Source organism: Pygocentrus nattereri, chromosome 11 (assembly GCF_015220715.1).
Source record: "Pygocentrus nattereri isolate fPygNat1 chromosome 11, fPygNat1.pri, whole genome shotgun sequence".
Lineage (NCBI taxonomy): Eukaryota > Metazoa > Chordata > Actinopteri > Characiformes > Serrasalmidae > Pygocentrus > Pygocentrus nattereri.
The window spans coordinates 29,101,725-29,308,865 of NC_051221.1; the positions used below are offsets into that span (position 1 = coordinate 29,101,725).

General features: G+C 40.3%; 13 protein-coding genes and 2 non-coding genes across 35 annotated transcripts; 4 read left to right on the plus strand and 11 right to left on the minus strand.

Annotated features, from left to right (window-relative positions):
• Nucleotides 1-9,806: 9,806 nt before the first annotated feature.
• On the minus strand, nucleotides 9,807-13,465 carry LOC108428358 (melanocortin receptor 4-like). Its single transcript, XM_017699287.2, has 4 exons — nucleotides 13,460-13,465; nucleotides 12,263-12,279; nucleotides 10,943-11,983; nucleotides 9,807-9,879 (listed from the first exon to the last, which is right to left on the minus strand). The coding sequence occupies exons 1-4, from the start codon at nucleotides 13,463-13,465 to the stop codon at nucleotides 9,807-9,809; spliced, it is 1,137 nt and encodes a 378-aa protein (XP_017554776.2).
• A 3,179-nt stretch (nucleotides 13,466-16,644) lies between these two features.
• On the plus strand, nucleotides 16,645-19,881 carry LOC108428357 (glucose-dependent insulinotropic receptor-like). The gene has a single exon (XM_037542748.1). It carries the CDS (start codon nucleotides 17,037-17,039, stop codon nucleotides 17,967-17,969), a length of 933 nt encoding a protein of 310 aa, XP_037398645.1. The 5' UTR covers nucleotides 16,645-17,036; the 3' UTR covers nucleotides 17,970-19,881.
• Nucleotides 19,882-21,533: 1,652 nt separating this feature from the next.
• morc2 (MORC family CW-type zinc finger 2) lies at nucleotides 21,534-36,450 on the minus strand. The gene is made up of 27 exons (XM_017699409.2): nucleotides 36,304-36,450; nucleotides 35,111-35,286; nucleotides 32,759-32,812; nucleotides 32,611-32,645; nucleotides 32,401-32,469; nucleotides 32,192-32,282; nucleotides 31,453-31,561; nucleotides 31,142-31,301; nucleotides 30,946-31,057; nucleotides 30,713-30,838; nucleotides 28,843-28,922; nucleotides 27,530-27,612; nucleotides 26,610-26,695; nucleotides 26,245-26,385; nucleotides 25,932-26,086; nucleotides 25,681-25,809; nucleotides 25,439-25,544; nucleotides 25,210-25,342; nucleotides 25,040-25,126; nucleotides 24,635-24,922; nucleotides 24,033-24,290; nucleotides 23,849-23,909; nucleotides 23,599-23,737; nucleotides 23,284-23,460; nucleotides 22,984-23,077; nucleotides 22,463-22,651; nucleotides 21,534-22,338 (listed from the first exon to the last, which is right to left on the minus strand). The coding sequence occupies exons 2-27, from the start codon at nucleotides 35,176-35,178 to the stop codon at nucleotides 22,270-22,272; spliced, it is 3,099 nt and encodes a 1,032-aa protein (XP_017554898.1). The 5' UTR covers nucleotides 35,179-35,286; nucleotides 36,304-36,450; the 3' UTR covers nucleotides 21,534-22,269.
• Nucleotides 36,451-37,531: 1,081 nt separating this feature from the next.
• Nucleotides 37,532-40,787, minus strand: zgc:158398 (uncharacterized protein LOC568894 homolog). Of its 3 annotated transcripts, none has more exons than XM_017699407.2 (7): nucleotides 40,563-40,787; nucleotides 40,206-40,395; nucleotides 39,384-39,642; nucleotides 39,117-39,297; nucleotides 38,875-39,025; nucleotides 37,830-37,967; nucleotides 37,532-37,650 (listed from the first exon to the last, which is right to left on the minus strand). In XM_017699407.2, exons 2-7 carry the CDS (start codon nucleotides 40,362-40,364, stop codon nucleotides 37,633-37,635), a joined length of 906 nt encoding a protein of 301 aa, XP_017554896.1. In that variant the 5' UTR covers nucleotides 40,365-40,395; nucleotides 40,563-40,787; the 3' UTR covers nucleotides 37,532-37,632. The 3 variants fall into 3 exon arrangements, with proteins under 3 accessions (XP_017554896.1, XP_017554895.1, XP_017554893.1); XM_017699406.2 differs by having other exon boundaries at nucleotides 37,532-37,653; nucleotides 40,206-40,392; nucleotides 40,563-40,784; XM_017699404.2 differs by having other exon boundaries at nucleotides 37,532-37,653; nucleotides 40,563-40,784.
• A 496-nt stretch (nucleotides 40,788-41,283) lies between these two features.
• On the plus strand, nucleotides 41,284-56,353 carry thoc5 (THO complex 5). Of its 5 annotated transcripts, none has more exons than XM_017699398.2 (21): nucleotides 41,284-41,415; nucleotides 42,635-42,732; nucleotides 42,966-43,028; nucleotides 43,276-43,419; nucleotides 43,521-43,634; nucleotides 44,088-44,185; nucleotides 44,395-44,541; nucleotides 45,651-45,765; nucleotides 50,213-50,345; nucleotides 50,455-50,532; nucleotides 50,641-50,684; nucleotides 50,806-50,905; nucleotides 51,034-51,142; nucleotides 51,294-51,395; nucleotides 51,505-51,601; nucleotides 52,976-53,087; nucleotides 53,203-53,306; nucleotides 55,275-55,362; nucleotides 55,535-55,650; nucleotides 55,830-56,023; nucleotides 56,147-56,353. In XM_017699398.2, the coding sequence occupies exons 2-21, from the start codon at nucleotides 42,637-42,639 to the stop codon at nucleotides 56,208-56,210; spliced, it is 2,118 nt and encodes a 705-aa protein (XP_017554887.1). In that variant the 5' UTR covers nucleotides 41,284-41,415; nucleotides 42,635-42,636; the 3' UTR covers nucleotides 56,211-56,353. The 5 variants fall into 5 exon arrangements, with proteins under 5 accessions (XP_017554887.1, XP_017554889.1, XP_017554890.1 ...); XM_017699400.2 differs by having other exon boundaries at nucleotides 42,966-43,016; XM_017699399.2 differs by having other exon boundaries at nucleotides 41,288-41,402.
• A 3,774-nt stretch (nucleotides 56,354-60,127) lies between these two features.
• On the plus strand, nucleotides 60,128-67,757 carry chid1 (chitinase domain containing 1). 2 transcript variants are annotated; one of them, XM_017682103.2, is made up of 13 exons: nucleotides 60,128-60,304; nucleotides 61,043-61,166; nucleotides 61,334-61,483; nucleotides 62,675-62,807; nucleotides 63,782-63,826; nucleotides 63,963-64,069; nucleotides 64,761-64,822; nucleotides 64,994-65,086; nucleotides 65,292-65,393; nucleotides 66,210-66,362; nucleotides 67,116-67,196; nucleotides 67,383-67,425; nucleotides 67,520-67,757. In XM_017682103.2, the coding sequence occupies exons 2-13, from the start codon at nucleotides 61,059-61,061 to the stop codon at nucleotides 67,616-67,618; spliced, it is 1,176 nt and encodes a 391-aa protein (XP_017537592.1). In that variant the 5' UTR covers nucleotides 60,128-60,304; nucleotides 61,043-61,058; the 3' UTR covers nucleotides 67,619-67,757. The 2 variants fall into 2 exon arrangements, with proteins under 2 accessions (XP_017537592.1, XP_017537591.1); XM_017682102.2 differs by having other exon boundaries at nucleotides 60,129-60,304; nucleotides 61,040-61,166.
• A 135-nt stretch (nucleotides 67,758-67,892) lies between these two features.
• Nucleotides 67,893-74,255, minus strand: gatd1 (glutamine amidotransferase like class 1 domain containing 1). The gene is made up of 7 exons (XM_017682119.2): nucleotides 73,806-74,255; nucleotides 73,585-73,661; nucleotides 70,394-70,499; nucleotides 70,096-70,203; nucleotides 69,886-69,977; nucleotides 69,709-69,802; nucleotides 67,893-69,586 (listed from the first exon to the last, which is right to left on the minus strand). The coding sequence occupies exons 1-7, from the start codon at nucleotides 73,852-73,854 to the stop codon at nucleotides 69,468-69,470; spliced, it is 645 nt and encodes a 214-aa protein (XP_017537608.1). The 5' UTR covers nucleotides 73,855-74,255; the 3' UTR covers nucleotides 67,893-69,467.
• Nucleotides 74,256-74,906: 651 nt separating this feature from the next.
• On the minus strand, nucleotides 74,907-85,737 carry cd151 (CD151 molecule). Of its 2 annotated transcripts, XM_017682121.2 has the most exons (9): nucleotides 85,612-85,737; nucleotides 82,522-82,606; nucleotides 81,917-82,108; nucleotides 80,678-80,752; nucleotides 78,616-78,636; nucleotides 78,353-78,457; nucleotides 76,534-76,689; nucleotides 75,630-75,716; nucleotides 74,907-75,526 (listed from the first exon to the last, which is right to left on the minus strand). In XM_017682121.2, the coding sequence occupies exons 2-9, from the start codon at nucleotides 82,603-82,605 to the stop codon at nucleotides 75,467-75,469; spliced, it is 780 nt and encodes a 259-aa protein (XP_017537610.1). In that variant the 5' UTR covers nucleotide 82,606; nucleotides 85,612-85,737; the 3' UTR covers nucleotides 74,907-75,466. The 2 variants fall into 2 exon arrangements, with proteins under 2 accessions (XP_017537610.1, XP_017537611.1); XM_017682122.2 differs by lacking the exon at nucleotides 78,616-78,636.
• Nucleotides 85,738-89,012: 3,275 nt separating this feature from the next.
• pus7 (pseudouridine synthase 7) lies at nucleotides 89,013-104,285 on the minus strand. 5 transcript variants are annotated; one of them, XM_037543034.1, is made up of 18 exons: nucleotides 104,179-104,285; nucleotides 103,448-103,570; nucleotides 103,006-103,323; nucleotides 102,718-102,802; nucleotides 102,420-102,533; nucleotides 101,618-101,762; nucleotides 99,502-99,519; nucleotides 98,858-98,969; nucleotides 98,157-98,234; nucleotides 97,718-97,846; nucleotides 96,890-97,015; nucleotides 94,234-94,295; nucleotides 93,859-94,019; nucleotides 90,529-90,655; nucleotides 90,188-90,289; nucleotides 89,842-89,971; nucleotides 89,644-89,735; nucleotides 89,013-89,437 (listed from the first exon to the last, which is right to left on the minus strand). In XM_037543034.1, the coding sequence occupies exons 1-18, from the start codon at nucleotides 104,220-104,222 to the stop codon at nucleotides 89,301-89,303; spliced, it is 2,103 nt and encodes a 700-aa protein (XP_037398931.1). In that variant the 5' UTR covers nucleotides 104,223-104,285; the 3' UTR covers nucleotides 89,013-89,300. The 5 variants fall into 5 exon arrangements, with proteins under 5 accessions (XP_037398931.1, XP_037398930.1, XP_037398929.1 ...); XM_037543033.1 differs by having other exon boundaries at nucleotides 99,502-99,516; nucleotides 103,006-103,326; XM_037543032.1 differs by having other exon boundaries at nucleotides 103,006-103,326.
• Nucleotides 104,055-167,974, plus strand: srpk2 (SRSF protein kinase 2). Of its 3 annotated transcripts, none has more exons than XM_037543028.1 (17): nucleotides 104,055-104,082; nucleotides 105,408-105,569; nucleotides 105,825-105,891; nucleotides 145,727-145,875; nucleotides 147,846-147,954; nucleotides 149,689-149,776; nucleotides 150,870-150,957; nucleotides 151,043-151,149; nucleotides 152,823-152,988; nucleotides 155,246-155,271; nucleotides 155,436-155,703; nucleotides 157,199-158,047; nucleotides 159,423-159,523; nucleotides 159,858-159,965; nucleotides 161,582-161,651; nucleotides 162,569-162,661; nucleotides 165,548-166,676. In XM_037543028.1, the coding sequence occupies exons 1-17, from the start codon at nucleotides 104,070-104,072 to the stop codon at nucleotides 165,730-165,732; spliced, it is 2,649 nt and encodes an 882-aa protein (XP_037398925.1). In that variant the 5' UTR covers nucleotides 104,055-104,069; the 3' UTR covers nucleotides 165,733-166,676. The 3 variants fall into 3 exon arrangements, with proteins under 3 accessions (XP_037398925.1, XP_037398926.1, XP_037398927.1); XM_037543029.1 differs by lacking the exon at nucleotides 162,569-162,661 and adding an exon at nucleotides 163,059-163,151; XM_037543030.1 differs by lacking the exons at nucleotides 104,055-104,082; nucleotides 105,408-105,569; nucleotides 105,825-105,891; nucleotides 162,569-162,661 and adding exons at nucleotides 126,866-127,520; nucleotides 163,059-163,151 and having other exon boundaries at nucleotides 166,536-167,974.
• Nucleotides 167,975-170,109: 2,135 nt separating this feature from the next.
• On the minus strand, nucleotides 170,110-174,475 carry zgc:114188 (uncharacterized protein LOC541327 homolog). Its single transcript, XM_017699397.2, has 5 exons — nucleotides 174,373-174,475; nucleotides 173,097-173,248; nucleotides 172,417-172,522; nucleotides 170,531-170,596; nucleotides 170,110-170,229 (listed from the first exon to the last, which is right to left on the minus strand). The coding sequence occupies exons 1-5, from the start codon at nucleotides 174,373-174,375 to the stop codon at nucleotides 170,152-170,154; spliced, it is 405 nt and encodes a 134-aa protein (XP_017554886.1). The 5' UTR covers nucleotides 174,376-174,475; the 3' UTR covers nucleotides 170,110-170,151.
• LOC119264502 lies at nucleotides 170,370-170,492 on the minus strand. Its single transcript, XR_005131074.1, has one exon. It is a non-coding gene; the product is annotated as a small nucleolar RNA SNORA71 (small nucleolar RNA).
• LOC119264501 lies at nucleotides 170,925-171,048 on the minus strand. The gene has a single exon (XR_005131073.1). It is a non-coding gene; the product is annotated as a small nucleolar RNA SNORA71 (small nucleolar RNA).
• A 1,417-nt stretch (nucleotides 174,476-175,892) lies between the features above and the next one.
• LOC108415052 (casein kinase I-like) lies at nucleotides 175,893-204,787 on the minus strand. 7 transcript variants are annotated; one of them, XM_037542788.1, is made up of 14 exons: nucleotides 204,418-204,787; nucleotides 197,767-198,085; nucleotides 196,232-196,272; nucleotides 193,647-193,716; nucleotides 186,681-186,832; nucleotides 185,719-185,953; nucleotides 185,512-185,597; nucleotides 185,286-185,370; nucleotides 184,203-184,351; nucleotides 183,968-184,075; nucleotides 182,342-182,452; nucleotides 181,267-181,373; nucleotides 180,960-180,983; nucleotides 175,893-180,263 (listed from the first exon to the last, which is right to left on the minus strand). In XM_037542788.1, exons 2-14 carry the CDS (start codon nucleotides 197,936-197,938, stop codon nucleotides 180,209-180,211), a joined length of 1,395 nt encoding a protein of 464 aa, XP_037398685.1. In that variant the 5' UTR covers nucleotides 197,939-198,085; nucleotides 204,418-204,787; the 3' UTR covers nucleotides 175,893-180,208. The 7 variants fall into 7 exon arrangements, with proteins under 7 accessions (XP_037398685.1, XP_037398687.1, XP_037398688.1 ...); XM_037542790.1 differs by lacking the exon at nucleotides 204,418-204,787 and adding an exon at nucleotides 204,329-204,369; XM_037542791.1 differs by lacking the exon at nucleotides 204,418-204,787 and adding an exon at nucleotides 204,168-204,252.
• Nucleotides 204,788-205,319: 532 nt separating this feature from the next.
• On the minus strand, nucleotides 205,320-206,888 carry pclaf (PCNA clamp associated factor). The gene is made up of 4 exons (XM_017699296.2): nucleotides 206,766-206,888; nucleotides 205,886-205,972; nucleotides 205,582-205,756; nucleotides 205,320-205,496 (listed from the first exon to the last, which is right to left on the minus strand). Exons 1-4 carry the CDS (start codon nucleotides 206,809-206,811, stop codon nucleotides 205,454-205,456), a joined length of 351 nt encoding a protein of 116 aa, XP_017554785.1. The 5' UTR covers nucleotides 206,812-206,888; the 3' UTR covers nucleotides 205,320-205,453.
• Nucleotides 206,889-207,141: the final 253 nt, after the last annotated feature.

Genomic DNA, 207,141 nt, shown 5'->3' on the forward strand with positions numbered 1-207,141 from the left:
GTGTCTCATCACTGTGTCATAAAGTGAGTGGGAGCCACTGTCCATAATGGCCTGCAGCTTAGACAGCATCCTCCTCTCTGACACTGCTGTCAGCAAGTCCTGCTCCACACCCACAACATCACCGGCCTTGCGGATCAGTTTGTTGAGTCTGTTGGCGTCTGCCACCCTCAGCCTGCTTCCCTAGCATGATCCTAGAATGTCTTACTGTATTACCCACAGTAACCTTGGAAACAGTGGTGCCAGCTCTCTTCAGGTCATTGACCAGCACCTCCCGTGTAGTTCTGGGCTGATTCCTCACCTTTCTTAGGATCATTGATACGCCACGAGGTGAGATCTTGCATGGAGCCACAGTCCGAGGGAGATTGAAAGTCATGTTTAGCTTCTTCCATTTTCTAATAATTGCTCCAACAGTTGATCTTTTTTCACCAAGCTGCTAGGCAATTGCCCCGTAGCCCTTTTCAGCCTTGTGGAGGTCTACAATTTTGTTTCTTGTGTCTTTGGACAGCTATTTGGTCTTAGCCATCTTAGTAGTTGGAGTCTTACTGATTGTGTGATGTGGACAGGTGTCTTTATGCAGCTAACGACCTCAAACAGGTGCTTATAATTTAGAATAATAAGTGGAGTGGAGGTGGACTTTTTAGAGGCGGACTAACAGGTCTTTGAGGGCCAGAATTTTTGCTGATTGACAGGTGTTCAAATACTTATTTGCAGCAGTAACACACAAATAAATTATTAAAAAATCATACATTGTGATTTCCGGATTTTTTGTTTTTAGATTATGTCTCTCACAGTGGACATGCACCTAAGATGAAAATTTCAGACCCCTCCATGATTTCTAAGTGCGAGAACTTGCAAAGTCGCAGGGTGTTCAAATACTTATTTTCCTCACTGTATGTGTTTGGGGCTGAATCCTGCATTAACTAAAGTAGCTAGCTGACAGACATCTGCGGTAACACTTTAGATAGGATTACAGGGTTTACGATTGCTTACATGCGACAGTTAGCAATAACACACAGTTAATGAAACCTGACCCTGAAGGAGCAAAACCTCAAATCTGCACCACTATAAGCACTTTCTCAGCCTCACACTTTAGCAAAACACTACTCACAGTGTTTTGCACACCACTAAACACACTCCTCCACATTAGGCATAATCTGACATGATGTCACTTCTTCTCCATTTCAAAGTATCACATTTCAAAATAACACACCTGTAAACTGACTGATCAAATATGGCTGTCAGGTGTTCAGACACTGAGGTGCTTAATCATAAACTCACCAATCAAGCACCAATCAAGGTAATAGGCAAGTTTATTTTTTGTCTCCGCAAATACTTTCGGTGTGTTTATGTAATATAGTCTATTTAGAACATATTCTGTTCTGAAATTTTACCTTTAGCATTAGATGAACTCTTAAGAGGACCTAAATTAATAGCTTCTTTACCAAAAGTTATTTTGGCTAAAGCCTGAGTAGACTGATAAATCAATTGGATGATCAGTTATTAATCTTAGTGTTACTGAGCTCTGCTAAAGCCCAAGTACATTGATAAATAAATGAGATCAGTTATTAATCTCAGTTTTACTGAGCTCTACTAAAGCCTGAGTAGACTGATAAATCAATGTGATCAGTTATTAATCTCAGTGTTACCGAGCTCTGCTAAACCCTGAGCAGACTGATAAATCAATGTGATGATTAGTTATTAATCTCAGTGTTACTGAGCTCTGCTAAAGCCTGAGCAGACTGATAAATCAATTTGATGGTCAGTTATTAATCTCAGCATTACTGAGCTCTGCTAAAGCCTGAGTAGACTGATACATCAATGTGATCAGTTATTAATCTCAGTGTTACTGAGCTCTGCTAAAGCCTGGGTAGACTGATACATCAATGTGATCAGTTATTAATCTCAGTGTTACTGAGCTCTGCTAAAGCACAAGTACATTGATAAATAAATGAGATCAGTTATTAATCTCAGTTTTACTGAGCTCTGCTAAAGCCTGAGTAGACTGATAAATCAATGTGATGAGTCAGTTATTAATCTCAGTGTTACTAAGCTCTGTTAAAGCCTGAGTAGACTGATACATCAATGAGATCAGTTATTAATCTCAGTTTTACTGAGCTCTACTAAAGCCTGAGTAGACTGATAAATCAATGTGATGATTAGTTATTAATCTCAGTGTTACTGAGCTCTGCTAAAGCCTGAGCAGACTGAAAGATCAAAGGGATGATCAGTTATTCATCTCTGTGTTACAGAGCTCTGCTAAAGCCTTAGCAGACTGATAAATCAATTTGATGGTCAGTTATTAATCTCAGCATTACTGAGCTCTGCTAAAGCCTGAGTAGACTGATAAATCAATGTGATCAGTTATTAAACTCAGTGTTACTGAGCTCTGCTAAAGCCTGGGTAGACTGATAAATCAATGTGATCAGTTATTAATCTCAGTGTTACTGAGCTCTGCTAAAGCCTGGGTAGACTAATAAATCAACATGATCAGTTATTAATCTCAGTGTTACTGACCTCTGCTAAAGCCTGAGTAGACTGATAAATCAATGTCATGATTAGTTATTCATCTCAGTGTTACTGAGCTCTTTGAGGCATGATGAAACAATTATTCTCTTCAGTGGTGAACGTGTTTGCATGTGATAAGCTTAGCCTCGGTGCTGTACAGCTCTCTTCCTCAGTAGACTGTGGGAGCAACAGTTGACTGAAGTAGGCAGTGAGAAATAAAAAAATTAAAGAATTTTTAAATCTTCATTTAAATGATAAGTGAATTTTCCACAAAGATTACGAGAAGAAAACTGACAGTAAAGAGCAATGTGCATTTTTTCTCTATCTGATCTATGAGTGTGCATTCTAAATGTATTCTGAAAGTATTATGTATTAATGTTTTTTGTACAAAGTATTTTGCCAAACACCATCAGTGCTGCTCTTTTGTGTGATGTTTGGTTATTCATATATTTTAGTATTTTAGATTAAAATCAAAGCCAGACTATATGATTGGAAAAGCAAAACTATTATACTATAAAACTATTATGTTAGGTCAGGGCTGTAACAATTATAGAGTTAGATACATCTGTAACAATTTTGGATACAATGAGTTTTTGAAAAGAGTAACAACTGATATATAGTGGAAAACATATTTTATCCCGGATGGGTTAAATGCAGAGGTGAAATTTCCCCATTATGGGACTAATAAGGGTCATGTAATCTTAATGAGAGTGAGGAACTGCAGACCCACAAGCAGACCCTTAGTCGAAGGCTGAAGACCATCAATAATTAATTTGTTCATGATCTGGTAATATTGCATTAATATTTTTATTTTGTATGGTAATTATAGATTAACTACCTTAGAACTTTAAACATGACATTGTTAATTTACAACAGAACAAAAATAAAACAGCATCAGTAAGGATGAGCCAATAATACTAAGCTTTATTCTGTATACTTTTGCTGCATTTGCCCTTTCCTTTGAACTGTAACATGACAACCACCATGTGAATGGCTTACAATGACATAAACAAGTAAGTGCTCCAAAATTTCCCTCAGAGCCTAAGACTCACATCCACCACATGCATCTCTAAGGTGATTTACTCAATTGTTCCATAAAACACACTATGTTGAAACAAACAAGAGCATCATCTTTTCTTGTCTCAAAACACTGACACTGGGAGGCATTTGTTTGCATAGAAACGGTTCGTCCTGAGCCTCATTATCTGCTTTGTCATTTGTTTTGTTGTTACCGCTGATTCACTCTTGTTGACACAAGCAGACATACATCAGCATACAAACACAGCGCTGGCCATTTAACCTTAATGGTCTCGGATCAGCTTACCTAATTGTTCCCTGAGTATAGACTTAAATGCCCTATGGGGGCCTTTGTTGCAAGACACACTGCACCCACACAAGGTAATTTACTAGTCAAAATATACACAAAGGCATGAAGACTGTCACGACCACTCTTCTTCATTCGACTGTTGTGGAAAACACCAGCACCTGGGAGAGAGATGTCCTTCATGCAGAGCATCCAGGGGGGAGAACATCACTTGGATGATGATCATTAAGGTGCTTAAGGAAGCGGAGCTAAAATAAAGTGATTTTAGTGCTCCCCACAGGCACACAACTCGGCCCTGTCCTCATTTCACCAACATCAGGATGAGATAATTAGTTTACTGACCAGATCATTTAAGGTGTAAACAAACATGATACAATAATCTGTGTAGTTTATCCATTTTGCTTGATTTTTTAAATATAACACAGCAAAATAAACCCTAAAATGAATTGAACATTGTTTAATTCACCTAATGAGTTAGCTGATGTTGTTTGGCAGCTACCAAGTGCTAAATGACAAAAGTTACAAAAGAAGGTCTGGCTGAATTTAGTAGGTTTAGATGTGTATTAGTTTAGCCTCCAAATAACAGCATGATGTGTTTGGCTTTACAGTTTCCTTTAAAAATGAAACAAGTAGCACACTCTGTTTGATATTTGTGACAAAATTAGTTCGTCATTTGCTTCCTCATGGATACTATTAGCAGCTGCAACTGCAAAAGCAGTTGTATCTGACAGACCTCATGAAGTCCCAGCTCCTGAATGAGGTGCTGAAACTCTCTGAGCAATTTTTACCTTTCCAGAATGGAAAGAAGCCCACCCAATGTCTTTGTTAGCTTTGTTTTGTGAGGAGTCAAGATCTTCAGCTGAAGACATTTTGCCCATTTCTTTGTTTTAGTCAGTGATAAGTGGTAAGTGAGGTTAACCAATTATCCATGATGGATTCTAGAACATTTTACTTTCACTTGCAATGAAAATGTAAATATTTTGCCAGACTAATAAATGAGGTCAACCTAAATATGATGTTCTGTTGTTGTAAATAATTAGTCATATTTAAAAGAACATAAATATCTACACATTGTAAAAAAATTGCATTTAAAAAATCAGCCAGTGTGCCCTAGCAACACCTCTGAGGCCCACAAGTTAACAACCACTGATATAGAGCTTAAACAGGGAGCTAGATGAAGTGACAGAGATAGGGAATGCTGGTGGACTGTAACAGATTACATATACTGTACCTCATTATCTTGCTTGAGTACTATTGAAATATAAATGAAGTATTTTCATTTTTTGAGCCTTTTATTTTCACTCCACTCAATACTTCATAGAAAGATACCCTGCCTTTTAGTCCACTGCTTCCTGCAAACTACTGTGTAGTTAAAACTAGATTGATATACCATGAAATACAAAAGAATGATGCATTTTCTCAAGCAACTTAAACAAATTATATTCCACCTTTTACTAAAACACTCTCCTTAATACTGAATATCAGGCCTGTGCACAGACATTATGGGGGCAGCGTGAACTTAACGTAGGTTACTTCCATTGTCTTATCAACAGAGTCAGTTTGATCATGTCTGAAATAAAACCAAAATGTATGGTAGTGGTTATGTGCTCCACAAAGTCTAATATCTCTCTCTGTTTTTTAAAGTGATGAACATTTGCTGTAATTATTAACACCCCTTGTTGCTGACATTATGTTTGGATGTTCAAAATACCCACATTATGGAATTAGATGCTTTCAAAAAGAGATTATTAGTGTTTTCTTGGGATGTCTTTCGCTGTGGAGATGCATTAGAGGTCTGAGACACTGAGGAGACCTGTAACTAGGCCCAGGCAACTCTGACAAGATTTCAGAAGGAAAAAGAATGCTGTAATGTTGTGCAGAGTATTTTTAAGTCAGGTCCACGACATGGATGGTGTGAACGTTCTCTATTTTCCTCAAATGAAGAAACAAGAGGAGAAATGCTGGGTTGTTAAAATGTCTCAATGCTTTTACTCTTGATAATTGAGCACATTTGAAAGTAAGTACTTTTGTGTAAGTAACATAATGTGTAGGTAAAAATATATAAGGAGGTGTTGTAGTACTTCAGCCTTAAGAGCATAAAGCTGCAGTCTTGGTCTTGTCTTGGTCTCATCATCACTTGGACTTGGAAATTGTTTTTCGAGACCAGCTGAGTGTGATGTCTCTATCTGAGGTAACTCGAATCTGAACATTTTTCTATCATTATTGAGTATAAATAGAACCTTCAAACAGAATAGAACTGTCCATTTTCTGCATGTTTAAATAAAACCTGCTCACCGCCGGTTAAGAATGGAATTGATACTTTCCATATGATCAGAAATGATCAGTTATTATTACCATGTTTCAGTTGAAGAATTAAAATAGTTGTGTATTGTTTGGTTTATGTATAGTCGAGTTTAGGTGGGGATGCTGAATTTTGAAGTTTTAAAGAAGACGGACAGAGAATAACCTCAATGTCATTTATTCCTAAAAGTTATAATTCAAAGTTGGACTAATTTGCCCAAGTATAAATACAGGTAGATGTGGGTGCCCAATCCATGTATGATGTCATTCTATATACATATCACATGTTTTCAGTGAAGCCCAACTTTATATAATGTTAATTGCCTGTTAATATGTGTTAATGGCAATCAAGTTTTTAAAAAGTTGGACTGAGACTACTATAATAATAATCATCATCATCATTGCTATGTATTATTTAATTTTACGTTTTTATAAAATATATTATAAAATATAATGCTATTTATTAAGATATATCATATGTAAAAAATGATAATGAATGTAAAGCGAAATAAAAATTCATTCGATTTTTCCCTCTTCTTTTTACTTTTATGTTCTGAAAAAGTCTGATTCTGGTCTTCTTCTTGTCTCTGTCTCTCTACTCCTGCTCTTGGACTTGGTTCAGACTTGATGTGTCCAGTTCTTGGTCTTGACTCTGACTCGCCTTATTAATGGGTGTGGATGTAATATACAAAGATTTATCATCCTGTAGAAGTGTACTGCTCTGTGATGTGTTTAGTGTTGCATTATATGTCATTATATTCAGTACAGTGTGTGCCTGTACTGTGACTGTATTTAGAACGTTCTTCTGTCTATTTTTGTTTATCCCTACATGGTCATGTCTTTCTCACCTGCCACTTGTCATGTATAGGCTGAGTCTAATCTTGGCATCAGTCCAGCTATAAAGCTGCATCAGTCCAGGGTCTTACGGGCTGGCTCATCGATGTGTTTATTAATGTCTTGTAAGCACAAACATGTTCCAAAGCCTGTGCTCTCAAAACATTTTCCAATATATCTGCTAATACGTTTTATATAGTGTATATATCATATATCATATATCATATATCAGCAGACCAGATGTTGTAACTGTTGTTGTGAGCATAATTAATAGAAGTGGTTTGTTCTTTTGATTTCTTGATGGAGAAAGTGCACTGTACTAAGATTGTGAAACTTGTACTGTCAGTCAGTGATCTGGGCTGCATATGTATTCTCCATGGTTTTACATTTGGAAGACTAGGTCTCCTAGCATCGCTAGCCATAGTGTTGTCAACAGGTGGTGAAAACTCCTAACTCAACTAGCCTGTTAAAAACTTTATTTCTAATTTATTTTTTAAGCAAGCTCTCAGAGACCTCCACACCATAGTGAGCCATTCTCTCTAGCAGAGCATCCTTTCAACACTTCACAAAAACCTCAAGATAAAACAAAAACTGACAGGATACACTGATCCTGTATGTGTCCCCAATTGTAAGAAGCCTTGTACATTGATTGCTCATTAGTTTCTCCAGATCCTTCACTTTTACAAAGATGAAACCAAACTGTCTGCAAAATACTGTTTCATATCTTCAGTAATTGGAAGCCGACACATTTGGAGGAAACAATATTTTATTCATCCATAAAATCACTGCATTGTATCTTATTATATTGTTGTGTAATCACTGTTGACATAGTCACTTATGTATGCATGACTGGACAGCTAATGCACCTGATAAGATGTGGAGTTTAAGACTGTTTTATACTAATAAGCTCCAGTTAAAAGCTTAAAGCTTGGGCATGGGTTTCCTCCCACAGTCCAAAGACATGCAGTAAGGCCAATTGGACATGCTAAATTGCCCCTGGGTGTGAGTGTGTGAGTGACTGTCTGTGTCTGTCTGTCTGCCCTGCGATGGACTGGCGACCTATCCAGGGTGTATCCTGCCTTCCGTCTGATGACCGCTGGGATAGGCTCCAGCACCCCCCCGCGACCCTGAGGGAGAAGCAGCTTAGAAAATGGATGGACAGATGGATAAAAGCTTAAAGCTGAAGTGCCTGTATTATTTTGAAGAAGTGGGCAGATGTATTAGTTAGAGTATAAGTTAAAGGAAGAGTTTAGGATGCTAAAGAACATTCATTTTTCACCTCAAAGATACCAGCACATATCTATAGCTTTTTAAGATTTTTTATACTGTTATAAAATATATACTATTGTCTTTTGTTTATTTCTCAGAACAGATTTGAATGCTACTAAAAAAGTGCTGAAATAACTGAGTGCATTTTGGGCAGAGATACATGCAGTATAAAAGGTGATTAAGAGGAATTTGACTGTTCTGGATGAGACTGAGTCACTGAGGTATAATCTAAACTCTGTTTAGTTCTGAATTACATTCATTTTAAGGCCGCTGCTCCTGATTTCTGCCTGTAACTATTAGTAATGCAGAGTCACACTCCGTCTCAATACATTAATGTTTTTCTTTACTGTAATGGGACACTTGCAATTTGGGCATCCATATGTAGTCATATGCATTTAAGTTTCGGCACCCCTGGATAAATTCTGTGTTCCATTGATTTTGAAGTGAAAATAAGTGAACACATCTTGTACAGAGAACATACTTCTGCACACTGTAATGCAAAATGTTTATTTGCTGAATTCCAAAATGCAAACTATGGCCTGTGCAAAAATGACAGTCATTTAGCGTTTACTTTTTTCCATCATGACAAATTCAGCAAACAGAAATGGAAACTAACATTTACAGAAAAAATATTATAAATGATAAAACAATGTTATTTTTAAATATGCTCTGTACAGAGGATGTATAACTTATTTTCACTTAGACACTTGTCCAGGGGTCTTTTGCATATGACTGTATGTACTCTTTTTCTCAATGTGTTAGATGTCTCAGATTACAGAAATTATGACTTTTATAGCAGAAGCCCATTTTTTGCCTTACATTTTAGCCTATTGCTTTACTGTAATTTACAAATGTATCTCATTTTCATGTTTGTGTGTGTGGTTTGGAAGAAGCTGGGTGTCTGTAGGGGATTCTTGATATGGCTTTCAAAAAAGATTCTGGTATTTTTGTAGCCTGTGAAAGTGTTTTAGTACATTTTATTTACTTGAGAAAGTGAGAGTCGTTCTCTCTTTTAAGAAAATCTGACATTCTTCTTGTTTACTTACATTTAATTCCCAGATATTTTACATTACAAGTTTACAAACAGAATAAAACAAACCATGAAGCAACATGAGGAATGACTCTCATTGTGTCTGCTCAGATGCTCTGTTTTTACAGGGTGGTCCAGTGTGAAATGACTGAGATGGTCTTGTTCATAGTGCTGATTTTCAGTTTAAAGCAGTCCTCTCAACATCAAAACACATAAACAGTAGACTGTAAGAAGTAGTAGACAACAATGTGGTCAAACATATAATGTATTTGGATACATGTGCAAGTTGATGCTTATTTTTATATATCATCATTTCAGTAAAGAAAACTGCTATAATCATGTTTGCTGTCTACTACTTCTTACTGCATGATAGATAAGGTCTTTCAGTCAATGCACAGAGATGCTTTCTTATATAAACATGCCTGGAAGGTTATTATTAAACATGCTGGTTGGGACAACTAAATTACACATAAATTAAACATTTGTATTCACTCTGCTTGGCATGGTTCATTTTAAGGTATCTGTCTCATCGACTGAAGCAGGTCAGGTCTTGGACACCATGAACACAGCCTGACCGCTGGGTACGATGGATTTCTGCCCACCCACAGGATTAACCCTACAGAGAATAGAAAACAGTACAGTGGATTAAACTGATGCACATCTACGTTGATTTTCCAGATGTGCATATGACGGGCCATAAAGAAGCACACAGCTCCACTCTGGCATATTAAACTAGAAGCTGTTTACCAGTGCATCCACTGGACACATTCGATTCATCACTCTTTTTTTTTAATTTTAGCACAAAATTAGGTTACATTATCTAAATCTAACACCTCTAACATATGCATGCAGTATGAGTTAGTTTCTGTCTTAAGGCAGAATAAGGGTTCTCTGAAGCATCACTGAATGTAGCTAAACATCAACACAAAATATCCTTGATTAAACTAAACATGGAGCTTGTATGACATGCTATGGATTATCTCTGGTTTACTTAAACTTAGATATGGCATTGTTATGACAATTTTACTGCACGATTTCTATTCATGTCCTGAGTTTAACAATTTGGAAAAAATAAAACACAAAATAAAATAAAATGTGCTGTAACTTTGCACAGTCTGCACTTATGTTTTATTTTTGCCTAATATGCCAACTTCAGCAAACAAACAGCAGCTGTGCATTAAAATGTGCAGACTTTTTCACCTAGAAATTCAACAGAACTGTAATTCAAAATGTAATTCAACCAGAGACAAAAAAACCTTTGCATACAACTGCGCTTCAGACTTCTCAAACTCAAGATAAAGATACTAAAAGGGCTCTTTGGAGTGATCCCATAGCAGGGCCACTTTTAGTTCCTTAAATAATGTTTTAATATATGGTTCTTTGTTAAAGGTTAAAAGAACCTCCACATAATTTAAGGGTTCTAAAGGCAATTTATTTTTCTAGAACCATACACTAATGACAAGGGCCAAGTTGGAGCTTTTATTAGTGTAGTGTGTCGTGCTTTTTGTTATAACTTTGCATTTTTTACTGTTTGTATATTTGTATATATGTGTACACACAGAGAGAGAGAGAGAGAGAGAGAGAGAGAGAGAGAGAGAGAGAGGCAGACAAAGAGAGAGAGAGAGAGAGAGAGGCAGACAAAGTGTGTGAGAGAGAGAGAGGCCCTGACTGAGAGTTACCCTCTGGCCCTGCAGCTCGCTCTCCACACTCTGGTCAGCAGAGTGTGTCTGAGTGCCGCGCAGCCCCGGATGTACAGGAACGGAGTGAGAACCGCGTTGAGGCGCGGCAGCACGCGCAGCGGGTCAGTGCCCTCGTTGCGGAAAGTGTAGCACGTGGCGCCCGTGAAGTTGCACACGATGACGTGAAGGAAGATGGGCAGCCACGCGATGAGGAAGCACACGGCCACTACCACGATCAGGTAGATGGAGGCGCGCTTGGTCTCGCGCTCGGCGCTGGGGGGCTCGCGCTCCAGCTGGTACTTGGCGATAAAGAAGAGCCTGACGTTGAGGCCGATCATAATGACCACTGTGAAGATGTTGCTGACGAACGTACCGATGCTCGTGACTGACTTGGCGACGCCCACCGTCACCAGGTTGTTGACGGCCACGATGACGAAGGCGTAAAACCAGTACGCGGAGACGACGGCCAACGTGCGCCCGCGGGTCATGCGCTGCGCGTAGGTGAAGGGTGCGGCCACCGCGTGGTAGCGGTCAGCCTGCGCGGCCAGGATGGCCATGTAGGACAGGCCCAGGAAGGTGGGCGCGATGTAGAATGTGCGCGTGGGCGAGTCGTAGCTGTCGCGCACGTCCAGCACGCCGCAGTAGTAGTAGGACACCCCGGAGCACACGTCGCTCAGGCACGTGCTCAGCATGTACATGCAGCGGTTCTCCTCGCGCAGCGAGCGGTTCAGCAGGATGGAGGCGAACACGGACGCGTTGAGGAAGACGATGGCCGTGGCCAGCAGGACGCTGAAGAGGAGGAAAAGCACGTTCTCGAGGCTCGTGAGGGGCAGCACGGGCCCGAGGCCCATGCTCCTGAAGGGGGTTGAGTTAGTCAGTTTGGCGGGAACAGGAGAGAAGCCATGAGGCAGGATGGGCCGTACAGTCAGGAGTGGCAGTGCAGTGAGGCGATGGCTGGGTGGTACTTTTAAAAAGGCAGTATGGTCTCTCCAGACTGTCCGGGACCCTCGTGTCTGACTGTCAAAACATCTTTGTGGCCCACTGGGGACACACAGCCCTCGTGTTTTTGTGGCATAGGCCTGGCTGTGTATTTTTAGCCAAGCACCTCATGAACCTCACTTCTCATTCCCTATCACGCTCATGTCTGTACTCATATCTGCTCCAAAATGTTAGTTGAAGAAGCTGTCGAAGGACTGAGATCTTAGTGTCACTGATGAGGAAACTGGCTAAATGCAACCCACACTACTCTATCTCATTCAATCGAGGTTCAAGAGGCTTGATTGTCATTTCATCAGCATACAAGTACACAGTGAAACAAACCTATATTCCTCCAGGACCTGCAACACAGGAACACAAGTGCAAAACAATACAATATACACAGTGGAGACAGTACAGAGCAATAATTGCGAAAAAAAAAAAAAAAACAATCTTACAATAAAAATACAGAAACAGAAAACAGGCAGTCCATGGTACTGAGAATATGTGGAGTTGTGCAAAGGAGAATGCAACATAAAAATATTGAAATATTAGCAGATAGCCCAGCACATATGAACATAGCAGTTACTGAGGTAGAAGCCAGAACAGCAAAGGCATACAGTATTTGATTGTTAAATAAGTAAAATGTGCAAAAAATGCATAAAGTCAGATCTACATTTATATCAGTGATGTGTTTCAGATGTGTTGCAATAATTAGATTTAAATAAAGTGTCACAGACATAATCTTAGTCTACAGCGTTACAGACATAATCTTAGTCTATAGTGTCACAGACATTACCTTAGTTTATAGTGTCACAGACATAATCTTAGTCTACAGCGTTACAGACATAATCTTAGTCTATAGTGTCACAGACATTACCTTAGTTTATAGTGTCACAGACATAATCTTAGTCTATAGTGTTACAGACATAATCTTAGTCTACAGTGTCACAGACATTACCTTAGTCTATAGTGTTACAGAAATAATCTTAGTCTATAGTGTTACAGACATAATCTTAGTCTACAGTGTCACAGACATTACCTTAGTCTATAGTGTCATCGGACATAATCTTAGTCTATAGTGTCATGGGACATAATCTTAGTCTATAGTGTTACAGACATAATCTTAGTCTATAGTGTCACAGACATAATCTTAGTCTATTGTGCAACAGACATAATCTTAGTATAGTGTTACAGACATAATCTTAGTCTATAGTGTCACAGACATTACCTTAGTCTATAGTGTCACAGACATAATCTTAGTCTATAGTGTTACAGACATAATCTTAGTCTATAGTGCCACAATCAATCTTAGTCTATAGTGTCACAGACATAATCTTAGTCTATAGTGTCATGGGACATAATCTTAGTCTATAGTGTTACAGAGATAATCTTAGTCTATAGTGCCACAGACATAAACTTCGTCTATAGTGTTACAGACATAATCTTAGTCTATTGTGCCACAAACATAATCTTAGTAGTGTTACAGACATAATTTTAAGTCTATAGTATCACAGACATAATCATAGTCTATAGTGTTACCGACATAATCTTAGTCTATAGTGTTACAGACATAATCTTAGCCTATAGTGTTACACATTCATTATACGTTAAATAACATTTATGTTTCTATATAGAGTCCTTTTTGGAAAGCCTGGTGTACACACATTTTTGGTGTGAAAGTAGAGGAGGCAATGGATAGGGCAAGATGGAGGCAGATGATCCGCTGTGGCGACCTCTAAAGGGAGCAGCCGAAAGAAGAAGAAGGTGTACACACCCTTAAAAAGACAGTTCTTTTGTAAATGGAATGGCTCTATTTAGAAACCTGAGTTCTATGCAGAACCATTTAGATGCCTAAATGGTTCTTTGCAGGGTGACACGGTTCATCAGATTGATGGAAAATTGTTGTATATGGTTCTATGTAGTTTTTCTGTTACAAGATTGACATTGTTACATTGGCAGAACCCCTTTTGTTGGTACTTAGAACCATATACAATACATTCTCCATCAATATGAAGAACAATGTCACCATGCAAAGAACCATTTAAGATTCTATTGTCATTCTCCAGACTATGTTAATGCTTGGAGGTGGCTTTAGCACCAGTTCACTACAAACAGTGCTTTGGGTCTGCAGGCCTAAATCCTTTGTATGCTGCATAGAGCCACTGTAGCTATTTTATTTCACAAAGCCAATTAATTTAAAGCCGAATTTACTACACTCTTTGACATGCTCTTCAAGGGTTCTTTAGTAAAGAAAATGGGATCTTTGCATCATGAAATACAACCCCAATTCCAATGAAGTTGGGATGTTGTGTAAAACATAAATAAAAACAGAATACGATGATTTGCAAATCCTTTTCAACCCATATTCAATTAAATAAACTACAAAGACAAGATATTTAATGTTCAAATGGATAAACTTTATTGTTTTTTGCAAATATTCACTCATTTTGAATTTGATGCCTGCAACATGTTCCAAAGAAGTTGGGACAGGGGCATGTTTACCACTGTGTTACATCACTTTTCCTTTTAACAACACTCAGTAAGCGTTTGGGAACTGAGGGCACTAATTGTTGAAACTTTCTAGGTGGAATTCTTTCCCATTCTTACTTGATGTACAACTTCAGTTGCTCAACAGTCCGGGGTCTCCGTTGTCGTATTTTGTGCTTCTTAATGGGCCAAACATTTTCAATGGGAGACAGGTCTGGACTGCAGGAAGGCCAGTCTAGTACCCGCACTCTTTTACAATGAAGCCACGCTGTTGTAACGTGCAGAATGTGGCTTGGCATTGTCTTGCTGAAATAAGCAGCACGTCCCTGAAAAAGACATTGCTATTTGGAGTTCAACAGTTTAGTGTTGGCCTGGAATACCAACAGAGATCCAGACACATGAGGAAATACAGATTCAGAATGAGAATCAAATCACACATTCAAGGTGATATGACATGGTTAACTGCGTCGCTCTTGGGGATACTCCAAAAACTATGTTGGCATAATGAAACCGCAGAGGCAAAGCAAAGACAGTGAGGCAGGAGGGCCCATCATAGAGCCCCTCATAGATACTGTATTTGTACACCCATGACACACAGAAAGATCCAGGTTCTTAAAGGGGAATTCCACCAGGTTTTCAAACCTCCATAATTCTGTGGTTAATTTGTAAACAGTCAGTCAGAGGGGTTTTGTGTGAAATGCTCTGTTTTACAGAAATTTACAGAGTCGGAACTGTTCACAATGGTGATGATAGGAACCAGACGTCTGAAGAGTTAGATGCCTCTACAATCAGGTACCGCCTGATGCCTGACGCATTGTTTTACAATAGTTTTGAGATGTGATGTATTTTTTTTTTCAGATTTAGCACTAATTATCAACATTACATAAATATCTCAGAAAACGTGTATAATCACTGGAAGATTTGTACAGTAAATAAAATGGCAATATTGGTGTTCGCAAGGCCTAGTTCCTGTCACCACCACGGTAAAGTAAGTTTCTCTACAATTCAGCATGGTTATTGCTTTCAGCTGGATCCTTCACAGCCTGCTCTGTTCATTATTTATACTTTTTAAATGTTTAATGGGTTAAGTGATACTTTTTTGATCCCACAACCGGGGAAATTCCACCTAAGCATTTAACCCATCCGTGAAGTGAAACACCACATACACACTAGTGAAAACACACTAGGGGGCAGTGAGCACACTTGCCCGAAGCGGTGGGCAGCCCTATCCACAGTGCCCAGGGAGCAGTTGGGGGTTAGATGTCTTGCTCAAGGACACCTCAGTCATGGATTGTCAGCCCTGGGGATCGAACCGGCAACCTTCCGGTCACAGGGCCAGATCCCTAACCTCCAGCCCACGACTTCTCCACTATTATTATATATATGCCATATCGCTATATAAAACCATAGAACTACTTCATGCTTAAATATAGAATGTGTTTTTGTTCTATGTAATATAGAACTATATAATAAGTTCTATATAGCACCTGCTACTTTTACAAGCTTGACATTGTAGCAGTAGCAGAACCCTTATTGTTGCTCTACCTTGTACAACACGTCCTCCATCAGTTAACCTCATCATGCAAAGAGCCCTTTAAGCAAGCAAGCAAGCAAGCAAAATTTATTTATATAGCGCTTTTTACAACAGGTGTTGTCACAAAGCAGCTTTACAGAACAATCAGTATTACAGAGAGAAGAGAAAAGAAGAAAGAAAATCTGGATCCGAGCCCCCATGAGCAAGCCAGCGGCGACGGTGGCAAGGAAAAACTCCCTAAAAGAGGAAGAAACCTTGAGAGGAACCAAGACTCAGAAGGGGAACCCATCCTCCTATGGCCGACACCGGATAGCAAACATTATTAGTATGAAGTATTATAGTAAAGTGGGAAAAGAAAGATCTGAGGGTGAGGACTGCACAGCGCTGTACAGCAAGAAGCTCAGTGGTGGTCAAACCGGTCCAGAAGGCTGGTGAGCAGCGGCACCAATCAAGGCAGTAGAGGCAACAGCATCAGATGCACAGGATGGGCAGCTGATCAGCTCGGCAGAGAAAGGAAAGAAAAAAACAGAGTTAGTACTGTAAAGAGTGGCTGACCACAGATTACAGTAAAACAGAGCAGTGTAGACTCCAGCAGGTCTGGACCTGACAGGGAAGACTAGTCACCAAATGCTTGACTGTACAAATACGTTTTTAGCCTAGACTTAAAGATTGAGGCTGTGTCTGATTCCCGAACATTAGCAGGAAGATTATTCCAGAGCTGGGGGGCTTTGTATGAGAAAGCTCTCCCCCCTGATGTAACTTTATTAATTCTAGGTACCAGTAGTAAGCCAGCACCTTGTGATCTAAGTAGGCGTATTTCTGTAAGGGGGCATTCTGGTTTTGCACTGGGGCCCTGCCGACCCTAGTGACGTCACTGGCGCTTGGAGTGTGAAAACAGAGGCAGCAGCTTTAATTAAGTACCTGAGTTACTGAAGACTAATCGGTCTACTGTGGGTGAACTAACAGGGCGCTCATCGCGCTCTCCTGAGGCTCTCTCTCGGGCTGACCTATCGACCTATCGTGCGTGCCCACAGCATATATAAGCAGGGACCCCCGGATCCTCCTGCACGCGCAGCCGAGAGCCCTGATCACGTCATGTCTCTCAACTCCAGCACCGTCCCGCTGTCGGTCGACTTCTCGAGCCCGGGCGACTACTTCATCTTCCTCTACCACATCGTGTTCGCCACGTGCTCGACGCTGCTCGCGGGCTCCGTGGTTCTCGGCATTCTGAGCACGAGGTCGCTGCGCGCGCAGAACCGCTTCATCTTCATGCTGAACACAAGCGCGAGTGACACGCTGACGGGCCTGTCCGTCTACTACCTGGGCCTGTTCGACGTGCAGGAGGGCTACCCGTCGCGCAACGGCACCTACTACATCCTGCCCTCCTTCATGGGCGTCAACGTCATGACGTTCCTCTTCGCGCAGTTCGACCGTTACCTGGCCGTGTGCCACCCGTTCTTCTACACGCGCTTCATCACGCGCGGCTTCGTCATCGCGTGCTGCGCCTTCAGCTGGTTCTACACCTACCTGATCCTCGCCGTCCAGAACCTGCTGCCCGTCGCGCAGGCCGTCAAGATGAGCGCCTTCGGCATCATGACGCTGCAGGTCATCGTGGTCTTCAAGGTGCTCATGACCATCAAGTTGTACTTCATAGCCAAACACCAGCTGGCGCGCGAGCTGCCCAGCCCCGAGCGGGACAGCAAGAAGGAGTCGCTGCGCATCATCGTCTTCGTGGTCATCTGCTTCCTCCTGCTGTGGGGGCCCTCCTTCGTCAACATCATGGTCAGGTACCTGAGCAGCGGCGGCCTGCGCTTCAGGAACGAGGCCACCAACGCCTTCGCCATCATGGCGCGCTTCAACGCGCTCAGCACGCCCGCGCTCTACATCTGGGGCAGCCCGGCCCTGCGCAGCGCCGTGTGGGCCAGAGTGTGGAGGAGCGGCTGCCGGACAAGGACGACAGACAGGTCCGAGCACCGGACACAGCGCTTTCCCTGCACTCACGTTTCAGCTCATGGAGAGCTGAGCTGATTTAGATGGGCACGGTTAAAAGGGCAATTCCACCGATTTAGAAAACTACAGAATTCAGGGTTTGAGATGTAAACAAAGTCAGAGTGGTTTGGTGTGAAATGGTTAATTTGTAGAGAAACTGACTCTGATTTCTTTTCAGTGGTGGTGATGGGAACCATTGGTCACGATGTCTATGACACAAATAGCCAAAACGGCCAGTGAACATACAAGGGTCACCCGAGTTTATGTTGATGATGGTAAAATCGTGGTAAATACAAGTTTGCTATGTGGCCTATTTGGCCTTACAACACATGCACCTCTCCACCATGAAACACTTCTTTACAGTGTGTTTTGGGCAAAAACCTTGTCTCAAAACTATTTTGTAAATCAGTATTTCAGGCAACAGCCAGCGCATTCGTGATCTCTTCAGCTTACAGCTTTCTGTAAGGTAGTTTTTATAGAGGCATTAAACTCTTCAGATGTCTGGATCTTATTAATGTCATTATGAAGAGTTCTAACTCTGTACGTTTTCTCTGGAATGGAGGATTCCCAACTGCTCTGAATGTCTGCATCTTAATGATTGAATTATACATGATTTTTAAAAAGTTAATGGATTTTCCGTTTAAATAGGGAGGAAAACTTCAAAACAGTGTTTCTCAGCTCCGATCCCATGAAACCTCTAGTTTTCAGCACTGAAAAAAGTGCTTTTGATATGCTTGTATACTTTTAATGTAGTGAACCCACCTTGTACAGAGAAAAAAACACAACTGTCACTTGTGAGTCTTCATGGTTTTCAGATGCTTCACACATTACTTTTTCCACATGTGGATTTTTCATGTTATTTTTATTTATAATTTTCTAATTTGTTTACATTTTCCAGTGTAATTTCATAAAGTTGTTTGATCACATTATTCACATTGTTATATATGATCACAATCACATTATGCCACATTCTTCCAGGTAAATGTGTTTTTCAGACACATGTGTAATGCATGTGATGCTTTTGTAAGGTTAGTGTATGATGAAACTGAAAAAGTCATACTCAAGTCAAATAGTATTTGAAGATTAGCATTTGAAAATATATGAAAATATAAGTTTTCTGTGGGGAGTGTTTAGCCCAACACTCTGTATGTACCTGTCTGCCAGTGATAGCTTAAAAAGATATTAAGTGTAAATTAAGTGAAAGACAGAACTGTGTTGATGTAATAGATTTTTTTTTCATATGGAAATGAAGTGCATATTATTAGTAAGGGTCATTTTTCAGGGCTCTAACACACCTGACTGAGCTGAAAGAAAGGAGTACTAAATAACTAGAGAGATGATTCATTTGTGTTTGAGCATGAAAACCATTAAATGATGCTAATGCAGAGTGGGCTCACTGTGCTAAAGTATACCCCAACTGAAGATGTCGCTGCATTAAAACACTTACTGTAGCCTCATGAAATGCTGGATATAAGCTGTTGAGTTTAGTGAGATGTATTAAAGCAGGAAAAACACTGAACTGTGCATTGCAGAGGGACTCCAGGACCAGGCTGGGAAAACGCTGCACTGGATTGTTCATATACTGCAGGGATGCACAACTTCAGTCCTATAAATCAGGGGTCCGGCGTAGTCGGGTGATTTACCTACTTAAAAACACAAATCCGCACTTCTGTTAATTCCCAGGTTTAGTGTATTTGAGTAGGGAAACCTCCAAACTGTGCTGGACTCCTCCTGCCCTTCAGGTCCAGAGTTGTGCATCCCTGCTATACTGTGTTGGTTGCTCACACTTGCATGCATGCGGCTGCTGCTCAGTGTTTCCAAACTGAAATCATGGAGCATTTGTTTATAGCTGATAATCAAGTTCTTCATCAGCCAAAACTCTGCAGTGTTGCCTAGTCAGATTTCCGTGTTGTGGTAAAGCTGCTGTTTGAGTAGTATTATATTGTGTGCTTTCAGTAATGGCTTTTTCTCTTTTGTCTCAGAATGTTCTCCAGCCATGTGAAACCGATGAAGGAAGCAGTTTTAAGCGTCTCTCAGAGCTCAAAGGATGCATGAGGCTTCTGAAGTGGGCTCAGAGCTCTACTGTTTTGCCTTAAAGATGGTTAAACTGTCAAGTTCATAAACATTTTAGTCTGTAACAAATGAAATTCTCTATGAGAATCACACAAAACACACAAAACACATAAATGTCACAGTGTCAGTGTGCCGATGGAATGAGGTTTTATACATTTGCTAAATGCATCCACTACTGAGTGGATTGTAATTTACACTGATGTTTACAGATTTGAAAAAGGCTATGAACAAGGATGTAAGCCCTTAGGAGTGCTGAAGCAGCAGCTGTGAGTATTTCTTTAATAGCAAGTGAATCCTATGGAAAAGAGGCTGGTGATAAATTATGAGACCTTGGTTTTAAATATAATATTAGCACTTGTTTTGTTCACTTGTTTAACATGATAGATATTTTTCACAGTAAGTTTTTTTTATGAGCTGCAAAGTTAAAAGTCATTAGTGCCTGTCCCTTTTGGGCACCATTTTATTTTAAATTATCTGATTAACCAAGAAATCCGGTTTTCTAACCCCTCCTTACGTTTATTTTACGAAAGCACATGTTCATTTACACCTGACGCTGGTTAAACACAGTTATTGAGCAACACAACATTCATGTGTTTATTCCAACATGTAGTACCTGTGATAATGACAGGTTAAAGGGCCCATATAATGGAAAATGGATGTATGTAAACATTGTAAAATGTCTATCAAACACTGTTAAAATTGCTTTGAAACGTATTGTTAGCGGGCCCAGTTCATACAGACCATTTGTAGAAACAAAGTTAAAAAACAGCCAGTTTTTATTACACCTATTCAGCCCATAGAAGCTTAGTCCCACCCATTCATGTTAAAGTTATGAGTGTTTTAGCTCAGACTGCTTCTTGAACAAAACACCATATGGGACAGCCAATCACAACAGAGCTCATATACATATATCACTCCTAAAGGCACAGAAACAAAAACAGCCAGTTTAAATCTAAGGGATGAAGAGAGGTTGAAAAATGGTTGTGAAAAAATAAATTATGACTGGTTTTGGTGCACAAATGTAATAAGCAGGCCTCAAAATACAAGAAAATTGTAGCCTATGGGCCCTTTAATGTATAACCTGGAATTACCTGAATGTTTATTAATTCACAAACAATCATTTATGAATAATGCAATTATAAATATCATTTTTTCAAATGATGTTTGGATTATAAAATGTGTACATATTTATATACACAGACAATATATAAAATGATCAAGTGTAATGTATAAAATTACACTGGATTAGAAATTGTTAGTTTTGATAATCAGTACTTGGAGCATATTTGTTTAATTGCCAATCAGTTAACATGACATAACATGTATTTATTCCAACATAAAATGTGTGACAGTGATTTCATCCTTGCTACTGATATGTAGTCAAGGGACGTTTAGATACTAAGGTCATTTTATAGAGCCGTGAACCATGACTAAAGATTTAATATACAAGAGTTTGGGCCTGTTGGCTATGCTTCCAATATCAGGTTAAACAGAGATCATAGATGGTGTATAGCAATGAAGGACACAAAATTCCCATATACATCCTGAATTTTTATTGGAACATTTTCTTAAAACTGCTTAAAAATATACTTAGATATAAAGATGGTAACTAAATGTTGTGAACAAGGGGGTAAACAGCTCTAGATTTATTCAAAAAGAAGAAAAACTGTTGTACTGGACCCCACACTCATGTATGAAAGACACAGGCAACAGAAAGTCACTGAAATTGTAGAGACAAAATTTTTTTTAGCAGCGACCAGGAATCAGAGAAGACATTCTCTGAAGCCACTTACCGTTATACTGATTTGCAAAGGGCCTTCTTTGTGGAGGCCCATACTGATAAACTGAGGAGCTATTCAGAACCGAGTACAAGGCTTTAAACCGCCAAGCCCACAAGCACCTCTCAAAACAAATATGCAGTAATATAAATCCAAATGAGGAGAAACAGAGACGCTACTTTCTGTGAAACTTGTAAAATACAAGGCTTTTCAGCTCCTTTGGTCCATAAAATCAAAGTGTACATGTTGCAAGTTAATCAGCCAGGGGAAAGAGCCTTGTTTTAAAAAATGATCTATCGTTCAGTGGTGAAAATACTGCCTGCGTCTTTAACCTCAGGTCAATAGCGGAGGAAAAAAGGAAATGAAGTGGCATCCAACATGAGAGAATTAAATGAATGGAGGATATGGATAAACAAGGAGGGAAACTGTGACCACGATCAAACCAGAACATCGCAGGACGGGTAAGATGGAGTAATAGCTGCAGTGTTTCACTCGCCCTTGGTGACCAGATCCTCAATATAGGCATCCAGTTCATCATCGCTGCTGATTTCAATATCCTACAGGAAAACAATAAGAAATCATCACTAAATCTAGATCATTCTACCATGACAGCATGTCTTCAGTGTGAGTATCTGAGGGTGTTAATGCATGATGTGTTTGAGTGAATGCAGTAGTTCAGACCTCCTGGACTTTCTGCAGCAGTGCGACAATGTTAGTTCGAAGCTTGCGGAGCTTCTCTTCAGATTCTCTGAGCCTGGCCTCTGCTCCGCTGCTCTTCTCTTCTACAGCCCGAGCTCGAGACTCGGCACGGCTCTGGTATGAGTTACATAGACTCTGCAGCCCTGCCTCATATTGCTGGAAATACTCTTTCTGCAACAAACACGACCACACAACATAGTCAATGCTGAACTGGCATAAAAATGCACAATAAATGTTATACACCAAGTGAGGAAGTGTGAAAATGTACAGATAACCATAGCTCACAGTTCACTTCAGGCATTTTCACACCAATAAATAAAAATGATGATAAAATGTGTGCTTACAGATTTGCAACTGTACTGCACTGCTTGGTGTGAGCAAGTTTTCCCAAACATATTAGAAAATTGTAAAGTGATCATAGAAAACTCAACAGTGTTCAACACACTGTTTCAATCAATGCAACAGAATGGGGAAACATAACTTTAAGAATGTTTTATACTCACAATGGGGAAAGCCACAAGGTCCTCAGCACTCATTGTATTTAGAGAGTCTTTTGGGATTCGAAAATCAGGTGGGAAAAAGTACCGCAGCAATGTCCTAAAATGAACGCACACAGCGTAACGTGGTTAAGTCGGTGCAAATACAGAAAACCTCATACCACAATTTACTCAAGCCACACTGTCATTGTTTCAAAACAGAACTGAAACCAGTGAAACTAAAGCAGACATACAAAAAAAGGACATACTCATGCATGTCCACCTTCTACATACTACCACAAAGATTCACAAACATCTATTACCTACCTCATCATGGTAACAAGGCCCTCTGTAGTTTCCCTGCTTGGCCCGCTCTGGGTCGTATCAGGTTCAGCTGCCGTGGGCGGTGTCACAGACCGTGCTGGAACCTGATTAGTGTCTGGACTCCGTGATTCTGGTGAAGCAGGGCGCATGAGGCGGACATCATCACTGCCTTTAAACACCCTAAAAAAGTAAACAAACATAATAATAGTAAAACATATAGAATGCATGCAAGTTTTTAGTTTAGTTTATCCATAAAATATGACAAACAATAGATAAACATTATAAATTACTTTAATCTCTATGTATGTAATTTCATACCAGCGGTCTCTTGGAGTGTTCATGGGGACATAATCAAACTTCACTTTCCAGCGCACACTCTCTTTCCCCGTCTCTACTGCAGTCACTCGGCCAGTGAACCACTCTCCGTTCACCTTCGCCTCCACCTGTATGCCTTTATCTGAGAAACACACAGACACACATAGTACATAGTTACTACAAATCAAAAAAATGTTTGAACATTTTTAAAATTAGTATTGAAGCACACATATACTGTATTAAATGTTGCTACCTTTATGGGCATTTTTCACAGCGTCTTGTTTCAAATCTTCTTCAGTACTATTGCTGACTTTCTGCGGAAGAAAACTCGATTGGTTTAAAAAATGCACTGAATTAGATTTCATTTTGTTTCTAAGCTTGTAACCTATATTACACACAAAGAGGTCTGAAAATTTAAGGCAGTTAAATTAATGTACCTCTGTGTTGTTTGCTTGTTTGACTGGAGGGACCTTCTTTTCTACTGCTCCTTTTCCACGACTCTGAACAGGTGCTGTCAGTTTGGACTTTTTAGGTTGCGGCTCCTCCTCTTCTTCGCTCTCTTCCTCTTCTTCTTCCTCCTCTTCTTCTTCATCTTCTTCACTTTCTTCATCATCTTCTTCTTGAGCTTTACCCTTCTTGGCACTTCCTCTCTTGCTAGCTGAAGTTTGTCTGCTGGTCGTCTTTGTGGAGGATGGCTGTAACCAATCACAGACATACAATTTCTCATTTAACTCCAAAAGCTCTATACTGAATTTCTACTGCTCATCCCAACATACACAGAAAAGGGCTAGAGTTCAGCTCAGTTTGGTGATTTTCCTCCTCTAATATGCTTACTAAACCTGGTAATTAGCTGCTGAATTGAATCAAGCGTATCTGTGCATGAAAATCACCAAACCTGGCTGGAATAATGCCCTCCAGGACTTTATCTGGACACCTCTAAAAATACAGAGTCAAATGACAGAAATTGTGCTTGTTCCACAATTCAACATGCAATCTAATGAAACTCTACTACTCTCTGCCTTGGTTGTTTCATACTCACTGTAGTGCGAGTCTGGATTGCGCTCCTGCGAGTTGGTGGCTTTGAAAGTGGAGGTGTTGTCACAGCTCTAGAAGTGGGTTTTACTGGTTTGGGAGATGAGGTGGGTGTCAGTTTGGCTTTGGCTGGAGGTGGGGGAGCAGGAGGAGTTCTCGTTGGACGTGAAGGAGGTGTAGGTTTAGGGGGTGGAGTTTTAGCTGCAGGAGACTGACTGACTGCTCTTTTGACCACAGCAGGAAGCGGAGGTGAGCGTGGTCGAGCTAGTGTGCGTTGGGATGACCGAGTAGCAGTCTAGAACAAAGACCGGTTGCATCAGTTCCAATCTCCACAATCCAGTTAAACAATTGTCCTCTCTTTCTCACACATGCACACAGCAGTTAAGAACCTGCAAAACATAAAAAGCAGTACCTGTGCTGTACGCTCCTCTGCAAGCTTTCCACTGACCTCTAGAGGGAGCCGCTTCACATCTGCTGCTGACTTTACCGTCGAGGTTTTCTGTAATGGATGCAGTAGATTGAACTGACTGATACAACAATTCACAGTGTAAAACTGTATTAGATAAAGAATTTGATGAGTACCTGTAGGGCTTCTAATTTCTCCTGCTGCTGACGGATTTTATCAGAGAGCTCTTTCTGTTTGTCTTCTGAGGTTTTGGTGTCTTTCTTCAAGATACCGACAGGTATATTCTGCTTCTGCTCAGGTGCATCACACCTGAGTGAAGAAGGATCAGTGTTGCAAATGAAGAAAGTCAAGGAGAAAAAAAGACTTCTAACAATATGTATTGAGTATACGTTCTCTTTTCTGTACCTGTCCTGTGCTCCGTCAGGGTTCATGAGACAGACCCAGCTGTCTGGGTAACGCTTATCCACAGCGTCCATTTGAAACGGCAATGTACGCCACTTCAAACATTTATCTGAGAGAGAGGAATTGTGGTAGAGAGTGAAAGAAATCATTATATGTAAAGAACTGTAAATGTGTTCAAAACATGCATAAAAAACTGTGAGAGTATATACATATGCACTTTACTGTAAGTAGGTATGTAATCTTACCACACTGTATTGTGACAGGAATCTCCATGGCCCTGCGTCGACGGAACCTGACATCATTTGAAGGTGTAGCATTCCAGTTGGCTGACAGATACCCAAACTCATCCCAGAACTTCACAATGCCTTTCTGGGCTGTTTGGTGAATGAAAACGGATCAGTTAATTGCTCTGGGACAAATTCATGACATCTAGACTAGAAAAAAACTGACAGGTTGACAAGCTGGAAAAAGTGAACACACACTCACACTCACTTACCTATACCAATATCCTTCCAGTACTGAGCTAGGTAGTCTCCCATTGCTCTGAGTAAATGTCTGTACTCTTTAGCATCTGCAAAGTCTTGCTTGTTGTGTGTTGGCTCCAACACAAGATACGGAACATCTACCACCCCTACCACTCCACCACATGCCCTAAAAGATATAGAAACACAACAGTCAACCAGTACCTGATAACCAATATGCTAGATGACTCTTCTAGTTTCATGTTTCTAGTCCAAATTAAATGAACTCAGCATGACTCAATCAGACATTAGCCTAAACAGCCACAGAAGGCTTTCTGGGAGACTCACATTCCTCCCTCCAGCTGCGGCCCAGTCTTCTCATACATCTTAATGAGCCGACTGCAGTTATAGATGAACATGCCGTCCTGGTCTCGCCTTTCAATATTCACCCCGAAGATGAAGTTCAGCTCTTTGGGCTCCTTGAGTGCTCTGACACAACAGTGAAAGTGAAATTCAACGCTTTTTAGTGTTATTCAATTACATAAAGACACTACATCAGGTAGCGTTAATGTAGATGATAATGATGGGGCAAAAAAGCTTATTGGAATGTTTAATTAAAAGGCACAGTCTGAATATGCACATGTCTTAATATGTCTATTTCTTTGGCTTTTAGGAAAAGGTGGATTTTGAATCTGTGTTTGTGTGTGCATTACTTCTGTTTAGATGCGTATATGGCTTGTTTTCTGTTAGCTTCTGCACGTAATGCTGAAGCTGAATCTTGGGCCTTCCTCAATGCAGCCTGAAAACAAATATGAAAGACAGCAAGATTTTACTATCTAAATAAACTGAATCTGTCTGCATAATATACCTTAATACATCTGCATAATACACTATACTTTCACGTAATCTTTCAAACCTCATGTGGCTACATACACTCGTCGGCCACTTTAGAAGTACCTGTACACACGCAGGTACAAGTCATGCACTTATCCAATCACTCAATCACATGGAAGCAATGCAATGCATAGAGTCATGAAGCGACAGGTCAAGAGCTTCAGTTAAATCAAACATCCAAACCAGGAAAAAAAAAACAAACAAAAAATCTCAGTGACTTTGGCATTGCTGTTGGTGCCAAATGGGGTGGTCAGAAGAGAATGGCTATACTTGATTAAGGTGTCAGGTGCCACTTTTGGCTCTACTTATGAAAACTTATTTCTACTGCAACAAACTAGTATACTCCAAGTTTGGCATAAACAGCATGATTTAACTGACCCAGTCTGCCTTATATAAGCAGTTCAAGCTGGTGGTGACAGTGGTGTAATGGAGTAGGAAATTCTTTCTTGACTTATACTGGGCTTCTTAACACCAAACAGACAATGATAGGGAGACACCCAAGATGTTTTTTTCCTGTTAAGGAGCCTGATCTTGCTTAAACAATGTAAGAGCACAACACAAGCTAAACTTGTAATGACTTATCAGTCTCCTTAGCAAAAACAAACAAACAAACAAACAAAAAACAAAAACCTCTTGGGTCTCTTTCTCTCATTCAGTGAATTTCTTACTGCTAAGTACATGTCTGTGTATGACTGGCCAACGTATGACTAATATGCAGCAGGTGGTTGTGGGTTCTCACCCTGGCCTCTTTGGATAAATCATCACCCAACTTCAACTCCAGAGCGCGAGCTTTACTCTCTGCTTCTCTGGCCTTCTCTTCCGCTGCAGAAAAAAAAAGTGATAACTTTGTAAGTGGGTATAATTATTAAAGTTGTAGTTACTACATCAGCATTACAACACTATGTACACTATACAACTAAAATATGTGAACAACCCTCCTAATTATCGAGTTCAGCAAGTTCAAGGGTTGCAGCCACACATCTAGCCATGCAATTTCCATAAACAAACACTGGCAGTAGAATAGGTCAAAATGAAGAGCTATATATTTCATTATAATGCAACCTCAGAGCAGTATCTTGTCGATGGTTTATGGCTGGCTTTGGACTTTGGTTGCCCTTCATTATTGTTCAGTTTTGGTGGTCCTGGCCTGAAACATCAGTCACCATCCTAACATCTTCTAGATCTGCCCTGAACTGAATCGCGAATTGCTAGTCAGTGCTTATTTTGCAAAATGGACGTGTCTATGAGCAACAACAGCTGTGCCACGAGGTGTTAGACCACGCAAACTCAGAGCCGGGCTGCAGAATGTTAAAGTGCATGGTGTCTGTACTCTGTAGCATCGCTCTGAAAGTAACATTAGCACAAGAACTGTGCATTAGAAGCACCACGAAATGGGTTTTCATGGCTAAATAGCTGAGGTCTAAGATCACTATACACAGTGTCAAGCGTCGGCTACAGCAGTGTAAAGCATTTCACCACTGGATTAGTGTTCTCTGGAGTAATGAAACATGCTATTTAGCAGTTAGATGGACGCTAGGAGAACGCTACCTACCAAAATGCATAGTGCCAACAGTAGTTTGGTGGAGAAGGGATAATAGTCTGGAGCTGTATTTCAGGATTTGGGCTAGGTCTCTTAGTTCAAGTGAAGGGTAATGTTAATGCTACAGCTTACAAAATCATTTTAAACAACTTTGACAGCTTCCAACTTTGTGGCAGCAGGTTTTGGAAGACCCTTTCCTGTTCCAGCACAACTGTGTCCCTGCGCACATAGCAAGCTACATAAAGACGTAGTTTGATGGGTTTGGAGGCGCTCCAATGGCCTGCATAAAGCCCTGACCTCTACCCCAATATACACAGTTGGGATGACATGGAACATTGACTGCAAGCCAAGCTCATCCAACATCAATGCTTGACCTCACAAATGCTCACACAAGTGTGATGACCAGGTGTTTACATATTTTTGACCATATATTGTATCAACTAGTATTTCTTTCCCATTTTTGGCTTGGGATTGGACAGCTGCTCCAGAGACGCATCTCTCAGTGTACTCACCAAGTTTCGCAAGGTGGTCAGCTTTCTTCACTTCTTGTTCTGCACGTGTTTTAAAGCGTGTTGATGTGTATTTATACATCCTGCAAGACAGCAAACATTGTCTTTGTATATATGTATATAAAGTATCTCACAAAAGTGAGTACACCTTTCACATTTATGCAATTATTTTATTATATCTTTACATGGGATAACACTATAGAAATAAATCTTGGATGTAACAAAGTAGTCAGCGTACAGCTTGTAAAGCAGTATAGATTTACTGTCCTCTGAAAATAACTTGACACACAGCCATTAATGTCTAAATAGCTGGCAACACAAGTAAGTACATCTCACAGTGAACATGTCCAAATTGTGCCCAATTATGTCGTTGTCCCTCCCTGGCGTCATGTGACCCGTAAAGAGTTACAAGGTTCCAGGTGTGAATGGGGAGCAGGGCTGTTAAATTTGGTGTTCTGGGTATAATTCGCTCATACTGGCCACTGGATATTCAACATGGCACCCCATGGCAAAGAAAAGTGTTGCTCTCTACAAAGATGGCCTAGGCTATAAGAAGATTTCCCACAGCCTAAAACTGAGCTATAGCACGGTGGCCAAGGTCATACAGTGGCTTTCCAGGACGGGTTCTACTCCGAACAGGCCTCGCCAGGGTCGACCAAAGAAGTTGAGTCCATGTGTTCAGCGTCATATCCAGAGGTTGGCTTCAAAAAACAGACATGAATGCTGCCAGCATTGCTGCAGAGGTTAAAGAAGTGCGAGGTCAGCCTGTCAGTGCTCAGACCATACACCGCACAATGCATCAACTCAGTCTGCGTGGCCATCGTCCCAGAAGGAAGCCTCTTCTGAAACTGATGCACAAGAAAGCCTGAACACAGTTTGCTGAAGACAAGCAGTCCAAGAATATGGATTACTGGAACCATGTCCTGTGGTCTGACGAGACCAATATAAATCTGTTTGGCTCAGATGGTGTCCAGCATGTGTGGTGGCCCCTGGTGAGGAGTACCAAGACAACTGTCTCTTGCCTACAGTCAAGCATGGTGGTGGTAGCATCATGGTATGGAGCTGCATGAGTGCTGCTGGCACTGGGGAGCTGCAGTTCACCAAGGGAAACATGAATTCCAACATGTACTGTGACATTCTGAAGCAGAGCATGATCCCCTCCCTTCGGAAACTGCGCCACATGGCAGTTTTCCACCTTGATAACGACCTTAAACACACCTCCAAGATGACAACTGCCTAGCTGAAGATAAAGGTGATGGACTGGCCAAGTATGTCTCCAGACCTAAACCCAATTGAGCCCCTGTGGGGCTTCCTCAAGCAGAAGGTGGAGGAGTGTAAGGTGTCTTAAACGACCAGCTCTGTGATGTCATCATGGAGGAGTGGAAGAGGATTCCAATAGCAACCTGTGCAGCTCTGGTGAATTCCATGCCCAAGAGGGTTAAGGCAGTGCTTGATAATAAGTGGTCACACAAAATACTGAAACTTTGAGCACAATTTGGACATGTTCACTGTGAAGTGTACTCACTTGTGTTGACAGCCATTTAGACATTAATGTTGTGTTGAGGACAGTAAATCTGTACTGCTTTACAAGCTGTACACCGGCTACTTTAAGTTATATCCAAGTTTCATTTCTATAGTGTTGTCCTATGAAAAGGTATAATAAAATATTTGCAGAAATGTGAGGGGTGTACTCAGTTTTGTGAGATACTGTATATGTTTTTTTTGTAGTTTCTCTACTATAAAACACATGAGTGAAGTGTGTGCGTGTGTGTGTGTGAGTGTGAGTGAGAGTGAGAGTGAGAGTGAGAGTGTGAGAGAGAGAGAGAGAGAGAGAGAGAGAGAGAGAGAGAGAGAGAGAGAAATCTATGTGTACCTAGGGTTATACAAACAGCAAGATAGCCTCTTGGTCCTGACTTTGTGTCCCTGAATGAATATTCTCATCCTGGGATCAATGTAGAGAACAGCAGCATAGGCACGGAACGACCGCCTCTCAGGCTTTCTGTTTCAAAAACACAGCACAAGCTTTACAACTCAAGCAAGACAATTATAAAGAAAGAGAAAGAACAAATAAAAGAACAAAGAGATCACGGTATTGGAGTTACTCACACTCCCTCTACAGGTGTCCCTGCCATGAGTATGTCTTGGTGATCAGTCTGCACATCCAACTCAGGCTCTCTGTTGTCCATTAGTTTCAGATTATAAACTATAACCAGAGTACCTAAAAATGCATACATAAAGTTTAATAGACCAGATTATGCTCAGCGCATGGGAGCACTGTAAACTGAATATGTAGAAGTCATACCACTGGTTCCCTCAATTTTCTTGAACTGCTGGAAGAGCTGCTCCTCACTCTTGAAAGGAGAGTATTTGAAGATAAGCTCTGTCTCGATTGCATACTTCTCTGGGTCTTGAGTAAGAGGCTGCTGGGTTTTCAGATCCCAACTGGGCAAAGGAACAATTACCTACATGCACATTAGAATAAGAAGACAGAAAGGTTTTCATAATCTGTCTGTTGGTTATTGTCTTTTAGTTACCCCGTCCATATATATAGGTTTAGCACACTGTGAGACCAAGTGAGATGTTTCTTGGCTGTTGCTTCATGCACATGCATACCTCATCCAGCCCCTCCTCTTCGTGAAAAGTCCGGGACAAAAATAAACATGTTAATTTGTCATCTTTCTTTGTGAAGAGGATGAAGTCTTTGCCAATTCGCATTGAGCCACTGAAAGAGATAACATTTTGTTAAGTATTTCTAAAAATATACTCGTGTGTATATATACTTGTAATGTGGCATGTACAATATTTGGATATCACTCCAGCTCTCTCAGAACTTAATTTGTTGGGCTTTAATTGACTCATTAGGATTGGTTAGGCAGGTCAAAAATTTTCAATAGGAATCTTCAGCTTATTACAATTTTAGAGCATGATAAATTCTCTGACTCTTCAAATCTCGTGCTAATACTCAATAATATTGAGCTCTTATAAGCAGCTGGTTAAGGATCTGAAAACGAAGTAAAGTGGTGCCTAAAATGCTAAAAAATAAATACATTTTTTTTTCCTCAAAGAATTTCCTAAAAAAGTTCACACTTTCAGAAATTAAAGCTAAGATCTCAACCATTTTGGAAGACAGACACTGATATAGAATTGTGTTTGCTGGCCAGAAGAGCAAAGCAAAATGTAAAAGATTCTTTTTCATTTCAAAACTCCACAAAACATGTAAATTGGCCAGGGGTGCCCAAACCTTTGCATGCAGCTGTATAAATAAAAATATATAATGGTAAATTCCACATTGCCTTTCCTTTCATGATGTCCATACATTTCAATGACTGGAGTATGTATAACAGGCACTTACGACTTCAAACCGTTTCCATACTGGCCGATGTGAGTGGACTCAGGGAACCTCTTGCTGGACTTGCCAAACTGAATGACGTGTGTTGCTTCACCTATGCAAAGGCAATTACTTTAATTCACTAGAATTTATTTCTGATGTGTGAGCTGAGGTGTTGTAATGTTGGGATTTGAGGTTTGATGGATTTATTAGACAGATTTTACTATACTTACTGGGGTCCATGCCAGTCCCATCATCCAAGAAGCAAAGCATAAAGCCTCCACGAAGGTCAGGTCTTTTCTCTGAATTTCCAAAGGAGATACAAGTGATTGCCATTTTTTTAAATTTAGATTCCAGTCCTTCAGAAAGTTCTTCACTTGTTCTTTTGAACATATTCCTGCATGTTTGTACAGGAATTCATGTGTGACAACTTTATACTGTACCTGTATATATGTCAATCCTTGTTGCATTTGCATCTCTGTAGATGAGGAAAAACAATGTTCAATTCCTGCAGTTCCAAAACGTCAAGCATTTCCAGTATTTTTTCATAACTATATCAATAAAATAACCAAAGGAAGCAAAGGCTGATACCTTGAGTTGTCCACAAGCTCAGCCAAAGCGCCAAATAGAAACTCATGTGTTGTCCTGTTGGCATCAGTCACACAAGACATTGTTTAGTGAGTGAGTCATTTACTCACTTCACCAGACAATCATATTGACAATGCACACAATCTCTAACAAATATGATGAGAAAAAGGTAGGTTGTTGCTGTCTGTAAGGTAAAATACTGATGGGCAATCTGTATATGCTGTTTTCTAAAATGCTAATTCATTCTTGGACCCACTAGAACATTCCATCTGACGGAGCAGTATCACCATTACATACCATGGTATGTGTGATAAAACACATGCTTTGCTGTGGAGTTTGCTCATGCCAATTTTTCAAGCTTCTGCATCAATTTATGTGTTATAGTGGTAAATAACAGGGAGAAAAACAGGCTTCGTCTTTCCGTCTTTGTAAATGATTAGACATGCAATCATTAGGTGTGAAACATTAATTGTCTCACAAGACAATTAAACCAATTACGGTATAAGCAGAGCCAGCTACTAAAACAAATTCTAAATAATCATGCCTAGTCTGGCTACCCTGCCTTACCATGTCAAGACTCAAGGCAAAAATGGAATTCACAGCATTAAAGTAAGGCAGAAACCACTGGTGATCTCCATAGGCATGGACGATCCTCAGCTTTTGTAGATGGTTGAACAGAATACGAGTCTTTTTGGGTGAATGAACATCTTTTCATTTACGGGAACAATCAACATTGCCAGAACACTGCTGTAATATCTCAGTATAGCACTGAAAGTCTCATCGTTGGGGCTGTATCAAAGAATGAAAAATTAAATATGAAGTTTTACAACAGCCCTGGCATGCTGTTCATGCCTTAGACCTTCTAGAAGAATTGGACAGAACTTTGACTACTACGTGAGATACCAAAGTCTAACCAGTTCTTACTGCATAAAGATGTCTGTAACCAGCAAGAAACTGGAGAAATACTTTTTTTAGATGGGGTACTGGGTGTTTACATGAGGCTTTGTTATAAAACTGATAAAACAATCATTTGCTTTTTTAGATGGGAAAGTACATTTCAGTTTAAACCAAACAAACACATGCAAAGAATCAATTCAAAACACAGGCATGATGAGACTGTCTCATTGTCATTCATGTCTTTTCTGGCACTTATGGAGAAGGTTCTTATTTACTAGTGACACCAGGAATCGAAACTAGGTGTTAAAAAACATTTTCAACTGAAGAACTACCTGTTATTACATCTAACTATTTGATAATAATGACAAAATGTGAAAAACAAATAGGCAAAGCTCTTTTCATGACACTATTTACTCATTACTAAACTATTTTAGTGCTATTCAACACTAAACAGTATGTGTGACTAATGAAAATGTTATACATGGCTTATAAATGTTCACTGATTTTATAAAAGCTACTTAAGTGATGTTTTCACAGTTGTATTTGAATATAATTTTAAAACAATTTAAGTAGCTCACTGAAATATGCCAGTTGCTGAGTGGAATATTCTTTATCATTTGAAAACTGCGCATGGGCTTCAATTGTTTTAAACATTCAGAATAACTCAAAAGAACAGCTTAATCCAGCTAAGAAAAAGTACGGGAATGACAGAAGTGGAAAGATTAACATATCCAAATCATTAATCCACTCTTTGCTTGAGAGTTTGTATGGATCCACATGAATAATAAGGATAACTGTATCCATATATCGTTGTTTAGCATGTGAACAGAGAAACAACCCTGCCAATATGGTGGAACAATCCCATAATGTAGCGTGACATGATGTTGATTCCCAAGCCCTTCATGTGTCTTCAGTTAAAGCAGACAGCCTATATTAAAGCTTATACATATACATACATATACATATAAAGACATATATATATATATACACACATATACACACACACACACATTTTTTTTTATTATGACTACATATGATGCACAATCATGCACATTCACCAAGAGCACCTTGATGACTCTCCTGAACATATAATCTCTACAATTAAAACCAAATAATCAAGACATCTCTCTCTACACATGTATACATGCACAAGTGGAGTTCCCCAGCGTTCAGTTCATGGTCCCATGTAATTGTGTAATTGAAACGGTCAGTAAAATCAGTATGGGTTTAAAACACGCTGTTCAGACTAGCTTATCTTCTCTGAACTTCAGCATCATTTAACTCCTGATACATATGTATAAAATAAATTATGTTTACTTTTAAGAAATTTGATTAAATAATCAAAGTACACCCTTAAAAAACACAATTTCTCAATAACCTTTAGATCACGTAAGAGAATTTAATCTAGCAAACATTCACTCTTTCTCTCTCTCACTCATAAAACACAATAATACTTACGAGTTTGTGTGCAGGTACTCAAAGGTGAGCTGAGCACGGTTTAGGGCGCTATAATTTGAGTAGGCCATTGTCAAGCGATAAATAAAGAAAACAACTCCTGGCAAACTGTGGACACCTCTCTCCTTTACATATTTTCCAAGTGATGCACCTTATTTGGGACTGTAGTTCTCCAGCACCTTCAACAGGACAACAGGGAAAAATGTGGTACCGTGTGGTCAAATACGACACCTTTACAAATGCTGATGGCTATATTCGTTTTATACCTTTCTACACTCTCCTCCCTCCTTATGTGTGCATAGCCAAGAACACAAAATCTTTCATTTAATAGCTATACTGTCAACATCTTTCCAGAAAACTACAGTACTGCACATAAAACGTAGGACTACCATCTCAAAGTTAATAAATCTCAGTGAATGTTGGTCAACTTGACAGCTTTTGTCAAGCTATAGCCTACCATCCTTCAAAAGGCCACTGTTCAACTAACTAGAGTACCTGTTTTGTAAATGCAAATTACTGTTTATTTATTTTGGTACACTATCTTAATTGTTCCTTGTATTGTTGCTACAATGCCAACACATTTCCATCTGACAGAATAGCTACTTCTGCATACCTGAAACGGTCCAGAAATTAAATACTTCAGTACATGATCACAGTTTATTATATCTATACGTTGTGTGCCAGAGGTGGGCATCAGCACAGCTGGCTTCTACATTGTCAACATGTGTTCAAAGACATCTTGAGCATGCTGCTTCCTCCCAATGCTACAAGATCAATTCAAACATTAATGAAGAGCCTCTACAGAGCACGTTAAGCTGCATCATGGCCATTTTTAGGCGGGGTTTGTGCTGCACGGCATTTCAGTACACCCCTTCTGGCCGAAATACAGGCCATGCAGCAGGGCCCACTCAATGCAGTTTAAGTGACTACCTAAAAAATTCTAACGTTGGTCTAAAGACTCACACGTTTACACCCATAGCTCTGGAAGAACTATGCTCATAGTCAGCATTGAGTCCCTCACACTATCTGTCTGCTCACATGGCGTTGGTCACCTCTAATGGTCTACCATTTCTACACTTGGTAATGGCTTATCCTCACTTTCAAGTAGCTAACGAGCTAGCTAACATTAGCTGACTAGAGTACTAGAATTCCTGTGTGCAGCGAGAAAACATAAACGTTATTTCAACGTTGCAAACCATTTAATCACCGAGGGCTTTCCGTGTGTTTCTATCCAGTGTTTTTTTCTGCTGTGGGAAGTAAATCTTGTGTATTCCTGGTCCGAGAACATAAAAAAACACTCCGAAGGCCGCGGATATTCACCACACCAGCCTCTCCTCCGTTGTCCTGCGCAAAAACGCGTGAGAACGAAAACTGAAGGCCCGCCCTCCGAACGCCTCTCGACCAATGAGCGCTTACTTCCGCGGATTCCATTGGCCCATGTGACTGTCACTCAAGACGAGCACTACGTAAGCGGATCGTTGTGATGGTGGAAGCGAGCAGTGTGTAGAGAAGGTTGCTGCCGGAGACGCGGTACGGAGGAGGACAGCGAGAATTTGATCTCTTTCGGCAAAAAAAAAAAAAAAAAAAAAAAATACCGAGCCCTGTGTTCTAAATTATGTACGTTTGGGTTCGGTAAAATGTTTATTCTGCACATTTGTTGTATAGATCGGGAGAACGCGGCGTGGTCGGCGACTGTAGGAGGTAACAGGCCTGCAGTTCAGCGGTGTGGTCAGCAGTAACGATACGGTAACACTGTGTTTGAGTGCGCGCGCAGAATAACGGTGATCTGTTGCCTTGAGTCTGTACATTTCGTGACGCTGGGCCAAGTTTGTGTGTGTGTGTCGTTCCTGCGTTATTAACAAGGATGTGGACTGTGGTGGAAACGTCGAGTCGGCTTGGTCCGGCCGATTGACATGAATAGGTTTCTTCTGCTTGGTGAGCTGTAAGGTCGCTAAACTCACACTGACCAAGTTGCTAAAAAGGCTGCGCTGCAGGACGAGACCGGAGAAAAATGCTGGAAAACATGCAGGACCCTGCCGTTAACCGTACATTAGGTGTGTCCCTACGTGGCGATGCACAGGTTTGGACCGAAAGCTTTTTACAAACAAGCGGTGTGCAGAGTGGAGAGATTTGCATGATAATCACGTTTTTGTGAAGCGCCCTAGCACAAACGGTGTGTTGGTATAATTGTAGCCTTTCAATAACTTTATTCATGCTAACGTGTGTTTTTACATTGTCTTAACAAAAGTTTTAATTTTTGCTGTACACATTTCAACAGGAAAGACCAGGTAAGCAGCTCACAAACAGAAGCCAGTGCAACTTTTTAATGAACTGACTTATTGTACAGTAAGTTACTCAGAGTAAATTAACATTTAATTGCAACAATATCTAACTCCTAAAAAAGAAAAACAGAGTGCGCATATAATTCTTTAATCAAAGGCAGATGCTATTTTATTCACACGTTTTACATGAATTGACAGTGTTGTTCCCTGTGATTAACTTGAAGTAAATCTCTCATGTGCTGCTCAGGCCCCCAACAGAGTCTTCTGTAATGTAAAATTGTTTTAGTGAAGGATATGCACATATGTCTTAATGTACACATAATACAAGATACAAAACTAATATTACAAAAAGATGCAGTTAACACAGTGAAAGGAAGCAAATGAAGTTCAATCATATACATACAACTACTTGCATGAAACGACCAGACTAAATACATCACCTTTTTGAAATGATCGTTTGCCCGGTGCCACTGTGATCTGGAGCAGACAAGGGTTCCAGTAAGGCACATGATGATGCAGATGGCCAGCAGCACCATGCTGACTAACATCAGATGATATCTTGCTAGCACTTTCTCTTCCTAGGAGAGTGGGAAACAGTTCTTGAGCAAGAGAACACACCTTGCCCACCCTTTTCCAGGCTAAAGCATGAGCATGGCACTGCAGCTGCTGGAAACATAGCCTTGCTGGTGGTTTCCTGAAAATAAGCTCAACCCAGCAGCAACTGGTGGGACAATTCTACAGAGATAAAAGCTAGAGAAGAGCAGTTTCATCCGATATGATAACTAACTACTGCAGTTACTGAAACGTGGTCATTGCCAGGATGGTGAGTTATGGAAAAAAAGAAACTTGTCATTTCATGTGGTAACAGAAGAAATGTCATGTGTATTGCACTTTGAGCCAGTGAGGTGAATAGGGCTGATGCGTCTGACAGCGAAGCTGATTATCTCCTGTTTTTCCAGTAATACCACTTCATTACCACCTATAGCCAGTGAACTTTGCCTATAGCCTAAACTGGAAGTTACAAGTTACGAAGTATACATAAGCGTGCTCCAATGATTATTCAAACAAGGTCTGGTACAACCCTGGTAAGCATTTATGACGCTTGACATTTGCATAGATGGATGTCGCTTCAGAACCACAGCAGCTAGAGCAGCCACTGTGGCAAGATCTCTGCACAGCAGTGAGCAAATTCACCACAAATAAGATGCACTTCACCACAACCAAGACCAATAAAGTAGAGCTACATCTCACATTATTGGACATAAAACATGTTTAAGGGAGTGGCTCGGCAATCATGTGTCAAAAGATGTACAAAACGCTGCACAAAACACCCTACAGATGCATGTGTGAGAATAAACTCTGCACCACAATAGCTCCAAGGACTAAACCTTAAAAAAAACAAAAAAAAAAAAAAAAACTAACTATGCCATAAGTATTTTCTAGTCTTATAAATATTAAATGGTGTCTATTGCTGATGTGTTTTACCTGAGTGAGTAGAACAGTCAGTTTGGGGTCAGGTGTGTACTCCAAGCTGAGGCACGGTGCATCATGGGAGCTCTGCTTGTACGATTCTCTAGCAAGAGCCCTCACAGTAGACATCTCCAGGTTGTCATTTGCAGGACAAACTGGTGGTTTTCTGAAAACAAACTCAACTCAGCGTACAAGTATATAATAAAAAAAACCTAACGATTATATATTACATTTGGTTTGGAGGAGTTCTCTCTTACGGAGTCTGTGGGAGAAGGTGAGCTGGAGCAGTAATCCTCACACAGAATAAAGAAGACCTGGGCTGTGTTTCAGCATTGGTGGGCAGTTTCAGGTCAGGGGCAGTGTTTGATTCAGTTTTTGAAAACGGGGTTTGCTGATGCAAAACCAGTGATACGTTTAACAACTCTTTTCCAGCAGCACCTATGGAAAGAGAGTTAGTTCCACAAGTTAAAATAATACTCCGTTGGTTGGCATTCTGTTTCTAAAGCCAGTTTACACATACACACCTTTTAACCCCAACTGGCTCCCCAGTAATGTGGCACTAATGCTGTTGGGATTTGGTTCATCTCCAATAAGCACCAGAGGCACTAGCAAAGAAACATGAACAACTCCTTTAGTTTTTTGGGATGTGTTTGTAATGGATCCATCTCCATGGTCTAATAGCCGAGGTGAGTCTTCATCCTGTTCTCCACTCAAAATCTCTGTACTGTTTAAATGTGTGCAGAACTTAAGACTCGCAAGTGATCCCAGCATTTGGTTCCAGTCCTGAAACATGCACATGTACAATTGACAAAATGTTGATGCCAATACAAACATAAAACAGGAAAGGATGTCTGGCAGAAACTGTCTGAAACTGAAGGTCTCATTTTCTAACTAAACTTGACAGTGAAATACATCTTCCCCCATAAGTATTTGGACATTCAAACCTGGAGACGAATTACAACCAGACTGCACTGAGGGTACCGCAAAACACAAAGGTGGAAACAATAAAGCCTGGGGGTGTTTTACTCACAGTGATTCTGGCGAGCTTGAGTTCACTGATGGGAGTCATGAACTCAGAAAAGTACAAAGGGATTTTGGATGCAAACCTGCAGACGTCTGTAGAAAAAACCTGCTCCAGCAATAATGATCTGGAACACCCCAGACCAGACGCCTTTTCAAAGAATACTTTGCCAAAAAGAAAAATACAGTCTTGGAGTGGTATGTTTAAAATAAATGCCACTTAGTTTGATGTTTTGTTTCCTAATACAATGAACTTCGTCTGCATTTAAGTATGGCACAAATGTCCAAATACTTTCCTGGACCACTGCATATAACTGTATAGTTACCATGCTGATGTCAGGGTTCTTGATGTCATGGTTTTTAGAATATATCCCAATACTAATGAAAGCTCCAGCAAGGGCCAGCAGGCAGAGGAAAAAAACAACCACAGGCGGGTGATGTAGAAGTTTTGCCTTCAGATTTCTGACAGGCTTCCAATGAGCCATAGTGTTTTAGTAGCACCCTCAACACCACCTGCTGAAACATGCACAACGTAAATTAATCCACACAAGAACAGCAAGTAATGTTACATTATTAATCTGTATGCGTACAAAAAACGAACAAAAGCATATATTAGTTAGTACTAATGTTATTCATCAGTCTTCAGCAGGGCTGTCTGCACAGAGTAATCCAAGTGATCTTACACGACGTTCAGTCCAGCAGCGAACCTCTCAGTGGCTTTATTCATCCCATACAAAGAGCGGGCAGTGAGACCGAACACGGTCCACCATGAACATAGATATTTCCTAAAATCAGCGCTGCGACAAATGTCGATTCAGCATTAAACTGAAAAGACAACTCTTGAAGAGTTAGAAGTAGCCACTTTACTTCCTCAGGTGGGAGTGAAGGAGGCTTTAGTTTACATTTCAAAATAAAGGTCCTTCTTCGAGCCGAGATACGGACACAGTGGATACAGAACTGTCTTTAATTATCTGCAGCGTTACATACTACACCTGACTTAATTATCTGAAACCTGGAGGGTGTCCTGCAACATGACGACGGTCCAATTTTTTAAAATGTAATACAACATGTACAAGTAGCAAAATGGAGCACCCAAACCAACCCCCATCAATTTCACATCGATCAACCAAAGCAGAAAAACAACCTTATCAGCTCGAGCCAAGTCTTCCATTCTCTCAGCGCAAATAACTGGAATATCAACTGTCACATCTTCCTGATTAAAAACAGCAGCTAATCGTTACCATTTTCAGTGTTTCCAAAAATAATGGATTTCCGATGAAATTGCATGTGATATGCCTGTTCTGTTAAGAGATTTTAAAATGCTGAATAAGTGCTAACTTGTATAGCTGTTTTAGCCTCATGTGAGTAAATTTTTCCGTAAATTCTGACTTGACTTGCAGAGGACTTTTATTTTAAAGAGAGTCCCGGTCCTGACTGCAGTGTCTGAGTTCGCTAGTCGTTCCTGGGTCCTCGCTGTTGAAATAGTAAACTGAAAAGGAGTCTGAATATCATATCTGGCTCAGGTGTGTGTGTAAGGTGAGGTTTGATGTGTTTCTTTAGTTTTATCCACCCAGGTTGACCAAATGGCCGCTTCTGCAGAGTGTGGTTAAGAGGGCGGTGTGTTTGCAGTGTGTTAGCATTAGCCGGCTCTGATAGAGTCCGACCTAACGACACAGACCTCACACTAACAGCTGGCTTATAGCTCATAATGCTTTTAGAGAATATACCCACAAACCCGACTAAACACCACGGGACAGGCAGCGAAACCGGCAGAGACGCTCGGCTTTTAGTATTAAATAAATAGCTTAACGTTGTCTTTATACAGCCAAAACCAGACCTAGCTAACGTTAGCCAAGTTAGCCTAACGTCTTCTCCTTACTAGGGGTGCAAGGGCTTACATGATAGGGTTTGAAACGATTATCGGTTTTGAGATCAGTGTTTTATGCGTTATGCTTGATATTGCGGAGATTTTGCCCCAGCTCAACACTAACGTTCATTGACCTTTCAGCTAATGATTGAAGTGAAGTCAACAAATTAAGTTTCCTTGTGTAAAACCAGGATCTTATGAATCAGTGCTGCTAAGCTGTAAGTAGTACGATGAGACTATTTATACAACTGTAAATAGTCTCTTTCCTCCAACCCACCAAACTAAAATGTCAACATGTCACAAAGACACAAATATAACCTATGTGTAGGTTCAGTTTTTAGAAAATGTGCATGGATTGAGCAATGAACTGAGTGGCTTCCACAAAAGAGAACAAATGAGAGTGAGGGGCTGATCATCCACAGTGATATTTTGATATACTGTTTTGAATGGGGATACACAATTATAAATTAACTGTTTTGGAATCAGGAGAGGATTTATTTCAAAAAGTGATCAGCATTAGAAAGAGGTTAAACTGATATTTATGTTTTTTTTTTGTGTTTTATTAATTCTACTGCACCTGTAGCCCATAAATATAGTTCTGATGCCTGTCTGTAATGCTGATCCAGGTTGATTTATTCCCAATTTCTACGTTTTCTGAATGTTTATGTATTAACATTGGTAGATATGCAGTTGAAAATATCAGATATCTTTAGCTCATATCAGTGCAGTTATAGATTGTTGATTCTTTGATGCTCTATTGAAACTGTTATAGATTTAGTAACAGTCCAATAAATGTGCAGATGAAACCACTAATAATGTATTTTGAATGTATTACTCGCCCATTGTTGCAGCTGCTCATAATCTGTCCGTTTGTGTTTTGGCTTCCAGCCATGTCCTCTGACACTCTCAAAAAGCGCAAGGCAAAAGTGATCCGGAGTGATGGTGGGACCCCTGAAAATAAACGTGGTCGTGCAGAAGGGGAACAGGTCAGTGCTCACAGTTTAGGAGAGACTAGCCACTCAAAGTCTTAAAGCCCAATACTGAAAAAGTCTTTACATGACCATCAGGGTCAAATGATCTTAGCAGGAGTGAATGTATGTGCTCTTTGAACACTTACTGTATCCCACAGAAGCTAGTTTTAAGGAATCAGGAATCAATGAGTATGAATAGTAAGTGGTTACGATGCTGTGATGCGGACTCATGTGAAATGTATTGGTAGGCAAGATTTCCAGCTGGGCTCCCCCTTGTCGGCCAGAGGAAGCTGTTGTCAGTAAGGAATAAGGTTCAGCAAAAGTCTCTCTGCTTTTATCTCTAATTTTTATCAATCTCACATACATCTGTATGCACATCTCACTTTCTGTGTACACTTGGGTGAGGGCAGGGATTATTATGCTAGGTTTCTTACCTGCATCATAATGGAGTCAATCTGAGGAATATTTTAGTTCAGAGTTGTTTTTCACCAGGTTGTACAGTGGGTGTGAGTGAATGCATGCTACTCCTATGTATTTCTGAGCATATGTCTTCACTAGGATGTGCGCGTGTATAATGAGGAGGTGGAATTGGAGGGCAGAGACCCTGAACAGGATTACGTCCTCTATAAAAGCACCTGTGAAGCTCTGGCTAAACTAATGGCTGAAATCCAAGAACTTAAAGCCAATGGCGCTAAAGAAGGGGTGAGATTTTTTTCCTTTAATCAAGTCCAACTCATGTGAATTAAAGAAGAAAATGTTGATGCTAAAAGTTTGAATTTGGATGTCTGTGTTTTTGCATTTAGAGTGAGGAAGTCGAGGAGAGACGCAGGCAAGGCTGTGTTCATTTCGTTACCCTAAAGAAGCTGAATCGCCTGGCGCACATGAGACTGAAGAAAGGGCGGGATCAGACACATGAGGTACACATAATACACACCGCACTCTCCTTTTCTTCTCTTGTTTATGGCCATTGAGCAGGCTTATGCAAAAGTTTGAATGCCCCAGCCAACTGTCATGTTCTGTTGATATTTTAAGTGAAAATAAGTTAACACAACTGCTTCAAAGAACACATTTTAAAATGTATTTTTTTATATATATTGGAATGAAATAAAACAATACAAAATGTGTCATACCTTTTGCACAGGCCACATTTTATTATTGTTTTTTTTTTAACCAATGTGTTAAACTGAGCAAATAAACAGTGATTGTGTATTAAAGATAGTGTATTAAACATTAAAATGACAGAAGCTTGTTCTCTGTGGGGAATGTGTGAACTTATTTCCACGTAGCTAATCAGCAAAACATGTAATTTGACCAGCTTTTTCATACGATGGTATTCACATGCGGTTCTCCCTACCACTCTGATTCTGCAGGCGAAGCAGAGAGTGGATGTGTTGCACCTACAACTTCAGAATCTTCTCTATGAAGTCATGCACCTTCAGAAAGAAATTGGCAAATGCCTTGAGTTCAAGTAAGTGAAGAGGTCCACTGTACAAGCATGTTGAAGTATGATTTTAAATCACTTCCTTGTGTAAAATGAGTGATGAGGTTTTTTTCCAAGACTTCACAGACGGCGCTAAATGCACATTAACATGCTGACAAGTGCTTTCTGTAAATAAAATAATATTTCAAGCTGTTAATTTTGTGCATGTTGTAAACTATATCTTTGTATGTTTCCAGGTCCCAGCATGAGGAGATTGAGTTGGTCAGTGTGGATGAGTTTCTTAAGGAGGCTCCAGCTGAAATCTCTCGCCCTCATCTCACCAAAGAAGATCCCCACCAACTCACACTGGCCCGCCTTGACTGGGAACTGGAGCAGAGAAAAAGGTGAGACACAAACGTAGAAAAAACACTGTTTTGTGAACCCCCAGTACTGACAGTATCCACTGTGTGCTTGGAAAAGTATTTTTTTGATGTTATCACATTGGCCACCCCAATTGTATAGATACACTCATACATTATATTGCCAAAAGTATTCACTCACTCATCCAAATCATTGAATTTAGTTCCAATCACTTCCATGGCCATAGGTGTATAAAACCAAGCACCTAGGCATGCTGACTGCCTCCACAAACATTTGTGAAAGAATGGGTCGCTCTCAGGACCCATCCAAGCCTTACATCACCAAGCGCACTGCAAAGCGGTGCAGTGGTGTAAAGTGCTGCCACTGGACTCTAGAGCAATGGAGACTGGAATGATGAATCACGCTTCTCTGTCTGGCAATCTGATGGACGACTCTGGGTTTTGCAGTTGCCAGGAGAATGGTACTTTTCTGACAGCATTGTGCCAAATGTAAAGTTTGTTGGAGGGTGGATTATGGTGTGAGGTTGTTTTCCAGGAGTTGGGCTCGGCCCCTTAGTTCCATTGAAAGAAACTCTTAATGCTTTAGCAGACCAAGAGATTTGGACATTTTCTCCCAACTTTGTGAGAGGCCCCTTCCCCTTCCAACATCACTGCACACTAGTGCACAAAGCAAGGTCCATAAAGACATGGATGAGCGAGTTTGGTGTGGAAGAACTTGACTGGCCTGCACAGAGTCCTAACCTCAATCCGATAGAACATCTTTGGGATGTATTAGAGCGGAGACTGCAAGCCAAGCCTTCTTGTCCAATATCAGCGTCTGACCTCACAAATGCGCTTCTGGAAGAATGGTCAAAAATTTCCATAAACACACTCCTGAACCTTGTGGAATGCCTTCCCAGAAGAGTAGAAGCTGTTAAAGCTGCAAAGGGTGGGCCAACATCATATTAAACCCTATGGATTAAGAATGGGATCTCACTCAATTTCATATGCCTGTGAAGCCAGGTGAGCGAATACGTGTGGAAATATAGTATAGGTACAGATGCACACAATTCTATGTATACACATTTCTGCCCTTTGTCATGAAAAAGACTTCATATTAAAAATGTAGCTGCTGACTCTGCTTTGAAATATAGGTTGGCCGAGCAGTACAAGAGCTCACTGTGCAGTAAGGAGAAAATTCTGAAAGGAATTGAGCTGAAGAAAGAGTATCTCGGCAGCCTGCAGCCAGGCCTTCAGGCCATCATGCAGGTAATGCACAGACACATGATACATTGTGCTACACAGTCAGTTTGTTTTGATGTGACTGTACTATGCTGTTGGAGTAGCCATGTCATGAAATTAATGGTGAATTGTATTGTGAGTAAAATTTTTGTCTTGCATGTTAACCCCTTAAAATCTTAGGCTGTTTACATAATCCATCCATCATCATCATCTTCCGCTTCTCCGGGATTCGGGTCGCGGGGGCAGCATCCTGAGCAATGAAGCCCAGACCTCCCTTTCCCCAGCCACTTCCACTAGCTCCCTGGGAGGGATTCCGAGGCGCTCCCAGGCCAGCTGGGCGATATAGTCACGCCAGCGTGTCCTGGGTCTTCCCCGGGGTCTCCTCCCCGGTGGACTTGCCTGTGACACCTCCCAAGGGAGGCGTCCAGGAGGCATCCTAACAAGATGCCCGAACCACCTCAACTGGCTCCTCTCGACGTGAAGAAGCAGCGGCTCTACTCCGAGTCCCTCCCGGATGACCGAACTTCTCACCCTATCTCTAAGGGAGAGTCCAGCCACCCTGCGGAGGAAACTCATTTCAGCCGCTTGTATTCGCAATCTCGTTCTTTCGGTCATTACCCAAAGCTCATGACTATAGGTGAGGGTGGGAACATAGATCGACCAGTAAATCGAGAGCCTTGCCTTATGGCTCAGCTCTTTCTTTACCACAACAGACCGGTAAAGAGCCCGCATCACTGCTGACCCAGCACCAATCCGCCTGTCAAACTCCCGCTCCCTTGTACCATCACTCGTGAACAAGACCCCGAGATACTTAAACTCCTCCACTTGAGGCAAGAGCTCATCCCCGACCCAGAGAGGGCTCTCCACCCTTTCCCGCGTGAGAACCATGGCCTCGGATTTAGAGGTACTGATCCTCATCCCGGCCGCTTCACACTCGGCTGCAAACCGATCCAGTGAAAGCTGAAGTTCATGGCCTGATGTCCCCAATAGGACCACATCATCTGCAAACAGCAGCGATGTGACCCTGAGGTCACCAAACCGGACACCCTCCATCCCCTGACTGCGCCTAGAAATTCTATCCATAAAAATTATGAATAGAATCGGTGACAAAGGGCAGCCCTGACGGAGTCCAACTCTCACTGGGAAAAAGTCTGACTTACTGCCGGCCATGCGAACCAAGCTCCTGCTTTGTTTGTACAGGGCCTGAATGGCTCGTAGCAAAGAGCCATGTACCCCGTACTCCCGAAGCACCTCCCACAGAATACCCCGGGTAACACAATCGAATGCCTTCTCCAAATCCACAAAGCACATGTGGACTGGTTGGGCAAACTCCCATGAACCCTCGAGAATCCTGGAGAGGGAAAAGAGTTGGTCCAGTGTTCCACGACCAGGGCGGAACCCGCACTGCTCCTCCTGAATCCGAGGTTCGACTATAAGCCGGACTCTCTTCTCCAGTACCCTTGCATAGACCTTACCAGGGAGGCTGAGGAGTGTGATTCCCCTGTAGTTGGAACACACCCTCCGGTCCCCCTTTTTAAAAAGAGGCACCACCACCCCAGTCTGCCAATCAAGTGGCACCACCCCCGATGTCCACGCAATGTTGAAAAGGCGTGTCAGCCAAGACAGCCCCACAACATCCAGAGCCTTGAGGAACTCGGGACGGATCTCATCCACCCCTGCAGCCCTGCCGCCAAGGAGCTTTTTAACTACCTTAGCGACTTCAGCCTCAGTAATGGACAAGCCTATTCCCGTGTCCCCAGACTCTGCCTCCTCACTGGAGAACGTGTTGGTGGGATTGAGAAGGTCCTCAAAGTATTCCTTCCACCGCCCAATGACGTCTTCAGTCGAAGTCAGCAGCACACCATCTCCACTATATACAGTGCTAGTGGCACACTGCTTTCCCCTTCTGAGTCGCCTGACGGTTTGCCAGAATCTTTTCGGAGCCGACTTAGTCACTTTCCAAGGCCTCACCGAACTCTTCCCACACCCGGGTTTTTGCCTTGGCAACGACTGAAGCCGCAGATCGCTTGGCCTGTCGATACCTGCCAGCTGCCTCTGGTGTCCTACAGGCCAACCATGTCCGGTAGGACTCCTTCTTCAGCTTGACGGCATCTCTCACCTGGGGTGTCCACCACCGGGTTCGAGGATTACCGCCCCGACAGGCACCAACTACCTTGCGACCACAGCTACAGTCAGCCGCTTCAACAATGGAGGAGCGGAACATGGCCCATTCTGAGTCAATGTCCCCCACCTCCCCCGATATCTGGTCAAAGTTCTGACGGAGGTGTGAGTTGAAGATCAATCTGACAGGTTCTTCTGCCAGACGTTCCCAGCAAACCCTCACTATACGTTTGGGTTTGCCTGGTCTGACTGGCATCTTCCCCCACCACCTGATCCAACTCACCACCAGGTGGTGATCAGTTGACAGCTCAGCTCCTCTCTTTACCCGAGTGTCCAGTACACATGGCCGCAAGTCCGCTGACACGACTACAAAGTCAATCATTGAACTGCGGCCTAGGGTGTCCTGGTGCCATGTGCACTTATGGACATCCTTGTGTTCAAACATGGTGTTCGTTATGGACAAACTGTTTGCACAGAAGTCCAAAAACTGAACACCACTCGGGTTCAGATCAGAGAGGCCATTCCTCCCAATCACACCCCTCCAGGTCTTACTGTCGTTGCCCACGTGAGCGTTGAAGTCCCCCAGTAGGACAATCGAGTCTCCAGGAGGAGCACTTTCAAGCACCCCTTCCAAGGACTCTATGAAGGCTGGGTATTCTGAACTGCTGTTCGGTGCATAAGCACAGACAACAGTCAGGACCCGTTCCCCAACCCGAAGGCGTAGGGAAGCTACCCTCTCGTCCACCGGGGAAAACCCCAACATACAGGCGCCGAGTCGAGGGGCTATGAGAAAGCCCACACCTGCCCGCCGCCTCTCACCATGGGCAACTCCAGAAAAGAAAAAAGTCCAGCCCCTCTCAAGGAGATTGGACCCAGAGCCCAAGCTGTGTGTTGAGGTGAGCCCGACTATATCTAGCCGGTATCTCTCGACCTCGATCTCTCGACAAACTGTGGTTTGCACAGAAGTCCAAAAACTGAACACCACTCGGGTTCAGATCAGAGAGGCCATTCCTCCCAATCACACCCCTCCAGGTCTTACTGTCGTTGCCCACGTGAGCGTTGAAGTCCCCCAGTAGGATAATCGAGTCTCCAGGAGGAGCACTTTCAAGCACCCCTTCCAAGGACTCTATGAAGGCTGGGTATTCTGAACTGCTGTTCGGTGCATAAGCACAGACAACAGTCAGGACCCGTTCCCCAACCCGAAGGCGTAGGGAAGCTACCCTCTCGTCCACCGGGGAAAACCCCAACATACAGGCGCCGAGTCGAGGGGCTATGAGAAAGCCCACACCTGCCCGCCGCCTCTCACCATGGGCAACTCCAGAAAAGAAAAAAGTCCAGCCCCTCTCAAGGAGATTGGACCCAGAGCCCAAGCTGTGTGTTGAGGTGAGCCCGACTATATCTAGCCGGTATCTCTCGACCTCGCGCACCAACTCGGGCTCCTTCCCCGCCAGTGAGGTAACGTTCCAAGTTCCAAAAGCCAGTTTCAGCAACCGAGGATCAGAACTCCAAGGCCCACGCCTTCGGACACTGCCCGATCCACAATGCACCGCACCCTACTACTGCCCCTCCCATCGGTGGTGGGTCGATGGGAGGGGGGACTCATGTAGCTCCTTCGGGCTGGGCCCGGCCGGGCACCATGAGTGAATGCCCGGCCACCAGACGCTCGCTGGCGAGCCCCTCCCCCAGGCCTGGCTCCAGGGTGGGGCCCCGGTAACCCTGATCCTGCTTTGTTGTCCTCATAGGGGTGGTTATGGATCACACTTTGTCTGGCCTGTCACCTAGGACCAGTTTGCCATGGGAGACCCTACCAGGAGCTTTTGCTCCAGACAACATAGCTCCTAGGGTCCTTCAAGCACACAAACCTCTCCACCACGATAAGGTGGTGATCCATGGAGAGGATAACATTACATAATAAAGTGTATTATTCAGTAACTACAGGGACTTCTGTGCAAATGGTTGAGCTGTTCTTAAGTTCTAGAAGTGTGTGGCAAAGCTTTGGGTCGACCACTGGCCCCAGGCCTTTTCATGGGTTAAAGTCAGGCCTGTCTGACTGTGTAGCTCCTTAACTATGGATACTTAGAAAGCTAACAACTGTGGGGAAAATAGTAAGCTACCTAAATAATTGTGGTTGGGCAATTGTGTAATAATTGTGACAGGCATATTTTAGAGATACTGGCAGTAAACTCGCCAATTTCTATTTTTGTTCCAATAGGAAAGGACTTCTTTTATCACAAAATGTGATAAGTGAATAGTATGAAATTTTGATTAATGCTGTCTGTTTTTAAACTTCTGAGTAGTTATGATGTTTGATGAGATCTCTCTCTCGCTCTCTCTCGCTCTCTCTCGCTCACAGGCCTCTCTGCCCGTGCAGGAGTATTTGTCCATGCCGTTTGAGCATGTCCAGAAACAGGCTGAAGTTGCACGTCACCTTCCTCCTCCTCTCTATGTGCTATTTGTGCAGGCCAATGCTTATGGACAGGCTTTTGGTAATATACAACAAGAGTGGTGTGAAAACAGCAACTTGTATATTTTAATTCACTAGCATAGCTTGATTGTAATACATGATGATGTTTGAAATGTGTATTTGTATTACAGACAAGAATCTGACTGTGTCTATCAGTGGAGATGTGGATGAAGCTAAGGCATTGTCAAGACCACCTGAAGATTCACAAGGTAATGTGTGTGTGTGTGTGTGTGTGTGTGTGTGTGTGTGTGTGTGTGTGTGTATGTTAGTTTCTAATTAAATAATTTTTATTTTGCTTGTGTGTGTCTGTCACTCAGATGATGAGAGTGATTCAGATGCAGAGGAGGAACAACAAAACACTGTAAGTTGCTTTCATTTTTCCTCCTTTCTGTGCTGTATCCAAACTGTTTTGTGCCTATCTCACAATACTGAAGTTGTGAATATAGTAGAAATGTTCAGACCTGTCTCTGGTTTTGGTTTAGAAACGACGACGAGCTACAGTTGGTGTTCAGCTAGATGATAAGCGCAAAGAGATGCTGAAACGACATCCTCTCTCTCTGTGCATCGACCTCAAGTGCAAAGGTGTGCAAATTTTGTGTGTAAAGGACAGATTTTAAGAATAAAAGGAGTTCAGTTTTATTTATTTTGCGTCATGCATGTAAATCTTAATGGGCTTGACCGTGATCTTTCTCCCCCTCTGTCTGCTGTAGATGGTAGTGTGTTGCATTTGTTCTTTTATTACTTGATGAACCTCAACATCCTGACTGTGAAAGCTAAAGTGTCTACCTCTGCTGACCTCTCGGGGGCTATCAGCGCTGGGTGAGTTACAGAATCATACCATGTTCTCTTGACTATAAAATAAATTCCGACTAAAACTAGAAATACCTCTGCCAAATACAAGAAATCAACTTTTCTCCAGTTATTGCCTGGGTATATTTAAACTTTGTTCGACTCTGGTCCTACTCTACAGGGAGCTGCTGAACTCAGAGTCACTGTTGAACTGCTTGTATGCCTCTGATCATGGTCAGGAAACCCCCAACCCTGGAAACCGCTACCAGTTTGACAAAGTGGGGTAAGTTAACACACTACAGCTGCGGACATTGGTAAATAGAATTATGCTAATAAAGCCTTTAGTAGGCAGGATATGTAGCTAACGATTGTCTGACTTGTTTGTTTTGTAGCATTACAACTTTTGCAGATTATGTGTCTGAACTTGGACATCCATACAATTGGGTGCAGAGTCTCGGAGGGCTACAGTTTTTCGGTGACGCCCCACAGGTATGAGTGTGTTGTCATGCAGTTATTTCAGCATGACTTTTTTTTTATATATTAAAGCTAAATTATGTAAGACTTTTTGTTAAAATTGAAAGTAGCATTGAGCCAGGAGGTAAAAAAAACACTTTTAAATTTCGGTGGGCATGTTTTGCTGCAAGTTGCCTTGTAAATCCTAAAAAAAAAAATTCGGAGGCGCTGAGTTGGATTTTGCAGGAGTTCTTGGAACCATGTCCTACATTTTGCTCACAAAGAAGATACTGCCTGATGTTTTGGTCTCAAATACAAAATCAGCATTATACTGATGAAGATATGATGACAGTAGTAGATACTTCGCTTATGTCCTCAGAAGACACATCCACACCAAGTTTTGACTTTTTGAAGACTCTTTTAACCTGCTCTCAATTATCAGATTCATCTGCTTGGATGGATCAGCAGTATGTGTTCTTCTGTACTTTGCATGCAGACACAGTTCCACCAGATATAAAACCCCCAAATCTTACATAATGTGGCTTTAAAATAATGTAATAAGTGTTTTAACCTTCTGTTTTCAAGACAAGTTGTATTGTTGTAGTCCTTTGCTTCTGAAAATCAGTTGAGTTTCCCAGTGAGATGCTGTCTGGCATTTGGTTTTAATTAGGGTCTGATTAAAAACACTGGTGATACAGATATTGTTTTTAATTGGCTTGAATGACAACTGATAACATTGGCAAATATAATCAGATATTGTTTTGAATTCTTAAATGTTGATAAATTATAATATTGGCCAATATAGTTGTAAACGTACAATTTATACTCCAGTAGTTTTGGTTAAACGGTATTTTACTGACCGAGAAATTAGCCAGTTCTAAATTATCACACTTCTCAATTGTAAACACACAGTCTTAAAACTCAGTCTTGAATAATAAAGTATTGTGGCATTTTAGATAATTCTAGATAGTTGAGAGAGTTTTGATTTCTCTTAATTACAGGTTAACAAATACTTATTTTATCTTCTATTTTAAAAGGTACTTTGTGTTCTAACATGTTTTCCCATGCTAAAGATTAGGTTTGGATACATTTCTACATTTTTGTTCATGTTTTTGTTATTCTAACTTTGATGCTATTTTGTGTTTGAATTCACCAGTTCTTACTATATTGCTGTCATATGTTTATATGGTAACTAATTTTGGGTTCCAAAGTGGCACAACCACCTAATGTTATACCATATTATCAGAACATTTTAAAAATTGTAGACATTTTGTCTATAAAATATTCACAAATGCTGATAAAAGTTTTACCACCTGATATTATCATCTTTATATCTCTTGTGCTGCAGTTGTAATTATTAACGTGAAGTGCTAAATGTTGTAATTAATTTATTCTGAAACTGTGGTGCAGACTGAAGGGGCACAGAGCTCTCTCAGTGCCAGTCATATGGAAGCCACCATGAAGTTGCTGAGGGGACGTCTACAGTCTCGCTTAGCCTTACATAAACAGTTCAGCTCACTAGGTATGTACAAATACACACTCCTTAATACCTTCCACATGCTTAGGATGGGAGTCACATTCAGTAATGCTTTTAACACAGAACATGTTTTATTCATGGTTGTGTTCTTTGGTTGTAGAGCACAGCATAGTTCCAGTGTCCAGTGAGTGCCAGCATCTCTTCCCTGCTAAAGTGGTGTCTCGCCTGGCCCGCTGGACCATGATGAGCTATCAGGAGTTCATGGTACATATTTGTTTAATGCAGCTTTTTAGGTTTGTGAGGTTAGGTATTGTCTTACAGAATGAAAACAGATTAAGGGGTTGAATATTATTCACCTCATCATATTGAGTGTGATCTTGCACATGGTCTGGCCTCTGTGGTGCAGAAATTGTGTTTAGACAGCAGTGTTAAGCTACTGAGGAACATATGTGTCAGCGAAATAGAAGGAATTGCTTAAAATGTGTTAAATTTGAGAATGAAGCTACCAAATAAACTTATCTCAAATCTAAAACATGGTGAAGTGATGCTTAGACTTTGTAAATGGGGCTTTTGCCAAAATCTGTAATCAGACATGTAACAATGTGTCTGAGAGGTAGGTGTATATATACACTGCTCAAAAAAATAAAGGGAACACTCAAATAACACATCCTAGATCTGAATGAATGAAATATTCTCATTGAATACTTTGTTCTGTACAAAGTTGAATGTGCTGACAACAAAATCACACAAAAATCATCAATGGAAATCAAATTTATTAACTCAATGGAGGCCTGGATTTGGAGTCACACACACAAAATTAAAGTGGAAAAACACACTACAGGCTGATCCAACTTTGATGTAATGTCCTTAAAACAAGTCAAAATGAGGCTCAGTATTGTGTGTGGCCTCCACGTGCCTGTATGACCTCCCTACAACGCCTGGGCATGCTCCTGATGAGGTGGCGGATGGTCTCCTGAGGGATCTCCTTCCAGACCTGGACTAAAGCATCCGCCAACTCCTGGACAGTCTGTGGTGCAACGTGCCGTTGGTGGATGGAGCGAAACATGATGTCCCAGATGTGCTCAATCGGATTCAGGTCTGGGGAACGGGCGGGCCAGTCCATAGCTTCAATGCCTTCATCTTGCAGGAACTGCTGACACACTCCAGCCACATGAGGTCTAGCATTGTCCTGCATTAGGAGGAACCCAGGGCCAACAGCACCAGCATATGGTCTCACAAGGGGTCTGAGGCTCTCATCTCGGTACCTAATGGCAGTCAGGCTACCTCTGGCGAGCACATGGAGGGCTGTGCGGCCCTCCAAAGAAATTCCACCCCACACCATTACTGACCCACTGCCAAACCGGTCATGCTGAAGGATGTTGCCTGTCTGGCCTGTCTCCGGGTAGCACCTCCAGGCTCTACATTACTCTACAACAGCTCGCATTGATGTGCCATCCTGGATGAGCTGCACTACCTGAGCCACTTGTGTGGGTTGTAGTCTGTCTCCGAGTTACCACGAGTGTAAAAGCACCACCAACATTCAAAAGTGACAAACATCAGCCAGAAAGCAGAAAGGTACTGAGAAGTGGTCTGTGGTCCCCACCTGCAGAACCACTCCTTTATTGCGACTCCTAATCGCCAATGATTTCCACCTGTTGTCTATTCCATTTGCACAACAGCATGTGAAATTGATTGTCAATCAGTGTTGCTTCCTAAGTGGAAAGTTTGATTTCACAGAAGTTTGATTTACTTGGAGTTATATTGTGTTGTTTAAGTGTTCCCTTTATTTTTTTGAGCTGTGTGTGTGTGTGTGTGTGTGTGTATGTATGTATGTATGTATGTATGTGTATATATATATATATATATATATATATATATATATATATATATATATATATATATATATATATATATATATATATATATATATATATATATATATATAAAAAACTAATATGACTGTTTGACTGTGGAAATAACTGGTGGCCATCAGGAAATGTCAAACTTTTATGAGATGGTTGCTTTAACTACAAGATTCACAGGTTCGTTTACTCATTTTAATGTCGATGGTTCTTCTGTGAAGTACTGAGTCAGTTTAATTCCATTTTTAATTAATTTAATGATGTGTGGAAGTACAATGTGAGGAATAGGTTAAAGATTTGTAAAGATATTTTAAAATGTATAGAATAATTAGTCTGACTATGAAATGCCAAATGCTGTGTTTGTGTTTAGGAGCTCAGCTTTGTGCAACATGTGGTAAAGGCAGGCCTGATGAAGGAGACTGACCTGTTCTTCATGGCAACTGTGGAGAGAGGAACAGGTGAGTAGTTGAGACTTTACACTGGGCTGCAGAATGAAAAGTTAATGGACCAAATTAAACTGAACAGAACATGATTTACATGGTATACAGTTGTTGTTTTACTGATATACAACTAGTGTTTTACTGATGCACAAAAGCACATTGGTGATTTTTGTCTCTCTGTGACTCTCAGCTCGTCTGCAGGCTGCAGTGGTGTTAAACCCTCGATATCCTGAAATCACCCCCCTCTTCTCTCTGTCACTGCTTTGGAAAGGCGAGCGCAGTGGTCGTACGGATGATAACCTGCGGGTAAATACAGTATTAACCCACACATCATGCAGTTTTTCCTGTTACAGTCTTACAGATATCATATCTTCCCCTGGTTCCTCAGTGTTTATAGTAATAAGTCCTTGTGACCCAGTGTGAATTCCTTTTTCTTTAACAAAAATAGCACGTGCAGTCTTTCTGACTGGTTGTTGTTCACACAGGCGATGGAAAGTGAGGTGAATGTGTTTAAGTCTGAGCTCCAGGGGCCTCGTCCCGGCCTGCAGCTCCTGACCAATCAAATCCAGCGTCTGTGCATGTGTCTGGATGTGTATCTGGAGACTGAAAGCCAAGTGTCTGATGGCTCTGAAGGTCCAAGAGAATTCCCAAGGGAGAAGATGTGCTTACGCACTGCAAGGTAGACACACATAAGTTGAAATTCAGAGTTGACACTGAATCTCTGTTGTACAAATGCTTATATTTTTGTTTAATATGCACACCTGCAAGATACAAACTGACACCTGTCTTTCTTGACTTTCAGGGGCCCAAATCGTCTAAAGCCTTTTAAATACAATCACCCCCAGGGCTTTTTCAGTCATCGTTGAACATGCACAGCTCCTCTTACAACCCCTGCTCTTCCTGCTTTCTTTTTCCCTTCCCTCTTTTTAAAGATTTTTTGAAGTGTTAGATTACACATAAGTGTTATTGTATAGAATAGGAAATAAAACACTTGGTTTTTGATGAACAATGTGTCTGTGATCTGAATTGCTATTTCAGTTCATGTTTTGTTCTGCCAAGTCCAGCAAGTTTCTCTTTCACAATCCTGATTAATCAACTCTCAATAGACCAATAAGTTGATCTTTCATTACACTATATAACCTATTGTGCTTTTGAAAGACATCTTCAACTCCAAGTTGACAGCAGTCTTCAACATGCCATCCCTCCTTTTTTGTCTGCTTATACAACAGCTATAGAAAAGAGTATAGAATGCTCATTTTGTGCATTAATAACCAGTTTGTTATTGTTTGTTAAAATTGTTTATAAGTGTTTGTCACACATCAGAGTATTTGACTAACAAGAACAAATGCTTGAAGTTTTGTTATTACTTTCTATATGCATTTTTTATAAGCAAGGCACCGGTGTCTGCAAAATGATAATGGAAAATAAAAAATCAATAACTGGACTGACTGCATTGTTGTTTAGACAGAAATAATTATTTAATAAATGGTTGACAAAGCATGGTAGACATTGGGAATGGATCAAAAGGGAAAGTAGGATTTTCAGTGGCTGGTCAAAAAATGGAAACGAACCATGAAGGTTAAATTTGAGATGGTTATTGTGCTGCTGATAGACAAAAAAAAACAAAACAAAAGGAGCTTGAATTTGATGTCTGGTGGTCATCCCTGGAATTATGTACTGTCAGGTCTATCACAGCAAAGCATGCTGGAGTGTCTGCAAAGCTACTCTGCTCTGAGAGTTCAGCCTTTTGTCATGCTAAAAGTGATCAATCATGTTGTATGTGAATGGACATCCTTTCACCTCAATAATACTCATGGTAAACAGGTGAGTGTCCAGCTGGGATTTTCAAACAGCCTAAAATAAGGACAGCCTTATAGAGTATAGAAATGCTCTCACTGAAGCTCGCTCAGCATATCTGGCCTTGCTGATCGAGAATAATAAGTATAATCCTAGAGTTCTGTTTAATGTGATTTCCCAAATCACACAAAATCAGGCAGGTAATGAACCAGAAATCCCAGCAACTCTCACCAGTGAAGTTTTTATGGACTTCTTTAATAATAAAATTGATAATATTAGACAACAAATTCAACCCACAGTATCAAATTCAAATCCAGCTTTGCTGCCATCTGACTTGGCTGATATAGAACAAAACACAGCTGTAGAAAAGAGTCTGGAAACCTTTCACCCCCTCCCACAGCTAGAGCTAGAGAAGATTATCTCTTCTGCAAATTGCACAACCTGCACACTCGATGCAATTCCATCAAAATTACTCAAAGAAGTACTGCCAGTTATTATAAACCCTATCTCAACTATTGTAAACTCATCCCTTAGTCTGGGCCATGTACCCAAAGCTTTTAAACTAGCAGTTATCAAACCCCTGATCAAGAAACCAAATCTTGATGTCGCCGTTTTGTCCAATTACAGGCCTGTTTCTAACTTACCGTTTATATCTAAGATCTTAGAAAAAGCTGTGGCCCAACAACTTAGTTCATATCTACACAAGAACCATATATATGAAAAATTCCAGTCTGGATTCAGGCCACACCATAGCACTGAGACGGCTCTAGTTAAGATAACTAATGATCTTCTTCTTGCCTCTGATCAAGGTTACATATCTCTCTTAGTGCTACTTGACCTCAGCGCGGCTTTCGATACAATAGACCACAATATTCTCCTAGAAAGGTTAGAAAACATGGTTGGAGTCACAGGGACGGCCCTATCATGGTTCAGATCTTACCTATCAGAACGTTATCAGTTTGTTAGGGTAAACAATTTATCTTCCAATTATTCAAAAGTGAGATTTGGAATTCCGCAGGGGTCTATATTAGGACCATTACTATTTACACTATACATGTTACCGTTAGGCACAGTTATAAGTAACCATGGCGTAAACTTTCATTGTTATGCAGACGATACTCAACTGTACATATCAGCCAAGCCTGATGACCAACACAGGTTAAAGAAAATGGAGGACTGTGTAAAAGACGTGAAAGGCTGGATGTCACGCAACTTCCTCCTATTAAACAGTAACAAAACGGAGGTTCTCCTTCTGGGTCCAAAATTAGCAAGAAGTAAATCACCAGATTTAATCTTAAATCTCGCCGACTTTCCAGCCACACCTGGCTCAGCAGCAAAAAATCTCGGCGTTATAATAGATTCAGATTTATCATTCGATCAACACATAGGCAGCATCACTAGGACAGCTTTTCTACATCTTCGCAACATCGCCAAGATCAGAAATGCCCTGTCCCTGCGTGATGCAGAAACACTAGTACACGCCTTTATTACTTCTAGGCTAGACTATTGTAATGCGCTACTGTCAGGATGTACGAGCAGGAATTTAAACAAACTCCAACTAGTCCAAAACGCCGCAGCCAGGGTCCTCACTAAAACTAGAAAATTTGAGCATATTAGTCCAGCGCTATCATCACTTCATTGGCTACCTATTAAATTCCGTATTGATTATAAAATCCTTTTACTGACTTATAAAGCCCTACATGGTCTCGCTCCTGAATACCTGCAAGACCTTATTTCTCATTATGAGCCATCACGACCACTCAGATCCCAGAGCGCTGGCTTATTAATAGTTCCTAGAATTCAGAAGGTTTCAGCTGGGGGAAGAGCTTTTTCTTATAAAGCCCCCAAACTCTGGAATGATCTTCCAGAAACTGTTCGGGACTCAGACACAGTCTCAATCTTTAAGACTAGGCTGAAAACACACTTGTTCAGTTTAGCTTTTGGTAGGTAATGTTCCCCCCTAGATAGGGAAGATCCAGGGGTCCATGGACACAGGGAATTATAGTAAACTGAGACGCTGGTGCTGTCGTCCCGCTGCTCGCACGCGGTCACTCAGGTTTGTGGATGGTGGAGTGGAGGGATGCCGAACTGTTTCAGAGTGCTGCCGTGTCTGTGTGTCCTTCCGGTTCTCTCCTTTTAGTTAAGCTGTCATAGTCAGATCTGCCGGAGTCATTAGCCACACTCTGTAAATGTTTACATTCCCTGTTTATATACAAACGGATAGAACAAAACTAATCCCATTTACCTGCTTTTTTTTCCGAGTATACAACTGCCCACATGTCCGGCTGGACACCGAAGGACGACTGACTGCCGAGCCCCCCTGCTACCCACTTCAGACCAGCTGCCCACGCCTACCACCATCCACCTTGGATGAGCTGCCCACCCTACCCTGATGTTCTCATAGATTCCTAGATATTCCTAATATCAATATTACTGTTGTTAATATTAGTAGTATAATCACTTGTAGGTAGTTTGACCAGAGGAGGATGGGTCCCCCCTGGTGAGCCTGGTTCCTCCCAAGGTTTCTTCCTCAGTTCTGAGGGAGTTTTTCCTTGCCACTGTTGCCCCTGGCTTGCCCACTGGGGGGTTTCTGAACATTCTGTACATTCTTTCAGTCCTGTGGAAACTTTGTCTTTTCTGAAATCCTGTAAAGCTGCTTTGTGACAACATCCGTTGTAAAAAGCGCTATACAAATAAATTTGATTTGATGATTTGATAAAATGCCCAGGGTTAGGCCATGTTTATGTTTTGATATTTGCTTTCTACAGCCTGCCCTGTGCTGCCTTCCCTGCAAAATAAAATAGAATAGTTACATGCAGGTCTGGTTCTGGTTTAGCTGCTCACTCAGCATGGTCATGCCGGTTGGCCAGCATACCAGCATACATGCTTTTTCCTGCCGTGTGTGTGTGTGTATAGTGTGTGTATATACATACACATACATACACACATTCAACGCCTTTCCATTTCAAATACAGGAAACACAGTAGCCGGCCGCCGGTCACGTGACTGCTGTGTGCGAGTCTCCCCACTGACAGCAGCACTGTGGCGGCTAAGCTAAGCTAATCCAGGTACCTGATCACAGGAATGCAGCACTGTTTTCTGCACGTCCGCGTTATTTAACAGCCCAACAACTGAAGATTTAACACCAGAGAGAAGCTTTTGAGTAAGCACGACTCTTTTATTTCATAGTACACTCCAGCAGTGGGCGATAGCAGAGCTGAGCTGTCGTTAACTGTCAGTCTGATAGGTGTTTGTGTCGCGAGTTAAGTTGTAGCTGGACAGCAAGAGCGGACACAAACCAGCAGGTCTGCCTCAGGTTTAGGACAAGAAGGAAACTGCTCACAGTTATCTGTAGTTTGCTTCCTCTCGCCGTAGAAGACCGAGTATGTTGCTCGGCGTAAAGTCGACTGATGAAATCCTCACAGGGTTTGTACCTGATACTGGCAGAAGGTTTCTAGAGATGGGTTAGTCTGAAAGACAACAGCAGTGAATGAAAGCTCACACGAGTCTCGGAGGTTTTGAATCAGACAGCGAGATCATCAGCTGTGCACGTAAAAAATGGACTTGTTAAATGATGACAAAGGTTCTTTAATTAAAACTTCCTGTGGTCTCAGGAAGTTTCTATGATGTGTCGAAAATAGTATCAGAAACTATGAATGCAGTTACTCATTTCATACACAGTGTTGCACTAAATTTAATGTAACTGATCTAAGCTCTCTTTTTAATCAAACATTATGAAAAGAAAGTGTTTTAAGTACTGATGATATATATGATGTATTCAGAAAGGCATATTCTATTGTACTTTTTCATGATGATCATAAATATTGTCATATTGACCAGCACTAGCACATAGTATTTCACCAGAGGCTGCACTAACTGCAAGATCTTTTTTCTCCAGAAGAGGAGAAGAGACTGAGATGAGAGCTGTTCTGACATTTCTATACATCTGTATGTCGGCCCCTGTGATCAGAGGCACCCTCTCAAAAACAGATGCCAAAAAGTCCAGTAAAGTGCAGGACACTGAGGTAAAATATATAATTAATTTATTTTTGCATTCAGTTTTGGGTACCTTTAGGTGTACAATTAATAAAAACTGATTTAAATGAAACTTCTAGCTGGAGATCATAATAAAGAGGAGAGGCAATGAGACATCACTGTTGCTTTTACTTTTAAAGCCATGTGTGTGTCTTAGGCAGCGGTAGCAGAGCGGCCAGTGCAGGAGAGGGGCCTGGTAGTGAAAGACCCGCAGTGGAGGGATGTAGTCAGAGAAGAAAAGAGATATTGCCCTCATGCCCTACCAACACGCCACTTCCAGGGAGCAGTGTTGGGCTACATTACACCGGTAATTTTTCTCTCCATGCTTCTTCACACCAGCCATTCTGTATATCGGTAAACTTACAGTATTGATATGCTAATGTGATATATATATATATATATATATATATATATATATATACTATATTGCCAAAAGTATTCACTCACCCATCCAAATCATTGAATTCAGGTGTTCCAATAACTTCCATGGCCACAGGTGTATAAAACCAAGCACCTAGGCATGCAGACTGCTTCTACAGACATTAGTGAAAGAATGGGTCGCTCTCAAGAGCTCAGTGAGTTCCAGCATGGTACCGTGATGGGATGCCACCTCTGCAACAAGTCCAGTCGTGACATTTCATAACTACTAAATATTCCACAGACAGCTGTCAGTGATATTATAACAGTGTAAGCGATTGGGAATGACAGTAACTCAGGCACAAAGTGGTCGGTCACATAAAATGACAGACGGGGTCAGCGGATGCTGAGGTGCATAGTGTGCAAAGGTCACCAACTTTCTGCAGAGTCAATCACTACAGACCTCCAAACTTCATGTGGCCTTCAGATTAGTTCAAGAAAAGTGCAGAGAGCTTCATGGAATGAGTTTCCATGGCCGAGCAGCTGCATCCAAGCCTTACATTACCAAGTGCACTGCAAAGTGTCGAATGCAGTGGTGTAAAGTGCCGCCACTGGACTCTACAGCAGTGGAGACGTGTTCTCTGGAGTGACGAATTATGCTTCTCCATCTGGTAATCTGATGGATGAGTCTGGGTTTGGTGGTTGCCAGGAGAACGGTACTTGTCTGACCTTTGGATGAATTAGAGCGGAGACTGCGAGCCAGGCCTTCTAGTCTAACATCAGTGTCTGACCTCACAAATGCACTTCTTGGAAGAATGGTCAAAATTCCCATAAACACACTCCTAACCCTTGTGGAAAGCCTTTCCAGAAGAGTTGAAGTTGTTATAGCTGCAAAGGGTGGGCTGACATCATATTAAACCCTATGGATTAAGAATGGGATGTCACTCAAGTTCATATGCGTGTGAAGGCAGATGAGCAAATACTTTTGCCAATATAGTGTATATATAAATATTGGAGTGCATGTTAAACATCTACCAAAAATAAACATTTCTAACAGGTAAAAATGTCAAAATTCATGCTATACTAGCAGAAAAAGGCACAGGAACGATTGCTTACTGTCTGTTTTGTTTCCTTACTTCAGTGGAACTCCCATGGCTATGACATTGCTAAGTTGTTTGGGCCTAAGCTGACCTCAGTATCCCCAGTGTGGCTGCAGCTCAGACGTAGGGGGCCAGAGAGCTTCCATATCACTGGCCTGCATGACCACGACCCTGGTGGGTGCATCACCTACATTTTTTATCATACAGTCGTGGGCTGGAGGTTAGGCAACTGGCCTTGTGACCGGAAGGTTGTTGGTTTAATCCCCAGTGCCGATAGTCCATGACTGAGAAACACCTAACTTCCAATTGCTCCCCGGGCGCCGTGGATAGGGCTGCCCTCCACTCCGGGCAAGTGTGCTCACTACCCCCTAGTGTGTGTGTGTGTATGTGGTGTTTCACTTCACGGATGGGTTAAATGTGGAGGTGAAATTCCCCCATTTGTGGGATTAAAAAGTGTCACTTAAAATACTCCGTTAGGCCAGCCAGTCATGAAGTTTTAGATGATGAGTTACTGCCATAAAAGTAATTGTGATTAACAGTTGTCTTATTTGTTCATTGTATGCAGTTGATGATAGATACATGCCCAAACAAACATTACTCACCACTGCCAGTCAGAACTTTGATACTTATAATGTTAAACTTTGAGTATCAGCTGATACCAATATTTTGTTTCAGCTTTATAATGAGCTATTTTTAATTTAATCACATCACTTAAGATGGCCATGTAAATTTAGATTATCTTACTGAAGCATCACCAACAGTCTGAGTGGTATTTCAGAACAGATTTGTTACAGGACCATATCAGATTCTTTCTTTTTTTCACTTTGTTATCAGATACTGGCCTGATACTGATACTTGTTTTTTGTTAAGACTCATGAAATCTCAAATAATGCATTTTCTACTTTCTCTTATTGCATTTGCAGCAAATGAAAGCACACCTAGTGGATATTCTGTTGACATAACCATATCTTTAAGAAATCTAAGAGTGGAAAATCAGCTCAAATAACCATAATAAAGGAATAATGTCATTATTGTTAGAGGCCTAAACCCCATACTAATATTCCATCAGTTTAAATATTTAAAATACATTAAGCTCAGTCATATCTTTTTAACACAAATGTTAAATGCATTTTTATTGATTTTAACAGGTTGGGTCAAAGCTGTGAGGAAAGCAAACAAAAAAAATAAAATATGTGAGTATTTTCTCCCTATAGATTTTTTCTGGATTGTACACAACACAGTTAAATTCTAGGACATCTGGTGAACAAAAGTCATGATCAGTAATATTAATTTATGTCCACCCTGTTCCACCCTCACTGTTTTCTGTAGTACCTCGATTGTTATTTGATGGCTGGTCTTATCAGGACTACATGAGTGTGCTGGATAGTGAGGATGAGATTGAGGAGATTGGAAGAGAGGTTGTTGAGGTGGCGAAGGTACGGTGGAGCATCAAAATGTTGCACTGCTTTTGTGATGTAAACAATTAAATGTAAAATGTGTCTGTGTAGAGTACTGCAAAGTACCTCATGCTATATATATACACACACACACACACACACACAATACTGTGTGAAGGTTTTAGGCATCTAAGCAAATTTTTTAACAATTTACCTCAGCAGTGAGTTTATCACAATATACATTAGAATAAAGTCATATTCATAATTCAAATAAACATAAAAACAATAAAAAGTAACAAGAATTTCTTGGGTCCATATTTTTCCTTGACACCTTCACAGCCACCACAGAGACTTGTTAATATCATCAATTACATCATGAGCACAATTTAATGAAGCACTGATTGGTCAAACCAGGAGTTGCTTTTTAACTACGTATAATACTGGGCTTCCTTGAGGAGAGGTTTGACAATGGTTAAACACACTAACATCCATAAAATCACTATTTATTTACACACACACATAATGAAGATGACATGTATAATGCTGCCAGATGGAGAAGACAACATAAGATCAGTATCCAGCAAGATCTGATGTTTAACAGTGTAGATGAATGTGGGCTCTCTAAGTGGCAAGCAACAGATCACTATTGGCCTTTTTATTAATGTTATAACTGCTTATTAATGAGTTTTAAAGTATGACCTTATCAATAACCACGTTTTTTTCACTTTAGGCAGAGGGATTTGATGGCTACACTCTGGAACTGTGGAGTCAGCTGGGAGGCAACAAGAGAAAGTCAGTGTGTGTGTGTTTGTGTGTGTGTTAGCACGTGAACAGTGAATATTTGAGTCAATAAGAGACTGAATTCATATTTTCAGCATTCTGTTAAAGCCATGAGTATTTTAGCTGAGCTTCCCTGCTCTGAGCTCATTGCTGAGTATGTATTGTGTCACCTTTGTGATGCAGAGAGTTGGTTCACCTGGTCGCACACCTGTGCAAGTTCCTGAAGGCTGGGAAACTTACCTGCATTCTGGTCATTCCTCCAGCTGTCAGCCCTGGGTAAAAACACCTCATGCATTGATTTTGTTACTGTGCAAAACCAAATAATTCCATACCACCAAATAGTATGGCAAGTGCATTAATTAGTGTAGCGTATGTAATACAACAGTAATCAGTTTTGGACACAGTCAAAGTCTTTGCTGTCGCAAACTGATGTCGGTATGTGAGCCAGATCACAAACGTTTCTTACCTGTTTTATGTTTAGGACACACCAACCAGGCATGTTTGGGAAGGAAGACTTTGAGAAGCTGGCCCCCCATGTGGATGCGTTTAGTTTGATGACTTACGATTATTCCAGCCCTGGCAGGTTAGACTCCCACTGGAAAGATCTTATCTTGTTAACCAATGTGTACAAAATCCTAACTTCTTTTCTGAGTAGTACTTTGAATTTAGTTTCATTTGAAATTCCATCAGCTTGCTAAAAGACAAATGGTGAAGTTGTGCTGTGCCCCTGCAAGGAAACAGGAAGTGAGCATTTATAGATGTTCACCTGCTCTCACAAACCAATGTTTACACTAACTTGTATAACCAGAGTGCTGCTCTGTTCTACAACATATTTACTGACTTGAGGTGTTTGGAAAATATCTTCATTTGAAATCTTATTTGTGGGTGTACAGTCATGTGCGAATGTTTGATTGCCTCTTGTCAAATTACGTTTTTGTTGACTTCTTTTTTGTTGTTGTTGAAGTGAATTACACATCCCCTACAGAGAACACACTTAAATAGGACACTTTTCTGCACATTTTAGTGTTCGCATTTATTTGTGGAATTTAACATATTTGAGGAAAAATTAAGTCATAACTTTTGCACTGGCCATATTTCACTTTTAATTTTTCCCAATACGTTAAAATCCAGCAAATAAGCAATTATAATTAATCATGTATTAAATGGTGTAGAATCATGTTCTCTGTAGAGGGTGTGGTAACTTATTTTCATTTGGAAAATCAACAAAACATGTAATGACTGGGGTGCCAAACTTTGCATACGACTGTACTATATACCTATTAGACAGCAAGCTGCTCATGTGAAACTGGTTACTTGGATGGTGATTACATTAGTCTGTGGTGATGTTGGTTTTACATGTTAAGCAAAGTCAAAGCTAATATTTAGATTTGCACTGTAGGCCCGGCCCCAGCGCCCCCCTGCCTTGGATGCGTGACTGTGTGTTGAAGCTTGCCCCACAGACCCAGTTGAGGCACAAGATCCTCCTGGGTCTTAACCTGTATGGCCTTGACTTCTCCAGCCACGGAGGAGCAGAGCCCCTGTTGGGGGGCAGGTATGAGTGCTGCAGAGTTACTGTAACAGTAGAGTTTATTATCAAAATATAGCAAGTTAAATATTGAATTTTTATTTTCAGGTCTATGGCACTGTCCAGAAGAAACATATTCTCTGTATAATTTGTTCTGCTATAACATTCAGGGGACACATTCAGCAGACATACTTAAAACATACTTAAAAAATACTTTAAAACAACAGTGTAATGTATTCAAATGTGTAGTTTAGTATTTGTTGTATGCAAAAATTTGGGGACCCCAGTCAAATGACATGTTTTGTTGATTTAAATATAAGTCAAATAAGTTACACATTCTTTACAGAGAACACACTTCTACACACTTTACACAGTACACATTTACTGGTTATTTGCTGAATTTAACATTGAGGTAAAAATAAAACATAAAATGCCTGTGCAAAAGTTATGGTACAGTCGTTATTTTTTCCGATATGTTAAATTCAGTAAATAAATAGAAATGGTGTACAAATTTTTTGAAAAGAAAAAAAATATGCCGTATTTAATTTTGTTCCCTGCAGAGGCTGTGTTAACATATTTTCAAGGAAAAAAATCAGAAGATCATTTTTTTTGGGGGGGGTTTAAAATTTTGCATATGACTGTTTCTTAAGTAGAACTTAAGATAAAGGGAGGGGAAACATGCTAAGAATTGAAATATAACCAGGTTAGGATATTTTTTATTTATTTTATTATTATTTTTTAAACCTCAGCTACCCTTTTTCCTCTCTTGGTATTTTGTAGGTACACTGAGCTACTGAAGGAAGTCAAGCCTAAGCTACTTTGGGATGACTACTCAGGAGAGCACTATTTCAATTACAGAAGGTTTCACTCACACACACACACACACACACACACACGTCTTGTCTAGATGTAGTTTCTGTAGAAGACATTCAGTATCTTGATCATGTGGTAGTAATGTCTCTTTCCTACCTCTTACTCACATTTGCCAAACATCTTAACTACTGGAATTTAACTGTGAATTATAACATTGCTTATGTATATTTTTAGGAGTAATGCGGTGAAACATGTAGTCTATTACCCAACTCTGAAGGTAAGACAGACTGCACTTTTGTAATAGTAAATATTTGTGACTCATATAATTACAATGAAATTCAATTCCAAGGATGCTTTTCCACTGTTTTTAGTCTCTCCAGCTACGAATTGCCCTGGCAGCTGAACTGGGCACAGGGATTTCAATGTGGGAACTCGGACAGGGCTTGGACTATTTCTACGACCTTTTCTAAATTGGACTGGGACCACTAATGCACACATGCCCACACATATACAAATGTGTTTCATCTTCACAAATACTGACGTGTCATGGTACATTGTTATTTATGACGATGCCAGTGCTGAGCATGCCAATAAAATTATTTTTTACTATTTCTTGTTTATCTGTAATGCACTGAACTAAATGCTGGAATTTCAGGTCAATTTAAGTACATAATCATATTCATAAGTATATATTCAAACAAATATATTATTATTTTTACTTAATATAGTTAAACAACAAGACAGTTTATATGAAGAAGATTTATCTGAATTTTTAATAATGGTGTTTTATACGTACTGCACTGCAAATGGAGTAATGAATGACATGTTTTTTTGTCAAATCAAATACAGAACATCAAACACTTTATCATATGAACAAAAGGTTTGTTCGAAAAATGACAGTTAACAGAGAAATAATCAGTTTTGGTCCCATTACCTGCATTCTATTCTCTCATCCCACACATAGGCCATACTTCGATAGCCCCTCCCCAACTGTACTGATAGCCACCCAAGTTTGTTTTTGCATTGTATTTTATATTGTACATGTTTACATGCTTTTTTTCACATTTTTATTCCATACTGTATGTGACTTTTATGAAAACCTAATTAAGTAAAAAATCCTCAAATGAGTTTGGATATCCATATACGGATCATTTTAGTAATCTGATTCAAAGTCAAGGTGGTAAACAAATTAGACTTTGAAATTACTTGGACTTTAGACTCAATCTTTTGCTTTGAGTGAGTCTGTATCTTCATTGTGTTTATTTTATTAAAACAAAAGACTGAACATTCCATTTAGTCACTAACAAAACACTCATAGCATTACCAAGTGGTTCACTGCTGACTGTTCTGGTAGTGACAATTTTAGCTATTATTGAGCAGAACAGTACATGACTAGCAAACACAGCTTTAAGCAGTTATACACACATAAAATCATATTATTATTATTAAAACACAAATGAGTTTACTTAATTTTTAATAAGTATGTGTTTCAGTAGTGACCAATCTTAATGTTACACACCACTTTACGGATTTTGGGACACTTTAACACTAAACCAAAGGGATCAAACTGCTCACAGTATTATTTGAGTATAATTTAGGGTTTGGGACAGCCACTGGGGTTTGAATAGATCATAACATAAAGCTTGTAAATATCTCAGGTCTGTATGTGTTTTTTTTTCCCTCCAACCATCGGTTGACAGAATGGTCCATATATTCAACTACCACAACTCCCCAAACACATACCCCCATTCTCCAATCCTAGTGCTCCCCTCAGGTTTATTTCATAACTGTGGGAAACGCAGCCCCAGCAGCCTTTATCTCATTACATCAGCACTACATAAATAGAGCTGAGAGAAAACTAACAATGTTCTCAGAAATTCAAGAGATTTGACGGTAGCTTTTATACAACAGCCAGTCGGTTTCGCTGTTTGCATCAACATAGAAAAACAAAAAGAAATATGCTTACTTTCTTTACAATGGTTCACAGGAATATCACACAACTTCCTGTGAGAAGCGAACAGGAAGTGCTCTCTTTGCACTCATGTTGCTTGAATAAGACAAATGCTTTCACTGCCTCTTAAACTTATTCAGTGCTTTGACTCGATTCATTTCATTCATTTTAAGGCAACAGAACTGGCCATTCACTGGAATCATACTTTTATACATTAATTCATATTTTCTGTAGTTATGGCCTAATAAATGGAGTAAAATACTTGGTCCACACTTTTTCCAACAAGTAACATTGTCTTTTCTTAGTCTGACCCCAATTATCATGGTGTCAGAGAATCAGACTGCTATGCACCTCCACGGACAAGGCTTTTACCTGCTGCCGTTGCACAGCAGGATCAGGTTGTTAACTGCAGCTGTAGTGGACTGTACATTCTGACCCGTCACTAGGTGGCGATCCAAGACCACGTGTACTGCATCTTCTTGGCTGGCTGCAAAAGATTTTGAAACATTACCCTTTCTGTAATACATTATAGCTGGACATCCTATAAACCCAAGCACAGCTTGTAACATGTGTAGCCCTACTTAGCTAGAGAGCATCCTATGTATTCACCTGTGTAGGAGCCTCCATTATCTTTCACAAAGTCTTCCACAATTAGAGGGAGGTTGGCAAAATCTGGAGAGCGCACCAGCTCAAACACAGATGGCTTTGAGAGAGAGAGATGAAGCACAGTCATGACACATGAAAAACATATAAGCCTTTGCCAACTGGTTACTTAATAATACATACTCCAGTCAGGCTGTATCCACTAAATATCCATTTCTGTCCTTCTGTGGCACAACAGAGTGCAGAAACACCCTGTCCCACAGCACACACGGGCTCTGAAACAACCAAACAACAAGCATGACGTTCTTCACTCATGAAGAAATGAAACTGAATTAAGAATTGTAGGGAACCATTAAAGCCTATCATTGCTCAGAGGGTACAGCAATCCCTTACTCTTCTGAGAGATGAAGTGTGTGAGGATTCGCGCCAGTGAGCCGCTGTGGGCGAGGTCATTCAAAGCTCCTGGACAGTCTGGAATCAGCAGAGCCTGGTAACGAGCACCTGCAACACCACAAACACTAATCATTGCTTGTGGAATTCAGCACCACCCTGATAGATACAGCCTCTAATACACTGAACACCTTACACTACATAGTAATCTGTAAAATGATAAAGGGAGAAGGAACATGGCCACTATGGCTAAAACAGCTTTAAAAAGAAAATGAATATCAGTTGCAACAGTGACGCTAACCATCAATGGACTCCAGTTTGGCAGGACTGGCGTAGGGCTTTATGCTGAAGTCCTGAACCCATCGAGCAGAACTTTCGTCAACCCCAGTGAAGTCAATAGGTTTCCCCTGTCAAATTTAAATACAACATGAACGCTATCTTGTACTGACATTTGAATTAACTGAATGAAATGATGTTACAATTCGTAAACAAGTGCAGTAAGGGTGAACGATAAGAGTGGGCAATATGACAATGTTTTACAGCGTTAAATTATGTGATAAATTATGTCACAATACACTTTTCTGAGCATGTTGTGGATATTGTTAATACTTGACAGTACTGACAAACTGCATATTTCATTACAAAGAGAGCATGATCAATGGGATTTACTGTAGCACTCTGAGCAAAACTTTTTAATGAAAATCACTGCACTCATATTTAACAGTATTTTTAAATGTGCCACTGTTGGGACTTTTTTCAGTTGATCAAATCACAGAAATAGAAATATTTAGATATGATCAGATATCATGAATATGTCTTTAGGTATTGTGACATACAGTGAGGAAAATAAGCATTTTAACACCCTGCGACTTTGCAAGTTCTCCCACTTAGAAATCATGGAGGGGTCTGAAATTTTCATCTTAGGTGCATGTCCACTGTGAGAGACATAATCTAAAAAAGAAAATCCGGAAATCACAATGTATGATTTTTAATAATTTATTTGTGTGCTACTGCTGCAAATAAGTATTTGAACACCTGTGAAAATCAATGTTAATATTTGGTACAGTAGCCTTTGTTTGCAATTACAGAGGTCAAACGTTTCCTGTAGTTTTTCACCAGGTTTGCACACACTGCAGCAGGGATTTTGGCCCATTCCTCCACACAGATCTTCTCCAGATCAGCAAGGTTTCTGGGCTGTTGCTGAGAAACACAGAGTTTGAGCTCCCTTCAAAGATTTTCTATAGGGTTTAGGTCTGGAGACTGGCTAGGCCACTCCAGAACCTTGATATGCTTCTTATGGAGCCACTCCTTGGTTATCCTGGCTGTGTGCTTTGGGTCATTGTCATGTTGGAAGACCCAGCCACGTCTCATCTTCAATACTCTAACTGAGGGAAGGAGGTTGTACCCCAAAATCTCATAATGCATGGCCCCGATCATCCTCTCCTTAATACAGTGCAGTCGTCCTGTCCCATGTGCAGAAAAACACCCCCAAAGCATGATGCTCCCACCCCCATGCTTCACAGTAGGGATGGTGTTTTTGGGATGGTACTAATCATTCTTCGTCCTCCAAACACGGCGAGTGGAATTAAGACCAAAAAGTTCTATTTTGGTCTCATCTGACCACAGAACTTTCTCTAATGACTCCTCTGGATCATCTAAATGGTCAAGGGCAAACTTAAGACAGGCCTGGACGTGTGCTGATTTAAGCAGGGGAACCTTCCATACCATGCATGACTTAAAACGATGACGTCTTAGTGTATTACCCACAGTAACCTTGGAAACAGTGGTGCCAGCTCTCTTCAGGTCATTGACCAGCTCCTCCCATGTAGTTCTGGGCTGATTCCTCACCTTTCTTAGGATCATTGAAACGCCTCGAGGTGAGATCTTGCATGGAGCCCCAGTCCGAGGGAGATTGACAGTCATGTTTAGCTTCTTCCATTTTCTAATAATTGCTCCAACAGTTGATCTTTTTTCACCAAGCTGCTTGGCAATTGCCCCGTAGCCCTTTCCAGCCTTGTGGAGGTCTACAATTTTGTCTCTGGTGTCTTTGGACAGCTCTTTGGTCTTAGCCATGTTAGTAGTTGGAGTCTTACTGATTGTGTGAGGTGGACAGGTGTCTTTATGCAGCTAACGACCTCAAACAGGTGCTTCTAATTTAGAATAATAAGTGGAGTGGAGGTGGACTTTTTAGAGGCGGACTAACAGGTCTTTGAGGGCCAGAATTTTTGCTGATTGACAGGTTCAAATACTTATTTGCAGCAGTAACACACAAATAAATTATTTCAAAATCATACATTGTGATTACCGGATTTTTTTTTAGATTATGTCTCTCACAGTGGACATGCACCTAAGATGAAAATTTCAGACCCCTCCATGATTTCTAAGTGGGAGAACTTGCAAAGTCGCAGGGTGTTCAAATACTTATTTTCCTACTGTATTACCCACCTTTAGTGTAAGGATTTCAAAAAGCACAGAAGAATTGGAAACGATGTACAGAGACACGCCCCTCAGCCTCTTCTGATGGGCTCTCATTTGCCATCTTTTGAGGAAAGCACTGTTGATGATCAAAACTACGCATCTGAGTGCAGCTTATCAGAGCAACATGAGCGAGGAGGAGGGAGGGTTTAGACTATGGACAAACCCTCAATCGAAGGACTAGGCTGTTTTTTCTGAAGTCGCTAATAAATTCTCAGGTAGGGGTGGCCAATCTTAGTCCTGGAGATCTTACAGCCCAGAGTGTTCCGATCCAACACACCTGGCCCTAATAATCAGGCACCCTTAAAAGTTTTACCTAGATCTTATGTGTTTAGGCTTGGAACTAAACTGTGCAGGGTTATAGATTTCCAGGATCAAGTTTAACCATAGCAGAAATCATCTGGGGTTTAGGTGCTGATTTTGTTATAAAGTTAACATGCAAGGCATTTATTTATTTATTTTAATATTAGCCAAAACTAATTTTATACAATAGTTGAAGCTCTACAAAATCCTGAAAACGGTATCTTCTCCAAATCTTAAACAATAACTGAAGCCCAGCTGATAACATACTAGTAAAACTAATGCATGGCCACAATTTACTATAATGCTTGGGAAAGGGATCCTAATGCACAGGCATGACTTAGGAGGTGGTTGAATAATAAGGCGTGGGAACGACTTAATTATCTCCCTGCTAGAAAAAACTGAATGGACCAGCATAGCTGTTCACCAGCAAAACCAGCATTTGTAGTGTTCTGGATGCTGGTATTTTGGTCAACTAGTGCGTCTATGTTGGGTGGCCAGGTAACCGACACTCACAAACTAAAGCATAAAGCTTTTTTCAGCAGCTCTGTTCCCACGATTAAATCGTGACCACGACTTAACATTAGGATCCTGTGCCTAGATTTTATTACGATGGGGTGTCACTGGCGGGGCTCCCTAACACACGTGAGTGTCATTACGCCCCGAAAAACTGCCTCTGACGCTCAGCCCAACAGTGAGCAGTCACTCCTCACTCACCGCAGGCGTGGCTGTCTGGAGGTTGAAGGCTGCACTGCAGAGAGAGAAGCACTGCTGGAAGGAGCGAGCACACACTCCTAGCAGGAGGGAGAGAGAGAGAGAATGTTATGGAGGCGCAGTCCGCGCTCAGCCTGATAAATCCCACTCCGAGGTGATGTCATGTGCTGATCTCTGGTGTGATGTGCGCCAGCTCGGGGTCGCTCTGTGGGCAGCTCTCGTACCTTGGGGCGCTGCGCTGGCCACAATCAGGCAGGTGGCTTTAGAGCTCATTCTGCTGCTCGGACTCCTGTAAGACCCTTACTGAGTTTCCCGGACCTGAAAGAGGGCGGGTGGCACTAAAGCCACAGAATTCCCAGAGCCAGTAAAACACACACCGTCAGTAAAAGACAAGCAGCTTCTCTTTATTTTCATAGTTCCGTCAACGAAAAGGTTCCTCCTGAAACTGTCCTTGTACATTCAGTTCCGCAAATCCAAGCAGAGAATCGTGATGTCCTACACTCTTCAAAACAGATGGTTCTTCAAGGGTTATTAAGTAAATGCAATGATTCTATTACGAATCATGAGTTCTGTGTAGAACCATTTCATGCTTAAATGCTTTTTTTTGTATTGTGAAAGTTCAGATCAATGGAGAACGTGTTGTGTATATGGTTCTATAAAGAACATTCTCCATCAATCTGAAGAACCACTTTACAATGCAAAGAACCATTTAAGCATGAAATGATTCTATAGAGAACTATATGAAGAACCATCGTTTTTGAGTGTGCACACGAGTGTTTGTTTTTCTTTCCTTTTCCCCCAAAATGGTACAAAAGATCAGCTAAACACAAAGCTATATAGCAGTACTGTATTGGCACTTCCCAGTATTATACATGCAGCTCACATGAATGTTATTATATATGTAAATATATATATATATATATATATATATATATATATATAATTGCATGAGAAAATATATGATCCTTTATTTTAAAACAATCTTATTTTAAAAAATAATGAAGGAAAAAAAATCTAAGTGTCCACATTGTAAAATGCAGTTACCAAGTTTAGTCATAAAGAGTTAATAACACATAGGACATGTTCATTAAAGCATGAAGAGTACAGTATATCTAAGCAAAGCTAAATTTAACATTTTACAGTGCAGACAGATATGCAGTAAGCATTATTATATTGTTACTGTCGGAAGAAAACCTTGTATCTCCATTTTTTATGTTTTTCAGTTTTTAATATCATTTAAAAAAGTGCCTGTTGGTCTTTACATTGTGTAAATTTCATGATGAATGGACCAAAAGAAATGTCCACAATTGTGTGGAAAGATGTCTGGTTCCATTGACTTCCATTAAAAGTAAAGTAGGTTTTTTCCTTCTCCTGTAAAGTTACTATTTTGGAGATACGAGGTTTTCTTCCGACAACAGTGATATATAGTCCTCCAGTGAATGGTAAAACATTTAATCCTGTATTTTCTTGAATTTAGGTGTCCTTGGAGAGAAAGAAGGTGTTTAAACAGAAAGCAGGGATTGATTATGTCCAGAACTGCATAATCCTATATTTAGGATATTTAGTTATTTTAACAGGGACGTCAACAGCTGCAATATGTCTCCAATATTTAAAACAAATCCTCTAACAGTTCGGTACAGATTCTGAACTCTACCATACACAGGTCTAGGCTCGGAGATTTCTAACTACACACCCTCTCTTCTTGTACTTTTCCTTTTGAAATGGACTGCCCTGCAGCCACAATCGCTGCTACAGACTGCTGTACTTCATCACTTTATACTTCACAAATTATTTACATTGCATAGCAGCACAAAACAACAGAAAGTAGGCAAAAGGATGAGAAGTGTGGGTGCATTTTTGGTGTGTGAGTGCTGGATGTAGGGTCTCAGTAAGGTTCCTCCTTTAAACTTCGATACAAACAGCAGGTGAAGATCATTCCAAAAATCTTGAAAAGAAGTAACAAAAACAGAACATAGAAAAAAAGAATATGAATATTTTACATGTGGGCAGCAAAAGGCCACATTCATTATAAAAATGTTATGATTTACCTGAAGGAATGCAATTCCAATGCCCACTGCGCCTAATATCTGCAAGTGCTGAAGGATAAACTCCTCTAATTTAGAGATGCAGCCTCCCTGAGAAAGAAGAAAATGTTCTCAGAGATGCTCCTGAAGAGTGACCCAAAGCAAAATGGTTTTAATTATTGTTTGGTTTGTACTGCAAAGGTTAAAAGCAGTTGAGCTGACGCAACACTGGTGTCCCACACCGTTGCGCAGAAGGTTGTGAGTACGTGCCATGAAACAACCACAGAGCTTTGCTAACTCCTGTGGTCTTTCACACAGGTCAGGATAATGCTGATGCTTCTAAAAAACTGATGTAGTATATGGGCTACATGTAGACCAAAACAAACTGAGAGAAGGGCATATTTACATTCTCATTAACATAGTAACACAAGTTGGGCTTGTATATAAATTATTTGCAGATTGTTGAAGATTACTTTCTCAAGTATTAAAAAATATTAAGCACTTTTAAAGGAACAGTTTGACAAAAAATCCAATTAACACAAGTTTCTCTTTACACTAAACGTAGTCGGTCACCTGAGACCTGTATGCATCTTTAGTTTTGCACTGGAGCTATGAAGCTAATGTAGCTAACAAGTAATGGAAAGTGATGTCACCCAAAATCTTGTGTTAGGCTACACAGAGTTCTATTACATTAGCCTTGTAGCTCCACTTAAAATTGGCTTTTTTTGGTATGATTGGTTATGTTTTGGTATGAGTTACTTGGAAACATATTTCATATTTTCATATTTTCACAGAAGTCATTTTAATAACTTGAATGTGTGGTAGTACATTATGCAGTGCATGTGAATGGTTGACATTACACCTAGAATGTCTGTAAACAACTGATTTGTTATTGAGAAAGAGGTGTATATTAGTGTGTAGGGCAGACCTCTACTTTGTAGATGTTGGATGGGTGGTCTCTCACTCCACAGTGATCAGTGGGGGTCTTACAGCAGCTGTCAGGCACCAGACGCTTGTCAGCATAAGTGTGTGTCCAGTCTCCCTGCTGCCAGTCCGCTGAGCTGTTACTCCCACAGCACTTCAGCTGTGCCGTAGAGTGGAGGGGAGGGGGGTGGTAGGAGAGATTCAGAGCGTGACGTTGACATCATTCAGAGAACAGTATAAGATAAGAATCAGCAGCACAGCCTCTTTCAGGTCTATTCCTACATCCTCACTTGAACGGCTATTTATCTCATAAAACAGTACAAGAGGCCACATGCAGGCTTTTCCTTTCTCATCAGCTAATGAGCACATCAAAACTTAAATTGTATCCGTTGTACGTGGCCCCACACTTCAGCTCCCTACTGTCATAACTACACATGCAACTATGTAACTAATATATTAATTTCACTGTAATCACTGAATAATAAGTCTTAAAGGGCTCACACTATGGAAAACTGAGTTGATGTAGTATTTAAACATTGTTAAAGTTTCGAAACATGCCGTCCACTCTCTATGAATTCACTGGATTTGTGATGTCACAAAAACCGGCATATTTACATATATGCACCTATTCAGAGCAAAGCCCTGGCCATTCATGCTGAAGTTATAATGAGTGTTTCAGCCTAGCTTTTTAGATAAGGCACAATTCAGTGCATCCAATTAGAACAGAGATCATTTACATATATAAATCACAGTAACAAAAACAGCTTGTTTCATTCTAAGTGATTAGAACATGAGAGGTTGTGTAAACGGCTGTGTAAAAATTAATTATGACTATTTTTCAGTACATAAAACCTCAATAATGTTGTAAATGGACCTTAGAAAAAATAAGTGAAAACTGTAGCATATGAACCATTTAATAATAATAACTGATTGCTTAGCTGAACCCTTTAAACCCTAAAGTGTGGGGCCACACTTTAGTTCCTCACTTTCAAAACTACATAACTGAATAGTTTAATGGCAATCACTGAATAAAACATCTTAAGATTAATAATTGAGTAATAAGTTTAACCCTTTAAACCCTAAAGACCTGTATGCAGGCCTGCACTTCAGTTCTTTACTCTCAGAATTAGATAACTAAAAAAAACTGTTTCATAGTAGTTACCAAATAATTAATAGTAGTTAAACAAAAATGAGTTATGAGAGTAATAAATGAATAATAAGCCCAGGGTTCATGAAGTTAAGGTGTTAAAAAATAGAAAAGGATGTCCAAGAAAATCTCTTACTATACATTCTTATTATATGTTGTTATATCTGATACCAGCACAGCTTTACTGGTATCTTTCCACTAACCACCAGTAGCTAAGTAACAACAATGGATGCTGTACTCTAAACTGCTAGAACATTTTTGGCTGAAAAAATACAGCAAGCATTAAAAAACACATATGAGAAGCAATGTCTGGGGCAGGGGAAACTGCAGGTTTTCATTCCAAACAAGCAGGAGCACACCTGCTTGCACTTGTTTAATCAGGTGGTTCCAGTCTTCAAAAAAGCGGCTATGTGAGCTCCTGTTCTGTTGGAATGATGAAACTGTAACCACACTGGTGCTTTGTAGATGAGACTAAATGCTCCTGGTTTGGGCTTTTCATTTTCTTTTCTTTGCAAACCTCTTGTACAAAAAACAAGAGAACACTACAGGGCATGCATTATTGCAAATAAGATGGCTTCCCCTCATGTTCTATAGCTTAAATACCAGCAGAACCTCACTATATATGTCAGTGTGAACGTTTGACATCCTCATACTCCCTTTATTACATAACTCTTACATCCTGCTGGAGTTTATCCACAGCTCTGGTGATGTGCTCTTCTCCGGGCTTCTGGTACTTCTGCACCATGGTTTTTTTCAGGTCGGCTCTCAGCTCCTCATTCAGCTGTACAGAGTTAGGCAATGAAGTTAGACAACAGAAAACAGAAAAACGGTATGAACTATAAATATATAAGAAAACTACAGCGTCATTGGAGGGTGGATGAGTATGGTTTAACAAAGAGGGAGACAGAATGGAATCTGACAGTGTGGTAGCTGGTTTACCTCATAGCAGAAAGGGAAACACTGGAGCAAGAAGAAGTGGTGGAGGAAGAGAGATAAGGTTTATGACAACAGAAGAAGTCAACAGAAGGCATGCAGACACTGTCACACACTCCACAGAATATGGTTTGAATATGACCTTGAACTAGATAGCATGAATCTCATGATGTTTTCTATAATGATCAATTACAACATATATTACCACTGGCAAACAATTCGTGTTTTCATTACTATTCTGCAATGTTACTAGACATTGTAGCTAAATCTTAAATGTTTTAGCACGGCATTAAATGATATGATCTTATCAAAAGCAGAGAAGTGTTTTGCTTGTTTTTCAATTCTTGCATAATTAAACGTTTATGATGTTAACACAGTCATTCCGAGTGGTTTGGTATGAAAGATACCTCTCACAGAAAGTAATTGCATATCAAGGTTATGAAGACAGTGGCCAATGCTGACTATTTTCTCAACAGTGAACACTTTCACATCAAACCACAGAGTAGTTCTGTTAACATTTTGGAGACTGAATAATGGAGAAATTTTGAATTTTCTTTTTAAGCCTTAGTAGTCTTAACTACTCAAAAAAGAGTGTTCTATAAGTGGCAGCTTCTTATTACTCTGTTTGAGAAACTCACACTACATAAGTTAAGGATTTAAGACATTCACCAGGAAAACAGCAGTGGGCTGAAGTGTGCATTCTGCTTATCTACTTTGGCTGAGTAATATTATGAATAATTATTATTATAACTATAATAAAGCAATTCCAGGTCATGCATTACTGCAATTTTATCACAGGGAAAGGTGACAAAACTCCCTTCCCCATGATAAACAGCAGCAAACATATATTAATTTGAATTTTAATATGGAATACATACACATTTTTAAATGATTTATGTTAGTATAACTAGAATTGACATAAACAAGTATTCTGCCAAGACATTTAGTTCCTTTAGAGTGAGGTATCGTTGCCAAGTAGAATGTTCAGTCGGCCACCGTTGTGTACTGTGGTTATTTCATGAATTTTGTAACTTTTTGTCATATAGCAATGAGCATATGATAACGTAACAATGTTTCATGCAAAAACCTTTGCTTTATAAGTACTTTTAGTCACCAAATTATTAGTATGAGTCTTGTTTAGCGCCAATCCAATGGCCCTTCTACTCACACTGGAGCTGAATCATAAATGTGCATAATATAGCTAAAAAGTCATTAATAATAGTCATCTGGAATTCAGCCACATCCACGCTCGACAAACAGTGCGCTATGTACACTATTTATTCCAGAATTCCAAAACTTCCACATCTAGCACATTATTTGGGGAGTAACTTTATGTAAAGTGATTACGATTCATGAGTTTGATGCTGCTTCTGACTGAAACATGGACATTTGAGCATGTAAGCCATTCAAGTGACATCCTTTAGACTTTTATATTGCAGTTTTACAGTAAATCATAGAGTAAGTACTTTAATTCAAGCCTAGGATATCAATGATGGATTTGTTTAGCATGTTGGCTGTCTTTTAACCTGTTAGCTAGCTGACCAGCCTAGTTCTAGACAAGTATGTTGGCAGCTGTTTAAACAAAAAACAGGTTGTTAGTTTGTCAGTGCACTCAGTGGTCCATGCGAGCAGCATTTAAGTCAAAACATATTCCATTAACAGGACAAGGCTGCTCCGTACTGAGGTGCAGTGGTGCAGTCATACAGAGTTCAGTTGCTCTGAGGCAGTCACAGGTGTGTGTGTACTATGGGTTTTACAACAGCTTAGAATGCAGCTCTGCCAAACAGATTTTAAGACCCAAACTATATAGTTTTATAACTATTATTAAACGTGTAGTAGCATATTAGAAAATCCTAAATTGATCTACAAAGTGAGGTGTTATTTTCATGCATATAGAAGTTATTTTAGATGTTCAGAGGAAAGATAAAGGAAGAAGTTTAAAAACATCAAAAAAATATCAGAATAGCAGAAACAAAGTACAAACAAAAGGAGAGAACTGATAGAGAATGTTTCACAATTGGCCATCTCACTGAATCAGGCTGTAACAAAGCACAAGGACACTCTTTACCTCTTGATAATATACATAAGCCAAAACGCCAGCAGTAATCTCCAGCAGGAATATTAACAGCAGCAGAACAAAGAACTGCAAAAGAAATTTCAGAAAAAAAACAGCTAAAAAAAACAGACACATGACACAATGTAATGTGTGATACTATGTTTATGTTACGATATAAGACTTCATGAAGTGAAAAGTACAGTAAGTATGAAATTCAGCTCCAAATAGAGGTGGGCATATGTTTGTAATTCTGAGTTAGAGAACAGTTATAGTGTGCTGTCCGTTTACAAGAATGACCTCACCTTCAACATTCAAAAGAGAGACGGGCAGATGTTGAAAAGTGAAACATTAACATTGACTAAGCTTGGACACAACAGTGCAATTCACTTAGCACTCTCTCTCTCTCTCTCTCTCCCACACCTTCATACAACTCCCTTACTGTATGGAGACTTTTGCTCACTCAGTCATCTCCCCTTCATTCCTCTACCCAAGCCCCCCCACCATGCCCATCATTCCTCAGCTGTGACTCAGTTGCCCACTCGGTGCTCTTAAAGATACACACCAGTTTATTTAAATCACATATGTTGTCATGACAAGACACCCACACACATGCACATGATCTAATTTAGGGAGCAATAACGGTGACGTCAATATTAAAACACATCCAGTAGCCTTGACAGCACATCTAATCATAATGTTTGCAGTTCTTCTAAACAACAGCTCCATGCTTTACACCAACACATTAATCTGAAATGAAAAGGGCATTTCATAGACATTCCTCCCAATAGTCTCTCCGGACATTACAGTATAAGGCAGTGTTGAGCCAAGCCATCTAAAAATTTTCCACAACTATATTTGGAATGAAGTCTAGGACAGTTTTTTGGCAGTGGCCCTTTACTATTCTGAAAAAGCTTTTGTTTTTGCCTTCCTACAGAGCTTAAAACATTCATGATGTTTAAATGAACATGTGCAATCTGAACTTAAGTACATGTGCAGGTTAATATGATATTTGAGCCCATTAGTTTTAATGTTGCTTGATTTTATTGATAATGCTGTATGTACATAAGTGTCTATTAGGGGTGTCTACACACATTTTTGCCTAGTTCTTTACATTTTTGATTCTGATTCTGAAGGAGATGCCTGAAAATGCAATAAATAAGAGACTTAGGGGTGTCATTTTAATACACTCCTTGGATCATTCATATTTCCAAAAGTGTATTGAAATAAGTGAACCCTTAGTTCCTCACTCACCGCTATCAGAAGTCCTCTGCTCTCTTTAATGGTGGCGCAGCAGCCCAGGATTCCAGTGAGCACCACGATGGCTCCCGCTGCGATGAGGATGTAGGCAGCCAAAGCATACGTGCTGGAGGAGAGCAGACTGATGTAGTCGCTCTTATCCACCAAAGTCCACAGTCCCACTGCCATCACAGCACCTCCAGACAACTGAGAGAGACAGAGCACAAGATCTTCAAAACACTTAACAGTGTATTCCTTTATTATATTTGTAATATAGTAACAAAGTTCTACATTCCCAATACAGTTCCAAGCAGCTGTTTCCACAGGTCAGTAGTGAATTGATAGAATCTAAGGTATGTTGTTTGTACAATAAATATGTGATTTCAGCTTAAAACAACCTCAAAGAGATGTTTTGCCAAACACGGCTTAAGCCTAAACCCTGGCTTAAAACACATTTTCAGTGTTGTTCCATCCTTGGCACTGTGCTTCAACCATGACTGGAACCTGGCTCTGTTTGTGCTCTAATAACAGGCCCAGATTTGCGGACAAGTGAGCTATAATTTGAAATGAGTCAATATTCAACACAAACGTGTTATTTTTGCCAACACACAAAGACTGACCCATAAGAGGAGGTTAAAGGTGAAGAGCAGGTACTTGAGACAGATCGTCCCACAGGTGTTTGTCTTTTCCTCGTCTGCCACCATCCTGGAAGGAGACAATCATATGAAACCATAATGAACATTCACCTGAAAAAATTTAACCAGTGCCAGAGCACAACACCCACATTGTTTCATACACTTTACCTTTAGCTGCTACTCGACTGCAGTTAGGAAATAAAATTATTTTAACTCGATTCAATAATATTCATGAACCATGGAGTAAAATGGAAAAAAGTTTTGCCTAAATCTATTTAGAAATGTAAACACTCCGATGTTAATGTATAGGCACCCCCGGTCAAACTACATGTTTTGCTGATTTTCTATCTGAAAAAAGTCAACATGTCCTCTACAAAGAACACACTTCACAATTTAATGCACAATTATTGCTTATTTACTTAATTTAACATACTGGAAAAAACGTAAAATGTGCCATGGACAAAAGTTAAATATGTTAAATACAACAAATATACATAAACGTGCACTACAATTTGCAGAAAAATGCTTGTTGTCTCTAGAGGTGGTGTTGACTCATTTTCAGTTAGAAAGTCAACAAAATATGTTTTGAGCAGGGATGGTCAAACAAGAGTGCATATGACTGTAGATTCATATTAGTGCCTAAAAATTCTCAGTAACTCGAGTACTTTGAGTGTATACAGTCAGTGGGAGTCATGAACAATATATACACTGGTACATTTATGGACAAGTAAAACCAGCATATATGGTATGTAACTCAGCTTTGCAGCTCTATGGCTACTTTGTCTTATCCATTCAAAGCTCAGTCTTTATGAAAGCTGTTTAGTCTGAAACTGTGATTCGTCTTGGCCCTCCCACAATGCTGTGTGTGTGTGTGTGTGTGTGTGTGTGTGTGTGTGTGTGTGTGTGTGTGTGTGTGTGTGTGTGTGTGTGTGTGTGTGTGAAGCAGAGACTTTTACTACTGTGTGACCCCAACCAGGCAGTGAGCCGGCAGTGGGCAGATATATCTGTCACTGTCTGAGTAACACTACCCTGCTGTCTCCTGTGCAGTGAGGAAATGAAGGGGAGTCCCACAACTGTCCACACAGAGACTAGATCAGAGTGACTCACTCGCGGTTTTACACCTTTCTGTTTACTGGTAGACGTGTTGGTGGTTATTTCACTATTAAGACTGGCTCTCACTGAAAAGACCTGAAAGAAATCATTGCAGGATAAGGAATCTGTTAAAGATGAATGAGTATAAAATTTGCAGTTACTTAAAATAATAATGGTAAGTAGACATGTAGCCAGGGGTTAAACTGGGCTGGAGCACAGCATAGTGGAGCTCTGGCACCTTTGGTTCATGTAAACGGCAAATGGCAAACGGCCTCCACTACTATAATTTTAAGGAAATTGTTAAAGACCACTGCTGTCGGAACAAAACCTTGTATCTCCATTTTTCATTTTTCTGACATAATTTGAAAATGCTTGTTGTCCTTTATATTGTATATACATTTCATGATGAATGGACCAAAAGAAGTGGCCCACAATGGCTTGGAAAAGCATCTGGTTCCACTGACTCACATTAAAAGTGTAGTGTGTTTTTTTTTCCTTCCTTTTTCTGTAAATGTATTATTTTGGAAATATGAGGTTTTGTCCCAACATCAGCGATATATTTGTTTAATATGCCTCAAAATTTATGTGGCCTAGATTGTTTGCTTATTTGTTATTTATCCTGTTCTTCTTCTGTTATATAATAAGTAAATCCAAAGCATTCTGCCACACAGGTACAGACACCTAATCACCCAACACTCTCCTCAAATTAAGGGTATTAATAGCGTTCCCCTATTTTGTCCCCTCTTTGCTGCCTCTTCTCTTACGAAAAGTGTTTAAACTAAATGTTGGAACATTACTGTGAGGATTTGATTGCATTCAAATGTTGGATGATTAGCTCTGGATCATAAACTCCACTGCAACTCATACCAACGTTATCTGATCCAGAGAACACAGGTCCACTACTCCACAGCCCAGGGGCTTAATACCCCACTAGCTCATGCTTGGCACTGGTCAAGGCTCATGTGTGGCTGCTCCAGAGTGTTCCATTCTCTTGGTAATACTTTTCTATAGACAAGCTGGATGTGCGCAACTTCATTCGCGTCAGCAATGGCAGCACATTAAAATAGCTGAATTGACTGACAGAAGAGACGTCTACAAACTTCTGGACATGTAGAGTCTCTAGTATCTATCGATAAACCTGATAACCCTGTATAATAGTGCTTTGATTAATATACTCAGTACCACTGTCCTTAGTTCTCCTGTAGGCCTAAAGTGCTGATATTCTGGAACAAAGCATTTGCTATATGAGGAGAAATCACTCGACTCTAAACAGACCACCATTAGAAAAAAAAAATCATGGGTTTGAAAAGGCTGAAAATATCCATGTTAACTACGCGGGCCCACTGGTGACATACTCTTAATAAAAATAACCCGTGCCCACAACTTATTAAGTGGTCGGATCGAGGTGTTTATGATAGTGAAGTCATGGACAAGACTTAGTAAGACATGGGAACGACTTAATTATCCGGTTCCCACGCCTCAGTAACTGGTGGCCACGCATTATTGTTATTAAGGGCAGGGGCGTAGCCAGCAGCGCTCCGTTCTGAACCACATGCCATCATCTGGTAAACACGGGAATGGATCCCACTCTGTAACCAAAGACAGGGTAAGATTTCTTTCTGCCAAGCCCTGATCTGATATGCAGTTACGCCTCTCGGGGCTCGTGATGGGCTCGAGCTGCACCACACCATGTGTGGAATGTCTGTTATCTCTCCTCTATCGTAATTCAGCGCAGATCCACCAGAGCCAGAAAGACTCCCACCAGCCACGAACAGTGGACTACACTGAATTAGACGCGGGAAAAGTCCCCCTCTGCACACACGGCGTGAAAACATTACACACACACGCAATCGAAGTTATTACTAATAACACGCGCATACTTTGTCCACTTGACTTCTACCTCCACACAGAAGGTCAGCAGGTCTCAAACTAAAGCAAAGTTCTTAAACTCAACTCATTCTCAAGAAACAGAAGTTCACATACCTGCTGCTGCTGGACACACAATCCCGGTGAACCTCAGAGCGCGGATGAACCGCTTGTTTCTTCCTCAGAAACTATTTTTACCGCAACTAGCGGTGCTGAGTGACTGCGCCGCGACTGAGCTTACTGCGCTTGCGCACTGCGAGTGTTCAGGGAGAGAGAGAGAGAGAGAGAGAGAGAGAGAGAGAGAGAGAGAGAGAGAAAGCTAGAACGTTTAAAATGGGGTGACCAGACCAGGTGAGACCCAGATTTTTTTGAGGTGACACACTGTTGAGAAAAAAATGTAGATGATATGGTAAGGAGAATGCAGCCAGCTCCAGAGGCAATTCAGAGGTAATATCAACATAACTTAATGGGTAAGATGTAAACAAAGTCAGTTCAGAGAGGTTTGATGTGAAAAGATTCGTTCTTTAAACTCTCCAAGAGTCAGAACTGTTCACAGTGGTGGTGATAGGAACCCGACGTCTGAACAGTTTGATGCTTCCAAAAGCTCCTTCACAGACAGTTATCACCAGGGCTCTCAAGTTTTTAAGTTTGGTGGGAGTGAGAATTTTTTTGGGGGGGGGGGTCACCCATCGACCCAACGGCTCATTGACCCTCCAAGTGTGTTCAACTTAAAAGAGAACAAGTTTGATTTGATCAAATTTCACGGTTTATTCTATGACATATAATTAAAAGTACAAACAGGTACAAGTACAAGCAAGAAGAAAAACAAACAAAATAAAAACACAAATTTGCTTTTGGTTTCTGAGCCTTTTCCCAGAAGGAAATAAGGCTCTTCTGTTTCTTCCCTGACATTCTAAATAAACAACAAACGGTTAAAAACGTATCCATGTTCATGACAGCTCTAAGGTGACTAAACCAAAGTTATTCTACCCTATAATACCCAGAAAGACCCTATAAATACCCCAAAAAGTCTCTGACTAAACGAACATTTAAAACATCGTCAGGCTCCAGTGGTGCCGTTCTCTTCAGTTGTTCACCGACGTGTGTTAGTCAGAATCGAATCGGACAGTTCTTCGCGCCTGACGCTCTGGCTGAAACTAGACTTTGACTAGATCTGCCAAACAACAGAGCGTTATATTCTGATTGGCTCAACCAGAGTTCTTTATAATATGCAACCGATGGATTGGCTGAATAGGGTGTGGTAACTGGGTAACTTCTCTGAGCACAGAAGCGCTGTGACCAGTGGCTGTGACTCGTTTGTAGACAGGGCGAATTAATTTTTAATTGGATAAAAAAAAAATCAAGAGTGAGAAATAGCATGTGTGGCGTGTGAGCGTGTGAGACTTGAGCGTGAGACTTGAGAACAATGGTTATCACATTAAACGGTTATAAAGACACTGCCTGAAGCCTGAAACCCTCTTTCACGGTAGTTGTGAGACAAGATTTTGATCTAAATGTTTTAAATACAATTAGCAGAAGTGCATGCAGGGAGTTCTAAGGCAAAATAGTCCAAAAAACGACTTGTTCAAATTTACAACTCCTTTAACTTTAACAGCAGTGCATATAAAATCTCAGAAGACATGTGTAGTAGCTCTGATCTTTATAGATAGTACATAAATTGGCTATGTTTGCTGTAAAGGAATCTGAATAGGTGTGTTTCTCTACAATTGACCATTTCACATCAAAACACTCTGAATGACCTTGTTTTATGTCTCAACTTAATCTCAATTTAATTATGCAGAGATTTTGATTTTAAAAAACCTGAAGACCGTGTGATTTCAGTCAGGGTTCAGATTAATTTCATACAAGCTCCCAAACTGATTAAGGCTCATCTGGGCCTCAGGTTCATCAAAGTTGCAGTGCATTCATTACACACAGTTGAAAAAGTCTAATGGAGCACCCTTCAGGAGAATTGGCATCTGTATAAAGGGACATAATTTTGGTAGGTTTGCTGGTAGGTTTGCTTTGTATTATGATCCCGCTGGAGGATATAACAATGACTCTCTCCTGGCATGGGCATATTTTATTGTCTTAGTATTTCCTGGAGATTAGTATGTTGTGCATCCTAACAAGAGTCCCTGAGCCTTTGGAAAAAACAACCACACTACTACATCATGGATCCACCATCATATTGCATACTGGGGGTAAAGTCCTTTTATGCATGTCATTGTTCTTTTTTTTGCCAAGAACCTCTAATTTTACCTCATCTGACCATAGAACCCAGTTCCAGGTAAAGGTCCAATGACATTTTGTGAACTCTATGCACTTGCATTTGACTATTTGGTGTCTAATTGTTGTTTGGAGACTTTGGAGACTCTAAACTCATAACAAAGAGGTTCTTCAGTGGTTCTATAGGAAGGTAATGGTTTTGTCTAGAACTATGAACACAAAGAGCTCTTTGCATGATTAAACAGTTCTTTGCATCATGGAAGTGTTTTTCAGATTGATGGAGAATATGTTGTAGATGGTTCTATATAGAACCTCTTTCAAAAGGGTTCTGCTACTGTTGCAATGTTAAGCTTGTAACAATAGAACCATTTTTGATGCTACATAGAACCATCCACAGCACATTCTCCATCAATCTGAAGTACACTTTCATGATGCAAAGAACTGTTTAATCATGGTGGTTCTTCTGAGTGTTCATGGTTTCTACAGAACCATTTTCTTTACTAAAGAACCCTTGAAAAACAAGTGTGTAGAATGCAATCTGTTGTTTTGGAGGTGTAGTGACTCCAGGATACAACCAGCTCCTGCAGTTGTCCCGCTGGGTGTTTTGACCTGTAAAGATGTTTCAAAATTATTGCCCTAATATTTATGGATATTTAGATTTTCAGCATTGAAAATATGTTAGTGATATGAAATTATTGAGAGGAAATTTACAAAAATGACTCAAAAGTGCTAAAACTGTCATGGTAAGAAAGGGCCTCCGAGTCATCTAAACGCTATCACTATAATTCCTTGCAAAAAAAATAAGTGACAGAAGGGGGCAGTGCACACACATTTTCTCCTGTAATAAAGACCAAATACAAACAGATTAGTTATAGATCATAGCGTGCCTAAAGCCAGCTGGCAGAGCATGTGGTCCAGATGGTCAGCACTGCAGCACCTGTGATCTTGGGACGTGACCTGTCAGCCTCAGTTACAGACTATATATAGATAAAGTCTTGTGCTTCAGCCTGAACTATGACCCCTTCTTTTATTTTGGATTGGTTAGTTTACTTAGGAAGCACAAATAGCCCAGTCCAACCAAAAGAAACTGACAAGTGGAGACAATTATGTTTCAGTTCCAAATACATAAGCAAGAAATGATTCTTATTATTTTTATTGTTACTGTCTAGGCATTAGATTTTTTTTTTTTTTTTTACAAATGTTATTCAGTAAATATACAAAAATGTATTTAAAAAAGTATTTGTCCCATCTGTACACCTGGAGTCTTAAGATATTACGTACACAATGAATGTTGTATGATCTCCATTTATTTCATCAAGGGACAGGGTGCTTCACTTTGTATGCCCAGCATCCATCCTGCTAAGTGCAGGGTATTAAATGGCAATTAAGCTTAACATTTATCACTACTGCCTTTCTAGGCCAAATGGCCGAGAAGTTTCTAAAAAAAAAACAAAATAAGAAAAAAGCAATTACTGAACAGCAAAGCTGTAACTCTGCTGCTGTGCTTATTTTCTGTTGGAGTTTTTAAACAGTTACTCCAAACAAAAGCCTGGGGGAACCCAAAACACAAATGGTCCTCAGTTCAGCCATACAGTGTTAAGCTGCGTCTGGTTCTTGATGCTGGTGTCCATTTTGAGAACCTCTCTGATTGCCATGGTAGCATAGGTAGAGGGTGGCAGTGAAAATTCCATCTTCAGTGCTCTGTATTTGCCCTCTATAAGACAGCGTAGGGAGAGAGTGGCAAAAAAAGAGGAAAAGAAAAAACAAATACACTGAGTGATGTCAGGAGGAGTGAACCGACCACTGGTACCTGCTTTCATAATGTATTTAAAGGAAGGCAGGTATTTTCTGTGTCAAAAAGGTTTTGTATACTATTTTAATGATACAACTTTAGCTGTGGGATAAGGCAGAATTGCTCACCTTTAAGATAAACCGGTAATGATTTGTTTTCCAGCTTTTCTACATCCGTGTAAATCAGGGGCACTTTAGGGTCATCATATTGGATCACTTCCCTTTGAAAAATATGAGAAATGCATTTAAGAGCATGATTAAAACAAAGAAACAAATTTGTGAACAAAGAGCATTTGCTAAAGCTAAAATAAAAGACACTAGGTTTACCAGCTGACGTCGCTGGGCCTTATGAGGATGCGGCGGTAGGCTCCAGCCAGAGAGTAATCACGCACTTTATGCCTCAGGTTATCAATGTCCAGATTATCGACTGTCAGCAAGTCTCTGTAACCCTTCCCCACTGCCACACAGACAGAAAGCATGGAACAGATGTGTCAAATTATGCCACAAACACTGCCATTTAAGGCTTTCCAAAACAGGAATCTGAACACGACACAAAATTACAGACAACTCTAAGCAGAGACCAGAAAATTGCCAGCCAGAAAAAAAAAGTTTACAATAAACATATGCAGAGGTGGGAAATGAACGATGTGAAGATGTAGGTATTACAACCTACCTTCGTGTGTGGGGTAGATAACATCAAATCCAGGCAATGGCATTACAACATCATGAATGGACTGCTTTTCAGCTTCCTCAGCAGTCAGTACATGGGCAGTGCCTGCGGGACACACACAATCTAAAATTACATATGCTATCAAACAGCAATCTGCACAGCAGCAATCAGCATAAGTGATTCTTTTTTGGGCTGCGAAAGTCTGCTATACAGACAGCATGCTCTCAATAGGCTTAAAATAACTACTACTGTGTTTTTTTGTGCTCCAGCATAAGAACCACTGGCCTACACCTTGAGCAGCACTCTTCCGAACCTCATATGCATCCCCTCAGTTAGAATCATACCTCCTCTGAGAACCAAGTCTCCTTCCACAGCTTTAAGGCCATAAGCCTCCACTCTCCTGCTGACCATGGTGTTCCACACAAAGCTCTGGTAGCTATGGATGTACATGAGTCTGTTGTTGCGGGGGATCTGAGAGAAAGAACAACAGAACAAACCGTTAGTGGTCTGAGGAGGGACAAACCATGAACCAGCAACAGGGTGTATGAGTGCTCAAGGTTAATGGATGCACAGGGCAACCGTGGCTATCCTGTCTCATCCAAAGGACTACTGTGGCACAAGTCATAGAAATTTTTAATGATGGTTACAGGAAGAATGTGTCACAATATAGCCACAGACCGGTCAGAGTTCCCATGTTAACCCTTGTCCCCGTTAAAGCACCTTCAGCGGGTATGCGAGGGTCAGAACTATGGACCTTGGAGCAACGGAAGAAGGGCACCTGGTTCAAGGAGTCCTTTTCTTTTACATTACATAGACAGCCAGACAGACGTACGCAATTTACCTGGGGAAGTGATGGTACCAGGATGCACTGTGGAAAGAAGACAAGCCAGTGGAGGGAGTGTGATGCTCTGGGCAATGTTCTGCTGGGAACCTTTGGGTCCAGGCATTAATGTGGATGTTAATTTGGCACCTATACTATATTTCCTAAAGTACTCACTCACCCATTGAAATCATTGAATTCAGGGGTTTTAATCACTTCCATGGCCACAGGTGTATAAAACCAAGCATGCAGACTGCTTCTACAAACATTTACGAAAGAATGGGTGAATTCCAGCATGGTACCGACATGGTTCCAGCATGGACCTGGGCAACAAAAATACAGTCATGAAATGTCCCCACTACTAAATATTCCACAGTCAACTGTCAGTGATATTATAACAAAGTGGAAGCAAGCCTTACATCACGAAGCGCAATGCAAAGCGTTGAATGCAGTGCTGTAAAGTGCTGCCACTGGACTCTAGAGCAGTGGAGATGTGTTCTCTGGAGTGGCGAATCATGCTTTTCCATCTGGCAATCTGATGGATGACTCTGGGTTTTGCGGTTGCTAGAAGAACGGTACTTGTCTGACTGCATTGTGCCAAGTGTAAAGTTTGATGGAAGGGGGGATTATGGTGTGGAGGTGTTTTTCAGGAGTTGAGCTCAGCCCCTTAGTTCCAGTGAAAGAAACTGTTGATGCTTCAGCAGACCAAGAGATTTTAGACAATTTCATTCTCCTAACTTTGTGGGAACAGTTTGTCCTGACCGCAACCCGATAGAACACCTTTGGGATGAATTAGAGCGGAGACTGCGAGCCAGGCCTTCTCGTCCAACATCAGTGTCTGACCTCACAAATGCGCTTCTGGAAAAATGGTCAAAAATTACCATAAACACACTCCTAAACCTTGTTTAAAGCCTTCCCAGAAGAGTTGAAGCTGTTAAAGGGTGGGCCGACATCATATTAAACCCTATGGATTAAGAATGCCATTTCACTCAATTTCATATGCATGTGAAGGCAGACAAGCGAATACTTTTGGCAGTACAGTGTATCTAAACATTGTTGTGGACCAGGTACACATCTTCAAGGTATTCACCAATGGCAGTGCCTCTTTTGGCAGGATAATGCAATGTCAATGCCACAGCAGGTCAGAGCTATTTTGGGGCGCACAGAGGAACAACAGCATGTTAGGCAGTGGGCGTACATATACCTATATACAGGCTGAAGTTATTAAAAGTAATATTTATTCCCTACACAGATTCCATGTCAACAAACTACAGTTTTAGTAAGTCGTTTAGTACTTTGTACATGACACAAGCAATGACATTTTCAGTGGGTCAGAAGTTAACATACAAGTTGACTGTACCTTTTATTAGCTTGGAAAAAAAAAATATCATGGCTTCAGAACCTTCTGACAGACTAAGTGACATCATTTCAGTTAATTGGAGATTGGAGGGAAAAGGGGGAGGCTTGCAAGCCCCAAAAACACCATCCTAAATATGAAGCATGAGGGTGGCAGCATCACGGTGTGAGGGTGCTTTGCTGCAGGAGGGAATGGTGCACTTCATAAAACAGGTGGTTTATGAGGAAGGAAAATTATGAGGAGAAGCAACATCTCAGAACTTCAGCCAGGAAGTTAAAGCTTAGGCACTAAGGGGTCTTCCAAATGAAAATTGTGGCAAAATTGCTTAAGGACAACAAAGTGAAGGTAATGGAGTGGCCATCACAAAGCTTTGACCTCAATCCCATAGAAAATTTATGTGCAGAACTGAAAAAGCATCTGCGAGCAAGGAGGCCTACAAACCTGACTCAGGTACACCAGTTTTGTCAGGAGAAATGGGCCAAAATTCCAGCAGCTTATGAGAAGCTTGTGGAAGGCTACCTGAAATGTTTAACCCAAGTTTATCAACTTAAAGGCAATGCTACCATATACTAACCATGTGAATGTGATTAAATAAATTATTGCCTCTAGCAATATTCAGACTTTTCACCTTCTTAAAATATAGCAGTGATCCAAACTGACCTAACAGTAAATGTGTACTACGATAAAATGTCAGCAATTGTGAATGTTTAAATGAACGTGGATAAGGTGTATGTAAACTTATGTAGACTTCAACTGTATGTAGAGAAAGAGAGAGATTTTCTTCCCCATTTAAAACCAGTTTCATCAGTATATATTTATTATTTTCAACACCTCAATAACATTATCATCTAGCAAGAACAACAGTGGCTGCATGTTCCAAATCACACTACTACACTACTTCTCCAATCCTTTTTTCAACTGTTCCGCTAATTTATTGATGAGGTTCCTTTTTTAGTGAGAAGCTTAAATAAAGAGATTACACAATACAAAAAAAAAAAAAAACTTTTAAATACTTCCTAAAGTCTCCAAAAGTACATGACAAATTTAAATATTTCATGTAACTTTATCTACTGATTTTTCTATTTTCAACGTATTGCCTTTCCTGTTTTCTGGACTCTAGCACACATTTAATCATTCATATGCTTCCCATTTTTGTCATTTACAGATTTCCAGTACAGCATGTCTTAAATGCTGGGGCGAAATCTGATACAACACTGACTAAAGGTCTCTGCATTAAACATTATTATGTTAATGGCTGGCATGAACGACTAGCACACTTTATCCCAAAGCTTCCAAAACACTGTCCTACTTTATATACACAGATACATCCTAGTGTCAGGCTTTGGCTCTACTGTCCATCTGATGACATTATACTATTGTTTATTTTACACGAACCAGCAAGAGTTCTTGGAAGAATCTACATAACCGGCTTTTATGCATTTCTGTACATGTGTACACACTCTACATTTTAGCAAATATGTGACTGTGTATACTCACCAGTCCAAAGGCAGTTATGATGTTCTTTTTGCCGTACATTGACAGTCCTCTCAGTAGCTGGCCCTCTACACAGCGCTTGACTGGCAGTTTCTTCAGCGCTGCCTCAGGATCCTGAGTCTGGGCCCATTCCTCTCTACACTTCACCAGATAGCCCTTCTCCGCTAGCAGTGGTCAGTAGGAGATTGTGCATGTGCATGTGTGTGTGCGTGTGCGTGTGCGTGTGTGTGTGTGTGTTGGAGACAGGAAATAGAGAGAAAAATATTAAATCTAGCACTGCATTCCTGAGGAAATACAGACCCTATCTACAAACCCTATTTCGTTTCCACATTAAATGATAAAATGGAAAAAGATTAGATGATAAGCACAGTGGCTAACCCCCAGGACGTGGCTTTAAGATGAGGTCCATCACCTCAGTCCAGTTATTCTGCAGGATGGCCCTGGAAATAAAGAAAGGTGTTTGCAGCAATCAATTTATAACTCACGCTGAAAACACTTACATTGTACTAGATTAATAAATTAATCTAACAGGTCCAGTGTAATTTAGGGATGCATCGATACCAACAGTTGTATCAGGTATTGGGCTTATAGTGCTCATTTATTTGTTCTCATAAAAAGTGACCGATACCAACACTGATATTTGCATAAGCAGCGTGTACACTGCTGCACTAATGAACAAAGTTTACATAGTGTGAACCAACCGTTTTCATTCAGTGCGAGTATAAATCATAGGCTTTGTCCACTTAAACGTACAGTGTACGTCATAGATGTGTAACAAAATATTGATTCACTTGAGCATCATGATGTGTTGTGATACTCAAGTTGTGTATCAATTTTGAATTAATAGTTCACAATAAGATTCATTGCAGACGGTACTTTTTGTCGTGTTTAAACCCCTGACCACAAGATGGCAGTGCTGTAATCTATCTTCTGCCATAAGGCTCTTCCACTCCAATGTAAACAAGTAGCATAGGGGTGCTACTTTACCGTTAGCCAGCCTAGCTGACCAGCAATACTGCCACTGATTGCTGAGTCAAAAATACTTAGAGCGATGTTCTAAGAATTTGTCCTACCCATTGAGTGAGCATGCCTGTATTATTACTATATCGTAGTAAATTGTGTTTTTAACCTTAATTCAGCCTTACTTCAAAGGCCGAAGTTGGCATTCTATTTGCCAGCTTCTCATTTGCATTTTCCCATTCCACCTTAAATGGTACTGTGGTTAGAATAGAACATAGCTAGCTAATGCTTGTCATTTAAAATCAACTAGATTTTAAATGATTTACAGTGGGTTGCAAAAGTATTCAGCCCCCTTGAACTTTTCAACCTTTTGCCACATTTCAGGCTTCAAACATAAAGATATGAAATTGACATTTTTTGTGAAGAGTCAACAACAAGTGGGACACAATCGTGAAGTGGAATGAAATTTGTTGGATATTTTAAACTTTTTTTAGAAATAAAAAACTGAAAAGTGGGGCGTGCAATATTATTCAGCCCCCTTGCTTTAATACTTTGTAGCGCCACCTTTTGCTGTGATTACAGCTGCAAGTGGCTTGGGGTACGTCTCTGTCAGTCTTGCACATCGAGAGTGAAGTGAAGTTGGATGGAGAGCGTTTGTGAACAGCAGTTTTCAGCTCTTTCCACAGATTCTCGATTGGATTCAGGTCTGGACTTTGACTTGGCCATTCTAACACCTGGATACGTTTATTTGTGAACCATTCCATTGTAGATGTTGCTTTATGTTTTGGATCATTGTCTTGTTGGAAGATAAATCTCCGTCCCAGTCTCAGGTCTTTTGCAGACTCCAACAGGTTTTCTTCCAGAATGGTCCTGTATTTGGCTCCATCCATCTTCCCATCAATATTAACCATCTTCCCTGTCCCTGCTGAAGAAAAGCAGGCCCAAACCATGATGCTGCCACCACCATGTTTGACAGTGGGGATGGTGTGTTCAGGGTGATGAGCTGTATTGCTTTTATGCCAAACATAAGTTCGATTTTGGTTTCATCTGACCAGAGCACCTTCTTCCACATGTTTGGTGTGTCTCCCAGGTGGCTTGTGGCAAACATTAAATGAGACTTTTTATGGATATCTTTGAGAAATGGCTTTTTCTTGCCACTCTTCCATAAAGCCCAGATTTGTGCAGTGTACCACTGATCGTTATCCTATGGACAAAGTCTCCCACCTCAGCTGTAGATCTCTGCAGTTCATCCAGAGTGATCATGGGCCTCTTGGCTGCATCTATGATCAGTCTTCTCCTTGTTTGAGCTGAAAGTTTAGAGGGACGGCCGGGTCTTGGTAGATTTGCAGTGGTCTGATGCTCCTTCCATTTCAATATGATCGCTTGCACAGCGCTCCTTGAGATGTTTAAAGCTTGGGAAATCTTTTTCTATCCAAATCCGGCTTTAAACCTCTCCACAACAGTATCTCGGACCTGCCTGGTGTGTTCCTTGGTCTTCATGATGCTCTCTGCGCTTTAAACAGAACTCTGAGACTATCACAGAGCAGGTGCATTTATACGGAGACTTGATTACACACAGGTGGATTCTATTTATCATCATCAGTCATTTAGGTCAACATTGGATCATTCAGAGATCCTCACTGAACTTCTGGAGTGAGTTTGCTGCACTGAAAGTAAAGGGGCCGAATAATATTGCACGCCCCACTTTTCAGTTTTTTATTTCTAAAAAAAGTTTAAAATATCCAATAAATTTCGTTCCACTTCACAATTGTGTCCCACTTGTTGTTGATTCTTCACAAAAAATTACAATTTCATATCTTTATGTTTGAAGCCTGAAATGTGGCAAAAGGTTGAAAAGTTCAAGGGGGCTGAATACTTTTGCAACCCACTGTAACTGTTAAGGAACACTGCACTCACTGACACAATTACTTAATTCCAAGTAGGTTAGTCAGTATGGTATCGGACTCAGAAAAATGGTATTATGCATGTCTAGTGTATTTGATCTAATAGGTTTTTAGTAGCATGTGTAAGCGTTGCACGATGTATGCTGCTAGCCATCCAGGTGCGCGTTTACCTGCCGACCTGGTGTGTGGGTACAGCTGTGGTGCCAAAGCGCTGCATGCCATAGTAGTTAATGAAGCCTGTATCCCTGAGTGACATCATGGCCTGCTCCACCTGCTCATCAGAGCATGAGACGTTCCTGGAGAAAATTACCTGAGTATTACATATGAGTTGTCTAAAGAAAACAAAAAAGAGCTATATTTCTCAAGACCTGGGCTGTATATAAACTCTGAGCATGTGAAAGTATACAGTATTTAGTCACATGCACAGACAACTATTTTTCCACAATAATTCAAATTCTTCATAAGGATACGCTATTAGTGCTTTTGTATGTATCAGTGACAGAGAGGAAATAGAGAAGATGTTATTCAAAATCTCATGAATCATTAGTTTAATTAGTTATAAATAAGGATGTGGGCTAAATATAGCAAAATAAAAAAGATGTTGCAAATGGTAAACTATAGTGTTCAAACTATCTGACTACAACTGTCATGAACATTAGATCTTAATCTGAGATGGCTTGTGAAGTTGGGAAATGTTTGATACTGCACAGACAAAGTGAGAATAGTTCATGAATTATATAATTGACTACAATTCCATAAGCAGTATGATTTGACAAAATATTTGGATTGAGATATTTCATATACTGCCACAGCCTTGTACAAAACAGTGCAAAACAACATTTAATACACTAAATAAGAAGGTGCAAACCTGAGGAATAAGTATGTACTGGTTGTGTTTAGGAAACAGAGCATAGTACTGCCTAAAATAAGCTGCCCTAACTAATGTATGCACCAAGCTGTACACTACAGTGAAGTATGCCCTTGAAGTGCGCACCAACCTCAGTACCACAGTGAAATGGTTCCCCTGCAGCTCCCCCAGCTTCAGAGGGTGCTTTTTATAGCTGAAATTTCCCAGTTTGAAGTTCATCAGGCACTTATTGAGGTGAGATAATCTCTCTGCACTGATTCTGAGGGCATATAAGTAGAGACTTTCTGAAAAGGCCATTCATACAAACATATTTAGTACAATCAAATACCCACAGTTATGAGGGTCATGCTTAAAGAAGAAAAAAAATTGTCATAACTCATCAGTTCTGAATCAGAACCAGTGTCAACAAAATCCACACATTGAATACATCAAATCACAGTAACAAAGCACAGGAACAATCACATATAAAGCAGTTGTCAAAAACAAAACAGACATGCTTCATTAATTAAGATTCTTTTTAATATATGCAATTTAAATCAATGTAATTGAAATATTTCAGCTGTACTCACTTCAGCACAGCAATCTCCTGCACTGTGATGGCTCTCTTGTCTTTAGTGCCCATGTAGGAGAAGACATTGGGTCGAACTCTGAGAACACATATGGAAAACCAAGTGAGAAAAAGGCAGGATATCAAAGGTCTGGTCAGAAAAGGAACATTGTGCTAAGAGTGAACAGGGAAAATGTATTACTTGAGGTGGGCGATATGGCAAATATATAAAATCTTCGAGAACTTTTTGTTGGTCAGTGTTCATTAAGACCTGATGATATCCAATTCTGCTTATATATACACAGAATTACAGCAAACCTGCTTTCAAGCAAATGTACTCAAACTTTTACAAGTACTGTCTGCAATCAGTCAGTACCTAAAGTCAAGTCTTTAAACTGCATCAGTTGATACAATCGTATGCACCACAATGCCATACAGAGGTTTGTTCTCCATACAGAATGTGTTACTTTCACATAGAAAAATCTACAAAACCTGCTATTTGACCAGGGATGTTCAAATTTGCATACAACTGTACATAAAAGATGAGTCAGACTGGTTCATGATCAGCCCCTGAAGTAATCCTCTAAATGTGCTAATTAACACATTAAATATTACACATAATAACACATAAAACAAAAAAAAAAAATTTTCTTATGAAGAAGGCATCAGACTTTCAAATTTTAAAAGCAGACACTGTTGCTTCATTCAGGAGCCAGAACATACCTGAGAAACCTGGAGAGAACATTGATGGCATCCATAGTATCTTTATTCTCCTTGTAGAGCACAAAATGGCAGAAGCTGCCACGGTTCTTTGGCCACGAGTGTTTTCTAGGGGCTTCGATGAATAGAGACAGACAAAAAAATAGAATGAATAACAAAAGTACAATTTAAAATTTTTTAAAGTCTGCAATTTGCTTGCAAATAATTGTGACCCAGTCCTTCACAACAGGCCTATTCAAAATTATGCGTATCTGTGCATGAGTGGCAGCGGAGTCCTTGACGAGCAAGAGTACTTAATTGGAATCTAGAGTAGTCAATACACGGTATTAGATGTATGCACTTCATAAGAAGAGCTCTGTCCTGTTAGATTGAAGTGAGCATCAATTTGCCAGCCTGTCAGAAAAGAGCTACAGGTGACAGAAAAGCCTTTTTCAAACGAACAAAAATCCCCTTAGTTTACTTAAAAGAAAAATACACACTGACTGCAACTAACCAAAGGCATCAGTTATTCATATTTAATAGCACAAACTCTGAAAACAACAGTAGATGTACTATTATTCCTCAAGCAAGTCTCCTGAATCCAACAAATCAAGCCTTTCGATTCCCCCAACCCCTCTCGTGGAGCTGAGTGGAGGAAAAGTTCTTACCTGCAGCTGTTCGAACTTCTGTCCCAAGAAAGAGGAGCATTAGAAGGACAAAAGAGTGTTACTGAGAGTGGCCATTGACCAGTGAGGGAACCCAGTGATGGGGCATGAGTCACATGCAGGAAGAGGATGTGCTCAAACACTTCTGTATGGCAGGAGCCAGAGACCTGGGACCAACTAGCCTATACATCCTTTCAACGTACTTTACCATGTCAAACTTATGAAGCACAGTCTACTGTATATCCACAGGTGCTTAATGCTAACAAATCAAAGAGAATACCACCAAACCAGGAATTGGCTTGAAAAACAACTCCGTCTACTTGCTTATTACAAATGCCCGACAATCCAAATCATTAGTGACACCAGCAAACACAAAAAGGTTGAAAAACACCATCATATCAATACATGAATAATGTCCAAAATATCACTCCCTGCATAGAGATTACATCAAATATTTTTCAAGACAACCTCAAGTCTTTTATTATCAATGATTATGCAAACAGCTTCCCACCCAAAAAAAATGTATAACACATGCAGAAACACATATGTATTATTTTTTGGCTTTTTGTAGGGCTGAAAGATGAATCATTTTATATCAAAACTGAAATCTAAGCGAGTGCAATTTTCAAAACACAAGACCTACATTTTTTAATTATAACCTTCATTATCAAACATGTTATCTTAAGTTTTAAATGGGGAAATTTAACCTAATAACACAAAGCTGTCTGTGGGCAACAAAACCTCAAGGTGTTGTGACTTCACAAACTTATTTACTGGCAGTCTGGCACACTACACTGAAGGGTCCAGACTCAAGCTAGAAAAAGTGGATCTTCATTAATAGAAAATAATTGCAACTTAAATCACAGTTGTAATATTAATCAGAAAAATCTGATTTTCAATATTTTCCCCAAATTGTTGACCCCTAGTTTTGTGGAGGGCTTACTAAGCTGGTCTAGTCTTGAAGTAACAATGCTATGTTAGTGACCTTCTGACTGACTAATAAGGGGAAAAGGTTACCCAGTCATAATACCCCCAACTAGTCCTTGCTCAGTATCTCTTCAGTGAGATCAGGACCAGAAAATGGGTTGATGTACTGTGGTGAAACAGTAAAGAACTAGAATATCAGCATATGCAAAATTATATGTATCTAAATCTTTACTTATACTTTGTTTAAGTGTTAAACTTTAATTTAATGCTAAAATAGTACAAAGTTACATTTTAAAAAATAAATTTAGTAAAGCATGACATGAACAAGGTATGTATTATGCATTTTACAAGACATACTTCACATAACCAACCTGTTTGTAAAAAGCAAGTAAAAGTTCTGTTTGTGCTTTATGGTAAAGGCCATTCACATGTTAAGAACCATACACAATAACTGCATAGACAGCTGGGGTGGTTAAATAGACAAAGGCAGGTTTTGTTTGTATTATTCAGCAAGTTCAAATGATGCTGGGGGACACTTCTTAAAGCTCCTGTTTTTCAAGAGATTACTGGCTGCTGAACCACAGAACAAACTGTGGACATTATTGCCTGATTTCACTGAAAGATCTTTCTGAACATGACCCCCTTTAGGGGAAAAGAAAAAAAAAAAAAAAAAAAAAAAAAAAACAGCATCCTGGTCTCAGGTCAGTAACTAGGCTCATCTTCTATTACCATGGTAACCATGTGATTGGGCATATCACCAAACCCCCTTAGAAACATGCACAGATGTCTCATCTGTGTGTGTTCATGCACCTCTACATGCCAACTGTTAATTTAAATGCAGTCAATGAAACATGCAACTTTAAGGATGGAGAGACACTGAGGGATGACCAGAAGAATAAAACGTGCAAAAACGTTAAAATAACAAATAGTCTAATAACATCTAGTCACACAGCCTCTTTTGAGAAAGGGAGAGAAAAAAAAGAGAGAGAGAGATGATCAAGAGGGAGAGAGACATAAAAATAACCAAAGAGTGGGAGAGAGAGAGAGAGAGAGAGAGAGAGAGAGAGAGAGAGAGAGAGAGAGAGAGAGAGAGAGAGAGAGAGAGAGAAGGAAAAAGAAAGAGAAAACGAGAGAATGCGAGACAGAGAGATGGGTGAATGTAGATGAATCCCCTGGACTGTATGGTCAGTACCTGCCAGTGCTTTCTTCCCAGCTGCATGGTAGGCCACTATGAACTTCTTGCCTTCCCTTTCCTCAGTCTTAGTCTCCAGTCCTGGGTATAACGTCTTCACTGCTTTATGAAGCAGAGTACGTTTCTCTTTGGAGTCGTTTTCCACCTATGTAGAAGGAAATATAGGAAATATAGGAATACGATAAAGAAAACATAGCCTACAGCAGACTGAAATGTCTGCCCCATAAATTTCAAATCTTTAGAGTAATTCTTTTAATGCTCAGTGAGCAAATATTGGTTCAGGGATATGGTTAGAAACGTTTCTGCTGTTTTTATCTGTTATTTTCATCTTCCCTACTCATTTAGTACTATTTTGCTGCTTTAATATACTCTCCTTTTTTTGTTACATGCATTTAGACATTTCTGCCATTTCCCTCTGGGATCAATGAAGTATTCTGATTCTGATTAGACAGCCCACAGCTGATCACAGCTGTTCCTCTGGTGACTGGCACAAGATGGGCAGATCCCTTTAGTAACTTCTGACACTCTACTACAAAAAAAATCAATGTTTCAATCTTGCAGAGGCTTCTGAGATTACACAGTCTGATATTTGTGTGACATGCTAACTGGGCCATTTCTGTCTCCAAGACTACAGAGTTAATTGAGATTTTTTAAAGACATATTAATTAAACTACTGCTGAAGTCAACTATGCTACATTTTAAAATGTGTCAATACAAATAAAGTAATTTAAGCTGTGTACACAATCCTATTTGAGACACGCAATAATGATGTTAATAAATTGAGAAGTGAGAACCATCTCACCTCAATAGCTACATTTCCCTCTTTGTTTTTGAAGAGCTGCAGATCAGCAAGCTGTTGTTTCTGCTCTTCTGTCAGAGCCTGACAATCTGTTGGCTCAACCTCTACAGAGGCTTCCTGAGGGGAGCAGAGGAGAAAAACACAAAAATATAAGAGCTTCAAATACCATAGGCAGAGGAGTTCAGGATTTATAAAGTCTAACTTGTCTACAAAGAAATATCACATAATCAACGGCAAATTTTTCAAATTTTTCTGAGCAAGATCTGGGAAATGTTGTATCCTAACCAGCAGTACGTCTTACCTCAGTTTCCACAGGGACTGAGAGGTCATCTAGCCGCACAATCTTTCCCTCTTTGCTAATCTCGTGAACCACAAAGTCAGAATATCTGATCAGACAAAAAAAAAAAAGAAAGAGACTCAAACATTGCTCACTAATCCATGGTATCATGCTTATCTGCAAGATACTGTTAACAGCCATCTCAGTTCCAAAATATGAGCAGACATTGACAGTATATTGCAGAAAACAGTTCAGTTGTTTTAGAAAGGTTTATAAAAACATCTGGAGGAGGACGCACACAAACACACTAACCTCTCTTTCAAAATTCCTGAGAATCCTTTATGGTCACTGACAAATTTATGAATGCCCACATCCACTTCGCTAAGGCCATGCTTCATCATATCAGCAAAGCTTTCTCCTTCTCCATCTTCACCCACAAGAGGCTCCTCTTCCTCATCCGCCTCCAGCTCTTCATCTTCCTCTTTTGTTTTAGTGACATGGCTGCCGTTAGCTTCATCCTGAACTCTGGCTCTCTTGGCACTGGGCTCTGAATCCTCTTCTGGGCATGTTCGCTTTTCTCCGATATGAATGGGCTCTGTCAAAGGCTCCTTGTCCTCCATTGGTGCAAAGCTGCTGTTAGTAATAAAAGAGAGGCAAATAAAGAAGAAAGATAAGGTTACATGGCAGAATGCTGATATACTGTAGTTCTCACTTCTCACTGTAATTTACCATAGAGCTACTTTGAGGAACTTACTCTCTGGAGGAAAACTGCTGGAAAGCTGGAGAAGTCTTTTGGTTGCTGTAGAATCCTGTGATGTTCGTTGACTGATTATGGCTATGCCAACTTCCAGCAGGATGAAGACAGTGAGTAACAGTTCTATGGAATAGAACATAATTAATATACTTTTAATACAGCTGTGCTGCTAAACAGGTGGCCCAAGCAGAACCAACCTGGTTAGATTCTTCCCACCAGAACCTAAGTCTCAGGTTTAACCAGAAGATTTGAAGGCTTGCCAACATCCTTTCAATCTGTAAAGGCATAGCATTCCCAGATCCATCGGGAAGATGACATTCTCGGAGGCGGGATTAAGTGCTGTCAATCATGCATGTGGGCTGCTGAGTTAAGGTGGCTGGGATGTGAAGGTGGTGGCAGAGACCAATCACAACTCTCCGTTGCCTTACACTAGATTCCACCAGTGAAAATGCAACAGATGCACACACCTGTGATGGACTCAACAGTGCAACAACCGACACCGGCCGATCTGCGATTAGCGTTGGACAGCACTCTGATTGTTACATGTAGCTGTTAGCCTCGGTAAAACTAGCCGAGCGATTTCACCGTCTCTGGTTCCTGGCGTTATCTAGCTACTCGGCTCATGCAGCGCGCAAGTAAGCGCATCTCTGTGTTTGTACGTTTGCCAGACAAATATCTACCGTAACTCATGCAGTGTCGAGGAGGTGTTAGGGTTGTAGTGGTGTGCTCACCGTGTCCAGCCCGGTCCTGTGAACCGCAGCGCTGCTCTAAACATCAGACAGGCTCCATTACAAACCACGTGTCTGCGAGTCCGCTCTCCACCGGAAGTGTTTACTCCGTACAGCCCCGCCTGCGTGCTTGCTCATTGGCTCACCGTGAAATCTGGGTTTATCAGATCTTTATGAAAGAAAAGGCAAATCTAAACGTTTTTAAGGTCCAGCTTCAGTTAACAGTCTTAATATTATAAATCCATTCATTAATGCTAGTATGATGAGAAAAAATAGCACAGAACTTGTGACTGATCTGGAAGTGATTACTTTTTTGTAATTATACATTGGATAAGCATCTAATAACACAAGCTTGAGTTCTAGCATGTAGTTTTCATACTTTTATTCGCAATTGAATTTGCTTGTTTGGCTTGCAAATTTGGCTAAAAACCAGTAGTTCAGTGCTACTAACACTTATATTTTAATATAATAATTTTAATATTCTAATAAGCTTTTTAGATCATACGATTTGAATGATTTGACAAATTTCTTCAGATGTGGACGTTTTAAAATGTGAGATGTGGGCGATAATGGGTTAAAACTCTAAACGCTCTCAGCTGTTCTCACATAAGGGATTCAAATTAAGGCCTCCAAGTCCAGCAGTTTGTGAATATGTATTAATGTAATGTTGCTGTCAGGCAGAGTGTAGTGGGGGGCTTGTCCAGCTGAGGGCAGGCCTATGTGGACATTAAATGAGCGAGCGGCCCACACACGCCTGTAAATGAAAACACCACGGTCACGAGTTTTTGTCCAGCAGATGGTGCTGTGGCTCTGAGCCAATGCGTGTTGTTCATTACTCAAATCCCTTTTCTAAAGCAGGACGAGGGACACGGGCCTGTGTTGTGACCGGAGAATGTCAGGAATAAGGGTTTTTTACACAAGTACATGATTTTAAAGAAGCATTTCGTTTTCTTCCCTGATGAGCAAAGCCTTACTTAAGCAGACTTAATTGGATGAAACCTGGCCCATCAGTTCACCGTGGTGGATTTATAGCCCCGACCACCGTTGACTGAATTCTGTGGGCGGATTAAGCAGATGTACGGGCTGGGGGGTGGCGAGGTGGACAGATGGGTTGATAAATGGGAGAGTGTGTAAATGTACAGTGTGATTCTTCATCTTTCTGCAGCCTATAGCCCCATTCTGACCTTTCTGGTGTTTCGTATACGTGTATGTACGAACTCATCCCCATGAAGCTCCAGTGAAGGATGAAGATGCGCGTACGCGCGCGACTCCTCCCACTCCTCTAGACAGCGGGAGCGCGCCTCCGTCCTCCGGCCGAGCTGCTGGAGAGAGAACCGGGCTGCCGCTGGCTGGCGCTGAGGCGAGGAGGATAAACACCATGAGCTCCAGAAAGGGTACACAAAACGCTCTTCCTCTTTGAATTCAAGCAGCCTTTCTGTTGGTTTCGGCGGGGATTCTTAAAACCCCTTGTTCAACAAGGCTGTCGTGTTGCGTGACCTTTTTTTCCTGTGCGTTGATGAACGATGCTTTTCCCGGTCGGTCAGTCAGTCAGTCAGCTAGCTCATCGAGCTCTTCCCTCTGTTTTCCCTCTTTTCACTGTCCTGCCTCTCCCCGGGTCCTGCCGTTACTGCTGATGCTGCTTTCTCCAGTGATGGCTATCCAGGCTCGGAAGAGGAGGCCGAAGGGGAAGAAAGATAAGACGGCTCACCACCGAAGGTAGGCAGGGGCGTGGGTCGGGTCGGGTCGGGGCAGGTCGGGGCAGTCCGCCTCAGAGTACTCTGTCCCTGTGAGTGGGTTTGTGCCCGTGTGGCTAGCGTAACGTTAGCCGCTCTCAAAACAAACAAACAAGCCACACACGACCGTTACTGTCGTTACTGTTGACAGCCCGGCGGCGAGTGGACGGAAAGGAGGTCGCTGTGTGTCCATAGTCGCCTAAAATACATATACAGCCACACATACGCTACACGCATGCAAACAGTGAGCTTTTTGTGGCCAGTTAAGCGAAATGAGGCTCAAACGGAAACGATATTGTAGTTAGTTAACAGCTAGCCGTTAAACGGTGCTGTTTCACAGTTCAAGCTGGCGAGCGAGTCGCGAGTTGCTAATGGCAACGGCTCGAGTGGAAGCGTCGCTCCGTTTTTACCTCGCCGTGCTCGAGTTTACATGGACCACATTCATGGCAGTGGCGTTATGTAAGTGCACAAAGAGAGTTAAATATAAGAACCAAGCGTGTGGGGGGCGATTGTGTTGTACGAAAGGGTGGGGGTGACAGATGTGGAGCAGATACGTGGGCGCGAATCTAGCGTATGGTTTCTGGTATGATGCTGTTGGGCTTTTGGTTGTGTGGATCGTAACCAGAGCCGGTGTTTGGGCAGTAATGTGGAGTGAAGTGCAGCGGCGGGATCGTAAGCGGTTTGCCGTGATATGAGTGACTGCGGCGACTTCATGGCGTGATGCGATTGGAGCGACGTCAGCGGCAACAGTTTGGTGATTCCCGGGATGTAGCCACGATCAGGCTGAGGAATGTGCTGGAAAAAACAGCCGCTCTATAAGCCAGTTTAGTGCTTCCCTGCACATATCACTCTGTTAGCCTGTCAGGATGGGACACTATATACAGTATACAGTGCATTGCATGGGCACTCTTAAACACAGGTCACAGTGATGGGCGATGTGGCAGAAATATTGCATCACAATACTTGTGTTTTGATTCTGCACAGCTGTAATCATATACTAGGCAGGACCCAGTTTCCCTAAAGCATCTTAGTGTTAAGATCTTCTTATCTGGTAGAGGGGGTGTTCAAGTGTTGTTCGCTCTGCCCGTTAAGAATAATCTTTGTCCTAAGATGCTTCTGGCAAACCCCGTCCAGATTGATTTGGCTTTTTGAACAAAAGTGGTCCAAAGTGGCATGTCCCTGTGCAAAGTAGTGATATTATAAAGCCATGCAGCTGAGCTCTGAACAATATAAAAATAGGTAGGATGCAGTCAGATGCCTAGTTTTTATCGCATAAGAGAAAAGGCAGGAAAACATGCTGCACTAAATCTAATTGAACAGCACTAACTGTACTCTTGTTTTAATAAAACATGCACTTAGTCATGCAGCTGGCCCACCCCTTTGTCATGTGCATATGAATCTCTGTACATTATGGATTCACCTGTTATGCAAGTAATGAAAATGAATGATCTGTTAATGCACGTAGGACATTTTGCTCTAGATTTTTAACCCATCGTGATTTCTAAGTAGTAGGCTTGCGAGGTCAGGATGTATTGCAGCACTCACTTTTGTGATGTTCAGAGCCCCATCCAGATACACTACACTTCCAGACAGCGGGTCTAATGGATTACAGTGTTTTCTCAGAACCAAAGGCAACTGGAAAGTTAAGTGATACTTTTTTAATCCCACAAACAGAGAAATTCCACCTCCACATTTAACCCATTCGTGAAGTGAAACACCACATATTCACACTAGTGAATACACACACACTAGGGGGCAGTGGGCACACTTGCCCGGAGCGGTGGGCAGCCCTATCCACGGCGCCTGGGGAGCAATTGGGGGGTTAGGTGTCTTGCTCAAGGACACCTGAGTCATGGACTGTTGGCACTGGGGATCAAACCGGCATCCTTCTGGTCACAGGGCCAGTTCCCTAACCTCCAGCCCACGACTGCCCCACAAATGAAATCACCTCCTTATATACCAAGAACATGAGTTCCACATCCTATACGATCACACTGTTGCTTGTAATTTTTGCTCCTTTGTCCTGAAACCGGACAGAGGATCCATCTATATCCAGCTACCACATACCATATAGCTTGGTAGGTCCATCTGTAGCATCACTTCTCTCAACACACAAAATGGTGGGGGCAGAGGAAAGATGTTCCTCCTGACTCTTTGCTATTATGCAAGATAAATCTGTGGCTGTGGGATCATTTGCACAAAAGGTGTACGACCTTTATTTCTGACAACAATTTTTGAGAGTGATTTCTCTGTAAAATGTCCAGGGTTATAACACTGTCACTAAGCCAAAACAGAGTGGCTGTGTGAGTGAAGGTGCATCACATGCACACAGAGAAACAGTCTCTGTCACTGTGCAGCAAAGCTCAGCTAGCCTAACAGCTATCTAATATTTTTATCAGTATTACGCAAATAGTATTTATGCTACAAAATGTGTACATTTAAAGCCCTGGTAGTCATTGTTTTGTTTAATTATAGTCAGCAATGTCATGTTCTCATTGATTGTTGTGTGATTTTTTTTTTTGAGAATTAAAAAAAGGTTACGAACCTGTAACTACATTTTGGGGGGTTTACTCTGGGGAGTTTGAGCGAATCAAGGAGTTTAGTCTTTTTCGTGTTATGAACATCATGATTGTGATTGGCTGCTGATAGTCCTGTCTTGCGAACTACAGTTTTGAAGTTCATAAAATTTGCATGAAATATTTATTTGTGCATTAATGGGCCCATATCCTATATTTTTCTTGTATTTTATTTTTTCCCTTGATGTCTACTTAGAAAAAGTATGTGTCATTTTTGGGACACTTTTTCAGCCTCTCTATATCCTTAAGAAATAAACAGAATTATATAAATTATCTCAGTTCTGATTGGCCACCCTGTATTGCGCCTCATTCAGAAAGCAGCCTGTGCTGAAACGCTTCTTGTAGTTTTTAACTTTGGTGTGAATGGGGCAGTGTTAAAGTGGTTTAGTCTGAATAGGTGTACACATATTAATGCATGTATGTATATATAAACAGGGAATTCTGTTTTTGTAGCTTAGTTTCTGTATGTGGACTGTATGGACTATGAAGTAAACAGTACGTTTAGAAACTTTAACAGTGTTTAAACAGTACTTGAAAAAGGAGGGAAAAGTCAACGTTGCATCATAGGGGACCTTTAAACGCCTCAGCATTCATATATTAATCACAGATTTATCCGACCCTTAATTTATGATTTGAGTTTGAAATATTTAGGTACTGTACCTGTGACTGACTTGTCTCATTGTTTTCATTTATAGTCTTTTCCTCTTGTCGCATTTATTATTATGAAAGTATTTGTTCTAAAATATTTATCTGAACATTCAGATCTGACAAATAATTAATTGTATTTCAGTCTATTTCAGTGACTAACAATGAAACAAACCAGTCACTGTACAGGACGAGAAATGTGTATCAGAAAAGGATTTTACATGATTCTTGTTAATAATGTTGCTTAGTGTTTGTTTAATAATATTGAATTACAAGACATTAGATGTCACCTTTTCACTTTTACCTTTAAAATGGCTGTATTTAAAGTTTTAGCCTTCCATCATTGGTCACCCCTGATTTGTTAGGCAAAAATATACACCTCTGTTTGATATCTAAATTAGATTTTAAAGTGTATATGGTCTCTGCTCTGCAGTCCATCTAAAATGGCTGATTTTCAGAATAAGAGAAGCCCAATGTGGACTTCCAGTAAATTCTGCACAGGCTGAAGACTTGTTTCCTCTGGTGGGAAGCCAGTGCTTTGGGAAACAGGATTTTCTAACATGTCTCTTATCCAAAGCAAGCTCTCGGATGCTGAAATAAAATTTTGATGGAATGTCACACACGACCGGTGCTGTAAAGTAACTTCAGAGCACCTTTCAGAAGAGTGTTGGGCTTATGAGATCCTGTGAATGCAAAGTTCAGACACCTTCAACATGTGAATGTGCCTTTGAGAAATCTGTTAGCTTTGTAAAAAGGGCAGTAACATATGAACTGAGCTTCTCAGGTAAATTGGGATTAATGTTCTGTATGTCCTTGATTTTATAAGGACCTTTCTCCTGTGTTTGCCTAACATGCAGTGATCATTTGATCTGAATCTCCTTTTCTGCCTCTCATGGACTGCATGCATGCCTCTGTCCCTTATGGCCTCTTACACTCTTTAAATGACACATGAATTGACCACTCCCTACTTGACAACATGGTTCCTCTAAGCTTACAGCCACAACAAAGTGTGAATGAGAAGAATAGAGAAATGTTTCTGTTCCCTGCAACATCACAACACACACACAGCTGTAGTGGGTGTGGTGCAGTTATGTGGAGAGAGAGAGAGAGAGAGAAAGAGAGAGAGAGATCTTGTGTTTTTTTTTTTGATTGTGAGAGATACCAATGATGACACTTATGTCTAATTTGGTCTTTTACTCAAATACAGTACTGAGCAGAATTCACCAGAATTCACCCTTTATTCATTTAATTTTCAGTCAAAACAGCCATAAAGTCAAAGTTTTTCAGTGGATATTTCTGAGATTTGATGTAAGAAAAATCCACTTGCATAAGTAAGCAGAAGGTCAAAATGCAACAAGATTTCCAAAAAGTTCAAAAAATGATTGATACATAAATTGGGACTTCTTTGGTGGCCGGGAGACCACCAAAACTTACAATCAAATAAACAGTACTGAAAGCTTTCATCTTTGAGAGAGAGGAGAAAATCAAGCTCCCCTCTTACTTCAGATCTGAAAACATTCACAGGTGTTTCTGTCCATCCTTCCACTGTGAGAAGACAACAAAACACTCTGAGTCTGAAAAGTGTCTAGCTGTCAAGACGGCCTTAAGTAAGTAAAGAAAATAGGCAAAAAAGAAGAAAACCAGCACTTGAACACTGAAACCGAACATCTGGAGATTTTATGGACTGATGAGTCCATATTTGGATCATTTGGATTTTGAGAAACAGGAAACAACCAACTTCTAAGACTGAACTTTCAGATGTGGAAGATACTTTTCCAGATTTCTGTGCAAAGCTGAAAGTCTTGATGTAAATTAAAGATTCTCAAAATTAAAATGCCATGTATTATGCAGGTTAAACCATAAATAAAGGCCTAGCACATTGGAGTAAGTGCCCTAAAACAGGCTTCCTCAGTAGGGCGTAAGAGAGAAGACAAACACTTTATAGGGAGTGAGTGAACTTGTGAACCTTTCAAGGTCAAAAGCCGAGATGGAAAAGTACCAGCATGCGCTTGGCACAATGTTTTTTTTTTTAAAAAAAGGATTCAGACTAGACTTGGAGATAATGGTTCACACAAGACCCTATTTGATAGACATATGAAGGTCAATTTGGATATAATGGTGGTTTTGTGAAACCAGGAGATGACAAAAAGAGGTGGGGCGATGTCACCCCACCTTCACCGAGGGTATAAAACATGTGTACAAACTCTGTATATTTGGGAGTGTCATCCAATGGCCTTTGTAATACATTCTCCATGCTCAAAAGGAATAAAGAACCCGCACTTCTGAATTCTGAAGAGTCTTCTCGTATTTCTTAGTTCGTTCGATTCTTTTTATTTTCTTTCAGCAAACAAATTGAATTCGTTTTATTTTACAAACCATAGATAGAACTTAGGCTTGGTGGTCAAACAAGTGTCGAGGGACGACAGTCTCCAAAAAGAATGGAAGTTGTGAAGAAAGAAAGGCAAAACTTTTACGTATTGAGTAGTATAATTAAAATAAAGAATAAATAAAGTATAAATAATTGTCATAAATTTTTATTATTATTATAAATTATAGTTCAGTATTGGGGCTTCTGTGTAATTTTTCCTTTGAATATCTTGTATTCAAATGGGAACTTTACTGTATTAAAAAAAAATTCTGCATATTTAAATCATTAACATGAAGACAAAGTCATTCAGTGTGGTTTGATGAGAAATCCGCAATCAGAGTTGTTCACCGTGGCAGTGACAGGAACCAGAAGTCTGAAGATTTTAATGCTTCTAAAAGTTCTCTCAATGAAAATTCTTATAGGAAATGCTTATGAAGATACTGCCTGATACAAGAGACATTGTTTTACATTAGTTTTGAGAGAAGCTTTTGGCCTAAAACAGCAAACAAAGACAAACAATGTTTTCCTGACTTACCACTGTTATCCACATTACATACAGAAACTCAGATGTGTAGATTCACTGGTGGTTTTGGATTGTAAATAGAATGGCTGTATTTATGTTGTCATTGTTGTGACTCCTTGTTCCTATCTCCACTGTAAAAGAAGCCAGTCAGTTTCTCTACAACAAACTATTTCTCCCCAAAACCATTTTGAATGACTTTGTTTGAGTCTCAAGCTTTGAATTAGACACCTTGAAAAATCTGAAATTATCCTTTAATGGCTGCTTTGACAGAAAATGAAATAAAAGAACTGCTCAGTACTGTATAATAATGATGGCCGGAAGACGGTTTGGTCGATACAGTGAACAGATACGCTTTATTAATAGTTCTCTGTTAATAGCTCTTTCACACACATGTGTTAAGAGAAGTGCTTTGTGTAGAGCAGCATGTGACAGATCCGAATGTGTATCTGATTCTGTGCTATTTGCTTCATGCCATCAGATTTCCTGCCTCGACTGTATTGACTGTGTGAGTGCTGCTGTGAAACTCTGCCCTGGCTGGAGGGAGTGTTCTTGATGTTCATTTTACTTTTATGTTGCGTCTGTTTGTGTGTGCATGCTCTCTTTCTCTCTCACTCTCTCTCTTTCTTTCTCTCTCTCTCTCTCTCTCTCTCTCTCTCTCTCTCTCTCTCTCTCTCTCTCTCTCTCTCTCTCTCTCTCTCACAAACACACACACACACACACGTACAGCTGGATGACTGATAAGATGGGACTAAAGGCAGTAGCTTCTCCGCAGGCCTGCCTGCATTCTAATCTCTTTTTTCTAGATTTCTGTTGTCGTTTAAATCTCGACTTGCATTGTTAAGCTGGTTTGCTGCAGGTCTGGGGAATGTGTGTCTGTGTGTAGCCCGCGTACACATAGAGCTGTGATTATCCCCTGTGTGATATCTGTCTATTTGGATGATAGGCACGCATCAGAGTGTAAACTGTATTGATTTTTGTCTTGCATTTCTGTAGCTGGGAGTTATAGATAGTGACACAGCACATAGGGGAGAGGAAATGTGTTTAACAGACCCATTGAACAGAACTGGGATGGATGATATGGCCTAAAGCTTGTATTAATAATGTGCTGAGTTTTTGATGATAATAATCGAGCTACACAACGCAGTGAAGACTATCTGAGAACATTAGATCTCCACCAACAGATTCGTTGACTCTATATAATTGTGGTCTGATCTGTTTGAGATTAATTGTGTTCATCTCTCACATACTAATAACTGACAAAGCGTGGACTTGGCTGATACGGTTATAGAATTTAGGTCAATATGAGGCAATGCAGCGTAAAAGGCAGAGAATAGAGATTATATAGACTACGTCAGTGTGTTATGATTTATGACAAACCAATAGATTGCAAAAAAAGGATATAAAGGAATAGGATATTTTGAAAATAGGACGATTCTCTGGTGCTTAGCACAGGACTGCTAGATTCTTCCAACTTTTAGGTGTTTCTGGAATTCAAGAGGAAAAATGCTGATATGTCTCAAGGAGTCTAAAGAATTTAAAAAGTAGTGAGGTCATTTTTCAAGCCTTGTTATTTTCATCATAATGAGAGTCTTTTACTACTGATTTACTACATTAATTATAGGGTGGCACGATGATCTGTATCGGCAGATTTTTGCTGAAAAAATATCGGCGTCAGACAGATATGTAGACCCGACTAATATTTCACACCGATGTATTTATGATGTATTTATTGTACTCTGCAAAATGTTTAGTTGATGCTAGGCTGCTGTTCCTCTACAAATAAATATTATATTTCTCTGCAATGATAATACAGCTGGACCTGGTCCCAGTTTCTACGTTTATATTACATTAGATCTGGTTGGATGCCTAAGTGGATACAATAAAAGAAACATAAACCAGGAAACACATAAAACCAAATTTCTCAAGAGCTTTCCATTTTAAGGGAAGATGTGCTGAGAAACAACAGTATATTCATTGCTAAAGATGTTTTTTTTTTAACGTTTCACTAATAAATATAAAATTTTGACTAGTACAAATTCAGTTATTACTTGTTGGCAATGAATTCTAACCAGTAAAATGTAATTTTCACATGTTAGAATCTAAACATGTCATATTACTCTTATTTCGATTACAAGCTAGCTTGATGAATTAGCTATATTTCTTGACCGCCCTCAAGATTAAAGACCTTTTTATATAGTCGCCTGTGCACTGCAACAAAACTTCATCAAGTGACCATTGTAAACCATGTACCATTAACCAAACTAGGGCATTTAGGTCATTGTGTGTGGCATTGGATTGATTGCAGCTGTTTGTGGAGATAAATAACAATGTCCAAAACTGATGTACAAGCATAACTGTTTCCTTATTTCTTGTTTGAATTAAATGACAACCCAGGTGGCTATTCAGTTAAAAACTGAACTCTTGATGCATCTGTAGCTTCATCACAGAAAATTTCCTGTCTCTGTTGATGGGATTGCACTAAGCACAATGGGTAATGGAGATCAGTGTCATAAGAGCTAGAAGTGGGAGGGGATGGAGATGTGCAGATATCAGAGAGATGAGGGAAAAAGAAAATGAAAAGAACAACACTTCGAGAGTAAGGGCAACGGAAGTCTATGAGAGGAAAGACAAAAGGGTAAGAGAGTGTGTAGCATTAGCTTCTTTGTCTTGATCATTCACTGAGTGATATCACGTACTTGTCTTCTCCTCAAAGCATGTCGATTTACCTAAATTTTGCTTTCCGTTAATTATTGTCTGTGTGTAACTGTAAGCTCGTAGCCTGGCTTTCCCACCCACTCTCTTTAGGCATTTTACTAAGATTAGAAACAACAGTTGGGTGGCACCCATGCCAGTCAGGGTGCCAGGGGAAACAGCAGCAGAAGGTAAACCCACTGTGTCCTCATATGAATGCCCAACAGTATAGTTCCTTGGGGAAGTGAAGTGCTAATGAACCTGAACAACTAACCACAGACTGCACACGAGGGATCCACCAAATGATTAATTTAGTAAATGACTAATCTGTTTTTATGCCTTTTTATTTTTTTGTGTTAATGATTTGTTGTAATTTAGATGTGTTGATTCCATTTAATTAAGTATTAATAATTCATGTACAATACCTCTCTAAAGCTTTACCACTGTATTCACAAAATAGTGCACTGACACAGTTTTTTGTGGTGGGTTTTTGGGGCTCTTTACAAAGAAGCTGGGGTTCAGTCACTCTAAACTCTAAAGTATATTAAGTTATTTATTTATTCTAGTATTCTGTTTATTCAGTACATTTCATTTTTTATCATTAGAATGAAGTTCATAATATTGGCAGGACATCTGCAGTATTTCAACAGTGTTGACATAGAAGCAAAAATACAGTTTATATCCAGTGTTCATAGGCCTAATGTCAATACAATTTACATCCAAGGCTCATAGACCTAGTTCTGACAAGTTCACAGTTGCAACTCATTTTGTAAAATCTTTTTTTTTTTTCAAAATTTTATACACAAATCTAAAATGTCTAACTAAATTTATTTTCTAAGTCCATAGACACTACTGATGTCAACTAGGCACTAGTGGAATCAGTTGAAAACACATCTAAAATGTTAATGAATGGGTACTTAACAAACAATTGTGCATATAAAACAGCATGTAAATAAAGTCCTTGCAAAACTGATTATTAAAGGAAGAAGTGCACTATGTCTTCTTTGATCAGACAGTGTGAGACAGACCATGTCTATCATTCTCCGAATCTTGTGAAAAAAATGGTGTGTCTCTATCAGCCGGCTACAATTCTGCAAAAACAGAGAATATGTTTTGATTTTAATGCGTTGAGATATTTTCATTCTTCTTGGTTATCAAAGTGCCTCAGATGTGGCTGTACCATTTGTCTGGCTTGTCCTATTGTCATGACTCATCTTTTTCTTATTCTTTCTTTGCTTGAACACTTACTCTCCACCTGCACTCGTCCTCTGGTCCCAGACAGATTTTTTTTCACCAGAGAAACTAAAGAGTCTCTTTTATACTAAAACTGCTTTACAGTTTTACAGTTGTTTGATTGCACCATTAGAACTATGTAGAAATTATGTTTTAGTATTTAAACCATGGCGGCATTTGTTATTTGTGTTTCTTCACATCGTAGTCTATTAAATGGCAGTGTTGTTTTTAATGAAATCTGTGCTTAAAGCAATGCAAAAAGACTTTACGGCAACACTTTCTATGAATGTCACGTTTGTAAGCATCTATAAACACATTCATAACGTGTTATAATGCATTCATAAGGCATCATAACCATGACTATAAATATTTTAAAAAATGTATTACATGTTATAGCTATGCTTATTATGCATTATAAATTGCTAGCATAATGCATTATAAGTACTGTTCATAACAAATCATAAGAGCTCATAAGTTGTATTTGTCCGCTCTAAGTAAAGTGAAGTGTAGTGTACTAAAGTATTACCAGGGAGGCTTTAAATTGAAGTATTTACTGATAAATTTACTGAAACACTAAAACATACACAATGAAGCACATTATATGCTTCATATTTCAGATTTTAAACTATTGATGCCCTCAGTGTTTTACCCAATGTCGGAAAGGTAGTGTACACCACCGTTAGCTTGACACTAACACTGCAGCCTTAACAGCACCAATGGCGAGAAATCTAATATTAAATAATAATATTTAATAAACTTTGTATTTGTATTTTGTATATTTGTATATATGTTATATGTATATAACATGTTAAAAATGTGTTTATATGCAGCTCTTAGTGGAGAAGCCTTGTTTGAGTCTGATTTGCACCCTCTGAACAAACAGTCATAACTCAGGAAATGTTTACTCTATCGCTTAACCGGATAGATGGTGTGAGAAAAGACCCTGTGAGGATTATTTTGGTGTAATGTTGTGTGTATTGAGGAGAAAATATCTGAGTTATGACAAGTTAAACACAGAAATCTTGAAATAAGCAGATTCTGATTTTGAGAAATTTACATGGGAGTGAATGGGGCAGTTTTCTGTGCCTAGTGCCAAACAAATGCTCCTAACCTTGAAGTTAATTGATAAAATGATGAGATGTTTTGAGGTGTCAGAAAGGACAAGTTTCTCTTCATTTAAAACTGAAATGGAGTTTCTAGGTGAAAGCTTAAGGATTTTAAAGCAGATTCCCTGCGTAACAGCTGTGTCTGTGCGACTGAGTGGCCTGCTGTGAAATTATTGATGTCAGTTAGTATTTGAAGTTCTGAACATTCCGCCATTCACGCTTATGGGAGGTTTTTAATTTTTAAACTTAATTTTATTAAAAACTACCAATCCCATCGACTCCAAACATACATAGCACAAGTCACAGCGCTGAGACCTTCAAAACGCAGTTTGAACGGATTCTGTCCGTTAAAAAGAAGTATGAGAGAAAGCAATAGAGTGCTTTTTCAAGTACTCTAAAAATGTCATTTTTTAGAGGGCTCCATTACTTTTTGCAGCCTGCAATGTCTAAATTGCAAAGCCTACTATTGCACTAACTTTAGCAACAATTAGCAAATAATATATTGTTCAGACATACCTAACAGCGAGGTAGCCAGTTTGTGAATAAGACCAGAAGTCACACTGTCTTTTCAGAACGGTCAATTTGTGGACCTAGTGTCTTTATAGATGAATGATGTGCAGATTATGAACATTTTCAGTAGAAAATGAAGCTATTTCACTCTTATTTAAGACAAATAAGTACAAGAAAGGAAAATGACACTGTACAATAGTGTGTTGCACCACAAGAATGCTCTAAACACACTGTTGTCTTTTATGTGCTACTGTCATCTAAACAACCTGTAGCTCACCTTCAAAGTAATTTTTTTTCCGCAAATTTTATGATCAGTGTTTAAGATACAGCCAAAAATCCGAGACCATTAGTGAAAATACTTGCTTTCTTTTCTAATTTAATAGAAATGTTTTTCATTAGTTTGTATTATCAGCATAACAGTCCAAATGAAATTTTAACATAAAGTTCAGAATTTCTCAGTATTTGGTGACCATCTTTTGCTTTAAGAACTCCACAAGATTGTGCTTACGCCTTTGATGGGTTAATCAAGAAAGGAATAAGACTAAAAATGTCTTTTGTACAAAGGCCAGTGTCACAAATTTGCTTAAATTTGAGTAGTGATCTAGAAGTAGTGCAGAATTATGAATCTTTCTTTTTTATTGTACTTCTTTTATATTTTTAAAAATATATATATTTTAAAAAATTAAACAATTAAAATGTTCTGTTGGTGATTTTCCAAGTCTATATGTCTGCCCTGTTTTTGTTTCTTCTTTTTCTTCTTCTTCTTCCTCCTCCTCCTCCTCCTCCTTAGAAGTTGGAATGTAGTAAGACTGTTGTGACTCACCCATTTGTTTTTTCACTCCTTTTTATGATTCTTTTTCATTTCACTTTACAGACCAGATGGTTTTCATAGTCATTGAATTTTCAGTAAGAAGCCATTAAATTTAGCTTTTTAAAAAAAACTGAACGTCTGACCCAAAGGACGTCACTGCATTTTATACTCATACTGCTAACTCTAACTGTAAACATCCTCCATCCTATCAGTCAAACCCACTGATTTTCATTTAAATCTAGAGCCATCAAACTTTACAGAAATATTCAGTTAGATTATACAGCTCTGAATTAGTTTCTCATGTTGTTCATAGCTTCACTTAATGTCTTGGCTATAAAGGACACAAGTGTTACCTGTGCTGACACAGGTTTGAAGTGTCTTCAAGGCTTCTGACGAAATCACTTATAATGTGAAGTACTGCTGATTTAGAGTTCATTTGTGTGTCGCAAGTCTGTATGTGAGGTAAGATTTGTGGAATGGACTGGATTTGTGTGAGAAGATACAGCTTCCTCTTTGCCAGTGTACTCTTAATGGTCAGTTGTGATTCTTTAGCCAACTTGTTACTAAAATAATATTGTTTTTAACACTTTATGGTAGTTAATAAACTCTGAAGAATACCCTCTCACTCCTGCATAAGAGATATTTTTGAGCCAAATTGAATTATTTGATTAATCACATGTGTAATTAGGCTAGTGTGCACTATAAGCACACTACTGTCACAGCAAGAAATGTATGTATTACATACTTTCATGGCGCCTCATGGAATATAAATGTTACTGTAAAGAAGTAAATTGCAAACATCTATTCTTGAACACAATTTCTAACCATACATACAATTGAATGTATGATAGTGAATCATAATATATGATTGTTCACTATTTTTATCATGATAGATTTTGTCCAGTTTGCTGAGCCTTAAGCTTTGTTGTTTGAGCTTTGCTAGAGGCCATGGCTGCTTCTTGGAACTATATGTAAGATTAAATCATGATCACTTGAAAAGTTTGTAATGCTGGGCAAACTTAAAAATAGCATCTATAGATCAACATTTAAGCAGTTCAGATTAAGTGGAGAGCAGTTGTATGAAATGTTAAATAAAAACCATCGTATTGTTGGTTTTGGTAGTATTCAAATGTGGCAGGACTGCGGCTTTTTTCTGTTTCAACTCATCAAATCTCAGAAAAATTCAATATGCACTACACGTTGTGTATCATGAAAATGTCTTAAAGAATCATTTAATACGTTTGCCACATCGCCCACACGTACTGTAAAGTAGTTCTAGCTGTATTCCTTACAACTAATGTAATAACTTACTTAAAGGGACAAGCTTTGTAGTGTACTTTACAGTGTAATAACAATTCTGTTTCACTGTTAATCTGCATCAGCGTTACATAATAATTGGCTTATTACAGTGTGCTTTATCAGCTCTTTCTGCTAACTTTCATAATTTTCACATTTTTAAGCACACATTCAAACTCAGATCAGTGTTTCAGTCTGTAATGGCTGGCAGTAACACACTGAGAGATTAACATTGCTCACTGCTGCCACCTGTCGGAGAATGACCTCTGGCTGGAAAAACCAGAAGAACCACAAGGACTCCATTCTTTTCATCCCTCTCTGTTTGTTCTCTGTGCTTTAGGGATTTGTTGTGATATTTGGAGAAGATCCTGGAACGGTGTGGGCCTGAGGCTTGTGTTTTAGTGTTTGAGTGAACAGGCTGCATATTCTGCAGGCACAGTGAGCAGCATGACCACAGTCACAGATCTTATCTGTAGCTCTGCTTTAATTTGTGCAATATTACAAACTGATGTGTTATTATTTAAGATGGGTGAAAGAGGTTTGAAGATGCTGACATTAAAGAAAAATGAGGAGCACTGCAAGGAACATGTGCAAGCACTTACAGCAAGCAAGGCAGCAAGTTACAACTGCTAGCACTGCTGCCATAAGAAACCATTGTACCTCCAAAATTACCTGGCAGTGGTTTTAGGCTAATTAGGTTTTCTTGGTGTTGATTTATTGATCTCTGAGGGGTAAAATGGCCCCAGAGAATGATGTGGAGGTTAAGGCTGTAGATGCAAAGGTGACAAGGTTGAATTGACTAGCAGCTTTGCAGGCATTGTTACTATTGTAGTATTAACCATTGCTTGGGTGAATCTAGTCGTATAACTCGTGTGTGTAATAATGCATTGTGTGTGTAACAAGACATCACAAGGCAAAACTGACAATGTGCATCATGGAGAGAGGAGGTAATGCTTCTGTGATAATGCTGCAATGCTGCCTGGTTTTCTGTTTATAGGAGTTCTTAGGGGTTTAAATCAGCTCATGATGCAATATGATTCACAATACGGGGTTTTGTATTCTTAAAATAATAGCATAATATATCTGCATTGCTTGAACACAAAGGTTTACACACACATTGTGCCATAACATAATTGTAGTCCTCATTTTTCTTAATTTATTTTGTTCAGAATAATTTGCCAAAATAGACCCCAGTATTTTGAATCATATTAAATTATGAGCTGAGACACACTTCATAACTCTATGATAAATAGTAAACCATCCAGCACTGAATGCATAGATGTGTAAAGCACCAGGCACATAAACATCTGATAAACAATCTCAAATGTATGCAGTTCAGTTTGATAATTTTGCTGTTGGTGTGTGGTATTATTTTGTGTTTTTTTTAAATACATCAAATACACAAATGTTTCTAGAGAAACAATTTAAACAGTGGATTTATTTTGAAGAACTATGATATTGAAGACCAAACCTAATAGCTAATGGCTAATGTTTACAATTTCAAATTTCAAAAAATGATGCCACACTTAAGTAAACATTTATATAGTTGTTTATAATTGTGCATAGCATTTGAAAATTGATGCATGTGAATCGCCACAATCAGATCAGTAGATAAACCCATAGTATGCGAGTATTGGTTAATCAGTTTCTGCAGCACTAGGGCAGCAGGGGTCAGGCAGCTTAGCTCTTAGCCTCAGATTCATTATGAAGGTGTAGTCAGATATGTTGTTGCCTGCGTATTAGAGCTGTATTCAGAGTATTGGCATTGCAATATATCATGGATAAATATGGATACCTGTGTATTGATGCTGTTTATCTGAAATTGCTTTTACACCGTATGCACAAGTGAAACTGATGCTGCATTTAAACTTGAGAGTGTGATATTTGCATCATCTAGCACATGCAAATTGGATGCAGTAGTCAGGGTTTACTCTTCATTTCTGAATATTTATATAAAAACTCAGCTTAAAGATATGTTAATTTACTAGTTTCTCATGCGCTACTCTGTCTGTGAATAAAGTATCTTTTATATACTGTTCATAAGGCAAATGTAGTTCAGTTGGCTGCATTAGTGAGTCATTAGTTTGTAGACTGCATTATGTACCATTTTGGTTCCATCTTTTTAGCACTGCTTCACATTGTAGTGTTGTTGTGATTAGATCACTCAAACCATATTTGATGGTGGGCAGAGACAGATTTTGCCCACATTTGACACAGGTGTAAATGGAAAGCATTTCCTGTGTACAGTTTTCGTGTACAATTACATAAGCTTTTATACGTCTTCTGTGTTCTGACTAGCAGGTGAAAGGAAATACAAGATGGAGGATACATGAGGCTGGAGTCATCCTGAAACCAAGTGCCTTCTTGCACTTTGGTGAAAGGCAGAGCTTGTCCACTCTTATCATAACAGGGGTAAACAGAAATAAAATGGAAACCACATAAGTGTTGGTGTGCTTCTTGTGCAGGAAAATAACAACTGATCTCATTTAGTCACTTTAGGGATGCATTTTAGTAAAGTGCATAAATGGAATCCAAAGTATATACAGATGTGTCTGCTATATTGCCTGTTGTATAGTGATGCTATTATTGTGTAATCAATTGCTGCTAATTGTGTGTATGTATGGTAACCATATACTGATTCTTAAGCATCTGTTTCTCATGGCACTTCCAGATTAGAAGTGCTACAGCAACAATCAAATAATTGCATATGCATTGTATGTAAAATGACTGTGGGCCATTTTATGAATTAAAGGGTCATCAGGATAGGTCATGTCAAGCAGACGGCAGGTTGTGAATAATAATGATCAAAGCTTTGTGCTGCCTGCAAAAGAGCTGGAGGCTTCATCTTGTGACTTTTGTTTTGAGGTCTCTTAACTTCACTGATTATGATACCTGACACTGGTGCCAAGAGAGGTCACCATCAGATCTGACCTTTTGAAACCCTGCAAGTGTGTGCCAAATTAAAAAATTAAACTCTTGCTGAATCCAGTCAGGAGAAATGAGAAAAACTTTCCTTCTTTATGCCTTATTTATAAAGGAAATGCTTCAGATCATGTATAGCACTGCTAAAATTTCTAACACAGTAGAAATCATTCATGCCACGTTCAAGTACTTTGGATGAATGACCCGGTCAGCACATATGTACTTCACTTTGTACTCTATTTCTGTTTCGAGTTTGCAGTATTGTTTCCTGATTGCTTTGTTCTCCACTGGCTGAGAGGAAGTGCAGTGCCTAGTCAGGCCAGCAGAGAGCACACTCTGGGTGTTTGTGTAAGTGAGGTGATGAAAACTCAAAGGACTTTTGGATTATTCTTTATTCTTTTTAATTGCTTTGACTGAAATTGTAAAACTCTTCAGACTCCCAACACAGAAGTCTGTAGTAAGCTATGAACACTATAGCTAACTCCTAATACTGGACCCGGAAGCAAAAACAACAGCATGAGATGATTAGATATTCTAAACACTTTTCTAAACACTTGTTTGTTCATGTATATTTTTGCAGTGAATGTATATTTTTCTATTATTAACTTGCATATTGCTGTGCAGTTAGCCTCGTCTTGTCCTTTTAAGCTGAAAGTGAAAGAAAAGAGCAAGTTAGAGCATGCTGCTGTTTTGTTGTGTAAGAGGCTGTATAAAGGTGAAGAGCACTAGAGAGTAGAGGCATGATGAGGAGAGAGGGCTCCATGCAGAGGCTGTAATTGGTTAGAGATTGATGGTCTTGATGGATGCAGGTAGGTGTGTGTGTGCGCGCATGTGTGTGTGTGTGTGTGTGTGTGTGTGTGTGTGTGTGTGTGTGTGTGTGTGTGCGCGCGAGAGAGAGAGAGAGAGAGAGAGAGAGAGAGAGAGAGAGAGAGAGAGAGAAAGAATTGATGGTATTGACTGCTGTACATGACTCAGCTTTGTTTTGGTGGAACACAAAGAAGCAGCTGGCTGACCAGGTTAAAGATCAGACACACACACTTGCATCAATTATCTTAGACCCACATCACTTAACTAATGAAGTAATTTGAGCATTCTGTTGGAGAGTGTGAAAAACGGTGTTTGCACATAAACCCTTTCTGCTTCTGCTGCCTGGCTGCTCTTTATCACACACACACACACACACACACACACACACACACACACATACACACACACACACACACACACACTCTCAGTGGTCTTTCTGCCATTGTGAAATCACAGACAGTAAGCAATGTGAGTGCCAGCTGATGATCTTTGCACTGTTCCCCTCAGGAGCATCACTATTTAACTTAGAATGTGTGTGTGTGTGTGTGTGTGTGTGTGTTAGAGAGATGGATTATTTCAGACAAGGTTTTACAGTGTTTTGCTTTTTTCTAATGCCTGGCCCGAATCCCAATATTTTGTCAGATTTAGTTGCAGACCTACAGTCTGATTCTTGCTGACAGGCAGGTCCCAGCATGCTGTAAGGATGTTGAACTGTAGGTGGCGCTAAATTGCTGACCATAACAGAAAACACTGATACAGCTGCATCTAGATGTCTCTCTCTCTGTTTCGTACTGTCTCTCAATATTTCTTACTATTTCTCTCTCTCTGTTTTTCAATGTCTCTTTGTTTCTCATTGTCTGTGTCTGTTTCTCACTGTCTCTCTGTTTCTTACTGTTTCTCTCTGTTTTTCACTGTCTCTCTTTGTTTCTTACTGTTTCTCACTGTCTCTCTGTTTCTTACTGTTTCTCTCTGTTTCTCACTGTCTCTCTGTTTCTTACTGTTTCTCTCTGTTTGTCACTGTCTCTCTCTGTTTCTTACGGTTTCTCACTGTCTCTCTGTTTCTTACTGTTTCTCACTGTTTTTTACTGTTTCTCTCTCTGTTTCTCACTGTCTCTCTGTTTCTTACTGTTTCTCTCTCTGTTTCTAACTGTTTCGTTCTGTTTTTACTGTTGCTCTTTCTGTTTCTTACTGTTTCTCTCTGTTTCTTACGGTTTCTCACTGTCTCTCTGTTTCTCACTGTTTTTTACTGTTTCTCTCTCTGTTTCTCACTGTCTCTCTGTTTCTTACTGTTTCTCTCTCTGTTTCTAACTGTTTCTTTCTGTTTTTACTGTTGCTCTTTCTGTTTCTTACTGTTTCTCTCTGTTTCTCTGTCTCTCTCTGGTTCTTGCTGTTTCTTACTGTTTCTGTCTCTGTTTCTCTGTCTCTCTCTTTTTCTCTCTGTCTCTCTCTGTTTCTCATTGTCTTTCTTTCTGTCTCTCTATCTCTCTCTGTCACTGTCTCTCTGTATTCCTCTGTATATCTGTCCCTCTCTGTCTCCATTTCTCTGTCGTTCTCTCTGTCCCACCCTGTCTCTCTGCTTCTGTCACTGTCTCTGTCTCTCTCTGTTTCTCTCTCTGTATGTTTCTCTCTCTTTCTCCCTATGTGTCTGTCTGTCTGTCTGTCTGTCTCTCTCTCTCTCTCTCTCTCTCTCTCTCTCTCTCTCTCTCTCTCTCTCGCTCTCTCTTTGTCTTTCTCTCTCTCCACTTAAAAAGGTGTTAGAACAGCATAAATGTTCACAGTGTACCAGGACCGCTAGATATATATTTATCACACCCACACACACACACTCACACACACACACACACACACAGCAGTCTGTGGTTGTTTGAGAACCCCACGCTTTCTGTGACGTAGCAAACCATATACTGGAATAAACCGGCTCCATCACTATAGCAACTGTCTGATCTGTGATTAGCTAAGGAACAAGTGCACATCGAGCATAAAAAGAAACACACAAACTCACACTCCCACACACACTAAGCACTTCTTTAGGGAAGAGAAAATGAGGTAAAAAACAGAGGAAATCAGATAGAGAAGACCCAAATTGCCTGCCTCCCTCTCTCTCTCCACAGTTTTTGTATTTTTGGAGTCAGTATCAAGGCTGCTTTTCCATGGCCTACTTCCGCAGCTTCTGATGGAAAGAGAGAGATGGTGAGAGGAGGTAAAATTCTATGAGACTCATATGAACACATATACATGCACACCTCAGAGAACTGTAGACTGTTAATTGCTTGTACCATGCAGTACATTATACGTCTCATTTTTCCCTTTATTTTCTGACCCATATGCAGAGTGCAAACAGTAACTATGACCTGGTGATGCCTAATGAAAAGGGCACTCAGGCTAAAAGGTCTGTTCACTGCATGTGTGTGTATGTGTGTGTGTGTGTGTGTGTGTATATATATATATACATACATATAGTCTGCGTCGTATATGCTTTAAGTTATAGTATTCACGTTCAAGCATGCTCATCTGTGTCTCTGTGCACAGTTGTGTTTAGTTGAGCGTCATCTTTGTCTTCCATGTACATGGTTGCTCATGCTGCATTGCCTTCAGATGTGTAATTACGTGGTTATGTTTTTTTTTGTAGACATGCTTCTGAAAAATACAGTACAAGCAGAAAGAGATCACATATTGGTGTGTGCATTGAATTTGCTCTCTTATGTTTTTTGCAGACTTTTCGTGTTTTTTTATTTATAGCTCACCATCCATGACCATGTTCAGACTGTGTTTGTGCCTATCAGAGTGTTCTGGGGAATTTTTTATCGGCTCTTTAGTTCAGAATGCAGACACTAAGAGCGTGCAGAATGCTGTCCCCATTTTACATGTGAACAAGTGCCAAGCATAGTTGCAGTAACCTCAGCACAACCTCGATTCTCCTTGCAAGAAATGAGGTCTGAATGAGGGGGGTGAGAGAGAGAGAGAGAGAGAGAGAGAGAGAGTATAACACAGTATCAGTCCCCTTATGATATCAGCCCCCTTATGATGCCCCTCCAGGGCTCCGCATCTTCCCCTGTCATTCTTTCTGTTGCTCAGTCATATAAAAACAGATCCATCTGTTGGAAAAGTGAAAGAGAAATGAAATAGAGAGCATTGATGGGGACAGAGTGCTGAGAAGAAGCGCACAGCTACAGCAGCAGAGACGACAGCTGTAAAATGGAGGGAGAGAGAGAAATAGAAAGAGGAGAGACATGGGAGAGAAAACAAGACAGAAAGGGGAAAGTATATATGTACCGTGTTGCCCAGAGAAACAGAATGTCGTAACAGGATGGAAGTAAGGGAAGAGAGGGGGAGGGTGGCATGGCCTGTGCTGTGGGAGGGGACGATAGAGTGAGGGAGAGAGGGATGGGTGCATTTTGCCCTCCCTCTCTCCACAGCACCCCCCTCCCCTTAGGCAGTGGTTTAGCCCGCTGCGTTCACAGCCTCTGTTGTTGTGCAGAGCTGCAGAAGGGCCTGCCGAGCCAACCACTGCGCTGAGAGAGAGAGAGAGAGAGAGAGAGAGAGTATGAAAGAGAGCAAGAGCGCAAGCAGCAGCAGGCAGACAGCGTGAGGGAGTTCCAACCGTTCATTTCATCATCATCCAGAAAACAAACGACAGCAGCAAAGGGCAGCGGAGGACGACAACGTCAGAAGGAGGGATAAAAATAAGAAAGAAATCCTCCGAGCCTGGAAAAAGAAACAGTGAAAGGAGAGACTGAGTAAAGAAAGGAAGGAAGGAAGGAGGGAGGGAGAGGGGTGAGGAGGGGCTCCTCACATCGTCGGAGTCTCCTTGCTCACACGCAGCAAGATTTTGGCATTCTCTGGTTTGCTTCTCTTTCTTCGTTTGCCCTCCATCCTTTCATTTTCTTTGAGAAAGAGGGGAGAGGAGGAGGAGGAGGCAGCCCCCCCACGCCTCCCGGCTGAGACGAACAGCACAGAGAGGAGGTGAAGAGGGGGAGACACTAAAGAGGAGGAGAGACAGTTAGAGAGAGAAAGAGAACGTGGTTTTATTTGTTCCTTGTTGCCTCTATCGTTCCTTTGGGAGCGAGCGGCTGGAAGCCTCTGCTCATGTCCGTCAACTCAGAAAAATCCTCGTCCCCGGAAAGGTAACATGTCTCAACACATTGTACTATGTGTCCTTTCTCATTTACCTGTCTTTATGACTCACTGTCTCCTGCCCTCCATTCCACCTCCACTCCATCTACCTCTCCATCCTTTTCTCTCCGTTTTTCCATCTCTCTCTACGTCCATGTGCATTGTAAGCAGACTGCTGTCTTCTTTTATTGTCTGCGTTAGCCTTAGCACGCTGATCCGGAGGAGGAGAACGTATGCATGCGGGAATGCACAACAATGTGTTTCGTACTGTACCCACACACACAGAACAGGGCGCTTTGGCTGGGTGTCATTCCATATTAGCCTCTAAGCTTACAAAGGCAAAGCAGAAAGGCAGAGCAAACGCATTGGCAGAAAACATGATGTTACAGTGCTTTAACATCAAAACACAACCATAGCAAAAGCACAGGTGCTTTCAGTTCCTTATATCTCAAAGAGACCCCGGTAGCATAGTGCAACAAAAGGTCCACCACAATGTTTGTTTACGTCAAAACATATCATCATTGTTCTGCAGGTATCAGCTGATATTAGATCTGACATGGTTCTGTAAACCTGTTCCACAGTATGTTAAATTAGGTTTTTTCATGCTAGGACCCAATGTAGGACATCTTGTCCAGGACAAAATGTTTGGATCGCAGCCGTGTTAGACAGCGATTCACATCATCGCACAATGTTAGCATAAAAACAATGGAGAAAAACATCAGTAAAGCATTATCTGTAACTTATTATACAACACATGCAAAATATTGTTTTCTCCTTAGTTGCACAGCAGAGTCCAAAGTGAAAATTTATTGCAGATTTAAGATTAAGTCAATCAAATATAATCATCACGTCAAATTGACACAAAGCAACCTGTATATAACCTGTTTTGGATTGATTAGGACTCCAACAAGCAGGGCTTTGTGACTCACTGTAATGTATGTAACACAAAGAATCACTCTTTGAAGCACCCTTAATATATTCAAATCAAAATTCAAATTTTCAGGCACATTAACTCACAGACCACAACTCTGCATTGTGCATCCTTTATTTTGACTGTGTTCACTGTGTTTATTCTATATTTAAAGATGTAGCCTCTCCACAGTACTGATATGTGCAAGTTTATACATGTTCAGATTGTGCACGGTATTGTACATGAGGGTTCTGTGCAGATATGTTCATGAATGTGCAGTAGGCCTATGTATATTTAGATAGCCGTGACGTCGCCAATGCCAGGTGAAGCCAGCCATGCTCAGTGACTCACAGCTCATGGAGGCGGTGCCAAGACGCTGTGAACACAACAGCGCAGCAGCGGGCAGCAGACTGGCATCCAGACCCTTGCAGGGACAGAGAGAGATAAAGAAATGGATGGATGAATAGATGGATGGATAGATGAACTCAAAGCTATCTGATGCTGTGCCAAGGCTGAGTGGGCACTTAGCAGAACAGCAGCAGGGAAGCAGACAGCGCACTGGCATTCACAATGGAAGGAATGGGCATTAATAAATCTTTTGATGTACAGAGATGCATGTATTGAAAATTGAAGAGTTAAGAGTAGGACTAATAGCAGATACTGTATGTTTTTTAGGCTTTTTTATAGTGGTATGATTGCTGAGCAGATCTTTGTGATGGGTTGGTGAGATTGAGATTCCCCATGGAGCATTCTTAGTGTGGGGCATAATACTCAAAGAAACCCTCCTGTACTGTTAAATCTATATTATCCCATTAAGAATATAATTTTTTGTTGTGAAATCGAGCTAACATTAACATGGTGCATACCTGTCAATTTAATTAATATAGAAATAGGGACGTGAATAGTGGAGCACCTGCCAGAACTTTACAGAATGCATACTGTTCCCCTGGATTCCACATTATTATGTATTAAACTTAGCACTGCATTCAGGAGAATTTTCTGTCACATATGTACTCTGTTTACATGCTGGCTGATTTTGCTTAGCATCCATGGTAGGCTTTTTAAAATGTCAACATGCAAAATCTACTCTGGTGTTTGAGGACACTGTATTGGTCAGTAGTGATGGGCAGTGTAATGCAAATATGTAGATGAATCCAGTTTGTGCTGTTGCCATGACCACATTACTACATAGCGCATCAGAATTTTGTGAAACTTGTATTTTTAAAATGTTAAAACTTGTGAGATTTATGTTCATGGCTGTGAGGCTTGACATTTACGATGGTGGTAAATTCGCATGGCCATTTGAAAGGTGCCTTGTTTTATCCAGCCTAAATTCATTACATTGAAAAGCACTTTTGCTAATGTTCTGTCAGCTTTTCCATTTGTGGGCAGAGTTGAATAGGTCAATTAGATTTTGCACGTTATTTGTACGTTATCCCAGTTAAAATGGTTAACATGCTAGCACAGCAAAGCACACAGAGCATATGGACCGTCAGATCATCCAAAATGCAGTATAATATCGATGGAATGTATGTAGTGACGTATTTAAACAATCAGAATATAGATGTTCACATATTACTGAATTGGCCAGCATAGCTGTCAGTAACTAAGCACACAAAGGTCCAATTATATACCCATTGCTAGGAGGTGTGAATGCAGTGTGAACAAGCATACCCCTGCCTCCATGGTGCTCTTGAGCAGAGCAGTTAACCTCCACCTGCTCGAGGGGCACAGGAGTGTGGCAGACCATGGCTTTGGCAACAAAATAGATCAGGGGAAGGTAAATGGGTGAATTTTGAAGGCAAACATAGATCTCTATGCCTAAACATTAAGCACTGTGAAAATGCTGATAATCAAATTCCTATTGAGTGCAGCCTGTGTTCATGACATTAATATTTTTAATGTTAACTTTAATGTAAACTGTTAATGTTAAATGTTGGGCTGTTGCAAAACATTGTTTAATCCTAATTGGATCTATTAAAAAGGATGAACAAGGTGATCTTCTGAATAATGCTTAGTATACCAGAACTGTCAAGGCCTCAAAAGACTAGACAGTCTGTGGCATGTAATATTACTAAAAGGAGCATTCAACCCATAATGTAATTTAAAGTGTGACATTTTACAACAAGGAAGGAGGTGGTGAAGGCTTGCTAGTAGAGACCTGATGAGGCATGAAGATTGTGGGCTAAAGAAGTGAGTGCCACCCTGACTGAAACTAGTGGGTGGGGTGTCTTCTTTCTCTGGACTGAGCCATGCCAGAGCAACATGAAGGTGCACGTCTACTGTGAGAGACTGCCCCAAGTGTGCCAATTTAGAGCTTTGCATATTCAGCACTCAACTAAAGCACTAGCTGATTACTGGGCCCAAGTGAGTTGGGAGCGAGAATGGAACAAGAATATTGCCTGGCTTTTTTACATTTCTGAACTAAAGAAAAAAATTTCTAGCCAGTGCATGCCAGGGTATCATAATGGAATCCTCCATAAATCCCCAGCAGTCCATCTTAGTTTTCTAGTTCAGTTTGTGGAGCCCAGGCTTTGAGATCTGAGCAGGTGGGCCATGTAATCTCATAGGTGCATATAACTATATAGGATGGAACAGGAGAGAATCTGAGCCTGACAGTACCAGCAAACAGACACACTGAGACAGTTTCTGAGGGTTTTTAAGTGCGCATGTGGATGAAACTACACCACTATACAAATAGTTCCATGAAAAGCTTGGGTGGTTTCTGACACTGTATCACATACTGTATCTCTAAGAATGGATTACATTCCACGCAAAATTCAGGCTTCAGGATGGCTGCTGCTGTCTTTCGTAGGTGCACAAAATTGGAATCGGCCAAGATCAGAATTTTTGTTCCAAATGCATGATGAGAATTTGGGTCAATTTATAGTTTATTTTGGTTAATCTCTTTAGCAATTTTATGATGCAATTAACACGATCAGGAAATGGCACTTGCGCTGTATTTGAACGCTTCTGCTACACCTACATCAAAATGTTGCATGACTCGTTGTGCTAAATAGCCAGTTTAGATGCAGCACTTTATTTGATTCATGTTATTTAAAGATGAAACAATTTAAAAGATTTTTGTTTAAAGCTGCAGTCTAAAAGATTTTTTAATGAAATTGAAAGAATTAGCATTACTGAATCAGGAAGAGAAATACATGCTAAGTTTGGTGTGTGTGCACTGCTGCTAGTCTCCCTGTAAAGCCTGAAATAATGATTTAAAAATCAGAGGGGTCAGGTTGGATTTCGTGGCTTAGGCATGCACTTTGCACAGTGCTACTTGGTGGAGTGTTAGCTTCCGTTCCTTGTTAGCTGTATAAATGTTATAGTTTCAGTGCAAAACTGAAGAAGCAAATTTTGCGCATCAATCATGTCTTATCTGTGTCAAAACGTTAGATGTAAGGTGGGATATTTTGGGAAAGGAGAAATTGGGTTAATTTTTTGCTTATCTATACCTTTAGATTTTAAGGTTGTGTTCCAAATATATGTCTGTGCTTGTGAGTGTGTATGCATGTCAAAGGGACTGAAGATTGATGTGACAGGAAATTTCCAAACTGTGATTTAAGTGTGTTTGTAGCCTGTATCTGTGCTCATGTTTGCATGTATCAATAGGCTGTATTGAAGTCATGTTAGGCTGTGGCCTCCAGGAGATTTCAGGAGATTGGTCTCCAGATGATTTTTACTATTTTTAAGGTGTTTAATGGAAGCGTGGAAAGGTGATCTTATTAAGAAATAAATTAGCTAAACCCCTTAAATTGAAGGCTTATGATATCCTGAGGCAAGGCTGCCCACCCCTTCACTCAATGAGAGAACATATTTTGATACTATATATAACTTACTAAATTCGTATTTACTTATTAAATTCATAGTAACAAAATAAACTGTATTGTTTCCAATAATTAAAAAAAAAATTAATTTGAAACTACCTACTTTCTTTATAAGTATACTTATCCGTTTGGCCCTCAGCCCAGCACAGACATTGCACTTGCACCCCCAAAACACAAAGTTTGGGCACCCTGTCCTAAGGCCTTTTATTCAGTTTTATTCAGTACTGTTACTCAATAATTACATGGCATACAGTGCAAACTGGCTAAATTATTTTTAAGTTGTAGGAATGAAGAATAGAAATTTGGAGGTTTAAAAGATTTAAAAGGGTTATAGTAGAGTGAAGCTAGGACAAGAAATTCAGGCCCCCTATACACTAAAACGCTAAATCATTTCCAACATTACAAACACACAACAACACACAGGCTATCTATGTCATCTTGTTACTGAGCACAGTTACACAGACACATAGGGGTCACTCGCCCATCATGCCATTTAAATACCCTCTGGCTCTCATTCTTATTACACACACACACACTGGGCTTTGTGCAGACGGTCATTCTGCCTCATGCTGCTCACACTTTTTACGCTCTGTAGATTAAATGTAGATTAAACAGTAGCCAATCAAGCATGGACCAGCCAGTCTCCCAGTGCCATCCCATTAAGCCTTACTCTCCCTAATCTTTCTTTCTTCCTTTTCTGTCTTCTACTTTTTCTGTGTGTATGTCTGTTTTTTTTTCTTTTCAATTGCTGACTCGTTTTTTTTTTTTTTTCTTTATTCTTAAGTCTTTCTCTGAATATTCTTGTCTGCCTAACAAGCCTCCTCAATCAGGCAGCAGCAGGTATAATATGGATCTCTTTTGGCTCTCTTAGGAAAATAAGCTGAAGCTATAGAAGTTTTACTCAGAAGCAGCCACGTGTTTTTGGTGGACCTGATTAGTAGATTTAGCAAACTCTGCATGAACAAGCTGTGTGTAATGGAGACAGCAAGACAAGACAGGGAGAAGTCAGGAATGTGGTGGGGTGCAAAAACTTCATCTGAGGAAGGAAAGTTGGGAATATGTTGTTGCTGTTGAAACAACACATTGTATGTCCAAAACAATAACTTTTCAGGAGAAAGAAAAGATTGAACTCAGAATAAAAATAGAAATGTTGCACTGAAATTAGCAGGAAAATGCAATTTTTAAGTTTGATCTCTGTAGAGGATGTGTTTACATATTGTCACTTAGAAAATCAACAGATCTCATTTTATTGCTTCAATGAAAATATGTATGTGGCTAAGACTTCTGTGAGAGTTTCAGAATGTCAAGTATGTCAAAAATGTCAAAAAAAGAATGTCAAAAAACTTGACTTTTTTTACAAAAATGTAAAATGCTTTTCATATTTTTAAAAATAAATAACTGAAACATTTTGGATTGCTAGGTTTCTTTCCACGCAAAGCCATGAGTACTACAGTTATATCACAACTATCTTCCTTTGATCATCTTCTGGTTTCTCACATTTGCTTATTGTGTGGTCAGTTCTGCATTGAAACAAGGGCAGCTCAATAATTTAGCCAGTTAACCACTCTTCAGTAGTTTAGGTGCTGTGTCAAAGAAGGTGAGCTGTCTCGATGCTGGGTGGAACAGTACACCCTGCCAACTATTGAACCTTCATCAGCCATACGATAACCCTCTGAGCTAGCTGACACCAGCCGATGAGGCTGTACCTGTCAGGTGTGCAGGGTGTGTGTGAGATGTGTGTGTATCATGGGTCAGGTTCAGGTGCCCTGAATTTGAGGCCAGCAGTAGAGCAGTGGTTGAGGGGGTCATAAAATTTAGCAGTAGCAGCATCCATTACCAAATCCTCAGTTTTTTTTGGCCAGGTTCAGCAGTGTCTGTCTGTGTGCATTTTAAACGTCAGTCATTATTTGAAGATACTTAAAGAAATAACTTTTCTTTTCTCCTAATAGTGCTTTTGTAGTGCCTTTTTTGCTTTTCTCATTCGAGTGCCCTTCTGTTAAGTGTGCTTACATGACCCTCACTATGAAACATTCTTGAACAAGCTCCATTTTCTTCCCTCTATCTGTTGTTTTCTGTGGATGTGGTCGAGCACATGAAAGACGTAACCTTAGAACTGATCACAGCCCGCTGGAAACAGAGAGTCACTTGGGCTTAGAGGAATGCTGGAGAGGAATGGGAAATATACTCCAAGATAGACTAGCTATAAAGAAAAACTCAGCGAGAGAGAGAGAAAGAGAGAGAGAGAGAGAGAGAGAGAGAGAGAGAGAGAGACAGAGACTTGCCGGAGATCATTCCAAATCATTTGGAGAAAAGATTTGGTCACTAGGGAACCTACTACTCATGTTGCCATGGTTACTATCAATGGGGATTGCTAATGGTTTATATGTTTATGTTTGCTTGTTTGTCATTGGGTTCATCGGTCCCACAGCAAGTGTGCATGACCCTTCCCTAGAGGCCATCTTCAAACTGCTTAAAAATTCAGGGAAGTGTATAAATACAAGCCTATTATATAGACTGATCAAATATATACACAAACAGTGCTTGGTTAGTTGTACCAAAAGTGTATGTGTGTGTTTGTGTGTGTGTGTGCGCAGCCAGGAAGACAGTAAGCATGGAGAGTTGTCAGTTAGGTGTGAGGTGGTCATGTGAGAGATGAATTCTTGGCTTCTGTTATCTCTGCCTGAGCTCCACGACACACTGACAGATGCCAGAAGAAAGAACAAGGAAAAGATAGGTAGATAGAAGAAACCAGTAGGAGCGCTACAAGAAAGAAAGGACATCTCCACCTGTGTGCGTGAGTTGTGCGTATGAGTATGGAGCGCAGTGTCTCTCACTCCCACAAGACTCTGGGTTTAGCTCTCAGTGCCCTCCGACTTCGCCACAGAGCGCTCAGACACAGGTACAGTGAGTGTATGTATGTATGTATATGTGATTTGTGACTATGGTGTGAAATATTGTTGTTTTTGAGTCATTAGAGGATATTTGTTGTCAAGTAAAGTCATTGGAATGACAAGCTGATTTGTTTAAGCCTTAAAGAGGAAGTGGATATTGATTATTGATTAGGGACAATTCACTTTAGTTGGGGTTTAACAGTGAATCGTGATATCACTGTGCATCAACGGTGTGCATCCTGGACATGTGACAATGCATTGTGGAGAATTGACATTCTATTAATCATGCTATCTAATGCAGTTGAATTGTTTGAACACTGGGAATGTAAATGATTAACCAATTAACCATTAACTGACAAATAAACAATTGTTCAACGAGTGCTACTGGAGTTTGTACATTGTATGCATGAGAATGCAATAGGCAGTTGGATCCGCCTGATTGGACTACTAAGAAGTGACGCATGCAGCCTATAGTACCAGCATATGAGAGGACAATAGCACAACTACAATGGTGTACTGTATTGAAAGCAAATATCCACAAGAAATACAACAGGTAACTACATCCATCTCCAGTGGAAGCTCTCAAGAGCTGCTGCATTACACCCAGCCATATCTAGCCCTGGTCATGTCACTTATGTTGGGCTATTAATGAATGATTAGTGTAGCATTAGAGCATTCAGTAGCCCATCATTGTATATTCAAGTCAATGTTCTGCATTTTGGTCATATAATCATGGACACGTTATAGATGCCAGTCCTTCAGTTATATTAAAAGCAGGTTCTTATGTAGGGTTTGTTTACCAGCACTTTAGAACTGAATCTATCTGTTTTATAACTGACATTTTGATGGGTCAGATTTGCCAAAATCTGAAACCATACTAAGCGCAAAAATTAGAAAACAATCTGCATTAGTCAGAATCTCTGTCTAGTACTCTTCTTGCCTCCCAGTGTCATAGCTGTGCAACAAGATTATAGTCATCATTTTTCTTCATTCGATTTTGTTCAAAATACCTTCTCATACTTTATCTTAAGAAGCACATGTCTTTTGTGTGTTTAATGTTTTAGTGGGCAAAATAATAATACTACACTGAACCAGTAGTAGTAAGGAAGCAGTTGCATGTTGCACAATGGCATTTCTGCCTTTTTTGTGTATGCAAATAAGTGTGTATTTGACTCCTCCAGTACAGTGTGTGTGTATGGGGGATGGGCGAGTGTCCCACTAGACACAGCATTGTGTGTCTGACTGTAGAATAAGAGGGTGTCTGTTAAGTTTGCTGACGTAGCCGGACACAATCTGGCAGGCCTTTCCGGATGCAAATTGTATTCAGCGTTGAGCACTGTGTGTGTGAGTGGGTGTGTGTCTGTGTGTGACACATGGAGAACAAGTAGAGCAGTGGAGGGCAGTGAAGTGTGTACAGCTATATCTGTGTCACACCCAGAGGGCAAGTATGGAAGCAGTCAATTCGGCCCAATTGGGTGAATGGATTAAGCTTCTGCCTTGAGCTCCACTGTGGGTGCCGTGCTGCTCTTTGACTCTGTAAGCATGTAGGTGGGTTGTGAGAGATTGTGAGAGAGAGCATGTGTTTTTATTGAAATGAGTTGCTAGACAGAGTAAAGAAGCCAGTGTTAATTCATTGTAATATACTTTGTTACAATGGGTTTATTTAGCATTGTGTGGGGTTTTTGGAATCTGCCATTGAACTGTATGTATGGGCGTGTGTGTGTGTGTGTGTGTGTTTGTGTGTGTGTGTGTGTGTGTGTGTGTGTGTGTGTGTGTGTGTGTGTGTGTGTGTGTGTGTGTGCAGGATAGGACATGGTGACATCAGGCAGCAGACCGAAATATCCACGAGATTGCACGTTGCCACACACACATACACACATGCTTTCACACTTGTCGAGGGAGAGGGTGAGTCAGCAGGCATTCGGTAGAGAGAGACCGAATGTGGGGGAGAGACAGAATGAATCAGAGACAAAGAGAAGAGAGGTGAAAGAGAGACGACAGCTGTGGCCAGAATATGATTACCTAAGAAGAGTTTGTGTAGCACAGGACAGCGTGCTTTCAGTAAAGTCCAGAACGTTCTTAAATGCTAAGAATTCAAATCATGATTCACAGGTGCAACTAATTTCTATTCATCTGAGGATAATGCCAGGCCTCTCAGGTGCTTATTAAGTCATGATGCATTAAGGACATTCAGAGGTAGTTCCAGGTATAGATGGACAGTGTTCAGTCCTCCTACAGTATCCCTGCACTGCAGTTTAGTGTTTTATAATCAAGACTTTTAACCAGGGGTGCACAACTCTGGTCCTGGAGGACTGGTATCTGGCTCAAAAACATAGCAGTTAAGAGAGGAGTTGAACCTGGTGTGTCTGAGTTGACATCTCTGATTTAAACTAATAAAAGAATGGGTGGTGAGCCAATGAAATGCACCAAGTATGTTAGAGAAGGGTAAACACTAAACTCTGCAGTACAGAGGAACTCCAGGACCAGGACAGGTGAACTGATGTAGTGAGAAAATGATGTGATAATAGAAATGAACCATCATTAGCATCTCCCCTATTACAGCATTTATTTATTTGTTTATTTATGTATTAAGTCTGTCAAAAAATAATTAATTTTGATTGTTTACATTCTTTTATGTAATAATTACATTAGTCTTTCTTCCTTAGAGTTGACACTAAAAAAGTTTTAGCAGTATATATTACTTTCAGTAATTCAGTAACATTATCTTCATTGTGTCAATTGCCAGTGTAGTCTTTATTCTTATAGGTATGTGCTTGTGCTGATCACACAAACTGTAATGTACTCATCCTAATCTTTTTCATGGGAATGCAGTACTCTTCACAATAGGATTTTGTATACCGAAGATGTACTGAGTTACACCGTATGTCCAAAAAAACACCCCTGATTGGTGAAATGAGCTACTTTAAGATGCACTATTGAGTTGAACTCTCTGGAGTAGTCGTACATGAGCCTTACATCACCATGTCCAGTGCCAGGCATTGACTAGATGGGTATAAACCCCAGGGCTGTGGAGCAGTGGTCTTTGTTCTGAGGGACGATGGCTTAATACAGGGAGACCTTCAGCAGTGTTCCAACATCTAGTGTAAAGACTTTCGAAAAGGGTAGAGACTGTTACTCCAGGAAAGGGCACACACACACACACACACACACACACACACACACACACACACACTATTAATAGCCTTGATTTTATGAGAAACATATGAGCAGGAGTGTATAAACTTTTGAACATATTTATTGTATATAATAATATATCTTTAGTGTGCAAGTAATCTTTCAATAGTATATCATTTTTATTGCAACAAAATCTCTCATATCTCCATTTTTGTCATTTTTTCTTTTCTCCAGTAGCCCCTAATATTGTGTTAAATATAATGATGAAATCTTTATATCAGAAATGTCATCACATTAACTTCTTTTAAAAATTAAGTTATTTCCTTCTCTTGTAAATTTACCATTTTGGAGATAAAGGTTTTGTTCCTATAGTGACTATATACTAATTCTTAATAGCATAACTGATTGATAGAAAAACCCCTTCAGTAGTTACAATTAATTCTAAGAAACAGTTCTGTACCACATTATTTCAGTAATATTTTGACCTCAATATATTTTACATTACAATAATCTAATACTATTTTGTACTCCTAGAAAAATTGAATATTTTAGAATACAGCTTATTGTGACAAAATTCAATGGTACATTTGGTGAACCATGTTATCTGAATAAGGGTTTGGAGCAGGTTAGGAAAGTTGTGGTGGCCCTTAAGAAAAAGCAAGATATCTGCACACATACTGCTTACTGCTCCCAACATAGTTTACATATAGCTGAGTACGTCTGAATAGGCACAAGCATATAGTCACATAAACACAAAACCAAAAATATTCAATGTATATATATATAAAAATATATATATATATAAAAATATAATATATATATATATATATATATATATCACAAAAAGGAAAGGAGGTAAAAATCTCAAACTCAACTGGCATATAATGCATGTAACAAAACACAAAAGAAAAAACGTTATATATGAAAACAAAGTTTTGGAAATGGCTTCTCTGACTTCTGCTTCACTAGTTTAAATGGTGGGAACGGAATTTGTTTTTGCTCCAAGATTCCATTCCCACCATTCCACCACTAATCAGCTTCGTTTTTATATATTTTCTTGATTCAGTGCTTCCCAGTCCATTTTACGTTGGCATCAAATGTTTCTACCAAGCAGTGGATATATAACCAGCGAAATATGAAGTATATTCAGTATCTAATGCTTTCTAAGGCCTGCATGTTCTAGAAGCACAGAGAGAACTGTAAACTGAGTGGCTGGAAATCTGTCTCCATCATGCAGCTTTTAACAACGTTAAAGATAAAACAGTAACTTGTTTCTAAAGCAGCTCCTCAGATTACCAAATGGTCAGTTACCAGTCAAATATTTTATAAATGTCTCAATGCTAAAATATTCAAATAGCCAGTTAATGATTGTAATAACATCTCTGTGTTGTGTTGATGTTCTCACCCCATTTTCCTTTCGTTTAGACTAGAGTTTAGGCTCATGATCTAGGCTCTTGCTCTTGTTTCTCTGTGTACTCCAGTAACATGTTGGGAGCTATGGGAACTATGTCTTGGTTTACACAACAGACTGAGCTACTTACAGAAGATTTGTTTTTTCTTCTTTGGTTGGATTCATAGTGAATGTTGTACAAAGTTAGACTTTCAAAGTTCTTTAAAATCCTAATGTTTTTCAACTTCATTCTTCTTGACTATTTAAAGTCTCAAACAGCACAGTTTTCATGCTCAAACACACCTGATACAGCTGTAAAAATGTACTGTGTAGTGTTGCATTATATGTCATTAAATTCAGTATTGTGTGTGCCTGTGCTGTGACTGTATTTAGAACATTCTTCTGTCTGTTCTTGTTTATTCCTACATGGTCATGTCTTTCACACCTGCCACTTGTCGTGTATAGGCTGAGCCTAATATTGGTATAAGTACTGCTAAAAACTGCATCAGTGTCTTATGGGCTGACTAGGTGTCTCGTACCTGCACGCAATCAAATAAACTTCGCTTCTGGTTAAGTCCCCTGGTTAAGTTAGGGTTTGGATTCTTCACAGCTCATCACTTCATGGCCAGGTTTAGTTGGTGTGTTTGAGCAGGAAAGTGTGGTGTGATGAAGTCCGGCCCTCTAAGATCAGATAATGAGACCTCTGATTTAAAGGGTTTGTAGCTACACAAACTACATTTTCCTCTTTTTTAAAATGAAAGAGTTTTATGTAGTATGTAAACATGTAAATTGTGTAAAATTGACTCCCCTGGTTCATGCAGTCCATGTGTGGAAACCAAGCTGCAACACAGTCCTGAAAGTTGTTTTTGTGATGTCAAACATATTTTAATATACATCACCTACTCGGCCTACAGCAGTTCAGCCTCACCCATTCATGCTGAAGGTATAAAGAGTGATTCAACCCAGATTTTTTGAGTAAGCCACAAAACAGGGCAGATGCAAAGCAATTTTTACAGGGCAAATAAATGATTTACATATGTCAGTTGTAAAGGTACATTAATAAAACTGCCTGTTTAATGCTGTGTTCACTTATTTGTGTTAAAATAATGTCATTCCATGCCTCCTAGCAGTAAGTGACCAATAACGGCATGAAGCTACATGAATGCTTGCGTGGTGACCACAGTGCTGTGGAAAAGGGATGATTATCAGTGGAAAGCTTTAGCAGTGGGTTATGTTTAAATTAAGTGAAAAAAGGCAGGAGGACGCTCTGTAGTGTTTTATTATTTTTATGTAAAACTGGGTTTGTCTGGAATTCGGCAGCAAGATGTTTGGCGTCCATGGCTCCCCATAAAATCAACATCCGTTTTTTTCACAGCTGAAGTCATTGACAAAAGTTGGGAAGTCTGAAATTTTGACAGAATATTCCGTTTACTGCTGCAGTCTGCAGAACATTAGTGATTGTAGTGGTGGAATTTTCTGTCTCGGCATCATTGAATACAATGAGATATGTTAACGTGAAAATATATATGAAAAATATAGACCAAGATGTAATCTATTCACAAAGTATCAAAGTATGTTTGTTATATATGGCTGAAGACTATCAGATGACCCAGCTACTGGTGTACACACACACACGCACACACTCATATCCCAATTTTCTCCAGTTCTTGTCCTGGTTTGCTAGTATAAGCTATCCTCTGCTTTTCTGGAACTGTTCCTATTTTTAAAAGATCTCTCTCCCCCTCCCCCACCCCCCTCGCTCTCTCTCTCTCTCCCCCTCTCTCTCTCTTGCCCTCTCTCTCTTTGGCCTGAATAACAGCACAGGTGAGAGCCAAATCTTGACCCATTAAAACAGTATTACTGCAGTATAATATAGATGGGCCAGATTTATATTTTTTTTCTTTCTCACTTTTCTCTCCTTTTCCCTCCACCTCTCTCTTCCCTCTTTCCCTCTTTGCGATGCTGTGTCAGCAGTGATGATTATCATTCAGATCACAGACGCTTAGTGCTTCTGCATGTAGAGACTTAGCACAGGGCGTGAGAGTATGTATGCTTGGAGGGGCTGTCCAGGCAGGGCAGGGCTGTTAGAATGTAACGCTGGCTCTCTGAATGTCCCTGAAGGGTGTGAATGGTGGACTGTAATTGTGTATGAGTGTATAGTTATGGTGAAGGTGTGTGGTGGGTACAGACAGACAGTGACATGTTCCATTCTGAATCTCTTTGTGTTTTTGTATGGACCTGCCTGTGGACACACACACACACACAGAACATTCCTTTCTGGACATGTTAGCTTCACCAATGCCAACCTGAGGCAAACTCTTAATGTCTGGCATGCAATCTCTTACATGCACATGTTCATAACTGTTAGTTGCTGAAATTCAGCTCGAAGGTTGCGGTTTGTTGCTGACTTTCTCTTCTCAACTGATGTTTAACTGATATTCTAATTTTTTGATACGTCTTTTTACTTTTAAAATAAATATTTCCCTTTTACCTCTTTCTAGAAGTTCTTGAGCTGCACAGTGTATTATTTGTTATTGTAATATTGGACTATTGCAACACAAATATCACAAAATGTTGAATCATGCAAAAAAAGGCCTCTAAAAGCTATCACAGTTGCAGATACATGTTTCTCTGCTTGTATTTAATGAATCAAGGCATTCATGGAATTCAGTGGTCCAAACCCTGAGCACCCACTGCCATGTACATTTCACACCTGATCAGCTAAATAACAAGCCCTTCCTGAGCTGGAGTAAGTGTGTGTGTTAGAGTAGGAATATAAAATGTGTAGGACAGGGGATGCTTCAGTACTAGGGTTGGGAACATGTGATGCAATCCATCAGAAGTCAGTTATTTTGGTCAAATTAGGCTAGTGCAGGCTAATCTCCCAAGACAGATTTTTTAAATTATTGAGATGAACAGTCAGAATCGGCCAATTAGTAGTTTTTCGTCCAAACACACAACTGGCTAATCTTTTTTGTGATGTTATGATGCAAATAACATGAGGCTAGTAAGTGCGCTCCCACTGTATTTTATTAAAACTGTATTTTATTTTACCAGAATGTTGCAGCATAATTATCTATGACTCGTGCGATACATAAGCAGGTGCCCCTTACTTTCAGTGTAGTACTTTATTTGATTCATGTTTAAATAGCATTTAGGCAGCTGATTTACCTTTTACAAATTCAAAATGGCGGTTCTGGCCCATCAAAGAGCGAATTATGTTAATTATATTACGGCTTTGTCTAACAGAACGTGTTGGAAAGATGCTAGTGTGTTTGGTGTTCATTTCAGGTTATAAAGGCTGATACAAATTGGTCAGAAATTCAGGCAGTCGGCCAGTTTGGCTGTGAAGAAATTTGAATAGAAATCAGCTATAAAAATTCATGATTGGTGCAAAAATGCTTTTTAAATGAACCAAAATCCATCTCTGTCTGGCAAAAGCCTGTCTGGTTAATGTTTATTTATATAGACACAGATGAGAAGGTCTGTACAAAGAACACATTCATTAGGCCGGAAAACATAGTGGATTCATTCTGCCTTCACATTCATTCTCTGAACATCCTGATTATCAAAGCAACCAAGAAGTGTCTCAAATTTCATTGTAAAATTGTGATGCTATGAAGGAGAACATGATTGATTTGATGTTATATTTAATACATTGTCTAATTCTTTTCTTCTTCCTTCACCACATTCTCTATTCCTGTTTTTCCAACCATTTTAAATTTTTGGTTCCAATTATGAAATATGAGTCCCTTTTATGTATTCAAACTGTGTTACAGCACTTTCTTTATCAAAACAGGCTAAGAGCTTAGAAGATCTGCAATATGTGTATATCGGGTGATTACTGCCTAAACGTTTTCAGAATCAGAATCGGAATCCTTTCTTGATCCCAGAGGGAAATTGCATAAAACGAAAAAACACGAACACGAAGATTTGAAGTTAAGGTTTGGGTAATTGCGTTTACGGTGTTAGTGTTTCTGTTAGTATTTGAAAAAAATTGAAGTATATCACATAATTGATTCACAAATGCTTTTAAAATATGTTATATAATTTATGTAATTTATACACTCCCAGTTCTAGTTTTTTTACATACCATGCAGCCCTTATAAATGCTTTTCTCCTATATGCTGTAGTGTGTTTTCTGATACTCTTGAATGATCTTATGATGTCTACAATAAGATATTGGGGATTCTGTGCATCTGTGTGTGTGTCTGGATGTGGGAGAGACGGTTGTCTTTTTGGAATTCTGAAATGTGCGGAATTTTAGAGGCATTATAGTCATTATTTTGTAATGGCTTCCCTGACAAAGACTGTTTGTGTGTGTGTTAGAATGGTTTTGTGTTTTGTTTGTTGTTCGTTGGTCATCCTAGATACTGTTAGCCTGTGTAGGTATGCTAGACACACATGTATGTCTGCAGTCTGCAGCTTATGAAACACATTTATTTATTTGGGCTACTTGCACACATGAATTCCGTTGCCCTGCTGGGTGCACAAGAGACGGGCCCTGAATTATGTGCTCTCTCTCTAACAGTACTCCTTCAGTAAACATGCAGTCATGTGTGCATGGATGTGTGTGTTCCCTGAAACTGCTGGATTGTCAGTTGCCAGTGTGACTGTGGCTCTTTATGGATGGTTCTCAGGAAATTAACCCTACACCAGCCGGATTCTCCTTTCTAGTTTCTATGGCAACCCACTGGCAGGCATTCGTTCATTCTGTTTGACCGCAAATGTCTCACCGATAACTAAAAGTGTGTGTGTGTTTGTCCTGGTTATGTTGTGTTGTAATAGTTCTGTTCCACATATCTTACATCAGGTGTCACAGTATTGTGATATCTGTCAGTTTTGATACAGTGTTTTGGATTTAGCACTGCATTGAGTGCCGGAATGAGATTGCAGAATTTAATTTGGTGTCATTGTTGATTATTGCATTCATAGCTGTTTGTGAATTTGAGGAAGGGAACAGGCTCCAATATCCTTCCTTCACTGGTTTAGATTATCATTGTAGCAGTAATGTTTCCTTACAAATTACTGCTGTCGTTTCAAAACCTTTTTACTTCATTTTTTTGTCTTATCATTTGCACCACCAGTACTCTTTACGTTAAATGAACAATTCATGATGAAGGGACCAATAGACATAGTAACAATATTACTTGGAATAAAATCTTGTTACATTAACTTACATTAAAGTTAAGAAATGTTTTTCTTCCTTTGTGTGGTTACTGTTTCAGAGTTACATGGCGATATGCAATGTGCCCCCCACAATTATGATTATGGAAAAAGGAGAGACAGGAGAACAGTAATCACTCTATACTTTCATTCACTCTCTTTTGCTTTCCATATGCTTGTGTTAGGAGTGCACCAATCATGCTTTTTTATGACCGATTCCAGTTTCTTTATAGCCACATTGGACGATGGATGATTTTTTGGCTGATATTTTGCTAATATTATGCTAGGACATATTACGACAGTTGTGGCAGTACACTTACCTGCCCGATATTATTTACGTCACAAAATTACAGTACAGATTGTCCAAAATAAAAGTAATAAGTTGGCTAACTGCCGATTGTGTGTTTGGAGCAAAAATCTGCTAATTCTGATTCAGATTGTGTGTCCCTAGTCCGTATATTAAAGTCAAAACCCAGATGTATTAAGCATCTGTTCATAAAGCAAATGCATAAAGCATCAGACTCTCCCTCTCTCTTCATGTAAATAATTATATAATTGATATGTAGTTACAGTATGAAAGTTCCCAGCAGTGAGTGTGGGCTCTATTCATATCTCACCAGTGCAGCGTATTTACCCAGTCATAGTGGCACCAGTTGAAGGTTTTGCTGATAAATGATTTGTTCCTTCCTCTCTCCCTCTCTCTCTCTCTCATTGCCCCCTCTCTCTCTCTCTCTCTCTCTCTCTCTCTCTCTCTCTCTCTCTCTCTCTCTCTCATTGCTCCCCCCCTCTCTCTCTCTCTCTCTCACTACCTCCTCTCTCTTTCTATCTCTCTCCCTCTCACTGCCCCCCCCCCTTCTCTCAATCTCTCTCTCTCATATCCTTGCTCTCTGTGCAGGCCTGAGACACAGCAGAAAGTCCCATCCGCTCCACCTCCACCTCCCCCTCCGCCCCCCCCACCTGAGCCAGTTGCACCCCCAGAGCCAGAGGAGGAGATTTTGGGGTCTGACGATGAGGAGCAGGAGGACCCAGCAGACTACTGCAAAGGTGCTAACTTCCTGTCTCTCTTCTCTTCCGCTCACTCTGTTGTATAACGCTTTAGTGCATCTTCTTCTCTGTCTTCTTTGTTTTCTCACCAGATCCTCAAGCTTAACTGGTAAACAAACCAGTTACACCAGTTACAAACCATGTTTCACCACTGGTATTGCTCCAAACTTGATAATCGATTGAATGGCTGATTAAAATACTGCCATTTCACTTTCTGTTGATTTATTTTGAGAAGTTCTAGGCACTCCTGGTGGTATTTCAGTTCTAGCCTTTCCAGTTTCTCAAACTGAAAGAGCCTGTATGTGTACCCACACTTAGGTCTGTTGCAATTATTATACAAATACCTGATCACAGTTTTTAAAATTATGAGTTCTTAAGCAAACTGCAGCTATCTTCCAACAATTTGTTATTGTATAATTTGCCATATAAAGAAATAAAAGAAAACTGAAAAGAAAAACTGTTTGAACTGATAGCTAAAACACAGTTAAAGGGTAGTGGTGAGATATTGAGTAATCTTGGTTTATTTAGGCCTTGTGTCGTTGGTTGGAAGCTACTAAGTATTGATAGTTAGTCAGCTAATCAGCCAATATGGCTTTAGACCTGTGCTTTAATGGCTGCATACAGTGAACAAATATTCATCACATTTCATGAACGTGACAGGCTTGCCCATGCTTCAGTTCTCACTCTCATAACCACAGTACTTTCATATTGGTTTCATTAATGAGCAGAAAAGAAAAAAAATAAAATACTGAATCATTTCAGTAGCTACTGAGTAATAAGTATTAAGATTAATAACTGCACAATAACCCATAGGGGGCTACAACTGATTTCCAAAAGATTAATTAAGCAGTTGCAACTTGTACTCAGTTTGAAAGTCTGTAAGTGTGTGTCAGTATGTGACTGTTGTTGTGGTTCTGCAGTTGTTGCTTGCGTCTGCAGAACAAAAGGAAACAAACAACATCCAACCAGCTAAGTGATAGCTGACTGCCTCATTTCTGCTCTGTCTCCACTTAGTGCTGCTCTTTAGGGTATCAGTGACAGTGTCTTGGTGTTGGTGTTTACAGTTTTGCTGTTGATCGTAAGAAGCTGCTTGTAAATGTGGAGACTTATTACCCTTCATAAGATGAAATCATTGTCCTTCACTCATCCCTTCCTCACAAGAAACACCATAAAACTTTTGCAGACTGTAGATGAAGATATGATAATTAAACTGTATGAGCTCAACAGATCCAGCAGTGAAGAGGTGATCTTAGTTCTACATTGGCTCAGATCTTAACATACACTCTTTATATTGCCCATCTCTCCTTCTCTCTTTGAGAACAACCTTGAGGTCTGCTGCCAAACCTATAAAGCTGCCTGCTGGTGCAACACCTCTGACGAAGTAAATTAGGAACATGGAGAGAGAGAACAAAGAATGACAGAGAAGGCGAACGAGTGAAAGAGTTTTTTTTTTCCATAACATTTAAACATGCCAGCTGCCCTTTATATTGTGAAACATTTCATAGAAATAGAGGAATAAGAATTTTGAAAAGCCAGTCTTTCAACTTGTTGAAAGTTACATTATCTGTTAACATAAGAACATTTTTAGCCTTTTTGTGTAAGCTGTGTAACTGAGATTTAAGGTCTTCTTGTGACACTGATGTTATACTGCCGCTGCTGTCACCTTCTAAATGCAGTTTGTTTACTGGCTCTATTCATTTCCAGCTCTTTCTTCATCTCTTTTGAGATCCCACCTACTTTTTTATATTTTAAGTATTTTCTCTATTTTATTATCCTTATGAAAAACATGCTGTAACTTTTGCACATTTTACGTTTTATTACCAACTTGTTAAATTCAGCAAATAAACAATAATTGTTCATCTGTCCTCTTTTGAGGATGTGTCTCAGAAAATAAAAAAAGACCAGGGTGTCCAAACTTTTGCACATGACTGTAAATTCTTTCTTTCTCTCTATCCTCTCTTTCTCTTTAGGAGGGTACCACCCAGTAAAGATAGGAGACTTGTTTAATGGGAGATACCATGTGATTCGAAAGCTAGGTTGGGGCCACTTTTCTACTGTCTGGCTATGCTGGGATATTCAGTGAGTCACCATGGCAACTGCACGCAAAATGACACCCTCACATGAATACACGCACACGCATATGCATGCACACTTAAATACACACATGCACACTAACATGCTGTCTCCATAATGCACCTACACTGTTGTCCAGCAGGTTGGTATTTGGCAGTATCAATGTCCTAGTGTCACGTTTCGGTTCCCGTATCTGTTTGAAGATCTGCTTCTCTCAATTAGACTAATAGCTCATATGTCGGCCTGGAAACTCACACTCAGCACTTTCCTGCAGTTCAGTTGTGGTGCTGCGGGTAGTCACCTTACCAGCTTCTGTAACCCCTGTTCACCTGGGAGGCCCAAGCACACCATGGCAACACAGAAACTCTCACAATTACGGCCCACACATTCACTTGGCAACAAAACCAAAGACTAACCAGCAACAAATTAATAATGTTTTAAAGCATAGATGACAAATCAAATTAGTGCAGCTTTAATTATTTCCTATGATTTAGCAGCAAAAAGAAAAGACCGTAACATCACTGTGGTTGAGACACATTAAAATAATTACTTCGCACAATTTTCCACATAACCCATATGTAGTTGATCAACCACAACCTGTTTGATGTCCATATTTTGCTGCATTAGTTCAGCGCTGGAGCTTCAATTCTAACTTTGCTAACAAACACTAGAAGTCGATAGTCACCCAAATAGTTTGTGTAAATACATCCTCAAACCTTCTCTTAAGTTAATCCAACAACATTTAAGTCTTCATAAAGGTTGTGCATGCTTGTTAATGTTGTTTAGGACAAAAGATCACTTGCAGTGAGCTTTAAAAATGAACAAAACCTCACTGTGTAGCTGAACAAAGCAAGCAGCCATTTTCTGCTGCATTCTGTTTCCTCTTTTCATACTTGCATCTCACACAGGCATATGGATTTTATTTATTACATTCACAATTTCTGTTTCTTTTTATTGCCATCTTGATACTGATCATACTGTTATCGTGAATCTTTGCACTGAAGATTTATGTTTAGAAATAAGAACAACTGAAATCATGAACATGATCTAGAGCTTGCATGACATACTTGAAAGGGGAGTCAGAATTCACCACTATTTGTGTCAGCTACACAGTGGAGTTTTGTTCAGTTTTCTAGTGTACTAAAGCACATTGTAAGGTCTTCACAACATTATTGAAGACCTGGAATGCTGTTCGATCAGAAAAGCTGTGAGTGACTGTTGACGTCTAGTGTTTACTGGAAACATTAGCATTGTAGCTCCTGTGCTAAACTGAAGAGGCAACATTTGGACACCAAACACGTTTGGGGGAAAATGGGAAATTGTGTGAATGAACTCATTCTTTTCATTTTTGAACTATACAGTTGATTTGAATTTTGAATTTGATGATGGCAGCTACAGTTGATTTGAGTAAGATACTGTATTACTCACTTTATTGTACAATGCAACACCTTAGAGATGTCAAAAGAGCAATGCTATTTTCATTTTAAATGTGTTTGAGTGGTATATGGTGTAGTATATTAGTAGTGAGGGAATATAGAATGTGTTGTACAACCGTAACCACAGGCAGTTTCATTCTGTTTGCCATGTGGGTCAGTCTGAAGCCAAAAACCCCATATGGAAACACACACACACACACACACACACACATATACACACACTTGTTCATGCCAACAGTAACACTTCATCACCAGTTACAACCCGACTGTACAGTGATCTTCTTTGTGTGTGTTCTGTTCACAGAGGGAAGCGTTTTGTGGCGATGAAGGTGGTGAAGAGTGCTCAGCATTATACAGAAACAGCACTGGACGAGATCAAATTACTCCGATGTGTGAGTGAAAAGTGTAGGCTAGTAAAGGAATTTCATCCAATATATCAATACTGTCGGAACAAAACCTCTTATCTCCACAATAGTAACTTTACAGGAGATTTTTTTTGTAGTCATTTTGGAGTGTTTCTAGTGGTCCAATCATCATGAAACACAATGTAAAGAGCAGCGGAATGTTTGAATTATGTAAAAAAAGAAAAAAATACATTTTTGTTTGTCACTGTTCTGACATTGACAATATAATGCATGAAATAATTTGTATGATATCAGTTTTGTCATAATATTTATACCGATTTGCCATAACAGTGTACAGAGAGTGCAAAATACTAAGGTTATCTCTTTTAGCTGATTGACTGAGTTAAGGATATTTCAGTGAACATGAAAAGACAGTAATCCCTCATCTCTCGCTCTGTAGTCAGTGACAGTCTGAGGTCCAGTTTGTTGTCAAGGAAGCAGACAAATGTGAAGAAATATGGAATAAAGGTGGAACAGTAGGTTTCTCAGGGTTAGATTGCTGCACTTCTGTTTCCTCTCATATTTCCTGCGATGCTGCCTCCCTTAGTCAGCTGCATCAGACTATGCCACGGCCTTTTGCTACTGAGTGTATTAACGATGTTATGTTCACTAAATTCTAGCAGTGTCTGACACTCGTAGATGGAAGCATGAGTGTACTGGACACATGTTTGCAACAAATTTGGATGTGAAACAACATTTAGCACCATGTTTGCTGGGCCCAGAGAAGCCACTATATCCTTACATATGCTCACCTTTTGTAGGTGCAAAATTCAGGTCCCAAAAGTAAAAATCCTTCCTAGGATTTTGTTCCAACTGCCTGGACAGCTCTGCTGGTAGTTTGATCTAAATAGAGAAGGCAGGCCTTTATTATTCAGTCACTTGTACTCACCTTCTTATGCCGATCAATAAACAACATTCATTACGCTAATGAAGTTTGTACCACACGATCTGCCAAGTTAAGACATGCTGTGTGCATTACCATTCTTCTAAGCTTAAGTTTCTAAAGGTTTCAGCAGTTTGATCCATTGAAGAGTGTGCGGGGTAATCGGACACTACTCCATCTGTCTTCTGTACCTCGCAGGTACGTGAGAGTGACCCCAGTGATCCTAATAAAGACATGGTGGTTCAGCTCATCGATGACTTCAAGATCTCTGGGATCAACGGGATCCGTATCCTTTTCTCTGTGTATGTGTATTTGAGTGACTGGGTGATTGTAGCAGTAATTCTGTTATTCCCTCTAACTCACTCTCTCAGATGTATGTATGGTGTTTGAGGTCCTCGGCCACCATTTGTTGAAGTGGATAATCAAGTCCAACTATCAGGGCCTGCCTTTACCTTGTGTGAAGAGCATCATTAGACAGGTACATAATCTTATAAGTTTCCACATCCTGACATTTATGTTAAATTCTAAGTTGCACTGGCCTGGTAATTGTGATTAATATTTCTTCTGTTTTACAACAGGCACACATCAGCACAGGCCCTTGTGCAGTTTTAGCCATCTAGGCCCAAAAAGTCCTAATGGGCCTCATTGACAGAGAATGATATAAAAAATGCAATGAAGTTTGCCTTCATTTGCAATATTTGCTGTTTAAAGTGGTCTTTAAACATGATACATGCTTCATTTCATGTGGAATGAGCTATTGAGCCTTGTTGAACATGGAAAAGCTTGCCAACATAGTTATCTACATGACTAATGGTAATATTTCTGTCATAGTTGTATTTGCAAAGTAGTTTGGTTCTCCATGTTTTAACCTTTGATATGTATGCAATAGTGTACCCATAAAGGGCCCTTTTGGCATAGAGGAGCTCAGTGAAAGTCAGAAGATCTCCATATGTTAAGATTATTGATCAGGGACCTTCAGCACATGTTCACTGAGTTTTGTTTGGATTGAAGTTTTGACCTTTATATAATAAGCTGTAGTCGTGAATGAAGAAATCAAAATACCCGACAAGAAGTCCAGTTCATGACATGTAAATACAAGTTGTTCAGGTCAGTGAAATGAATCACAAGGCACCAGTTGTTTATCTACAGACTTCTTAATAACAGTTTAAAAGCATTTATAATTATTTATAATATTGTATAATATTATTTTATAATTATGTTTTTGAGTGCTAAAGTGCCCCCTAAAAGCCAGTTTGGACCAAATTTTGCAGACCTCATTAGAGTCAATACATGCAAATTAATATGAAATCAAATCAGTGTAAATTTGAGATGATTGACGGGTTATCGCAATGTAAGCTAGCACTGGCTGCAATCATTTATTGGCATAACGAGATCATGATGAGTAAAAAAGTAAAATAAAGCCTGATGGTTTTGGTTCCTAGGGCGGCACGGTGGCGTGGTGGGTAGCGCTATCGCCTCACAGCGAGGAGGGCCTGGGTTCGATTCCCCGACCGGGCGGCCAGGGTCCTCTCTGTGTGGAGTTTGCATGTTCTCCCCGTGTCTGCGTGGGTTTCCTCCGGGTTCTCCGGTTTCCTCCCACAGTCCAAAGACATGCAGTCAGGCCAATTGGACATGCTAAATTGCCCCTAGGTGTGAGTGTGTGAGTGACTGTCTGTGTCTGTCTGTCTGCCCTGCGATGGACTGGCGACCTGTCCAGGGTGTATCCTACCTTCTGCCCGAAAACTGCTGGGATAGGCTCCAGCATCCCCCCGCGACCCTGACGGAGAAGCGGCTTAGAAAATGGATGGATGGATGGATGGGTTTTGGTTCCTAGCTGGATTTTGCTTGATGGTTGCCATTAGTAAACAATCAAATGTATCTGGAATCAGTCTCAAAACACCTGATTAAATGATCAGAATCCTTTACACTGCAATATCAACCCCCCAGGAAAACACAGAATACCATTAGTGACTACTGAAAACCACCAGGAACCAACAGACTGCAAGGCTGCAGCTAAACTACACCCTTTCATGTTCAAAGCTACTGCCTCTCTCATCCATATGAAACCATCAAAAGAGAGACAGTAAAATCAATCAGTGATGCATGGTGACAAACATAAACTGATAACCATGCTGTGTATTTCATTGGCAGGTCTTACAGGGTCTGGACTACCTCCACACTAAGTGCAAGATCATTCACACAGACATCAAGCCAGAGAACATCCTAATGTGTGTGGATGATGCCTTCGTCAGACGCATGGCTGTGGAGGCGACCGAGTGGCAGAAAGCAGGAGCGCCCCCTCCCTCAGGATCAGCAGGTATTCTCCATCATCCTACCCTCATCTGTTTAGTCATTTATCCATTTATATATATTTCACTTTTTCGAATTTCCAGTAAGGCTCAAGCTTGTTTGATTAAATGCTTATGTGAAGTGCCCCATGCTTTCACACACTTTTACCCTTTACACTTTCCTAGCCTGCAAGTGAAAACAATGCTAAGGTCATAGCACAAGCGAGTGGGGGTCATCGTTATTATAACACTTATGTAAATGAGTTAAAGCTCAGCTTATACACTGAGCTCATTATGACTTACTGAAATCATTTCCTGCTGAAAGCTAATGATGTTCTCCTGTGTGGGCCACAGTTTTAGCAGAAGCATCTGGACTCCCCTCATTAGTCAATTATTACTCGTTAATGAACAGAAGAGAGCAGCAGAACAAAAGGGCAAAAGCACTAGGGTCTTTGGTTGTCTAATTTGATTCAGAGACAGAAAGATATGCTATATAGATAGATAGACAGATGCTTTGTAATGGCTGTCTCGTGTACACGTTGATGACTGCTATGATAATTTTAGGTTTACTTCAGCAATGGCAAGCAGAGCAGTTTTACACATTCTTTGAAATCCAGAGAAGGTCTCAAAGGAGCCCTGTGCTCAGTTACAGAAAATAATGTAGTTTGCAGTAGCAACATTTATTTTGATCTGTTGTATTAAAGAGACAACACGGTATGTGCAGCATCCTGGGAAAATGTTTAGCTTTCTACCATTTCACTGTATGTGTATCCTCTATGGATTAACTTCTGCTTCCAGGAAGTGTACTGTGATAGGACAGAGTTCATGCTGCTGTGTATTTAAGATGTTTAATTTAATATTCATGAATATTCCGATTTTTTAGAAACATCAAGACACTCTATAGTGTAATTTACATTAATTTCTCCATATGTTTTCTGCCTTCAGTGCATTTTAAATATTAGACATTCCAAATTTTAATTCTAACTTAAGTTATTTATGTACTTAAAATCATATTCACAGGGATTGTACAAGGTTATACAAGGGAAAAGTTTCTGGTGCGACAGCAACGGTGTGTGTGTGTGTGTGTGTGGTGGCTGGTGGTCAAGATTGGATGTTCATCACCATGACTGGGGTGAAATATGCAGAGATTGTTATATTAGAAATATAATTTGTACTTCTGGAGAGAAAAACTGTAAAGGATATAATGTAGGAAAGTAGTAGAGAATATGGTCATATTGATATGAAGTATTGCAGAATATTCTTGCCTGTTGGAGGGAAGGTTGGACTGAAAGGTGGAGATCTCCTTATGAGGAGTATTTATTTACATCAGATAACTCCACTTTGCATTTGAAAATGAACAGACCTATTTCCTGTAGGACAAATATAAATACTAATAGTAAGAGACAGTGTGGTGAAAGTAGAAACATATGATTAAGCTTGTTTGTATTGTACATATTAAGTTGTATGTATTGCTTGTTCTACATATTTCTCTGTGGATCTCACTCTTATGTATTTCTGCACTGGGAATACTGGAAGCCATTGACACACTTAAATATTCAGAGTGCATACAACAAAAATAACATCCCACCAATAAGCCATTCTAGTCTCTAATTATATGTTCACACTGCATGCACTTACACTTAAGCACTGCTTAACTGGCATTTGTCCTCTATCTTGGTAGGAAGACAAGAGTAGAGATGAACCAGGTACATATAGCTACTGTTACTCATTTTTTTCTTTCATTCAGTCACACTCCATGCAGAATGTGATTGTATTGTGTCCTTACTGAACTTTTGGAACGATGACTCCATGACCTTTGTAGAACTCTTGACTACAGGAATGGAGATTGGTCCCCTTTAGGGCCAGTCTGTGAGGACAGGCTGGTTATAGCTGAGCTGCCTGTGTGGCCTCCAGCAGGGCCTGACTACATGATTGAGTGAGGAGATGACGAGAGCCTGGCATCAGAAATAGCAAACAGCATTAATATGGAACTGGGACAGAGAGACAGGACATACTTTTTTCCTAGTTCTATTAAATCCTCCCTCAACTTGCACTCAGAAAGAGCGTCTTATGGGATCTTTTAAATTTTATAGAATAGCCCACAATGAGAGTAAAATCTAAGCTGCCTTGTGTCATATTCAGCTCTGTGCTCATGTGTTTCTGCTATAATTAATTGACAATGTGTTAAGAGAGAATGTGCTAGATCAGGGATCTGGTTTAAGACATGCTAACTAACTCTGCTACTATTGTTAATTTATTTGTTTGTTTTTCCTCTCTCCTCTACAGTCAGCACGGCTCCCCAGCTCAAACCAGTAAGTACCCTTTTCAACCCAAAGACCACCTACATAATCCAGCCTAACTTGCTGATGAACTAGTTCATTGATATGAAAGGATTCTGTTCCCACGTGAACAAACACAGGAGAAGTGTGTGTGAAGCTTTGATTGTGAGTGGTTGTGCATGTGGTGCCCTCTGCAGGTGGGGAAGATTTCCAAAAACAAGAAGAAGAAGCTGAAGAAGAAGCAGAAGCGACAGGCAGAGCTTCTGGAGAGGCGCATCCTGGAGATCGAGGCACTGGAGAGAGAGGCAGAGAGACAGAAGGCCAACGAAGGGACAAACCCCCCACCGGGGCCTGCACTCGCTCTCGGAGATAGTGAAGATGAGGATGACGAAGATGAGGAGGCAGAGGAAGACGGGGAGGGAGAGGGAGAGAGGGAGCGACCTGTCAGACTGACCAACCACACATGTGAGTGGACAGCCTGATTATAATTCACTCCAGATCACAAGTATTTGTTTTGATTGATGTTGATTGATATAAATGAGATGAAAGTGAGCGCCTACCTATTTTTAGACATAAAATGTTATGTAAACCTGCTTATCCTCAAAAAACCCATAATCATTACAGCCATCTGTCTCTTAGAGAGCTAAACACTGCGCGTTATTATTCCCCCTAATTTTCCATTTTTATCTGTTTGTGCATCATGGTTATCAGCATCATCACATGGGCCTCTCCCTCCTCCAGCACAGAGAGATTTTAGCACAAGTGGGTCAGCAGCTGCAGGCAGAGCAGCTCAGAGGATTCTAGAAGGAGCTCAACTAAGACATTCTGTTCTCTTCTGTTTCATTCTATTCTGTATCAACCAAAGGAGAATGTTTGTAAACATAAACGTTACCTATGTTAGAGTGTATAACTTGTGTCCAGTCAGTGGAGAAAACAGCTCACTTTAAGTATTGGTAAATACAAACAGAACAGACTGAACCAAAACATTGGCAATAATGGTAAATCTTGTTTTGTTTGAGGCTGTAATGTTGCGTAATGGACAAAGTGTTTGCTCCCTTTTAGCACCCTGTGCAGCCTGAATAAGTTTCTTCTGCTCCGGACAGCTTGCTGGTCTGCATGCTCTCATTTGTTCTCGGAAAAAAAGTAACTGAGATCATGCTACCTAGCTAGCAATCTAGAACAGTAGGAAGCTGGTTTGGACTGCACCTGGAGTTAAAACCAATTATGGCCTCAAAAGAGAAAGTTCAGAATAGGATTTCAACAGCTGTCCTTATCTCCAAAGAGTCTGGTATGCATAGTTGGCAACTGTGTGCTACTAGTGACAAATTAGTATTTAACCTGATAAACCAATGTTTGTTTGTTCATTGAAGTTTGTGGTGTCCTAACTTTTGCGTTTTTTGAACATTTTAATTATCACATTTATTTAATACTAGCCCTAGTAGTACTCCAAAATAACATTTAGCAATTTTCTGTAGATTTTAGAGCATAATTTCTATTTATTTGTTGAATTTAGATCACCCAAAAAAATTATATGTAACATTAGATGTATCATAACCTTTGCAGAGGCCACATTTTATGTGTTTTTTTCCAACATAAATTCAGCCAGTAAGTAGTAATTGTGCATTAAAATATGCAGAAGTGTGTTCTCTGTAGAAGATGTGTTAACTTGTTTTTACAGAAAATCAACAAAATATTCTTTGACCAGGGGTGCCTGAACTTTTGCATGGGACTGTAATGCTGATTTCTTAGATCTGTACAAGCTTACAGAGAATGGGCTTAAAATGAATGAAGAGAGAGATGCTAATGTATGTTAGTGCAGAGACAGGCAAGCCTCCAACCTCCACTCCACCCCCACAGAGTGGCAGTGTGCAAACACACGTGTACTCTCACACACACACAGGCAATGACTGATTCATTCATTTCTGAGTACAGAACCTCTCTCTCTCTCTCTATCTCTCAGGTGCAGCTCCTCCAGACCAACAGCAGCAGGACGAAGATGAGGACTGTGAGGTGCCTCCCAACACTCATGTTCCTGACAATGAAGTCCCCTTATTTGAGAGAGACACAAACACGCCTTCACACGAGCAAGTCAGCAACCCTGTTAATGAGGAGGAGGAGGAGGAGGAGCGAGAGGAAACGGAAGAAGTGGAGGAAGAGGAGGAGAAAGCAGCAGAGGAGCAGGAAGCTGGAGCAGAACAGGCAGAAGAAGAAGCGGAGGAAGGCTGTGCCAAAGCCTCTCCTTCTGATGAGAAGCTGGAGCCAAAGGGGGAGAAGTGCCCCAAGGAGGAGCAGCCGGAGCTACCCAAAGAAGAAGAGGGAAGAGGGGTAGAGGAAGGTGACGACGATGAAGAAGATGAAGATGACGATGAAGATGATGATGATGAAGACGAAGACGACGACGAAGCAGAGGATGAAGGACAAGAGCTCAGGAACTCTACAGAGGGTCACAATGATACACCGAAAACCAATGGTCATGTGATCCTGGATGCAAAAGACCATGATCATGTATCACTCGCTCTACCCCCAGCGCCCTCTCCCTCCCCCTCACCTCTGCTCTGCCCCCTGGTGGAGTCAGAGATTAGCACCACTGACCGGGATGCCTCTGACGCTTCCTATGAGTTGTTTAACGGTGAGACGGTGGCTCTCACTAATGGGGCGAGACACCGAGGTACTGCTCCACGCTTCCCCGAACTGCCCCTGGACCCTGAACCAGGAGAGTGTGGGCCAGACGAGGGAGAGCCCCCATTGAGTCCAAACGCTGACCGCAGTCGCACAGTCTCATCGTCCAGCACTGGGGATACACCTAAAGGTAGGACAGAAATTTACTGCTGAAGCATTAAAAAGGAATGACTGACATACCACAATACGTTTGTGGTTCGTTACTTCAGTGGGGGTAAAGTGACCAAGAATGTCCTTGAGTTTTTATGAATACAGAAGGGAGCTGAGTGGCAGTGGTATATATTTAAATCATTTCCAAAATAATGATATGTGAAATCTCATTTAACTATTCATTATGGTAAAATGCACTGATAGACAGCCCCTAGACAGCTACACTCCACCCACTCCCCTTCTAATGCTCCGTGATCATTTTTTTGACACTGAATGTTCATATAATTTTGTAGCACGTACTCCTACTCTTGTTCTGATGATTCTGAAGCGCGTTTTTAGTCTTTCATGCTGTTTCATGATGTATCAACTTGCTACATAAATTTGTTTACTAGTTTATATACCTTTAAGTTGCCTAGACTATTGCTGGTGTGTTTTTCCTGCTGTAATTACATACAGTCTTGCAAATAAATCTTGCCAAATAAATCTACTGAGGAACCTAAATCAAACATGATTAATAGAATATGCATTTTTGATTTCAATGGATATTTATTATATACTTTTGTAATTATGATATTTATTATTTTGCCTCCTTAGACACATAATAACTAAATCAGAACACATTGTTGTAAATGGTAAGAACTCCATATACTTAATAACTATATCAGAGCATATTGTTGTGTATGGTAAGAACTCAGTATAATAACATATACATAGAACAATATTTTTCCCAACTTGCTGGTACCAGTGAGAGAATCTCAATTTATATCTTGCATATTGTAACATATTTGAATATATATACTGAGTAAAAATTTTAGGCACCTGAGAAAATTAGATTTGGAAACCCTTTTCATTTATTCACTTATAAAAATGCTAATATCGCAATAAATGTTATATAAATATTAATGCAATAAGTAGTGATTTTATGTATGTCATTGTGTTCATTTAATCAATTTCAAACCCCTTCTCATGGCAGCCTGGTATTTGTAGTTATTATCCGATATTGGCTTGGCTAATCAGTATTTCATTGTGTTAAATCAAGTGCGCCAGTGATGGAATTTAACAAATCTGTGTGATGGCTAAGGGTGTCCAGGAGAAATCTACAACCATCCAATATTAAAAACAAAAGAATATTCTTGTAGCTTTCTATTGTATTTATGCTTATTTTAATGATACATGGTGCCAAACCCAAACACACTCACTGCTGAGCAAATGGTTTTAAACAGTGTGTTGAGGTACCTAGGACTTTTGAAGAGTATTGTACATGTACATAATTATATATTACGTTTTTTTGGAGATTTGTTAGCAGGACTGCACTGCCAACAGCTTTGTTAATAGCTCTGTATTTGTTCATTCAGCTAAGGCGCGAGCTGCTGATCTTCTGGTGAATCCTCTAGACCCTCGCAATGCAGACACACTCAGAGTGAAGATAGCGGACCTGGGCAATGCCTGCTGGGTGGTAAGAGAACCTAAAACAGATTAACATGATCAAGCTAGAATGTTTTTTTTCTGCTTTTCTAGCAGAGTAATCTGGGGTGCCATATAAAAATGGGTTTTTATACCTGCAATATAACCTGTGTATGTCATTACTCTCCAGCAAGAATTATATTCCTCTTCATGATGCATTTTCTTTATACCTTCACCAGTTGATTTTATAGTAAATCATTACTGTTATATAATTTTTTGTACTATATCACCTCAACAGTTGACATTTTGGAGTTGACTGATACAGAATGTTTGGGTCATTGTTTGGATGAGACAGTGGAAAATCACAACTTCTCCTTCTGTTTTAGCACAAGCACTTTACAGAAGACATTCAGACCCGGCAGTACCGCTCTATTGAGGTTTTGATTGGTGCAGGTTATAGCACTCCTGCAGACATCTGGAGCACTGCATGTATGGTAAGAACGTTGCCTTGTATCTCTGATTGCTCATTGTTAGTCCTGTACCATATTTGTGTCTGACATTTGCATAGAAAAGGCCCATAAATGTTGATCAGTGAGACAAAACCACCCACAGATATTCTTACTGTCAATCACTGGAACCAACCAATGAGTGATCTGATGCTCTCTTTTTTCAACGGGTTTTTGCACATGTTAATTACCAAGACTTCTGTCAAGTCATCTTAGAATTACCATAATTATCCTGCTTCCGACCTTCAAGCTTCTTTTGGAGTCATAATTACCCGCTGACAAGAAAATGTAACCCATTTTTCCGAGTAGTCATCACACAAACTGGCTTTCAACTGTTTCGGTTTCTTTGTGTACCTTGTGTTGTGTTTTTTGTGATGATAAAACATCAGACATAGCAAGACAATTCCCTTAATGTTACTGGCAAATAAATACGAGTCTGTGATTCTGAGTCCCATGACTTGAACTACAAATATAGCTCAGCTCTGTTTTGTATTTTTAAAGGCCAGGAGACTCATCTACTCATGGTAATGCAGTCACTCAGACAGCCACAGTTTAGTAAGCTGAAGATGCTCCATAAGGAGCTGCTGTTAGCACTCAAGTAGCATTTAGTGCTTCATGAAGTGTCCATGGCACTCTGTGTCTGTCAACAAATGACAGTTTGTTTCTTTCACTTTACAGTGCTGTTGCTCAAGAAACTCTGTTTAGTATAGTAGCACTGTAAAATATTGGGAACACAAGCTTAAGACACATTTAATATATTTCCAACTTGAATAAATACTAACTAAGTTTGGGCAGGTAGGGAATTTGAGCTTTTTCAGAAAGCAGCATCTACACCAGAGATTGTCAACTGGAGGACCACGGTCTGACCACAGACCCAGTAAAAATATTGCAGTGGATCAAACCGAGCATTTGAAAAAATAAATTGTAGCAAAACTGATAAACATATGTAAAAAATGAAACAGATATGAACATGAACCAGCACAACTTCTGTAGCAGTCCTGTGTTACAGTTTATCCAGTCTGATGTTTGTACCTAAATGTAAATCTGAGTAGCGAAGCAACGGAAAGGCTTATTGAAAAAAGGAAGGTTGACAACAAAAACAGAGTTGAAAAACATACAGAGAAGAGAGCATTTCAACATGTTTCTCACCTGTTTAGAGCGTGAGGCACTTATTGAAAGTGGAAATGTTTTTGTGAAACAAAACATCCCCTACCCAAAACATCCAGGACAAATAAAGTAAATCCATGAGGACAAATAAAGTAAATCCAAAGCTCAACATGAAAGGTCCACCAGGGTGGTTGTCCATTCACTGACAGCACAACAGCATGAAATGCTCATAAAAATAAATTTAGAATTTGATATATTTTTCATTTAATTTTATTTAATTTGTTTGCTGTATGAAAAATCAGGATTGAAAGATATTCAAGACATTTAGACCTATTTGTTTATCTATCTATCTACAAACAATAGCAATGGCCATACAATTGTAAAATGCTCCTTAGATTATAAAAATACATTTAAAACAGTTTTGAGATTAGACTTCCATTCATGTCCGTTATTGACCCTATCAGGCTGATCATTGGTTCTGTTTGGCTTCCTTTTAGGCGTTTGAGCTGGCCACAGGAGACTACTTGTTTGAGCCCCACTCAGGAGAGGACTACTCACGTGATGAAGGTAGACACCCTCTTTATGTTACTATTTAAACAATTCTATCAACATTAATTTGATCACATGGGCTGTGGTGTACTATAAATATCATAAAGTTTTAGCTACTCTAGATTTTAATTATTTGTAGTATATTAAATAAGAATACTACAGTGGACAGACTGTAGTAATTATTCGAACTTATCATTTATGTGACAACATGTTGATAATCTTTATAGCTACACCTTTAGTGCTTCTGTCTGGTTACTAAGCTCCCTTTAGCCTACTCATTCACCCTGCTCCACTAAAGTCTTCCTGTCGGTTCCTTGTCTTCATTCTTCCAGTCTCACTCATTCTGCTAGTCTTTAGATCCACATCCAGTATCCCATTCTCACTCTTCTGTAAGAGCATGTGTATAACCTGGTGTTCTTGTTCCCTAAAGCATATAAAGACAACAAACAGAAGTGCTCCAGTTTCCCAAACTGACACTTAAATTACATAATTAGTTCCTGCCCACTCACTTACCCTTCTGGTTATGTAGGCCCAATCCGTTGACCAGTTACTACTCTCTCATTGACAAAGTCTCTCTGCTCCTCTCACTGTCACACTCACACCATCACCTCAGGCCACAGATGTAATTATGTTATGACATTGGAGAACATGACTCAAGTGACAAAGAACTCTATAAAACAGCCAGAGGCATGGAGTGTAGAAAGGTACTGTGTCTGGATTCCCATTTGATCTGTGTTTAGCACTATACTGTTAGTTTCACTAACACTAGAATTTCTCTCTTTGTTCTCTCTACCTCTTCTCTAATCCCGTTCTACTTCCCTCTCTGCTCCTTTCCTCTCCTCTCCTTCTCCCTACCTCTGCCCTTCCTTCCTTCCCACCTCCTTGCACTCTTTTCCCTGTGCCTCCCTCATCCTCCCTCTCTCTCTGCTCTATAGATCACATAGCTCACATCATAGAGCTCTTGGGCTGTATTCCACGACACTTTGCTCTCTCTGGAAAATATTCCCGGGAGTTCTTCAACCGGAGAGGTAGCAGTAGGAACGCTCAGGAAGGACAAGTACATGCACAGTCCTGCTCGGCACAGACAGACAGACACTTATACACGAAAACTGAACTTGAACAATATTGCCAGTATAATTTGAAAGGATTATAAAGACATTAAGCCTCCTTCATTACCTTCTGACCCCCACCCCCCTCCAGTCTAGTCTGATACAGACTACTGTAATTCACAGCACAATCACAGTCATTTTTGCCTAAAGTGAGATGTTAAGAGTAGTAGTCTCTTCTGTCTGTGCGCAAGGTAGGCTGCCATGCATCTACTTGTCCTCCTGCATGAGTGTGTGTGCATGGTTTACTGATGTCTGTGCGCGTGTTCTGTTTTTGTCTCTGGATGTGTGTCTTGGGGTGTGCGCGTACGGTGGTCAGACCACATCGCTCTGATTATGGAGCTGCTGGGAAAAGTCCCACGCAAAGTCATCGCTGCAGGAAAATACAGCCGTGAGTTCTTCTCAAGAAAAGGTAATGAAGCTCCGTGTCTTCAGGTCCACAGGAACCAAGAGCTCTCTTGTTTTCCTCCAAATATAGAACAGAGTGAGATTAATCCCACTGGACAGTGGCAACTAACAGTGCTTATAACCTATATCTACACTGCACTGGACATCAATAAGTTGCCATCCCAACAGTTTAGACAGAGCAAAATGGCAGGCCTTAAAGAAAGCCCCTTCTTTGCCGGTGCCTCATCTAAGTGCTCTGTATGTAAAAGTGTGAAGTTTTGTTCTGAATATTTTCATGGAATTGCATCATCAAACTAGGATGCTTGCCATGCTCTGTCACAGAGATAAAACAACTGTTTTTGCTGACAAGGGATGCACACACCAGCTGAGCATAGTTATTGTTAATGTAATTCCCCACCCTGGTTCTGGAGTACCCCTGCCCTGCTTTTTATAGATGCTCATAATACAGGGTGATTCAAAAAGATACATTGGATTTCAAAATAATTTATTTCACTTGTGACTCGTTACAGAACAATGCATTGAATTGTAAATTGTTTAAGTGAGCATAAAGTTTATTATGCAATTTTACAAGTGCTCAGTACATTACATTACATTACATTTAGCAGACACTTTTATCCAAAGCGACTTACAAAAGTATCCCCTCTTCCAGTTGTATGGACAACTTCAACATGATAGTCATGTTCATCCCATACTCGATTGAGCATATCGGGTGTTACTGTACTAATGGCTCTTTCAGTACAATTTTGGAGATCATCCAGTGTTGTGGAACCAACAACAAATGTTCTGAACAGTTCTTACGGATTTGCTTTTATTGAAGTGGTGAAAACACTTTCTGCTCAAGGGTCGCCATCTTCCGGTGACAGTCAGAAACTCTATGAACGCCTCCTTTGATTGGTATGTGATTGGTTCCTGGGCACCTCACGGTTGTAAAAATATGGCTTTGAAATTGGATGATCTTTTAGAATCACCCTGTGTATTGATCTTGTCTGCAAAATGAGAAAAAGAAAGTGTCCAGGCCTATTGTCTGTTGATAAAATATGCTATTTAATAGACACTCAAGATAAAATGTTTGTAGCCAGGGCTATTTCTTGCTACAAGCAGTATAAGCAGTTGCTTGGGTTCCCCAAACCACCAGGAACCCCTTGAATATATGTATTGTATTATATATTAAAAGGTAGTTGATATTAGGTATGTTAAAATTAGTTGATGTCCTGAAGAGCAGAGCTTTTGTTTGAGATTTCTCCTCAATACCTCATCACAAAGATTTGTTAAATTCCATCACAAGCACAACAGATTTAACATAAAGTATTGATTAATGAACACAATAACAGACGAAAAAACACTGCTTTACTGTATTCATATTATTTGTATTTATTCTAATATAGTTTTTTCTGAGCAAATAAATGCTTGCTGCAAATAATATATTCAAATATTTTTATTGGGTTTTTATATTAAATGCAAACATCATAAATTCAACAAGACATACTCAAGAAAGAAAAGAAAAAAAAATAAATAAATAAACAAAAAGACATCTTAAAGACGATAATAACATTGCCAGCAACCCGCAAAACAACAACATACTTATAATAATAATAATACTAATAACAACAAACAAATTAATTAATTGTTATATGTAAGACTTACAGAGACTGACAGTTATTCCGTACCTAGGTGTACTCCAGTGTCTTTGGCGGGGAATTCCAAGTAGAAATAATTTAAAAATGGCTGCCACAACTTATAAAATCTCTGAACAGATCCTCTAGTTGAATATTTCAATTTCTCTGACTTTAAGAAGGACATTGTGTCCCTCACCCATTGACCATGAGTGGGAGGGCATGCTGATTTCCAATTAAATAGAATGAGGCGGCGGGCCAGTAGAGATGTAAATGCTATTGCATCAGCTTGGGCCGATGAACTCGTCACCTCATCTGGGGCCACACCAAAGATAGCAATTTCAGGGCAAGGGTCAACTTCTCTGTTGCAGGTATATGAAAATGTCTGCTTGCTGCAAATAACACTGCAAAGCTGCTATGTAGTGCATATATTCTGTGATTATTTACATATATATGTACAGTACATGCTAAATGAACTGGCCCTCAATCACTTTATTGGTATTATCAGTATCTGCATTGCCAGTGCCAGTCAAGTACATCAGCTGCATCTGAAACATTGGGTCGCATAATGAGAGAAATTTGCTGTTGGAAAAGCAAAATTTATTAGAACTCACTCAAACTTTGAAAAGTGTGTCTGGTATAAAGATAATAGTTAATTGTTGGCAAAGTGAGCCTTCATTTCTTTTGCCAAAAATGAATCCAATTTTACATTTTTGTCCCAAAAGGGTCAAACAAAAACTGCAGCACTATTAAAAGCACTAACTGCAGTTTTCTCTCTGCTCTGTAGGTGAGTTGCGGCACATCACTAAACTGAAGCCGTGGTCCCTGTTTGACGTGCTGGTAGAGAAGTATGGCTGGTCGCCTGAGGACGCAGGCCACTTCACGCATTTCCTGCTGCCCATGCTAGAGATGGTTCCAGAAAAACGCGCCTCGGCAAGAGACTGCCTGAACCACCCCTGGCTCAACTCGTAGCATCTTCCCCTCAGACACTCATTCCCACCCCCTAGTGGCAGCCTCCAGGACTGCACCCTGTTCTCAGTCTGGGGGGGAAAAAAAGAGAGGTGAAAGAGAGGGGGGCGAGAATGAAGCTTAAAGGAGGGACGTACGTGGGCTACTATATGACTGTTGGTCTTTAGTTCAGGTTGAAATCTGCATTCGTTACATATGGTCAGCCCATCAGGCACAAACTCACACATGCTTAGCTGGTGCTGACCAGTAACTATGATGGTCTTTTTCTTCCCCACCCTTGTTCATATCAGTAACACTTGTATGAATAGGGTGATGCATTGAATCACAACAGAACAGCAAGAGAAGAATATACTAGTGGATCACACTAAGGAATCATCTTTTGCTGCTCAGTTTACATCCTTCAGCCATGTTTGTGTCTTAAATCTTTAGTTAATAGTTGTGGGTATGTTCCGAAAGGCATGCACCCAAGCCTTGTGCAAAGTTTTCTTGAATGTTCTTGAATAGTTTAAATAGTTATTGAACTCCCCTCATTATCTTTTACCAGCCTCAATGTTCCAGTAGTTAAACTCCAGTTGCCTCCAAAAACCTCAAGGAATCTCAAGTATTGGTATCACTGCCTTGTATTGACAGTGTGCACTGTGAGCTGGGGGGATCATATTATGTTGTATGTTTTAAAATCCCGACATGCATGTCAGTGTTACTGCTGTTACTGTTTCTCATGTCTAACGGGAAGCCCACCTGAGTCCCTCTCTGCTCTATCCCTCTCCTCTCTCTCTCTTCTCCTCTTCCCCCCTCCCCCACCACAGAGACAGAGCCCCCTGAGCCAAGGTTCTGCCACAGAACTGTTTACAACCCTCCCTCGCCCCCCAGAATCCACCCCAAGAAAACCTCACAGCTTACACTCACCCAGAGCTGCATGCCACTCTCCAGGCCCCTGCAGACACAAAGGAGACTCCAAGACAGCAGGGGGAGCCACACCTGCTGCCTCTGGATTAAAACAGAAATGAAAGAGAGTGCATAGAGTGAACAAAAAAGGAATACAAGAGACTTCTACAGACTGCTCATTGTTGTTGATTACTCAGTGGTGAGTTAATGAAAACATGGAGAGACTGATGCCGAAAAAGGACAAGCAAAACGATGTGCATTTCACTCATGTGTTGAGATTCCTCTACTTCATTTCTGTCAGTTCGCTCATTTTTTAAACAGGGTGAAGCCGGAGTCCTTGACAGCGAGGGCCTCTGGTTAGAGCCTCCTGCTGTTGTTGACGCTCTAAGCATTCCTGACCCTGCTGCCACATTTATGCTTCCTACTGTTGTAAGATGAGAACAATTCTTTTTATTTTCGTCAGCAAGCACCTTCATGTTTCTAGCAAGGCGAACCCAAACCTGTCCTGGTTCTACCTGAACCCCTTTTGTTCCTGAACATCTCCAACTGAGGATGTGTAAAAACTGAAGTTGCACTTGTGTTTATAAGTTTCGTTCAAGGATAACAACCAATGTACAGAGCTCCACTGGTCCAGCTACAAAATCTGCTCCACCGCAAAGACTAAAATGCAGCTTAGTTGAAGGATGGAGCCTTGCTGCCATGGAGACAGTTACAGTGACACAGCTGTTGCTGTGGGAGGCTGTTGGAATGTGAGACTGACTGTCACCCCTGTGGCTGAAAGAGGGTACTGCACACCCTGCACACACTGCAGCTCTCTCTCAGTGCCAACGCCACATTTCCACTGTCCAGACTCAATCTCTCATCATCACAGTTAGTCCAGTCGCCTATTTTCGCAATAAAAACGAGTATAAATAGATGGTGAAATATTTTTAAAAACAATATTTAATTCATTTAAAAGAAAAAAAGAAGAAATTCTGATGTTGTGACAGTGACCGAATTTCGTCTTATTATTGAGGTGATTGTGTTTTGTCTGTTTAGAGATGTTTTTATTTCTTTTGTAATTATTATATGATTATAATTAACTATTATTGCCATTAGTTTTTTTTTTTGTTGTTTTTTTTTTTGTTGTTGTCATCTCTTCCCTTTCTCATTACATTGAACAGTGCTGCTCTGTATGGACTAGTGTGATGGTGATGAAATTAATCAAACATTTTTGCAATAATAGTGATGAATTTTTGCACCAAAAGCTCCTGATCTCTCACTTAGCCATGCTGACTGTTCTTCCCGACATTGACAGAATAGCATCTCTCCTTGTCTGTGTTTTTCATTGACAGATTTAATAAAATTGTAAATTAATGGATCCTTTTCCCTTCATCTGAGCTATCCACAGTTTCAGCACACTATTCTGTCTTTACAACCAAAGAGTTGTACTGTGAGGTGTACTCAATGACAGTAATATTCCTCATGACAAAAGATGAAATGAACAGACTGTATTGTTCTGTAGTGGAGCGTGTTGTGATTCCTACTTCATGTAAAGCAGAGTGTTTTGTGGTACCCTGAGTAAATTGGAGCACGATTCGATTAGTTTTCAAGGTAAAATAGAATATTTTCTGTTTGATTCCTGCAGAGACATTGTTTTCTAAATCATTCCCAAGATACAGCATACTGGGTGCCAATTGGTTCTCAAGAATTTACTTGTTCAAAACGGTCCCACATGCACCATCTAGAATACTACAGGGTTACGAGACCAAAACCAAGACCTTAACCCAGGAGTGCCCAGTCCTATCCACAAAGGGTCAGTGTGGCTGCAGCTTTTATTCCAAACAAGAAGGAGTGCTTACAATCACTGATTATGTGCTCCTTCTTTGAATAAGAACCTTCACCTACAGGTTAAGATTCAACACCACTGTTTTAATCCAACGTTAGGTCTTTAGTGTAGCACTGTGTAAGTTTTGGGGATTTGGTCTTTGGTTTTTCCTCTCTGATGGAAATGTGTAATTGCATGCAGTTTGCAGAAGGACATTTTGCTTTGTCCTCTTTTTCAGCCTGTGCATGTGATGTTAATATGTAAAGACGTATAACGTCGTCCGAAAATCAGACCCCTCTCCTCTGACTTTTAAATGACTGTTTTAGGCTTTACTGCAGGGAAGGAGAACTGAAGGCCAGATTCTAGCAATGTTTGATGTCTGCTCTAACAAACCTATTAAACCTGACAATTAGTCAGATGTGATTAACTAGGAAAATCACCAAACTGCAGGATTCCAGCACTTCCGGACCAAAGTGCAGAGTGTTTCTTGAACCTTCTGAACTTATTTTGTCTAAAAACATTCCCAAATGGCCAGATAAAGACCACCAAACTGTAGGAACAGTCATATTAATATGTTCTAAGCACTGTACTCTCTTCCTTCAGGTCACTTTCAGCACACCAGAGGACTTATCTGCAATTTTCCTCTGGGATCAGTAAAGAATTTTGATTATAGTGCATGTACACAAGTTTGTCCCGCTTTGCTGCAGTAAAAGCCTCTACTCTTCTGAGAAGGCTTTACACTAGATACTGAAACATTGCTGTGGGGATCTGAAAGCCTTCAAAAGCTCATTCCAAAGGAGCTCCATCATTCCACAAAACAGATCCAGATTTATACCCATCTAACCAACTAGAAGGGGTTTCTGAAGACCCTGCACCAGAACCAAATATTAGGTGCACACAAAAGCTTAGTTAGCTGTTTGCCACTATCCACTAAAGAAACATGTACTAAATAGAATGTCTAGGCATAGCCCCAGTAAACGACCCCTGATGGCAGGCCTGGATGTATTTTGAGTTTAGAAAAGGTCACATAACTATGTTATGAGCATAAAACCTAAATTTATACGTCAGAACAATTTGCTTTAAGATTAAGTAAAATAAATTGGCACTCTCTGGGCTACTCAAAAGTTGGGCCATAATTATTGTAGCAAATTAAAATAAAGACAGCAGGACTGATACATACTTGCATAAGAACAAGTGTCACTTCACTCATAACATTAGAAGTGGGGGAGGTGAAGTAGTTGTCTGTTGCAATTTGTTTCATTGAATAGTTGGTCATGCCAACCATGAAAAATGTAGTTACACTTAATTACATAAACCAAATGCACTGGAGCTCTGCTCAGTTCATCTCAATTCAAGTCCTGTGATGCATGTGAAAGTTCTAAATCAAGAACAAATCTGTCAAACCAGGTGCTTTCATCTTTATTTAATTTGAAATGTTCTAAGTGGAGCCCCCTGGTGGCTGGGAGACCGAGATCCCAAAAATATGACTGCATGTGAACACTGAAACATCACCTTTGCAGTAATGAGTTGTGCACTATATCTGGGTAGATATCTCTGCCTATCCCCCCACCTTTGCCTGCCTTGCCCAAATCGCTTGCTTTTGCTGTTCAACTTCGTTTTTGACTCAGAGACCCCAAGTCTCAATTAGTTCAGATAACTAACAGCACACAAAGACTCAAGCTCATTAGTAAAATTTTCCACAGTTTTATTACGAGATATATTACAAACATCTAGACTCCTCGTGGAGTCTTGAAGTTCATGCCAACGGTTGGCTGGGTGACCTGCAGGTTGGACAGGCTGCCAAAATCCTGCAAGAGGAACAAACAGAAGAATGGGTTAAGACTCTAACATCTCAAGGGCCACTAGAGGCCAACTGAAACTCAAAACAATGCTTAGTAAAAAGTAACACAAGAACGTTCGTCAATGCACAAACAAGTGTGTGAGTGAATGTCTGAAAGATACAGGGTTTGTCAAGAACATGTCTAGCAAACACGGGAAAGACTTTCAGTTCACTCTCCCTGTAGTATCAATGACCTGGCAACCAGACACCACAGTCACTTTCGATACAGGGGCTCACTCCTCAGTTTTTAAGATTAAAATTAAACATACCAGAAGCTTAAGCATCTCCTTAGTGTCAGGATCTACCTCAATGATCTCCTGGTCCAAGGCAGAAACCTGTAAAGAGAAAGTTAATTGTGTTACCAAGAAGTGTAAGACTATCCGCTCCAGACAGCTTGCCGTTACATAAATGCCCAATTAAGAAAGGGATCAAAAGCTTTCAGCTGCAGACTATGCACCTAAAACAATAAATTCCACATTTAAATCCATCTGGATTGTATAAATAGGTCTAAAGCATTTCAAGCACAAGCTCACTCATTCCTCCTCAACCGCGAGCAGAGGAGCAGCTGTGTTACTGCGGCAAATTAACCTCAAACACACTTTGAAACTAAACTGAGAATGGAGATTAAACGTTGTCTAGATGATACAGAAACAAACATGCAGATGTCTGAAATATACAGGGTTTGACAGGAACAAATCCTGCAAACACGGGAAAGATTTCAGCATTCTCTTCCTGTAGTATCAATGACCTGGCAACCAGACATGCCACAGTCACTTTCGATACAGGATTCTGGCATCACTAAAGCGCTAAATGTTAAAAGTAATTCCCATAAACGCTAACAGCGTGATGTTAAGCGATCATGCACTTTCACTAGTGGCTAGTTCTACTACTAGCCACATTCTCTCTATGGAACTCCTGACTGATGATTCAATTGAATCAAGGATTATGCAACAGAACATCAACCTGCATATTTTCTAAAACACTGGTCAGTTACTTAAAGTTAAATGAACACAATGTTACCTTAACTAGGCAAAACAAAACATATCAACCAAAACTGCAACTGTGTTCGGTCATGAGCTGCTCCATCAAAACATAGCACTACTGTGTGAAACATGGACTGGCTGACCTAACTCACCAATATGTAAAACTTCAATAAGGACTTGGAAAAACAATTACACCAAGTGAAAAATCCACCAGAAAACCTCATAAAATTCAAAAACTCAATTCATTTTCAACACAAACCACCAATTACATTCTGCAGGCAGGAATAGATACCGACAAGTGAGGCTGCGATTCACTCAACACCAAGATACATCACAATGCTTGAGTCACTGTGTGATTCTAGTGCAATATTTAAAGCTGTGATATACTGTACTATGACATCTTGAAAACATTTTCATTAGGACTGGTTTACTTCTCCAAAAATTGTTCTGCCTAAAAACTAATTAAGTCTATGCTTTGCTGATTTGGTTCTTTTAATTGAAGCAAAACAGAACTGAAGTGGGGAAAAAGATTTAGCCTTAAATATTTCAACAAATACACCATTCCAGTGCAATTTACAACATCAAGCAAACATATCAGAAATCTGACTGACTTCTAACCCACTGACAGACACCTTGGTCTCACCATCTTGTGGATTAAAACAGAACTGCGCTCTGGTATTCCATTAGTCTTAATTCAGCATATAAGTGTTTACAATAAAAAAGGGACACTTAAGCCTGGACATTTTTGAACAAAATATTACATCAGGCTGCATCAATTTTTACTCCCGCCGCAACTGGCAGAATATGAACCGCTGTGTAAAAAGTGACCAGGGGGAGCTCCTAGGTAAAGACTTTCTAGGATGTGCTCAACATCTGGTCATCCTCACCCAAGCCAAAAGACCAACTGGCTATAAACACTTTGAACCTCACAACAAAGACAATGTGGCACAGTGAACTTTTCTGCACATTTAATATTTCAGACAAACAGAAGATGACTTTGTAACACTTATTGTGTCAGGCATTTGCTCAGATCCAGCACACATTTATAAACAAAGCCAAAGTCAAAAAGAGGTTCCCAGAAGATTAAACAACACTCTTAAACAGCTCATTAATTAGGCTATTCTCTGCTGAGCAGCAGATGACAAAATCAGCAGGCCTGAGCCCAAACATACCTCTGGGACGTAGTTGTCCCTTCTTTCCCTCTCCTCCTCCTGCAGCTTAATGGAGATGCCTCTGACTGGCCCCCTCTGGATGCGCTTCATCAGGTGGGTCACATACCTGCAAACGCACAGGTAACACTGCAACATGACCTCAATGTGCTACAAAAGACCAGGTTCCAAGAGATTATGAAATATGCATTTCAAAATAAGGGTGGGCAACATGTCAATATTTAATCATCACTGATAAATGATATGCATTTCTGAGAATACTGGAGACTCTGTACTTAAAGGACAGTGACCATCTGCTTGTTTCATTATAAATAAAGCAGAATTAGTCCGTTTAATTAGACGCATATAGATTGCATTGATAGCTTGACAGTTTTTAAATGCGACTCTCCTACTGCATTTTTTCAGAGCCAAAAGTACAGTTCAGTGTTTCTGCAACATTTTATAAACTTCAGAATTTTAAGAAATGCAATAAAGTTGCGATTACAAAATTTAATTTGTAATGACAGTTACAGAAATCAGACGAACAGCACGGTCAGACTAATCAGCCAGTTTTAAAAGCTGTAGTTTGTGAACTGGCCAACTGAACGGGGTTGTCTCGACCCTATGAAACCAGAAAATGCATTTGTAAAGCCCCTTACTGTTTAATTTAAACTACAGCAAAGCAAGGCTGATCAGTGTCTTACCCAGCGATCTTGTTGCGGAGCTTCTTGCTGGGAATGATGGCGATCTCCTCACATACTCGCTTGTTAGTATGGAAGTCACTGCCTAGCCGGGTGTAGTACTTCTCGATGATGACCCGTGCGGCCTTTTTCACCGTCTTGGTCCTGACTCGTCCCTGTGGGAAAAAGGGCAGGAATACGCATTAGAAGAATGAATATTTAAGAGTACTGTTACTTCCATACACAAAAAGAGCTCTCCAGGAGGACAGATGAACTACACTTGCGGTGCTTTGCTGCCTCTCTTATTACAACTGACCTGCCTAATGAAGACACCGCTACAGCTGGACAATATGCTGATATTTATCATTATCGTGGTAAGTTACCTCAGCACTGAGTACATCACATACATCGTCAGTACTTAATCACTTTCCAGCTGCATGTTTGACTAAAGAGAGCTTCATTAGTCATGTTAGACTGGATTCAGCGCAGCACTGTGTGAAACATTTACCGTTTGAGTGTAGGTTAGTTCATATTTTAGAATATAGCATTACTTTTTCTCAACTTACCAGCTGTCATCAAAAATACATATACAAATCCTGCCGAAGCACCGACATCTCGCACTACCGCCCACCTTTATCCACCAGATTAAACCATACCTGCAGGACAAGACACGGGACTCACGGGTTACCCAGTAATGACCTGCTTAGTTACCCTAATGAAGCCTGCACTTGATTCTAGCTCAGCTACCGACTAAACCACAACTGGGTGGTCTGATAAACGCAGAGTGGGTCACTCTCAGCAAAAGCTGTATCACGCTATATAAATCATGACCACTGTCAATAAAGTCCACAACAAGCCGGAAACACCGCTTCGCTTCACCAACAGTGAACCAGTTTGCAGTGATCCAGCCAGAGGTTCTGCAGCAGGTAGCCGGCAGTCACCGGGCTAACACTCTCCGACAGTCCCCCAAACCCCCCACCACGGCCACTCTAGGCTGACTCTACATTCATTATCACAAACACACTGGTCACTTATTCTGCTCCGTCCTCGCCGCCCTGAAGCCGGACTGACCGCTGCTCCCGTGTTAGCGAGCAGAACCGCAGCGCTGCCCTCACAGAGAAGCTCCTGCCGCTCCGCTCAGCATTTATCTCCGAAATAAGAGCCATCCGCCTCTAATACTCACACATACGGAGCCGTGTGCTGCTAAATTCAGCAGCAGCGAGTTTAATAGCGCCCTACGACACGCGTTAAACAAGGATTACAACAGATTTCAGCGAGAGTGAAAATCTCAGGTACCCACCATGGTCGATCGGGATAAGCGAAGAGAGCCTCAAAGGGCTCTAAGGGAAGTTTAAGGCGCAGGGCGGAAACGATGAGGCTGTTCTTCCGCCCCCTGTCGGGCAGGAGGAGTGATAGACCCTGCTCAGTGTTCAACGGCTGGTGGTGGAATTTACGTTTTGGGGATATTTTGGTGAGATTAGCACGTCGTCCAACCAGCCTCTCACTGAGCCGAGGTAGTTACACTCACTCCCAGTAAAGTGAAATTAATTGATCTGTACTTTGAGTGATATTTTTACTTAAGCATGTTAGTGAGGAAACGTTTTACTCATTTAGCTCTCCATATTTAGCTACTATAATGACCCCCCACTTTTTTTTTTTATGTGGTGTCCCTAAAGGAATACCTATAATTCTCTTTGGGAACCACTAGAGGGCTTTCAGCCACTGGACCAATATTATACGCTGCCACCACCTTTAAATACCCGGTCTGGTCCGGGTGAGCCCGATAACACACCTGCACACACAGCAAGTATAAATTGTCTCCATATAACAGTCTTTATTAACAATCAAATGTGTTAAAACATACAAGGGCTAACATTTAGTCCCTCAACAGTCCAGGATGTAAATTTCACTGCAACACGTGCCACTCTTTCCAAAATGTAAATATCTCACAGCAAACTAACACTGCACGCACACACGCTTGTGATAAAACACTTCGATATACCCTGTACTGTACTGTAATTGACGTGGTCGATAGCCCTGAGCAGTTAAATGACAATACACCACACACACACACACAAAATGTAATAAAAATATTCCAGACTTCCCTCGCCGGGTGGCCGTCGAGACCCCCCCGTGGAATGCCGAAGTCCGTCGTCGTCCAAATAATATTTGCCCTCCTCCGGTCAGCGTCTCGCTCGGTTTTAATTAGTTAAATAGTCACCCAAAATAATAGTTTAGTTCATCGCACAAAGTTCACAAAAGTCTTTCAACCGCGTTCCAGCTGCCCCATTCTACCACGAGTCCTCAAACTCTTTGACGAAACGCCACCACAACGAAGCCCCGCACCAAGCTCCAGCCAACGCCATCATGCTCTCCCCCCCTTTTCAAACCACCCCCCCCTCCTTTCTACTTACACACCTGATCCTCATCAGCTCACATCGCTGTCCCACAACCCCTCCCCTTCATGCCCATCACACTATTAATTGCTTTCTGCTGTTGACAGTACCTGTACTGTTTTGAGATTGGTGGCCTCTCAGGTTTCAGCGTTTTATTTTAGACCGAAATGATCCCAAGAAGTACTCATACAGACTTCATTTCTGAAGCTTGTAGGAATTCTGAACATCCGTGATTTTTATCAACACTGCCTTATTTATAATGTTGGATTAATTCTCAGATGTTTGTTTGTTAACTTACCGCTCGACACGCTGCCGGCTAAAGGCTTCCAGTGAAAGCTGCTTTCTTACAATAGTCCAGACCTTCCTCTCAGACACAGCGGCCAGGTTCAGCTGATACTCGGAGGGAAATGACTCTGACACAAAGTGAAGGTTAAGAGAGACTTTTTTTTTATTTGACATAAAAAAGGGTCCAAACTTGAGCTTCCCCCTTTGGGTGTAAGGAATACAAAGTGAGTTTTCAGCGAGGTTGTCTCTGAACAGCAGCCATTACACACAAGGCCAGCCTGCTGTCTGCAACAGAAACTATTCAAAATCTGGAAAAAAAAAATTACAAAACAAAAACAAATGGGTTCGTCACAACTGGAGCCCTTAAGCACAGTTAAAGCATAAAGATACATTTTGGAAGTGACATTCAATATTTTAACACAATAATAGGCTTATTAATAACACATTTTGGGGGCCGTTTTACCAGACACAGGATAAACGTCCACTGATTTTTCAAAGTCTCTGATTATTTACATTGATAATGACTGAATTAAGTCTGATGTAAAGTGGTTTGTTGTAGAGGAACATTTTTGCACAGTGGTGGTGATAGAAACCAGAGGTGGAGACGACTAAACCCAAACATTTTATTTTATTTTATTTACTATCCAAAGTGACTAGTGAACATACTTGTGTCTTCGGAGTTTTTAAATGTAATGAAACTCTTCAGACGTCTGGTTCCCATCAGTTTCTCTAGAACGAAGCATTTCACAGCAAACCACTCTGGCTGACTTTGTTTACATCTCAACCATTTCATTATGCAGAACTGAAAAATTCAGTGGGAATCTCTGTTTAAGCCCAGTAGTACTATATATGGAAAAGAAATTCCAGTGAAAAATAAAGAGTCCTTTAATCCAAGTTAAGGCTGAAACTGTGTCTGGAAAAACAACCCGTCAGGTTTTTCCTGTATCTTCTTAACTCTGAAAACATAATCAGACCAATACCAGACAACTGCTTTCAAAGCTTTATGTAGGTTTGCTTTACACACTTTAAGAACAGAAAGGCAAAAAAAAAAAAAAAAAAACTAAAAGTCTGAAATAGACCTGTGACCATAAGACCATCAAACAATTAAATATTTTACAGAATTTACAACAGGAAAGAAATAATATTCTGCAGCCAAACACATGACTGATCTCAGCATATTCATCAGTTCAACGTCCATCGTAGCAGAGGTCAGGAAATGAAGCAATGGAATGCATTTCTCACATCTCAAGCCAAACTTGCACTGATTCACTTTGCACAATGGTGCTCTTAGTTCTCACGTAGTCCATTTAAGATATTTCAGATGAGGTTTAATCTGTAAATGCAGAACCAGATGACACCTTTTGAGTAGAGTGGAAGGTTGATGACTGATGGTTTCTCCAACAGTGGTCTCTTTATTCAAGCAGGAGTTTCTTTGCTTTATAAATAACAGTGGCTTAACGAAAGGAAAACATCTACAGCACACCTTCTGGTGCCACTTTCCCAGGGCATGTCTGTAAATGAGCACATCATCTCAGTGCAATCTCCCTGACTAAACAGAAGTAAAAATAAAACCGGGCCAGTTTGTGACACAAATACAGACCGAAAGTTCTACTCTTTTCTTTACAATGCCCCTGTGAACCAGCATGTCTCACAACCAGAACTGATACTGGTTTAGTGACCAAGACAAAAGCACAACAAAGATCCATTTAAACAGGAGACAAGAAAGAACTAATTCACTGTTTAAAAGAAGTTCTAAGTCGCCAATTAACAAAATAATGGAATTATAAATCGAGTAATACCTGAATGTTTGAGTACTGAAAAGCTAAAATTCAGAAAGGGGCCGTTTGAAAGTCCTCTCACCACTGCACGTTGGATGCAGTGCTCAGGGGCAGGATGCAGTCATGAAAGAGATTATCACTCATTCACTTTCACACAAAGCAGCTCAGTGTACAGTGGCTGCTTCTAAATGTTTCAGTTTCAAGCATGCCTTAACTGGGAGTAAAAGAGGTAATCTGAATGTAGATCAACTACTCTAGGGTTCTTTGAGAATAAAGGCCAAGGTAAAATAACGACAAGTGCATTTCAAACTCAAGTACATTTCAAGACTGGTTCAGTCAGTGATCAAATTAAAGCTTTATAATTTAAAATGAAACAAAAACCCAACAAAAAAAAGACAACTAAATGCACAGCAGTTACTCACAATTCAGCATCATACTAAACAGTTTTATACTTTTTAATATGGCTAATCTATGAGAGAAGCGTAAATGCAGCCCAGACTGTCATCCACCCCACCAGGAGGTGCCACTGAGACCATAGTGTTTCCAAACAGACTAAATCATACAAATATTCACAATCAACAAAATCATGGATAAAGTGAGCACATACACTCATATGCAGTGTACATGCACAGATCACATGATAAAACAACGTTCCTTTGAGGCATTAAAATATAAAATAAAAGTTCATTTTGTTCAAGGCAAAAATCTGAAAAAAAGGACAATTCCATCTTTCCAACAGCAAGCATTAAACGGCATGTAAAAGAAAAAACATTAAAAACCACACAAAAAAAAACAGTCATCAAGAGTCGTTATATTAGGAAAGTGTTGCAGCAGAGTTAATGCTATAAACAGGCAGCTGCAAGTCAGATCATACATGGGACAAACTCACATTCACTCAATCACATCAAAAGCTAGTTTGAGGACCAAAGCAGAAGTTCAAAACGACGCCGAACAGAACATGATACATTTGAAGGAAGCCTTAGCTTTCCCCTCGTTACAACCAACACCTTCACATGGCCTGTAATGATCTTCAGCATCATTCATTCCTATATTGATTTCACCCCTATCAATGTGCTAGCCTAGGCCTTCTAGCCACAATAGCCACAGACATCTGTAGATCTAATACCTCTGTCCAGAATAATAACTGAAATAAATCACACTTCATCACTGCAATTTTCCATAGGCTGTTGCCAGATATGACTAATCTGCAGTCAAAATACACCTATAGAGTTAGGACAGGGGCTGGTCCTAAAGGGATTTTAAGGAGTTTTATATCTGATGCAGGTATCAGACTGGGTTCTGTACCCAGCTAAAATGGCTGGTGTGAGTGCAGCTCTGTTAAGTGAGTCTTGTTAAGGCATTACACAGTACGGCCAGCAGAGGACACAAGAGCAGATGCCAGAAATAATGTGACGGAGCAAGTCCCTCCTCCTTAATGTACAATCATACTCTCATATACAAAGAGTCCCACTAAAAAAGACAATCTGTTGGTCTCCTCTGTGGGGGACAATCAAAAGATGAAAGTGAAAATGGAGAGTGCTCGGGGAAAAAGATATTGCACACTCAGCAGTTGAAATATTCTATTTTGCAGCAGTTAGCAACACGCTATGCAGTCTCAAGCTAAAAATGAGTGGCACTGAATTGGGTTCTCTCTTTATACACCTGCTGTAGACGTAGTAGTAGTAGGAAGCCATGGGGAAGATCATGCAAACTACAATACGATTAAATACAGTTTCATGAAATATGGCTTTTGGTTATCTAATCAAACATTTCACATGCCACAAATACCTTCAGGATAAATACTTTAATATATGGAGCAACCTTTCAGGGACAAGGACAAAATCCTTCCACAAGTTAGTCATCTATGCCAAAATCCTTCAGAATTTCATCCATGTATACATACAGACATGTGGTATGTATTGCACTTTTACATGCGATAATGTTTCGGTCCACTCTAACGCACTCCCCTAACTGTGATTGTCATGAGGTGTTGGGGGGAGGGCTGGGTAAACACTATTCTTACTGCGCTCCTGAATTATTCAGAATGAGGCTTTATTTTGTGGTGACACCACTGTGCATGTGTTGGTATTGCTGACTTTTGGTTTAAAATGATGTTGAATCAGTGCATGAAATTTATATTCAGACCGCACTGAACCTGCAGTATAAAACTGTACACTGGAGTGTAAGCATATTGTGCTATGGAGTAGGGGTACCACCAGGTGATGAATTCTGTCTAAAGGTATGCGATCATGGGAAGAATGGAAAAATAAAAAGCCCAAACAGAAAGGCAGGGCAGGCCTTCGAGCCATTTAAAAGTTTAGAGTGGAAAAAGGACACTAGAAGTCCTGCCAAAAACGAAATGTGACCCTGCAAGAGTAATACAGCGTGATGGTCCTCTATCGACTGGCTCTTCACACAGACAGACTTCCACAAAAGCATCAAGACAAGAAGTATAAATAAAAACAAATAAAATCAAGATGAAAGGCAGAATAAAAGAGTGCAAGTGGGGAGACACAGTCTTGCCCAGGTGCCTCTGGACTATTAAGGAGCCTGTCTGTGGAGTCTAGGGCAATAAACCTTTGTGTGTATGTGTTGGCCTTTTTCGGTTCCAGCCATGAATGGCGTTCCCTAGAGAGGCTCACATCAGCAGTGCAGTGAAAATAAGGAACATTTCGGCTCATTTGTGCCTTGGAGAACTCTTCTTCCTCTTACGTTTGAAGAAGCAGCAGCACCTGATGGGAGAAAAAGAACAAAACACAGAACTATTAGCTGTATGTGTGACGGCAACTCCATATATGGTAACTGTACTTCACAGACCACACACAAGCACAGCCATTGTAATATATGAGAAAAAGACGTCAACAGGTTTGTAAGGGGTTTTCACAAGAACCACACAAAGTGCAAAACAGACCACAAGACAACAACATGGGCATTAATGAGAGGGTGTACAGACATGCTGTGGAGAGAGATCTAAGACAAAGAGTGATACGTCAGACGACTTCTGAGCCCAAAGGAGCAAATCTGCTGCCTCTACATCAGCCAACATAGATCAGTGAACTTTATTAGGACTTCAGAATGAAACTTAATACACTGCCATTTAACATAGTGCCACATGATGATAATTAGATCACAATATAGAAAGGCTCCAAGTTTTGTGCTTTTATTTGCACCTCTTTTTAATAGCACTATTAACCTATGTTCCAGAAGTTGGTAACATTTAAAATGATTAAGTGCACATATAAAATTAGATAGAGAGGGAAACATGTCTAAGGTACAGCGCCCTGCCCAGCCGGCCTCTGCCTGATTACAGTACAGTGCAGTTTGAACTATAACCTGTGCAGGTGACTGTGCAGTGCAGGTCAGTACTAGACTTTATCCTGTCTGCCCGTCCCTGGAGTGGGATGAGTACAGGAGAGAGAGAGACTCACCACAAGTTGAGCATTTTCACGCAGCTACAGAAAGCGTAGAGAGAGAGATAGAGATTAATACTACACACACAAACAGGTGGAGTGGCAAGACATGCAACAATGCAGGGTGATAAGAAACGCATAGCACATTCATACACAAGGCAAAGGGGCGGAGTATGTATAGACAACATGAATGGGGCGGTGCATAAAAAAGAAACGGGAACAGCTAGACCCTGTGAAACCAATAGGAGTGGCTCTGAGGACAACAGCTTTACAACACAGAAGTAAGGAGGAAGAAGAAGACCGAAGAGAGGAGAAAACAACATACTTAGCCTCATCCACCACTTCCACTTCTGCTTGTGTTGTTATTGGTGCATTGGAGTGGGCTGCTAAAGGGTCATCTGCATTCAGTTCCCCATTGGTTGAGCTGACCACCTGCAACAGAAGTTTAGCCAATCAGAAAAAGGATTTCACATAATTAGAAAAGGAACATTATATGATCTTGTTGGCATTGTTTCCACCTATTATTGCCTTGATAACAGTAATCAAAGATAAACTTAAAACTATACTTTTCTCCAATAAAGGAAAACCAAGTTCATAAACTAACAGATAACTTAAAAGGAATAGTTGAGTAAAAATATTATTCTAAAAGTTTGAGTTACTCCAAATGAAGTCAATCAGCCAAAACATGTCTGGTGTCCAAAGTTTTACTGTTTAGTCTTGCCCTGGAGCTACAAAGCTAACGTTGCTAACAAGTAAAAATTTTCAAAATTTCTGCACAATTAAATGGCTGACATGATAATAAAGGCATTAGTTTGATGTGAAATGTTCTGTTCTAGAGAATCTTAGTGATATTGTCAAACTACTTTGAATTACTATTACCCGTTTCTATTACTGAGTGCCTTATTTCTGTTACTCTGCTGCTACTTTGAATACATCTCAGTGACTTAATGCAGAAACCTTCCTTTAAGCCCCACTAAGCACTGTCCAATTTGACAAAAGTACAACAAAAGTTGCCCATACATGTGAGCAAGGTAATTGGAAACTCCAGTACAAAACCAAACATGCTAAATTCCAGACAACAAACATGTCTTGGCAAATCAAACACATATGAGATAAAGGGAAAACAGTGCAAATCAGATTTTTTGTCAAACTACTTCCTTTAATAAACAGTGAGTATCTTTTGCGCTCCTCTGAAGCCCTGTCATGAATAACAGTGCTGTCCATTCATGAGCTGGTCAAATAAAATAAAGCTAATGCTTAGCTGGTGCCAAGATGAGGGAAAAATGAAGAGCGTAAACAGAACTGCTGCGTTTGTGCAAAGGGAATAGCGTGTGAGGCGCTGTAGTGTGGCAGAGGCGAGGTGAGGTGAGGGCCGTGGTGTGTCCAGATCCTCGCTGTACCTGTGCAGAGCCCCCATGCCGGTCAGCGGCCAGATACGAGCTCAGGTAGGATAGGTTGGTCTGCCGAAGAGGCTGCACATCCCATGCTCCCCTGTGCTCCGAGCTGGCCGTCTACCCCACACAAAAGTAATAGCCAGTGGGAGATAGGACAAGCGAGCGAGAGAGAGAGAGAAAAGAAAGAGAGAAAAGAGAGAGAGAGAGAGAGAGAGAGAAGGGAGGCAGGCAGCCATGCATCGCACACAGAGAGCAAACAGACCAACACAGGGGACAGAGGCAAGGCAGAGCGGTGTTAGTTATGTGGCAAGAGCAACAAGGTTATGAGACAAAAGATAGGGGGAGTGACAAAACACAGAAAAAAAAAAAAAAAAACAGTTAAAATAACTCCGATCAACTTGAAAAGAACATGAAAGGCAAACACTAGTGGCATGTGTCTGTACAGCATGTAGGAGAGCTCATAAGCACTAAAACATACAATGATGCAAGGGCTAATACTCAGTATGACTCATCCATCTTTCATCCATTCTCTCAGGCTTAAATCCCCAGCACCGCTCCAGTGACTCTGTCTTCCTCAGTCAACCCAGAACAACGCATAATCCATCCATCTGCTCTTGTGATATTAGCATATTCCAAGGCTGTCACTGGACTGGGTAGTGTACATGGTTCAATTTTAACCAGGAGTTTTTACTATTATTCAGACGTAACTATTTTTACACAGGATAATCTTGGTCTAAATTACTTTAAATTATGGTGCTACATGATTTATGCATTGGTGTTGCACTAAAATGCTCCTGATTTCTGGTGTCTGACAGGACTAAAATCACGGAGAAACAACAGTAATAATAACATTACCCTATCTCCCCATGGGCTAAAGTAAAACCATGTAAAACTAATCAATTTTAGTCTAAAAGACTTTTGCCTAAAGTGACAGAATGCCCTTCCACTAAGGGGCACACATGAAGCACATGGAAACAGAGGACGCTTCCTAGCAGTGACAGATGCCTCTACCAGGCAGAAGTGCTTCGCTTCATTTTTCTCCTCATTCTTTCCTTTATAACCATCACCTCTCTTATCTCTGCCTCCTTCTCTTTCCATTCTCTCTTTTTTTCTTCGTTTTCCTTCTTTCTCTCCAAGTAGGGATCAGTTTACATAGTGCAGCTCACAGTGACTAATGTCAGTACAGTCAGAGGCATCACTGATTCTGGGCCAGCACTCTGAGATACTTTATAAATGCAGGCCAAGGTGCAGTGCTGTGTGATGTCAGTAGTATAGGAGCAGTCTGAGATCAGCCAGACAAGCCACAGGACAGACAGAGTAGCACCACTCCAGCTTAGCCAATCAGAGTAGAGCCCATCAGCCTGGCCAATCAGCATGCAGTAGAGCTGCTAGAGGAAAGGGGTGGGGGGGCTGGAGCTTCTCCAGGATGGAAATTAATTTCTCTCTCCAGGGCTGTCTTTATGATTCCACTGCTTTTTTGCCTCACTCTCTTCTCAATCTATTTAATACCTTACACAAACGAGAAGGTATTTTATCAGTCTGTCTCCTTAAATTCTTACATCTTGCACTTATTTTCACAGTTTCTGGAGTAGATCCCTCTTTAAGTGAGCATGTTTGAATGGTGCTGTATACCTGGTTACGCAATGGCTGATGTTGTGATGGTCTCTCTCTGTTGGTGTGGGTCTCTCTGGTGATGGCAGAGGCTCCTGAATCCACAGGAACTGACCCAACTGGTGTTGGCTGGGAGAGAAACAAACAGAAATTCACAGCCATGAAATGAAATACATAGCACTAGGTAGCTCTGCAAAACTGGATAAAAAAAAACATAATCTTTAACATTTAATTAACCAAAGCAGTGAATACTCACTATTTGTCTCCCAACCCAGTCATACGTGTAGTCAAATGTATATCCTTTCCTCTCAAAGAGTTCAGTGAAGAGAGTCCTCAGATAATCGTAATCAGGCTTCTCAAAAAAGTCTAACCGCCGCACGTAGCGCAGGTATGTAGCCATCTCCTCTACAGAGGCAAAGAAAAGATATTACAAAAAGACATACAACAGCCCTTTTCTAGGTCTGGACAACATAAGACAGGGATCACAGTTTTTTTTTTCATAAATCTTTTTCCAGGACAAATTCCAGGACAATTTCCATGACTTGTATACATGACCGCTGTTGCACACAAAAGCTCATGTTAAAATGATGCACAGTATTCTTATTAAAGCCAATAATACAGCCTCTAATGAGACCTTACTGGTACACTGACACACACAAACCACCATCCTCAAGCAATCATCATTTGATCACAAGTTCATCCAAACCATCCGAAATGAACAAGATACTGCAAAAAGCTGCCATGTGTTAATATAGCCTTGTTACATCAGGGCTCTGACACAGCGTCCATGTATCCATCCACATGCAACACTACTATTCCAGACTACAGTAGGTACCAACAGACAGTGGGCATTATGAGAGAAATATATGCATGAAAGAATATGCTAAAATATAAAATCTCAACTTTACACTTTTCCAGAAACTAATATTTTAGGACAGATTATCCATTTTCTTAATTTCTTGGCATATCCAAAACTGGGAAACTAGTCTACACATTTTCAGGTTTTCCAGGACGTGTGGGAATTCTGATATTTAAATTACAGTATTGCAATATGATGTTAGCTATTGTTAAAGTGTAATTTCATATACAAACAGTTCTCTCAACAATACTGCAGTGCAAATTTCCTGAACATTCTGTGAATCTCATGTTTTAATTAACGTTTCATCTGTCCACATTTGTTAAACTGCTTTTCTTGTTCCTTCATATACATAAAATAACATTTAACTGAGCAGCGCACACTGTTTTATGCAAGTGGTTTAGGTTTTGACTTAATTTCAAGAAGATTGAAAGAATGTGAAAGGTAGGTGTTCAAATGCTAAACAGAGGAGTCCAGTCATACCTGGGAAGTTCTCACAGAGAACCTCAATGGGAGTGTTCCGTTTGGTGTCTCCGATTTTCTGGTAACGCTCTTTCAGTGTGTCAGCCTGTTGGACCAAAAAAAAAAAAACCCCAAATTCTCAGATCTTTAATTTTATCTTAATCCTAAAAAACTATTCTTTATTATTAAAATTTTCTTTCAAGAAATATCTAATGAGCTGAAAATTAGTGTGAGGAAACACACTCACCTTCAGGCCCTGCCATGGCAGACTTCCTCTCAGGAAGTACATAAACATGTGACCGAGTGCTTCTAGGTCATCTCGTCGACTTTGCTCTGAGAAAAGGTCAAAAAGTTGAGTAAGACTAAATGATCCATGTCATATTAAAAAGAAAATATATCACAGGTATTCACAATCAAGGAAAGCCTTTAAGCAGGCTTATATGTGTGTGTATACCTTTTCCCAAGTGCGTGTTGATGGACATATAGCGCGCTGTGCCAGTTAGACTCTTGTGTTCTCGGTAAGGTATGTGTTTCTTCGTCTCTGGGTCGATGTACTCCTTCGCCAGTCCAAAGTCAATGATGTGGATGATGTGCTCCTTTTTACTGCCCTGACGACCGATGAGGAAGTTCTCTGGCTTGACATCCCGGTAGATGAGGTTTTTTGAGTGCACATATTCCATCCGACTTATCTACACACAAAAACAACACGGAGGAATCATTCAACAATCTGAGTGAGGTTTAGGCAAATGAACTAGCAAGGGTAAAGCAGAGGGTTATTAGGATTAGATTTTCAAATGTATATCATAATTTCATTTTATAATGGAGACGTAAACACTTCTGTTAGATCATAACAAATGGGTACATGTGTGAGGGACTACTAGGAAATTACTTTAGAGGAAATCCAGTGTTTCCCAGAGTTGAGGAAGACATACTCTACAAAATTCTTTTAGTTGTCCAACATACCTGCATACCTGATTGACCTCTATAACTAATTATCAAGCCCTTTATAAGAGAAGTCCATTGTTTTAAAGCAGGAAAACACTAAATAGTTGTAATCATAAGTGAGACTGGAAACTGCTCATTTAACTTATACACGACTGGCCCTGGTGTGAGACGAGAAGGATAGTCAAGTTATTCTCTCTTTTTTTTTTGATTTTCATCCAATTTTTCCCCAATTTAGTCTTTAGTCGTCTCCAATTCCACCTGCTAGTTTGGACTCCCCCAATCACATGATACTACCAATGCTAGGAGGGGGAAGGGTAGCACAGGCTTCCCCCGAGAGCTGTGAAGCACTGCCGCATCTATTTTTTACCTGCCGCTCATGCAACGTCACCGGACAGCTGAACGTGCTCGGAGGAAAGCGCCAACCACCTTCATACACTAAGTGTAAACAAAACAAAAAACAAACATACTCACCAGCTGAATGGCAATCATGAGAACTGTTTTCAATGAGAATGTTCGGTCACACAGGTCAAACAAGTCTTCCAGACTGGGACCAAGCAGCTCCAGAACCATTGCATTATACTTCCCACATGGGCCAAAGTAGTAGACCTGCGGCAAGCCCTCCACTGAGAGATGGAGAGAGGGAGAGACACGGAGAATTTGCGTTATCTTTTAATGACTAATTTAGCCAAAAATGTAAAGTATGTAAATTTAATATGGATTTAATTTGGGAGGAGTTAATTGAGTGATTGGATAGTTGTGGAGTTATGAAAAAGGAATAAGCTTCCTTAAGAGCTTTATTAAACTCACTATCTATTTAGTACTTGGTTGAGGAAATGATTTGCTAAAGCACCTGAACCCTAAGTACTAGCTAAATCCTGGGCACTGCTTTACACTTTCACTCAAAGGACTCTCCTGTTCTTTGAACTAACCCACACTCAAACCCGGTACATTACAGCATTCCCTGCTAGGTAATGCTTGAACTTCAAACCCTTGCAGAAACGCTCCACTTGCCATGCTGTATCACTTCTATGCAATAGCAGCCATGTACAGACGAGGGGCAAAGTTTTGTTTACACCAATTGTTTGCCACTAGAAACATACAAAGTACGCTGGGGAAAACTGAAAGAGTGACTGTAAAATCAACAGATGATGATACTTTACTCAACTTTGTGGTGATCGATCATGTTCTGTTCAAATATGAGCCCTCCAGTCATTTTTGCATGAATTGTAATCAGTCTCATTGAGATGAACTGTTGCATCAGTCTTGATGGGATTTAAACTCCTAGTGTTGATACCATTTCCATTTAATTACCATGAAATTCCTGCATAAATATGTATGCTTGCAGAGGGCCTGCTACAGTACTGTTGTCCACAGCTCCAGCATGTCACTGGAATCCTGTTATTGCAGACAGGCACATTAACCTGTGTTGTAAGAAGGATAACCACTCCAAAAAAAAAAAGTAATTTTCTTTTAAAGCCCAGTCATCAAATATACCATTAAATGACAGGAAATGATTCAGAGCAGCCCAGAGAAAGGTTTCTGTGAATCACACTGGACAAGTTCTCAGTCATGTTTATGTGCGCAGCTGAAATCACCTTCTGTTTTATAATACAGACTGGAAGAATTAAGTGCGAACATAAACACTGCTGCATTTTAGCACTCCACCCCCAAACACACACATGCACACACACACGCACACACACACACAAAGGACAAGCATTCATTTAAAAAATTCATTAAAAAAATAAACCCACAAAACACATCTACTGGCTTATAGCAGCTGGCATAAATTTAGATAATGGAATGCTATCTGTCAACTGGGTGTCATTACTGGCAGTACCAACAGAACATGCTACTTGTAAAACAGATAAAAACTGTTTTAATTCTATTCACTACACTCTACAAGAATTTCTCCCAATTAGTTGGTGTATTTCTTATTACAGATGTGCACTGAACAGACAGTACAGGACAAAAAAAAGGACACAATATCATTTGCAAAGGTTTCGTATGTTATCTCGAGCCTAATAATAACAAAACCAGAATCTCTAAAAGGTCTAAATGTCCTGAAGAGAAACTCTGTTCAAAATGAGTGAGGTATATCAGGAGGGACTGAGTGTGGGTGCTCCACTCTCAGGTGGGCAATAATGAAACAGAAACTACTCTTGCTTTTAAAGCGTTGATCAGATCATTCCTTAAAACACACACGCACGATCAATCTAAGTACTCCTAAAGGCTGAATCACTGATTTATACATCACCATATGACAGTTCTGGTGTCAGTAAATCACCCTATTCCAGCATTAATCATCTGGGAGAGTTCACCAGGTTCTGCCTGAATCATAGGCGCAGCATGTAGGCTTTTGGAAACAACAGAATTATGTAACTCGTCCCACACCAAATTCGAACCAATCAGCAACACTGTGTGCAAAATCTTCTAGCTGAATCTTGACTGACACACATTCCCAGAATTAATATTGAGCTTCTAATAAAGATTATTTCTGACATGTAAGCTTTACTGCATTACATCATTGATTTCACTGGCTGATTGGTACATGAGCGAAAGAGAGAGCAAGAGAGTGAGAGAAGGAGAGGGAAACAGACAGAGAGGGTGAGAAGCAGAGAGAAGAAGAATGAGAGGACAGAAAGACAGAGATAAAGAGAAAGAGAGACACACAGACAGAGACAGAGACAGAGAGAGAGACAGAGAGAGAGAGAGAGAGAGAGAGAGAGAGAGAGAGAGAGAGAGAGAGAGAGAGAGAGTGTATGATGTTTTCATTCAATGTCAGAGAGCCAGACTGTCCTTCATTAAATGCTTGAGAATCTTTCAACGTCTTACGAGAAAAAAATATCAGGTTACAGAGGACTAGGATAAATTAAAACTCAGAGAGGAAGTGTCTGTGTCTATATGTGAGAGAGACTGTGTGTGTGTGTGAGTGTGTGTGTGTGAGACAGATCAATATCCATATTAGGGAAACAGTGCTTAATGTACACCATACACTACAGAGAGTTGTTCATCCATTTTAATACAGAGAAAGACACAAAAAGACAAAGACAGAAAGCCTCACTCAGTGTAACCGCACTGATCATGGATCAGTCATGACTCGCTAGAGAAATGCTGCACAGCACTTCACATGCAGTCAACAGCTATAAACAGGGGAAATCAGATGAGAGCAGCATGGATGTGTGTGAATACACAGGGATGACAGTTGTAACATTCATGCTCAGCACTAAGTGGTCATTCCCTGTAAAACCTTCCACACACAACACGCACATATCTACCAACAAACAAATAAACAGCGAAGTTCTGGAAATGTGCTGGTGTCTCTCAAAGACAGCTGCATTTCACAGCAAAGCCACGAAATTAAGCTAAACTTCCTGTGCTCAACAGAACTTCCTGTTCTTCTCAGCATGCACAGAGATGAAATCTCCCAATGATGACCTAAAATGATAGTCACTACTCAGGAATAACCACTAGGCTCCATCTAACACACAGACAGAGCTCATGTTATCAAAGTGCTACTGCAGATACACTACATATGAGACTGATACTAAACCAAGATACAGGTATAAACAGCTGTGAGAGCCCCCACATCCTCCACACACACACACACACATATATGTATATACATACACACACATAGATGCACACACACACACACACACACATATATATACATATATACATACATACATATATATATATATATATATATATATATATAGGGTGAGTCAAAAGTCACAGGACAGGTTTTATTTTATTTATCGACTGTTATCTTTAGGGTCATCTCAAACAAATTGTGTATGCTGAGAAAATCTGCAACAAACACCCCCTTCAGCTTTGCATCGTGGAGGCTTTTGACAGCAGAAAAAATAAAATAAAATAAAACTGTCCTGTGACTTGACTCACCCCGTGTGTGTATGTGTATTATACACACACACACACACACACACACAGTGACGGTGTGCTAATTCAGGATAGATTTGCTACAGAACGGATTTGTTCTTTTTCCCCTCCAATATCTAGTCCAGCAATTTCTATCAGCCCCATACTGATACTCACAGATAACAACAAGCCAATCTCTCTAATATACACATGTACATGTGAACACACGCATTAACACAAACACTCTACAAGAGGACAAGCATGTGTCTCATCAACACTACAGGAAGACAGCTGCACTTTGGCACCTGCGGTTCCAAGAAGGGAGTGTGTGAGACAGTGACACATACTGATAGTGAGAGAGAAGCAGGCATGTGTCAAAAGCCCTTTATTGCATTTTTTCCAAAAAAACAAAATAACAGATTCCATCCTGTGGCAGTGGGCCCTACATCTTCAGAAACACAGATCTCTACGATACTGGTTCTCAACCTGAGGCTCACAGGATGGTTACAACACTTGTAGCAACACTACTGAGTCCGGTCCACTTGTAAAAGCAAAAAACATACTAACACGTGACCACCACATGTGTCACTGCAGTGTTGATCCACCATCCAAATAGTACCTGCTCTGTGGGGGTCCTGACCATTGAAGAACAGGGTAAAAGGGAGTTAACAAATGATGCAGAGAAACAGAAGGACTATAGAACTACTAAGTGCTGCTGTATGTAAAACAGAATAGAGCGTAGCTACCACGAGTTTTAGTTAAATTAAGTGGCTGGTAGATGTATTTTCCACATCAATGATATGATGTTATTATTATAGAGTTGTAGCCAAAAAAAAGCCTCTAACTGGTAGCAGTGTGCAGCTGTGCTTAGTCAAGCAGCTCACCTAGCGCTAACTTCAATATCTTACTGCTATGACGTTCCCACCATGCCCTGTAAAAACTGAGCATCGACTGTTTATTATGCCTGTTCCCTGACCGTATTTCATGTAATAACACAAGTGAACAAGCTATTTTTCACAAGTATTGCACTTTATTTATTCATTTGATTAATTTGACAAAGAAATACATTTTTACTGAATGAATCAGTTGTAATATCTATTCAGTTGTTAGTTGACTATGCTTTAGCTACAGCTGCTATGAACTGCTTAGGTGAACCATGGTTAGTTTGATGTAAGCATTGCTAACAGAAATTAGAATTTATGTTACCAGTGTTAATCACCTTAAATGCACTGAACAGGTCTATACGTGACTGACACACAGTTGTATCTGTGCCTCAGTGCAAACAAAATATGACTGTTCATGAAAAAACTAAAATATTACATCCAAAATGACAGCATGGCCAAGCACAGCACAGTGGATAAGCTTCCCAGTCAATGTTGTTTACACTTTGTCATTGCACACTGTTTTTGCATTCTGTTTCTCAATGGTCACACCTCCAAGGACCTAGCCAGTATGTACTGATTCACTACATGCAGAACTAGTGAGTGAATCATGAAGACACAGTCCTCATTACTAAAAATGAACTACTCTGGCCAAATAGTCCCTGCAGCCATCTTCATACTATATTGCATGCAACACATTCAAGAGAATGCAACTACAAATTTAACCACTTGGTGTTCATGTAACCACGGTACAGCACACAGTAATTGTACGCTGGATACTCCATTGTATACGATTTTGTGTGTACACACACACACACACCAGTGTTAACAGTGTTGACAGTTAATAAGTGTCTTTAGTCTGTGTAGACTGCTGTACTTGTACTGCATGTAGATTGAAGCTCAATATCTCAGGAGACTGTTGCTGATCAGACACTGTCTAAACTACAACCCCAATTCCAATGAAGTTGGACATTGTGTAAAACTTAAATAAAAACAGAATACGATGATTTGCAAATCCTTTTCAACCTATATTCAATTGAACACAGTACAAAGACAAGATATTTAAATGTTCAAGCAGATAAACTTTATAGTTTTTTGCATTCACTCATTAGTCACGCATTTTGAATTTGATGCCTGCAACACATTCCAAAGAAGTTGGGACAGGGGCATGTTTACCACTGTGTTACATCACCTTTCCTTTTAAGAAAATGCTCAATAAGCGTTTGGGAACTGAGGGCACTAATTGTTGAAGCTTTGTAGGTGGAATTCTTTCCCATTCTTGCTTGATGTACAACTTCAGTTGCTCAACAGTCCGGGGTCTCTGTTGTTGTGTTTTGCGCTTCATAATGCGCCACACATTTTCAATGGGAGACAGGTCTGGGCTGCAGGCAGGCCAGTCTAGTACCCGCACTCTTTTACTACGAAGCTACACTGTTGTAACACGTGCAGAATGTGGCTTGGCATTGTCTTGCTGAAATAAGCAGGGACATCCCTGAAAAAGACGTTGCTTGGATGGCAGCATATGTTGTTCGAAAAACCTGTATGTACCTTTCAGCATTAAAGATGCCTTCACAGATGTGCAAGTTACCCATGCCATGGACACTAACACACCCCCATACCATCAGAGATGCTGGCTTTTGAACTTTGCGCTGATAACAATCCGGACAGTCCTTATCCTCTTTGGCCTGGAGGACACGGCATCCATGATTTCCAAAAACAATTTGAAACGTGGACTCATCAGACCACAGGAAACTTTTACACTTTGCATCAGTCCATCTCAGATGAGCTCGGGCCCAGAGAAGCCGGTGGCGTTTCTCGGGTGTTGTTGATATATGGCTTTCGCTTTGCATGGCAGAGTTTTAACTTGCACTTGTAGATGGAGTGACGAACTGTGTTCACTGACAATGGTTTTCTGAAGTGTTCCTGAGCCCATGTGGTAATATCCATTACAGAATGATGTCGGTTTTTAATGCAGTGCGGGGTCAAAAGTCACGGCCATTCAATGTTGGTTTTCTGCCTTGCCACTTACTTGCAGAGATTTCTCCAGATTCTCTTAATCTTTTGATGATATTATGGACTGTAGATGATGAAATCCCTAAATTCCTTGTAATTACATATTGAGAAACGTTGTTCTTAAACTGTTGGACTATTTGCTCATGCAGTTGTTCACAAAGTGGTGAACCTCACCCCATCCTTGCTTGTGAAAGACTGAGCCTTTCAGGGATGCTCCCTTTATAACCAATCATGACACTCACCTGTTTCCAATTAACCTGTTCACCTATGGAATGTTCCAAACAGGTGTTTTTTGAGTATTCCTCAACTTTCCCAGTCTTTTGTTGCCCCTGTCCCAACTTTTTTGGAACGTGTTGCAGGCATCAAATCCAAAATGAGTGAATATTTGCAAAAAACAATAAAGTTTATCCATTTGAACATTAAATATCTTGTCTTTGTAGTGTATTCAATTGAATATAGGTTGAAAAGGATTTGCAAATCATCGTATTATGTTTTTATTTAAGTTTTACACAACGTCCCAACTTCATTGGAATTGGGGTTGTACCTTCACCGCCATACTTGTGAATATCGTTTGTAAAGTAGAAGATTCACATTCATATTAAAATATAATTAAAATAGAGATTAAAATGAAGAGCAAGATAGAGAAAAACATGCTGCTCACCTGTGCTGCCCAGAGTTTTATAGAACCGGTACTCCAAATGTAGCTGAGGTGCCCTCGACTTCACAGGCTCCTGTATGATAAGAAAGAGACGCAGTATTGACATTACACTTCAGGGATTTCACAACTACATTTTTTATGTGCCATTCTCCCAGAAACGTTTCAAGCATTTAGTACACCTCTCCATGCAATCCTCAGACATTTTGCTGTAATATTCTGATCAGTTCTGCTAGCATGTGAAACATGCATTGTGGATGGGCTCATACTAGACTGGACTGACAACACAGTTTCATCGTTAATCACAAACCTTGTCTTGCTTTGAATTAGCAAGCCCTCCCTCAAAACAGCTTAGGTTAACAGTTCACAGCTCCTGCTAACAAGCTGATCACTGGTTCCTAACTTGCTGGATCTTGCAGTGGTGTGCTGACCTCATTTTGTTGCCACAGGAAGAGATCTTGTTGAACTACTCCCAAAGAGCACACTCGTAGGACACCTTATACCCAAACAGCACAACTACTCATCCAAATTAGTAACTTGTCAGTTAGCATTTAGTTAGCCTGCCAAGCATAGCTTCTAAAAAGGTTATTTGTAGTTGCTTGCAATGGTGGATGTGGATCAAAGAAGACCAAGAAGTTGCCCTTGTGGATGTGCTGAAGCTACAAGATTTCATGTACAAAAAAGACCACATCTCGCCGATCCTGGCCTAACAGCTGGTTATGGTACAGACTTTAAGGTTCTTTTGTTTGTTATTTAGGCATTACAGGTATCAGCACCACAATATATCACAGACATCCTCGAATACTATTCCAAACCCTAGATCATGTGAACAATTTCTCCTGTATATGCCATGGACCATTTTAAATGGAAACGGTGAATATGCCTCCTACATGGCTGTTCCTAGGTGGAATAGTCTCTTACAACTCATTAGGTCTTTCAGGAACATCGACAATGTTAAATCTCAATTAAAGACCTATTTGATGTCTTTGGCTGGCTCTGAGTTTTTATGTGTGTGTGTGTGTGTGTGTGTTTTATATATAAATATAACTTCACACAGCTACAGACACTTGCACTGTGTGCTGCTTGCCTTGGGCTGAGGTATCAGCCTCAGAGCTCCTGTGAGTGCATTGCTCATCTATCTCTTAAGAATGTCTGGATCAGGTTATTATGCCAAGCTAGTCTGCCTGGTCATGAGCTGCTGCTGAGAGCCACAACTAGTCTATAAGAAAGAAGCAAAGATGACTCTGCTGCTGCTGGATTTGGCTGGAATGGTGAGCTTGAGAGCGGTTTTCTGCTAGTTGGAAAATTTGGTAATGGCCTCACATCCTTAGAACAAATTCACACGGAGGCAGCTCCCCTTAGTTGCAATGTATGTGCAATGCAATGTATCTGAAAACTATTTTAAAACACTTGTTTACATAGACAGAACAGATGGCTTTAGAAGGAGTGATCAGACGTCTGTGTCTTTGGCAAAGCCTCATACTGGTGAAAATATTACTAAGCAACACCTACCACAGTGAGTAGAGACTGCTTTAGTCTACAACAGTTACTCCAATATCCAGGAAACTGGATATTACCTACACCAATGAGTACTGTAGAGACTTGTCTTGGGAGTGGTACTCAACCAGTAGACCCGGAATTGTTCATGTTAGAACAAATGGACAATTAATTTAGCTTTGCTGTTGGTCTTTGAGGTAAGCAGTACTGATGATTCGAAAGTCAGTTTATCACAGATTGAAATACTGGAAATAAATGCTGGAAAGTCAATTTTCTATTACAAAAGTAACCCCGATTCTATGATGGCATAACAGAGTTTCCTCTCTGGATCACCCTGCTTGCATGAAGCAAGTAAGAGGTATGAGAATTTTAAAGGATGATGAGGCACTGTGTTGACCATAAAACAAAGGATGTACTGGCCCCTCCCCAAGACATATGCCTGAACTGCCTTCAAGCAGGAACTAGTGCACTAAAATAAGAAAAAAGTCCTTCAAGAGACATATCCATAGTAAGATACTTTACTCATGTTATCAGACAACCTGGGTTATATCTGTCATCTCAAGTTTCACATTCACATCCAATATCCGTGTAACAGCATAATACTCTCTCTATAACTGATTTTCATTTAAAGGGACATCAAACATTTCTTTCAAAATCTACCCAGCTTTAGCTAGTTCGTTGATAGCAATCACAAAACAGACACATTGAGACACAATCCAAAATCAGTCTTAGTCCAGTTGGGGGTTTAAGTCACACTGACTTTAATTTTACAGAATTTTTCTGTAAACAACTAAGTATTGCAGATGACATGACACAGATTTGTGGTATGTTACTATTAGCAAATAGACTCAAAATAACTCTTGACAAATTAAACGTTTAGAGATATTGACTTTAATTGCAGTCTGACTGGCAATTTTTCCTAGATAATTCAAGCACTCAGCTTTGTTTACCCTAACATGATGTTAGGGAAAACATGATAGTAAACAACACCATCAGAGATTTAAAGCATGTTCAAGAAAGCCCTGTGTACAAATTTAAAGGCTGCAATGAGTTTCCAGACTATTTCTTCTGCTTTATAGGAAGACGTTACTTACCAATTTTATTGCCACATATTCATTGGTGTAGAGGTTCTTACCTGGAAGAAAGTAGAGAGAAAAACTGTCATGGTCAATGACTGAGGTTGAAAAGCTTTGGGTTATGGCTGGTATTAAAATAAATTTTTGTAGCTAAAATGTTTTAATAAAGTGCCATGGTCACGTCTTGAAAGTTCTCGTTTAAAACTTTGCTAAATTCTAAACTGTACGAATTCTTATTACTAGCTTGTAGTAACAAAAAGTTATTCAGATTAAGGGTGGTCTTGGGGATGTCATGCTCTCTCCATTTTTGTTCTTCCTGTTCTAAAATAACCAACACCCCTCATGAATGGCTTTATAGCTGATGAGTTGGTTCAAGTGCTTTAGATCAGAGATAAAACAAACTGTTCAGTGCATCAGATCTCCAGGACTAGAATTGGGGATCACTGCATTTAAGCCTATAATGCATCTTCAAAATATCTGCTCACATAGTTCAATAAATGTCCTGTTTCAAATGTTTTACATATATATGAAACTCTGTGAGAACTGTTTCATGAAATAAAACACAGGCAAAATGACAGAGTAGAAAATAATCACTCTCTACCACTTCCTTATGCTTCTTAGACCTGTGTGCAGCCATCTTTCCATGATGAATCACACTTGAGAAGGTGTCATGCTCAAAAATAATACCGCCAACACCACTAGTAGCTCCAAAAATCACACAAATCTCAGTATACATCACAGGCAACCATGCTTCAACTACACAGGAAGAATATATCAGAGGACAATGTAAACAGTTTTGTACATCAGCTAAGTACAAATTGTTCTACTCAATCTATTCAAATAGCCTATCAGAAAGAATCCTTTTACTCCTGCAATGGCTGGAACATTCAAACTGTAAAGAAGGAAGATCTCTGGTACGTAAAGCATTTAAGCAAATCAAAACAATTGTTTTAAATTCACAACTGCACACTTATGTTCCTCATGGCCATTAAATTTGGGTGTCATGTCAAAACGTCTGTCTGTACCAACAGTCAAATTAAACACAGAGATGCAAAGCACATCTCACTAAAGCTATCAGACTCGTGACCTACGGCCGCATGCTAAAGTTTGAACGCTCATGGTCAAATGGCATGTTTTGTTGACTTTCAATATGGCATTTTTATGCAACTTTTAGTCCACAATATCTATTTTTATGCCGATATATATATTATTATATTGGAAACAAAACATAAAATGTGCCATAACTTAGGCCATATTTCATGTTTTTCCCCCAACATGTTAAATTTAGCAAATAAGCAGTACTGTGCATTACAATATGCAGAGGTGTGTTATTTTTAAAGGATGGGTTAACTTGTTTTCAACAAAACATCACTTGACCAGATGAGCCCAAACTTTTGCATATAACTGTATATGTTGCCAGTTTTAACTTTAACATGCATTTTACACATTACAAAGCTGCTGGTTTCAACTGCTGGCTAATGAAATATTTGTTATGGCTAACCGTATCTCATTATATCACATTCTACTTTGATTTCAGAAGATATAAAACTTACCAAGCTTCAGCTCCCCAAAATTTCCACATCCAATCTTCTTTCCCACACGGAAGTTTGGTCCAACCATCAGCACGCCAGAGGACCCAGAACCAGAGGGGCGAGAGTTGCGGCCCTGAGCAGCCTTGCTGCTCCGAGCTTGCCGCTCGCCCTCCTTCTCCCGTGTGTGCTCCATGACCCCGAGCACTGAGGGAGCAAGAGAGGCCCCTGAGAGAGCGCCTCAGCCTGGGACTGCTGGCATGGGACGGTGAGATCAGGAACCACACGGCAGCCTCTTACTGCTGGAACATCATGACGGCTCAGGGGATGCAGTGCAGCTGACCTGCATGCAGGAAAGTTTGAAGGGAAAGTTAGAAGCTTGTTTTCATGAGCTGACTGCAATTAGCTGATTCATTTTTATATGACAAGCATACACTATATGGACAAAAGTATTAAGACACGCCTCTTAATTGTTGAATTCAAGTGTGTCATTCAGACCCACTGCCACAGGTGTATAAAATCAAGCAAATAAGCCATGCAGTCTGCCAAACATTTGTGAAAGAATGGGTCATTCTAAATAGCTCACTGAATTCAAGCATGCTATTGTAATAAGACGCCACCGCTGCAACAAGTCACTTCGTGAAATGTCTTCCCTCCTAGATATTCCACGATCATATGTGAGTGATTTTATTAAAAGTGGAAGTTTAGGAACCACAGCAACTCGGGGTCGCCGAGTGCTCAAGCACATAGTGCATAAAAGTCACCAATGCTCCGCTGACTCCACAAAAAAACCTCTCACATTATCATCAGCATAAAAACTGTGCCGGGATTTCATGGCATGGGTTCCCATGGCTGAGCAGCTGCATGCAAGCCTTACTTCACCAAGCACCTTGCTAATGCCACTGGATTCTGGAGGAATGGAAATATACTCTGTGGAGTGACAAATCACACTTCTCTATCTGTCAGTCTGATGGACAATTCTAGGAATTGCATTACCTGCCTGACTGGATGTGCCAACTGTAAAGTTTGGTGGAGGAGGGATAATGCTATGGGGTTGTTTTTCAGGGGTTGGTCTGGTCCCTGTAGTTCCAGTGAAGGGAAATCTTAATGCTTCAGCGTATCAAGACATTGGACAATTTTATGAACTACAGACACTACATCAGTGTCTGACTTCAAAAATGCACTTCTGTACGAATGGTCAAAAATTCCCACAGACACACTCCAAAATCTTGTAGAAATCTTTCCAGCTGTTATAGCTGCAAAGTGTGTCCAACACCATATTAATGCCTATTGATTTAGAATAGGATGTCATAAAAGCCCTTGTGGATGTAATGTGTGTCCCAATACTTTTGTCCATATACTGTATAATGTGGAGATCACTGGTTCATCTGCTTCTGAGAGAAACTGTCAGAACTAAAAACTGCACTGGCACAAATTTGGAAGCGGAAACACATATTGGCATTCCTGTTTGTGCATTTGGCCTACCCATTAGTATACGACCCACAGATCCCTACTCCTCACTGTTATATGGACAGGGCCTTGTCATCCAAGAATTCTCCATGTTAACTGAACAATTTTAGCAATTTTACTCCACTTCATGAACTGCTGGAAAGAAATGCCTGCCCTAGAAGTGAGGAGGGACATTCTGTACACTAGTCATGTACATTAAGACAATTTGTTATGCAATTATTTTCTTCAAAGTAGGAAACAGTGAAAACCTGCCTCATAGAAACTGTATAAATAACATGCTCTTCTTATTTTTTCCCCACATAGCATGTTCCAACACTTTTTCATCCCACATACTTTTAAGGTAGAAAATACATCTCCAGACCTCTTCTCACTCCGCTCCACTTACCTACACAAAACTTAATTTATGTCAGTCACAAAACACCTCACCCAATGACATATCATGAAAACACTTCTCTATAATGCCCTGCAGTAATGTTTAGGCACATAACATGATTACAAGTAAGTAATTTTTTGTACATCAGCTCTTGCTTTAATGTCTGCATATTTAAAGTATTTAAGACATTTAAGACAAAGTATTTAAACACATTTTGCTCAGTTAAGGATTCTAATATCCTGTAAAACTAAGCGAAAATAAAAGTAAACAAAACTACTGGCTTTTTTGTAGTAAACTGCTTATAATTAATACAATATCTTCTATATTATCTTCTAGAAAAGGTTTCTCAACCACAATTCTGAGCACCCACTGCCCTTCTCAGTTTAAAATTCCGGTAACATTTAATTTTGATAGTCCTGTTCTGCCCTGCGATGGACTGGCGACCTGTCTTCCGCCCGATGACCGCTGACCGATAGTCCAGCACTCCCTCGCAACCCTGAGGGATAAGCGGCTTAGAAAATGTATGTGTGTGTGTGTGTGTGTAGTCCTGTTCTGCAATAAAGCACTAAGGCCAACTCTCTTTAGGAAGGCTTTGTGCAACACGAACCCTCACTACTAATGTCTCAGAGACTCAGCTAAACATTTTAATGTTTAAGAGATGCTGGGGGTGTAGGAATGACTAATGTCAACGCCTAGCTTCAATTACTAGCATTAACATTTGTGCAATACTGATTTTTTTTTCCTTTTTAAATTTAGAACCATTTTGCCAACTGTGTTTGCACATTGTGGAATTAGACCTCCTCATTTGACCCATCCGTGCAGTGAAACACCCACATGTTTTTGGGAATTTGGGAGATAGGTGCCTTGCTCAAGGGCACTTCAGTCACAGACTGTCGGCTGAGGGGATCAAACCGGCGACCTTCCAGTTACAGGGCTGATTTCCTAACCTCCAGCCAGGGGTGCAACTACATACTTTCTGAGGTGGATGCAAACATATTATCTTGACATATTATCTTATCATATAATCATATTATATTATATTATAAGTTTATATAAAAAAGTAAATTATGGAAATAAAATAAACAGTAAAACAGAAGACAGAATAAATAAAAGGAAGAAATAAATGAAATAAAAAGGTACAAGGCGAAAAGTATGGAATAAAATAAATAAAAAGGTAAAACAGAAAATTAAATAAATAAAAGGACAAAATAAATAGAAATGTAAAGGAAAACTCAACTAAAACAGTTACAGGCTGAATGTGTCTGAATGTGGCTAGAAACTAAGAGTTTAAGATGATTTAGTGACACCAGCGAGCTGAGCTTTAGACCAGGCTACCACGGTTAGGATATTAACTAGAATGTTGACTAGCTAGGTTAGCTAGCTAAACAGGCTACTACAAAGAGCTATGGCTTGACTAATGTCACTCGTTTTGAAGTTAAACCGAGAATATAACCAGTTCAGGGTTAATCAGGTCGTAGCTGGAGAACCAAGTTTAGCTTTAACGTTAGCTTGCTGCCTCACTGCTATCATTCATCTGGCTGGCGGAGTAATATTAATATGGCTAGCCTTAGCTAGCACAGTAACATACATCTTAAACTGAAAAGGCGATCTCTTCTGATTGTGTGAATCTATTCACGGTGAAGTACGGGATCTTTGGGGAAACTATGGAAGGTTTGACCTCTATTAGATTCCTTTATTTTTGAATAAGTGCATTTGGGAACGCAGCAGTGAGGCAGCTTTGCTAGAACCCAGTGGTCCAGCGCTACTTTCGTACCCTACAGTCTCGTTTTGGTAGACAAAGGTGACGTAGGTGAATAAAGCGTATAAACTGACCAACCTGCTGTCTTTCAACCACTTTGAGAAGTGGATGGGCGCCTGATTAGTGCTGTGCTGTTTTTTGAGGTGTATTATCCTACTTGAACAAACAGCTCTTACAGAAAATGCAGACTAGAAATAATTTTCCGGCATCGTTTTGGCGCCCCTCTAGTGCAGCCCACAACTGCGTTGATGAAGTGTCCATGCTTCTTATATTTGGCTATAAATCCATTGTATTTTTCCAAAAATGAGCATGAAACTGAACAAAGGCATTTGAAATTAAAACGAGCCAATGCACAAATCAGGTTATACACTGCAGCCTTGCCAAGATACCATCTCATATCTTTATTCCAATCATATTCTAAAGCTAAAGCTGTACTTGTGATGCATATGCGGGCGTTCATAGGTTCCTGGTGAACTTTTTGCAAGTTTTGTGTACACAAGTTTTACAACTGTAATAACGAACAACATTTTTACTTCATCTTTAACATGCTGACCATGCATATTTAATACCTTTTAAATATTAAATCATGTCTCCAACATGTGCACTACATTAAGCACTCTGTAAATAATTCATGGCAGAAGATTTTTAAACCATCACCCTCAGATCCAAACTCATTTCCCAGTATTGTCCATTCCATTTCCCCACTACAATAATGGGCAAGGGCCTCAGCTGCTGCACACTAGTCTCTCAATGCATTTTGTTTGTGCTTTAGGTGACGCAAATGAGTCAAATTAGACTGGTTTCCTATGAATGATATCCTGCAGGATGATCATAGTGCTACAACTACGAGTCATGGTTATACTGACTTTAAAGAGGGGAGGCACTGTTCATAGTCATACAATCATATGGCCTTTCCAGATCTGAAAAGAAAAACTTTAAAAATAAGTGTAAAAAAGTTAAAAAAAAAAAGAAGTTAAAAAGTAGCTATTACAACAGTGGAAAAAATGACTACACTGAGGCATGTCTCAGCATCAATAAACAATCCAGACTCAGATTAACAAGAGAATCCTGGGCTAAGTGCAGGTTTTCTATGTCTGTCTGCAGAACACAGGCATTAGTCAGCGTGGTGGGCAGTGATGCAGAGCTATTCTCAGAGCCATTGATCAGAACTGGTAAATAAGCCCTGCCATGAGGTAGCTGTGCAGCACACCACCACACAGCTCACAGATCATACAAGACACAGACACTCAATCTGGGAGAGATCATGTATTATTCAAACCCTTAAAAGGTTCAGCTAGGGCTCCAATCACAGTGAGCTTCAGGTCATTTCAATGGCAAACCAACTGAGAGCAGCTTCCGTTCATGCGTGACTGCATGGCTCACCTGTTAGATAAATCAGTTTTCTTCATTCACATGCAGCTCAATCACTTGTCCTGGGTCTCTTACATAGTAGAGGAGGCCACCACCATCTCTGGCCATTACAGCAAACTACTGCACAGCTTTGAATACAGTTAAATTCACCACTGCCTTCATCAAAAGACTGGAGTATACTTCCCAAAAGTGTCATAATGTTAAAGACAAGCTTAACTATGAGGCTAAGTGAGAGTCTCTACTGCTACACATTGATCTTGTGTTAGAGTGGATGAGGAATCCTCAAACCTGATCAAGCAAGCAATCTGCAGCAATGTAAACCATGCATGGGGGAAATAAAGTTTTTCAGTCAAAGGCTGTACAAGTTCACTAAAACTAAAACCAAAACAGACCAGCAGCCACTACACAATGCACAACTGTACAATGTTGGGCTAAGTCCACGGAAAAACTGGTCCAACTAGGCTACGGCCTAAAAGCATTTTGGTAGTTTTGGTGAGTGTGACGACCGGTGATTTGGACTGAAACCCAGACAAGACCGGGGCAACAAGACTAACATGATTAGGCTCAAATAAAGACAATAAAAATACATAAACTACCAAATTTTGATTGCAAAATCTTGTTCATTTACGTTGGTATTTTTTCAAGGTAAACAGACATTTTGTAAGCTAATAAGAAGACTATTCTCTTGTTCCGCATGTGTATTTTTTTTCAACTGGCAGTAATCTGGCACTAGGTCGTTCCCACTTCGCACCTTGCAGAGTCCAGTCCTGGGACAGGCAACCTACAGGTAGAGTAGTTATCACGGTTATCACTCATTTACGGACATGCGTTCATTATTTCATACAATGCAGCGTTGTCAACCATGTGAAAACGTCTACGCACTGTTCAACTGGGGTTTCAACGGTGTGAAGGTCTGAATGAATATTAACAACACTTTGGCTAAAAATACGAGCCACAGACAGCACTAAACAAACCGGAACATAGGTTAAAGGACGAAGCTGAAGTCAGCATCTTACTCGCCAGCTACTTGTTCGAATTCTGCCGTTCCACCTTAAATGGTGCAGCACTTACATTCTGGGTGCAGCACCATCTAAGGTGGAGCGGGGAAAATCGAGCACGAAGCCAACTTCAGCCTCGTTGTTAAGGGACTCATCACACACGCGCAAGCGAGAAATGCAACTGTAAACATTCATCCAACCTGACTGGCTCGACACACCAAACCGGATGAGAGTCGGTCCCCGGTGGAAGAGGACATATACAAAGCGTTATAGCTACGACATGAAGAGGAAACACTAATGGTAATTAGCAAGGTAACCTGTCCCTGGACTGAGCACTGCCTATACTACAACAGCGAACAGTTTTCCCTTCTGAACTCTCAAGCATCAGCGTCGAGAGTTATAATCAGCGCATCATCCGAGCTAGTCCTACTGCCAGTACAAAAACATTACTCACGAACACGGTTCCAGGAAAAGAGGGGGAAACCTGGCTGATTAAACATGAATCGGCAGTAAGCCTGTTCAATATACTGTTCGAGCAGGTTTTCTGTCCCTTTATTCTCATTAACGACACAAATCTAGCTACCAGTCTTTAAGTGGTTAACCTAGCTAGCTTACCATCTTGCAAGTTAGCAGACCAACAAGCTAGAGGCAGCTCGGGTAGCGTTTCAGCAGCGTTTCACTGGGAAATGAAAACAAACGCTTACTCTACGAAAGCCGACTGACGCCAGGATCACTTCATCCCCGGCCTTGATACAATCCTTTAATAGTCTTCTTGGAGTGAAATAAAAACCAATAACTTGTTTTCTTTCTCCAATCCCGTGTCTGTGGTCGTCGGTGGGTCCTACAGTCCCGGAACACCGCCGCCTATAGAGCTCATCCGGGTAACAGCGGCATGTTTTTGTACAGGCATTGGCGGAATCGTTTCAGAGAGATGAATTAAACTGAGCTCAGCCCGGTATCCATCTGATCACTTCATCAGAGCATAGAAAACAAGTCCTATACGCCTCGGCGTGGTTCCCAACCGCCAAACGCCCAAACCACTCTGAGCTCCAGTCGTTTCTCCGTCAGTGCAGCCCCGCGTCAAATCTGGACTAAAGCGCTTATTCTACAGCAGTGCACTTTCTGTTGGTGCCCTCTCGAGGACAGTGATCTCACTGTATACAAGCACACTCCGGTTGAATTAATTACCTGTGTCGCTTCAGATTCACTTTGCTGAAAGATGTACCACGTGATTGAAATTCAGGTACATCTCTCGAGCGGTCATTGACACCATTCTAGCTCTGCATCATTTCCTTTCAGTTCTTTAAGCAACACCATGTCGCTTTATCCTTGAGCCAAAAATGGCTTGATCCTTTTACGCAGAGCTCATGGTTGATATTTAATGCATGTGTTCTTTTAGAGCTCAAATCGGAGCAGGCAAATTGTCCAAAACTGGCAGTTTTTATTTTTATATAAAACAGCGCACCAAGTCAGCCACAGCAGTACTACAGAATCCAGTTTCCACGAACAGCCTTTCAAGTATTCCTCATACATTCCCATCAAGTCTACTGCCGTGTTTTCTGAATGCAAACGCAATGCATCAATCAGGTCACCAAACACTCGCAACTCTTGAAAAAGACAAGTTTATTAAACTTCTGTACAAAAATGAAGGCAACATTGCAATAAGTTATGTACAAAGATTTACAATTCAAGCCATTGTGTACCAATGTAATGGTTTTAAAAATCCATTAAAAAATTCATTTATTCATCCTCCTCCTCCTCTTCATCTGGAAGTGGTCTGGATCTGCAAGTCAAACCATACCAATCAAACAGAAACAGAGTCTTCACCCCATGAGTTAGGACTTCTAAACCAAAGCCACGTAACTTACTTTCTGGGTGCTTTGGACATGCCGCTTCCTCCAGCCTCCTCACCATCAGACACAGGGTGCTGGTTTTCTTTCTCCGGCTTCGTGCTGGAACCACCAAAGAAGTCACCAATTCCTTTCTGCCACTTTGGGGTAGGACGTGGACAGACTGGGTTTCCACCAGCATACTTGTTTTTGCCTACAACAAAAACAAAAAGCGGGGGCGAATAAGGCTCGATATTTTCCTCACAGGGCGAGAAAGGTTAACATCCCGGCATACTTCAGAGGACGCACGGCAGACAGGCAGAGAAGCTCGCCTCCGTCTTACCAGGGGTTCCCGCTTGAGAGCTGCTGCTCGACGAGTTGGCGGAACTGGAGGCGCCAAGTGATTTCCTGGGCGCAGAAGCAGCGACCGCTAAAAAAAAACAGACAGCCCGGTTAGATGAACCTTTATTACAAGTTAACGCAATACAGCCCTACTAAAAACACACGGGCTCAGAGGAAACTTTGAGCGCCCAACTTAAAAGCCCACATCTTGTACAATCTGGCGCCATTTCTGCTCGCGTACAGTTAATCAGCCGCTTAATGTTAGGTTAGCTAACCTAGCCTTCTAACTTTAGTTCCTCTTTACATCGGTAACTAGAATATTCACAGAACAGGGCGAGACCAAGAAAGAAATCCGAATGATAAAACTCAAATCTAGCGTCACATGAATTTTGCTGAGCGGCTCAGTAACAGAGTTAAGACTTGCCATAGTTTCATTTCAACACATTTGTTGAGTGTACGCTGATAAACGAGAAACGTTTCTTTTTCCTTCTCTTTCATCGTGTACAGCTAATGACCTTCAGATAACGTATTACTTTGCTGTGAACCTATTCAAACATATTGGCGGGAGACAGAGCTACTTCAACCAACCTTTCCCACCGAACTAATACATTGATTAGAAAGAATTAGTAACAGTTTTTCAGCAAGGCCACTTATCGCGTAGTTTACTCACAGGCTATAAAATAACTGGAGTAAATCGATATTTAATCCATAGCCGCTGCTGGCTAAACCTCGCTAGCGTCTTATGTTAACACGAACGTTAGCCACACAAGGTAGCGGAGCGCGCGCCAAGTATAAAACCCAACAGCAGCACCCTGCAGCTACCGACACCGCGAGGAAGAGATGACCATTCTTACTAATATAACCCTCTAACACAACTTTACCTTTTCGATAAGACCCAGGGACACTGTCGGCTTTCGTCCTGACCATGTCTGCAGGCTTTTGGCGCGTCCTCAGCTGACAGAGAGAAAGCAGTAAGACAAAACCTTCCCGCCCGCTTTTTAAAAGGGAGGCAAACGCCGAGAAAGTGAGGCGGGGCAAAACGTACGTAGCACTCACTCAACCAATAGCAAGCCCGGAATTTGACCGGCACATCGAGGCCACACCCACTCGAGCTCCCTACAGGACCTCTACCACATCGCCAGCTTATAATAACCTTCACATTACGTGTAGCGTGTATTTAGTTGAGACCCGAAAAAAATAACTAAAAATATTTTTGCTTTTAAGTAAAGCCATATTCTAAGGGCCGCGGGGTGTGTG

Excerpts from the sequence above, each read along its gene's own strand:
- LOC108428358 (XM_017699287.2), bottom strand. Across the intron at positions 9,880-10,942 it reads GCGAGCTGCAGGGCCAGAGG|GGTTAATCCTGTGGGTGGGC; the intron begins GTAACTCTCAGT and ends TATTCTCTGTAG.
- LOC108428357 (XM_037542748.1), top strand. The coding sequence starts at position 17,037 with ATGTCTCTCAACTCCAGCACCGTCCCGCTGTCGGTCGACTTCTCGAGC.
- morc2 (XM_017699409.2), bottom strand. The coding sequence starts at position 35,178 with ATGGCCTACTCAAATTATAGCGCCCTAAACCGTGCTCAGCTCACCTTT. Across the intron at positions 26,087-26,244 it reads CCGCAGCTGGAGGGAGGAAT|GGCATGTGGTGGAGTGGTAG; the intron begins GTGAGTCTCCCA and ends TATATCTTTTAG. Across the intron at positions 22,652-22,983 it reads ACCTTGTGGCTTTCCCCATT|AAAGAGTATTTCCAGCAATA; the intron begins GTGAGTATAAAA and ends TGTTTGTTGCAG.
- zgc:158398 (XM_017699406.2), bottom strand. The coding sequence starts at position 40,364 with ATGGCTCATTGGAAGCCTGTCAGAAATCTGAAGGCAAAACTTCTACAT. Across the intron at positions 39,298-39,383 it reads GAGCCAGTTGGGGTTAAAAG|GTGCTGCTGGAAAAGAGTTG; the intron begins GTGTGTATGTGT and ends CTCTTTCCATAG. Across the intron at positions 37,654-37,829 it reads CAAACGATCATTTCAAAAAG|AAGACTCTGTTGGGGGCCTG; the intron begins GTGATGTATTTA and ends TTTACATTACAG.
- thoc5 (XM_017699398.2), top strand. The coding sequence starts at position 42,637 with ATGTCCTCTGACACTCTCAAAAAGCGCAAGGCAAAAGTGATCCGGAGT. Across the intron at positions 43,635-44,087 it reads GGCGGGATCAGACACATGAG|GCGAAGCAGAGAGTGGATGT; the intron begins GTACACATAATA and ends CTGATTCTGCAG. Across the intron at positions 55,651-55,829 it reads GTACGGATGATAACCTGCGG|GCGATGGAAAGTGAGGTGAA; the intron begins GTAAATACAGTA and ends TTGTTCACACAG.
- chid1 (XM_017682103.2), top strand. The coding sequence starts at position 61,059 with ATGAGAGCTGTTCTGACATTTCTATACATCTGTATGTCGGCCCCTGTG. Across the intron at positions 65,087-65,291 it reads CCTCCAGCTGTCAGCCCTGG|GACACACCAACCAGGCATGT; the intron begins GTAAAAACACCT and ends TTTTATGTTTAG. Across the intron at positions 66,363-67,115 it reads GAGCCCCTGTTGGGGGGCAG|GTACACTGAGCTACTGAAGG; the intron begins GTATGAGTGCTG and ends GGTATTTTGTAG.
- gatd1 (XM_017682119.2), bottom strand. The coding sequence starts at position 73,854 with ATGAGCTCTAAAGCCACCTGCCTGATTGTGGCCAGCGCAGCGCCCCAA. Across the intron at positions 70,204-70,393 it reads CAAACTGGAGTCCATTGATG|GTGCTCGTTACCAGGCTCTG; the intron begins GTTAGCGTCACT and ends GTGGTGTTGCAG. Across the intron at positions 69,978-70,095 it reads ACACTTCATCTCTCAGAAGA|AGCCCGTGTGTGCTGTGGGA; the intron begins GTAAGGGATTGC and ends TGGTTGTTTCAG.
- cd151 (XM_017682121.2), bottom strand. The coding sequence starts at position 82,605 with ATGGTGGCAGACGAGGAAAAGACAAACACCTGTGGGACGATCTGTCTC. Across the intron at positions 78,458-78,615 it reads GTTTCCCTTTCTGCTATGAG|CTGAATGAGGAGCTGAGAGC; the intron begins GTAAACCAGCTA and ends AACTCTGTACAG. Across the intron at positions 75,527-75,629 it reads TTGGAATTGCATTCCTTCAG|ATTTTTGGAATGATCTTCAC; the intron begins GTAAATCATAAC and ends CTTCTTTTCAAG.
- srpk2 (XM_037543028.1), top strand. Across the intron at positions 161,652-162,568 it reads GGACTACTCACGTGATGAAG|ATCACATAGCTCACATCATA; the intron begins GTAGACACCCTC and ends TCTGCTCTATAG. Across the intron at positions 162,662-165,547 it reads GGAGTTCTTCAACCGGAGAG|GTGAGTTGCGGCACATCACT; the intron begins GTAGCAGTAGGA and ends TCTGCTCTGTAG.
- pus7 (XM_037543032.1), bottom strand. The coding sequence starts at position 104,222 with ATGTTTAGAGCAGCGCTGCGGTTCACAGGACCGGGCTGGACACG. Across the intron at positions 102,534-102,717 it reads CAGTCCCTGTGGAAACTGAG|GAAGCCTCTGTAGAGGTTGA; the intron begins GTAAGACGTACT and ends TGCTCCCCTCAG. Across the intron at positions 101,763-102,419 it reads AGGGAAATGTAGCTATTGAG|GTGGAAAACGACTCCAAAGA; the intron begins GTGAGATGGTTC and ends CCTTCTACATAG.
- zgc:114188 (XM_017699397.2), bottom strand. Across the intron at positions 172,523-173,096 it reads CTCCGCAACAAGATCGCTGG|GTATGTGACCCACCTGATGA; the intron begins GTAAGACACTGA and ends GTGCGTTTGCAG. Across the intron at positions 170,230-170,530 it reads AGGAGATGCTTAAGCTTCTG|GATTTTGGCAGCCTGTCCAA; the intron begins GTATGTTTAATT and ends TTCCTCTTGCAG.
- LOC108415052 (XM_037542788.1), bottom strand. The coding sequence starts at position 197,938 with ATGGAGCACACACGGGAGAAGGAGGGCGAGCGGCAAGCTCGGAGCAGC. Across the intron at positions 196,273-197,766 it reads TTTTGGGGAGCTGAAGCTTG|GTAAGAACCTCTACACCAAT; the intron begins GTAAGTTTTATA and ends ACTTTCTTCCAG. Across the intron at positions 185,598-185,718 it reads CAACACGCACTTGGGAAAAG|AGCAAAGTCGACGAGATGAC; the intron begins GTATACACACAC and ends ACCTTTTCTCAG.
- pclaf (XM_017699296.2), bottom strand. The coding sequence starts at position 206,811 with ATGGTCAGGACGAAAGCCGACAGTGTCCCTGGGTCTTATCGAAAAG. Across the intron at positions 205,757-205,885 it reads CTCTCAAGCGGGAACCCCTG|GCAAAAACAAGTATGCTGGT; the intron begins GTAAGACGGAGG and ends TTTTTGTTGTAG. Across the intron at positions 205,497-205,581 it reads ATGTCCAAAGCACCCAGAAA|ATCCAGACCACTTCCAGATG; the intron begins GTAAGTTACGTG and ends TTTGACTTGCAG.